The following is a 288,358-nucleotide window of genomic DNA, read 5'->3' as shown; positions in this document are numbered from 1 at the left end:
GGTCTCCACGTGACTCCTCCAGCTCCAGGGCTCTAGTGTAGCTCCATGTGTCTTGTCACCAAGCATGTCTCACAGGGAGTGAATTTGTGTACTGTCTCCAGAGAGTTAATTATCTCCTTAACACCTCCAAATGAGGTCATCAAGCTGTGACCAGATTGACAGTCTAAACTCCACCCCTTCACTCTTAAGTCTCAAATTGACAATTATGCAACTACCACAACAAACAAGATAATTAAAGAAGCTGAAGAAAACCAGAGAGCAATGTGCAATGCTATGAAGAGAAACAACATTCATATAATTAGGATACCCGAGCAAGTCGTAATGAAGAAATCAACAGGCAAAATAGTGAGAGAATTCCTGGAAGTAAACTTCCGAAATATAATAAAGGAGGATTTGACAATCACTCAGGAAGCAGAGAGGACACCAATTAGACTGAATCCCAAGAAAAACACACCAAGGAATATAATACTCAAATTATCCAAGTTTGAGGAAAGGGAGAAAATCATAAGAGCAGTTAGAGAAAAAATTTTGGTTACCTTTAAGGGTAATCAGAAAAGAATATGCTCAGACTTATCAGCAGAAACCATGAAGAAGAGGAGAGAATGAAGTAGCATCTGAGACAAAATTAGGAAGTTTATAGAAACAAATGAGAATACGAATACAACAGAGTAAAACCTATGGGATACAGCTAAGGCAATTAACAAAGGATGCTTGATAGCAATAAATGTACATTTGAAGAAGAAGGAGAGACTTATGGTTGACACACTACCACAAGACATTCAGCAGCTGGAACAGAGTCAACACAATAATCCTTCCAGCAGCACAAGAAGAAGGAGGAGGAGGAAAAAAAAAGAAGAAATTAGAAAAATGATGGTGGAGATAAATGAGTGGGCAAAGAAACAAAACAATGGAAAAATCAACTCTGTAAAAAGCTGGTACTTTGAAAGGATCAACAGGATTAACAAACCTAACAAAAGATAGGAAGGATCAGACATGAGGTATGAAGCAGGGGAAATTACAATGAACCCCAGTGAAATTAAAAGACTAATTACATAGTACCATGAAGGACTGTACTCCAATGAATTCAGCAACTTAGAGGACATGGACAAATACCTGGAAAAACAATCCCTTCCTAAATTAGTTTATATGGACATTAAGAACTTGAATAGATCCATAATAAAAGGAGAAATATATATTTATCAAGGAACTACCAACTTAAAAAAGCCTGTCCCAGATAGCTTCACAGGAGAATTCTACCAAGTACTCAGGGAAGATATGACACCAATCCTACACAAGCTATTCCAGAATATAGAAAAGGACCGTAACTCCCAAACACATTCTGTGAAGCTAGTATAACACTGATACCAAAGTCAGGCAAGAATCCCACAAGAATAGAAGACTACAGGTCAATATCGCCAATGAACACACCTGCAAAAATCATTTAAAATCCTGGCCAATAGAATACAAAAATATAAGAAAAATAATCCTTCATGACCAATTGGGAATCATACAAGGGATGCAGGGATGAACCGAAAAACAATCAACATTATCCAGCACGTTGACAAGTAAAAGGATGTGAATTTTACGATAATATTAGATGCAGAAAAAGCATTTGATATCATTCAACACCATTCCTACTAAAGATACTCAAGAAGATAGGATTAGATGCAAATTTCCTCACTATAATAAAGGCTATATATGAAACACCAACAGCCAGAGTTACAATCAATGTAGAAAAGACAAAAACATTCCCACTGAAAAAGAGGACCCGATAAGCATGCCCCTTGTCCCTACTTCTGTTCAACATCATCCTGGAAGTCATAGCTAATAATATAAGGCAATGGAAGGACATCAAAGTAGACGTTTGGGGAAAGAAATGAAATTATTAATTGAAGATGACATGATTTTACATATGGAAAAGCCCAAAGCCTCCAAAACAGGATTGCTGGAAATGATAGAGGAATATGATAGAGTGGCAGGGTATAAGATCAACAAGCAGAAGTCAATTGGATTGCTATATACAATTTAGGGGATTACAGAAAAAGAGATGAAGAAGGTCGTGCCTTTTACAATAGCCACACATAATTATCTAGGGATACACCTAACTGAAAACCACAAAAGATCTGTAAGAGGAAAACTACAGAACATTATTTCAAGAAACTAAAAAGGACCTTCACAAATGAAAGAATACCCCATCTAAACTTTTAGAAGGTGTTTTGTCGTTAGTAGGTCCTACTCATCTATTTTATCTTCCTCTGCGTGTGTGTCCTTCCTTATTTCTGATAGTCCATGTAATCTCTTCGCTAAGGTTCATAAATTTGTCCCAATTTTCTCATGGATGATTTTGACAATTTTAAGTTGTACCTCAAGGTCTGTGGTCCATTTTGGATTTGTTTGTGTGTATGGAGTGAGGTACAGATCTTATTTCATTCTTTTGCCTGCTGATATTCAGTTTTTCCAGCATCATTTGTTCAAAAGGGCATATGCTTCTCATTTGATATTTTGGGGGCCTTTGTCAGAGATCAGTTGTCTATATGCTGTTGTTTTTATTTCTGGATTTTCTGTTCTTATCCATTAGTCTGAGTATCTATCAATATGCTAGTACCATGATATTTTTGACAACTGTGGCTCTATAATAAGTAAGATTTCATCATGAGAGAAATAAAAGACAGTCCTAAAGATTCAGATCAGGGAGAGAGGCCGGTCTCACCTACATACATGGGGTCAAATCAAACCAGGAGCTCATCAACATATCAGTGGTGGGAACAAAGCACACACTCCGGGAATAGATATTTAGCAATGATATATCAGGAAAAGGACTTATTACAAAAATCTACAGAATCCTACCACCTTACAAACAACAACAAAATAACGACTAGCCCACTAGGGGGAGTGAAAAGCCTAAACAAAAAATTCAGTAGGGAGATCTGAGCATATGAGCAAAGCTTCCCATCATTAGCCATCCAGGAAATGCAAATCAAAACAAATAGGAGATACCACCTAAATCCCACACAGATAGGCCAATTACTTGTGTCTTATTGACTATGCAAAGGCATTCAACTATGTGGAATATAATAAACTATGGATAACTTTGAGAAAAATGGGACTTCCAGAACACTTCATTGTGCTCCTTCAGATCAAGAGACACTTGTGCTAACAGAATAAGGGAATATTGCATAATGTAATATCAGGAAAGATGTGCATCAGAGTTGTTCAATCTGTTTTCACAATACTTATTGATAGTTATGCTGAGGAAATAGTCAGAGAAGCTGGATTATATGACAAGTGTGACATCAGGATTAAGGACGGCTTATTAACAACCTGAGATAGGCAAATGACACAAACACTTACTTAAAGTGAAGAGGTTTTGAAGCACTTTCTGGTAAGATCAAGGATTGCTGTCTTCAGTATGAATTTCAGCTCAATATAAAACAGACCCAAAGCCTCACAACTGGACCAAGAGTTAACATGACATGGAGAAAAGTTTGACTTTGTCAAAGGTTTTGTCTTGCTTGGGTTCACAATCAATGTTCATGGAAGCAGCAATCAAGAAAGCAAATAACAAGTTGCATTGGGTAAATCAGCTACACAAGCCATCTTTAGAGTGTTAAAAAGCTAGGAGGTTACTCTGAGGTCTAAGATACATCTGGCCAAAGCTATAATATTTTCAATCATCTCATACACATATCCAAGTTGGAGATTGGTATAGGAAGACTGGAGAACTGATGCATTTGAGCTGTGATTCTGGGGAAGAATATTGAAAATACAATGGACTGCTAAAAGGACAAACTGATCTGTCTTTACAGAAGTAAGGCCACAGCTCTCCTTAGAGGCAAGGATGTCAGGATTGTCCGAGGCTATTCATTGCTTCAGGCCATTGACCTGATATTCAAGGTAACAGTAGGAAAAAGTGGAAGGACCTCCACAAGATGGATTGACACATGGATATAATAATGGACACATGGATATAATAATAGGAACTGTTTTAAGGATGGCACACGTTCAAGCCATGTTTCATTCTATTATGCATAGGGTCATTATGGCTTGGAGGCAGCTCAATGGCAACTAGCAACAACAAAGTGATTAAAGAGGTGAACCATGATTCCATCATGGGCTAAAGGCTACTAAACTAAATTCATCCTCCTGTTTCACTTCCCTTTGGTTGGCAGTGAATCTATTGAGAAAATCAGTGAAAACCCCCTAAATCTAACGTTACTTCTCCTGTGGTGTTGATCCACGTGCAGAACAAAACAAAACTAACAACCTCACTGCCTTCTAGTCGATGCCACTTCACAGTGACTCTAATAGGGCAGAGCGGAACTGCACTGTGAGTGGCTGACATTTTAACTACTTATGAGAGTAGAAAGCCATGTCTTTTCCCCATGGAGTGGCTGGTGGTTTTAAACTACTCCATAAAACTAAATTCACTACCATTGGGTCAGTGTCAACTCATACTGTGCCAACAGGACAGGGCAGAAGTGCCCCTGTGAGCTTCTAAAACTTACGTGGGTAAAAAGAGCATTGCCTCTCTTCCACAGAGCTCCTGGTCGCTTCAAACTGCTCCTCGTGTGCTTTGCAGCTCAACTCAGTATTATATGCCCATTTGGGAAAAAAGAGGCACAAAGTTGTTAAAGCCGAAACCCACACAGCAAATGAATGGCAGCACTATGATTTCAACCCAGGCAGAGGAAAACATATAAATTTGAAACATACAGGAAAATATGGAATGTAAAGATTTGGAGAATACGCAAATTGTGAACAGATCTGAGCTAACATTGAAGACATGGAAATAGTTTATCATTTTTCATATGAGCCAATCACTAATATTTACATAGCCTACTTCCATTCAATTGGAGATGCCTACAGACCAGTGTGTTTCCCAAAGTTAGTGATACCACCTCTTTGTGGGAGGGGAGCACTGGCATGATCAAGGGGAACAGAAAAATCAGATACCTCCATTTTATCTTGTGTTTTGGATTATAGTGTAAATGCTTTTAATTGTCAGGAGGTTGCTGAGTGATTTTTTTTCTGGGAAAGGGGAAGTAGGCCAACTCAGTTTGGGAATCGATGCTGTCGAGAATATAACCTGGGCCCTCAAGGAGATTACCACACATAGGTGAAAATTAATTCATGTAAGAAGCAATCAGAAGACAATATGTCGTTATATCAAAATGTGTAAATTGTGCAGGGCAGAGTGTGAATGATGAAGGGAAGAATGTAGGAGACATAACTAGTGTTATATAGGGTCTTGAGGAGGAATTTAGATAAGCAATACTAAGTGAAAAGAAGTACATGGAATTTCTAAAGAGCTTGAAGCAAAGGACTTGACCTGACTTCACAGAACCAAATTCAAAACTGCTTGAGGTAGAGAGCAGTGATTGGGAAGAAACACAATTTAAATCATCTTTGGAACATGTATTTAGTGTTTAATTTTGTACTCCAATTCCTCCCATAAATAATTTCATGAGTGAAATTTCAGGGGCCTTACATGTCAAAAGAGTCCTTGATTATCACTTTTCATGTTTATGCTTATTAAGAGAAGTGAGGAGAGTGACGTTGGGAAATGTCCAGTTAGAAAGACAGAGTGACAGAACAGAGTGTGTGTTAGTCTGGGTACTTTAGAGAAACAAATCCACAGAAACTCAGGTATAAGAGAGTTTTATATAAAGGTTAAGTGCCCATCAAGAAAACATCCCAACCCAGTGCTGCCCAAGTCCACAAGTCCAACACCAATCCACAAAAGACCTCCTCCATCTCACAAAACACACCCGATATTGCTAACTGCAGGAGGAAAGCCAAGTCAGTGAGTGTGTAAGCATCTCAGCACTGGCAGGGGTCTCCACACGCTGCTCCAGCACCCAGGGCTGCATCGGGGTAGATCCATGTGGCTTCTCCTGTTGAAAGCCATCCCAACTATGCTGTCTAGCAAAGCTCCAGCCTGGTGGAGGGAGAATCTGCAGAGCAGAGCTTCCCAGCGAGTGTTTCCAACATCTCTCAGATATTTACTGTTGTGAATTCCATTCTTGGGAATTTTGTGTATTGTCGTGTTTACTGCACCTGGAGTGGATGCAAGGGCAGTCTTGAGAAGTATGAATGAAACCAAATGTAAAACTTGCTTTAACATGACGGGGCTTTCCTTAATTGAGGCATTGGAGAGGCTTAGACAGTGAGTTATCTTTGGAAACTCTGAGGAAGAATTGAGTGAGGAAGAAACCCAAAAGTTGAGGTCAGAAGAGAAAATGAAACCAACCAAAAAACCCTGGATTCCATTCAGAGGGGTAGGTCCATGCAGCTTCTGCTTGGGGATGTCTTGCAGGAAGTGAATCTTTCCAGCTGAATCATGGAACTGGCACCCTGGTCCAACCATCACAAAGCAGGAGACCCGAGGACTCAAAAGGCAAGGCTCACTGAGCCATTTATCCCTCCGCCCTTCAATTAACCCCACGTGTTTATCAGCCAGGTTGGCACAATAAACTAACTACCTCAGAGTGTTTTAGAACATAGATTCTGAAGCCAGTTTGGATTCAAATTCCAAGCAAAACACTTGCCAGGCTGTGTGACTTCAGGTATGTTACTTTCCCTCTCTGTTATAGTTTCTTCATTGGGTCATGATACAAATTAAGATAATGTCATACACCGAACTACACAGGAAAGACTTGGCTACATAATTGTAATAAGAGTAATACTAATATTTTAAAATACACATAAATGAGGTTTTCTCTCTGGCATTTATATGCACCTGACCCTGTAATTAGTCACCCCGGGGTATCTTCTGTCTGTGATGATTAATAGGAGGGATGCGATTTGAAATAGAAGTGGAAAGAGGCAAGTACAGTGTTTCATTCATGGATGGAAAAAAGTTAAGTTGATACCATGGTCTTGAAGCCAGCCTTTGCTATGAGAAATAATATCTTCTAAAATCCTCTTGCTCTCATTTGTCACTACAAAAATACCAGAGGACAGAGGAGCCCATGTCCCCCCTTCAGTCTTTGAGGTTTGGACTTGAGACTTGCTGCTCCAGAGAGAATAGGCATGGGGGAGGGTATGGAAAGTGGGTCCAAAAGTCAGTGATGACAGAGTGAGACCCTGAGGTGGGAAAATAGGCAGTGAGGAAAGCCTGTGTCTTGTTTGCTCTCTTCTAAGCCAAAGCCTGCTAGAGAATACCCATGTCTTAGTGACTTCTGCTTCCCTCCCCATTTGTGACTCTGGAAGGTGACCCCTGTGTGGGTTAACAAGGCAGGAGAAATGTGGTCAGGAAGAGAGAGACGTGGGAGTAGCCCTTGGATCTTGCCAAAGGAATCCCCAGCCTGGCCCAGGTTGCATGTGAATTTGTGGGCCAGAATATGACGCCGAGGGCTGCCAGAACTTACATCTCTAGTCCAGGAAATAGTCCTCAATAGGTCAATGGTGTGGCCTCCATGGTCCCCATCTTAGAAGCAAGACTGAAAGTGTAATCAGAAAACAACACCAGCTTCAGTCCTCGGATACCCACACAAGCAGCAAATGGAAAATCCTACTACGGGCAATAGTTGCTTTGGCAGAAGCAGATTGCAAGAACTTCTTCCATGGAACTTCTGAGTGCTCTTGAACTGCCCACCTTTTTGCTAAGTGGCATATGCTACCTGCTTACACCAAAGAGGAGCTCCTTAACTTATTTAACCCTTTCTGACGTGGTGAATTTAACCCTTTCTGTTTCTAAAGTGGGAGAAAGATTAGGCTTTCTACAACTCAAATAGCTAAAGTCTTGGAAACCCAGAAGGGTAGGGTAGCTCCACCTTGTCCTATAGGGTTACTCTGCTAGTCTGAGTCGACTAGAGAAACAAATTCATAGACACTCATATGCGTATAAGAAAGAACTTGATATACAAGAGCAATTGAATATTGAGAAAATATCCCAGCCCAGTCCAGATCAAGTCCATAAGTCCAATATTAGCCCATATGTCCAATACTAATCTATGAATTCCTCTTCAGACTCACGAAACACGTGCAAAGACGCTGAATGCAGGAAGATCACAGGCCAGTGTGTGGAAAGACTTGTGGATCCCCTGGCAGTAGAGGCATCTCATTGCTGGCAGGAGTCTCCACGTGGCTCCCTCAGCTCCAGAGCTCTAGGGCAGCTACATGTCTTGTCAGCTGGAATGTCTCCCAGAGAGTGAGCCGTGTCTTGCCTCCAGTGAGCTATTTATCTCCCCCGAGCCTCTAAATGAGGTCATCCAGCTGTGACCTGATTGACAGGCTAGCCTCCTAACCTTCCCTCTTAAGTGTCAAATTGACAACAGATTATGTAACTACCACAGTTGCTAAGAGTCAGAATTGAATCTATGGCAGCAAGTATAATGTGTGTGTAATAAAGTGGGGAATAGGATCCTTTAAGTTGTGTTAGGCCAGCTAAATGGAATTTTGCATTAGGTTCAAGGCAGACATTAAGCTGACTTGCATCCTTATCTCCATGAACATTACCCTTGGGGATTTTAAAGGGAGAAGTGGATAGTTTGCTAGGCAATTGAGGTTATATTGACCCTTGGCCTGACGTCATTACACAATATCTTACTACGACCCTTCCTCTAACACTCTCACTCCACAATGTGAACATTCAATAGATTCCCTCCCAAAAGATCACTTTGAATACCAATTTTGTTTGGTTTTTAGATTTATCAAATTCAGATGTATTAACTTATTTTTGGCTTCAGAGAACAAGAAATTAGCTGTGAATAACCAGAGCCCAAGCTAAGATATGAAGACACTCACTTGTTGGTTTGGAGAAGTACTTCCATTTCCCCCCCAGAAAAATAAGGTGGCCTTATGAACAGTGTTATGCTGTGCACCATCAAGTCAATTATGACTCATAGTAACTGACTTTCAATCCTAGAGTCTTTTTCTCTTGGGTCCTACCTTCACAGTTACAGTCCATTGCCCCCCAACTCCTTATAGAGTTTCAAAGCACAGGTACTGCTTCTAGCCTCACAGTCTTACTCCCCAGCACAAACTACCTCATTTCCAACGGAGGAAAGGCTGCCCTATATATGCTTCTTCCACTTTAGAACAGGCCATTCAAAGAAATGCCACCAGGCTTGATTCTTTCCTCACCAAACATAGTCACAACTGCAAGTTGAGCATAGTTTGAGAGTAGAAAAGTCTAGTAATTAAGCACTTTGGCTTTGACACTGGACAGAATTTGTTATGCCTCTCAGCCCTGCTATTTATTTCATAATCAAAATATGAGCTGTAAGATTTGTGTGCAATACTGCAGCCACTTTAATTTGAATCAGCCATGTTTAAGTATAATCAGTTTTTTCATATATTTTTCACTATATGTTTTCACTGTTTCCATCGAGCCAAACAAGACTTTGGAATGCTAATTACTATTTGGATCCAGCTTGGAGCTTAATTGATTGTTCCACTTTCTCGGTCATTATCTGAGGTTGCTATGGAGCAGTCAGTTGGAAAGTAGATAATGAATTTATAGAATTACCCTTTTATCTACTCACTATTCTTTCTGTACACTATATGTTTTACGGTCTGCCATGTATCCTAAGCCCATTTATATGTACAATGTGATTAATATTATTAGAAGAAATTTGTATAAATATGACTTGAAAATTAGGATAATATAAGCAATCCACCAAATAGCTTCAATTGCTGGAAGGATGCTCTGTTGGCCAGTATCCTAATAAAATAGTTTTTCTTTTTCGCTGTTCCACTTGGGGTAGCTCTTGATTCAGTTCACTGCTTCAGGACATGGTCCCGATCTTCAGGGCAACAACAGGGAAAGAAAGAGCTGTATCTCACTTGTCTGTGCTTCCTTTTCTGTACAATGGAAATGATTATAGTTATGGCTGCATGGAGCTTTTGTGAGGAGTAAAAGTCATCAAGCTTTTAAAATTCTTAAGATTGTGTCCAGCTCCTGTTGATTCTGTCATTATCCATTCCTTCTCCAACTCATTTCTCCAGTCTCAGCGCTTGTACCTTATTCCAACAATGCTAGCAGTTTCCTGACCATTGCTGCTGCTGTTTTTGTATACTGTCGAGTCAATTCTTACTCAAAACCACTCTACATGGCGGTGTTAGGCCAGGTTGAACAGAGAAACAAGTCCAGGGACACTTGTTTGTTTAAGAAAGAACTATGTATCAATATGTAATTGCAAACATCCCTGAGAAGTCCAACTCAAGTCCCTAAGTCTGATACCAGTCTATACATCCCTCTTTAGGCTCACAGAGTTACAAACAATGATACAGCATGCAGGAAGATCACGGTTCGGTGGGGGCAAAGTCATGTGGATTCAACGGAGGTGGAAGCATCAGTTCTCAGAATGGCTTGCCAGCAGAAATGTGAAGGCAGAGAGAGAAGGGAAGGTTCCAAGGCCCCTCTTGATGATGCCAATAGGGAGGAATCATCAGGCAGTGATCAGATTGACAGGTTGAAGCCACCCCTACATTTTTATATATCTTCAAGCAGACATGAAATGATGTAACTATCACAGTGCCTGAACATAACTGCTCCATAGGATTTCCTAGGCTCAAACTGCTCCTAGGATTTCCTAGGCTCAATGGTGAGGATGGCAAAGGACTAGACAATGTCTGCTGCGCATAGAATTGTTGGTAGTCAGAATTTACTTTATGATACATAAAAACAACAATAAACGTTACAGAAGCAGCTTGACAACTCTTTTTCTCCACAGTGTAGCTGGGGGAATTCAACTGACAACCTTTAGGTTAGTAGCCCAACACTTACTTACCTGTTATATCACCAGGGCTCCTAACATGCCCTTTTTATGAACTCCAGGCTTTTGCACCTGCTAGTCTATTTTCTACAGAAGCTCTGTTGGCTTAGTGGTTACTTGTTAGGCTGCTAAGAGCAAGGTGTGCAGTTCAAAGCCACTGGCCCCTCTGTGGGAGGAAGTGAGTGTTTTCTACTTCCGTAAAAAGTTATACTCACAGCACACCAGCCTGTGTGCTCATGATGTGTCGATGGAATCAGGTACCAGGCATCAAAGACCCAGAACAAAAAATCTTATCAATGTGAATGAGGAGGAGGGCAAAATGCAGACCCAAAGCCCATCTGTAGATAATTGGACATCCCCTTACAGAAGGAACACAAGGAAGAAATGAGCCAGTAGGGTGCAGTATAGCACTGATGAAACACAACTTTCCTCTGGTTCTTTAATGCTGCCTATTCATGACCCCAATTCTACCTTACAAAGCTGGCTAGACCAGAGCACGTACACTGGTACAGACAAGAGCTGGAAACACAGGGAATCCAGGACAGATAACCCCCTCAGGATCAACAATGAGAGTAGTAATACCAGAAGGATAGTGGGAAGGGGGGTGAAGAAGGGGGAACCAATCACAATAATCCACATATAACGCCACCCCCACTCCCCGGCCCAGGGGTACGAACCACAGAAAAGTGGGTCAAGGGAGACAGCAGATGATGTAAGAAATAAAAATATTAATAATTTATAATTTATTAAGGGTTAATGTGTGAGGGAGGGTGGGGGAGGAGGGAAACACAATGAGGAGCTAATATCAAGGGCTCAAGTAGAAAGAAAATATTTTGAAAATGATGATGGCAACATATGTACAAAAGTGCTTGTCAAAATGATGGATAGATGGATTGTGATAAGAGCTGTAAAAACCCCCCAATAAAATGATTTTTAAAGTTACACTCTCTGAAACTCACAGATGCAGTTCTACCCAGTTTGTAGTCAGCATCAACTCCAAGGCGGTGAGTTGTTATTGTTGTTTGTAGTCCATTTGCCAGGAAGGCTGTTCCCACTGCTTTTAGTAGTCAAATACTTGTTCAAGTTTCAGTCACACGGGCCAACACACATATTGGTGCCTCAAAAGCTAGAATTGTTTCTAGGCATATTTGATTGGCTAATTAAAAAAATGGCACCAGTTTCCCCCATCAATGCTAGTTTTTAGATATAGAACATATATCATATACCACTCATTACTCTGCTCACCCATAACAAATTAGGATATTTTCATGTAATGTTAGTTAGACTGAGATAGACGAATTCAAGCTGGCTTTATTTAAATATTTTGTGTTGTACTAAATATTTATGCCAAGTTATACTTCACATGGTGCCACTTGACCAAAAGATATATTTGAATAGTACATACTACATGAACTTGGAACATTCCCCAAGTATCACTTCACCTTTATCAAGAACTAAATAGTAAGCAATTTCAAATTGTATCTTTAAGAGGGGCCAGAGAGAAGAGCTACAATACCATAAATAAAAGAGTCCTGTAGTAGTTACATAATTTCATGTCAACTTGATAAGTAGAATATAGGAGTGGAATCTACCTGTCAATAAGGTCACAGACTGATAATACTTCCTTGTGGGTGTGGCTGTCTCATAATGAGGGTCCTTAGAATCACCTCTCCCCCTCTCCTCTTACCTTCCGGCTGGCTAGCCATGCTGAGGCCAATGAGCCCTGTGATACAGTCACTGCCATTGGATCCACAAGGCTTTGCACTCAGTGGCCTGTGATCTTTCTGCATTCTGAATTGTTGTATGGGGCTGCGAGTGTCTGAGGAGGGACTTATAGACTAGTAACAGACTTCTGAACCAATACTGGACTTCTGGACTTGATCTGGAATGAGCTGGGATATTTTCTTCCTATATAATTACTTCTAGATATGAAGCTCTCTCATATATCTATAAGTGTTTCTGGATTTGCTTCTCTCGTCAACCCAGCCTAGCACAAGTCCTTATGGTGTAGTGGGTAATGTTTGACTGATAAATACAAGGTCAGGTATCCAAGTCCACCAGCTATTCTTCAAGGGAAAGGAGACTTTCTGCTCTCAAAGATTTACAGCCTGAGAAACCCACAGAAGTTCCTTTCTGTAACTCTGCACTATAGGGTCGCTATGAGTTATAATTGATTGATTAGTAGTGAGTTTGATATGATAACAGAGATTCAAATGTGCTGAAATAAAAAAATAAGTCTGTCAGAATTCAAACTCCTTTATTAAAATTTAAATGGTCCTATCTTGTTATGAGATTGCACAACTTCTTCACTGTGCACAGAAACTCTTAAAAGAAAAGTAAGAATTTTTCTTAAGAAGAAATTTGGAGCCAACCTCACCTCTGAAACATTAACATGAATCATCCTTTGATGTCTATATATTAAAATGTGTTCTGAAATGCTTTATTTCATAGTTGAAGAAGAAAAATTAGATCTTCCAAATAGTTATGAATATTCCTATGAACTTTTCCACTTTCTACTCTCTGAATTACTCTCACACTTTTCATATTTGTGCCTTTTAAATTTTCTTTATTTTCCACTCTTATCAAGCTCTGTTCTTCTTTTTCAGTATCCACCTTGAAGTCTCTGTGTATATTGCAATCTCTCATGCCTAAAAGAAAAACCCACTGCGATCTAATCAATTCTAACTCATAGTGGCCCTGTAGTACAGAGAAGAACTGCTCCTTTGAGTTTCTAACCCTTCACATCTTTTAAAGACTTCAGAATGACTAGTGGGTTCAAATCACAGACTTTATGATTGGTAGCTCAATGTGTAACAAACAAGCTACCCTGGTTCCATCTACAGGTCTTATCCTGCCATTTGTGGGTCTTTATGCTTCTCATATTTCAAACTGTTGCTGTTGCCCGTAGGTGACTTTGAGTTGGTTCTGACGCATAGTGACCCTGTGTGCAAAGAACGATACTCTGCAATCCTGTATCCTGCTCACAACTGTTCGTATGTGTGAGCTCATCGTTGTAGCCACAGTGTCAGTCCAGTTATTGAAGGATTTTAAAACTAGGGTGATGAATTAAGAGGTTATTAATAGCTGAAAATATAGTCGAACATCTTATCGAAGAAACTAGAGCTGACCCGGTCCAGCTAACACAATTTTCTGAATCAGCACTCCAAATAATCCCAGGAACCAGGTTAAAAAGGGAGACATCAAGAAACTAATTTTTGTTGGGCTGTTCCAGGGGAAGATCAAAGACACTGGAAATTTAGATAATTTGTTGTGGAGACTTGGAAATAAATAAAAATACAAATTTAATGAAGAAGACATCATATTGAATTATTGGAATCTTAATTCCTCAGATCTGAGATTTCATTGGGCCGTGTGACAGAAATGCTTACTAGTCATATTCCCCAATGGCAATCTGGCTTCTCTTGATCACCTATAACATTCCACAACTCTCAGCATTCAATAAGGATCAGGTGAGTGGAGGCGTTGAGTCTTAAACTTTAATATAAATTCATCTCTGGTTTGATATTTTATTCCACTTTCCCTGAGAATCTTCTCTAAGCTTCCAAGACTACCTTTGGTGGTATGTTGAGTTCATAGGTATACCTCCATCATAGCTCTTACTGGAGAGTAATAAAATTAAAAGGTTGGGTGCCTGTCTCTTTAAATAAACTTGACTTATTGAAAGAGATACAAAGCCAATGTCAACTTCTTTTTCACCAGTCTACCTTTGGTATATGGAGAGATTCTGAGTTCTGTACAAATAGTGAATGAATATCTGGATTTTCAACTCTGCCCTGTAAGTTCCCTGAGCTTTCAGAGTTGAGGTCAATTCTCTCTGGTCCTACTAGATGCCCACAATTCCAACCTTGTAACATCAAGAAAAAGGCATTCTCCCAGACCATCACACATAATGATGTGTGTGTGGGCGCACGCGTGCGCGTGTGTGTGTAAAAAGGGGATAAGAAGTTATCTCCAATCCACTTTCCCCTCTTTAACAGTTTCATTGGCATATAGTTCACATATCATACAATTCAATAATTTCATCACATCAAGAAGAGTTGTACAGTCATCACCACAATTAATTTTAGAATGTCTTCATTTTGGTACTCATTGCTATTAGCTCCCCATTCCCTCCTGACCTCATCTGCCATATCATCAAGAAACCATTAATACAGTTACTGTCTCTACAAATTTATCTATCCTGTATTTCATATTTTAAAAAACTGAAAAAAAAAACCCTAAAAACAATGATAAAATCAGATAAAAACCTCAATAGAAAAGAAAGCAGAAAATATTAAAAACTAGAACAAATTCAAATAAATCCTATGGGAGACCAAATGAAAGGGTGATAAATTTTAACCTAAGTATTTCAGCAACTGTGTCAGTCTGGGTAGACGAGGGAAACAAATTCATGGAGACTCATATGTGACTAAGCAAGAGATTTATATACAAGAGCAATTGAATATTGTGAGAACAACCCAGCCCAGTGCAGATCAAGTCCAATATTAGCCCATATGTCCAATACCAATCTATAAAGTCCTCTTCGGACTCATGAAACACATGTAATGATGCCAAATGCAGGAGGATCACAGGCCAGTTCATTGGAAGCCTTGTGGATCTAGTGGCATTGTAAGAATCTCAGTGCTGGCAAGGGACTCTACGTGGTTTCTCTGGCTCCAGAGGTCTGGCTGTATCAGGGTAGGTCCATGTGGCTTCTCCAGCTCCTCAGGTGTAGCGCCATGTGTCTTGTCAGTAGAACATCTCTCTGGGAGTGAGCAGAGAGAAGTGTTTACTGCCTCCCAGGAGGAAGTAGAGTGCCTAGAATCTTCAGGGGAAAGCCATGCCCACACAGAGACCTTATTGGCTACCACCCAATTGACAGACTAGACTCCACCTCCATTCATTCTCAATCCTCTCAAGTCCCAAATTGACACCAAATTATGTAACTACCACAGCAACAATCCGCCCCATAGCAAGGCTCTTTACAGCCCTGGTCCATTGTCAGAGGATATTCAAAGAGGACTCAATCCATGTTTACTTCCCTTTCATTAAAAAAAAAAAGAAAAGGAAACAGCTTCAAAATGGGTCAAAATGGAGATCAAATGAAAAATATTACATTTTGACCTATGCCTGCTACAATTGACCTTGCAATACTCTTTGTCTGATAACAGAGCTAGTGACATTCCTCAGATATACTCTGATGGTGTTTACCAGATACTGAAGCCATGTGTGGACCCTGCAAATGGATGTTGAGTTTCCACTGTCATTCATAGGCTTCTGCAAACCAGGTGTTCACAATGCAAGCTCTGATACCCTTTCATCCTTTAGATTTGAACTTTGTTATTTATAATCCTTGGCTCATACATGCTGTGTGTGTGTTCCGTGTGGACTTAGTTGACGCCTCACATAGATGGCTTGATGTCTCACTTAAAAGGTTTGAAAACAACCTTGGAGCCTACAGACATTAGTCTCTCTGATAGCTGCTCACCATCTAGTTTTCTCAGCACACTTTGTTATAGCACCCATCAGTGATCTCTTCCTGAGGGCAAATATCAAACAGAACAATGTCATAAAAACTCATTGTTCTTAGATTGGGGCTAGAATTAAGTACAAGCCTGAGGTAGTTAGTCTATTGTGCCAAGCTGGCCGATAAATACACGTGGGGTTAATTGAAGGGTGGAGGGATAAATGGTTGGATGAGCCTTGCCTTTCAAGTTCTCAGGTCTCTTGCTTTGTGATGGTCGGACCACGGTACAGCTGCCTTAGCCAGTTCCCTGCTTCAGCTGGCAAGGCTCACCTCCCGTAAGACATCCCCAAGGAGAAGACGCATGGACCTACCCCAATGCAGCCCTGGGTGCTGGAGCAGCCTTGTGGAGGCCACTGCCAGTGCTGAGATGCTTACATGTTCACTGATTCAGCTTTCCTCCTGCAGTTGAAATCATAGTGTGTGTTTGTGGGATGGAGGAGGACTTTGCGGATTGGTGTTGGACATATGGGTGAGTGTTGGACTTGTGGGCTTGGGCAGCACTGGGTTTGGATGTTTTCTTGATGTGCACTTAACCTTTATATAAAACTCTCTCTTATGCAGGAGTTTCTATGGATTTGTTTTTCTAAAGTACGCAGACTATCACAAAGCCCCATATCGATTCATGCATCTATGGTTTATATATATAGCTGGTTCACCTTAGAGGCAAAAATTGTCATTTTATGTTAGAGGAAATTATCTGTCATCCCCTGGAGCATCACTTCCACTGCTATGAAGCCAATGATGATCCATAGAAATTCCCCTGTGAGTCTCTGAGCCAGAAATTCTTCACAGGAGTAGGGAGCCTCATCCTTCCACTGCAGAGCTTGCTAGTGGTTTAGAACTGCTGACCTTGCAATTAGCAGCCCAATACATAACCACTATGCTTGATAGTGTCATTAGTTTGGCAGTGGTATAGATTTTAAAATATTGTTTAGAAGAGGAAATTGTGCGAGTATAGGCTAGTTATGAACTACAATACATGAATTATTGACTTGTACAGATTAAACCCAAGTGACTGAATGAACATGATTTACATGCACAAAAAAGGGGTTGGTGTTAGGGCAAATCTTCCAATAATATTCATTCTCAGCATCAGAGACACATGTACCAGACTACTTCATGTCATAACAAATCAAGGTAGTCATTAAAACCATAAGTATATGGTAGTGCTTGGCCACTATTCATTGGCCACCCTCAAGGCAAGAGATTGGAACCAAAGTCTAATGTCCATTAGTTCTATGCCTTTGTGCTAGTAGTCATCTACTTCTTACACAAGGGACTTTCAGCCATACATCCAATGGATACAGGTGAGTTTGATACACAGCCCAGTTCACTTAGTGGAGTTTCCCCATTGAGTCCTGGTGTGGCTAATGAAGGATGTTTTGCACCTCGAAAGAACAGAGTCTAAAGTCTCAGTTGTCTATAGCACACTAATTTGGTCCTCCCCCCACCTCCCACTGCATCAGTGAGAGACACAATAAGTTGCTCAGCAATGGGTTATTCCTTCTACTGTGTTTTTGATCCCAATTTTATGAGAATCCTCCCCCACCCATATGCTCAGACATGATGGCCCCCTTTCCAAGGCCAAGGGATGAATGCTGTGTATTCGAAGGAAACCATGGCAATGCCATCTTCCTTGATGGCTTAGAGAAGCCTTAGTGGCATGGTGATTACATGTTGGGCTGCCAACCTCAATGTCAGTACTTCAAAACCAACGGCTACTCCGAGGGAAGAAGACAAGGCTTTTTCTCTCCAGTGAAGAGATAGAAACGCAGAAACCCAAAGGGACAGTTCAACCCTGTTCCATAAGGTAGGAATGTACTCAATGGCAGTGAGTTGAATAAGTTGCTAATTTATTTGGTCATGTGACTGGGTCCTGGCCTTCAAGAAGCTTGAGAAATTCTGCTGGGGGTAGGTAGCTTCAAGAAAAGATTATACTCCTGAAATAAGAGAAATACCAAATTAAAAATTCCCCCTTGACTTTAGTTGTGTAAATGTAATACCTTGAGCCCAGGTTGCTTTTTTACAAACGTAAGAAGGAGCAGCAAGTTAAGGATGACAGAAAGGAAAGATGGACATTTTCTGGAGCCTCAGAATCAAGCCTCTCACCCTTATCCCCAGTGAAGAATTTGTTAGGTTAGATAACAAAAATCTATTGCTTAAGCCACTTTTAATCAGATGATCTACCAATTGTAGCTCATAGCACCCTGATCTAGTTTCTAATAAGAACGGAGGTGAATGGCATAATGGTTATGAATCACTCTATTATCCTGATGCTGACCAGAATAATTATACACATTTATTAGTGCTTTGAAACTGTAAAAACTTTTCACCTTGATTGATGATATAACTTTTAAAGGTGAATGTTTCTTTCTAAAATGATATATTTGAAATAAAACCATTTGATCATCTCCTGAATATAGCTGGAAATTCAGAGAAGCCAAGGGGTTTACATGTGAAACTCCCTTGTTAAAAAAGGAAAAGAGTATACGTTCACATCAGAAGGTATTCTAATAGCAAAAAAAAGACCCAGGGTAATAGTTTCCTGAAATTTCACTTACATGGAACTCCTTTTAAGGTCACCCCCTATGACAGTCGTTTAATATTTAATACCTGTTTATCGGAAAGGGGTAATGACAAAGTTTCTTTATAATCATATGGTAAATCAAAGTACTGTCTTTATCACACAGAATAGCATCTCCGTCAGTTTGAAAGTTAATTACAGGAATATGTGTCAGTTGTCACTAATTAGCAAGCAGATATCTCTAGGTAATGGACATGAATGTAATAGCACTCCAACTTTTGTAGACCTAGTGCCCTACAGCTTGTCATCACTGTTCGGACAGTCCATGTAAGAAGGCTTATTGGCTAAGAGAAGGTGATACCAGGGAACCATTCTCTCCGTTGAGTTGGCAATGGGGGTGGTCTTGCAGCAACCCTCCAAAATAGAATTTCTAAATCCTGTTTTGTCCCTTCAGTGTTATCTCTGCAGAAACCGTGACTCATTAACCATAGCATTTAGGTAATTAAAATAGGAAGCAGACTGATAAGAAATTAAGCCAGTAAGCATAATTCAGAGGTCTAAGGAGGATGGCATTCCCAGGGACACAGGAAACAGGCTAATCAGGTTTCAATCAGTAACTCATCATTCAGAGGGATAATTAATTCAGGATGGGAGGTAAGAAGGGGGGGAAAGCATAGGCAGACTCTCACGATCTATCAGGAAAAATCTATCCTTCCTGGAAGGTGGAAAACCCTGAAACTCCCTCATATGGAGGAATATCCCACAGCAGTCTGGGTGGGCAGTGTGCTGCAGGGAGAGGCTGCTACCTAGTGCCATCTAACACAGCGCCTTCAACTTCCAGAGGATGTTTTGAGTTCCAAATCCAGCTTAACCTAACACTGTTTTTGATATCCTTGGATTTATAATTTTCAGAGAAATAACTATACAGAGAAAACGACATAAGGAGTGAAGGCATTCCTTAGAATGGGCCTCTGCAGCAAACATACCTGCTTAGTATGGTATGGGCCTCATCTAATAAGGTGTGTTGAAGGTTAGGGAAGGAGAGAGTCAAGATGTTCCTGGATTTCCAGATTAACAAAAGCTCTGCCACTATGAAGTACTTTTAGAGAAAAGGCTCAACATGTTATATATTTCCTTGCAAATTATTATTGAGATTTGTGAATTCTTTTCTAGTTGGAGAGAAGTTTACTGAATATATATCGTCTATTGGGTTGGCATGGGACCAGATTAATATGAACATAGTAGAGTCAAATCTACTTCTTGATCCCTTCCCTAATCACTGCAACGTTGACCCTAGGTACTGTAGGAGTCCTCGTGAGAGAGAAGGGGTAAAATGTAGACTCACATGTTGTTTATAGGTACTATTGAGTTTATTGAACCTTATGGCTATGTCATGTTACAGTGTAGAACTTCTCTATAGCATTCTCTAGGGTTTAAACTTTCCTGAAGTAATTTGTAAATTTTTTCTCCTATGGAGTTGCTCAGTGGGTTGGAATTACAAACTTTTCAGTTAGCAATCAAGTAACGTACTTGATCATTGTGGCTCTAGGGTTTCACATCATGCAAACATTGGAAGCTTAAATGAATATCTGTGTAAAAGAACTACCTATAGTTTGTCCATATGCATATTGAATGTATGATTTTAAGCAATTAGGACTGATAATATGTATATGCTTTCTACAAATAACTTCATAAAGTGTTTTGTTGTTTTCCCATCATTCACAGAGAGGTTTAAAAACATTTTTTTGATTATCACAATAATTTTTTAAATCATTTTATTAGGGGCTCATACAACTCTTATCACAACACATACATACATCAACTGTGTAAAGCACATCTGTACATTCATTGCCCTCATCACTCTCGAAACATTTGCTCTCCACCTAAGCCCCTGGCATCAGGTCCTCAGTTTTTCCCCTCCCTTCTCATTCCCCTTCCCTCATGAGCCCTTGATAATTTATAAATTATTATTTTCATATCTTGCCCTGTCTGACATCTGCCTTCACCCACTTTTCTGTTGTCCGTCCCCCAGGGAGGAGGTCACATGTAGATGCTTGTAATTGGTTCCCTCTTTCCAACCCACTCTCCCTCTACCGTCCCAGTATCGCCACTCACACCACTGGTCCTGAAGGTATCATCCACCCTGGATTCCCTGTGTTTGCAGTTGCTATCTGTACCAGTGTGCACCCTGTGGTCTAACCAAGCTTTCAAGGTAGAATTCGGATCATGATAGGGAGGGAGGTGAGGAAGCATTTAGAAACTAGAGGAATGTTGTATTTTTCATCAGTGCTACATCACACCTTGACTTTCTCGACTCCTCCCATAGACCCTTCTGCAAGGGGATCTCCAGTGGCTGGCAAATGGGCTTTGGGTCTCCACTCTGCACTGCCCCCCTCATTCACTATGATAAGATTTTTTTTTTGTTCTCATGATGACTGATACCTGATCCCTTCGACACCTCGTGATCGCACAGGCTGGTGTGCTTCCTCCATGTGGGATTTGTTGCTTCTGAGCTAGATGGCCATTTGTTTACCCTCAAGCTTTTAAGATTCCAGATGCTATAGCTTTTGATAGCCAGGCACCATCAGCTTTCTTCACCACATTTTCTTATTCACCCACTTTGTCTTCAGTGGTTGTGTTGGGAAGGTGAGCATCATGGAATGCCAATTTAATAGAAGAAAGTATTCTTGCATTGAGGGAGTACTTGAGTGTAGGCCCAATGTCCTTCTGCTACCTTAACTCTAAATCTATAAATATAGGCACATAGATCTATTTCCCTATCCTCATATATAAATATATTTGCATATGTACATGTCTATATCTAGACCTCTATAAATGCCCTTTGCCTCCCAGCTCTTTCCTCTATTTCCCTTGACTTTCCTCCTGTAGAAAACCTCACAGAAGGAAGCTTTGTGAAATCAAATGACATGATTGGCACACTGCTAGCATAGAATATGGATATTAGAATAAATTATAGTAATGTTAACCACGACATGTCTGTCTGTGGTGCCTTGTGTGTTGCCGCGATGCTGGAAGCTATGTCACTGGGTACTTCAAATACCAGCAGGGACACCAATCGTGAACAGTTTTCAGAAGAGCTTCCAGGCTAGGAGCAAAGTACAAAGATAAAGATGCTATCTACTTCTGAGGAACTGAACATGGAAAACCTTATGGAGAACATTGTCAAAAGATAAGCTCCTCACATCAAAACGAATTCAAAACATGACTGCCTTCTTAAAGTAGAACTGGGTGTAATGACAATGATGGAGTTTAGCCTGCAAAGTAAAACTTGAGGGCCTTCATTTGCTGATGGGTCATTGCTCAGAATGAGAAGAAATAGCTACAAATATCAATTAATAAGCGGAACTTGGGAATGTATAAGTATGACTATAGGAAAATAGGAGGTATCAAAAATGAAATAGAATGTATAAAGAACAGTATTCTAGGCATTAGTGAGCAGAAATGGACTGGTATTGGCCATTTTGAATCAGATAATCATATGGTTTACTATGCTTGGAATGACAGATTCAAGAGAAATGACATTGAATTCATCATCAAAAAGGATATTTTAGGAATTGTCTTAAAGTACAGTGCTGGCTGTAGTTGGATAATATCTATCTGCATCCAGCAAATGTTATTCAAATTTATACATCAACTACTAAAGCTAGTGATGAAAAAATTGAAGAATTCTACCAATATTTACCATCTGAAATTTATCAGGCATGGAATCAAGATGCACTGATAATGAGTGACTGGAATGCAAAAGTTGGAAACAAAGAGGAAAGAAAAGTAGCTGGAAAATATGATTTCAGTGATAGAAATGAAGCTGGGGACAACATGGCAGAAATTTCCAAGACTAACAGCTTCTTCATAGCAAATACCTGTTTTTGTTTAATGCATATGGAATTTTCCAGATGGTAGACACAGAAGTCAAATTGATTATATCTGTGGGGAGAGATGATGGGAGAAGCTCAATATCAGCAGAAAAAGTGAGGCCAGCGGCTTACTGCAGACCAAACCATCCATTTCTCACATGTAAACTAAGGTTAAAGAGGAAGAAAATTAAAACAAGTCCACCAGAGCGCAAATACAACCTTGAGTCTATCCTCCAATGAATTTTGAGAACATCTCAAGAACAGATTCGACGCATTATTAAAACACTAATGACAGAAAACCTGGTGAAGTGTAGGAGGACTTCAAGAACATCATTCATGAAGAAAGCAAAAGGTCGTTAAAAAACTAAGACGGCAAAGAGAGAAGCTGATACCAAGGTCTCAAACAGAAAGTAAATATTTAGAAAATAATAATGATAATATATTTACAAATATGCTTGATACAATTGATGTATGATGGTTATAAGAACTGTAAGAGCCCCCAATAAAATGCTGTTAAAAAAGACTTTATAAACATCCTTCTTAAATAATAAAAATAGAAAAATGTCATAGAAGGGAAAAAATATCCAAGTGGATGTCAGAAGGGACTACGGAACTGGTAGCTAAGGAAGAACAGAAGAAATGATAAAGTCAAAGGGCTGAACTGAAAATTTCAAAGGCTAGCTCAAGAAGAAAAATTAAATATTAGAATGAACTATGAAACGACCTAGAGTAAGAAAGCTAAAAAGGAAGAATGTGCTCAGCACATTTTAAACTGAAAGAACTCAAGAAAGAATTCAAGCCTCACGTTGAAATATCAAAAGAGTATATGGATAAAATTTTGAAACAGACAAGATGCACCAAAAGAAGATGGAAAGGAAACAGAGAGTTATTATACTAAGAACTAGTTGACATGTATCCTTTTTAGGAGGTAGCACATGCCCAAGAACCAATGGTACTGACGGAAGGCATTCAGCTGAACCCTAAGCATTAGCCAAAACTAAGACTCCAGGGATTGATGTAAAGCCAATTGAAATGTTTCAACAAATTAATAAGGCACTGGAAGCAATCAGTGGTCTGTGCTAGGAAATTTGGAAGGCAGCTTCTTGGCCAACTAACTAGAGGAGATCCATACTTGTACTAATTTCAAAGAAAGGTGACCCAACAGAATGCTCAAACTATAGAACAATAGCATTGATATCACATGCAAGCAAAATTTTGCTGAGGATCATCTAGCAACAGTTGCAGCAATACATTGATAGGGAGCTGCCAGAGGTTCATCTTAGATTCAGAAGAGGATGTAGAACACGAAACATCAAGCTTAATGTCAGAAGGATCTTGGCTGTAAACAGAGGATGCCAGTAAGATATTTACTTGTGTTTTATTGACCATGCAAAGGCATTCTGCTGTGTGGATAAAACAAATTCTCTCTCCATATCTATATATAGATATTGATATATCCATATATAGGGAGATATGTATACACATACATACATATGTGTTATATATATACATAGATACATGTGATATAATATAATCTTCATTCAAGCGAACTACTAGGAGACTTTAAGCAGATTACCTGACAGAGGCAATAGCTATCAGAATACTAAAAATGCATAAATATATTTTTAAAAAGAATAGGAATTCTAAAACACTTTGATGCTTTATGTGGAACTTGTGTATGGGTCAAGACACAATTGTGTCAACAATAATGGAATGGTGCGTGGTTTAATGTCAGGAAAGGTATGCATCTGGGTTGTATACTCATCACATTTACTCAAACGGTATCCTGCACAAGTCATTGGAGAAGCTGGATTATGTAACAAAGAATGTGGCATCAGGAATTGAAGAAGGCTTATTAACAGCCTGCAATACACGGAAGACATAACCTTGCTTATTGAAAGTGAGGACTTGAAGCACTTGATGGTGGTGATCAAGGATTATAGTCGGCAGCATGTATTACAACTCAATATAAAGAAGATCAAAATCTTCACAACTGGGTCAATAGGGAACATCATGATAAAAAGAAAAGATTGAAGTTGTCAAGGATTTTGTCTTTCTTGTGTCCAAAATCAATGCTCATGGAAGCAGCAGTAAAGAAATCAAAGGGCACATTGCATTGGGTAAATTTGCTATGCAAATTTGCTATGCAAAAAGTCAAGTATATTAATTAGAGGACTAAGGTGTACCTGACCCGAGCCTTGGTATTTTCAATCACCTCATATGTATGTGAAAGTTGGACATTGAGTAATAAGACTGAAGGAAAATCGATGCATTTGAATTATGGTTCTGGAGAAGAATATTGAAAGTACCATGGAGTACCAAGAAAACAAACAAATCTGTCTTGGGAGATTTATAGCCAGAGTGCCTTAGAGGCAAGGATGGGGAGCCTTCATCTCAAGTACTTTAGGCATGTGGTCAAGAGAGACTAATTCCTGGAGAAGGATATTATGCTTGGTAGAGGGGCAGCAAAAAAGTGGAAGGCCCTCTCCACAAGATGAATTGACACAGTGGCTGCAACAATTGACCAAGCAATTGCAAAGATGGCGCAGGCCCGGACCATGCTTTGTTCTGTTGTGTACTGTCATGATGGGTCAGAGCCAGTTCAATGACACCTAACAACATCAATGTTAACTTTCCTGTATATAATCACTGGACTGTGATTATGTAAGAGAATGCCTTTATTTTTAGGAAATACACACTGATGTAGTGAATATCTCAAATGGTTCATAAGAGAAAAGTTATAAACATGCCAAAATATTGATAATAAGTTAATATGGGGAAGGGCATAAGGGAATTCCTTGAAATATTCTTATGGTTCTTCCATTCATTTGAAATTATTTCAAAATGTGTTACAAACACCCAATGAAGCAATTTTAGATTGCCCTGTTTGAACATCATAAGTTGTATACATTGTTTTCTTAAGGGATTGCTTTAACACCAAGAGATCTTTCTAAAACTTTCATTCTATAGCTGTCTTTGAAAATTCCAAGGCTACCTTCAATTGAAAATCATTTATTGAAACTGTTCATGTCTCTCCTATGCTCCAACATACCATTTTAGTTACTAATATTTTTTCCAACCATGAAAAAATTTATTGTTTATATTAATATCAACCCACCCCTTTGGTGTTTAATCTTTGTGAATTGGTTTAACATTTATGTTTCCCGAGAAAGGTTTTACATCAACTTTTGTTGTTATCACAAGTGATATTGACAAGAACCTGAAAAGAGTCCTAATAGAGAGTAGTGTAGCTTTAATGGGTGGAATAAATCCTTATTAAAACTCGTGAGGAGCTACTTATTTCTGGCAAGACAGAGTCCCACCACTGTCAAATTCCTCATGCTACAAAAGGGATGCCCAGGTGAAGTTACTAAGTCATCATCAGTGACATCATTTTCAAATTTCCGTTTTTAAACTAGCTCCCGAGGACAAAAAAAAGCCATGTGAGGACTGTATAAAAAATGAAAAGCAAAGACAAATTGAAAAAAAAACCCACAAATGAACAATTTATCATATGACGAAGCATAGACAATATTTATTAGAGACAGTGGCTGCAAACAGGCAGCCAGTAAAGGCTCACATCCACAATGTCTTGGCTGTGAAGGAGTACAGGCACATAATCTCATAACCACAGCACTAAGATCCTAAGTTGATTTCCAAGGAAATGCCATATATTTGACAATCAGTCGTAACATTTTTCTCCATTTGCACAGCTGAAAATATTACAACCACGTTTAATTAAAGTCTAGGCAGTCAAGTTGCAAAGCACAATTATCAAAAGCTGCTGCTGTTTACTTCATGAAAGACAACACAAAAATGATAAACTCATTTGCTATCAGAAGCCTTTTCTCACATTTCAATGGGTCTTTTTCCTTCAAATACCATGTGTTTGGCTAATTTTTGTAAACAACTGGTGGTGAGTGACGAGGCAATTGCTGAGTCCTTTCCAAGTAGAAATACCATTTACTTTAACCTTTCTATAAAGTCAAAGGCCCACGTAGCCACTCAAGTCACTCATGTGGGTGACACTACTTGTTTTTCTTCTAAAAACAACAAAAAATAACAACCTGTTTATTGACTTGATGAACTATAATAACTCCATAATGTGCATAGCAGTTTAATATATTTTCACATCAATTATTTAAATCGGTATTTCCAACAACCTTGTGAGGTAGGTTGGGAAAGTATACCATCCAAATATGGAGCATGTGGAAACTGAAGGCCAATTAAGTAACTTGCAGGGTTGGGCAGGGAGATGCCAATCTTTATAGTAGAGGACCTTCTTTAGTAACAAAGAGAAAAAGTCAAAAAAGGTAGTGATGGTTTTATTTCAATTTATTTTGAGAAAATATTTCACCTCCATCTAGCCAAAAAATAGTGATTAAGTTGGAGCAGTTGTCATTACAAGTTTGGGCATGTCATTAATTACATTAAGCACTGAGATTTTTATTTAAAAACTGCTGTTTCAACAGCAATACACATTTTAGCTCCCAACACATAAGGAAATTCGATAGTTTGTCTTTAAGACAACTCAGCTCTGCTTTCTGAAATACAAGTTTGTCATCTGAGAGAAGCCTTGCTGGACCAATGGTTAAAGTCCTTGACAGCTAATGGAAAGGTCAGCAGTTCAAATCTCAGACAGGGAAGAAAAGCAGATAATTTTAGCATGTAGAAATTTACATTCTATGTAACCCTATAAGGCAGTTTTACTATATCCCATAGGATTACTAGGGATCAGAATCAACTTCATGGCACACAACAACAACAACAACATACTATTAAAGCAAAAATCCTCAGTTCACTCTGATTTTTGTTAGGAAAATGAGGTTATGATTGAATGAAAGAGTGGGGTTATATCTATTTTCCCAAAGCCTGGGTATCTGTGTATCAATGGTTAAAATTGACAAAATGTTCAACTATGTTACCAAACCTCTCTGTCATTTGAAATGTATAATTTGGATTTGGGGACTCATAGACCATCAAAGTTTCATTTGAAGACACCAGAGATGCTTATCCATCTCCTCTATTAAAGTATTTTAAGTATATTTGGAGGTTAAAATTTTTAATTGTTTTATTAGGGGTTCATACAACTCATCACAATCCATACATACATCAATTGTGTAAAGCACATTTGTTCATTCATTGCCCTCATCATTCTCAAAACATTTACTCTCCACCTAAGCCCCTAGCATCAGCTCCTCATTTTTCCCTCTCTCCCTGCTCCCCCCTCCTTCATGAGCCCTTGATAATTTATAAATTATTATTTTGTCATCTCTTGCCCTGTCCGACATCTCCCTTCACCCACTTTTCTGTTGTCCATCCCCCAGGGAGAAGGTTCTATGTAGATCCTTGTAATCGGTTCCCCCTTTCCAGCCCACCCTCCCTCCACCCTCCCAGAGGTTAGATTTTATAATGGTTTTTGAGATAGTCTTCCAAACCATGTCTGGGAAGTACATATCTACTCCTTGTTGTGTAATTCTGACCATGACTCCTTCTCAAATGCACCAATTTTATTTTTAAAAATAATTTCATTAGGGGGAATTGTACAACTCTTATCACAATCCACACATGAATTGAATCAGGAATGTTTGTGCATATGTTGCTTTCATTCTTTTCTGTACATTTACTTTCTCTTGAGCCCTTGGTATCTGATAGATTGTACATTATTTTCATCTCTCACACCGACCGCTGTCTCCCTTCCCCCATGTTCTCTGTTGTTCTTCCCCCTGTGAATGGTTATGTGTCGATTGTTGTGATCGGTTCCCCTTTTTTCCCTTCCATTGCCCCTTTTCCCCCTACCTTCTGGTATCATGATTCCCACTCCTGTTCCTGGATTGTGTGTCGTGAGCTCCCATCCCTTTCTATACCTGTGTACATGGTCCGGTCTAGTCTGAATTGAGAAGCAGCACTGGGGTCATGATAGTGGGGGGTAAGGACGCCTCAAGGAACCAGAGGAATATAGTGTGTCTCATCGATGCTTTACTGCACCTTGGTGACTCATCCCTTCCCTGTGGGCCCTTCTGTGGGGAGATAGTTCCACTGTCTACAGATGGGCTTTGGATCTCTGCTCCAGCCCCCCTCTTCTCAACAATATGTTTTTGTTTGCTATTTGTCTGCTGATGCCTGTTACCTGATCCCTATGACTCCTTATGATCACACCGGCCATATGCTTCTTCCATTTGGACTTGTTGCTTCACTGCTGAATGCCGGCAAGTGAGGTTAGCTATTAGAGTACTGGATGGATGAGTTCAAAAGTTAAGTCATTAAGATGCTTGAGATCATCAACTCTGGTTGACCAATAATGTTCAACCTGGTCAGTGACAGGCTGGTGGATGCTCTCATTTTTTTATTTCCTAGGAATTATTTGATGGCCTGAGGTCATTGTAAAGCTTCTAGACAAGAATGTTTTCTTAACAAAAGAATTAGAAAAGAATGGGTTTCAATGAAAAGGTTTCTGGTTTGATCTAAAAACACTTGGATGACTTAGGAAGATCTTTATGGTCTCCATCTCCCAATCATTATGGAACCTCTGTTAATTTAGAAAATAACAATACAAAATAATCATCTTACTTTATTTTACTCACAGTCATTATATAGTTTCAATGGTATATACACACACAGGGGGTATGTTCTATGAAGTATCCCTTTGATGAAGTATACTTTGATGAAATATGGCCACTACTTGATTTAGGCTTCTTAAAATAGAGCAAGTGACAGATAACATAACAGGGAGAAAAAAGATGATTCATCATTTAATTCACATTTAATAAACAAAGAGGTTATGTTATCTGGATGTCCCCTAAAATTAAATCACAAATGTTGATAAATGCAAGAGAATTTCATATGAGAAGGAAAAAAGTATCTCATAAAAATAAAATGGGTAGATCTGCATGTTAGGAACTTATAGATACATTTTATGGGGTTGTATATAAAAAAATACACAATAGGTCTGTCCCACAAAAGAATACCTGTGTTTCGTTGATCTTTGCATGTACTGAGATCTGATCATCAACTTGCATTTTGTCTTATTTTGCATGAAATTACTTACAAATTCAATAACAACAAGCTTTTCTTCTTTTTAATGCTAGAATTGAGATGCTCAAGTAAACATTCATAGATTAATGGAGTCAGAGTCTGGTGAAAAGAGAGTCTAAAAGTAGAGTACTCGTATTTCCTCCAACCACTATTCTACATCAGTGTGATCTTAACTTTTGTGGAGGTATTTCACTATCAATGATTTCATGGTAGAACCGATGACACTTGATCTTGGCATTTTACCAAAACACATGAGGATATGCTACCCAATCCATTTTTATGAAACAAATAGGATACCTGATTAAAGGAGAAATTAAAAGACATAAAGGTACAAGAGAATAAAATCAGAGTTCATGACCAAATGAAAATACATTCCATGAAAGATAAAATTCTTACGGTCGTTTCATCTCTTTATAATTTAAAAGTTTCTGAAGTCAATCTCCAGAGGGGGCGGGGGTGAAGCAGAAACCCTTTGCTTCCAAATACTAAAAATTAAAATGCCTGATTACTTGCACTGCATTAGATATTTCTATAGGGACTTACAGAAATGGTTTAATTAACCGAGGTAACTCTTCTCTAAAACACTCCCGACAGACAAGAAAGTAGGCAACGAAAAGGAAGTGAGCTTTATTTTCCTCTGTGTTGAAGAGGGAAATCCTAGAAATGTTCTACTAGAAACTTCCCAGAGTCGCAGGGCATACCTGAGTCTTGAAACCTTGAGAAGGGTTAAGTCAGTCTTCTAAGATCTTCATATCTTCAACCATCTAGAGATGGTAAGCACTCTTATAGAAGCATCTATCCTTTTGATGTTTTCATACCCACACTGATCCAAACTTTCTCCGGCATATCTAAGTAGCATACTTTTTCTAACATTCCAGCACAACCATAACCAAATTTAGAATTCAATTTTTCATTCATCTGGGAATAAAATATTCAAATCTAGGGTTTTAAAAATCAATCGGGTCTCAGAGATAGCATGCCAAGACTCTGACAGCTGATTATATACAAAAGGTCCTGATGAGATGAAATTGGAGTATCTGCCCATTTCAAAAATGCACCATCTTCCCTGTAATCTCCGGTCGGAGTGCGGTTGCTGATAGCAAAGCCCCTGGAACAGTCTCTGGTCAGCAGGAGGGCTCTTGGGCAAAAACCACGCTCAAGGTCATAAATCATCAAACTATCCAGACCAGCAGTTCAGAAAATTTGAAAATAAGAGAGCTCCTTTCTTCATTCTCTCTGATGGAACAAGCAGGCCCAATTTAGACTTCGTGGGTTAACTGTCTGCAGGGTGACAACAGTCTGTGGTGCATTGTGAATGAATAAGACAGAAATGCCTGGAAGAACATAGTTCCTTGTGAATTGTGGCACTGGGGCTACTTCCTCCAACACTTAGACGTTTTCTTGGCTTCACTTCAAGGTTTCCACACATTCTAAGAGCTCTGTAAAGGGGAGGCATTTACAGTCTCTCGGGACTTGAGAGGTAGCTTTCTGTTTTGTTATCTCTTCAGGGCTCAATACATGTATGAAGATCAGGGATCAACCCAGAAAACAAGGTATCTGTGCCCCAAGGAATTCCAGGTCCTATTAAACAGCATAGAACTCATTCGTGTTCAAGATATGACTGGGCATAGAACTGATTTTACTACTAGAAGGGGTCTCAATCCTGTCTTCAGATGCTGTTTGGTCTATATTTCCTTCTTTCTGGCAGACTTTATGATTCCTGCAGGCACAGAAAACATGCCTAACCCATGCCCGGAAGCCTTCAGAAACACTAGAGGAGAAGAGCCTTTTGCATGGGTGAAAAAACTGGTAGAACACAAGCATGAAGAGAATGGCTGTACAGTATGCAATGAGCAACTGTAGAATCAAGAGTGGTGCACACACATACATGTAGATGTCGGTCTTGTGAAGGTACCATATGAGAAGGAGGAAAGCGTTCTCAATGAATCTCAGCATGTAGTACACCAGTAACCGGTACCAATTTTGGGATTTGCTAATGAGGTCTGGGTTGTTGATTTTCAGTTGCACAGCTGACCAGCAGAACATGTTGATGCCGGCATATAGCAAGGTGAGGAAGCATAGCACAATGGTGGTGCCCACCCTAGTGAATGCTTTCTCGATGTTCTCAGGGAATGGAGAGCTGCTGCACCAGAAGAGGATCCAGGGGCACAAGAAGAAGCTCAAGAAGTTGAACAACACATCAACTACCACCCAAGTCTTCATTACTGAAGTAAAGAGGACCAGGACCACAACTCTAGTAGCAATCTCAAAGCTCCTCCAGAGAAAAATGCAGACATAGGCAAGAGGCTTCACTTTGACATCGTATTCATCGTACTGGATCTTGATGGCTAGAATGTTACAGCGCAAGGCTCCATACACAATGGACAACAAGGATAGAGTCATTAACAGGCCTGCAAAGAGAAGAAAAAGAACAAGTTCAAGTCTCACCTCCAATAATAATCCTACTGTGACAGATGGACTATTAGTTCTCTACTCATATTCCTTAGACCCTTCTGTTTCATATGCAATAGAGTGACTTCAGCAGTTCATATCTGCATCACTATATGCCTGAAGGATATTTCTAGAACTACAGAAAGCTGCTCTTCCCAGATGCAAGGAAATTTAAACCCATGTGAGAGCCCTTAATCAGTGATTGACAAAGTTGGAGTGTAACCACCCCTGACCTCTTACATGGAATAACTCTGAGACATGTGTTCCATACCATTTCCCAGTGTTTCTCAATATCAATAATATTTATGTGATAGATTAACTTCTAGGAGAGCTATTATTTCTATGTGATGACTGTCATAAGGAGTCCCTGGATGCTACAAATGGTTAAATGCCTGACTTTGATCCTAAAGGTTGGTAGGTCAAACCCACCGGAGGTGCCGAGGGAGTTATCCTTGGTGAACTACTTCCCGAAGGGCAGAGGCTTTAAATTCCTCTGGAGCAGTTCTGCTGTACATATATGGGTCATCAGAAGGTGGAATTGACTCTGTAGCAATTAACAAGAAAGTGGCCTTAGTAATATAATCTTTATTTTTCCATTTTCCTTTCCCTATCTCACTGTCCTTCTCTTAAGCAGTGACAATGCCAACACTTTCCAAAATAACTATAGGCACTCAAACCTGGTTTCCAGGTATGGTTCAGGAGCGACTCGAACGCAGACACCTTTCTGAGCAGATCTCAACCTGTCTGAATGTACAGAACCCTGCCCATGCTATGTCATGTTTCCCCTATTGGCTGAAAAGTTTCTGGGGAGCAAAGACCCCATCTGACACGCGTAATAGGTAAATTACCAGAAGGAACTCAAGATTACTCAGTGAGCTCCTCTCTATTTCCATATTTTTTGTTACTGATAGTCTAAATCTAGACTATTCACTTTCTTTACTCTTCTGTTATATTCTTATAAGCTGCAGTGAACTGTAGATATAGCAAACTTACTGTTACGGTCAATATGTTTGGCACTTAAAAAGAGGCTAATGCTTCAAGAAGTTCCATTCTGGCTACGTAATTCTTAAAATAATTTCTGGATAACAGGTTTTTCCAGTTTATAAGAAGTAGTAGTTTGAAAGGATGAGCTGTGGTCCATTTCTATTAGCAGGGCACCATGTTCAAGGCTACAACATTACTGGTATTTAATTCTATTATGTACAAAATGTAATCGCACAGACTATACGATTAAACAGAAATACCACTTACCACAGGCTGCCAAGAAATCAAAATGCTGGAGCAAGGAGGGAAGGGAAGCAGATTTTTTACTTGGGAACAAAAGCTTGGCTTATACCGGGAAAATTACAAGCTCTCTAAGTTCAGTGTTCTCAGATAAAAAATTGAGATGATAATATCATCCGTGTCCACTTCTTGAAATGCAACAGCAGTGTAATATTGCCCATGCAACATCGTCCCTGTAATGGTTTCTCTATGATTTTAAATGCATGCTGATAAAGTGAGTTTTCCATATTTAAGTTGTGAAACAAAGGGAACACATCCATGTCTTGTGGGAATAAAAATTCTGAAGGTTTGGTATTTGTTTGCATGAGATAAGATCAATTTTACTAAAAGCATCAAGTTTTTGATTGCTGATTTTAAATCTTGACATCTACTAATCAAATTTAAGATAAAAATGCCATCATGAATAGAACAAAAATGTATATATTCTAAGATATTAATTTAGCGAAACATTTTAAAGCAATACATATTAGAAATACATTTTGTATTGTCACAAATTTCCATATTCTTAAGGTACAGCATTGAGACCTTTTTTTAGCCTATATGTTCTCTCCACTATAAGAAAAATACTTTAAATTCTAAGCAGCAAGAATGGAAATATACAATTATAAATTCATGCACGTGTAATATTTAGATTGCTATTTTTATGGCATTTTAATTTCAAAGTACTTTCCGTTTAACAAAAATATGACTCAAATAAATTTTAAGCAATTAATTTTCTCTTATTATGTCAATTACATTCAAATGACATATTTTTTCTCTAACAAGAAAATTAGCCAATTACTTGTCCGATTGGTGCTTAGTAGCAATCAATCAGTGAGGACTTCTCGCAGAGAAATGATCATGAAAACATTACTTCAATCATTACTCACATTGTTGGGTGCTCAATGCATACCATTACAGATAGAAAGAGTGTCAGAAAAGCAGATATGCCTGGGAGATCAGACGCTGTTATAAAATTCTTATGATGTACATTTTTCCCTCTAGAATTCAACTGTTATATAATGAGTGGTTAGGGTGAAGTTCATGCAAATACTCACTTATTTAGATTTCCAAGGACAAAAGTTATCCGACACTTTTTCCTAACCTTATCTTCACTGAGGCAAAACCAAAGGGCAGTCCAACAAACTTGAGGGGCACTTAATAGAAGTTAACATTCACTAATATTTTCAGTTCCCAGGTGTCTGTGAGATGCTGATTTTATCTTTTATTAGAAGATAAGACATCACTTTAGGCAAAGTTTGAAGGTTCTGGCAATATTTCAAACCCTTGCCACACACTAAAAGTCTCCTCCCACATGATTCTGGCCAGATGAACTCCTTCCAAATGAATTCCCTTCTTACTTCACACAGAAAATAGTTATCATTAAGCACAAATTTGCTTATCTTCTGGCTTGACACCATAAACGTAATCTATGCAAAGTAAAACACTTGGATCCTAAGAATTCCTCTTAGGAAGGGAATTATAACAAAAGGGCTTCAAAATTCCATGGAAAAAGTCAATTATCCTTTAATTAAAGTTTCCCACAAATCTTTTGAAACATTAAAATTTTAAGACAGGGGGAATAATGTTTCTATTTTTTTGGAGAGGTATTTGGTCTATCCCCAAGATGGAAGATGGAAGAATGAGCTGAATCTCGGTCATTCTCAGATCTTTACTTTTGAGGTAATGTAAGGATCATCATGAATTCAACTACCATACTTTGAAGTCTGACTCCACATTCCCACTTCTCTGTCCTCATCACCAGCCAGCCCCACGTGCCCTCGTTCTCTTACTCTAGCCAGACACAGCTAGGTCAGACAGAGCTCAAAAGTTAAAAGGATATTGTTCATTAGATTTTTAAATAGGCAGGCACAAGCTTTAGGTTTGGGTAGTTCTCAGAACACCTTAACTTTCTGACCTGCTGACCACCAAGTTGCAGTTGTTTTCCTGCTTCCCTTTCAGGATGCCACCTGCAAGCTCGGGAGCCAGCAACAAGTCATTACTACTACCTGTGTGAGTTCAATAATTTATTCGAACAACTCACAAAACTCAGAGTGGACAGATTAATTATATTAAAAATGATAAAATGAAGAGACACATAGTATGAGGTCTAGAAAGGTTCACAACATAAAGTTTCTGTATCCCAGGAGATATAGTACCCTACAAAGGGCAAATGTTTTTTACCAAGTACAAAGCTCTCTGAGCCTCAGTGTTCTGGCATTTTATTGGCAGGTCCTGTATGGAAAGATAATTCATGCCTCCTGAGGCTAGTACATAGGAAACTCTTAGGTGAGTCTTGTCTGGTCTGGCCAGGCCCCACTTTCCAGCACAAATTCTTAAGTATGGTATGAAAGTCTCCAACCAGGCACCCTCGTTATCCCTGGGGTTATTTCTCCAGAGCCAAGGGCAAAAGACACCTTACTTAGAGTAACACCAGATATTTGATCCATACTTGTAAAGTGATTGAACTTGCAAGTGCTTCGGTGAAGTAGATTTTTTTTCATTTAAAAAAATTAGTTAATGACTTCAAGGGGGTCCCGAGGCATCTGACTGCAGTGGCAGAAGGAATCTAAAACAGTATGATTCTGGAATTTTAAGCAGATGTCAGAGAGCCAGTGATTCTTAACTCTTTTCTTCTAATTTCAAAACATCTTCCTCACTGTCTAAAGCCACGTTCTCTACCTGTAACATATTTCACCCCTTGCCTCCTTCTCAAGAATCTATCATCTTTCTCTTCTAAAACTTTGACTGCTCACTTTTTCCTTTTTCTTTTTGTTGAAGCCTTTGAATGTGCCCAAGTCTACTGCATCTAAAAAAAAACCATCCTTCAGAGGCATAAAAAGTACATAATTATTGAAGCAATGTGATGAATGCATGGAGGGTCACTATAATATCCTTTCAATATTCTCACATATTGGAAACATTCTAAAAGGAAGGAAAGGCAGAAGGGAGCAAATGAGGAAAGAGCCCTTCTTTTACTCTAGATATGCTTCTGTCTACTACTGGGCTCTCTTTGACAACTTTCAGGCAAATATCGTTCTCCTAATCATCAACTCCACGCAGTCGGAAGCCTGGCCTTGCTCCTAGACTGAATCTGTTCTCAGGGTTAAGCTGGCATTCCAATGTCCACATCGCACTCGTTCTTTTAGTTCTCTTTCCTGGCCCCTTTGCAACATTGGATGTTGTCCACACATACTCTCTGGAAATCCTTCCTACAGTAATGGCCATAGTAGTTTCTTTTAGACTTTCACTTTTTTGGTGGACCCTTCTCGGTCTCTTTTATGGGCATATCTTTCTCTCCCCAGACGAGTGCCATGGTTTTATTTTCTCCTTCTATATGGTTTTTGAAGTCCTGGTTACACTTTCTGCTAAGTGTTGAAGTGCTAACCATGAGAGAGCTCAGGCTATCTGCTCCCATAAAGTTTTACAGCCTTGGAAACCCTATACAGGGCCTCTTTGTGTCAGAATCAACTTGATGACAGTAGGTCTTCAGTATTCAGGGGACTACCATATTTCTTTTCCAATTGATCTGTAAGGAGACCTAGTGATGCAGTGGTTAAGCATTGGGTTTCTAACCATAAAGTCAGCAGTTTGAACCCTCAGGAGAAAGATAGGGCTTTCTATTCTTTTTTAAAAATTCAAATCATTTTACTTGGGGTTCTTTCAGATATTATAACAATCCATAAATCAATTATATAAAACAAACTTGTACATATGTTGCCATAATCATTTATAAAACATTACCTTTCTACTTGAGCCCTTATTATCAGCCCCTCTTTTTTTCTCTTCCCCACCCTCCCACCCTCGTGAACCCTTGAGATATATATATCATAGTCATATCTTACACTGTCTGCTGTATCCCTTCACCATGTTTCTATTATTCATCTTCCTCGAGGGGTGGTGATGGTGGTGGTTATACATCCATCATTGCTGTAAGTTTCCCCTTTTTTCCCTGCCCCAATCTCCCCTTACCTTTATGGTATCGCTATTTCCATTACTGTTTTTGAGGGGTTTATCTACCATGGCTTCCATGTGTTGAAAGCTCTTAACTATACCAGTGGACATACTCAGGTCTAATATGATTTGTGAGGTAGAACTGGGGTCATGATGGGGGTGGGAGAGGAGGATATATTAAAGAACCAGAGGAATGCTGTGTGTTTCATTGGCGCTAAACTGCACCCTGGCTGAACCATCCCTTCTGTGAGGGGATGTCCAATACGAAGTACAGTCTCAGAAACTCAGAGGAGCAGTTCTACTCTGCCCTATAGGGTCACTATGAGTCAGAATCAGCTCGAGAACAATGAGTTTAGATTTGTTTGTTTGTTTTGGATTCTTTTGGTTTACACAGCCTTAGATGTATTTTAAAAAAACCAAAGTTTATCTTGCCTTAGATATTTCTTACATTCCCTCTAGCAGTTCATGACACTGTCAGACCTAAATTATCCTATCTAGATATGTGTTAGCTAGGACTACTTTACCCTCATCTCTCACAACATCAAATAGATATGTAAGCCCAGGCTACTCAGTGTGACCCATGGACCAGCAACTTCAGCACGGAATTATTTCACCTCATGCCTACTAAATCAGAAGGTGTAGTTTAACGCACTGTCTATATGATTTATATGCCCATTAACATTTGAAAATCAGTACTATAAGTTACCCCTTCAATACCACTTCTGTTTCTGTCACTTGTTAACTCTCAAATTGCTCTTGTCACAAGGTCCTAGTTGATTTCCTTCCCTGCCATCAGACTTCTTTCTTTGCTTTGTCTGGAAAACCCTACTTGTTCTTCAAGTTTCAGTTAAAGTGTCACCTAATCATTGATGACTCACCTTAGTCTTTATTCCGTTGCATTCACTCTATTGTACAAGTTATTTCAAGTTGTCAAAAAAAAAGACTTAAAGATCCTTCTAAGTAGTTAACATACAAATAACCAAAGGTGCTAAGTGATAAGATAAAGGTATGCATGGATGGCTTTGAGGTGCCAATAAAGTTGTAGTTAATATTTCTTTTGAGAATGTAATTATCTACAAGTAGCTACTATAGCAGAGTTTTACCATCAACACCTTTTACAGTGCCTGGCACAAAGTGGGTAACTAAAATGTGTATTCAGTATGAATAAATGAAAAATGTATAAGCAATGAAATGTCCTTTTATTTTTAACGATGAATGAGGAACTTAAGCTTCCTCAAATATCCTACAGACATAAATGTAATGAACATTGTGAACTCCCATATCCCTTTATGAGAGGATGGCTTCTGGAGTTATCTGCTTCTTTTAAGTTCAGATACATCTGCCTCTATGTGCCTTTCTCAATTTAGATCTTGCACCTGTTTACACTATTACTTGAAAAGTTAGGAAAGGTCTTTGATATTTAAGTCTATACTCCAAAATGTTATTTTTAGAGTAATTCAAATGCCCTCAATGTAGGGAGCTGTAGGTCCATGAGAGTGACTAAGGAAGCTACCCGTGGCTGCAGAATCTAAAGCCCAACTAGGTGATGACACACATCTGGATTATCATGGTAATGCTGCATGTGCATAATTGGATCTCAGATCTATGTTCTTTCTAGATTCCTTGGCCTAGTCCCTAGAGTTCGCATTGGACATGTATTCAAAAATTCATTGCTCTGCTTGACTGAGGCCTCCAGGCCCTAGAAATTGGTCAGCAAACTGTTGATGAAGACATAAAGAATAAAAGAGACAGACCATCATCACCATTAGCTAGTAGCCAGATCACTCACCCACCCCTAGATTCCAAAAATTCCAAAAAGTCTGATTGTGGTTCTTAATTATGTTTCAAACTCATAATAAACTATCTGTTGTCTCACCTCTACTCATCCCCATGTTCTTGCATAATTCAAAGGTCAAATTTCATAGGGTAATTTAAGCATTTAAATTAATCTAAGCATTAAAAGAGTAGCCTTTTTAAAAATATTTTATTAGGGACTCATACAACTCTTATCACAATCCATACATATACATACATCAATTGTATAAAGCACATCTGTACATTCTTTGCCCTCATCATTTTCAAAGCATTTGCTCTCCACTTAAGCCCTTTGCATCAAGTCCTCTTTTTTCCCCTCCCTCCCCACTCTCCCCTCCCTCATGAGCCCTTGATAATTTATAAATTATTATTTTGTCATATCTTGCAAAAGAGTAGCCTTTTACAGAGTCATCAATGGGAATTTACCAAGGGAAAAAAATAGTACAATACTATCTTCTCACACTTTCTGAATTCCTTATAAATGAGGATATCAAAAAGCAAAACAGGAATTTCCATGGCTGGTAATGCCAAATTAGCTTGATCTGTAGCATCACTCCTGCCAAGAACAACTAGACACACATCTGTTTAAAGGCATCAGAGACCTATCATAGCAGTAAGAATTTGTGGGGATATGATCTCAGAGAGAAGAAAAGTTCCAAAAGAAAATCCTAAAATCTGACATTGCTTTTAAATTCAAGATATTTGCCCATAGGCAATCAGGTACAAAGGGACCAAAAAGTCGAACACAGCTTTCAGAATTCTCTCAAAAGTGGTACATCAAACCTCCTCACAAAACCCACTGCTATTGAGTCTATTCCCATCTACAGTAATCCTATACAGGGTTTCAAAGACTGTAAATCTTTATAGGGCCAGACAGCCTAGCTTTCTTCTGTGGAGCTGCTGGTGGGTTTGAACCACTGACTTTTTGGTTAGCAGTCCAATGTTTACCTGACAGCACCACCAGGGCTCCTTATGTTGGTAGGAGTGGGAATAAAAATTGATAATCAAAACTTCACCCAGAACCTCAAATTATCTAAGTTTTTTCTTATATATTTCTGACATAGAAATTCAACATAAAAAACCATACCACCAACAGCAGGAAAAAGAAGACTGATTACAATCCAAGAATAAAATTGATGCTAAAAACAGAGTCATGCAAGATACCGATATTAGGATTATCTAACATTGTATTAAAATAACTATAATTGATGCGTTTTTAACTAAATGACAAGATGGTGAATCAGCAGAGACTGAAAACTATTTAAAGTCTCATATAAAATTTTAGAATAAAAATGTAATGTTTTTGATTAGAAAACCTATCAGCTTACCAGCTGAAACTGACTCATGGTGATCCCATGAGTGTCCGAGAAGAGTTTTCAGTGGATGATTTTTTTTGTAAGTAGATCACTAGGCCTTTCTTCTGCTTGGATGGATATGAACCTACATCCTCTCAAGTTAGCAGTAGAAAATGTTAAATATTTGCATCACTGAGGGTCTCGGCTGCTATTAGCCACTCACTGTCAAGTCAGCCCTCATCTCAACCTCATGGTGACCCCATACATAATGGAACCAAATGTTTTCTGGTCCTACACTATCCCCATGATCAATTGTGGATCACGTGATTGTGATCTTTGGAAACAGATTTCCAGGCCTTTCTTCCTAGTTCATCTTAGTTTTAAAGCTCTACGGAAACCCGTTCAGCATCATAGCAACATGAAACCCTCCATTGATGGGGAGGTATGTGAAGTGTATTAGCTGGGAATTAAACCTGGGTCTTCTGCAGGGAAGATGAGAATCCTATCACTGAGTCGTTAATGCTCTCATAGGAAATCAACAGATGGGTTTACCAACAGATTAGACATATTTTAAATATCATTAATAAATTAGAAGGAAAATAGGAAAAAAGATAGAGAAGGAGAAGCCTAAGGGATTTATGGGAAATTGGAAATTAAAGGAGAAAATACAATAGGTCAGAAGAAATATTTGAAGAGATAAAGGCTGAGAGTTTTCCAAAACTGACAAAGACAAAGACGCAGATTCAAGACATGCCACAAGCCTTGCATAGGACAAAGAAAATCATCACGATGAAACTGCCAAACACCAAGGTGGCAAAGATAATCTTAAAAAGCAGTCACAAATGAAGAAGCACATTTTTAAAAGATTAACTTCAAACAGGTATCCCAAACAATGACAAGTGATGTCTCAACATAAATAAGAAAACAAAAGAAATGAGGGAAGACTTCAAAGTGGGGAAAAAGAATTACTACAATGAAATTTTATATCCAAAGAGAATTTCTCTGAAGGACATAGTAAAGTTCATGTTTTAAGTCCAAGGAAAATTGTCCTCCATGTGAGACCAAAAAAAGTGTGAAAGATGTCCAAAATTATAAACACATCTCAATTTTTAAGATTGACAAAATGATTTGAAAGAATATACATGCACACAAATATCAGAATTTCCACTGACCACATGAAAAGGCTTCCAATCTCATGAGTCTTTAGGGAATGTCAATTCAGACTACCAATAGCTACTACTACATCATGCAAAATGATTAAAAGTAAGAACAAAGTGTTGAGAAGGATGTGAAACAAGTGAAATGCTAATGCACTTCTGGTGAGGGTTTAAAATGGAACAACTGCTTTGAAAGTTTTCTACTAATGCTAAACATATGTGCAATTCCACTCCTGAGTGTATATGCATTGTATATACACACATGTTTGCACATACATATATGAACACACATACAGGTAAGACAAAAATTATCACTACAAAACCACCGGCCAGTGCGATCAAGAGGTGCCCAAGGGACCAGGTATAAGGCATCATGCAAAAAAAAAAAGATATAAGTGTGTGTATGTATGTGTATATATGTGTATATGTATATATGTATGTGTATATATGTATATATATATATCATATTAAATGAAGGGGGAAGTGCAGAGTGGAGAACCAAGGCCCAAGTGTCGACCAATGGAGATCCCCTCATAGAGGGGTTTAGGAGAGGAGATGGGTTAATTAGGATGTGAGGTAGTATCGATGAAGAACACAGCTTTCCCCCGGATCCTGGATGCTTCCTCCCCCCAACTACCATGATCCGAATTCTACCTTGCAGGGCTGGATAGGACAGAGGCTGTACACTGGTGCATATGAAGGTTGGAGGTACAGGGAATCCAGGGTGGATGATACCTTCAGGACCAAGGGTGTGAGGGACGATGCTGGGAGAGTGGAGGGTGAGTGGGTTGGAAAGGGGGAACTGATTACAAGGATCCACATGTGACCTCTTCCTTGGGAGAGGGACAGCAGAGAAGGGGGGAAGAGAGACTCCGGATAGGGCAAGATATGACAAAATAACGATGTATAAATTACCAAGGGCATATGAGGGAGGGGGGAAAGGGGAGGGAGGGGGGGGGAAAAAGAGGACCTGATGCAAGGGGCTTAAGTGGAGAGCAAATGCCTTGAGAATGATTGGGGCAGGGAATGTATGGATGTGCTTTATACAATTGATGTATGTATATGTATGGATTGTGGTAAGAGTTGTTTGAGTCCCTAATAAAATGTAAAAGAAGAAAAGAGAAAAAAATGATTAGGGCAAAGACTGTACAGATGTGCTTTATACAATTGATGTATGTATATGTATGAACTGTGAAAAGAATTGTATGAGCCTCAATAAATTGTTAAAATAAAAAAAATACACAGTTACCAACCAAAAGGCACAGAAATAAATACTTATTTAAATGAAAAAAAAACCTTTATTAAATAGAAATATCAAAATGTGAAGCTATTGTTTCTCTACATAGCCTTCATTTAGGTCTATACCATTGGTTCTCAACCTTCCTAATGCAGCGACCCTTTAATGAAGCTCTTCATGTTGCTGCTTCATAACTGCAATTTTGCTGTTATGAATCAGATGGCCCCTGAGAAAGGTTGTTAGACTCTCAAAGGGGTCGTGACCCATAGGTTGAGGACCGCTGGTCTCTACACTTCGGAAGACTGTGTTTCTCTCTCTCCCCCAAAGAATTCTGCTGAACTCTTCAGTTTACACTATGTTAACCTGCCAGTTTTTGCATCCTAGAAAGACTCACATTGTGTTTTTTTTTTTCAGTTTTCTTTGAGTCTTGGGAATAAAAAGGGTCAAAAGGAAAGATAAGGACTGCAGGATGAATGTGGTAAGGTTTCCAACAAAATTCTCATAGGACAGCCTTTGTTACTCTCAAAAAATGAGTGCGTTCATTATTATGATAGAAAAAAATATTTCTGGACACAACTTTCCTTGCCTTTGCCTCAAATGCATTCTTAGTTTTCTTAAAACGTTGTCCTAATAAGCCCCTGTGATCATCTTAAGTCTTTGAGAAAAATCTATCAAGATTACACCTTTGGTATGGCCAAAACATAGTTGCCAATAACCTTCTGAGCTAATTTCTCTGCCTTGAATGTAACTAGCCTAGCAGATCCTCTAGGAGAGTCCTGGTGGTATAGTGGTTATGCAGTGGGCTGCTAACCTCCAGGTCTCCAGGAGAAAGATGAAGCTCTCTACTCCCATAGAGAGTTAGTCTCAGAAACTCACAAGGGCAGTTCTACCCTGGCCTACAGGGTCACAATGAGTCAGCATTGACTCAATGGCAGGGAGTTTGGTTGGTTTAGGAGCTTCCCATTGGAAGCCACTGTTTTGAGTGGATCTTTTTTCTTTTTCTTTTAATGTGCCCTAAGGAGACTAACATAAGTGTATTACTGAGAGAACTTGTCTGCAGCCATTTGCTGATAGCAGAGACATGTTAAACATATCTGATTTATCATAAATCCATATTTGTATGAACTAAAACTCTATTAGATACTAATTTAGTTACGTGTGTGTGTGTGTGTGTGTGTGTGTGTGTGTGTGTGTGTGTGGGAGTGTGTAGAGAAAAGGGGATAGGAGAGGCTGCAAAACGTTTGCGGGAAATTCTATTATCTTTTCATTACATTTTTCACAAACTTTTTGAAGCCCCCTATTGTATGCCTTCATATACATACACATACACATAAAATGACATGTCAATCTTTTACAAAAGCACTGTTTTAATAGTCTCTATCCAGAAATAGTCTAAATACCAGTCAAGAATAGAATGGATCAATAATTTGTTTTATATTCATCCAGTGGAATAATACACAGCCATGATATGTATTTATATCATATATATTTAAATAATGCTATAATTCATAGCATAGACAAATCTAATAAATATAGTGTTAAGGAGAAACCAGACTTTTAAAACTGTATAGTGCAGACTGAATTTATATAAAAATATTAAAAATAGAGTCTGCTTTCCATTTACTGATGACCTTTTCAAAAGGAGAGTAGGAAAAGTGACTAAGAAGGGACAAAACTAGACTTCTGGGGTGCTGATATTCTTCTCTATCCTGACCTGGAGAGAGTACTTAATTATATTTACTTTTAAAAATATATTCATATTTACTCTTTAACTCTGTTTCCATTTCCTTAGATTCCAGGATTCACAAAACTTAACATAGACTAGGGGTTATCCCCCCAAAACAGACAAAAAAGCTCTGATGGGTGGAGCTTTTATAGTACATATTTTCCCTGCTAAGCGAGCATGGAGCAACTCGCTCTGAGGTAGTGCGCCCAGTGGTGTCACCAGGGGAGGTTCTTTCTGGTCACAGAAAATTTTTTCTTGAAAGCAGTTTGGCTGGAACCTCACTTTATAGTGATGGCCGATTTAAGAGAACAGCGTGTGGCTGTGAAATTTTGTTTCCTGCTCAATAAAAAAATGCTGCAGAAACTGTTATGATGTTGAACACAGCTTACAAAGATAGCACTATGGGACAAACTCCAATGTGTGAGTGGTTTTCTCATTTCTAAAAAGGTGAAGTGTCTACTGATGATAAAACTTGTTCTGGACATCCGTCAACTTCCAGAACAGACCAACATGTTGACCTGTAGTGCATTTGGGGTTCATTCCACCAGGTCAGACTGTTAATCAATCTTTCTATTTAGAGGTTCTGAAAAGATAGCATAACAGTATGCAACAAGAAAGGCCTGATTTGTGGCAGACAGGGGCCTGGGTTTGCCACAATGACAATGCACCTGATCACGCAGCCATATCAGTGCACCAGTTTTTGGCAAAAAAAACCCAGCATGCCTCTCTTGTTACTCGCACCTTACTCACTTGACCTCGCTCGGTGAGACATTTTTGTTTCCGCAAATGAAGAAGGACATAAAAGGGCAGCATTTTGAAGACACAGAAGACGTGAAGAAAAAAACAAGTGAGGTGCTGTCAGTCATCCAAACAGATGAATTCAAAAAATGTTTCCAAGAATGGAATCACAGTTTTGAAAAATGTATTAAGTGGAATGGAGAGTACTTTGAAAGTGATAAGTTTTTTTGGTAAAAAAAATTAAATACATACCTTTGAAAAAAATTTCCATTTGGGGGGGATACCTCCTAGTATTACCTAAGATATTGTCTTTCCTGGTAATTATGGCTAGTTGAGTATATATAACTGGTGCTTTTATTTCACTAGGTTTAAGGTTTTTTGACTCTCTTCATGTTTAAAACTAGTTCATAATTCATCAAGTTTCATAATCATGATGAGTAAACTTTTCTGCATGCATTTTACACATCAGGTTTTACAAACCTTAGGCAGCAAATGCTTTTCTTAATTTAAAATTTTAAGGCAAAATACTTACCTTTTAATTATTACTTTTTTCCAGAATTATTTTGCCTTCTCTGTCCTGGCAAAATGTTAAGTAAAAGTACACAGTATATTTGCATAACCCTACTTTGATCACCAGAGCAAAGCTGGTTCTACAGATATAAACAGCATGCCACTAATACTTTAACATACCAATTAATAATTTAATGACTAAGATATTACTGCTACCAAAAGCCTTGAACACTTGCCAATTTATCAGCCATTTAGCCAAAAATTGAAGGCATCTCCTTCAATACATATTTATATCTCGTTTAGTATGCAAAATTATCAGGATAAATATTATGGCTCATGATTCACAGCTCATATGATGTGGTTATTACTACCCACAGAGATTGTGAATGATTTTGCTATTTCTCTCCCCGATATATTTTAATTTCTTCCCTAAAGAAGCTGAACTAAGATCACTTCCAGCTGTAAAACCTCAACGGTTTCTTGGGCTCAAAAAAAGAGTATTGCACTCTTACTCTGTATCGTAAGAAACTTTCCAGGTACTGCTCAATTAATTTTAGTAACAATTCTATAAAATAAGTACCGTTATCATATCATACTCGTGCAAATGACAAGAAGATGTTAAAAGACTTCCCAGCAATCACTCAGCTAGTGGCAGGCTTGCTTTAGACTCTTTGTCTTAACCAGTAGACTCTTCTACCTATTCAACATAATTACGTTTTAATAGTAATGTGCTGTACTGGTAACTGAAATTTTGATCATTCAAACCTACCTACCTACCGACCTGGTCGGCAAGAGAAAGCTCTGTTTCCATGAAGAGGACAGCCAAGAAAGCCTGATAGTGGAGTTCTGCTTCTACTCTTACAAAGGGTCGCTGAGTTCAAATTGAATTGATAGCACCCAGGAAGAGCGACATTTCCCTAGCAGTCTCAGCTTCAGTGTTTCCTCTTTTATCAATGAAAGTCAAAAAGGGGGTCAGCTACACTCAATACTGCCTAGGGCCTCAAGGAGTCTGGGAAATCTCCCCAGTGTACTTTGTGGAGTTGCCTAATTCCTTACTTGATTTCACCAACCCCAATTTTATATCTACTCTTTATTATTTGACTATTCTATATGTAAAGACCTCCTGAAATCATGCTCCCCAGGCACCCTGGAGTGGGTGAGTCTCACTGTGTTAAGCCGGTTTCTGGGAATCTCCTCCCAAGTCAGAACCAATGATGAGAAAGAAGGAGGGCAGACCCCTCTATCTTTCCTAACAAGTTGTGCTCCTCCTTCCTTATCATCCTGCCTCAGATGGATTGAGGGGGCATCTGTGAGTTGAGTTAGGAAAAAGAAAACCTTTGCCCTTGATAGCCAGACTGAAGAGGTAAATACCTGGGAGCTGCGTGGGCCTCTCTTCAGGTTATCTAACAGCAAAATGGTAACGGTCACTCAAAACCCCAAGACAGAAGCTTTATTCTCCTGCAGAGTCGCAGCTAGGTTAAGACTTGGCCAAACCAAAAACCAAACTCACTGCCATCGAGTCACTGCTGATTCATAGCGACTTCCTGTGGGTTTCTGAGGCTGCAGTTGTTTACGGGAATAGAGAGACCAGCCTTTCTCCTGAGGAACTTCTGATGGTTTCCAACGGCTGACCATGTGAATCACAGCCCAACGTTTAACCACTACAGCTCCAGGGCTCCTTCTAAGGCCTGGATGCTCTTAAAATGCAATTGCCAATATAAAAGTGACTTCTGTGAATATTTAGCAGGCCAGTGGACCCTCCACTTCTCAAATGCTCTGACATTTCCTGCCTTCCCCAACACTCACACCACAGAGCTTCACACACATTTCCTGCACATGCTTTCCTCCACTCATGTGCTAACTCCCACAATCAGCTGCTCTCATCCCTTCCTTCTTTTCAAATGCATTGACATGTTCTTACTAATCAAATTTTACATGGGTCAAGTTGCAAGCAACATGATAACCCATTGAAAATCTCAGAATGCACTACCATTAAATGGATTCTGACTCATCGTGACCCTCTAGGACAGGGAAGAAATGTCCCTTTGGGTTTCCAAGACTGTAAATCTTCACAGAAGCAGAAAGCCCCATCTTTCTCTCACGAGTGATCAGGAGGTTGGACATGCTCACCTTGCAGTTCACAGGGCAATGCAGAATCCACTATGCCACCAAGGTTTCACCGAGGTAAGCCTGAAGAACTACAGAAGCAGCATTTCATGCTTCAGTGGACTGCCTTAAGCACACTCCCGTCAATACAATTGTGTATGGAGTTGAGGGAAAAGTGTGTCTTCTCACTGACTACCAAAAAGTAATTTCCATTAAATCGTGGCCACGCAATGAGAAATAAAAGGCGAGCCTACCACATTTTAAAGTCAATGTGAAAGCACTTGGCTGTATTATGAAAACATTTTTCCCTCAGTACATTTGGAGGAGGAACAGATAGAATCTCATTCTGAAGTTGTACAGGCTGCACATCGCCGCATGCATTGGCATATGTGGGTACTGATGCATGAGGGCTCAGATTGCTGTTTAAATTGGTGTAAACCAATTGTCATCCAGTCATCGCTGCCTCTGTGACCCCGTGTGAGTTCCTGAGACTGCTTACGGTGGTTTTGAACTGCCAACTGTGGGGACAGCAGCCCAAAGCATAACCATTACACCAATGGGGCTCCTTAGTGACCCTATGGTGTGGAGTAAAGCTTCCTCATAGAATGTCCAAGGCTGTAATCTTTATGGAAGCAGCCTGCCACACCTTTTCCTGAAGAGTAGATATCATCTAACAGTGACTTTAAAGAACACAGTAGAGCTGCTTCCTGTGTTTCTAGGCTGTGAATCTTTCTCCTAAAGAACAGCTGGTGAGTTTCCACCCACCACGCTTTCAATTAACAACCAAACACATAACCTACTGCACCTCCAGAGCGCCTTTAGATTATTACAGGTGTGTGTGTGTGTGTGTGTGTGTGTGTGTGTGTGTGTGTAAAAGGAGTCCTGGTGCCCTGCTGGCTTAGTGTTACATGATGGGATGTGATCTACAAGATCTGTAGTTTGAAACCACCTGCCATGCTGCAGGAGAAAGGATTTCCTACTTCCATACAGAGTTACAGTTTTGGAAACTCACAGGGGCAATTCTACTGTGTTCTACAGGGACGATATGAGTTGGCTTCGGCTCAGTGGCCGTGAGTTTGGTTTGGTGTTTTTGCTGGTATAGTGAGTTACAAATTGAACCCATCAGGCACCCCGTGGGAGAAAGAGGAGGCTTTGGGGTTACTAGGAATCAAAATGAACTCAATAGCAATGAGTTTGGTTTTGGTTTGGTGTATATGCATAAGAGAGAGCTTTTAAAAGTACTTGGAAAAATCCATTATGTTTTAACTGCATCTTCCACAAGCCCTTTGAAGCCTCCTCATACATATGAGTACACACACATCCCTTTTCTGTCCCTGAGTATAGCTTACAATGCTTGGTTTGGAGTGCAAAAAAATTGACTAAACAGAATTGTTCTTAGGAATTTTAGTAAAGAAAGAAAATCACCAGGCCTTCTAGTCAACTATCAAGTCACTTATCTCTTGGCTTTGAAATAAGCAAATAAATACACGTGGGTATAGATTTATGAGAGAAGAATGGGATTCAAACCACAGGTGTCTGACTTGGAGCAGAGGTTTGAGAAATGTTTGCATTGGAGCAATAACCCGAACCAATCTTAGGGTAAGACAAAAACAAACAACAGTGAAAGTCTTAGTAACTTGAAACTTTAAAAATAACCTCAAACATCAGCTAATCTCCATTTAGACAATCTGCCAATTAATCAATGCTCTACTTTTACATAAAAGAAGCCTATATTAAATTGATATTCCTGATCGAATACAAAGGAGCCCTACCTATTGGTTAGAATAAATATGGGGCTGCTAATGCAAAACCCACTCTGCAGGAGAAAGATGAGACTGTCTGCCCCTGTAAAGATTTACAGATTCCAAAACCCTATATAAGGTCTCTATGCTTGGAATCCACTCAATGATAGTGGGTGTGTTTCCTTGTTTTTTAAGAGAAAACAAATTCAAAAAAGTCTGAGAGTTGTTTTCTTTACTGATACTTTGCACCAAGTAGAATGTTGGGCATGTGATCAGCATTTAGTCAATATTTGCTGAACAAATAAATTGATAAGGATTCACTATTCTTTTAAAAAACGTGATTAGGGCAAAGAATGTACAGATGTGCTTTATACAATTGATGTATGTATATGTATGGATTGTGATAAGAGTTGTATGAGCCCCTAATAAAATGTTTAAAAAATTTTTTTAAAGAAAATAACACTACTCTATTGAAGTCAGTGTTATATATCTTCTTCTTTTACCAAACCACGTGCTACAAACATAGTCTGACAGGATTTGGATTCAAAGGCTATTTTAAATGTGTGAGACATCACCAAAGATGTGTGGAAAAATACCAAATTCAGTTTTTTAAAGAATTTTCAACAGTAAGGATGAAAAATACACAAGCAAAGTAGTATTTCTGGTTGATCCATGTTTAATCAGATAACCAAATGCTCTTTGGGGATTTTAATTCCCAAATTTCCATTCCCTTTGTGGTTTAATTGTATACTTGTTCTGGTATTGACTCCTATGTTGAGGAGAAGTAATCAGTTAGCTGGCTCTCTTCTTAATGAATCATCATCCTTTTTAATAAGCATTAACTAATATATTTAAAATGGTATTTTAATACTTAATAAGAAAAGTTGAAATAAAACTTTAATTCACTTTTTTAGATTCTTCTAGGATCCTTGGCATTTGGATCCTGGTCCATATACACAATAAGAACTCAGGAAAAGTTCACAGAGGAGACAGCCAAGGCCAAGTAGCCAATTCTCAGAGGTTCAAAGGTAATGAATTTATGCTTTACTTTTTATTAGGCATGATGAACACCATGTACTATCATATTAACCTTGTCATATGATATTTTGAATTCATGTTTATTATCATTTCCTCTTAGGAAAAACATCAACCTCCTTCTGTACACTGAGTTCAAATTACTTCTAGGTCTGCTGAGGCACAATTAGAAATAACAGAAATAGCTTCTAATCTGAAGCAGGCATTAAAAACTAAACTAATTTTTGCGTTAAATTAACCAGCCATTTAAGAACAATATGGTAGTATTTACCCAAGGACAATGTTCAGAGGGTTATGAAAGGAGGAATAGAAATAGAGAACACAGGGAAGAAGTAGGATATTTATTGATATATTAAGGGGATTGCAATGGATTAATTGAATCAGAGATTGTTAAATGAAAAATTATGACCTCCTCTGTAAATCTTCACCCAGTTCACAAAACAAACAAACAGAAAAACCTATACTCGTTTCTGGAAATGTAAAGTTTGGCTCTCTTAACCTTTTTTCATGGAGAGAAACTTAAGAATCAGCCTTAACAAGGAAATGTCAACATTGAGAACAATTATCTACATGAATACATAAAAAGATGGATAAGCAGTGTTGCCTTCATATAGTAGCATAGTGACTAGAAAATCATGTCCTGTTTTTGTGTAGCCTGAGAACTAATAATGCCTTTTACGTTGTTAAATGGGGTTGGAAAACAAACAAAAAAGAATACATCACACAGACCTAGCCAAGGGGCCTTGAAAAAGTTAGAGGGAAAATCCATCATTTTAAAATTTCATTGTCCCATGAACTTTTTGAAGCCCCCTGTATAAGACCTGTACAATCTAAACTATTTACATTCTGGTCCTTTACAGAAAACCATTTCCCACCCTGTAAAATTGAATGCTTTTAAACTACGCAAAAGTAGCACTATATGAATTAGTGTGTATTATCCTCAAAAATACAACATTGAGCCAGATATTAGTTGCAAAATATTTGCAGTACAATAAAATTTAAAGAACGGAAAAAATCAGCATTAATGTTTAATCAAGGAACTCCGAAGGTACAGAAGTTAAAGAGCTCATTTGCTAATTGAAAAGTCGGGGTTGAAAAAAAACTGTTTTTAAAGAAAGATAAAATTAGGATTGGAATTTGCCAGTTGTTCAATGGGAGAAAAATGTGGCAATCTGCTTCTGTAAAGATGTACAGCCTTGGAAATCCTATGGGGGCAGTTCTACTCTGCCCACTAGTGTCACTATGAGTTGAAAGCAACTCAATGGCATGGGTTTGGGCATAAGCACAGTAGCTATGTAGCAAAGTTATGATTCATGCATGAGAATGCTAATCTCAAAATCTGTAACAAAGAAATGTTTAAAAAGTGCCCCAACGAAGAGAGTAATGTATTTCTTAAAAAGAAAAAATACAGTTCTGAAGCAAACATGTTCAAGGGTTGGTAAAGCAGGCAAATAGATGCATAAGTAATTGTTATATTATCCTATATTCCTGTCTACCTGCTTTATATTTTACAATACCAATGTTGTAATTGATGTACAAAAAATCTGGGCCTAATAAGTGAGTGTATATTATAAACATAGGTGTGTGTTTTTCATAAAGTTTGCAGAGAAACAAAATGAAGCAAAAATTTTCAAGCAGAGAAATCAGGGCAAAATAACTAGATGGGTTTTCAACAAGAGAGAAAATGTGTGCTTATATTCTTTGTTGCTTTATTTCAGGCTAGAGAACATGCTTTGAAGTGTGTACAGGAGTATGGCTCTGGAGCTGTCCTAATATCACATTCTTGTGATCAATTAGAATAAAGACATAATATTAGAAAAGGGACAAAACTAGGAGGATAAAAGAATCATGATTCAAAATTACCATGACATCGATGCTAAGAAAAGGAAATATAACATAAAGAATAAAATCAGCTCTTACTTTTTCATATTTTAAAGTATAAGAATTCAAGGTTCCCTCAGAAAGTTCATGGAAAAGTTCTCTTCTATTTAACTACATTTTCCCACAAACTTTAAAAAAGCTGATATAAAAATAGCATGAGAAGAATTCAAAACCTTCATGGAAAATGTTGGCATAAATGAAGGAGACGGGAAGATTCTGAGAGGTTGGCAAGAGTGAAAGGCCAAAGTGGTAAATCCTGTTATATATACAGACCTGGAGGCTGGAGAGTCATCAGAAAAGAGGAAGAGCATTAAGGGGATGGATTGATGTAGTGGCTGCAACAACAGACTCAAATAGAACAATGAATGTGAAGATGAACTAGGAACTGGCAGTGTTTTGCTTTGCTCTGCTTTTCCTAGGGCCTTTATGAGTCATAATTGATTCAACAATAGCAACACACAACCTTGCACTCATTGTGATCTACAGTAGATGTTTGCAGAGACGTGACAGTGACAGATACCTCAGAGGACACCAAGGTCAACTTGCATAACAGGATACAAAAACAAGGTTCTACATATGCCTTTTTAGTACCGAGCTATGTTCTTAAAAGCTCATGAGTGGCCATCTAAGTTTCAACCATTGGTCTCAACCTGTAAGGAGGAAGGAAAGGTGATGAAAATAGAAAGACACATGGTAACCATTATCCAAATGAGTTAATAGTTTATGCAAACATCACTTTCAATTGTATTATAAGTACAGTGACCTTGAAAATGTCAAACAGACTCAAGAGAGCATGCCCTAAGATAAATGATTGGAGAAGTGTCAATTAAAAAAAAAGACAAAAGAGTTGTTTGTGAACGGCCATGTGGTAAGGGAGTAGATGTGTTGGTATTGCTTCACAGTGATTAATCAGGTACAACCAGTGGGATAAAGCTGGAAGGGTAGCAGTTTGTATGAAAGGACATTCAAAATGGTTTCATTGATGTCAACTATACAGGTGGCATTAGGATGAAAGGATTTCTTTCATTTCTCCTAGTTTCCTCTCTGTGATTTGGGAAAACTGTTTCATTACTTACCCTCCCCCACCCACCCTCACCTAACATAGATCTATTGCTTGCTGGCCAATTTCTCCAATAAAAAATTCAGGCCTAAGTCTACTCTTCAAATCTATGCATTCTGTTGAACGTAAGGAACACATAAAAAAATGAACAGAGTTCATCCCGATAATAAAACAACTTTTACTGAACAATGTTATATGCTCACATCATATAATAAATGGCACAAGTCATGATCAAAGGTGGTGGTTGGGCGGAGGTCCAGTCCTGTTCAGTTAAAAACACCAATCTTTACCTGATTGGAATGTCATTGTTTCCCCTACTCCTGTGCAGTCCTGGCCTAGGGTCTCCTCTTACACTCTTCCTTCCTGTCTTGTATCTTGGAGGAGCACAAGAATCGAGTGCGAGCAGATCTGAGCCACCACTTCCCCTTCCCTTCTCTAACTCCTTAAGAAAGCCAGTGTTCTTTTTCAGCTATATCTACAGTGCTGTTGAGATCTGGATGTCCATTTGACTTAATATTTTTCTGTTGGTTGCTGATGGCCTCTGCCATTTCAGTACTAATATTTGTGGCTTTCTTGGAGCTTGCACCCAGCTTCTTTCTAGCTTCCTTCATCACAGAGTATCCTCTAAGAGAAGGGTGGCCATATATTCATTTGTCCAGTCCCCACTCTCTCTCTGGTCATTGCAATACCGAGGGAGGTCCAGTGGTTCCTTGGCAGCCCATAGTTTCTGCCTTGACATCTAACCAACTAGTTCCTTCGTGCAGAGGCATCACACGCCTTACAGACATCTTCTAGGAAATTGGGATGAATGGAACACATTGATGATAGAAAACAGTGAAAATGTTCATACCTGTTGACCTTCCTTGTGATGTGACTTAAAAGTTCTTCCCAATAAGAAATAGAGTGTATCTCCCCTTTCCTTGAATGGCACTGTGAGTTTTTTGCCAATAGAATATGACAGTAGTGGTACTGTCACAGTTTTGAGCCCAGCTCACAAAAGAATTCCATGCTCTGACTCCCTTGATTCCCTACCAGGACCAGGTTAGTTCCCTGGAGAAGTAGAGGCTGGTGCAAGAGAACCATTTCAGGTGCTCCCAATTGACCACTCTTGCTAGATCAACCTCTCCTGGTGGAGACCTGAACTGCCCAGAAGACTCACAGATACTGGGAAATAACAAATGTGTATTATTACAACCACCAGGTTTTCGAGGTGATTTCTTAACAATAGCTAGTTAATACAGGAGAAAACTCATCTTATTTCTAGGAATAGGATATCACAGTTTCTACTCACCCCAGGCTACTCCTGAAAATATCCCTGCTTTATAGCTCCAAATAAGATGCTCGCCTCAGACTCTAGCTCATGAATAGCTTTCAGTTCCAGGAGAAACACATCAAACTATATCTGAGTAAAGCAGCAGTGGGGTAGACCTGTAGATTCCCAATTTAAACCAAGTAAGAGACTGAAGTTCTTGATTTCCCTCATTGTAAGCATGAGACCCTACTTTAGGTGGCCCTGGGAGGAAAATTAAAAATATGATATTACAGAAGCTTCTAGTCTTTTTATCTTTTCCCTCAGCTATCTCCATATAAAATTTAAAAGAGGAGAATGGTTGGGTTGATTGAGGCAGGGATAATTTTTTCACTCATGAAAAATCCTGAAAGAAAAAACCTAGTCAATTCTTGGAGGCTTTTTTTTTTAATATAGCGTACTTGGAATCTGGGACTGATATCAATTCTAGTCACAAAGAAAACCAATAGTCATCGAGCAGATTTTGACATACAGTGACCCTATGTAAGGTTTCTGAGAGTGTACATTTTATAAGCGCAGGCAGCCTCATTGTTCTCTCACAAATTAACTAGTGGGTTTGAACCACTGGCTTGAGGTTAGTTGTCCAAATTCTTATGTTTAACAAAATTGACTCACTGTTCTGACAAAGTCATGTATCCCCAGTTATAAGGTTTCATTTTTAACATGGAAGCTTACAAGTATTCCCAAAATTTTTAGATAATCTAAAATTTTGGTCTGATATTGTATTAAGAAATGGTCATTCACTGGATCTCTAGCTCACTTTAAAATAAGATAAAAATATGAAATATTAGAACTCTATTATGCATATTTTCAGTTTACATATTTTGTTTATTTGTACATGCTACAAAGATGCATTATCTTTGGATCTGTAAATGAACCTGTTCATTTTTACTATGCTATAAAATTATATAATGGTTGTGTAAATGAAACTGGGTTAAATGTATTTATGAGCTCAGCTAGTTTAATAAAAGTCATGACCTCAAACTGGTTCTGCCCAAACATACCCCACCAAATGACACCAAAAAGGACCTACACTTTGAAAATGTGGGTACTCTGAAATGTGAACTGAAACAGGAAAAGCACAGGTGGAAACTCTGCTAGAAACTTAATCTACTTTATAATAACAAGGGCGGTGTGTATGGTACACAGAAGCTAAAGTTCTTGAGCAACTGACGCCGAAACAATAATGTCTGGCTCAAAGCTGGCTGACAGTCACACTGCTTAAACGTGTGTTTCTCTCCACAGTCCTGGCAATAGCTGCATATCGCACATCAGGCTTCTGTAAGGACTCATTATGTTTCTGCTAAGTCTCCCATTCCTGGACTACAAGCCATAATTTCCCCAATTCTGATTAGTGTTGCAAACACTCAAAATTGCCATCTAGTCAATGTTGATTCATAGTGACCCTATAGGACAGGGTAGAACTTCCCCTGTGGGTTGCTAAGACTGTTATTTTTAACAGGACTTTCTCCTGTAAGTGTTCTGGATAAACCAAGTTTTTAAAACCCAGGTCAGTTCAGTCTGTGATTTATGGGCCATGAATGGACTGGTTTCACCTGGTTGAAAGTCCTAGTAAAATGATAGAAACTTATAATTATCTACCCTTCTAGTTTTCTTTGTGAAATTCAAGAAACTTTTCTTAAACTTATAATTAATATATGTGAGTAAGACCTTAATAGGAATCTCAAGGAAATGAGATGAAATTTTTAAGAGTACATGCACATGTGCTGCGTGTGCAGGCATGCGCGTGCATGCACGCACACACACACAGAGAAAATAAATTGATGTAAAATGACTTATTGTTCCAGAATTGGAAAAGCGTGAAGAACAAAAAACCTGACAAATATAGGAAGTTGTAGAAGGGTCAAAAACAGAATTTAAAGGGGAACAAAAAGTTGTATTCAATTGGCCAAATCTGGCTCAGTATCGATAGGCCTCCTCTTAAGAGCGTCTAAAAAAGTGTGAGGCCTTCTATATTAATAGAAGCAAACCAAGAATTTAATTTCTTTTCTCTGAAACTGGCAACGTTTCCTTGGAGTGTTGATCTACTCTTAGTAAAAACAAAGCTCACTGGCATCAAGTGATTTTGAATCATAGTGACCCTGTCAGGAGTCCTGGTGTGTAAGGACTTTGGTGGTGTAGAGGGCTATGAGTTGGGCTGCTAACCACAAGGTCAGCAGTTTGAACCCATCGGCTGCTCTGTGGGAGAAACATGAGGTTTTCTGCTCCCGTAAAAATTATATAGCCTTGGGAACCCAAAGGGACAGTTCTATTCTGTCCTATTGGATTATTATGAGTCAGAATCAATTTGGTGTCCACGAGTATGTGTTTTTTGAGTGCTATTCCAGGGCCGAGTAGGACTTCCCTTTTGTGTGTCCAAGGCTGTAAATGTTCACTGGTGCAGAATACCCCATCTTTCTCCTATGGAGTGGCTGATGAGTTTGGGTTGCTGACTGGGTAGTTAGCAGGCCGACACACAATCCACTTCGCCAACATGGCTGAAGTTGTAGAGGAAATTCTTTATCAGCGATAGCTTTCTGTGGCTGCTGTGACAAATTACCACAGCATGGTGGGCTAAAATAAAGTCAGCAACAGAGCCATGCTCTCTCTGGTGACTCTAAGGGAGAACCAATTCCCCTTCCGAATTATTTGCCTATCTTGTCCCCTGAGCCCTTCTGTCCTCAAATCCAGCAGTGTTGCATCTGGCTTCAGCAACCACATAGCTTGCCTTTTGCTGTAGTTCAAGCTCCATCTGCTCTGTCTCTTATGAGGACGTTTGAAATGACATCTAAGATGAATCAGATAATGCAAGATGATCCCCACTTCAAGTTCTTTAATCACATCTGCACATTCCTTTAGACATCTAAGGTAATATTCACAGGTTCCAGGGACTGAGATCTAAATATCTCTGGCGCCAATGTCTTAGTTATCTAGTGTTACTATAATAGAAATACCATATGCAGATAGCTTTAACAAGAGAATTTTATTCTCTCAGAGTTTGGGAGTCTAAAAATCCACAATGAGGGTGCCAACATCTGTGGGCCTAAAGTTTCTTGGTGATCTCCATCGGTTTTAGCATAAAGTTTCCCCTGGTTTTTACAAAGTTCTCAGTGCAGGGACTGCAGGTCCAACGAACATACTCCACCCCCAGATCGTCTTTCTTTTCGTTGATCTCTACTCACTTGTTTCAACTCCTTTGGATCTCCACAGCAATTCACTCAAAATACAATTAAATCCTGTACATTGTTTCCTGTTTCTAACACAACTGCCTCTAACCCAGCCTAATTGACATCACAGAGATTAGGATCAACAGTGCCTAGGATCACTATATTAGATCACAAAATGGAGGATGATTGCATAAATTGAACAAATGTGCGGGGCGGAGAGGTTCACAGGTCAATCCGCAATAGCCAATATTGAGCATATTGCTGTTGCTGTTAGGTGTCGAAAAGTTGGTTCCAACTAATAGGGACCCTGTGTACAACAGAAAGAATCATGGCCCGGCCCTGCAGCATGCACATAATTATTCTTATGTTTGCGCCCATCGTTGCAGTCACTGGGTCAAGTCACCTTGTTGACGGCTTTCTCTTTTAGGTTGCCCCTCTACTTTACTAAGCATCATATCCTCCTCCAGGGACTGCTCTCTCCTCGCAATATGTCCAAAGCACTTGTGATGAAGTCTCTTAATCCTTGCCTCTGAAGAGCATTCGCACTGTACTTCTTGCAAGAGAGATGTCTGTTCTTTTAGGAGAGCATGGCACTTTCAATGTTCTTCACTAGCACTGTAATTCAAATGCGTCAATTCTTCTTTGGTCTTCCTTATTCAATGCTCAACTATCACATGTATGTGAGGTTGAGTGAGAATGCCATGACTTGGGTCAGGAACTTGGGTCATGACTTGGGTCATGACTTGAGTCAGTTCACAAAGTAACCTCCATGCCTGTCAGCACTTTAAAGAGGTCTTGTGCGGCAGATTTATGCAATATAATGCACTATTTGATCTTTTGACAGCTTCTTCCATGAGCAGCCTACCACCCTAATAATATCTTTCAAATAGGAGTAATTCCATATTTTACCAGAAAAAAATCGTATTCTAACTTTATGATGCCCATGATTAGTCTATTTAAAATAAAAGAAACTACAGAAGTTCAATGTTTCAGAAAGTGTTATCAATTTTCAATGTTGGTTTAAATATAGTATGGCCACTTTCATTAATGGGGAGTCAAGTTGTAACCATTAACATACTCCCATGATATCAGGATCTCATGATCCTGTGTTAATTGCGCAAAACTCCTGACCCCCTTTTGTTTTTCCTTTCCAAAATTTAATCCTCAATTTTAAAAGATAAATAAAATGACTTAAATATCATTTACACTTAAACTGTCTTAGAGATTTACCCAGAAACACCAGATCGCAAAGATTTCTATTTTCATCTTATAAAAATAAAGGTGCTAGGGAAAAAGAGCTTTATCTGCTATACTTTTATCAATGAGCTCCACGTAAAAGTTGTCAAATAAAAAGGGCAGTCATCAAAATCCTAAAAAGACCAGGCTTACCAGTCTGATAGAGATTGGCAGAACCACTGAGACAAAGGCCCTTAGCCATTCTGGAACTAAACGCAGCCTCGCGGATCAAGTTTTGGCCAAATAATACACAAGTATACAAGCTATAAGGAGAATAAAAATGCTAGTGAGGTCCGAACTCCTAGAATAACCAACCATTTGAGACTAAAAGCACAGCAGTTGCCCAAACAAAAAGTTCATAAGACTTAGTAAAGAATGAGGAAAGGAAATCGGAAACACAGTGAGGAAGTGGAACAAGCGATGCTCCATTGTGGGGTTTGCAATCAACAACATGAAACAAAATGTGTGATAAGTACTGAATGGGAAACCGAGAAGCTCCATAAACCCTCACCTAATTCACAATAAAAAAATGACTCCCCAAAAGTACAACTTCCCTTGGTTAAATTGAAGTAGGGAGAATGTTTTTAATATGTGTCTCAGAAATTCTATGTGGTCTGGGATGTTCCTAGAGATCTTTCAGTGTGCCCGCTGCACAGGTTGTCTTTTTTTTTTTTAAAAGGAGAATCTCAGCAGTTTTCCCTTAAGATTGGGGAAACAACACAGCCTATCAATCATAATTTCCTTTTGTTGTTGTTTTTAATGTGTGGTTGCACACCGTTTTCCATTCGTTAATCTAGCATCTTCTAGTTTAATACTTTCCAATTGAGAATGCATCTCAAATTCATTCCTGAGTTTTAATTAAACTATAACTGCTTAGGAACTCTTCAAACATTCTTTGAAAGTAAGCAAAACCATTACGTTTATAGACATTTTGTCCAGAGTAATTTGCATTGGCTTTATTTTCTAGTTTTGAAAGCCATCTGTAGGTGGCTGGGGTAATTCCTCTCCAGTTACATTACTCTTATGACACATTCCCATCAAACCTTTCACTGGTGAATATTATCAGTGATCAAACAACTACAGCATTCCTCCAACCATCTTCAGATAGTTCTTGGTTATACTCCAATGCCCCCTGAAAGATTCTGCAATCAGAGACACACCAGAGCTCTTGTTCTCACAAAACCAGGGCAGTCTCAGAGCCATGTGCAAAAGGACAAGCCTTCAGGTACTTAAAAAAAATAGCCTTGTATGCAGGCCTCTGACTTCCTCACACAACCACATTGCAGACCACACCAATGGACAGTCGGCATTTTCAGAAGGCTTTCCTTAAGAAGCAGGTGGGTCTGTAACACAGTACCACACCATGCAGTGGAAAAGCTCAGAGTTACCAAAGTCCAAACACATGTATTAGGCAATCAGTCAACTGAAACCTCACCTACTTGTTGTTGTTTTTGTTGTTGTTAGGTGTTAACGAGTCAGTCCTGACCCACAGCAAACCTAAGCACAACAGAAGGAAACACTTCCTGGTCCTGCACCATCCTTACAACTATTCCTGTTCCTGAGCCAATTGATTCTGCCAGTGTGTTAATACACTTCCTTGAGAGAGAAATCCTTATGCATAGCTTTGAAACGTTGTCACCCACCTGGCCTTCCTCAAATAAAACAGACATGAGCATTATTATGAGTGAGTTGTGAAGAGTACTTTCCTAGAACTATAGATTATCATCACAGCATGTCGTGTTGAAGAATTCAACTTCTTTTTCCCTGAGTTAAACAGTGAACACATTCTGCCTTGAAGCTTTTTTTTTTAAATCATTTTAGTGGGGGCTCATACAACTCATATCACAATCCATACATACATCAATTGTATCAAGCACATTTGTACATTCATTGCCCTCATCATTCTCAAAGCAGTTGCTCTCCACTTAAGCCCCTGGCATCAGGTCCTCCTTTTTCCCCTTCCCTCCCCACTCCCCCCTCCCTCATGAACCCTTGATAATTTATAAATTATTATTTTGTCATATCTTGCCCTGACTGACATCTCCTTTCACCTACTTTTCTGTTGTCCGTCCCCCTGGGAGGAGGTCACATGTAGATTGTTGTAATCGGTTCCCCCTTTCCAACCCACCTTCCCTCTACCCTCCTAGTATCGCCACTCATACTCCACTAGTCCTAAAGAGGAATTTCTGAAACCTTGGTGGGGACTGAGCATGATAGTGGGACAGGAGGAAAGTCAAAGGAAATACAGGAAAGAGCTGGGAGGCAAAGGGCATTTATAGAGGTGTAGATATAGACATGTACATATACAAATATATTTATATATGAGGATGGGGAAATAGATCTATCTGCATATATTTATAGGCTTAGTATTAAAGTAGCAGAAGGACATTGGGCCTCCACTCAAGTACTCCCTCAATGCAAGAATACTTTCTTCTATTACATTGGCATTCCATGATGCTCACCTTCCCGACACAACCGCTGAAGACAAAGTGGGTGAATAAGCATGTGTGGTGAAGAAAGCTGATGATGCCAGGCTATCAAAAGAGATAGTGTCTGGGGTCTTAAAGGCTTGAAGGTAAACAAATGGCCATCCAGCTCAGAAGCAACAAAGTCCACATGGAAGAAGCACACCAGCCTGTGTGATCAGGAGGTGCCGAAGGGATCAGTTATCAGGCATCAAAGAACAAAAATCCATATCATTGTGTGCTCACCTCCATGATATGATCGCTGAAGACATATGGGTGCATAAGCAAATGTGGCAAAGAAAGCTGATAGTGCCTGGCTATCAAAATGTATAGCATTTGGGGTCTTCAAGGCTTGAAGATAAACAAGCGGCCATCTAGTTCAGAAGCAACAAAGCCCACATGGAAGAAGCACACCAGCCTGTGCAATCACGAGGTGTCGAAGGGATCAGGTATCAGCCATCATCAGAACAAAAAATTCTTACCATACTGAATGAGGGGGGGAGTGCAGAGTGGAGACCCAAAGCCCATTTTTAGGCCACTGTATATCAGCTTGCAGAAGGGTCTTGGGGAGACGAGCCAGTCAGGGTGCAATGTAGCAACGGTGAAATATACAACTTCCCTCTAGTTCCTAAATGCTCCCCCTGTCCCCCCCCCCCCACCAGCCACTATCATGATCCCAATTCTACCTTGCAAATCTGGCTAGAGCAGAGGATGTGTACACTAATACAGACAGGAACTGAAAACACAGGGAATCCAGGATGGATGATCCCTTCAGGGCCTTGAAGCTCTTTTTCAGGGTCCGTGGAGGGAATATCCTTAACAAGAGCAGTGAGACCCACCACTGCTCCTTCACTGACCACGGACCTGGGCGAGAGGTGACTATCTCTGGGTCATAGTGGTCTTGGTGGTAAAATGAGGACAAAAAACCCTCACTTATTTGGGTCCCATTTTTAGTAGAAATCTTTTTTTTTTTGGTGAATATGTTATACTCTAGGGATTCTACATCTCAAGCAGACCTTTGAAATGCTTTCAAACCCTCATATTATAGCGGTGGGAGCTGATGTGCTATCAAGTTACACTTGCATGAGACCAGAACCAGTTCTCCTCCCTCTCCTTTCACTATTTTATCCCATGGTGTTACGGAAGCCTCTTTTCATGTCTCCACCAAACCAACCCTACCCTCCTAATTCTCCAGAGGCTCCTCTCCTAGTCTCATGTCTTTTCATACATGATGATTTCTGCTGTACTGACCAGGGGCTGACACTGAGCTGCTCTGACTTGCTGCTCACAGAGCTGGATTGGCAGTCATATCCTCTCCAGTATCTGCTTATGCTTGCCTGGGATTCACTGTGCCTTCTTCTCCAGCGGGCCCTTGAGCACCAGTGGTGTCATGGGGCCCACTCGACAGTAAATTCTTTCTTGATGCGTCCCCTCAACTTCAGAAACGCAAACGAGTATAAAATAGAGTTGCGGATGCTGGCCCAAGGGCGGCAGTTCTCACTCTGTCTCTCTTCCTCCTTTGAGGGTGGGATTCCAGTGCACTGGGAATTTGGGAGGGCATGGAATGTAGATTGATGCTATGCTGTCGTAGACTGCATGATTCCTATGACACCCACAAACACAGGCAAAGCTCAATCCCTAAAAGGAGTAGCAGCCTCAGACTATCTGATTCTCCCATATCAGCATGAGTCTGCAGAGGTCTTGCCAACAGGAGGTCTTGCTCATGAGCGCTCATCCTACAAACCTCACCTGAGGAAAGAAGCCTGACCACTGCCTCTGATAACGTCCACCACCTGATGCCACTGCTCAGAACAGTTTCTGGAGATTACAGTTTGTCTACAACAAGCTATATCCATAAGCTAACACAAGAAGTTCTATAAACATTTGACAGAGATTTAACTGACATGCCAAGGTATTAGTACAATGATGGGCATTACCCACCTTAAAGAACCTTAGTGGCATAGGAGTGGTGACACGCTGGCCTGTGAACTGCAAGGTCCGTAGTTTGAAAGTACCAGTTGCCCCTCAGGAAAAAGACAAGGTTTTCTATTCTTGTAAAGAGTTACAGTCTAGGAAACCCACAGGGCAGTTATGGCTGGAGCCTGGGTCTTCTGCATGGAGACTCTGGAGTGGGTCTTCGTGAGATGGTCGGTGAATGCCTGGTAGGGAGACTTGGTGCACACTGCTTCTTTCCAGAGGTCAGATAGCTGTAGGTCTTGGAGATGGCATCAAAGGTTACCCAGGGTGGCTGTGCAGTCCCTGGTCGAGGTGTAGCAATCATCGATCCCTGCCATCAGTAGCAGTTTCTTGGGCACAGGAGCTGAGATGGTCCCAGTCCCCCTGGGGGCAGAGATGAGATGCACTAACACAGACCCACAGAGGCCAGTCACCTTGTAGGGAACTCTGTGGGGCTTGTGGATCTTGTTCTCCTAGTAACCTCGCCACATGTGGACAATGGATACCTTGGCCAGGATGATGGCACCGCAGATGGGAGTGGTAACTTCCTTGGAGCACTTGACACCCAGTTTTATGTGACTGAATAGCCCCCAATGGCAACACAGGCCTTGAACCTGGTCTGCTGACTGGCTTGGGTTTGTTTCCTCACAGGCATGATCCTTAGGACCTTGTCCTTGAGGGCCATCCCCAGGGAGAAATCAATGACCGCAATCTCTTTGATGGGCAGGAGGAACAGATAGATCTCCTGTAGGGACTTGATCTTCATATCTTTCACCAACGACTCATCCTGGTGACTGGGAGCCATTCCTTGTCCTTGACTTTGCCTCCCAGAGCTTGACGGCCTTGTCCATGGCCCCAAACACAGCAGTGACCCTGTCCTCATAGGCCACTGCTGAAGCCTCTGTGAAGCTGCCACGAGTTCCCACTCCAGGGCCCAGGGGCTTCCAGACCCTCCTGCTGCACTGCTGCCATCTGTTAAGTGGTGTTTTCTCAGAGAAGAAGCTATATGGTTCTTATGAGTTAGAAGCAACCTATGGAAGTGAGTGTTTGAGTGAGACCCACTCGAAAGGCACTCCCTTTAGGCTGCAGGACACTGGAATATAAGAAACCAGTTCCCTGGACACAAAGATAGTTCACTTGAGGAAAAAAAGTGGCAATGTCGGTGCTATTGTGCTAAAGCTATTGTGATAAAAGCAAGTTGTTGGGGGGAAATGCCTGCCTGCACACCCAAAGGAACAGAAGAGTGAAATTTGAGCCTGGCTAATACTAGGAACACTTTATGGCTTTCTAACAAATCAAAAATGTGTGGGGTGAACATTAAATAATGATTCTGTAAATATGAGATTTAATGGACATTATATGGCAAGACGGATTTATGAGATTCATAGAACCACATACCCCCAACCAGGGGTAGAACAGAAACCAGAGGGGAAGGGAGACAGCGGTTGGTGTGAAATTTGAAAATAATTAACAATCTACAATCTATCAAGGGGCCATGAGGGTTGGGGTGAGGGGAGGAGGGAGGGAAAAAAGAGAAGCTCCCAAAAAAGAGAGAGAAAAAAGAAACATGCTCCAAGGAGGTCCAAGCACAGCCTCAAAACTCTTCCATCCATTCTTAGGTCTTTCCTATAAAGTACATAAAGAGCCACTGCCAGGTGGTAGGAGGAGGCTGAGTGAGGGTGAGTCATTAGTCCACGGGAGCAGAGGGACCCAGGGTAGGGCTCTGTTCTATAATGGGGTCTGACTTCTCCTTTTGCACAGCTCTCTCCTGCCACTTCAGAAGGTTCTCAGGGGGTGCTTTTTGCCAGGTATCCAGTTGGTTACTTCTGTACCTTGGATAGCCCACCTAAACATCAGGTGTATTATGAAGAAAGCCAGCTGGCTGTGAGGTCAAATTGTGTGTCAAGCAGTCCCTGGTGTGGTTAGTCAAAGATAACACATAGGGCTGCTAACCAAAAAGTCCACAGTTTGAATCAACTGGCTTTTCTTCAGGAAAAAGATGAAGCTTTATGCCTGAGAAACCCAAAGGGGTTTCTTTTCTATAAGGTCACTAAGAGTCAGAATTGACTCAGTGGCAGTCGGCTTGATCTTACTGTGTGTTAGGTATTGTGCTAAGCAGCAGTTTACAGGCACAAAGCAACTTAATCCTTATGAAAACTCAAAGATGAGGCAACTCTTACTATCCCCAGTTTGCACATGAGAAAACTGCTGTTCAGAGGGACTGAATAAATTCCCAGTTGGGGAGTGGGAGTCCAATCCCACCCTTCAAGCTGGCTAAGCATCCTTTGGCCAGCCATGTGGACAAAGGCCAGCAAGTCAGAGAAGGTGGCCCTGGAGTGAGTGAAAATCTCAAATGCTGACTCTCACAGGGAGGTGTTTGATTGCTACACTTGATGGTTTTTTTTAATTTAATACAACCCACAAGAGGTTGTACAGAATTGAATGTGCTTTTGAGTCAACCAACTGGGACAGAACTCATACTTTTACCTCTCCAAATATGTATTCTGCCCCTAACAACTGTTTTTCTGTTAAATATGTGGTTATTAGGAATTTCTTCTGAGAATGAGCCTCACAAATTGTGTTGGCAATGAAATATATGTGTAACTAAGCCTAGTGACCATTAAGAACCATTGGTAGCTGCCTGAATTGCCTGTCATCTCAGCTCAGATAACAGCATATACAGGATATTACAATTTAATTTACCACTGTCCCTTAGAGATGACAGAGTGGTATAGTCCAAAGAATCTATAATCCCCAATAATCCCTCTTGATTTTCCTTTTGGGCTGCAAATCACAAGATCAGTTCAAAACCACCAGCCACTCAGGAGAAAGATGAGGCTTTCTATTTACTTAAAGAGTTTCTGTCTCAGGAACTCAAAAGGTGAGTTCTACCCTGTCCTTTAGGGGAATTATGAGTTATAACTGACTCAGTGGCAGTGAAATTTGGGGGTTTTTTGTATCTGTTTTTGAGTATCCTTTTGTGGAGGAAAGATAGAAATAATAAATTACATCAACATGACCATAATTCCTTTTTATGTGTATTTCTGTTTCCCTCTTCAATCTTTGTGTAAAAACCTTATTAAGCTCATGCCAACTGTTATGTCCATCCTCTCCACCCCTTGCCCCATTGCCATCACTGACATTTAGAAAATCCCTGTCGTGAAGAAAACCATTCACCCCTCAGCCATGGTCTTCAGCTTCACCCCAATTCGTAACCATTCTGAGGGTGTCATCAAACAAAAGACACCCCTAGCCAACTCCTGGCCTTGACCCCCTCAAGAGCCCATGAGGCTATTTCCTCTACCTCCACCCCTTCCCACCTCAGCCCTCAGCCCACCCACCTCCTTTTCCCACACTATCAGCCTTAAAAATGGTTACTCTCTGAAATCAGATTCAAACAGCCCATAGTGATCACCTATGCTTATCTCACAGACACCCCATCTCCAAAGGACAAAAAAGGAGTCAGAAGATGGTGCACACTACACACTTTAATCGGGTTTGCTGGTGGTAGTGATAGGGGTCAGGTGTACTTCAATGTCCTTTGGGGGCTGATTCCAGCACCGAGGATTCACATACGGGTGTGGGGCAGTGTCATCAGCATCGTTTTCTGGACGGGTTATCTCATCTATCGTTCGGATCATCACACCATCCAACAGCTGAGCAATCTGCTGGTTGAGGTTGATGCCCTTCTCTACTCGCTCTGTTGTAACGCAGACTGCATGATGGATGCGGTGGCGGACCTGCTGGCCTGTCAGCTCCTTTAGGCGCTCAAGCATCCTAGCTAGGAAATCACAGGTAGATGAACTCTAGATGAACTCAGGAGCTATCGGCAGAGAGGTTTTCCTACAGGAGATGATTCAGGCAGCTCATGGAGAAATGCAGATCTCCCAGGTAAGATGTTCAGATGTTCGCTGGGTTTCACTTAGGTCAGGCCAGCTTGATTGCCCCCACTGACTTGAGCCTATCAAGGTACCAGTATTTATCCTTGCCCCCATGCCTAGCCTCATTGTTCAGTAAGCGGCTATTGCGACACATGCACATTGTGATGTCATCGGTGTCCACTGGTCCTGAACAGGCCTATTAAAAAAATGTCCATGGCAAGATTTCGTTACACTAATGATTGTGCCCTCTTAAAAATCTTTTTATTTTGATTTAGATGAAAATTTATACAATAGAAAACACATTTTTGTTCTGATTTAGATGAAAGTTTATAAAGTTAAATTTGTCTTCTAATCAGTAATCCATACATACTGATTCATAACATGCATGAAATGCAATAGCAACAATGTAACAGCACTCTTCCCACTGAACGCCTTGCCTTTACCATTTCCCTTCATCTGTCTTTATCCCTTTCTGCTTTCTAAGTTAGATCCTTGGAAAAGTGCTGCTCTTTGATCTCCTATGGCTGATTCTTCTTGCTCATCAGTGTACTTCTTTAATGTTACTGCTCATTTTATAGGCCTGACCTTGTCCTGAAAGTTGAGCCACAGGGACAAGTTCACTTCTAGGCATGAAGGGTATCTAAGTCCCATAGTCTTGGGGGTTCCACCCAAAGACTTATCTTTATCAGATGTATTTTAACCTCTCTGGCGGTCTAATTATGTCAGTAATTTTGTACCCAAAGCGGTATATTGTTTTACATAAAATTTGTTGTTTTATATTGTAGGACTGTAATTCTTAAGAAATTACTCATTTTAATCTCTCTAGTAGACATTCCAGGTATGCTAAACTTCTTCTGACAGTTAATATTTACCCAAAGCCACACTCAGGATTACCACCAGGGAGGTTAAAATTATTTTGATTTTTGTCCCACATTTTCTCACACTTTATTCGGTAACTCCTATTATCATTTCCTTTCAGAGTTGTCAGATGTGGTAGCCGGGTACTATCTAGTTCTCCTGATCTCAGGGCCATGAAGGTTGAGATTTTTCTTCTTGGTCCATTAATCTTTTCGACTAATTGTTTACATGAATCTTTGATTTTCTTCACTTCTCTTTGCTCCAGATAGGGAGAGACCAATAATTGCACCGGAGAAAGCTGCCTTGTCACTAAAGTCACCTACAGTCATGTCATTCACTACTTGCCAAAGTATGATATACAACATAGTCTTTGCAGACTATGTCATGCCAATTGACCTTGGTATTCCCTGATACCATGTTCCTGAGTCCTTAGGCTCGGTGACTCAAGGTGTTTGGTTATATGTGGCTAAAAACTTCATACCTTTCCCTCTTCATGCTCTACTGTTTTAATGGGTATATTTACAGCACATCTAAATATAGAGGAGAAATATCCTCGTGTGAACTAATATATATTCAGGGGTATAGTACCGTTTGCCCTCCCACCTGGTTTAGCTTGAGTGTTTATCTATGCATCCACTCGGGTCATTGTTAGTACTGTTATTGCAGGATTTGGTGTTCAAAAGTATTTATTGTACCTTTGTGCTTTAACTCTTGCCTTCCCCCAGTCCCAGTGGCCCCTCAACCACACAACTCTCATTGTATATTGTCTTTACCTTTACCCAAGTTAATATGCATTTTCTCTCTAGCACTTTTCCCTCCTCTTCCCTCCCACCCCTATTAACCTTCAAAGAATTTTTGTTTCTGTATGTAAACTTTTCTTGACATTTACAATGATGGCCTTAAATTATATTTGCCCTTCGTGATTTACTCATTTCACTCAGCGAAGTGTCATCTAGGCTTACACATGTTAAGAAGTGTTCCATGGATGTCCCATTGTTCTTTAACTTCGCAGTATTCCGTTGTGAGTGTGCACCATAGTTTGTTTAGCCATTCATCTGTTGAAGGGCAAGTAAGTTGCTATCATCTTCTTGCTATTGTGAGCAATGCTGCAATGAATATAGGTGCACAAAAATGTGTTTGTGTCAAAAATCCTATCGTTGTGAATGAGGGGGAGTGCAGAGTGGAGACCCAAAGCCCATCTGTAGGCAATTGGACATCCCCTTACAGAATGGTTGCGAGGAGACAAACCCGTGTAGGTGCAGTATAGCACTGAGGAAACATAAAACTTTCCCCTAGTTCCTTAATGCTTCCTCCCCCTCCCCCCACAATCATGACCCCAATTCTACCTTACAAACCAGCTAGACCAGAGGATGTACACTGGTACAGATCAGAAACACAGGGAATCCAGGACAGATAAACCCTTCAGGACCAATAATGAGAGTAGAGATATCAGGAGGGTAAGGGGAAGGTAGGGAAGAAAGGGGGAACTGATCACAATGATCTACGTATAACCCCTTCCCTGGGGGATAGACCACAGAAAAATGGGTAAAGGGAGACATCAGACAGTGTAAGACATGAAAAAAAAATTTATAAATTACCAAAGGTTCATGAAGGAGAGAGGGTGGGGAAGGGAGGGGGAAAATGATGAGCTGTTACCAAGGGCGCAAGTAGGAAGAAAATATTTTGAAAATGATGATGGCAACAATTGCACAAATATGCTTGGCACAATGGACGTATTATGTACGACTTGTACGAGCCACCAGTAAAATGGTTTTTTTTTTAAATCCGTTTGTGTCATGGTTCCTTAATTCTCTTAATAGATATATACCTAGTAGTGATATTTCTAGCTCATATAGCATTTTTACTTCCAATTTGTTAAAAGACCTATTTGTCTTTAACATTATATAAAGAAATATAGAAATTTGTATAAATCTTGCTCTGTCAAGAAGACACAACTCCAGGTTATCTGACTAAAGCTTTACATTGTCCTTGAGGTCTTCCATGGCTTCTTAGAAGTTATAGGACAAAACTAGACATGTCTTGTTTAGTGATGGAGGTGTCAATCATCTCATGACACCTCAATTTAGCTATTCCTCCATTGACATATTCCTGATCAATATTTCTATGTCTGTTTAAAATTTTTCTGTTGAATTAATTATAATATTTGCTACTTCCCTCTTGAGTTAAGTAAAATGTTTAAAAATGTATTCACCTAAAAATAATGTCAGAAAATGAAAGGAAAAAAAAAACATATCCCAGAAACCTCCTTCTCCAAACTTCCCTAAGCAATACAAACACAAACTAATGGGATTACATAGCCCCATATGTCCACAACAGTGACCTGGGAACAATTCTTGAAACCACCCTTGTGTTCATTTGAAAGCTGACAACATCATTAGTTCTTCAAAAAATTTGAACACATACCAAGGGCTCAAGTGGAAAGAAAATGTTTTGAAAAGGATGATAGCAACATATGTACAAGTGTTCTCGACACAAATGAATGTATGGACTTTTATAAGAGCTGTAAGAGCCCCCAATAAGAATGATATATAAAATCAAACAAACAAAAAACTAACATGTTGTTATTTTTAGGTGCCAATGAGTTGGGTTTGATTCATCAGGACCATACGTACAACAGATCAAAATACTGCCCAGTGTTACATGAGCCTCACGACTTTTATACTTCAGCTCATTGTTGCAGACTCTGTTATTCCACTTTGTCAAGGGTCTTCCTCTGTTTCACTGCCTTTCTACTTATCAAGCCTGGTGTCTTTTTCCAGGGACTGGTCTCTCTCAATCGCATGTCTAAAGTAGGTAAAATGAAGTCTCGACATGCACATTTCCAAGGACCATTATGACTTTCCTTCTTCCACGATTGATTAGTTTCTTCTTCTGTCAATCCACGGTCCTTTCAATATTCTTCACTAGAAACGTAATTAAAATGCATCAATTGTTCTTCATTCTTTCTTATTAAATGTCCAACTTTTGCATGCATATGAGGCAATTTTAAATGCCCTGTCTTGGGTCAGATGCACTTTAGTCTTCCAAGTGACGTCGTAGCTCTTCAACACTTTAAAGAGGTCTTGTGCAACAGCTTTGTCCAATGAAATGTGTCATTTGAATTCTGGACTGCTGCTTTGGTCAGCATTAACTGTAGGGGAAATCTTTGACCACTTCAATATGTTCTCCATTGGTTATGATGTTTTTTTTCTGTTTTCTAAACAATTCTATTGGCACATAATTCACATATCATACAATTCAATATTTCAACCACAATAAGAAGAGTTTTACAATTATCACCACAATCAATCCTAGAACATTTTCTTCATTCTTATACTCGTTGTTATTTGCTCCCCATTTGTCTGGCTGTAGGATTCTGGTTTTCTTTGATTTAACATGCCAATCTTACATCTATACCCAGAAGAAGTAAAAGCAAGAGTAAAAGCAGACACTTGTACATAAATGTTTAGTGAAGCATTTTTCACAACAATCAAAATGCAGAAATAACTGAAATATTGATCAACAGGAAAATGGGTAAATGAAATGTGATGTAGAGACAATGAGATATTTTACCAATGGCCATCGATTACTACTCACAGTGACCCAATATTTGGGTTTTGGGGGTTGTAAGTCTTTAAGGGAGCAGTTAGCCTTATCTTTCTCCCTCATAGTGTCTGGTGGGTTTGAACTGATGATCTTGTAGTTAGCATTCCAGTGCTTACCAGACAGTACCACCAAGGCTCTAATGAGATATTAATCAGCCTTAAAGATGAATAAAGTCCTGATGCCCAACACAACACAACATGAATGAACCTTGAAAACACCATGCTCACTGAAAGACTTTGAAAACAGGCAAATACTATATCATCTTACTTATATGAAATAAGCAAATATATAAACCCCAAAGATGGTTAGTAATTACTAGAGGTAGAAAGGAGTAGAAAACAGGGAGATTTTTCTTAGGAAGTTTTAAATTTATGTTAATGTTAGTGGAGTTATTTAGAAACGGATAGTGAAGAGAGTTAGCCAACATGAAGAATATAAACAATACTGTTGAATTATATTTGTTGAAATTGTTGAATTGTAGAATGTGTTTTGTATATATTTCCACCACAAGTACAAAAATATTGTGATCTACCAATTAAAATTCCGAGACGATAGAAAAGTAGCCTTGATTCTAGCAAAGTTCAAACAGATTTCAAAGTATATTTAGCCAATGGAAAGGGGTATTCTCAAAGTAGCAACAGTGGTATTTTAAATCCCACATGGTCTTCCAGAATTTGGCCATTCCTCAGCAAGAAGTAGAGTCAATTTCCCTCCCTCTTGAGACAGTGCAGAACTTTATGACTACTTCAACAAATAGTATGCAGCAGTGATATGGTGATTTCCAAAGCTGAGCCACCAAATGTGACATGGCTTATGCCTGGTCATCTCTCACTTTGGGTGCATCGATTCGTGAAAGCAACTGCCAACTTGTGAAGAAGTTCAAGCTAGCCCACATAGAAAAGCCAAACCGAAATGAACTGAAGGGCCTAGCAACAGCTAGCATCAACTAGATGACATACAAATGAACTTTCAGAGGATTCTTATCTGTGTTGTATACTGCTGAGTCAATTCTGACTCACAGTAACTCTATGGGACAGAGTATAAATGTCCCATGGGATTGCTTGGATCTAACTCTTCTAGGTATTTTCTCTCATGGAGCTACTGGTGCATTGGAACAACCAAGTTATCAGTTAGAATCCCAAAACTAACACTTGTACCACCAGGGTTCCTAGAGGGGATTGAAGTTTCCCACATTTGAGCCACACCATCTAATGCTGAGGGGAGCACAGTGAGCTAGCCTTCCTGATTTTTGCCAGAATCCATAAACAAAATAATAGTTGTTACTTCAACTCATAGCGTTTTAAGACTACTAACTAGAACACTAATTTTGGCTTGAATGTGCATAGAAATAGGTTCCATTTGAAACAGAATGATTAGCATGTGTTATTTGTCATTTTGGTTCCAAACCCAGGTAGAAATAAAAACAATACCTACTTCTTCCATTAGGGACTTCCTGCTGCTGGATACTTATATACACTTGCAGAGTCAGCTGGGGAGCTGAGCCCAGGAAAGCCTGGATCACCGATGCTCGGCTGAATGCAGATCGGTGGGTGATTAACTTGCCCTCTGCTTGGCCCACCTCCCTTTCAATCTCTTCAGAGAGGCCATTTTTGGGGAGCTGGCGCTTCTTGGTAATGCTGACATAAGGCTCTTCAACGTGGCTTGACTGACAGTAAATGCAGAATGCTTGGAAACACCTGGAAACAATAAAGCAAGTTCTGAGATTCAGAGGCAAACAGAACTGTCTTTTCTTAACACATTGCTTATACTGAGCCTGGGTAAAGTCTTTTTGCTTAATACTCTGAACATTAGCTGCTGCTCTAAAAGCACCCATGGCAAGAAGTAGTCCTTAGCAGGAAATCCTCCTGAGGCCTGTAAACCAGTTGCAACTAAGTGAAATCTATATTGAGGAGTGACACTAAAAGACAAGGAGATAAAGGAGGCAATTGGATAAAAGAAAGTGCATCAGGCTCTAGAGCAGGTGTTCTCAACCTTCCTAATAACTGCCATTTTGCTACTGTTATGAATCGGGTGACTCCTGTGAAAGGGTCGTTCGACTCCCCAAAGGGGTCGTGATCCACAGGTTGAGAACCGCTGCACTAGAGCCACATAAAAATGTCCAACTTAATGTCCTGGCATTTATTAGCTGTGTAGCCCTGGGCAAGACACTTCTCCCCTGAATCTTTCCCCCTAAACACAAAACAAAGATAATACCTCCCTTGTACAGTCTTGCCAAGAATAGAGATCACACACACACACACACACACACACACACACACACTCTAAGGTGGTTAATCTGTATGGAAGCAGACTGCTACATCTTTCTCTCTCAGAACAGATGGTAGATTTGAGCTATCAACTTTTCAGTTCGCAGCCAAGTGCTTAACTTGGTAGTACTACTGTACAATACAATCCACTTGCAGCACCTGGCCCCTGCAGACTCCTCCAGTTAAAGAGGAATCTGTGGTTGAAGATTCTTCAGCTTGGGCAGTTTGCCATCTAACAGTCCCCTAGAAGACCACACACATACCTATTGTCTCTATTCCCATTGTTTTACAGGATAGAGCTATAGTCAATCATGCCTGGAAGCCTGACAGTTATGCATTATTCATGAAATTACAAGCCTGCCCTAGGGACAGAGCCTCAACCGTAGCCTCTTCTAGTCTGAAAGAATATCTGTATTTAGATTCACATAACCTTGTGTCTGTGATTTAATCCAATGTACATCTTTAAAAAAAGAAGCACTGACAGATGAACAGAGTGAAGAATAACTAAAACCAAACCGAACCCATTGCTCTCAAGTCCATTTCAATTCATAGCAAGCCTACTGGACAAAGTAAAACCACCCTACAGGGGTTTCCAAGGCTGTAATCTTTATGGGAGTACATTGTCACATCTTTCTTCCACGAAGCAGCTAGTGGGTTCCAACTGGACACCTACTAGGTTACTGCTGCACCAATAAGGCTTCTGAATAGATGTACTGAAGAGTGATTACACCAGTGAACTCCAGCACTCAACTGACACCTGGCCATGGGTGTGATCTTGCCTTTGAAGTAATCATACACAGTATCTGTGGAACCCTACATCAAACAGGTACACCGCCCCATTACCTTGAGGAAGATTTGGAACTCCTCCAGCTTCACGGAGAGGTGACCGAGTCTCAGTTATCCCCTTACCTACTGGTCTATTTCTTTTCTCTCTATTCACTAGCCCTTCTATCTCTTCCACTGCAGTCTCAATGAGCTCAGGTTTGTGGTGATTTTTTTTCTCTCTTTCTTCTTTTTCTCTCTTTCTCCTCTTCTCTCCCACTCTCTCCACTACCCTCCGCTTAGGGCAAATCAACCCAAATAGCAGGAGGAATCCCAGCCTGCCCAACGTGGGAGTGCTGTACAATGCACAAGGCAGCTAGCACAAACATTTACACCTCACTGTGCTGCTGAGAAAACCTCTGTCAGACCTCTAAGGCGATCTCTTCAACTAGGGCAATTCGGCCCAGCACAACTGGGTGCCAGCATTAAAAGGGCACACCAACCTGCCATTGTGGGGCAAGGTCTAAACCCCTCTGACTACACAGTCAAGCAATCAGGGATCAGCTATCTCTTTATTCTGTATTTCCCCCTTTCTCTGTCTCCTCCCTCTTTACCATCACAGCTAATATCAATGAACACAGTTGGGGTTTTCCCCCTTCTTTCTCTTTATTCTCTTTTTCTTTCTTTCCTCTTTCTGTCTTTGTTCTCTTCGCTTCTCTGTCTGCTTGTATGATTCTCTCTGCTCCCTCTCATTCCTTTCACATGCCACTGCTGGTTCCCGGACCCCTACACTCTTCCCAGGGCAACCCTGTCCTCCCAGTAGGCAGCCTGACCCCTAAGACAGTGCTGTACACAGGACAAGACAGTGCTACACACAGCACAACATGGGTTCAGCTATTTCTTTAACTATTTAAAAAATTCTCTCTCCTTCTTCCTTTTCTCTTTTTCTTTCTTTGTGTTCTTCTTTCATATTATCTTCTTTTCTCCTCTTCATCTAGTTCTTCCCTATTTCCTACCACAGCCTCAGCAGATTTAGTTCTCCTTTTAAGTTGTTTGCTTTTCTTTTATTTTTTTTACTGTTTAGACTTTTGTTTATTCTGTGAATTTTAGTTGTGTGTGTGTGAGTGGGTGTCAGTTTGCTTGGCATTATTGCTCCAGTCTGTGCCTTCTCTTTCTCTCTTTTTCATCTCCTTTCACTCTCTTTCCTGTCACAAGTCACTAGCAGCCTCTAGGCCACTCCCCTCTGCCTGGGGAAACTCTGAAGGCCCAACTTGGGTAGCTCCCTCCCTCATTTATTGGCTTGACAAGCACCTGGGGAATTCATGCCGGTCCTCTTCCACACACATACTGCAGCCTAAATCATACCAGCCTAAATTTTGAGGCACCACAAGTGACTTGGGGAAGTGCCTGACCCCGACTTGTGGGGCTCCACGCTACTGCGGGAACATCAACCCAACTTCCAAGGCTATCTCTCTGTCTACGGTAATTCCCCTGCCAGCTACGAGACCCTACACCAAGGAGGGTATACCCGCATGCCCTCCTCAGCACTACAGTTGCAGAGAAAAACACCACAGACCAGCCGAGGTGCTCCAAGAACTGTGAAGCCTACTTAGAGATCGGCCAGGGAAGCAACGCCCTCGTGGGGCCACAACAACCCAACTATTGTCACATGAGAGGAACATCCAACACACATTCCAAGTAACAGAATACTGGATGGGTAGGAAGATATAGCGATAGCCTGACCCTTCAGTATAGCTACTGGCAGGTAGTTCATAGAAGTACTCATACGAATCCACCAAGAGAGAGTCCAGGGCTCTTCAACTCAGGAAGATGGCTCCAGGCTCCTCTAAAACAACACGTAAACCGCAACCAGTTCTAACAGCTTCAATGAAAAATCAGGAGAAACAAAAGACAATGCCAGAAGAAGTCATGAATCTTATTATGGGAATAGAAGAAGCAGATATTGACCTACCACAAAAAGAAATTTTCAAAATGCTGCTTGAAGTCATAAATGATATGAGGGAAGCAATGCAGAAAAAAGATGAAATGATAGAGGAGGTAAAGGCAATGCATCAAAGGGAAATACAAGAGTTAAGGGATGAACTAACAGAATCCAGTGACAAATTGACAGACTTTGCTAATAGGCCTGAGGAGGCTAAAAATCGCACCAGCGACCTAGAGGATAACCAAGCAGACCTCAGCAAATGGGAAAGCTGTCAAATAAGACAATCAAAGAAGCTGAAGAAAATTTGAGAGCCATGTCTGATACTATGAAAAGAAACAATATTAGAACAATTGGACTACCGGAACAAGACACAACAAAGAAGTCAACAGTGAAAATAGCAAGGGAATTATTAAAGGAAAAATACCCCAGCTTAATAAATGAAAATCAGGCAACCATTCAAGAGGCTGAAAGAACACCAGCCAGACTGAATCCCAAGAAGTCGCAAAGACACATAATTGTCCAACTATGAGGAAAAGGAGAAGATCATAAAAGCAGCTAGGGAAAAGCAAATAGTCACGTATAAAGGTACACCCATAAGAGTATGTTCAGATCTATCAGCGGAAATGATGAAGAAGAAGAGGGAATGGAGTAACATATTCCAAAAATTGAAGGAAACCCAAGAATACTTTGTCGCGCGCCAGGTCTCGCCAGCAAGAAAAGACGCGCCACAACAGGATTCTTCCACAGGTGTTTTATTTTTCATTATGCGGTAAAGACCTTGAAACCCCAGACTACTGCTGCTTATATATGCTCTATGGGGACGTGCTGTGCCTTGATTGGTGCATTTGCCAAAACCTCATGCATAGATTGGTGAGTTCGCCAGAACCTTCGTTTGCATACTCCAGGGTGGAGTTATGACTACGTCATCTCAGCATCGTGCATGCGCTAAGTGGTTGTTTACCACTTAGTTGGACCACCGCCCTGACTGCCCGGCGCCATCTAGTAATGGCAGCGAGAGTTGTGGCTACCCACATCACGAGAGCTGTGGCTTCCCACATCTCGCGAGAGCTACGGCTTCCCACAATACTTTACCCAGCCAAATTATCTATTAAGATAGCTGGAGAAGTAAGAGTCTTCCCAGACAAGGACAACCTCAAAGAATACATAAAAAGAAACCCAGCCCTACAAAAGATTCTTGCCAATCCAGTATGGGAAGATCAACACACAGAGGGCAAATAGGAGACCATCACGTAGAACAAGTTAACCCATAGGGCGACAAAAAGGAAACAGCCCCCAGGATAGCACCAGCTCAATAGTGAAACGAATGCAAACATAAACCACACACACAAAACAAGCGGATAAGATAGGTAGATAGGAAAATATCCCACACAGAAGGTACAAGATGACATCACAGAGTACACAAATGGATATAATAAAATTGAATATCAGTGGCCTGAACTCAAGCATTAAAAGGCAGAGGCTAACAGGCTGGCTCAGGAAACATAACCCATTCATCTGCTGCCTCCAGGAGACTCATCTCAAGCTTACAGACACAATCAGGTTGAGAAATAAAGGCTGGAGAAAAATATACCAAGCAAATGGTAGTGCAAAAAGAGGAAGGGTAGCGATCTTAATATCTGACCAAATTGACCTCAAGATACAGACCATAACAAGAGACAAGGAGGGACACTATATAATGCTCAAGGGACAATAGATGAAGAACCAGTGATCTTATGTGTATATGAGAGAACAGAAAAGTAAGTGCAAAAGGGACAGAGGGGAAAAGCTACTGTATACAAACACTCCAGGGATGAGGTACAGGTAGTATGGCAGGGGCTAGACCAAATCCAGGGATACATATGGTAGTCAACCAAAAAGGGGGTGGATGGAGGAAAGGGGAAAGAAAACAAGAGATGTGTGATTGGGGGAATAGGGCACTGATCCACCCAAGGGGAGGTTATTGTTTGTGTCTCCACAGGGAAAGAGGCAATAGTTATAAAGCCAGTGTCAGGTGAATGCAGCGTGCCAGCAAGGAGGGGTGTGCCAGTGGAGGGGCCTGAGGGCTCGGCCCCCATACCAGCTATGTGGACAACTGCCCCTCACCCCAGAAGAATTTATTTGAGAGGATGCACTGAAGCTGCAGCTAGGGGAGAGGGGTATGTCTGATCAGAGAAAATGGGAGCAAATTAAGGGGGAGGAAGAAAGAGTGGAGCACATCCTGGCCCATCAGACCTGGAGGACAACATCCCCACTCTGAACAGCCAATGTACACAGTAGACAATATGGCTGATCCCACTAGGAGACACGCTGTCCCTTGATGGCCCAGGGCCCTAAGGGGGACAACACTGGAGACTGAGTGTCGGGACTGGCCCAGACAGACCCTGTCACACCTAGGCAAACCAATAAAATTGTGCAGCAGAGCAACCATGGGAGCAGAGGAGGGAGCTCCCGAGGGAGTACAAAGGACAGACTCTGGGACCAAAGCATGGTACTCAAAGCATGGACCTGACTGAAGGACACTCCTAGAGATCAAAAATCAGACCTTGAAATATTTACAGGTTTTCTTTCTTTAATTTTTTTCTTTAAATTAATTTATTCTTCTATGGGTAATTGGTTTCCTTTTTTGTTGTCAACGCTGTATTCTCATTCGCCACCTATCTTGCTATGGTTTGATTCTTGGTGCAAATTAATATCTCTACAGCTCTATCTAGATAAACCGGATGAATCGTCTGCAGGAGAAAAAACGGGACCTATGGTTCCAGGAGACATGGAAGAGGGGGAGGAGGGAGTAAGGAGGTGGTGCTGACCAACCCAGGGACAGGGGAGCAACAAGTGATCCAAAATCAGTGGCAAGGAGGGTGTGAAAGGCCTGGTAGGGATTCAGCAAGGGCAAGGTAACCGAGAGAAATAACTGAAACCCAAATAAAGGCTGAGCATGATAGTGGGACAAGAGGAAAGCAAAAGGAATTAGAAGAAAGAACTAAGTGACAAAGGGTATTTATAGAGGTCTAAAGACTGGAATGTACATACGTAATATATAAGAGAGTGGGGAAACAGATCTATGTGCATATATTTATAGGTTTAGTAGTAAGGCAGTGGATGGACATTGGGCCTCCACTCAAGCACTTACTCAATGCAAGAACACGTTGTTTTATTAAATTGGCATTCCAGGATGCACACCTTCCTGACACGATTGCTGAAGAAAAATGTGTGCATAAGCAAACGTGGTGAAGAAAGCTGATGGTGCCCAGCTATCAACAGATATAGTGTCTGGGGTCTTAAAGCCTTGAAGATAAACAAGCGGCCATCTAGTTGAGAAGCAACAAGTCCACATGGAAGAAGCACACCAGCCTGTCTGACCAGGAGGTGGAGAAGGGACCAGTTATCAGATATCAAAGAACTAAAAATTAAGTCAGCGGGTGTCCACCTTCCTGATATGATCACTGAAGACAAACGTATGCATAAGCAAATGTGGTGAAGAAAGCTGATGGTGCCCGGCTACCACAGATATATAATATAATTAAAATTTTTTTTTTAGATTTTAACATAACGAGTAAGAAAAGAGGATGCAAATTCAACGATGATCTAAGAAGTGAATTTCTTTTTATTAAAAAAACCAAAAGCAATTACATGGTATAATGTGAGAAATGTAATGGTGAATTTTCTATTTCGCATGGTGGGAAGAATGATATTTCAAAGCACTTGGAGACTCAGAAACATAAAAGATATTTAAATACTGCTGCATCCTCCTGCAAAATACAAGAATATTTTCAGAAAACAACTTATGAAGAAGAGGAAAAGAAATTAGCATTAGCAAAAGGACTTATGTCTCTTCATGCTATTAATTACTATCATTCCTTCAGATCTATGGACCTTATATCACAAGTTGTCAAAAAGTTAATCACCAAAAATCTGTCTGTGCTAGAACAAAATCCGAGGCAATTGTGTATAATGTGCTTTCCCCATAAGAATTTTCAGAATGAAACAAAAATCTAGAAAAAAATAATTTTATATCCATATATTGTGACGCATCTAATCATAAGGATATAAAGTTATTTCCAACCATTATTAGATTTTTTGATTCAGAAACTGAAATAAAAAGTAGAATTTTAGATTTCATTTCTGTGCCCAGCGAAACTTCTGAAATAATTTTCAGTTCCATTATTAATATTTTGAAAAAAAAACAATTTAAAACATAAAATGATTGCATATTGTGCAGACAACATGAATGCAAATTTTGGAGGAAAAGCGAGAAGTACAAATAATATTTTTATAAATTAAATAGAAACCTTAATCAAAACATTATTGGTGTTGGTTGTGCAGCACACATAATACATAACGCCATTCAACAGCTGCTAATTTGTTGCCTGTAGATGTGGGAAATATTGTCATTAAAATATATTCTTATTTCTATATCTACACTGTGTGCATTGAAATGCTTAAAGAATTTTGTGAAACTGTGGAAGTTGAATATCAGAAAATACTTGGATACAGTAAAACGCGCCGGTTAGCTCTTTTGCCAGCTGTCGAAAGAATTTTGAAAATATACGATGCTTTGAAATCCTACTTTCTATCACAGGATAAATGTCCTAGAATTTTAGAAGAGTTTTTTGAAAAAGAATCTTCAAAAAATTGGCTAGAGTTTGTACACAATCAAGCAGCTCTTTTTCAAAATTGTATAAAACTTATTGAAGGTGACAAAATTTTGGTAATCAAAGTAGCACATGAAGTTAATAATTTAAAATTTCAGTGTCAAGAGCAGTTAGAAAATAATTTTCTACCCTTAACTATCCATAATAGTATAAGCCAGTTAAAAGAACAAGGTGCAATAAATTGTGCAGATATCATGAATCACGTTAAAAAGTTCTATAGTAACTGCATAGATTATTTAGAAGAGTGGACGGTACAATTACAATGATATTGAACATTTTCATTGTGTTACATTGAAACAAGAACTTAATTGGAATGATGTGCAAAAATCATTCGATCATATTACTCAAATGTTCCCATATAGTAATATTTCCGAAAATGATCTTTTTAATGAGGTATCATTATTAAAAAATATATTGATAAGGAAAAGGTTAAATCTTGGGCATCAGCAAAAATCACAATAGAGAACAAATGGTTAGAAATATTTCATCATTTTGAAACAAACCATGTGGAGTATGTCCTGTCCTTACCAGGAACTAATGCTGCAACTGAACGCATTTTTGCTATGGTAAATAAAGTGTGAACATTAGAAAAACCACAATTAAGTGTTGAGACTTTGAAAGCCATTTTCTGTGTGAAATATAATTTAACAAAATCTTGTGAAAAATTTCATGATCTTTTAAACGACAGCAATCTACTAAAAAAATTCACTCAAATGAGAAATATGCCAAAGAATAAAATAATACTATATATGATTTTAATGTATTATATGTGTAAATTGTAATTATGTTGAAATTTTAAAAATATATTACAATATTATTTTTGTGTTCTATGAAAATTTTTGTTGCTCCACATAGACCAAATTTTTAATAAAGAATAACCTCCCCCCCTGTCAATGGTGTCCCGCTTTACCAATGTTAAAATCTGGTCACCTTACTATATACAAGGCTTGAGAGAAAATGTGTTTGGCTTTTGGGGGGAGGGCCTAGTCTCTTGCCCCTATTCAACTCTGCCATTGTAATACAAAAGCAGCCATAGGCAATGCTACACAGATGAGTATGACTTGGTTCAAATAAAACTTTACTTACTAAAGGTAGATTTGTCCTATTGATCCTTGAGGGAGATAATTAACAGGCTGATATATTTTTTTCTTTTTAAAATCACTATGCTTCATTTTGCAAATATCGCCTATCTTTAACAGAAAGAGTTTATTTCTTAGCAGAAGCTATGCCGGTTGAAGCCTGCACAAATAACTTACGTTACCAGAGCCATATAAATTAATTAATAAAAACCTATTTTCAATGAAGTAGTGATTATGACTTCCAATGAGACCTTTTATCTGCATGTGACAGACATGCTCTACAAGGTCACACCAGAACCAAACGGGTTAAATAGAAAGTTCCGCGTGACTTTTGAAAAACCACTTACTGAATTGCACTGAGTCTCAATTTCTCAACAGGAAAAATAAAGATAATGACAGTTTATCAGTGGATGAAATGAAAAACTGTATGTTACAGGACTTTGTAAATTTTAAAAAAAGATTGTGAAATGTAGACTAATATTATTTTTAATTCTCTTGAAACTGTACTACAGAGATAAATACTATAGCAAATCATTTTGCAATGCTCTATAAAGATTATTTGAATGTCTTCATCTTTATGTGATAAAGCTCAATTTTCATCTACCATTTCCTTCATTATATCAGTTATTTTAAAAAAATAAGGAAAAGGGGGCATCTAGCTTATATGTCTTCCTTGTCTGAGTTTAAAAAGTCAATATAGTTGTAAAAGAATAACAAACCGAAACAATTTCTTAAGTGCTCCTTTGGGAACAGGCTACTGTTGTGTTTTCTAGACTATCTATTAATTACAGTAGGATTTTCCTTAAAGTGGAAAAAAGCCATATTAATTCAAGGCATTATTTAATGTTCCTATCATTCAAGCCTTAATGTACAAACTCTTATAGATTCTATGATGACACTTTGAAATAGAAGATTGATAAACAAAATAAGGACCTCTCACGGCACCTTCCTAAAGGGAAGGAGGAATGGAGGAATGTTTTATTTACCTTGGATCATTAGAGTTCAATAGTGTATTGTAGCTTAACCAAATGAACACAAAGCAGGATCTCATTTATGAAAAGGCAACAGTTTGGCTAGCAGTACCTACTCAAAGGTATTTAGAATGAACTTGACAAAATCAATTCAGAAATATTACTCAGTCCAATGGCAAAGGAGGAAAACAAATACCTCGTGTCTTTCTTTTATTTGAGGGAAATTATTTAGAGGTGTGTGTAAAGCTGGTGTCCTGAGTACTAAAATAGAATTAAACAGCCAGCATGAAGAACTTCCAGCAAGATATTAAGTCATGCTAATAAACAACATCAAATTGCTTTTATTTTTCTCTGAAAACTAAGAAGTTTAGAAACTAGATTTTGTATATCTCAGCTATAAAATCATCTGCCCAATATCTCCATGAAATAAACTAGGTGTACTGAAATGTACCTTTGCTAATGGAAGGTTTTTTGCTTTGTTTCTTGGTTTGGTTTGTTTTTGTGCCCCAGGAAGCCAATGAGCCATAGAAAACTCTCTGGAAATAGATCATTTTTTAGAGCACTGGAATTTTTATACACCTGTGAAATTATCTCTTAAAAGCACCAATTATTTTCTTTATTTAATGAAATACTATTTTAATTGTAAAAACTTGAAAGAACAGAAAAAAATCTTCAACAAAGGAAAATGTATACTTTATTTTATAGAAGGAAATGAAAATCATATATAACTCCACCATCCAGAAATAACTGCCTTTATCATCTTAGTATACTTCCTGGAACTCAGGTTTATATTTACATCTCACTTCCTTATCTAATGTCCTATTGTTCACTTTGCCTCTGGTTACCTTTTGTATTTAAAATCATTTTAAATGGTAGCGATGATAAGTTATTTGTATTTGGGGATTTTATAAAAAGCGTGCAGTGGCGCCTCCATGCCCTGAAGTACTATTGATAAAATGTACTGCTCACTCTCCTGCCTTCTTACACAGAGGATAGGAAACATAACTATTCCTGACTCTGACCCTGTTTGTAAAGCAACTTTGAGAATAAGAGCTAAGACTTCATTGTCCTTATCTGTAGAATGGGGACATTCATGGTGACGACTAACTGAACTGGGCCAGAGCTGTACCTGCCAAGCCACCTAGCAGAAGTGCTTGAGAAATGTCAGTTCTCCTTTCCTGTACCTTCAATTAAATATCATGAGCATCAGTTCTCTTTTCAGAGATGAACAAACCGAGGTTAAGAAACGATACAGGCTTGCATGAGGTCAGACCACATTAATTCTACAGAGTTGGAATATAATTAGGACCACAGGGCCTACTAGACTAGAGAGAATTCGCTAACCTGGCATGTGTGTGCGTGCACACACACACACACATTCAGGGCTGCAAGACTTTTTACATTCTAAACTCTCCCTGTCACCACCTTCCACTCCTATCCCATGACACTTTGCTCTCTACCAAGACTCTCTAGTAGTAACTTTTCCTGCCACTACACCAGTTTCTCTGCCTTTCTAGGATTATGTGGTTTCTGGAGGTTGAAAAACTTGTTCAACAAGTTTATCGTGAAACTGTCTAAATGATAAGTCAATATTCCAAGTGCCCATGGGGACAGTTGTCTTTATATTGGCAATTTTTGTTATAAAGTTTATAAACCATATTTTGCTACTAAAGTGTGTGTGTGTGTGTGTGTGTGTGTGCGCGCGCGCGCATGTGTGTAAGAGGGAGATGTAGTTGTAGTGAAAATTCCTGGCTAACTGAACTTTCTAGTAGCTGAGGTGTGTCTCTGGCCTCTCTAGTTCTTCCAATTCCTCTTTCACCTATGGCTAATTTTCTCTATCATAACTTTCTTTCTAATCTAGAGAGATGTTCTTTGTCTTGCTTCTCCTACAGAGAAGAAAGATTCAAAAACACATTTTGAACTCTCATTATTTTAAATTCATTTCCTGAGATGTCACTAATAGATTTGCTTTACTTAACACACAGCAGAATTTGTGTCTTCAGGGCACAGCGTGTAAGCGATGAATGGCTGTGTTTTTAAGCTGAGCAGCCATGAGAAACATTTCCATAACCCTAATGGTACCTCTTTCCTCAATATTCACAAAAGCACTGAGACAAGAAGGCTGCCGTGATTTCTAACCTTTTGAACGACAACTTAACAAATTCAGTGACTTGAATAGTGCCTGACATAATAAATGGCATGTGCTTGATACAAAATAAATAAATAACGATGACTTAGTAGATACTTGCCAAGGGTTTGTGACAGCATAAACCAAGCCTGCCTGAGCCCAACTGACTGCAGAGCGTGTGCGTGTCTTATGGGGTCGGGGGGCACATGAAGTTGCCGTTCGAGTTGGACAAATTCAGTCGAAGATTGGCAAGTTCCGATGGTACCACCCAACAGAATGCAGTATGCCTCTGCCCTCTTGTCAGGATCCCCGGATTCTGTCGCATTCTGGGACCAGAATGGCGGGGCTGGCGAGTGAGGCGGCTGGCCAGCCACCTGGCCCTGCTGGAAGGCCAGGTTCTGACGCGAGCACGGACACCCACAGGGGCTCCCCCTCCCCTCGCCTGCCCCTCCCGCCCCCCTATTCCCCGGGGAGGGCAGGTGGCAGGCGGAGGCCGGGCTTGCGCACGCACCTGAAGAGGGGCCCGAGTTGCAGCAGGTGCAGCAGCAGCATGAGCGGCTGGTCCCGGCTGAGGTCGCGGTGCACGAAGAGCAGCGTGAGCTGCACGAGCGCGCAGGGCATCAGGGAGAAGAGCAGCGTCAGCGCCTGCCACATGCCGTCGCCGGCCGAGTGGTAGGTGCTGCTCAGGTAGAGCGCCGTCGCCGTCTCCGCCAGGAACAGGAACACGGACGCCAGCACCGAGCCCGGGAATTTCATCTCCGCGGCGCGTCAGCGGCGCGCCCCGGCAGCTGAGGCGGCGGCGACAGCGGCGGCCCCAAGGGCCCCCGGCATGCCCGTCCTGACCTGCGTCGCCCGCCCAGGGCACGGGGCCCCAGCCGGCGGGCCAGAGCGCTGGAGCGGGGCCCGGGGGCGAGCGACACGACTGGGGTGGGGCGGAGAGCGCGGCCCGCGGGGACACGCCCACGCGCACTGGGCGCCGCCCGCGCGTCGGAGCGCCTGCGGCGGCTCTGGGGAGCCAGTCCCCAGGCAGGCCTTGAACCCGCGGCCCGCCACAGCGCCCTCCTGGCTAGCCAGAAGGGACCCAGCAGGCCTGGCTGGACCCGCGCGCGGCCTCTGGGTCCTAGAGTCCCTTTGCGGCCCTCTATTGGGAAAACCGCCCCACCCCTTTGTAAAGCGGCACCATACAAGGTCCAGAATTGGAGTCTGGGTGCCTTGTTAGTCCGATCTACTTTCTGGGCCTGGGCAAGCCTGATTCTTTAAAATACCCGGGTTGGCTGTCGTTTTAAAATAACCAGATCATCCATGCTTTTCAGACTCAAAGTGCTGGTGCCTCGGCATGCCCTCAGCACACAGATAAGGGTTTTCACTTTTCACCTTGCCACATTAGCATGTTCCTTCCTTTTCCAAAGACAGTTGTTTGGATTGTTGGTTCCTCTGGTGAAAGCTCATCAGAGGTCATCTCTAGGAGCCAACGCCTTCCCTCCCAGGAAAACTGCATACGAAATGTATTCCTCTATAACCGTGACTAAGTCAGACAGGGCAAAATCCAGGGCCTAATAAGGAAGCAATTATCTAGCCCAAGGGATACGTCTCTTGATGGTGTGTGCCAGCGCCCATACCACAACCCCTTTCACCCAATGTACTGGCGAGGGACTTGATCAAGACGCTCCAAACTCCAAGCTCACTGCCATGCAGTGGTTTTGGACTCATAGCAACCCGGCAGGACACAGTAGCACTGCCCCTGCGGGTTTCCAAGGCTACAGCTCTTTAAGGGAATAGAAAACCTCTTCTTTCTCCTGCGGAGAAGCTGGGGGCTAGCAGCCCAACTTGTAACCCACTCTGCCATCAAGGCCCCTCGAAATCGCATGTTCTAATCTGCTGAATAAAGGGCTTTGCCTTTAAGCAGTATAAGAATCCTTTCTGTGCTGAAATTGGATGACTCCAGCAGACCCCTGACATCACTGGCATTTTTCTATTTAGGAAAATGATGAAAACACAAATAGAGAGGGAAGAATGACCAGGACTCAAGCCCCCAAAAAATGTAGAGAGAAAGAACGGGAAGAGCTTTTTTTCTTTTTCCTTTCTGTTGGGTTTTTGCGTGGTGTCACTTTATAAGGCTTTAAGGAGGATTCAGCCAACAGCTGAGAAGTACCAGGCCTTTTCTCTAAAAGGATTACTAATGGCTATTTATAGAACCCAGCAGGCCACCATATCCTGGATCAGGATAGACACACAGTCACAGATACAGAATCGGCAGCAACACTCCACAGAACATTTGGTGTAAGATTTTATTTGCCACTGCAGTAAGCTTTAAAGGGGAAATTAATTAGGACCTCACAATTACACATTAGAACACACTCAATATTTAGCATTAGGTTTTATTTTAAGGCAACGGATTATCACAAGTCTTACATTAATAAATAAACTATATTTAAATGTAAAGGGGCAAGGTAAGCCACAAAATAACAAAATGACATTGATTTAAGTACCAAGTCCAGAGTATAGCAATTATTTTCTACGTTTCAAAACTAATACAGAAAACACAGTCGGAAAGATCACAGTGTTTAGAAAGTTGTAAGAGCAGTTTTACGAAGAATTAGGTGTATTTCTAAGCTTCTGTCTCAGTCTAGTCCTTACATAAAGGGGAAATAATATTGATTGACTCTAGTACTTCCACCTCTAGGAACAAAAAATGAAACACCTAAAATCTAAGACCCTTTTGGGGTTGATCCTTCTCTGTCTATATACTAGCTCAACTCCCTCCCCCCAGTCTGACCTTAATGGACTTATTCTCATTTGTCATTTTGCCCTTGAGACTCTGTATATAAGTGCTTATGCTTGCTAGTTTCCCCATCAAACACCTAAATGGATTTTGCCTAACGATCAATTTAATACCCTGTCTTGAATTACACTTTCTTGCTAGGACTAAAATATTCAGGTCTTAAAATATTATGCACCTAACAATAGACTGAATAGAAAGGTTTGGGGGGCATAATATGTTACATATCAGAATACTTGAGAATTTGATTTTATTATAAAATACAGCACTATAATATTCTATGGTGTAGTAAAATATTTGCCGGAATGTTCTGCTCTAAATTTAGGCTTAACTGCTACAGATAAGTCTTTGACATCTCTACAAGGTACCCCCCCCAAAGATAATAATTAGCAAAAGGGCATACAATCTATTTTGGCGAATAGGCGTTTTTGAAAAAGCCTCTTATTTTATGTGCCAGTCTTTCAAAGTGTTAGTTTGGTAAGTAACTGATGTTGGATTTAGTGCTAATGGACTTTAAGGATTTTAAGGTGATAAAACCTAATGTCTAATATTGGCATATTTTTTGCTTTATATAATCTTATATTTATAAGCCTGCATTTGTACTGAGGCAAATGTATTACAAAGAGTACAACTCTATCAATGACGCTAATTTATTGAGCACTCATCAGCAGTGATTTAAATAAGAGTACTTATCATTCATACGTACAATTAGGAAAAAGTAGATACATGATATTGGTAGATTATATGTTTTATGTCCCCCCCCCCAACCCATTAAAATATTGCACTAATTTGTTGCTTGTGAAGTATCATTCAGAAAGTGAGCTAGCTGACTTTTTTCCCTCTAAGGATGCAGGCATATTTCCATAAGGATTATGAATTGTGCAATAGCATCGTCGTGACAAAGTAAACTCTGTTCGCTTGGATAGTGCACACTTCAAAACTAACATGCGGTGCTTCCCTATCCTTCAGTATACGGCTTTGCCAAGGTTTCCCCCTCATAATTAGCTTCTACAAAATCCATTGTTGACATTGGTCATTTAGTGCCATTAAGATTCAGACTTTCTTCTGAGCAGCATGCCCCAGATGCTTACATGCAACAAAGCTGTTGGTGGTTTAAAAAATGGGCAGTCCTGTCAAGTCATACAGACTCTGAACCCAAACTTTCACACGTACAGTGTTCCACTCCTACCACCAGAGAGCCTAGAGCAAGTAACATTGTACTCACAGTTTCTAAGAGTAGAGAGACTTCAGAAGACAGTTGTCACAGTAAAATACGAAAGCCCTAAAAACCAGATACAGAACTAATTCTTGAGATCTATCAGCTAATTTGCATACATCTGTGGCCAGCATGGACGACATTCAGCCAAGGAAATGCTATTATTCGGACTTGCCACTAACACAGGGAATCTTAAAACATATAGGGGCAGCATCAGAGCCTCCACCAAATTCAGACAGTAGACAGACACTTTACTACAGGTGGGCCGGAGCCACGCATACCCTAGATCTTTTTGAAACTAAACATTAAGCCATAGTTATTTTATACACATTGAATAGTACATATAACACAAAGAAATGAACACCCCATAAAATCTAAAAGGAAACACCAGCAGGAACTGCATTCCTCTACTTAGGAAACTGGGTGTTCTGTGTTTACATCTGTACACATTCCGTTATTAATTCCCGATCTCTTTAGAGTGGCATCATTTCTGAAAAAATGAGAGAGAGATGTGTACAGTGGTACTTTCTCAAGATCTACAGTCCTCTGTATGAACTTAAGGTCATCTGCTGGGTTCAATTTAGTAGGTGATTGTTGTAAAACAAACAAAAAAGATATATCTTGGTTCTTGGGTGTTCCCAATATCAAGAATAAGTAGAGAAAGACACCACAAAGAGAGGAGGAGGTAGGGGAAGCTAAGTTTTTCTTAGTACATAGAAATGCTTGTGGCAAGTTCTAGAATTCTTATCCCCCAAAGTGGAGTCAAGAATGACTTCAGGATATTTAAGAGGTCAAGAAATATTAATAAAGACCTACAATTTTGGAATGAACCTACAATTGTTCTGATATCTTTAATTATAAGGGGAGTGTTCAAATGTCCTTTGTAGGAAAAACCCTCAATATTATAAAGGTACCATAAATGTATTATGCCAGGTTAGCTGTGTTTTTATTGTGGTAGCTGGGCAACAGCAATGATCAAGGGGCTAAGCTTTATAAACATGGAACTCAAGAATCTTTAAACAGGTTTTCTTACCCAGGATAGATTGCTTAGAGATTTTAGTATGTTAATAACTTCACCATGTACATTTCCAAAGGGAAAGCAACTTTACTAATCTTTTCTTAATTACAGATCTTCCCCAACACATAGAGCCTTTGGAGAAACAGTGCAGCATTTATTTAGTATGGATGCTTCCATTTTCTTTTGTAATAAAAATGATTATACACGTACATGTACACACACAGAGGAACCCTGTAGGCATTAAGTACAAAATACATGCTGTGTTTGGTCTTTGTACAAAAAAGGGTACACTAACCCATTAATATTTCTACATTAATTATAGGTTGAAATAATTTTAAATAGCTTGATATAAATTAAATATATTAAAATGAATTCACCTTTTTCCTTGGTTAATGGGGCCACTGGTAAATTAAAAAAATACATATATGACTTGCACACATGGCTTGCATTATATTTCTATTGGACACCGTTGCTCTATTGGTGAAACTCACAGATGTTATCTTCTATAGGTGGCTATGAAAGGATTTAACTGGCAGAAGTTTTCATAAAAACAAATCCATACAACAGGCAACTATCCTGTGACTAAGGCCCTAATTAATGACCCCTCTCTAATTTATTAGAGAGCAGTTAGCATACAGGTGAGGCCCACTCATTAATCAATCCACTCTTTCTAATAAAAATATATTGGATTTCATTTCACATAAGATCCTGGGTTTCCCTTTCTTTCTCTCTCTCTCTCTCTCTCTCTCTCTCTCTCTCTCTCTCTCTCTCTCTCTCTCTCTCTCTCTCTCTCTCACACACACACACACACACACATACACTCAGCAATATATACAGACTATTCCCTACAGAAACTAAGTAAAACCAGAGACAAAGCAAACAGGAAGCCCTTGCAAACTGCCTATTCACAGCTCTCCACAGTTATTGTCTACAGAGAACAAAAGCAAGAGAAGAAAGGATAGTGTTTTCTTTTAATTCATATTATTCAATTCATAAAAAAGAAAAATATCGATGATTTGGCTTTAATTTTATATGTACTTTTCAAATCAAGTGTCGAGGACTTGGGCAAAGTCAAAGATGCCTAAGGTTTTGATGGGGGGAAATGTGGCAGAAAAGCATGTCATTGCATTATAGATCAGCATTATATAGTGTTCTAATGAGTTATAAAACTCCCTGTTGTCCAACTCTAATGCGATCTCCCTATTGTCCAGAGATTCTGAATGTAGCCTTTAAACTGTCTCACCACTTCAAGTTTTATAACACCTAGAAGTATATTAAATAATATTAGGTTTACTGACAAGCTGCTGTGAATGAGGCAGCTCTAACACAGGGTGACCTTGTGTGTATCAAGTTCAGAACTATGCTCCTAAGATTTCCAATTGCTGAATTTTGGAAGGTGATTGACAGGCCTTTATTCCTACATGCCTCTGGGTAGACTAAAGAAAGTCTCTAAGCCTTGAGTTAGAAGCCAAGGGAACATTCAACCACGGTCTTTGTTGGGTTTGACACAAAAAAGGGTTGCCTTTCCAGTGTTTTGTTGTTGGTATTGGGTGCTTTCAAGAAATTTTGACTCTGTCACCTCATGTGCCAGAGCTGAATCACCCCATAGGGTTTTCTTGGCTCCAGTGTTTACAGTAGTGGATCACCAGTCTTTCTCTCATGGGGTCAATGAATGCATTTGGAAGCTGGCTTTGTTCTTAGCAGCCAAGCACTTAGTCATTTACCTACCAGGGCTCTTCCCTAGTGTCTTAGCATATAAATCAGAGCTCTCAGCCTGTGGGAGGCGACCCCTTTGGGGATCGAATGACCTTTTCACAGGGGTAGCCTAATTCATCACAGAAGCAAAATGACAGTTATGAAGTAGCAAGGAAAATAGTTTTATGTTGGGGGGGGGGAGGGTGTCACCACAACAGGAGGAACCGTACTGAAGGGTCAAGGCATTAGGAAGGTTGAGAACCACTGACAAATATCTAGAAAAAATGATGGAAGGAACAGAAAATAGAAACAGGTTTCTGGTTCAATTCTTTATCACCAGATTCTAGGTTAGAATACTGAGTAAATACAGTTCCAAAGTGAAACTCTTGGTTTGAATCTTTGCACTGCCAATTAGTAACTATGAGACTTTGAACTAATGACCTAACGAGGTTGTTGGATAATTTTAAAAGCATATGTTCCACAGAGTCTTATATATTGTGGGATCACTATCTTCCGTTTTTAGTAGTCAAATGAAATAAATTTGAATCCAGATGGTGAGCCACAGGTACAATGAGTATTGCAAATAAAATATTATTTGTAAAGAGGGATTTTGCCTCAGCGTTTCGAAGAGATGATTGGCTAAGAAAAAGGAACTTCCGGAAGTCATCTTAAAGCTACTCTCTATGTCGCATTACCTTAAACTGAGTATTTTGAGAAATAAATAATTGAGGCCAACTTTATATGTTTATGTGTGAGGATGTGAAGCTATGAACAGAACAATAATCTGAAAAGCTGTGTGCTTTTCAAGATCAATATGTCCCAGTTCACTCCGTTTTGGATGCAAACATGCTGAGTCATAGAACATACAATGGCAGTTCTTACCTTTCTTGGTTGGCAGATTCTTTGAGAATTTGATGAATGCTAGAGATCTTTTTCCTATAAAAAATGACTACACACACAGTAAGCACACACACGCACCAACATACACAATAGAAATTTTCAGACAAGACACCATCCTCAAGTCATCTTAGACATGTGGTTCAAATAAGGATCCACTGAACTGAAGACTAAGTTCTTGGTTTTACATGGAGAGAAACTATTTATTTAATAGCTATCTATTTCTGATTTTTGAAATGGCCAGTTCTCAAATGCTAGGGAAGGGGCAAAGCTCTGTTCTGAGTATTGAAGTGACAGATGCCTCCACAATGCCCTGAAAACCCCTCTTTATGTGGTGCAGCGTGTTTATAACTTCCGTGTGTGTACAGCCAAGTTGAATTTAATAAGACAACTTAGTTTGATATTATAGTCAATTTCCAGAGGACCCAGTGTCTTGTAGGATAAGGCGATCATTTATGTCTTAGTATAATAGCGTAAAATTGAGCAATGTTCTTTCCCCAAACATTGATCCCTTTCTCTGCCTATTCCAGGGATCACAATATTCCAACATGCCTTTGCAGCGGTTCCCATATCATTGATATGATTTTTTTAACCAAGAGTCTATTTTACAGTTCAGCTAATAGCTTCAAAGGGGCTATGTACATAAAGGTAATTTTCAAATTACTAACAACAGACAATTCACAGCTTACACTTCACATGAAGAAAATGAATTGACAACACTTTCTACAGTATTTTCTAATATATGATACTATTTTAGCTGAGCTTTGTGAAAGAAAGAGGAAACAGGAGATGGTCAAAGGCCTAAGGAAACTTCTAATTTTCGGGTTTATACCAAGCTATGATATGATTTCTTTAAAGTGCCCAGGAAAATGATAAAAGTAGATATTCATCTGCAATAAATATCTCCATGAATCAACAAAAAATATGAATTGAAGTAACTGTTCAGGATAAACAATTGTTTCTTTTTTAAATCGCTCCCTTCAGCAGCTAGTCACTTCCTCCCCCCTATCAGTTTTCATAGGACAATCACTTTAGTTTTCCACTGTCTCTTATTTCTGAAATTGGAAGTGGCGAACACCCCAAATGGCCAAAGTCTTTCTCCAGGGATTGGCAGTTTATTACCATATTTCTGATTTATTTTTGTTTTTACTTTTATTACTGAAAACCAGATCCTTTATCTTTCCCTTTTGCCTTTGACCTTTGGTTTCACATGTATTCCCTGAAATATTATATTTCTACAGTCTTTAGAAGAGTAATGTTACTTTGTATCTTTCATGTTCTCAGACTTGCATTCTCAAGTGCGACATCAAGTTGCCATTAAATGGCTCTTCTGTTCCTCCTTGCACCAATGTTAAGGCTCATGGCTGTGATTCCAGTGAATGGGGCTTATGTAGAAACTTCCTCAGGTAGGCTCAGGACATCTCAGGGACCTTCTGCAAAGCCACAATGGAAGGTGAAGCCTTCTAAACAAACACACTGAAGAGAGGGAACTCAGCCTGACTGGGCTGCAGCAGATCAATCAGAAAGCACACTGTTCCGGAGAAGCCTTCATACAAGCTGTATATACTTTCAAGGACTCGGGACCCAGCCTTGAATTCCTCAGTAAACAAGAACTCAGCAAATCTATAAGAAGGAGGAGAAGAAAATATAAACAAGTTGAGAATGAGGGAGTTGCTTCTTATGCTCTTCTGCTAAATTGCCATTCCGGCATCATTTTCATTTCAGAATTATAGCATCATTCAAAGAACGTCCCTTCCCCATTAACAAAAGAGGGTCAGTTATATAATTCTGTGTCTCCTAACAAATTTTGTTGGCAGGCAAATCCATTCTTTTCTGCAGGTGCAAAGCAAAGCAGTTGGGCCTTTCCTGAAGAGTTTCTCCTTCTGACATCCAGGAATTAAAAGTAAAACAAAAAAAGATAAATAACCCTATATTTATTTATCTGACATTAAACATATATTTACATATATATGTATGTAAATATGATGTTCCTCTATAAGCATGTTATTTCTGAGAAAGATTTCATTTCTATGTGTCAGAGACTGAAAAAAAGAGCAAGGTTTATAGAAATTGTGGCTTGGGGAGCAAAAAAGATCACACAAATGCATGATATACTATAATCGTGTGCTACAAAACAGAACTATGAACCATAAAAACACATCCCTATGGGAAAAAATTTTAACTTTCCTTATGTCTGCCACAGCTCCTACTCTGGCTAATTTTTTTTGAATAGTAGTTTACAGCTTTCAGGGTGCTGTCTTCTATGCCAGCTCTTTACTGACTTGCCTATACATTCCCTTCAAGAACCCAAACACAGCCATCAGTTGAGACAGAGGCTGAAACTCACGGCTTGCTAAAGCCCGCAAGCTGAAACTGCAGTGCATTTAGATTATTGCTACTACACAGGGGGTGCGATGAAGAGTAATTACTTATTTGATCTTTTTAGAGCTCTTGGAATTACTTGAAGGCAGTTTAAAATAAATCAGCAGGAAACATATTGCCTTTCTATTTGCTACAATGTTTCAATCAACTCCTTTCCTGAATATGCCATTATTTTAAAATCTAAGGAGTAGAATGATTCATCTGAAGAGTTCATTCAAAATGCATACTTATAAAATGGAGGCTGGGTCACGGTATAGCTTCAGAGTGTCTTAAACTTGTTGATGCTAATAGATTATTTGGCAGTCTGGGTCCCTTTTCAGAATAAAGGTTTCAAGTGCATAAAATAATATACACAAGATCCCAAAGTAAATTGATTCTATTAAACCACAGTTGCCAAATTATTTGAATACAAGCATGTGGATTCCAACGTATAACAACTCTATAGAAAAAAGTGAAACTTCCTGACCCCCTAGAGTTTCCAGGGCCCTAAACTTTATTTCTGAGTTTAGGGGTGGAGGCGGCAAAAGTCAACTGCCACATCTTTCTCACGTTGAACAGCTGGTAGATTCAATCCATGATTTTTAAGTTTGCCACCAAACACTTAACCCCAGGTCTTCAATAGTAATATGTGTCCTTTAAAATTCTTTAGATACATTCAGTAGCAACATCCAGTAGTAGGCCCCATAGTCACTGACATCGTTATGTTGTGATAATAGTGGAATATATTTCACAATATCTGCAACAAGAGTAATATGACATGAGAACATGAATTCTATTTATTGATGATAAAATCACAGCTAGACTGTTACTTAAAGAAAATATACATTTTAGTTTAACCTTAAAGGAAATAACAATTTAGTTTTAGGCAAGTTCACGTACCCAAGATTAAGAACCCCTTGGGTAGTAGAAAATAACAGCTTGATGCATGAGATATTTTAGACACTGAAAATTGCATGGTTTATGACCTTTGTTAAATTTCTTAATTTACACATATAATGGAAAAATTATTTGTTGCATAGGACTACTAATGATAAAGGTTAAAGGGACCATATACTATACTCTGAGTATCTAAAAAACCTTTCATATATAGCCATTGTATTTTCACATAAACATATCAAAGCACAGTATTTGTGAAATAGAGAAAAATTATTCCACCATACTTTAAAAGGAACTCAGTTCATTCCATTTTTTATCTTCGGAACTTTCACCTCGAAAGTTGGATTTATTTATTGCTTTGTAATTATGTTGTTTTTGTTGTAAGGTGCCATAGAGTTGGTTCCAACTCATATCGAACCTGTGCACAACAGCATGAAACAGTCCTGCGCCCTCCTCCCAATCGTTCTTATTTCTGAGCCCATTGCTGCAGCCACTGTGTCCATCCGTCTCTTTGTAGGCCTTCCTCTTTCCACTGCCTCTCTCTACTTGACCAAGCATGATGTGTTTCTCCAGGAACTGGTATCCCTTAAGATGTCCAAAGTACTCGAGATGAACTCACCATCCTTGTCTCTAAGAAGCATTCTGGCTGAACATATAAAAATTCCAAACTACCTCTCATCGAGTCATTTCTGACTATTTCTGTATTTAAAACTAGGTATTCTGAATTGCTTCACCTAAAATAAACATTTTATGATTTTTTTTCAGAATAACTTCTAAATGATTTGTAGCAAGTTATAGTAATATTGGAAATGGACGAGAGTGTCGGTTTCATTGCTTCTTTCTGCCTTGAAAATGTTGATTATATAAAAGTAAAAATGATTGTGTTAAATATTTAACCAACTCTGCAAACATCAAACTGACAAATTGACTTTTGTAAAAAAAATTCCATCAAACTAGGAATCAGAGTGGCAATTAAGGACATTTTAAAATTAAACATATAAAAAAATTTCATATAGCTATCCATCCAAAATTGAACTCAAAGGAAAATTAATAGGTATGAGTTTTGTTCACAATTACGCACTGTAGATGATGATAATGAAAAAAATGGATGATTGTCTAGATATGGATTTTTACAAAAAATAGAAAATAACAAAATAAAGGAAAGTAACAGTGGAAAATAAAAGTAAGGCAGGAAAATAATAAATCATGAAACAAAATAGAAATATAAGAATAATACTGTAATTTTTAGATCATTTTATTGAGGGCTCTTACAATCTCTTGTTTCAATCCATACATCAATTGTATCTGACATATTAGTACATATATTGCCATCATCCTTTTCTAGACATTTACTTTCTATTGAGTCGTTGGGATGAGTTCCTCTTTTTTTCCTCTCCCCTCCCCTCCCCACCCCGCGTGACCCCTTGGTAGATTTTTAGATTGTTATTATTTTCATATCTAATACTGACTGCTGTCTCCCTTCCCGTGTGGTTTCTGCTGTTCTTCACCCTGGATTGGGGTGTGTGATTATGTGCCACTCATTGCGATTAGTACCCACTTCTTCCCCACCTCTTACCCCTTTTCCTTCCCCTTTTTTTCCTGTTCCTGTTCCTGGGTTCCTTGTGTCGTGAGTTTTATCTCTTGCCTGTACCTATGCACATGCTCTCTTGCAGTCCAGAGTGGGAAGCAACACTTGGGTCGTGATAGTGGGTGGTGAGAAGGCCTCAAGAGATCAGAGGTATATTGGTGATCCATTGGTGCGCTACTGCACCATGATTGACTAATCCCTGCGACCCCTCTGTATGGGGATGTTCCATTGTCCACAGATGGGTTTTGAGTCTGCTCCAGCCCCCTCATTCTCACCAATGTGCTTTTGTTTGTTGTTTGTTATGAATCTTCTGATGCCCGTTGCCCGGTCCCAATGACACCTCATGATCACACTGGCTGGTGTACTTCTTCTATGTGGGCTTATTGCTTCCCTGTTGGATGGCCGCTTGTTTAATATCAAGCCTATAAGACCCCAAACACTACGTGTTTTAATAGCTGGACACCATCTGCTGTTTTCACCACATCTGCTTATGCACCCATTTTGTCTTCAACAATTTTGTCAGGGATGGGGCTGAGAGGGGGGTGTTGAGCATCACAAAATGTCATTTTTTTTACAACAAAGTGTTCTTGTATTGAGGGAGGGTATGAGCTGAGGTCCAAGACCTGTCTGCTGCCTCAGAATATTGCCTTGTAAGTATATACACATAGACCAATACCTCTATTTTATGGATTAATCTACTTATATAAGTACACACCTCTGTTAATACCTCTATCTACAGCTTTGCTTCCTAGAGCTTTCCTCTGTTTCCTTTTGCCTCCTCCTGCCCCACCATCACTTTCCCCCTTCTCCCACCTCTTAGTACTTCCTCTCAGTTAGATTGGAGTTGCTCTACTACCCACCGGATCTCTACACCCTCCTAGATGTTGGTTTCAATTCCTTAGCTGTTCCCTTGTCCCTGGTGCCATCCACTCACCACACCCTTCTCCCCGCCTCCTTCTTCTCCCAAGACCCTCCGGGGTCCTTGGCCCTGTTGCTTTCTCCTGGAGGTCTCCTCCACTGTTCGTCTCATATAAGTAGGCAAACTAGCTATGTACTCGTCCAAGCAATAAGAAAACAAAAGGTTGAAGAAAGAAAAGGAGAGAGAGAATAAAAACCTACATATAATTTTTAATAAAATTTTGAAAATTTATATGAAATAGAAACTTTTTAGAAATAGAAATATTTAATTGGAAAAATTAATTTAAGAAGTGTTAAAAAAGCTGAATAATTGAATGATAACAGAATGAATTTTATTTTTCTAATAGTTAGAATTTATAGCTGCAGACAAATATTTGACAACTTGAAATGTTCTCTATGATTATTCAATTGCTCAACTTTTCTACCACTTTTTAATTTATTTTACAGTGAATATATTCCTGTATAAGCATCTATTTCACAGTTGGCAATACTGTCGCAGAAACTGCCAAAATTGCGGAAACTTGTTTTCTTTGAGCCATGCCATATTTTAACATTTGAATTATAATGAAGTGGGAATTTGAGTACTTAAGAAATGGTATGCAATACCAAAAAAAAAATAAAAAATAAAAAAACCTTGAGTTAATTCCAACTCAAAGTGACCCTGTAATACACCCTATAACTGGCTCCTTGGGGGTTCTGAGATTGTAAATCTTTATGGGAGCAAGCCTTTCTCCTTTAGAACATCAGATAGGTTTGAAGTGCTGACTTTATGGTTAACAGCCCAACCTTTAACCCACAGTGTCCTAAAAAAAAACAAAAAAGAAAAAAACACACTGCCTTCTAGTTGATCCCAACTGGAAGGCTAAAAACTGGCACTGTAGATTCCCAAGACTAACTCTTTATGTGAGTAGAAAGCCTTCTCATTCTCCCACAAAACAGCTGGTGGTTTCAAACTGCTGACCTCTCAGTTAGCAGCTCTACTTATTACCCAGTAGACTACCAGACCTCCTTATTAAATGCAATGGCCAAACAATATTCTGCTATTAGGTGCACACTTTCATTCTTCTATCTGTAAATGGCATTCCAATTGTCTGAAAGACCTAATCCAAACTTTCTTCCTAAAATCAAAATTTTAGCAAAATGTCAATAATAGACGTTAAAAAACGAAAAATTATACCATGTCTCTTGATGAAAACACTCAGTATTTTAAATATATTAATATCACTTGAAAATAAAACAAGAAACATCTCACTGAAATCTTGGTGATTCTGAATCATAGTGACCTTCATATAGCGCATGATGGAACCAGCCTTGTGGATTTTAAAGACTGTAGGTCACTAATGGAGCAGAAAGTCTCATCTTCCTCCCTTAGAGAAGCTGGTGGGTTTGAACTGTCATCTTAGCTATTAACAGTCCAATTCATAAACCCATAGAGCTCTTAATTATAAATAACACAACCTATAAATCAATGAAATTCTAATTAAATTTCCTAGGGTTTTTTTTTAAAATTTGACAAATTGATTCTAAACTTTCACCAGAAGAATAAATGAAAGAGAATAATTAAGAAAATTATAAATAAATGAATAATGAAATATAGAACTGGAAAAATGAAGCAGAAGAGTATTCAGAAAGAAACCCACATCGATATATGTAAACTTAATTTATTATAAAACTAGAAGCTTGAATCACTGGGGACAGTGATCAATATATGTTATTGGAAGAATAATTTTAATTAAAAAAATAAAACCCTCACTGGAGCCATCATGCAAATAAATTCCAAATACAATTAAAGAGTTAAATTTAAACTAAAGTCATAAGTCAATGCAAACAATTCCTTTTTGCAATCTTAGAGTGGGGAAAGTCTTTTCGCATACAACCCAAATCTAGAAAACTTAAAGAAAAGATTGATAAAAATAATGCTATTTAAATCTTGTCATAGCAATAAAACTGTGATTTAAGGTGAGAAAGAAATGTCAAAGGAAGAAAATATTTGGGATGTACTATATATTGACAGAGTTATAATCCTTCATACACATGTCACAAGAGGAAAATTGGGTAAAGAATTAAAACAGCTATGGAGTCATCATGAGTTAGAATCTACTGGATGGCAATGAGTTTGTGCTTTTGAGTTTGGTTAAAGACCATGAAACACATATGGATGTAATGATTCCAGTTCCAACAATTATTCTTCATAAATTCTCTGATTAATTTTTTTAGTTGGGGGGACATTTTGTTTGTATTAGTGAAAAGTGTGTATGTACACCCACCACCATCAAGTCGATTCCGACTCCTAATGATCCCACATAGGATTTCTGAGAGTGAAAATCCTTACAGAAGCAGACAGACTCGTCTTTCCCTCGGAGTGACTGCTTAGTCTGGGCTTTGCACTTCAGCAGTCCAACACTTACCCAACAGCACCACCAGGGCTTGGTGAAATTCATAAGATGATCTCTATCATGAATAAATCTACACAAGCCCAAATGTACGTATCCTGCCTATAAATTGTTCACTTACATTATAACCTGCACAAAAAAGAGCAGGAGCCTATTAAAATATGTATGTGGATCACATATATGTGCTACAGACGAGTCTACGGACATACATTTATGTATAGAAAAAAGTCTGTAATCTCATTTTTATTAGGAATTATAGTAAACATGTACCTTGGAGTTATCAGCTCATTTAAACTACCCAATTAGGCAGCCACTATTTTTCACATTTTACAGATGAGAAAAAGTAAAGAGCAGAACAAGTTAAAAGACTCGTTCAAGGTCACAAACCAATACAATAACTCTCAGGTATGACCCTTCAGTGGGACTGTTCACAAGAGCTCAGTGACTATTCTTTAGCCCCTGTCCTCCCAGGCGCACAGGACAGAGACCTCATGGGTGAGTGTGAAAGGCCCGTTTGCCTAAGTGCCACCAACATCGCTTTGGATACGTATAGCTTTCAAGTCCTCTCAAATGGAGTTCCAGTCTCAGCCACTGCACATCCAGGAACCCTCCCACAGCGCTTTCCACGGTGTTTTTGAGCTATTGATAGTCAATTATAGCTTTTCCTTAATCATAAGAACGATTGTGAGGATGGTGTTTTGTTCTGCTTACATGGGTAGCTATGAGTGAGAGCAGACTTGAAGGCATCTTACAACAACAACAGCAGCAACAATAGCATAGCTCTTCTAGTCCGGATGACCCACATTACAAACTAAGGTTGGTTTCTACCAAAAGAAATGCTGTCTGCCATACAGCTCATATTCCATTTTTTTTCCTTTTTCAAATTTCCAGGGATAAACTACAGATAATTTGGCCCTATCTATCAAAATTACCTGGTGGTGAGGTGATTATGCATTGACCTGCTAATCTCAAAGTTAGCAGTTCAAAACCACCAGCCACTTTGAGGGAGAAAGACAAGGTTTCGATTCTTAGAAACCCACAAGAGATAATTCTTTCCTGAGTTACAGGGTTGGATATGAGACAGAATAGACTCAATGGCACTGAGTGAGTAATCGAAATGATAAATATACTCTTAGAGATGCCCGTACATGTGCAAACTTATATATGTGAATATATATACACACATTATCTATATATGCATTATATATGCACACATGCACAAGGTTGTTCATCATAGTCATTTGTAGATAACAAAATATTGGAAACAACCCACACACTTCTCAATATGGAATTGGTTTACTTTATACAGTGGAATATGATGCAACACTAAAAATGACCGAAGCAGCCCTTTATGTATTAATTTAACGTGAGCTCTAAGATAACAAGGTGTATACGGGGGAAAAAGTGGGGCAAAAGTCTGTATACAACTATTTGTTTTTACCTGCACCACCAAATATCCTGGGCAGGCTGTTCAAGAAACTGGTAACACTTATTGTCTCCGGGCAAACTGGAGTCCTACAGGGAATCATTGATATTATTCCTGATTTACATTTTTGAACAATATGAATATATTTCTGATTGAATAAAAGTGATTAGATTAGCATTTTGAAAAAATATTTAAAAATTAAAACCAAAAAACAGCTGACCTTTGAGCTCGGTAGATGTATTTAGAATTTCCCGTGAGCCGGTATAGCAGCAGGAAGACATAGGCACTGCCAGCCACGCCATGGCAAATCCCTGGCCCTTTCTTTAGCAGGCCCTTCTGCCATGTGAGTTCCCCACACCGGATACATGTGTCCAGGTACTGTGGTTTCTTGGAAACCAGATAAGCCTTGGCAAACAGATAGGCAATCCCTGTGAAAATACAAAGATATTAGAGGTGACTTTCAGGGCTTAGTACTGTGAGTAGAACTTTTCAAACTGTGAAAGACTCACCAATCACCTGGGGTATTGGGAAAATGCAGACTCTGACCTAGTAGGTCTGAGTTGGGCTCTGAGATTCTGCCTTTCTAACAAGCACCCTTGTAGGGACCACGCTGAGTAACAAGGTTATAGAATCTTCTACAAGGGAGTCCTGTATTTTCCCAGTAGGATTTAGTTTTCATTGTTTTAATTGTATCATGGGGTTGGCCCCTGGAGAAAAGGAGCAACATTTTAATTGAAGTACATCAATTGATAAAATCCATCACTTACAAATGGGTTAATATTTAATAAGGCATACTCTGGTAAGTATTTTGCTTATCTGTCCATTTGGAAGGACTTAATATTGATACAGCTTGCACGTGCCCCCCTCAGAGGTTCAGCATTTGTGATGTTTAAGTACTTCTTACTATCTACTTTTTCTTAAGAGCAAAACTGGGAGTCTTGCCAGGAATAACAATGCTCCCAAATGACCTTCCTAAGACTCCGTTTCCAGATGTGAAGTCATTTTCAACTTGATTGTCCCAAGGAAAGACGTTTTCCTTTAAAAATCCACCCACAAAGATATTATCATTTGCAAAGGCAGGAAGGGAAACAAGAAAAGCTGTAACTATTCACAGAAATAGTTTCCCACCACTTCCAGGAGCTCATATGGAGGGAAGAGATTACTCATGTTAAGAACACTCATTCTCCTGCATAGCCTACTTCTTACTCCCACAAGTGACCAAAAAGAAGAGCTTGAACTGCAGTGGGCATCCTGACTTGTTCATCCATTTGAGTTCTCTCACCTCTTTGAAGGTAGGTTTACAATTAGGTCGAGTTAGAGATGGTAGAAAATGGATAGTAATGGAAATAAACCCTATAGCCAGGCGCCAACATTCCTTCAGGAAGAGGTTGCATTGGCTTTCTTTGGCTTCCGTAGACGTTTTGCGTCTCTTTGGTGAGTATATATCTGCTTCCTTTAACCAGGTGCGGAGGTGGATCCATTTTGAATTATGGCAGTCCTCGATATTTCTGAGTAGACCTGATCCATAGCGTTTCCCAGGCTGTGGCCTTTCACAAGTAGATCAACAGGCCTTTTCTTGCTAGGTGTGGTGAAGCCCCCATCTTTTAAGTTAGGAGCCAAGCGCTTAGTCATTGGCACCACCCAGGGACCCTTCAGCATTCCTAAGGCTGAGTACTCAGTGTGCTCAATGGGTTGGCCTTAACACCTTTCTAGTTCCCTCATTCGTTAATGACTCAAAAAAAAATCTGACATGTGTTCATTTGATACTTACATGAGAGTCAAGATTTAATTCTTTAAAGTCTCTTCTTTACCGCTCCCTATGATTAACACACAAATTAACAACAAACCACATTCCTTAGGGACTGCCTTCCAGTAAACCACACTTTTTCCCTATAGAATTTCCTCCTGCTTAAAAAAAAAATAATTTCCTCCTTTAATTTTAGGAACAAATGATCTCTCACAAACTGAAGGATGAATTTTAAAAAATAATTGAATTGATATATTGGCACTTTCAAATGTTCATAAAAATTTCCACTCTATTTTAATTCCAGTTTTCCAATTTTTGAAACCCTACCATACGTCCACTTATTTGCTACACCCATTTGAAAGTGTTCATTGGCTGAATGCTAGTCCTCGGCAGGGTGGGGTTTATGGATATGGGATTTTTGTATTAATTGAGTTTTAATTTAGTCCTGGGTCTCCAAAATTATGTAGCCAGTCCTAACCCAGAGTGATATAAAATGCTCATGATGACACTTGCCTTTCAGAGAAGTATTGTCTAGAAAGAGAGATAAAAATATGCACATATGATGGATACATAATAGGATGTGCAGTTTGTGATGATACTGTGAATAATATTTGAGGGCTCAAAGGAGGTTTGGCCCTAAAGGAGATAGAAAAAGCCTCAGTCAGACGTTCTGACTTCATAGGGCACATAAAAAACACCATACCCAAGATGAGACAGGTAGTGAATTCTGACCAGTGGGATCAGCAAGGACAAATGATTCGGAGCCAGGAAAGGCAAGTCACATGAGGTGTGCTATTCTAACCAAAGGGCTAGTGGGATGGGAGGGTATGTTTGGTTAAGATTATGAATGATTTGATAAGCCCAGCTAAGCACCTTGTACTTTATTCTGGAAGTGGAAGAATTTTTGTTGTGGGCCGGTTGGTTTTTTTTGTTTTGTTTTTGTTTTGTATTACAGCCAAAATACCCCCCAAAGGGATTGGGAGAGACCTAAAGAGCAGCAATAAAAGTGGCATGAGTTGAATCTATTGACAGAAAGATGGAAAAGAGGCTGATGAAAAATACATTTCACAGGACTTAGTGACTGTTTAGGTATGAAGTGGTCATTTACTATGTTCCAGCACAGTAGGAGGTGCTAAGGTTGGAAGCAGTCCCTGCCTCGTTGGCATTTGCTGCCAAACTCGGGCTGTCATGAGACTCCGTGAGGGGTAAAAGAGGTGTTATGAGAACACACAGGAAGGCGTACAAGAGGGAGTGGCACCACCTAAGCTGAGTGTGAAAGGACAAGGAAGAGCTAGCTAGCTATAGTCGATGCTGTCCTGTCCAGATACCGTTATCCAGTTGCCCCATTTGCCAGGTGTTGAAATAGGTGGTTGCTAACCAACCTGCTGTCCCCTTCTTGGAAGTCCTGCATCCAGTCAGACAGGAGGCTATGTTATGCAACCCTTAGCCGATTTCTGTCAATGACTAACTTACTCAGTTCAGTAAACCAAATCATTAACCACTGCCTTTCCATTGCCCTATGTTTTCATGATTCTGGCTGCCCGTGGTGTTCACTCTTCTTAGCTACAGCATTCCCATCCATCTTGGCCTGACTAACTTATCTCATGAAGCCCTCCCCAAACCTGAGGCAGCATCAAGAATTTCTCCTCGGGGTTCCCATCACTTTCTATACACGTGCATAATACCTAATTAAAAGCACATGTTTCAATATTTGCCTCCCTGAGAATACCGTAAACTACCCAATGTTATCAGGAGAGACGGGTTCTGGAAAATGACACATGCTTGGTAAAGTAGAGGGTCAGTGGTATAGAGGAAGACCCTCAGTGACATAGAGAGACACCGTGGCTGCAAGGATGAGTTGAAATATAACAGTCAGGATGCGGATGGCCTGAGACCAGGCAGTGGTTCTTTCTGTTGTACATGGGATATACAGAATCAACTTGACGGTACCTAACAACAGCAGTCCTAGCATGGCGTTTGGCACAAAGCAAGAGCTCCACAACGGTCTGTTGAACCCCTAAGTCCTCACTTCTCACCCCCACCCAGCCGGATGAGGTGGGGATAACTGATGTGTAAGGAAGAATAAATGGTATGGTGTACTTGCTGTGCCTAGCCATTAGCCGCAGACAACTTAATGGTTATTGATCCTATAGTTCCAGCCAGAGAAAATGAGTTCCTTCCTTCAGCCTGCATCCCAGAAGAGGGTATGGAAGGAACTTTGAGAAACTTCTCATCCTGTGGATTCCTAGTCAAGCTAGGGATTTCACACCAAGGCTGCTTAATCTAAATGGAAGGAATGCTGGGCTCCTTTCCTCTTTTTATTGGGGGGGGGGTTCTTTTGTTTTTCATGATAACCATTTCCCTTTGTCATGGGGGTACTTACTATTGGGCCTTATTAAGAAGCTTGAGTTGGCAATGACAGATGCCTTTACCAAATGTAACTAAAAATGGAATTATTACTTAATAAATATAGTTTAGGAATAAAATATTTCAAAATAGGGGATATAACAGAACCTAGCAATAGCCATACTTCATAGGTGTGATTTCATTAACATGCTTGAGATTCATCACACATGTGCATTCTGGGATTGATAGTTTCACTGAGATGCGCATGGCACAACATACACTGCAAGGCTTAAGGCCCAGCGAAACACTCCACAAGTCCTAGGCGTTTTCTATTAAAGCCTCTTACACAAAACCCCCAAACCAAGCCCACGGCAACTGAGTCCATTTCAACCCTCTGTGACTCTGTAGGACAGAAGAGAATTACCCCACAAAGTTTCTAAGGCTGCGCATCATTATGGAAGAAGACTGCCAGATGTATCTCCTATGGAATGGTTGGTAGATTCATACTGCCAACCTCTGGGTCAGCAGCTGAGTGCTTAATCACTGTACCATCGGGTTTCTTCTTATACAAGCTCTGTTGTGAAACAAATTAACACACACTCCGACACCTGTGTTTCTCCCAGGGTAAAGGAAATGCACCTTCATTGTTATCACAGCAATGATGGAATCTAGTGTAATACAAAGCAATATAAAGTCATCTAGAGTTTATTTTAGCCACAGCATTTGCTTTAATGGCTTTGCAAATGACTTTAGTCCCATATTTCAGAATCATTAAGGCTATGAAGAGATCACATGAATCTGCTTGTTATACTTCATTGCATTTAATGAGCGACGTTTTACACCACAGTGGGTATTTATAAATATAGGTGTTTACAAAGCTTTTTGGACTTATCCCTCAGGAATGGCAAGACTGTGGTAATCAAAGGATTAACCTTCACTGTTCCATCTCAAAGTGCTGATTTCAGAGATGAAACGACAACGGCATAAATGAAGCAAATGGTTTTCACACGGTCACTTAACTGGTTAGTTTGGACGCTACCTATAGAACTTAGAGTTAAGAACTACTTTTCCACTGTGTGAATGATAAGTTGGGCAAAGACAGGTTGAAGGAAAGTCACTAGGGAAACGTTTTCAGGGAGGGGGATAAATATCATAAATGAAGTTCTACCCGGCGGGTCATCTATGGCAGGTCTCTAATCACATAATTGGTCTGCAGCCCTAAACCAGCTGTGCAGTTCATAAATCTACTCTCACAAATATTTTCCTCCAACAAACAGAAATCATTATTTTAGGTCATCTCCATTGGACATTTTTGGAGAATTTGCTCTTGCTGACTTCAAAGATGGTTTCTGACCTGAACTTATCAGGCTTACTACAATCACTCCCAATGCTATTTCTACCATCTGAGGCTTGGCAGAAATGGTGGCCCCATTTAGTTCATTATTCACTGTGAATTGGTTTATCTTTGGTAGTCCAGTGAATATGTGGATTAAATGGTTTTGCTTTGCAATCCATGTTTGATCTTATCAAGATACTAAATATGAATGACACAGGAGGATAAATCAAGTCCCCAAAGTGATGAATCGTATACGTCACTGTTATTTTTGTATATTTAAAGGATGGAATAATTGTCCTTGAAGACAATCATTTCAATTAACTGACCTAGTCATTCATTTTAGCAGATTATCTTTCCACTCATTTCTAGGCTTTTATTAGCACACTGAGTGCACTAAAACGGTTCTGTGTTGGTTTTGGGACATTTCCAAAATTCAAGGACCCTGAAGTGCTTGGAGGCTATCCAGTGACCATCATTGACAATGATTAAAGGGGATAGGAAATGGAGTGTTGAGCCTAACATGAAGAGATATTATTTCAGGAATGGCAAATAACTGCTGTTTTTCTCCACAATGATCAACATAAAAAAGAAATGGACTCAAATGGCAACCAGCAGCATTGAGGTCGGACATACTACACAATGCTCTGGCACTGGGACAGGCGCCCATTGGCGCCTTGGAAATCGCTTTCTTAAGTAGACATGGTGGGCAGAGAACATGTGGTCAAGGAACTAAGGCTTACATTCTCCAGCAACTCAAATGGCTTCAAGGAAAAATGAAATTACAGTGGCAATCAAGAACAGCCGTTAGACAAGAAGGGAAAGGAGACACAAGAAATCAGGTATCAAATTGAAGGAAGGAAAGTCAATATATTTTGAAGCTGTGCTTTTGCCTTGAAAATGAAACCCATTAAGAATCCAGCAATCTTGTGCTATTTGATATTTTAAATCTCTCTTCTGCCCAAGTAGCCAGGAAGAATTGATTTATTGGAATTTAATTTATTTCAAATTGTTCCTTCTTAGAAGGTCTAATGAACAGTGTAATTGGATTTTTTTAAAGGAAACTGAGGTCTAACATTTTTTCCAGGTTAAATTCCAGACAGTTCCTTGGGGATGACTTCTCTTTTTAGCACACTTCTTTCTTTATTAGATGGCACAAGGACAATCCACCCTGTCCCACAGGGTTGCTATGAGATGGAATCGAATACATGGCATTAGACTTGTGTTTTTTCTTTTGTTTGTTTGATTTTAGAATGTAAATTTGTATTAAAAAGAATTATAGAACAGTGTCTTAAAATATAATGTGCATATACATTATCTGGTGCTCTTGTTAAATTACAGATTCTGGTTCAGTGGGTCTGAGATTCTGAAATTCTAACAAGCTCTTGGGTTGCTCAGGCTTCTATCCCAGGGACCACAGTTTGATTGATCAGTCTCCAGATTGGCAATATGCAATGTGGCCACTTTGAGTTGAGAAATGATATAAATGTAAAGGAGACAATGAATTGTATAGATCACCTAAAAACTGTAATGTGAAATATCTCAATACTTTTAAAAGTCGTTGTATGTAGAAATTACACTATTTGAATTGTTGAGTTCTACTCATATAATATACCAAAAATCAAAATGAATCTGACTCACAGCATCCCTATATCGGCTTTATTAGATTATGTGTTTTGGGAGCAATCTTATCTTTCACTTGAGGAGAAGCTGGTAGGTTTGAATCACTGGTTCAATGTGTAATACACTACACCCCTGCAAAAAACAAACAAACAAACACAACAACAAAAATAGCTGCTCACTGTCATCAAGTCTATTCCAACTCATAGCAACCCTATAGGACAGAATAGAACTGTCCCTGTAGGTTTCTGAGACTGCAACTCGATCAGGGGAGCAGAAAGCCTCATCTTTCTCCTGAGGAGCATTTGAAATGCTGAATTGTGTTTAGTTGCCCAATGTGTACTGCAATTTGCAATACGTAGCCCAGTCTACCCCCAGGGCTCCACAAAATAGAGATTATTAAAATTAATTTAATCGGTTTCATTTTCTTTTTTTAAATGACGTTACCTCAGCAATTTAAATTGCATTTGCAGTTTATAACAATTTCTATTGCCCGTGCTACTTTAGCATTATAGCTATTGCCAGCTGTCATCAAGTCAATTATGACTCATAGTGATCCTATAGGACGAAGTAGAACTGCTCCCTGGGATTTCTGAAGCAATACATCTTTAGAAGAGGAGTTAGGCTCATCTTTTTCCCTCAGAGAGGCTGGTGAATTCATACTGGTGACCTTGCAGTTAACAGACCAACAAGTAATATTCTAAGACACCAGGGCTCCTTCCGTATATATGAAGATCTATTTCAAGCTATACAGGATCATTTCTGCAGGTCCTTTAAATATCAAGATGCGTTTGGCTTTGAAATATTCAACCTTTTCTTTTTAAAACCTCACAAGATGAGAAATACTCTCTAGTCGCAGAACAGGAACCTCCCTTGGCTGAGCTAGCTAGAAGGCAGTGTTCTTAGATAATAGAATATTCGAGACCTGGGGCACCATGACACCAATGGACCAGCTCATTCTCTCTCTCAATGGTCTCGCCGAGTTCCGGTGGCCAGTTGCAGTGCTGCTCTTGCTCCATGAGGAAGTCCACGCTCTGCCACACCAGCTCCCGGTCTGAGGGCTTGAGGTGTTCATGATACGAAAGAAGCATCTGGAGTATGGATGATAGACCGTGAGCTGCCCCTACATTAACACACAAACACCAGGATCAACGCGTGGAATGGAGAGGACGATCAGTTTGCTTCAGTGAGGAGACAATTATAAGATACAAAGCACAATGGCAACATTACTTGGAAGAACAATAGGTGCTGTCAAATCTATCTATCTAGCTATCTACCGACCTATCGATCGATCTATATTTATTTATTTATTTCCACTCAAAGCAACCCCATGTGACAGAGTAGCAATGACCTATAGTATATCCTAGGCTATATAATCTTTATAGGAATAAATGTTTTTCCTGCAGCGTCACCAACCTTTCATTTAGAAGCCGAGCACTTGGCCGTGGTGCCACTAGGCTCCTTGAAAACACATATCCAAGAAAATTCAACCGAATTTACTGCCATGGGGTCAACTCCAACTCATAGTAACTCTGTAGGACAGTGCCCCTTTGGGTTTCGAACTTTGAATCTTTGTGGAGTAATTGGTTGCTTCCAACCACTGATCTTTTCCTTAGAATCTCAATGTGTAGCTCACCATACCACCAGGGTTCTTTTGTGGGCACATATAATACCTGCCTTGCCTAGGAAGCTTTCTGAGGAGTATCCTTGAGATCATAGGTTCCCAAACTTACTTGGTCTATTGTTCACTTAAAAAAATGACTCAGTGGCTCCCTAGTAACAAAAGGCTGTTGTATCATATATAGCCCATAATCCAGGTAAAAGTATAGGTATCTGCTTTTTCAGCCCCCTTAGATGGTTCCACCAGCACCAGGGGATGGTAACACCCATTTGCTTTAGATCTAGGGCCAGCAAGCTACAACCTGCAGCTAATCCAGGCCAATTACCTATTTTTGTAAAGAAAATTTTATGTTATCTCACCACACACATATGCTTACTATTATCTATGACGGGAGCCCTAGTGGCACTGTCAGGTACGCTTGAGCTGCTAACTTAAAATTTGTTGGTGCAAGGCCACCAGTTAGCTTCGTAGGAAGCTTAGACAGTAATTTATTGGTGTTTTGAGAAAAGGCTTATGGTCTTGATAATTTATAAGCTCATTGCTGGAGTTGTTCATTCATTTGGACAACCCAATGTGTGCACGTTCTACGGGAAAAGTCTAGGAATTGCAACGATAAATGAGACAAAGTTCCTAAAGGTGCACAAAGCCTGTTAAGGCAGTTAGACAGGTAATATACTAATTACAATGTGATGTGATAAGGACTCCAATAGAAGTGGGACCAGGGTGACATGTTGCCTGATTTTGCTTTGGGAGAAAAAAGTGAGGGAGGGTTTCTCCAGAGAGGGTTTGACAAATTCTTTCTCCAGAAGCATGATTGATATTTGAGCAGAATCTTGAAGTCAGGGTAAAAGTAGCAGGGTCAATGAAGGGATATTCTTGGCAGAAGAACAGGCACAAATTAAGAAGGCATGGAAACATGATACTTGTAGGATATTGGGCTGAAGTGTCCCAGGCCAGAGATGAAACCTGAGTCTGGAGCACATCAGAGGTTCTTGGAAACCTTTCTCAGGAGGAATTGGAATCTACTGAAGAATTCAAAGAAGGAATCACTAATTTACACTTGCTATGCCTCATATTTGAGAATGAGCCATGTTGATTCAGTAGGCTATTGCGAATCTGTTAATATTAAGCACTTAATGTTTGCAGCTGAATCCTATTAGCTGTGCAGAGGCACTCCTTGCAATGAGTGTGAACACTGTTCACAATCTTTCCGCAATTTTAGGTCAATGAGACCACAATCTAGGAAAAAGGGTGTAAGCCTTTAGTGAAAATTAATAATTGTTAAATAGAGACACTTGCATGTTACTAAAAATGTTTGGAAATGAAGTTTCCATGTTTCCCAGCATGAGTGAGGAAACTACACTTCTGTCAGAAGATGAAAACAGATATCAAATTGTGATTTGTAATACTGATTCAAAAGAGTGGTGGTTTGAATCCGCACAATGACTCTACCAATCAAAGACCTACCAATCTGCATAGGTAAAGATTACAACCTAGAAAACCCTAGGAGCCAATTCTGCTCTGTCCCATGGACCATTATGAGATGACTCAATGGCATCTAACTATTACATCACTATATCTACCAATATTTCTTTCTTAAGTATTTATAGTATTTCAAGGAAAATGAACAGCGATAAACTATGTAAAAACTAGTCAGTCGGTCTTTACTTAATGTTACCCTGAAACACTTCATTCTATTGGCCTTTGCCAATATTGTCACTCACCCAAGTATTCAGTTCCATAATAAGCGTACATCAGAGGGAATGGTTTCCTTTTTTTTATGGCATACTGCTTCCCAGAGTCTAGAATTGCCTGGCAAATTGATTTGATCTGCGCCGGGGTCAGCACCTGATCAAAGAAATCCAGAAGCAGAAACAAAATCAAGAAGCAGAAATCAAACCGAGTATTCCTAGCTCCACTCCCCATCCCACATCCTAGTTGCTGGATGTTCTTACTTAAGAAGTCAGCATATCTCTAGAATTCTTTCCCTACACGATAATGCATTCTGTAGATAAGCTTAGCTGATCTTAAAAAAAAAAAAACGCAAACCAAACACTGCTTCTCCTTTTGTCACATTTATCTAACCTCTTCAGAAAGTCTGCTGTTTTGATGGAGAACACACACCTTTACAGCTAGACAACTTTATAAATAAAGAGACCACCTTACAGCTGGTATATCATTAGTCCTTGTCACAGGACAAAACATTGCTCTAAAAAAAAAACAAACAGTGCTCCTAATCAATCAAGACTAACTAAGCTGTTACTCTCAGGGTAAGTGGTGCAGGTCTGGCCAAGACAAAGGGCCTTCAATTTGAATTGTTTACGCTGTGCTTATAATGTCACAATTCTAATGACAAGCTGCTGTGTGACAGCCTCAAGGTAACCTCCTATATTCCCTTAGTGAAATCCAAGTCCAATCGCACCAAGGCAAAACCAGCTTCTAGCAGGAAAATGCAGGTGCCTGGTGGTACAGTGAGGTCAGCAGCGTGAAGCCGCTTCTGGTGAAAGAGGAAGCTTTGCACTCCTGTAAAGAGTGACAGTCCTGGGAACCCACAGGGGATGTTCTACCCTGACCCATAAAGTCTCTGAGTCTGAATCACCTTGGAGGCAATGAGAGCATTAAAATGATGCCGAAGAGGTAATGGCTATAATGCGCTGACTTGGAATCGTCTATGTTTATTCAGTCTAGTTACTGTCTGTCTTGGGAAGGTAGAGAGATTAAAATGAACTCAAGACTATAAAGCATCATTGAATTTATTAAGATTCTACTCAGGCTGGTTATACCTTCTGCCTCCTGCCCTTCCTTGGGCAGATTACATGCTATTTGGCATGCTTCCCCAATCACCCGGCCCGTTTTGCTGGTGTAGCACTTGCCAGTTGATGTACTATGTCTAGCTATCAGTTTTTTGAGATCAAGAACTGTGGTCGCTCATCATTTTTGTATGCTTGGCGATGTGTGGGCAAATAAAGTCCATTCTGAGTCTCTGGGTGGTACAAAGGCTTAACTTAGCCTGGCTCCTAACAGAATGGTGGGCAGGTTAAGGCCACCCAGTGGTGCCTTGATGATCTATTTCTGAAAACAACAGCCACAAACAGCTATTGAGATGGCTATAAAAATGGTGATCCTAAAGGAGCCCAGTTCCGCTCTGACACACTTGGAGTCAGGAGTTGGAAGTGATTCCGTCCAAACTATTGGAGTCAATGGATATGAAGAGCAGAACGGTTCCCTCTCTCCTTCCTCTTTCTTTTATAAAGATTCTACCTGGTTTCATTCGATATATATATTTTTAGGAAACATGTGAGGGTAAGTCAAAAAGTACTGCTGCTGGATTTCCAGTTCCTGCATGCACAGCTTTATTCCAAAGAAAGCGTATTCAAAGGTGTTTATGTGGTCAGTGTATGGCTACAGACCACTCTGTCAGTAATGTCCATTTTCTAAGTCTCAATAAGTTTCAATCAACAAAGAAAACCTTCGGTCAATAAAACCTTCAAGAAAAGGTACAATCAGAATAATGGATTTGCCAGGTACCTACTGGGTCCATTAAATCTGAGACAAAAAGTTTGGTTGTTTTTTTGAGTATTCTAAAGTAGTAGTCTTCATAGATTGTCTTGAAAAACACAGGACAATCAGGAGTGCTTATTATGAAAAAATTTTAAGAAAATGGAAAACTGCATCAGCGAGGGAAAGGCTAGGAACGTTGTTCCAAATATTTCCCCTCCATCATGACAAGGCACCTGCGCGTTCTTCCAGGGTAGCCAGAACTGGGCTGTGAGCATTTTGTTAGGACACCTTACTCCATCAACCCAGCGCTCCAGTCTTGTCCCTTTCAATCTTTTTGTTTTGTTTGTTTCAAAACCTTAAAGGATAGTTATTTGAAAGAAACCCATTTTGAGTCTTCAAGGATGTCACACTGCTGTTTTGATGGTGTATAAATCAAAGAGCCCAGATTTCTTCAGGGAAGTGGTAGCGAGGTGGCAATACCACCTTCAGACCTAGTTTGAGGATATGATGAGACAAAATAACTTTACATTTTCATAGTTCAGTTTAATAAAGTTTTTAAAAATAATTTTGTAGCAGTATTTTTAAACATAGTCTCTTATCTTGCTCTTTGACTATACTTAGGTCCTTTCTGCCCAATAATGATCATGACTCCATATGGTAGAAGTACTTTTAGCAGTGTGAAAAACCACTGATTATTCAGGTTTATATACTTGTTTGAATTACAAAAAAATCTCTATTTGGCTTTGGTATCTACAACTGAAAATTGGTTGTCTTTTTTCAGTTCAGCATTTATTCTAACATTTCTTTTCTCTGTGTGTGTGTGTGTGTGTGTGTGTTTGCATGCTCCCTTTGAATCCAGAAAAACAAAACACCCAAAACAAAAAACAACCTCAATTTACATGTGTCTCTCAACCCCTTTCTTCCCATCTCTAATGCACAATTTAGAATACATTTCTAAAATATTATTTAAAAACACCCCCCTGGTCATGCATCATGTCTGGGTGGTTTCTCCTTATCTCTCAGAAACAGTGTGAAAAACAAAGAGAACCCAGAGCTTGTTCCAGGAGATAGAGAGCGGTACTGCATGCAGTTCTTTATCTCTGGGAACAGACAAGACCTACCCTTGGGTTTATTGATCAGCAAATAAAAACTGAAAACAGTGTTCATTACAAGTGTGGGGAATTGAGTGAGGAGTGTGCTCTTTTTTAATTTTTCCCCCTGAACAAACAATATCGAAAGGAGAAAGTAACTGAGATATGGTCGTGGCTTACTCTTGTTTTCCCCATAAACTTTCTCAAATATCTCTCCATTCCCCACGCCCACTACCTGGAGACATGCAGATGAGCACACATGCAGCCTCCAATCAGATGTCGGAGCATATAAATGCCTTTGAACATCTTGCTTTTAAAACACCCTGAGGGGCCTGAGTAGGGAGAGAGGGGTCTTTCACTAGGGGCTAAATGACTGACAATAGGGGGTAAATGACCAAGAATTGCCTGCTGATTAGGTCTTAAACAAAAGATACCCAAATTCTGTTTCCTATATTTGTGGCCTGTAAAGCCTATGTAAGGAGCACTAGTACAACAGTGGAGGGATCAGCTGCTAGGCAGAGTTGGCGGTATGAACCTACCCAGCATATATGCTGAAGAAAATCCTGGAGATCTGCTCCCTTGAAGATTACACCTGGAAAACTGTATACGGAAGTTCTACTTTGTAACATGAGGTCACTAGGTGTCAGAATTGACTTGAGGGTTCTTAACAACAACAACAAAAAGAACTATGCATGTGTTGATAGTTTGGATAGACATGTTCTTTAAGTAGGCTTTTTTTTACGTTGAATTAAAATAATGAAAGATAGCTCTCAAATGCAAAGTATTTGTTCATGGTCTGGTTTAAATAACGTTTTGTTAGTTGAATTGATTACCTTTAATGATTCTTAATTAGGGATGCTATTGTGAAATATTCCTACCCAAACTGGCTTCTCAGTGTGAAAAGAGAAGAGAAAACTAAAGCACGTGCGTTGGACCCTACCTGATGGTCATACTGAGTTTCATTCCCCTTAGAGGAGAGATGGCTTTCCTTAAGAAAACAAACGAAACGGGCAGTGCCACAGAACAAGTGCCCTAAACCCCCCCCCCCCGACCTCTTCCCAGGACTCTGCTGCCCACAGAGCCTCTGAATGAAGCAAACTTGCTTCTCTAGTCATCAACCCTAACCTTCCCTCACTAGCTTTGTTTGACTACGAAGTCACGGCTTTGCCAATATCAGAGGGCATGCTATATCAAACAAATAGCTTCTTGCAAGAATCTGAGACATATATTCAGGGTTTCGTAACAAATGAAACTGTTATTAATAATGGTGGGTGCTAAAGGCTAGAGGGGATGCAGAGCCCATGCGCAGGCTGAGTATAAGAGAGCATCGAATGTGAGAATAAGTAGGGGAATTGAGGGAGAAGGAAAGACTAAACCACTCAAGAGTAATAGGAGATGGAAGCAGACAGACAGAGAGAAGCGGTGAGAGAAAGTCAGAGAAAACTCTCTGCTCCTTCCTTTGTTGTTAATTACCATAAAGTTGACTCTGACTCATGGCAACACTATGTACGGTGGGATGAAGCATTGCCTGATTCGTCATCATCCTCACAACTGCCAGTATGTTCAAGTTCACTGTTGCAGCTATTCTGCCAGTCCATCTCACTGAAGGTCTCACCCTGGCTGAGCCTCTATGTCATCAAACATGATGTCTTTGCCCAGCAAATGAGATCTTGTGTTCAAAACAAGTCAAACAATGTCCTTGGATACCAAGCAAGTCAGACCATGTTCCGTTATTATCCATAAGACTTCCACTGGCCAATTTTTGACAGTAGATGGATAGGCCCTTCTTCTTGGTTGGCAGCTGCACTGAAAACTGTTCACCATGAGCAACTCTGATGATCCTGGAAATAATGGTGACAGAACTTCCCGGTATCATAGCAACATCTAAAGCCTCCACAGCAGGATAAACTAACAGTCAGGTGATAGAAATAGTTCTTATAAATCTCTTAGTTATTAACAGTTTTAGGGATACTGGCTCAATTCTTGACCGCCTTTCCATACCAACCTATCCCCATTTCCCTACTCCCACCCTTTTCCTAGCTACTTGGAAAAGTCTCAGTTTTCCATTTAAAGTGACTAAATAGGATAGGCAACAATTTAAAGACAATCCTTTCATCTTTCACCTTTCTCACCCTTCAAATAAATACAGCTTCCCTACTATTTACCGCGATAGATCATAGATGCCTGCGATTAAGGAACATGATAAGGACTCTGTCATAAGCCCCTTTGAGACATCAGATAGTCGAATGTCTGTTCCTCATTGTGTGTTCTGAGAACCAGTAGTTCACTATCTTCTGGGATTTTGTTAGAAATGCAAATTCCCAAGCCCCACCTCAGACCTACTAAATAATTATCTGTATCTTAACGAGGTCAGGTGATTTTCATACATATGAAAGTTTGAGAAGCATTGTTTATTTTAGAAAGTCTTCCATAATAATAATAAAAACTTCATGCATTGTCTAATATTAGACAAGGTCCAAGCAATACTGGCCTTCCATAGATTTGTTTCATTTTCCAATTATGTTTATTACATACCATATGAAGGAAAGATTAACAGAAGAAACAGACAAGATTGTTCTAAATTGTTTTAAAGATACTGCTCAGTTTTATACTGCCTCTCCATAGAAGCACAAGTTCCTCTAATAGCTCACCTAGCAAATTGGTAAGCTCGGCTTTAATATGTAGAGAGGTGTTCACCTCAGTCTTGAAGGCCAGGAAGCAGTTAGTTCCTGCACTTGGTGCAGTAACTTTCCTGAGCCTTGGGCTTCCAGTGCATTATATTTCATTCTAGGTTTCACTCACTTGAACATTTGCATGGTAAACCATGCCAATGTACGTCTTGGGAGGAAGGCAGAACATAAATGTTTCCCTATCATGGTTAATGGGGATCTTGAGGTGGCAATTTAATGAATATGCGTGATGGGTGTCAAATTACAGTCCTCAAGTTGATCTGAAACCACTGTCCAGAGTGTCTAGACTTCCCATCCGCAGTCTGATTCATCTATCACCATCTTTATCAAGAAAAGTCAGAGTTCAAGATGTCCTGAGCATGTGACTGCTTGTTTGCACAGAGAACACAAAGTCACACCAAACTTACACTATACACGTAAGTCGCAGAGTAAGAATTGATACTAATTTGGATGCTCTCCTTTAGCAATGTAGTTCACCTCAACCCTTTGTCCCACCATTCTGATGCTAGCAGAGTTTTCTACTAAGCAAAAGTAACAAGCATTTGACTACTTGAGAACTTTATATTGGTTTTTGACAAGCATGACTTAGAATATTTGGGAGAAAAATCTCTTGAATTGTTTGGGCCTGGGTATTTTTAATATTTACCTTTTATGCAATAACATAAAGATTTGTATGGTCTGTATGAAGGGAAAAAACTGGTTAAGATGGGAGAGTATATATTTGATCTGGAAAACAAACTTAAGGTAGAAGAACATCTTAAGAAGAGAATGCAATGAGGAGGTCTAAGGTAACATTAAGTGAAAACTTTCAAGTAAGAAGCATCTTGCTTAATTGAACAATCAGTTAAGGTTTTGTGAATCTTATGTGCAAAGTCTCCGATAAAGGGCACTTTGAGAGACATATAATCTTAATAAGGTACTAAATAAAACTGTGAATTATCTAAGTAATGAAACATTCAACATAGGCTTTATGCAGTGACCCATAGCACCGTGCATTAGGCATTGGACTACTAATAATAGGGTCGCAGGTTCAAACCCACATGACATTCTTTTTTTTTTTGGCACGACCAAGAAAGAAAACTTTATTATGTTAACTCACTCAATATGGATGTTATGTTACAGCAATTAGTACACTCTGACTAACATAGTTTCTGAGTCACTAATTCTATTTTGTTATTTTTTCCCTTAAATTTATAAGGAAATAATAATAAATACATGTACAACATACATTAGTTGAGTTTACACTTATAACACTAATGCATTTTATGCTAACATATTTAGGGTACTGCTTAATAGTTCTTTATGTAATTCAATGATGACAATGCATATATCCATATGTAAATATATTCATACTGTATTATTACTTGAAAAAATGCATGTCATACCATTAAAATAAGCATACAATAGTTTGACACTGAATACACAAAATTTTTCATAGCAGGGTGGCCCTAAGTGGTGAAATAATGAGTGAATTATTACTCTCTTTTTTCTTCTCTTTAATATTCGCTCAATCTCTTGCCATTATATTGAACTAATTTTAGAATCAGAAACAATTTTAAGATATTTTCTTTATTTTTAAATTAAAATTGTTCTTATCAGGCATAAGAGGTTTCATTTGCATGTCAAATCTTACAAATGTAGATTGTGCCATTACTAAAACCATTTAAATGAGACTAAATTTTTCAAGGAGGTAGAAAAGTTCTTCCAATCATCAGTGCAATCACCATATACTTTAAATATGTAGAAAGTATAGGAGAAATCAATGCCATCATTTCCTGCAGTTTTGGCCTATAACAAATTTTAGAATCATGAGTCCAAGTCACTAATTATTCTAGAATTTTAGGGATCTTTGGGTTGATATACTTCATTGTTTTGAAAATTCAGATGTAACTTTTTCAACCTTACTAACTCTAGTCAATCACAAGGCTTTAACATTTAGTTTCTAAATACCATGTCCATTAGTCTATGGTCCTTAATTTTGATTGGAACTCAAAATTTTCTTCTCCATCTGGATCTTGGCACTATAACTGAATATATATATACATGTATATGTATATATATGTATATATACACACAATCACATATATGTGTGTGCATGTATATAAATATGAGCCTGGTTGTATAGTGGTTATGCAATCTGCATGGTCAGCAGTTCAAAACCACCTACATATTCTCAGGGGAAAGACTAAGCATTTTACTGCCATAAATAATTACAGTTTCAGAAACTCACAGGGGGTCACTAAGATTCAGCACTAACTTCATGGCAGTAAGGTTTTTTAAAATATGTTTATATATGTTTATGTAGGTATATATGTATTCATAAGGGCATATATATATATAATCAGAAACCTGGTTCTCCATTCTTGACTTTTTATCATAATTTGAAGCTGCTTCACATCTGGAATATTGTATTCAATAATCTTCCAATTTCCAATTCTCTGGCAACAACCACTTCTATCTGCTCACTTGCTGTTGCTTCAGTATGTAAGCCTCACATTCTTAATACTTTCATTTCATTGATCTCTTATTATCTTGGTGCATTGGATTCTACTTGTCTTTCCCCACTTTGTATTTATCCTAGATTGTTTTTTATTTTGCACATGTTCACACTCACCCTACTTTAGCCTGTCCTCTTGTCACATGTATCTAGCAGAGCTATAAGTCCTGAAGACACTCAGCTCTGTAGCAATTTGTTCTTGTGTAGTCAGTATTCTCAGTTCTTATGAAAAATAATTTGCATAATCAAATAAATTGCTAGCATCCTGATTTTGGTATAATAATTCATGCTACTAACATGAATAAGAAAAAAATCTTAATTGAGCTTTCGAAATTACAAAGTAATTATACTGAGTTTCTTCTGAGCAACACATTTCAACTTTTTTTTTTTTACATTTTATTAGGGGCTCATACAACTCTTATCACAATCCATACATATACATACATCAATTGTATAAAGCACATCTGCACATTCCCTGCCCCAATCATTCTCAAAGCATTTGCTCTCCACTTAAGCCCTTTGCATCAGGTCCTCTTTTTTTCCCCCTCCCTCCTCGCTCCCGCCTCCCTCATGTGCCCTTGGTAATTTATACATTGTTATTTTGTCATATCTTGCCCTATCCGGAGTCTCCCTTCCCCCCTTCTCTGCCGTCCATCTCCCAGGGAGGAGGTCACATGTGGATCCTTGTAATCAGTTCCCCCTTTCCAACCCACTCACCCTCCACTCTCCCAGCATCGCCCCTCACACCCTTGGTCCTGAAGGTATCATCCACCCTGGATTCCCTGTGCCTCCAGCCCCCATATGTACCAGTGTACAACCTCTGCCCTATCCAGCCCTGCAAGGTAGAATTCGGATCATGGGAGTTGGGGGGAGGAAGAAGCATCCAGGATCTGGGGGAAAGCTGTGTTCTTCATTGGTACTACCTCACACCCTGACTGATCCATCTCCTCTCCTAAACCCCTCTATGAGGGGATCTCCAGTGGCCGACACTTGGGCTTGGGTCTCCACTCTGCACTTCCCCCTTCATTCAATATGATATATATATATATATATATATATATATATATATATATATATATATATATATATATATATATATATATATATAATATACACACATATACATATATATACATACACACATATATATACTTACATATATATCTTTTTTTTTTTTGCATGATGCCTTTTACCTGGTCCCTTTGGCACCTCGTGATCACACTGGCTGGTGTGCTTCTTCCATGTGGGCTTTTTTGCTTCTGAGCTAGATGGCCGCTTGTTCACCTTCAAGCCTTTAAGACCCCAGACACTATCTCTTTTGATAGCCGGGCACCATCAGCTTTCTTCACCACATTTGCTTATTCCACCCATTTGCCTTCAGTGATCCTATCATGGAGGTGTGCAGCCAATGATATGATTTTTTGTTATTTGATGCCTGATAACTGATCCCTTCGGGACCACTTGATCACACAGGCTGGTGTGTTCTTCCATGTGGACTTTGTTGCTTCTGAGCTAGATGGCCGCTTGCTTATCTTCAAGCCTTTAAGACCCCAGTCACTATCTCTTTTGATAGCCGGGCACCATCAGCTTTCTTCACCACATTTACTTGTTCACCCACTTTGGCTTCAGCAGTTGTGTCGGGAGAGTGAGCATCATAGAGTTCCAATTTAATAAAAGAAAGTATTCATGCATTGAGGGAGTGTTTGAGTAGAGGCCCAAGGTCCTTCCGCCACCTTAATATTTAACCTATAAATATAGACACATAGATCTATTTCCCCATCCTCCTATATATATTTGCATGTATATGTCTTTGTCTAGACCTCCATAAATGCCCTTTGACGCCTAGTTCTTTCCTCCATCTCCCTTGACTTTCCTCCTGCCCTACTACCATGCTCCGTCCCCACCTGGGCTACAGCTATACCTCTTCTCTATGCAGCCTTACCCTTGATCATTCCCCACCAGGCCTGCCACTCCCCCCTCACTACCATTTTGGGTCCCCTGTTGTTCCCTTGTCCCTGTGTTTGTTAACACCACTTCCTTATCCCCCCACCCCCCCCCCACCCCAAGTCCCCCTGGAGCTGTCGGTCCCATTGTTTTTCCTCCAGATAGTTTATCCAGCCTGTCCTATTCAGACAGACCTGTGGAGACACTAACATGCATGAAAACAGGACAGAAGAAAACCAAACAACAGTATACAACCAGACAACAAAGCAACAAAAAACAAATCACTGACAAAGAACAAAACAAAACACTTCACAAAAGAAAAGCTTGTAATTAGTTCAGGGATCATTTGCTGGCCCTTAGGAGCGTTTTCCAGTCCAGTCTGTTGGGGCACCACGCCCTGGCCCCAAAGTCCACTTTCAGCATTCCCTGGGGACCTTGCCACTCCATTCCCTTGCTGTTCCGCTGCACTCCCCCAGTGCTTTGCCTCCCCACCAGACATTCTTAGAAGAAAAAAATGAAAGATTGTTTGCTACCATAAAGTGTTACAGACTCAGAATATTCTATAGAGGGCACTGTGAGTTGGAATTGACTCATAACAGTGTTCGTTTTTGTTTTCTTTCCACATTTGACTTATTGGAGTAAGGTAGAGGGAGAAATACCAGAGGATTCACAGAAGTTATAGGATCGGAGCTGAGCTTTGAAGGGCAAATAAATAGCATATAAATTAAAGAAAGGAGACTAGAGCATTTTAAGTTGTGGAGTAGTGGGGAAAGTCCAATGTATTAAGCCAGTACTTCTCATGCTGCAGTGTCCACACAAATCACCCAAGGATCTTGTTAAAATGCAGATTCTCATTCAGTAGCATTGACATATATGGGGGGGAAGAAATCTACATTTTTAGCATTCTCACTGGTGATACTGATGCTAATAGTTTGTGGACCACACTTGGAGTAGCAGCAAGGAATTATGGGAAGAGAGAACAGAAAGTCTGGGTGCAGCACAGAGTTTCCCTTGGGAAGGGGTGATATATTCAGCTAAAGAAATTACACAATGTTCTCAAAGCCTTTCAAGAAAGCAAGAGGAGAACCAAGCAAGACTGCTGCCCATCATCTTTTAAATGGTCTGATTATTTAGTAAAAAGAAGCAGCAACAATGGAAAAATTATCTTCCAATGTGATCTGTGTAGAAACGTGTCCAGAGTTAGAAACTCCATAGGGAAGCCCTACTAGCAAAAGTAGCCAGGTTCGTTATTCTTTTAATGAGGTTCCAGATGGGCCGTATGTGCTGGTACGGAATGAGCACGTCCCTTCCATCTGGTTTTCCTGAAGCTCCCCGGCCATTATTAGGCCTGGCTATGCGGAATGGGAGGCACTTTACTCTAGTTGATGATTATCTCCCAGGCACTAAAGGGACCCAGAAGTGAATTTCTGTTCTAAACATTTGGTCCCAGATACCATTTCACAGTTGGCTCCTTTTCTGTTTCATGGCAAGAGAAACACAAGCCAAGAAAGCACTGGAAATCAGAAAAGAAAAACCGGTTTTACCCCATTCTTGCAGCCTGACTACTGGCTTTAAAGACTTATTAGAAGTATCCTGATTACCCAGTCCGGCCAGGTGAAGGATCATTAGATGACTTCATTTTGTGTTTTCCTGTAAAATACTGAAATATCTCATAACCTAAGGTTCCTTATCGAAGCTACAAAATAAGACTTACAATACCCGTTCCACCTATCTCCTTAGGTGTTGTCAAGAGACTTTGGGAAAACAATTCCCAGCTGTGGACGGCAAACAACATTCACTTGGAGGAGCAGTTAAAAATCCCACCACCCTGATCTTAATAGGTAGGAAGATTAAGGATAAAGGGGTTGTCTCCACGAAATGCCTATGTTAAACAAAATTCATCTGGCCATGCCACAATAAAGGGGCTTGAAAGGAAGCAAGCACCCATTTGGAAACCTATGTGGACAATCCAAAGCTGGGCATGCTCAGACCAAGGTCACCTAGGTGCAGGTGAAAGTCAACCTGGGCTTACGCCATAGACACCAGCAACATTATGTCACACAGGCACCTATCTCAGCCACTACAAACAGCCCAGTGGCGCCCGCCACCCAACCCCACCCCACGACACACACACACACACACACACACACACACACACACACACACAGCTCGATTTCTGTTGGCAGTCACTCTTTTTTGGTTCTGGCACTTCTGTTTGGGCTTGAGCCCACCTCTTTTTTTTAAATACATTTTTTCTTAAACTTTTTTATTATTATTAATAAATCATTTTATCAGGTGTTCTTACAGTTTTTTTTCTGTAAAACTGAGTGCTAGAGGGGCTTTAATTGAAACAAAAGAGCCCACCTCTTAACGGTCATTTTCCACATAGTTTTTCATGTTCTCCCGAAGCAGTCATTTTGGGTCTCAAAATCTCCCACGGCCCCAGCCTTGCAGCTTTGCATGCTTTCCAGGGACAGCGTGCACTATCTGACTATATTACCCGAAAATTCCCTGTCCCTCATAAAAGTTACTTGGATTTACACAAGCGCTTCTGCCATGTGACTTCTTTCAGCATTAAGAAGCAAGCACAAGGAAAACCATCCCAGAAACCTAACCATCTCTAAACCTAAAGCTACAAGTGAATTATACCAGGCTCCTTGGTTGTAGGACCGAGGCATCGTTATTGCTTTAAGCTCCCCCAGATTATTTTATGATGCAATCAAGGTGAGAACCACTGCGATGGAATGTTGAATGAATGAAAAAGTACTTGTCAAAGCAAAGTAACGATAATAATATGATGGTGTTAGTGAAGAAGAAGGAGAAGGAGCAGGATGTGGAGGAACAGCCCAGGAAGAAAGCAGAAAGCTAAAAGGAAGAAAAGCACAAAATCTCTTGGGTGTAGAGAAATGACTTTGGTCTGAGTCATGAGTAAGAGGAAGAGAGACACTTGGTGTGTATATGAATGGACATGCTGGGTCAAAGCCAGCAGTGCATTGAACCTCCACCCAGTATTTTCAACATATTCATAGACACCACCCCATCATTTTCCTTCTCTGGGAAAGGAACAGAACAGATGGCAGAACACTAGACTAAGGGTGAGTAGATCTAGGTGGAGACACAACTTCACCAGACCCTCAGTTTCTTTGTAAAATCAAAGAGCTGGACTAAAATATGCTCACTAAGTCAATGCTTCATAAAATTTAATGTGCCTAAAAGTCACCTGGCAATCTTCGTGAAACACAGCTTCATAGCCTTCGCCCTGAGAGGTTCAGATTCAGTAATTGTGAAGTGAGGCCTGAAACCAGGAGTTTCTAACAAACCCTCGGGTCACTCTGCTGCTGCTGTGGACCACCAATTATGGAGTACTGTACTAGGTGAGGGCCCTGGTAACAGAGTGGGCTGGTAACTAAAAGGCCAACAGTTTGAACCTACCAACAGTTTTGCAGGAGAAAGAGAGGCTGTGCACTCTCATAAGATTTAAAATCTCAGAATCCCAAAGGGGCAATTAGATTCCTTTCTATTTGGTAGCTGTATGTCAAAATCGACCCAATGGCAGTGAGTGCTAGGTAACCTCTGAGGCCCCTCTGGGCTCCAAACTCTGAAGCATTAGATTACGCTGGCTCTTGAACACAGAAAGGAGGCATAGCATAAACTTAAGTGATTGAATATGTTGGCTTTATGCTATAGACTAAGCACTTCCCTCTCCAAATTTCCCAATTGCTTTTGGAGAGGTAATTACAGTTAATAGTTTGATAGCCATTCTTCCAAGCTCTTTTCAATAAATTTACATATATTAATATGTAAAAGCATAGATGTATTTTAAAATTTTCTAAATGAGATTATGCTGCTCATATTTTTATATACCCTACTTTGTGCATTAAAACATTTCTTGGACTTTTAATTTCAGCGTATATTGAAGAGCCTCATTTTGAAAACTCTTCCATAACAGGCCAAAGAATGAAGGTACTACATTTGAAATATTGACTCTTAGCTTATGTATCTGTACTGATAGGAATTTGTAGACAATTATTAGGGACTTGCAACATTACAGCTCTATGATCCAAGTAAACTTCTTCAATTAGGTCCTGCCCATTTAGGTCTACAATTTAAAACCATCTCAACACAAATCTATAGGAAGAAGGCAGTTTCTTTATGGGTCAATGGTTTTAAAAATCATTTTTAAACATATTACATAAGGCTTATTTTGGAGTCTTTTGCTGTCAAGAATGACCTATGCATGCTAAACTGAGGAAGAAACGAAAGAATGAGGACTCCAACACTCCAAACTCATTGCCATTAAGTTGATTCTGACTCATAGTGGCTCCATAGGACAGACTAGAATCATCCTTTTGGGTGTCCAAGGTAGTAAAAATTTACTGGAGTAGAAAGGATCATCTTTCTCCCTCTGAGCAGCCAGTGCGTTTAAGCTACCTGCCTGGCAGTGAGCATTCCAATGTGTACAAAGTCTCTAAGAGCCTCCCCTTCAATGATGTATTTATTAGAAAAAGAACGGGGGGGGCGGGGGCTGTAGAAGAGGATGTACTAAAGCAAATATGGGGAATTGATTTTAAAGTATTTGATATGGATATGAGTACCTGGAAGTTCTTTTTACTGTTTTTATAGCTGGACATTCAAAGTGATTTCAAAAGTTCAGGAGTATGCTTGGGTTTGAAGAGCCAGCTGAGATCTGGAGTGGATGCCTCAAGTGACCTTCTGGAGTGGACTTCAACCTCCTGCCTGCTTGGATGAGCTATGGTCACAGCACTCTAGGGAATGGTTCTTTTTCACAATGTTTTACTGAGATATTTCATATATCTCACAATTAGGAACTTCCAAACACTTCCGTTTCAGACATACAAATAGCTGTGGATTTACAGAGGTGGGATATAAAACATGTAATTCACATGTCAGATTATTATAATAAAACATTGTCTTGCATCAGCAATGACAAAAATTTAAAATGGAATCTTGAGTCCAATAGACCTGAGTACCACACTTAGCTGAACCACTTTCTAGCAGTGTGAAACTGGGCAAATGAATGATCATTCCAAGCCTCCATTTTGTCATTTGTAAAAAGTGACAACAATAAGATGTACCTTATTGTATTGCTGAAAGGATTGTATTTAAGGCACTAAGTACAATTCCTGGCATAAAGCACATGCTCAATGAATTTAAGTTATCATTAAAAGGGGCATGTGAAGCTCAGTTATGGCTCCACTCCTGTTATTCAACATTATAGGCATTAGAGGTCTGTGCTTAGGATGTCTCTCTCTTAAAATAATCTTGCTGTTGCCCACGTTTTATCTTCCCATCGAGGGACCGGCACAAGTCAGCCCTATATGGCCCTTCGCTTTTTCTGAGCTCCACACTTGAAGCCTTCATTGGGCCAGTTTCCCTCTTCCAAATCATGTTGCTTTGTACTTTCAAAATATGAGGGGATTGCAAAATGTTCATGGAATAAAATGACAATGGAATTTTTCCACAAGCATCTTACATCCCTGGTACCTCTCACATTTTTCTAGTTTCTAACTAAAGCTGTCATTAGCTAGCAATTTTAAACAAACCATATAATATCTCTGGACCTCAGAGTTTTTAATCTGAAAAAAATACAAAGTTTGTGTAAAGTGGCCTTTTAAGTACTTTTTGTTACTTTGTGATTTAACACTTACTGACAACTGTTTACTGGTCTGTGTGTATATATTTGAGGAAGAATTCTGAAAGGTGGCCATGGCATGTGTTTCAGTGGTTTATTTTGTATAGGGTAAGCAAAACTTCCTACTGTAATGAAATTATAGTACATGATTAAAGTGTTCTGTAGTCTTGGGATTTTAAAAATCATTTTATTAGGGGCTCATACAACTCTTATCACAATCCATACATGCATCAATTGTGTAAAGCATATTTGTACATTCATTGCCCTTATCATTCTCAAAACATTTGTCTCCACTTAAGCCCCTGACATCAGGTCCTCATATTTTCCCCTCCATCCCCGCTCCCCTCTCCCTCATGAACCCTTGATAATTCATAAATTATTATTTTGTCATATCTTGCACTGTCCGACGTCTTCCTTCACTCACTTTTATGTTGTCTGTCCCCCAGGGAGGAGGTCACATGTAGATCCTTGTAATCGGTTCTCCCTTTCCAAGGCACCCTCCCAGTATCGCCACACACACCACTGGTCCTGAAGGGATCATCCGCCCTGGATTCCATTATTTCCAGTTCCTATCTGTACCAGTGTCCATCCTGTGGTCTAGCCAGACTTGCAAGGTAGAATTGGGATCATGAGAGTGGGTAGGTGGGGTATGACAGCTTGGAAGCATTTAGGAACTAGAGGAAAGTTGAATTTTTCATAGTTGCTACATCGCACCCTTCTGGCTTGTCTCCTCCCCGAGATCCTTCTTTAAGGGGATCTACAGTGACCTACAAATTGGCTTTGGGTCTCCACTCCGCACTCCCCCGCTCATTCACTATGGTAAATTTTTTTGTTATGATGATGCCTGATGCCTGATACCTGACCCCTTCGGCACCTCATGATCACACAGGATGGTGTGCTTCTTCCATGTGGGCTTTGTTGCTTCTGAGCTAGATGGCCGCTTATTTACTTTCAAGCCTTTAAGACCCAGAGGCTATATCTTTTGATAGCCGGGCACCATCATCTTTCTTCACCACATTTGCTTATTCACCCGCTTTGTCGTCAGCGGTTGTGTTGGGAAGGTGAGCATCATAGCATGCCAATTTAATAGAAGAAAGTGTTCTTGCATTGAGGGAGTACTTGGGTGGAGGCCCAATGTTCTTCTGCTACCTTAATACTAAACCTATAAATATCCAGACCCATCTTTTGTATTTTCTTTCTAGCAGAATTCTTAAAGAATTAGGGTGTTCTTTTTTAGCCTCTTGGCATTGGTTATTTTGAAATCAGGCGTCTTCGTTCTCCTGGTCAAATTGAATTACCATACATTTTTAACACTGGATGTTGAACAGCCATCTAAGATGCAATGAAAGCGATTGGTCTACAACAGTGGTTCTCAATCTTCCTGATGCTGCGTCCCTTTACTACAGTTCCTCATGTTGTGGAGACCCCCAAACTTACAATTATTTTTGTTGCTAATTCATAACTGTAATTTTGCTACTTTTATGAATTGGACAACCCCTGGGAAAGGGTCATTCGACCCCCAAAGGGGTCGTGACCCACTGGTTGTGAACCCCTGATCTAGAAGAACAAAGCGTGATGAAAATGACAGAAGCATGCAAACATTTACTCAAAGTCTCTAACATCAGTCTCCACAACTCTGAGACCAGAAGAACTAGATGATACTCAGCTACCACTACACTTGCTTTGAAAGGGATCACAACAGAAGGTCCTGCACAGTGGGACAAAAATGTAGAACAAAACTCAAAATCATTAAAAATATTCTCAAGAAGAAGGACAAAGTTGAAGGGCTTGCTTTACCTGACTTTAGCACCTATTATATAGCCACAGTGGTCAAAACTGTGTGGTATTGGTTGAATGAACGATACTCAGACCAATGGAAAAGGATAAAAAATGCAGAAATAACATCATCAGCATACAGACAACCGATCTTTGATAAGGGCCAAATAAATATCAAATGGGAATTGGACACCCTCTTCAATAAGTTGTGTTGGAAAAAATGGCTATATATCAGCAGAAAAATGAAGCAAGGCCCTTACTTCACTCCATGCACAAGAATAAACTCAAGGTGGATCACAGACCTTGAGGAAAAATCCCAAACTATTAGGACCATCAATGAAGGAATTCGGACAAATCCGAGAACTTTAACTCAAGGAATACATAGGCTATTGGAAACAGGGAAAGCCACACACACAGAGCAGTCACAAATAGACAAGTGGCATATACTCAAGATAAAACACCTGTGTGCATTGAGAGAATGCACCAAGAGGGTAATAAGAGAGCCCATTGACTGGGAAAACAGCTTTAGCAATGACACATCAGACAAAGGCCTTATTACTGAAATCTACAATACTCTGCTAACTTACAACAAGAAAAAAACAACAAGAATTTGCCCACTGAGGAGGTGGGATAAGGACCTGAACAGAAGTTTCTCAAGGGCAGAAATCCAAATGGCCAATAAACATATGAGAATATTTTCCAGATTCCTAGCCATAAGAGAAATGTAAATTAAAACAACTAAGAGATACCAACAAACACCCTCAAAGGTAGCCCAATTCAAAAAAAATCAGAAAATAACAAGTGTTGCAGGGGCTGTGGAGAGATAGGAACTCTCCTCCACTGCTGGTGGACCTGCATGTATGTACAGCCATTATGGAAATCAATTTGACAATATGTAAAACAGATGGAAATTGAGCTACCATACGACACAGCAATTCCCCTACTGGGCATGTACCCAGTAGAGACAAGAAACAAACCATGGCCAGACATCTGTGCTCCAATGTCCATCGTGGCACAGTTCACAATTGCAAGGAGTTGCAACAGATGAATGGATTAAAAAGCATGCTACATACATCCAATGGAGTACTAAGCATCCCTAAAAAGCAGTGATGAACACATGAAGCACATCATCACATGTGAAGAACTGGAGGGAATTATGCTAAGCAAAGGAAGCCAAGCATAAAAGCACAAGTACAACATGAGTCTGCCGAAGTAAGCTTAAAAATGCAAAAGGGGTATAGGGTAAAAGGTACCATATACATACATTCCTGGGGTGAGCTCTAGGTAGCATGGCAGGGGCAGACCAAATCCAGGGATACATATGGTAGCCAACTAAAAAGGAGGGGGGAATAAAAGACATGGGTAGCCAGGGGCACAGGGCACTAACCCACCCAAGGGGATGGCGTTGTTTGTATCTTCACAGGGATAGGCGGACCACACTTCAACGCAGTGCTCCAAGCCATGAATGCCAGATACCGGCATGGAGCAAGGAACAAATAGAGAGGCCTGAGGGACTGGCCCCAATCCCAACTTCATGGATAGGCACCTCTCCCCCCTGAAGAAATCACTCAGAGGACAGCATTGAAGTTCAGAAAGAGGGACATGTTTAATCAGTGTGCACAGGTGCAAATGAAGGGGGAGGGAGAGAAAATGGAGCATATCCTGGCCCACCAAGCTCTGAGGACATTATTCTTGCTCAGAGCAGCCAACACACAGAGAGGGCCATGGATAGGGCTGGCTTCACCACGATACATGACGTCCTTCATAGTGCTAAGGGGGAAAACACTGGAGACACAGTGAGGGATTTGTGCCTGATCTGACCCCACCACACTGAGGCGAAACACTAAGGTTGTGCAACAGAACAGCAAGGGGAACAGAGCAACGAAGTCCCAGGGGAATACTGAAAATAGACAGTGGGGCCAGGGTGTGGCAGCCCATCAGACTCAACTAAAAAACACTCTTAAAGGTCAACAAACAGACCTTGAACTATTTATAGGCTTGTCTGGTTTTATCATTGTCGGTTTTTGTGCATGTTTTTATCTCTGCATGTCTATCTAGATAAGATAGATGGGATAAACAATCTGGAGGAGAAAACAATAGACTGATGGTTGTGGGGGGAGTGGGAGATGGAGATGCGGGGGAAGGAGTGGGTTTTAACAAACCCAGGGACAAGGGAATAACACGTGTTCTAGAATCGATGGTGAGGAGTGGGTAGGAGGCCTGGTGGGACTTGATCAAAGGCAATGTAGCCAGGAGGAATTACTGAAACCCAATGAAGACTGAACATGATAGTGGGACAAGAGAAAAGTAAAAGGAAATAGAAGAAAGAACTAGGGGGCAACGGGCATTTATAGCGTTCTAAAAGCAGGCATGTACATATGTAAATATATTCATATATATGACAATGGGGAATAGATCTATGTACATATATTTATAGGTTTAGTATTAAGGTAGTAGTTTGACATTGGGCCTCTACTCAAGTACTCCCTCAACTCAAGACCACTTCATTCTAATAATCCGACATTCTGTGATGCTCACCTTCCAGACATGATCACTGAAGACAAAATGGGTACATAAGCAAATGTGGTGAAGAAAGCTGATGGTGCCCAGCTATCAAAAGATATAGTGTCTGGGGTCTTACCTGTTTGAGGTAAACAAGCAGCCATCTAGCTGAGAAGCAACAAAGCCCACATGGTAGAAGCACACCAGCCTGCGTGATCACGAGGTGTTGATAGGATCAGGTATCAGGCATCAAAGACCCAGAACAAAAAAATCTTATAATTGTGAATGAGGGGGAGTGCGGAGTGGAGACCCAACCCCCATCTATAGACAATTAGACATACCTTTACAGAAGGGTCACAAGGCAGAGACGAGCCAGTCAGGGTATAGCATCGATGAAAGGCACAATTTTCCTGTAGTTCTTTAATGCTTCCTGCCCCACCCCTGACTATCATGATCCCAATTCTACCTTATAAATCTGGCTAGACCAGAGCATGTAAATGGATCCAGATACGAACTGGAAACACAGGGAATTCAGGACAGATAAACCTTTGGGACCAATATTGAGAGTTGTCATACCAGGAGGGGAAAGGGAAGCTGGGGGGAGAAAGGAGGAACCAATCACAACGATCTACCTATGATCCCCTCACAGAGGGATGGACAACAGAAAAGTGGGTAAAAGGAGACATTAGTCAGTGGAAGACATGAAAAAAATAATAATAATTTATAAATTATCTATGATTCATGAGGGAGGGGGAAAATGAGGAGATGATACCAAGGGCTCAAGTAAAAAGAAAATGTTTTGAAAATGATGATGGCAATAATGTACAAATGTGCTTGACACATCGGATGTATGAATGGATTATGATAATAGTTGTACAAGTCCCCAATAAAATGATAAGAGAAATCCATACTTATTGTTCTGATAGCGATGGATGGACCTTAGTCATTATTCCCAACTGGAACTGAACTCGCCTCTATTGCTCACTTCCCAGTCAAACAACAGACTGTCCCTCCAAGGGGAACAGTAGCACATGGGAGGCATGCGCAGCTTAGATAACTGAACATTTGAGAGCAAAGGAGCGGTGTTTTCCCAAGAGCAAATTCCTAACGAGTTCGAAAAGAAGGAGAACGGAAACAGGAAACACAGGGAAGAAATGGATGAGGTGCTTCATTGTGGGGATTGCAGTTGATGACATGAAAGAAAAAATATAATGGAAATCTGATCTCACCACATTCACAATAAGAAGAAACAAAACAAAAAGTATCTATATATAAATATATACAGTTATACTTTTAAAAGGTAAAATATAAAAGATGTGATCCACAGATGACCATTTTATATTAAACCTCCCTCTAGGATGATGTTGAATGACAATGTGTTTAGAGCATGCAAGTATCTAATGAGTGCCTGGAACTGTGCTAAGGAGAATGGGAACATTGAAATGAGTGCAGAGTAACCTCACACAGTAAATGCCTTTCTCATTTGGAAAGGCCAATTCTGATGACATATTTGTAAATTACTCTATTAGTTACCTACTCAACCAATATTCCTTGCTTTTGTCATTGTGTGTCACAAAGTCAATTCCAATGCATAGCAACACTGCAGGACAAAGTAGATCTTCCCCATAGGCTTTCCAGGCAAAAATCGTTATGGAGAAAGATGCTGAGGTCTTATCTCCCATAAAGTTGCTGTTGGGTTCAAACTGCTGACCTTTCAATTAGCAGCTGAGAATATAACCATTGCTCCACCAAAATAATTCCAGCAAAAAACCAACAAACCAAACCCACTGCCATTGATTTCATCCTAATTTAAGACTCGCTGTAAATCTTTATAGGAGCACACAGTATCATCTTTCTCAGAGCAGTTGGTGGTTCGACCTGTTGATCTTGCAGCTTAAGAGCCCAATGCTTAACCAAAAGGGCCACCAGTTCTTCTTAAATTCCTTCTTAATCGAACCCAGTTTTATTAGGATGACAATTGTGTCTAGCCACAGGTAATAAATCAGGATTAGCCTCAGCAAATCATGACAATCCTTTTGCCCCTTGTCCATTCTTAGTCTTCCTTGTCAGTTCTCAGTTGGTTGGTCACGTGCTCTCCTTCTGATTAATGGGGAAATATGCTAGAGCATGGGAAGTTCTTTGGAAAGATTTTTATTTTCAAGATAAAAGGAAATAAAATGGATGGACCTAGCTATTGCATTACCCTTTTTCTGCTTTGAAGCTGTAGACACCGTCATGTATCCTAAAGCAATGACCATGGTGATGAAAGGCCAACATTCAATGTATGATGGAGGATAAAGACAGAGAAATCCTCATCTTGATGGACAGTGTTGAGAACCTATGTATTACTTGGAATCACTTTTCTCCAAATTCTTGCTCTGAGAGAAAAGTTAACTTCTATTTTTTCACTGTTATTGGATTATTTACAGCGGGGGGAGGGGGGGCAGCCAAAAAGTGTCAACATCATGACATTGCTAGCATTCATTTCCCCTTTGAAGAAAATATGTGCCTACCTGCACTTCTAATTCCACAGAAACCTCGAGCCAGACAGCTCTTTAAAGTGGAGCTGATGGCCTGAGTGGGCAAATTCAAGAGCATTTTTAGTTCTGGCTGCACTCACCAGGTTATGATTGATTTTTCTTGTTAAGTGCTATCTGAGAGCCCCGGAACAACACACTGTGACTTTGGCTACCATTGCCCTGTGGGACCTAGCTACCTCGTCCACTTACCCTGCCCCTGGCTGCCGTCATGACAATGCATTCTCGAAGTACCTTTGGGTCTCCGGAAGCCTCATCAGTATGTTCTGTGAAGCAATTCTCTTAGTTTCCAGGAACCACCGTAGCCTCAATTTAAGTGACTCTGTTATGCATTAGTCACTCTCTGACCTTCGAGAGCTAGTCATGAAAGCAGTCCTGAAATAAAAAACACTCGAGCAGTCTGTGACATTTTAAAGCTCTGTACCTCTTTCGCATCAACACGCTCAAGAGAATAGGCTGAAAGGGTTCCTTTTGGCATGTTCTCTGGGTTAAAGGGTGCTCCTCAGGTTCTTATAGAATAGGTAGGAGGAAAGACAGAGATCTCTTTATATTTTTTCCACACACACACACACAGAGAGCCTCAAATACACTTAATAAAAAATAAAATGTGTTCCTTGCACTGGGAGATGCAATATGGTGTAGTGCTGGATTGGCCATGAACTTCTCTATGTGCAAAACAAGACATAATACTAATGCAGCCGCGCCAGGAAAGGAGGAGTAACTACAGTTGGGCAACTCAGACCTTCTGGCTGTGTCAATATGTGGCACTGGGCCAGCCACTTAGCCTCTCTGGTTCACTGTATCTGTATAATGTGGTGGCTGGCCCAGGTTAACCAACAGACTCACTGCCATCGAGTCGATTCCAACTCATGGTGATCTTATAGGACAGTTGTCCCTATAGGACAAGGTAGAACTACACTTGTCAGTTTCTGAGGCTGTGTATCTTTATGAGCGCAGGCATCAGCTAGGGTGTTGGAACGATTGCCTTTGCGGTTAGCAGCCCACTGCATAATCCACCAGAACTCCCTCCTAGTGGGCATAGGAGCCCTGGTGGCATAGTAGGATATGCATTGGGCTGCAAGCTACTTGGTCAATCATTCGAAACCACCAGCTGCTCTCTGGGATAAAGATAAAGTGTTCTACTGTCGAAAGATTTAGTCTCAGAAATCCACAAGGGCAACTCTACTCTGTTCTACGGGGTAACTATGAGTCAGAATGGCCTTGACAGCAGTGACATTGGGGTTGTAAGACCCAGATAACTTCCCAAGTTCTTTCTGGTTCGAGAACAATATGATTTATCATGTTTATCCTTTTTCCAGCCCTCCTTATTCATTTAAATATAATAGATAACAATAGATACGGAATACTCTGTGTGGCCATGTCCAACTCAGTTTTATTCCATCGACATTGCATTTTCAGATGCTTAAAAGAGAGAAAGATTTGTATATTCCCTACCCACCGATCCATACACACACACGCATCCTGGTCTCTTTGAGGATACAGTTTTAGCCAAGAATCTTTAGGAGAGCTAGATTCTAAAATACAGGTAGAATCACTTTCTAAATGATATTTTGAAATCGTGGAATAAGGCACGATAAAGAGGCTGCTACCAGCGTTCCTTGACTGGGCCAGGCAGTCACGCGGAACAGAAGTGCTGCTGTGAAGGGTTTCATTTGTCATCCTATCCCTAGGGGGATGGAAAAGAGAAAGAGAACCTCGGGAGAAGCTGGCTCTGTGGATAGAGTACAAAACCTCAAGGAAACGGACCCCCTAACTCTATTAAAAGCAAGACGTTCCCTAAGGGCTGTTGCGTGATTGAGCCTTGACAAGTTCTAAATGGTTGCTATCAAATGAATGAAGCTGGGAAGTTGTGTGGTCCATAGAAAGAGACGGTGGGATGAGCAATTAGGTTACATAATAGATACGAAGGGAGACAAGATTTTATTGCAGTGTAAGCTAGTAAGAATGTACTGCACTGGACACCTCTTCAGAGTGTTAAAGAGTAAATATATCATTAAGAAGACTTAAGAGGAGCCCTGTGATCTGCATGGTCAGCAGTTCAAAACCACCAGCAGCTCCACAGGAGAAAGACTGGGCTTTCTACTTCCATAAACAGTTACAGTCTCAGAAACCCACCGGGGCCTCACTATGAGTCAGTATGCCTCTATGGCAACCACCTGATTGACGGGTTATAGTTTATCCCTATCTCCATCCACACGGGGACCATCAAATTGGCATAACACCTAATGACCGCACCTGGCGAGAGTTTAACAGGAGATAAAACTTGGGCAGAAACTCCAATGTTGAACTCCAGGTAATTGTTGGTACATGCTTTCAGGTCCGTTCCGACACATAGCTACCATATGTAAAACAGAAAAAGAACACTGCCTGTTTCTGGGCCAACCTCACAGTGTTACAATCGAGCACCTTATTGCAGCTTCTATGTCAATCCATCTTGTCCAGGGGGTTCCTCTTTTTTGCTGCCTTTCTACTTTATAAATCAAGATATCTTTTCCAGGGAATGGTCTCTCTTGAGAGTGCCCTGGTGACATAGAGTGCTATACATTAGACTACCAACTATAAGGTTAGCAGTTGGAACCCACCAGCTGCTCTAGAGGAGGAAAATGAGCTTTTCTGCTCTCATACTGATTTACAGCTCGAGAAACCCAAAGGGGTGATTCGATTTTGTTCTACAGGGTATTAGTCTGAATCAACCCAATGATGGCGAGTTTGGTTTGGGTTTGGTCACTCTTGCAGGAGACCTGGTGGTGTAGGAAATTTTGAAGTGGACTGTCAACTGCGAGGTTTTTTGGTTAGGCTCTCCTGACAATATGTCCAAAGTACACGTGAAATGAATCTCACCATCCTCACTTCTGGCTGTACTTTGGGTTGGTCCTTCTGCCAGCACCATAATTCAAATTCATAGATTCTTCTTTGGTCTTCCTTCTTCAATGTCCAACTTTCATAATCATGACGTGATTGAAAATATTCCTCACTTGGGTCAGGCACACATTGGTCTTCAAAGTGACATGCTTGCTCTTTAACACTTTAAAGAGGTCTTGGGCAGCCAACTGGCCTAATGCCATACATCCTTTGATTTCTTCAGGTAATCACCAAAATTATAAGGATAGACAATGAAGTTACATGGCCAGTTGCTACGGCATAGAATTACATGAGACCCCCCCTCCCACCCACCCCCGCCAAACCTAGAAACCTCAATATAGACCAAAAATTCATGGGCGTTAGGAACAGATACTCACAATTTCTTTGACAAGCTCCACTGGTAGTACTGGCATCTAGTAACTCTTGTTGTTGACTCACATCGCTGATTCGTATTGATTTGCAAGTGGCACGGGTAGTTGGAACAAGGAACTTCATTTAAACCTATTTGATTGAAGTAGCTTTGCTGTATTCCTGGCCACAGACTTGGCTTTTCACTATAAACTTTATGGCAGGTGCTTTCCTTGTAAATGCTCTTTATTGGTTTAAACACAAAATAATCCTAACCATTTATTGCATTTTAAATAAACCCAAGTATGCATGCCCATGCTACTGAGACAGTTGTTTCATATTTAATATAAAAGGGGTGGGTATATGAAATGGGTAATTAAGAAGAGGTATTTAGTCCCTCAATTATACTATGAAGGAGAAACAGAAGACTATCTACATACATGCATAGGATTAACATATATATAAATATATAAGGAGTATAATTTTAGCTTCTATTACATCACTGTCCAAAAGAAACATACACAGATTTACTTATATAAGAATGCCCATAACAGATTTATTATTAATATTTAAAATCTAGAAACACCCAAAATGTCCATCAACAGGAGAATATATTAATAAATGATGGAAGAGTCACACAGAGAAGTGCTGTTAGTGCTAGGTGTCATCAAGTCAGTTCTGACTCTTAGTGGTAGTGTGCACAACTGAACAAAACACTACCTAGGCCTGCGCCAACCTCACAACCATTGTTATGCTTGAGTCCATTTTTGCAGTCATTGAATCAGTCCATCTGACCCTCCACTTTACCAAGAGACTGGTTTCTCCTAATAACATGACCAATCTACATGGGCTAAGTCTTGCCATCGTAGCTTCTAAGGAGCATTCCGTCTGTATTTCTCCCAAGACACTGTTCATTTTTCTGGTGGTCCATGGTATTTTTAATGCTCTTGGCCAACATCACAATTCAAATGCATCAATTCTTATGTGGTCTTTCTTATTCATTGTCCGACTTTCACATACTTATGAGAGACTTGAAGATACCATGGCATGAGTCCAGTGTACCTTAATCTTCAAAGTGACATCCTCGCTGTTCAAAACTTTAAAAGACGCCTTTTACAATGGGGCTACCAACATAACACATTGCCTGATTTCTTGAAATTTCATGAACATTGGCTACAAGCAAAATGAAATCTTTGATAATAAAAAAGGAAAAAGCAAAAAAAAAGAGTAAGGTGTTGATCAGCATGTCTATTAAATGGTAGTTCAAATACTTTAGTTTTTTTAACCCTATAGAGTTTGGCGTAATGCCAAATTCTCTTTGGTTACAAGTAACTGACAACAATTTGACCAACATGTTGAAGAAGGGCCTTCATAAAAAAATGCTCCCTTCTGAATAGACTAATTAAATAAAAGCAAGCACTGCATATGGGCTAATGCAGGTCCAGGCCTAAGACTTGGAGGTCAGGATGTCGAGGCTGGAGTTTGCATTCTTCATCCTCTCGGTCAGGCATCCTTGTGCAGTAAACAACCTTGAAAACGACTTGCTCTCTTGAAAGAAGATAGAGCAGTTCCTGGAAAAGGAGGGCATCCAAGCCCAAGAAGAGACTAATACTCAGATCTAGAACACTGTCTGACACCAGGTAATGCTAGTCATGTTGGTGACACTGGTTTCGGCCACTCTCTTTCACTTTCCACCCAGTCTGTTTCCCTACTTCTTGGAAGTCGATGGTGACTGTGGCATAGCTCCTTATCATAAGTAACACACACACAGCTTCCAGTTCTAGCTTGTCCTTCAGTTATAACCACAGTGCAGAGTCAACTACAATCATGGAAACCCGACGTTAAATTCCTGAGAGCGAATCTGGTTGGCTTAGCCTCAGCGAGGTGTTGCAATTATTGCCCCCCAAAGATGGCTGTTGCAATGGCACCAGCTCCAGGAAAAAGGACAAACCAAGTAGCTCAACACATCTTCAAAGGTCTACTCAGAAGGGAGGTGGGGCAACATAGCAGAGAAAAGTGGGGTTGTTTCATGTTAGCCAGTAAATCTCAGGGAGTCTCTTCCACTTGTATCAGGAATATGTTGAATTCCAATTACGAGTAATATGAACTTTGAGTGGTTTTATCAGATAAAGGATTATTTTTCTCATACTCAAGACATCTGGAAGCGACCAGCTGCTGGTATTAGTGGCTCCCAATGTCAGAGCCAGGATCTCTGTATTCTCTCCACTTTCCCTCATGTTAGTCATGGGCACAAAATGGCTGCTATAACTCCCAACATCACGTTCACTTTTCAAACAGAAGGAAACAGAGAAATGCTGCACCAGTCATGTTTTTTTTTCCCCAGAAGCAAACGTTCCCCAAGAGATCAAGACTTACATTGACTTGTGTGACATAGCCATTCTGCTAGGGAAATTGCTATGTGTGCCATAGACATTGTGATAGAAAGAGATGGAATATCTAGTAATTATTTGAGAGCATACCTACACCAAACAACGTGGAGATCTTATTTAGAAGGGGAAAGTAAAAATGGATATCTGGTAGGTAACAGACAGTGTCTGACAGTGCATCAAATCCCAAGCCAAACCTACTGCCCTTAACTCGATTCCTTTGTTGCACCCCTTTCTGGGGTTTCCAGGGCTGGACATCATCATGTACATGAGAGATAGTTTCATTTTTCTCCCCCCAAAGCAGCTGGTGGGTTCGAACCACAAACCTTTCAGTTAGCAATTCAATGCTTACCCAATAGTGCCACCAGGGCCTCTACATTCTCTAAAATCTTTGTGCTAGTCATTCAAAATCAGTGTTTGAACATAGCTGATGGATGACATACTTATTATTTTTTTCTCAAACACACTAAGTCACTAAATATTTGATTTTGTGCTCCACCAGCTAGAATCCCTACACTAGGCTTTGCATTCTATTTCAAAAGCGGTTGTGGAGATAAAATTGGTTAAGGCTGTTTTCTCAGCTTCCAGTGTAACTTTTTAACAAATACACAAAGGCCTTTGCTATACCAAAAGATATCGAATTATCGTGGGAAGTATGTTTAGATGATTCTCAGCCTTCTTCATACATACTGCAGTTTCAGAAGTGATCTCAAACACAATTATTTCAATGTATGCAAACTGAATATATTCCATTTTAAAGCCATTTCCAGAGTGTGAGACAGGTGCAAGTGATGAAAAGGCAGCGTTTTAACTAACTGCTGCCAGCAGTCCTCATCTTTTAAAAAGCATGGGTTGGGCTAGGTGACTTCTAAGCACCCTCCCACGCTTGATATTCTGTCCTCTAAATGGACTGCAACCACAATCTCTCTAGATCACATGGAACAGTTCCAAGAAGTCCGTCTAGACTGTTTTAAACCAAGAGACAATGCTGCCAATGGAGTAAGTAAAATGGCATGGAAAAAGACAGAATGTACCTACTCAGATAATAAATGGAGGCTTGAAATCCTCTAGATTATTTCCATCACATAAACAAGACTGTGTTGAGAGAAAATTATTGATTATTTTTATGTTTAAACATTCATTTATTATTGTCCACATTAAAAGGCAATATTTTAGGGAGTGGCATATGAATCAAGCAGGAGATTTTACCTATTTGCACATAGAATATATATATATATATATATATATATATATATATATATATATATATATATATATATATATATATATATATATATATATGCCTCAAAAAGTTTGTGGAAAGTTTCCAATACCTTTTAATTCCATTTTCCCTCATGAACACTTTGAAGCCCCCTCATATTTATGGAAATATATTTATCACATGATCATTTTTGCCCTTACTTCAACTGATAGTCCAATTTTAAAAATGTAAGAGAAATAATAAGCTTTAGGGAACCGTTTATAACCACTTTGAAGGAAAATCTTAAATGTCTGCACTTGAAAACTGCATTAAGATTGGCCAGTCCTTGGGAAAGTCATTTTTACTCACAAGGACTCCTCCATATATCGGAATAGACCTGCCTTGTCGGGTTTTCAGATGGGAAGGAGCCCTGGTGGAGAAATGAGTTAGGCATCAGACTGCTGCTAACTGCACGGTTGGTGGCTCAAAGCCACCAGCGGCTTTGTGGGGGAAAGATATAGGTGTCTGCTCTTCAAAAGTCTGAGAATCAGTACCAGGTTTCCCTTTCAGACATTATACATTGCAATTGACTCAATGAAAATGGGTTTGGTTTTTTGGTTTAATGTTTATGGAATCAGATCACCAGGTTTCTCTCTCTCTCTCTCTCTCTCTCTCTCTCTCTCTCTCTCTCTCTCTCTCTCACACACACACACACACACACACACACACACACACACACACCATTCAGAACTACTGGATGCATCTGAATAGCCAACCCATCTGTTGGCAGATGCTATGCCAGCAGACTCCTTAGGTTTTTATTACACTCTTCAAAATTTATCCAGAATTGAGTTTGTTTATTCTGGTGACATCAAAGCTTCCTTTTCTGTTCCCAAGGTCCCCATGCTGCTCTGATTCTTACATCTCTTCCTTTAATTCTGTGCGGTTCCCTTATAAACGATGAGCAGCCTCATCCCTTTTAAATATTGTTTTTGCTATTTAAATACTTATTTCTAGAGAATCGTAAGAATAGCACAAAACCCTCCTGTGCTCTACAAATAGTCATCTATTGCCAATGTCTTGCCCCATGTGGTTTATCCTTCTATTCAGAATGAGGTGATTTAGAGTAAGTTGTAGATAAGATGTCCTTTTACTCCTAAATACTTCAGTGTATAAACAAAAACATTATTTCACCTAACTACAACACACATATAAACTCAGCGCATTTACTATCAAGACAGGACTATTTTTTTTTCTAATGCTATCAATAATAAACTTTAAAGTTCTCTACCATGCCCCCTGCCCCCTCCCCATCACTAGGTACAGGGGTAAATCTAGACTCATTTGCATGTGATTTTCATATTCCTTCAGTCTTTGTCAATCTAGTACAAATCCTCAGTCTTTCTTGACTTTGACATATTTTAAGAGTGCGGGAAGTTTACTATGTCCTTCAATTTGGGTTTGTTTGGTGTTTCCTCGTGAATAAAATCAGATTAGAGTTCCCGGGTTATTTAAACAGTTAATGTTCTCCGATACCAACTGAACAGTAATGGTTCGATTTCACCTAGTGGCATCTCATAAAAAAAAAAAAACCTGGTGATCTTCTTCCAAAACATCAGTCATTAAAATTCCCAAAGTTTATGAAATTTGGTTCTACTGTATGATGCACATGGACTGGCCATGAGTCAGAATCAATTCAACAGCAGCGGGTTTGATTCAGATTTTCAATTTGTGTCAAGCATATCCCCAAATGTGGTTGTGTTTTTGCAAAACATTCTGTTGAAAATGACATGGTATTTGATGTAATCCTGGTGAACAGCTGCTCTCTTATAAAAGTAAGCTACTTCAAGTTCAATTTCTATCACCGGAGATTTAAAAGGTTCTGTCTAATTTAAGACTTTAGCCTAAACCAAGAGGTGTGTCAACACTCTGGCCTGGCTACATCCCAACTTGGAAAGGCTAGAACTTCGGGGTTTGAGTAGGCCACTATGGAAGTTAGCTAAGTAGGTGCAAGGGTAGGCAAACAGATCCAGGAAATAAGAATCCATGAGGTCAAAATCAGTACTCACCAGTCAACAATAGGACTAAACTGTGATTTCAGGGCAGGGGCTGTTGGCTCACTTCCCAGTGTTATAAAGCTAATGGGTGGAGCTGGCCCAGGGCCCAAGGGTATTAGTCATAGACTTCAGAGGAGGGCAGGAGTATGATGTTCCTGGCAACGGCAGCCTCAGAGCAAGCACCGTATCATGTACCTTAGTGTTGGCATTGCTGTGAGATTCCACTTTAACAAATCCAGAGCTTCTCAAACTTCCATGTGCATAGGAATCCCCTGGCAATTTTGTTAAAGAACACAGTCAGTAGGTCTAGGGTGGGGCCTGAGAGTCTGCATTTTTAACAAGGCTCTAGGTGCTACTGGTCCTCAAGGCCAGCCTTTGAGATGCCAAGCTGCAGGAGAGCATTAGTTGGGCTATGGCATTACTGGAGATGCCAACACTATCTCACATCCTTCAGAGCAGCTTTACTGTGAGACTGCCCGTTACTCTACAGGATAAAATCTATACTATTACAAATAAGCTTATTTTAATCAATGCCGACCCAATGGATGTCCTACCAACCATTTAAATCCCATAAAGGTGAGTCCAAGGAGATGAGGGAGGGCATTGAGATGGAGACTTAGATGGCCTACTGCCAAGCCAGAAATAAAGTGAAACCCCATCAATATTAAATATTCCACTAGTCACTCTATGTGAAAAAGACAAGACCTTCTACTCCTGTAAAGAGTTACAATCTCAGAAATCCACAAGGGGCAGTTCTACCCTGTCCTCTAAGTTACCTAGGAGTTGGCATCGACTCAATAGCAGTGAGAGAAAAAGACATAAAATCTTCCAATTTTGATAGTTCTATAAAAGTGTTTGTCCCAACAAAGAGCAGTTCCCACTGGCAGACGAAGCATTGGCTGTCATCAAGCCTCACATTTTCTAAAGAAAATGACTGTCTACCTACATGACAAACATGGTGACTCAGAAGCATTTGCTTTTAGCAAGCACCTCTAAATAGGACCATCACAGGTTTCCTGTAATACTCCCAGATTTTCTAAAGCTGAGCAGGTTAGAATTCAAGTAACAAGGACATTACTCACTGGAAATGAGAAACTGCTTATTATTAACAATTCACATTTCTAGCTAATTTTTAAAAATCAGTGCCTTTTATAAAATCTCTCTTTGGAAAAGGAAAAAATTGCCAGTTGGCATTACATCACTCTGGCAGGTAAAGTCAGGGCACAGCAGCGGAAACATTCTATGAAAAAGTTAGTCCAGCAAGGCAGTCAAAGGTACATTGCGTGAGCTCTCAATTCAAGGGAAAGGATCTTAATGTCTTGAGCAAGAAAATGACATTTTATTCCAGCAGAGGGAGTCTTTGAGAAAATCAAGGTCAACCCTCAAATACTAGTGTTCCTATGATCTTGTCAGAATGATTTAAGGCTATTTGCCCCCTACCCCATGCCTTAAAAGATAGCAAAAATAATTGCAATTCATTCAAGTCTGAAACCATGCCCATCCCCTTGAAATAATGGTTTTAGGAGCCCAATCAATATTTCCCTTCTCTTTCAAGGGCCTATCTTGCTGACATCTCACCCACTCAGCAACCTCATGGAAAGCTGTCATTAAATAACATACCTGGGTAGTAGGGGTGGGAGGTTAACTTTTTAACGCACCTCCTATGGCAGATTGTTTACGTTTAATCTTTATAGAAATACAGACATGATTGCTCAGTGACATCTTGAAGGTAAAGATAACTTGCTTCTGTTCACACACCTAAGAAGTGTGAGTTTGGATCACTGTTCCAAGCCTTCACTCCCTTGTAATAGAATTGTACACCTACATCTTGGCTGTGTATTTTACAATGACTCCCATGCTGTTGGGGTTTAGGCACCCTTTAGTCTATTCTGACTCACAGTGACCCTATGTACAATAGAACAAAACATTTTCAGTCCTGCACCAGGCTCACAACCGCTTCCATGTTTGAGTTCATTGTGATAGCCACCACTTCAAATCCATCCCCTTGTCAGTCTTCCTCTTTCTCACTGACCTTATCCTTGAACAAACCTGATGTCTTCTCTAGGCACTGGTCCCTCCTCATAATGTGTTTAAAGTACATGAAGTCAATTCTAACCATCCTCCCTTCTAAGGACCATTCCAGCTGTACTTTTTCCAAGAAAGATCTGTTTGTTCTTTTGGCAAACCCAAACCAAACCACTCGTGTCATCGAATTGATACCAACTCATAGTGGCCCTATATGATGAGGTAGAACTCCCCCTGCGAGTTTCTGAGACTGCAATGCTTTCGGGAGTAGAAAGCTCTTTCTTTCTCAAGAGGAGTGGCTGGTGGTTTAGAACTACTGACCTTGCACTTAGTAAACCGATACATGACCACACCACAACCAGAGCTCCTTATTCTCTTTTCAGTCCATGGTCATTAAAATATTCTTCACCAGCACCATAATTCAAATGCATCAACTTTTCTTTGACCTTCCCTATTCACTGACCAGCTTTCCCATTCATATGCGCTGATTAAAAAGGCGATGGTCTTATAAAGAAAAACAAAACAAGACAAAGACTTTCAAAGTAAAGGAAACAGGCTTTGGAGGTTACAAAGAGGTGGCAGGGCAAGGGAGGGGAGATGAAGTGAGAGGCCAGAAGTAGACAGGTATTAATTTCAGTGAAAAGGAAGATCATAATCCACAGAGGAAAAAAGAAATGAAGAGAGGAGGGACAAGGTAAGATATTGGGGGAGGGGAAGTGATACATAGTTTAAATTATTGAATACGAAATTCATGATCTGAAGTGTAAGCTCCCACCTAATTCACTTTATTCTTTTAATTAATTAATTGGCTTTCTCAAAGAGGAAACATTTTCCTAGAGACACCCAGCAGAATTCTCATTATGCTTCATTGACAAAAGCATGTGGCATGGTTACTTAGCTGCAAGGGAGGCTGGAAAAGGAGCTGGGATTTATCAACCTCTACTATGGTAATTTTAGTCCATCACCATGAAAAAAAGAGGAGATAAGTGGTTTTTAAGTGAGCATTCCAAAATATTTGTCTTCTCAGTCTTGCCATGCTTCAAAGTCAATTATGTTTACAATTATCTTATGCTTATATTCCATCCTTGTGTGTTAGTCTGGGTAGACTAGAGAAGCAAATTCGGTGACTTTGATATATATGTGAGAGAGCTTTATATAGAATAGTTATATATCAGGAAAACACCCCAGCCTAAACCAGATCAAGTCCATAAGTCCGATATTAGCCCTTAAGTCCAATACTAGTCCATAAATTCCTCTTCAGACTCATGCAGCACATGCAATAATACAAAATCTAGGAAGACCAAAGGCTGGTGGGAGCAAGGTCTTGCGGATCCAGTTGTGGTGCAAGCTGGAGGGCTCCTGGAGGTCTCAGTGTAGCTCCACATGGCTTGTAAACAGGAAGACAAAAGCAAAGAGAGAGGAAATTCCCAGAATCCTCACGAGAAGGCCATGCCCACAAAGATGCATCAGTAGGCTGTGACCTGATTGACAGGCTAGACTCCACACCTTCACCCTTAATATCCTCAAGTTGACACAAGACTATGTAACTACCACACATGGGTAGGCAGAAGCTATTTAGTGATCCCTTACACTTGGCCTTAGTGCATTCAGGCTTGCCTTTCCCCCCTTCAATATGGTGGCATGGTTTAGCTTGTTTTTCAACATGTCTGCAGCTGCCATGAGATTAACATGTACCAGGCAGGTGATGGTCCAAGAAGAAGGAGCACATGAAGCAGCCTAAATGCACAGAGACCTTCCTCATGAGTCAGTAATAATATATGTTTGTCATTATAATCAACTGTGGTTAAAAGGTATTTGGTATGCATTTAAAATAACTGACAATTCTTTGAATTGTACCCAGCCACACCTGGCTATTAATTCTAAACTTCAAACTAACACGAGAGGTGAACTTCAATTGGTAACCTCTCAGAGGTGTCTTTGCCTGATACCACATTGGACACTATTATAGTCAAATAGCTCCCCAAGGGTTCTCTATTCTCTTATCCACAGAATTCTCAATAGAAGTGGCATACAAAGGTGTGAGATCTTCTCTAATTTTAGGCTGTTGAAAGATGAATAAATTTCCTATGAGGGTGTCAGGAAGGTGGTGAATGTGAGTTGTTGCCCTTGCTGGTGTTTTCCAAAGTTCAGGATATTGTAAGGAGGATGCAATAGAAGTCAGGACCAAGGGTGCATCCTTGGTCATTATCACATCTACCACCACTGCCCGAGTCCTGATGGTTAAGTAAGGTATAATATGACTACTGTTCTTCGCAGACTTCGGGTCAGAGAGCAGATGAGAGAAAGCTGGTGAGAATAATACAGAACTAGTAGAAATGAACTAATATTTTGTAATATTTTAGCTACCCCAAACCAAAATTCTACTGCTACCAAGTGCATTCCATCTCATAGTGAGATGTACAACTTGGCCACCAACCTGCTGATCTTGCGATTAGCAGTCCAACCTTTACCCAACAGCACTATCAGGGCCTTTATTTTATCCCCAACTGGTTCTAAACAACTGTCCCAGACACAAGGCATACAATGCCTAATAATAGACTTGCTAACTGTTCTTATGGAATTCACAATACTTGAAATATTACTTTTATAATAATATAGTAAAATAAAATTCTTTCAGATGAATAAGATAGCTAAATACTTTAAGGTGTTCTATCAAAGAAATTGTAAAATGAACCACAGGGGAATGATTTTATAATCATGGAGATAGAAGAGCATTTTGAAGTCAGACACACAATGCAGACACACTAAACAATTTTTAAATGTATATAGTTTCCTTTACTTAAAAGTAAAATCCCCACACAACAAAAACAGTAACAAAACAATAATAATCAGGTAAAAATATGTTGATACCAGACATACTAGATGTTATTAATACTTTAAATCTTCTAAGTCAGAAAAAGAGTAACAATTCAAAAGAAAAATAGGAAAGAAGATGAACAAGGACTCCAATTATCAGTATTGTTGGTTGCAAAAGAATCAATACCGACTGATAGCAACCCCTATGACAGAGTAGACCTGCCCTGTAGGGATTTAATGGCTACAATCTTTACACAAGTCAATTGCCAGTTATTTCTCATACAAAATTGCTGGGTAGGTTCAAACTGCCAACCTTTTGTCTAGCAGCCAAGACCTTAACAGTTGTGTCTTCTAGAGCTTCTTTAAATATATCAAAAATTAAATTAGATACTAGTGGTATAGTGGTATACCCGTTGTGCTGCTAACCTTAAGGTCAGCAGTTCAAAACCACCAGCTGCTTGGAGACACAACGATGGAGGCTTTCTACTCCTGCAAAGAGTTACAGTCTCTGATGCCCACATTTAGAGTCACTATGAATTGTAATTGACTCAAGGTCAGTAAGGTTGTTTTTTTTTATTTGGTGTATCCATACAATGAAATACTATGAAGTCATGAAGGTACTAAAATAGATGTATATGTGTTTATCCGAAGAGTTATGCAAGGTATATGGTTAAATTAAGAAAACGTAGGTAATAGTGTGCATAGCATAATTCACACACACATACATGTGCTTGGATATGCTCAGAATATTCTTTAGAGGATTCAAAACAAACTAGTAAAATTGGTTGCCTCTGGGACTGAGGGCTGGAGACTTGATGTCTGAGGTAACTCCATATATATATATATATATATATATATATATATATATATATACATTTTAATGTTACTTAAAATACTCATGTAATAAATGATTTAATAGTGAATAAAGCTATTTATGTTAACAAACACAAACATTTATAAATTTTTAGTTACACTAGAAAAATCTGTTTTTAAAAGAATAACTGTTTAAACAAAAATGATCTGTGCAAGGTTGAATTTGCAAGGGCTATAGAATTTCATTCAGTAGGCAGAGAATTACCGGGAAGCTAACTAATGACAAATTTTCAGCTAGTAAGGGAAGTAGGGTCACTTACATAACTGAGGACATAGGAAAGATAATGTCTGCCGTATTTTCATGCTTTATCTTCTACTGCAGGCAAAAGACCCCCATGCTATGCCTATTGTGTGACTGGTTCAGGAGATCTATAGCATTTTTCAGGGGTCTCTTAGGAAACTTCAAAGGGGTCATTTCAGTTAAATTAGTGGGAATAACAATTCTTTCCTTAAAATATAGTACAAGTTAGTACATTGGAGTTTCATGTGTTGAAAGCAAAGTAGTTATACTGAGTAGGAATAACTGAATTCCTGTACAGAGTAGGAATAACTGAACTGTACCTACTTAAGAAAACTGTACTCTAAGCGGAAAAACTGTCCACCACATGTGCCACTTCTAAAAAATTACGCTTGTAAGAATAAAGGCCAAAAAAGGAAGAGGCAGCAGGGCTGCTTCTCTGGTTGGATGAGCATCATTATCTATCCATCAATGAAGAGGTAGTGAATTTCTACTATGTCCTCCAAAGGAGCTGAGAAGAAATAATAGAGTTGTATGTGATATGGCCTTCCTTGTAAAAATGCACAGTTTAGTTGGGAGGACAAAATTAGGCCTTAGATGAAGTAGTACTGGAGACCAAAAATAGAGGGTGCCAGCGAGGAGAGACGCTGGGGGTTTCCTACAAAAGCTGAAACACGGGCTGTGTCTGGAAAGTAAAATAGCATGTGTAAAGGCCGAGACATGGACCATCAACAAATAGAGATCACAGTTACCAGTGAAGTAGCATATTATTTTTCAAGGAGGAGAGAGATAATGCTCAGGTTGAACAGGGAAGCTTGGTCCAATTTGCAGCAAGTTTGCAAGTCATGCAGAAGTGTGCAATTCATGTGTTACCCTCGGGTTTACAAAATTCTGACCATCTGACCAGCCAGATGGTCACAGATAATCAGTAGGTGGTGGTGGCAGCAGTAGGGGAAGGGAGTGGGGGTGGGAGGGTTCTTTTTGGTTAAATATTTGAGAAATATTAGTTAGAAAGGGTTTTTTCATATAGCATTTCTCAGTTTACTATGAATCATTAAGAGTGGCCTCTTTCACTCACTACTGTCAGTTCCAATGCATTGTTATTCTGTAGGCCAGTGTAGAAATATCTGCTCCTGTGATAAAGTGAAACTTCTTGGTATGGCTCTTCCATCCATAGTTTTTGTCATTCCCACCTAGTGACTAGGGGGGAGCATGCAAATAAGATGTAGAAAAGTTTAACTTAGAGATTGGTCAGTTTTGCCATTCCTTTGTCTGAGAGTAATCTCAGAAGAAGGAAGAAAAGAAATCTCATGATCAACAAGAAAGAAGAGCTACCACTGGCATATGTTTGAGATCCCTGGCGGCAGAGGCAGTAGACACAGCCAAGGCCCTGCCCCACTGAACCCACTAGGCAGGGCAGAGAAGTATTGCCAAAAGTTTGAGGCAGAGTGATGGTCTTCCAATTCCATGGACCAAGGCAGAGGCCAAATGACTAAGCTGAGGACCAGAGAGAGTTATATGGCTTCTGGCTGAGAAAAGGTACCACTGTAGCTATGACTGTATCCTTAATGTTTTCTCATCCTGACTTGTGGTCACCTGTTTACTTCCCCAGTAAACCCTATAACCTTGCCTATTAACTGTGCATCCATGCAGTCATTGCAGTATATTGAAAACAGCAGCTACGTTGTCACTGTGGGACGAACAGTTGGTGTCAAAAGAGGGTCACAGAAGAACAGAGTAGAGGCATTTGTGACCCCTGCCTTATGGAAATCAGCCTTTGTTTGGTGTGAAATTAAGTGCTCCTTTTCCCTTGTGTAGCTGGAGCAAGTCAGATGTGGCCTTCATTACATTCTTTTAGCTCCACAGAGTTTTCAAGCCTGTAAGGCACTATAGTAGCAGACTGTCTCATTATCTCGAATTGCCCACCTTTATTTATTTATTTATTTATTTATTTAGGAATGAGAGAGAGTGAGAGAGAGTATGAGAGAGTGTGAGAGAGTGTGAGAGTGAGAGAGAGTGAGAGTGTGAGTGTGAGTGTGAGTGTGAGAGTGAGAGTGAGAGTCAGAGGAATTGCCCACCTTTAGATGAGCAGTCCAATGCTTAACTCACTGCACATTAGGAACCCTTGAGTCAAGCAGGTTTGCTAAAAAACAAAGAAAGACAACCTGACACAATGGCTGAAACAATGAACAATGGACTTAAACAACAATTGTGAGGATGGCCTGAGACTACATCACATGATTTCCTACTGAGTCAGAACCAACACGATAGCACCTAACAACAACATATGTTTGAAAGAAATTCCTTTTTGCACAACTTCCATTAATATTGCTGTGTTAGTCTGTGTACTTTAGGGAAACAAATCCGCAGAAACTCATGTATAAGAGAGAGTTTTACATAAAGAGTTTTATATTAAGTGCACATCAAGAAAACATCCCAACCCAGTGCTGCCCAAACCCACAAGTCCAACATTAACCCACAATCCACAAAGTTCTCCTCTATCTAACAAAAAAGATGTAAGGATTCTGACTGCAGGAGGAAAGCCAAGTCAGTGAATGTGTAAACATCTCAGCGCTGGCAGGGGTCTCCACTTGGGTGCTCCAGCACCCAGGGCTGCATCGGGGTGGGTCAATGTGGCTTCTCCTTAAGGATGGAAATCAGCCTTGCAAACTGAATCAGGGAACTGCTAAGGTAGCTGCTAAGGAAGTCTGACCATCAGAAAGCAAGAGACCCAAGAACTAGAAAGGCAAGGTTCACCGAGCCATTTAGTCCTCCGCCCTTCAATTAACCTCACATGTGTTTATTGGCCAGGTTGGCAAAATAAGCTAAATACCTCAATCCACCCCTTGCCGACCTGGCACCTGTACATAATTTTTTAGTGTCACGATTAAAATTAAGTAATATCTACACCTTAATCTTATAATCCTGTGAATGTTCCCCAGCGATGAAAGTTTGTAAGCCAACCAACTTCATGCCTTTATCCCCCCAATTTGAGTATCCAATTTATATATTTCCCACTTATATCAACCCAGGTCTCTGAGAAAACAATCATATTTTTCAACATGAAGAGTCTTCATTCCAGTTGGAACCTTGTGAAGTCTGCATCCATAAGCAAAGTCAAATCCGGACAGGCCATGCATGAAGTCAGCAACAACATGCACCAGTTCCCAGGCTCAAAAATTCCCTTCTGGTCGGGTTCTGGTCATCTCAATGTGGGCCGCCTCATTCAGTCTTCACAGGGTGCCCATTGGTCTCCTTGCCTTTGGACCATGGGCTCTCACAAATACTCAACAAGCCTGGCCCCCTCGTGTTAGGTCATGAACCTTAGACTAGTTAACCCACTCTCGTCTTCTCTTTTTCCTGGAAATGAAGTCCACAGGTGTCAGTGGCCAAACTCAACCCGTCTCTTTATTGCTGCATTTCTCCCACTTCAGATCAACAAGTAGATCCAGGTGGTCACCTAGCAAGCATTTCAGCCTGTTCTCAGGCTCCCTTTAACATTCAGTCCCAGAGAGGAGTTTTCTTCATGGTTCCAGATTTTTTTCCAGCTTCTGACAAAGACTACTGGTTCCTGAGTACTCCAAAGCACTGGGTGGGGCATATCTTTTCAAAGCTTTCTTTGCAGGCATAGCCTAAACCCATTCAAATATCAAATTTTAATGGATGAAGCAAGTGGGCTTACCAACTTTCTATTTTCCTACTTCCCATATTTTCCCCCAGAAAACAACAGAGTAAACGGTGTGACTTTATCAGACCTCTGGCTAGACAAAGAAAAAGAACAACCATGAGGGAAAGATAAAACATTACTCGCCATCTTATGATTTGTTTCTCCAGTACCCCACTCCCAAGGTACCATAATGTGTGAGTCTGGGTACTTTAGAGAAACAAACCCACAGAAACTCAAGTATAAGAGAGAGTTTTATATAAAGGTTAAGTGTGCATCAAGAAAACATCCCAACCCAGTGATGCCCAAGACCACAAGTCCAACATTAACCCATATGTCCAACACCAATCCACAAAGTCCGCCTCCATCTCACAAAACAGATGTAACGATTCTGACTACAGGAGGAAAGCCGAGTCAATGAATGTGTAAACATCTCAGCGCTGGCAGGGGTCTCCACATGGGTGCTCCAGCACCCAGAGCTGTATCAGGGTAGGTCCATGTGGCTTCTCCTTGGGGATGTCTTGCAGGAAATCAGCCTTGTAAACTGAAGCAGGGAACTGCTAAGGCAGCTGCTTCCTGGTCTGACCATCAGAAAGCATGAGGCCCAAGAGCTAGGAAACCAAGGCTCACCGAGCCATTTATTCCTTTACCCTTCTATTAACCTCACATGTTATTGGCCAGGTTGGCACAATAAACTACCTACCTCAATGGCCATACATTTTGGAAACACCGGAAAGGAAATAAGGATCTGTTATTGATCCCAAAGAAGGGAATGATTTAAGGACTTGATTTAAGGACAAGCTCTATTGGCTGTGGGTTATAAGATGAGTTAAAGTAGTAACATGAAAACACCAGGAACTCTAGTGTGTGAATACTCAAGTTTCACCCCGAGCAAAGTTATTCTCATATACTTTTAATGAGGGCATCTTTTCACCACTGTTAAGAAATGCCAGGTGAAGGGTCAATCATGTGGGGAATTCAGAATATGGAGAGAGCTGAGAGTGCAGAGCTGACAAAGATGACAAAGAGGAGCAGAGGCTTTAGTGATGTTGTCTTGGGAAAGAAAAGGGAAAACGAGAGTGAGCCTTGGCCTTAGAACTTGCAACTATTACTCAGGGATCACCTGTGAGACATGTGTTATAGAAGATGGCAGCAAGTACTCTGGCCTGAAGCCAGGAGGCAGGGCTGAGAGGATACTGCCCATGCAAGGGTGTTAGAACAGGGATTATGATGGATGGTATGTGTCGGCTTGGGTAGGTCATAATTTTCTGTCTGGAAAACACCTGTTCAGTGGAGTGAGGGCAGTGGAGGGAGGTAATGTTAGGTGCTATCAGGTTGATTTCAACTCACATGCCCCACTGGGACACAGTAAAACTTCTCTATATGGGTTTCTAGACTGTAGTAGTTACCAAAGTAGATAATCAGGTCTTGGGTTCAAATGGCTTAACTTCTGGTTAGCACTCATTATACCACCAGGGCTCCTTAATGTATGGTAGTTTATTGTACTATAATGTATTAGCTTTACTTTTGATCTGCTGTGATCAACTAATCAGTTGAAAAGGGAATTTCTTTGGTGGAGTGGTCTGATTCTAGAAGTGAGATGGATATTCTGGCTCAGGTTGTTGTCCCTCTAGACCCTAACTCCTGTTGTCATCTGACCTATTTATCTTGGGACATAAACTTGATTAAGTCTCCACCCTGCTGCCTGACCTATAGTCTTGGGATTCATCAGTATCCACAATTATATAATTTATTAAAATATATATAAATACATACATATCACTAGTTTTTCTCCTCCAAAGGACCCAAACTAAGACAGGAATTGGGCAAGTTTTCCATCTCCAATATTCAAGTGTTGCCATCCTTGGGATACTATGGTTCACTAAAGTGGGACATTTGGAAATCAAGGTCACAATTTCTAGTCAAAAATGTGAAAAATTCTGAACACTTATGCAGAGGACCAGACATGGCTTTATAGCAAATGTCCTTAATAGAAGAGAATAAATTATTTCACTGCTTTTTAAAGGAAGAAGTATGGAGAATGCTGAAGTGATCTAGGGAAAGTGGAAAGTAGAAATAGAATATTACCAATATAAGGTGATAAGTCGTATCTATGATGTCTTTCATTAGAATGCCATTTTTTATGTTTTCAGCAAATGTGTAAATATCCTTTGCCATTGATTTAACAAGACTTACTTTCATCAGAAAGGCAGGTCATGACAAAATGGCATAGAAGCCACATGTGACCTCCTGCAGCTACATAAGAGAGGAGAATCCAAGTCCATACCTGCCCTAGGCTGCCTCCTATGTGGTACAAGTCAGACATGCCTTCACCCTCAAGCCTCCTTTACCTTGTTCTGATACCAGCCCATGGCACCCTACTTCTCTGGTAGGTTCAATAATCGATGTCAACGGCCACACTGAACTCAAAAACAATACTTATGATTACAGAGGTTAATAGATTGCTTAGCAGGCTACAAAATACTAAGGATGCAGTTTTTCTTGTGCACAATGCCTCTTTCGACCAGGCAAGCTAGGCATCTCTCTAAGTCTTCAGCCTCTCACCCCTTGGCCCCTGTTCTGCTTGGGCAAGTGTTATGAAGCTCTTTAGCACTGAGAAGTGGCCAAGGTGCACTCCAATCCTCTGCTGCTCCTCTGTCTCCTCTCCATTTAAGGTTCTTTTTTCTTGCTTGTCCTGGGATTCTCTGTTCCTGCTTCTGAAATGACTCATTTTCTGCCCCGCGGCACGATAAATTTGACTAATCTGTTCCATTAGCGTTCCACATACCCTATTTGCATAGCCCCACCCAATCATTTGGAGGGAGCTACAAAGACTAGGGGATAGCAGGGTCATATCGAGGCATTGCATTTCATCACAGATCCTCCATCAGGATTTCCTTTAGTAGTGGGGTTTCCTTGAACATAATTTCTGGAGTCATAGAGGACTACAGTATTAAGATTCTTCAGAATCAACCAAATATGTTGAATTTATTTGCCAAGATATAATATCTATATGTTCTACAAATGTTGTGTCAAGATTTATAAAGAGTATGAAAAAATAATAAAAGACACGTAAAACTTTACAGTCTCCATAATCCGAAGGCGCAGTTCTACCCTTCCCGACAGGGTTACTATGGGCCAGAATAAACCCAATGGCAGTTTGTGCGCTCGTTTGAGTGGTTCCGAGTCTCAAGTTAAGGAGCCCCGGTGGTACTGTGGGGTAGGCACGGGCTGAAAACTAAAATAACTAGCCCCTCTGAGGGAGAAAGAGGAGGTTTCCCTCTCCCACCATAATGTTTTACAGTTTCAGAAAAACTGTAAGTTTCCAGAAAATCACTCTGAGTCAGAATTGACTTCATGGCCATGGGTTTTGGTGTGTTTCAAACCAAAAAAAGCCCACTCACTGCCATTGAGCCAATTCTGACTCATGGCAACCCAACAGGGCAGGGTAGAACTGCTCTTGCTCCTCTGGCTTTCCACTACTGTAACTCTTTATGGGAGTAGAAATCCCCATGTGGTAGTTACACAATTTCATGACAACTTGATATAAAAGGCTAGGCTCCTGTCAATCGGGTCACATGATAATCCCACTCCTGGGCATGGCCTAATCATGAGGATTCTGGGAAATTCCTCTCTTCCTCCCTGGAGGTGGGACACACTCTCTCTCTGCTACACATTCCTGTTGACAGGCCACATGGAGCCACACTGATGGTATCTAGAGCCCTGGAGATGCTTCCGCCACCATTGGATTCACAGGACTTTCCACCCACGGGCCTCTGATCTTCCTGCTTTGGGCATCATTGCATTGCTGTGTGAGTCAAAAGAAGAATTCACGGACTTGTATCAGACATATGGGTTAATATTGGACTTATGGACTTGATCTGGACTGGGATGGGTTGTTTTCTCAATATACAATTGCTCTTTTATAAAAAGCTCTCTCTTACACACATATGAGTCTCTCTGGATTTGTTTCTCCAGTCAACTAAGTCTAACACACCCCATCTTTCTTTCTCAGGGAATCTGGTGGTTTAAGAACTTCGGACCTTGTGCATCGCAGCCCAACTCATAAACACTACACCACCAGGGCTCCTCGTTCTCCTCAAAGTATGTATAATTAGTTCAGAGGCAAGGTCACACCGATATTCGTTATTATTCAGAGAGCTAGATATTGAGGAGCCCAGTAATGGAGAGAAAATGACAAGGGGACTTGTTACCAAAATAGCCAAATCCAACACAGAAAGTCTGGGAAGGGTAGTCTTTTTTTGTTGTTGTTTGTTTGTTTGTTTTTAATTTTTATTTTATTTTAACAATTTATTGGGGCTCATGCAATTCTTTTCACAGTTCATACATATACATACATCAATTGTATAAAGCACATCTGTACAGTCTTTGCCCTAATCATTTGTTCTCTTTTCTTCTTTTACATTTTATTAGGGACTCATACAACTCTTACCACAATCCATACATATACATACATCAATTGTATAAAGCACATCCATACATTCCCTGCCCCAATCATTCTCAAGGCATTTGCTCTCCACTTAAGCCCCTTGCATCAGGTCCTCTTTTTTTTCCCCCCTCCCTCCCCTTTCCCCCCCCCCCTCATATGCCCTTGGTAATTTATACATCGTTGTTTTGTCATATCTTGCCCTATCCGGAGTCTCCCTTCCCCCCTTCTCTGCTGTCCCTCTCCCAGGGAAGAGGTCACATGTGGATCCTTGTAATCAGTTCCCCCTTTCCAACCCACTCACCCTCCACTCTCCCAGCGTCGTCCCTCACACCCTTGGTCCTGAAGGTATCATCCACTCTGGATTCCCTGTACCTCCAACCCTCATATGCACCAGTGTACAGCCTCTGTCCTATCCAGCCCTGCAAGGTAGAATTCGGATCATGGTAGTTGGGGGGAGGAAGCATCCAGGATCCGGGGGAAAGCTGTGTTCTTCATCGATACTACCTCACACCCTAATTAACCCATCTCCTCTCCTAAACCCCTCTATGAGGGGATCTCCATTGGTCGACACTTGGGCCTTGGGTCTCCACTCTGCACTTCCCCCTTCATTTAATATGATATATATATACATATATATACATACATACATACATATACACATATATACACATACATACACACACTTATATCTTTTTTTTTTTTGCATGATGCCTTATACCTGGTCCCTTGGGCACCTCGTGATCGCACTGGCCGGTGTGCTTCTTCCATGTGGGCTTATTTGCTTCTGAGCGAGATGGCCGCTTGTTCACCTTCAAGCCTTTAAGACCCCAGACACTATCTCTTTTGATAGCCGGGCACCATCAGCTTTTTTCACCACATTTGCTTATGCACCCATTTGTCTTCAGCGATCCTATCATGGAGGTGTGCAGTCAATGATATGATTTTTTGTTCTTTGATGCCTGGTAACTGATCCCTTTGGGACCACTCGATCACACAGGCTGGTGTGTTCTTCCATGTGGACTTTGTTGCTTCTGAGCTAGATGGCCGCTTGTTTATCTTCAAGCCTTTAAGACCCCAGTCACTATCTCTTTTGATAGCTGGGCACCATCAGCTTTCTTCACCACATTTACTTGTTCACCCACTTTGGCTCCAGCCGTTGTGTCGGGAGAGTGAGCATCATAGAGTTCCAATTTAATAAAAGAAGGTATTCATGCATTGAGGGAGTGTTTGAGTAGAGGCCCAAGGTCCGGGAAGGGTAGTCTTATAGTAATATCTATTACACAAATAATTTCTAGTTAAATGAGGTAGGAAGCTATTGGTGTGATAGAAACAAGATTGTAACCTGGGGAGAACATTGCTAAGCAATGAAATTAGAGTCTAAGATGTAGAGGATTAAAGAAGATGAGGTGTCACTTAGCCAGATCGACAGATCCAGGCATTTCTCTAAGTCAGGCCCATTGGGTCCAATGTTAAATAATAAGAAACAATCCAGATGATTATTCTGGAGACAAGATCTCTGTTATCCAACCCATTTCAAGGAGCAATTTGCATATAATCACCGATTGGAAAACTAATTGCTGTGTACATTTTCACCTAAAGCAAAATCGATGTTCAAAACGTATACTTACGGTCAAAATTTAGTAAAATTAACAATTCTACTGCTTCAAAAATAGTTTTAACAGTTTTATTGACATTCATTTCACATGTCCTATAATTCAATAATTTAACCATATTTAAAAGAGTTGTGCAATCATCAACACAGTCAATTTTCAGACATTGTCTTATTACTTATACTCATTATTAGCTCTCATTTCCCCCTAACCACCACTGCCAAGCCCTGCAGAATTATAAGTCCAGTTACTCTCTCTATAGCGTCATCTATCCTTGATTTCTTTTTTTATCATTGTTGTTCAACTCTTTTTTTTAGTGAGAGACTGAGTGAGTCAGAGTGAGAGACTGAGTGAGTAAGAGTGAGAGTGAGTGAGTGAGAGACTGAGTGAGTCAGAGTGAGAGACTGAGTGAGTGAGAGTCCTATCCTTGATTTCACATAAAGAAAAACATTAAAACAAAAACAATAACAAAATAAAACAGAAAAACCTCAATTTAAGAGAAAACTGAAAATTAAAAACGCAGAACAAAATTTAAAATAGTTTGAGGGAAAAAATATTTCTTGTTATCAGTTTTCAAGTGAGTTTGGTCTGAAGGTATTGGGGAAAATGCTGAGCTTCTCAACCAGGCCATGGTCTTACGGTCAGGTTTCCAGTAGTATTGAGCATATTTCCAAGTTTCTAGAGATGCTAAGAAGTCAGGCAGTCATGGGAATTCTCGGATTTCTGGTTCTAGAAGTGGCACACTAGCAGTTAAGAACTGCGTGAAGCTAAAGTGATGCCTGCAATCCAGGCTACACTGAACATAAAAGTCTGTAGTACTTTTCTGCAACTTGTCTAAGCCTAACAGATCATTGTCCCTATTGCCGAAAACATGATGTAAACTGAGTATGTGAAATGAATTGACTCTATCACATCTGCCATCTTTCCTTTTTTTAGAAGAGATTTATTTCTCCTTCAGCCAAGGGGTAATTCAACCTATACCTGTGCTTTGTTGGTTGCAGTTGTGACCCCATGGTCTAAGATTTCAAGAGTCATCCTGTTACCCTGGGTCAGCTTTCCCTGGCGACTTCCACCCTCTGTATTTCGCCACGAACGTCAACTTGATCTTAGAAGAGTAGAGTTTGAAAAACACCAAATTGTCAATCATTATGAACAGTTAAGACATGGCAACATGTGAAGGCTACGGAGATAGAGGGAAGGACCTTTCTTTCATGGAGGCTTCCCTACTTTGTCCCTTCCCATCTGTACTTCGGAATCCTCTTTGACTACTACTGGAAGAAAGAAGGCATATTGTAGCTTGGCAGAAATTGAAGAGGAAAAGGCATTTTAGGTAGGATTGATGTGCAAGCAATAGCTAAATATTGTACTTTTACATGCATGAAGAGGGCACATTGAGCTATGGCTGAGAAGTGGCACTAAGCAACAAGACATTAAGTGATAAATAATCTTTAAATCCACAAATCTGAATGTAACTGGGAATAGAAGTATCTGAACAGAGAAGCATGTCAATATCAACAATTCTTGAAAGCTGATTATTCTTATTATAACAGTGCCTCTCAAATTTAAGGTGCACAAAAATCTTGTTAAATGCAAATTCTATTCCGTAGGTTAAGGTGAGGCCTGAGAATCTGCATTCCTAATAAGCTCCAAAGTGATGCTTATGCTGCTGGTCCCTGGGGGATACTTTTAGTATTGAGGTACATATGATGAATAAAGTCCTAAAACTGATCAGAAGACTAAGCCAGCACCTAGGTATGCAGAGCAGCCAGAAGCAAATTGAACAGAGCTGGCTGACAGAGTGGGATGAAAGAGAGGGAAAAATTGATGATGCAACTCTGTCTTTGAGAACACAGAGTTGAATGGAAGTTCTACACGGCTGCTTTCCGTCTCCGGGGAAAATGGGATAAGAGGAAATTTCCACTGAGTAAAAGGAAAAAAAATCTACAAATTTGAGTACAGAAGTGAATAGAAGAAACTAGAGTAACTGTCAGTTTGCAGAGTTAGCCAGCAGAGTAACCTGATCAGGGGCAGCATTTGTCAGAAATAATGAGTACTTAGTAAACATGTTTCCAAGTTGGATAATAAATGTGCCATTAAATTAGGGCCTTATATTCTAAAAATAACCTGGCTCAACTAAATTATAACCCCACCTGAGTCTGTGTGCCCTGACAGAAACAAGTATGACTTTAAAAATCCAGTGACTATTTCCTCAGTGTCTCATTTACTCTCTCTCTTCCATTTTCCCTTACTTGGGTTTCAGCTCAGAGTTGCATGAACTTTGCTAAATTTAGTAAGATTCTCATTACATTCTAAGTAATAGCTTCCTGTAGACAATCCCGTCAGGAAACATCTTCAAGGAGAATTTATTAAAGGACAAAAGTGGAATTGAAAAGGGGGTCTTGATCACCAGCTGAAAGGAATGCACTTCCCAGTGAGAGTCTGTATGAAAGAGCTATGTAAATGGTAATTATTGGTAATAATTACTGTGATTATAATTCGGGCTTCTGATTCTTCTCTTTTTAGTTCAAAGTTAGGCCTTCATACACAAGAATGAAGATAGGTATGTAATTTAATCCCAGTGTTTCTTTCATATACTCTTCCAGACAATGATCTCTTCTAGAGTCAAAGGGGAAGCCAGGGAGAGAGGAGAAGGGAATCTGGGCTGGTAAAGACAAAAAACTTCTCCCTTAAAACACTCCCCTTCCCACATGCGCTCTTCGTTTTCTGTTTTAGCAATTCTGTGCTGGGACTAGAACTAAGGCATACAAGGCCACATGTGATATTTTCCCTAAGCAGCATCGTAAAAACGAACGCATCAAGCTTGGGTCATTATACCTTTTCCGTATATACCTATGAAGTTTCAGTAGGAGCCAATGGACACTGTTTGGCTATGTGCACAGGTTCTTCAGTTTGGCCTTTATGGGCCCTTTTCAGCTAGAGTGAACCAGGAGCTGAGCAAGTTGGATCCAGACTTCCAAGTCTAATGACAATAAAAAAATTTTTAAGGCTGAAAATGTCTTACATAATCCCTGTGCTGTTTGGCAAAAGACGAAATAAGTTTGGGAACCCATCATGTAAGCGTTGGTTCCTGGAAAAGCCTTTATCCCTGCCTTCCAGGTGGTGTCCTCTCAAGGAGTTGTGTCAGAGTGGAACTGTTCTCCATAGGGTTCGCATGACATTTTGTAAAAAACAGTTTTATTGGCACCTAAAACACATAGCATACAACTCAATATTTCAATCCTCTTAAGACGAAGTGTTCAATCATTACTGCAACAATTTCAGAACATTTTCTTCTTTCTTGCACTCATTGTTCTTAGCTCCCCACTCCTCCCCAGCCCCTGCCAGACCCCCCCCCCCAAAAAAAATCACGTATTCACTTACTGTCTTTATGGGTTTACCTGTCCTGGATTTCATACACAGGAAAACATATAAACACAAACGAACAATAATAATAGCCAAAAACTAACAACAGTAGCAAAGTAACACTCAAAGAAACTTCATTTGAAAAGAAAGTAGAAAACATTCAAAACTAGAACAACTTTAAAATAGGTTAAAAGGGAGATCAAATGATAAGGTGTTAAATTTTGAACTAACTATATCCGCAGTAACCAACTTTCCGATGCTCTTTGAACGGTAGTAATGCTATTTACAATCCTTGTCTATGATCCGACATTCACCAGAGGCTTAATCCACACTTAAAAATTTTTTTTTAACTGAAACAACTTTTAAATGGGTGAAAGTGGAGCTCAAATAAAATATTACACTTTGGCCTAACTATATCTACCATAATTGAATTTACAATGCTCTCTGTCTGAAAACAAGGTTGTTCACATCCCCTGACAATGGTCCAAGGAGATTCACCAGAGGCTTAATACATGTGTGGACGCTGGAAATGGATTTTGGGCTTCCACAGTCCTCCAACGCCTTCTGCAAACCAGGTGTTCTCAATTTCAGCTCTGGGACTATTCCATCCTTTGGATTTGGATTATATTATTTATAATTCTTGGATCACACAGGCTGATGTGCCTCCTCAATGTGGGCTTAATTGATGTCTCACTTAGATGATGGTTACTGGTTGGAAGCTAAGCCTTTATAAGACCCCAGATGCTGTTCTTGCTGATAGTCAGGCACAATTTACCTCCTTTACCATATTTTGCTGTAGTACATATATCGTCTGTGGTCTTTTCATGAAGGTGAATATCAAGAAGAGCCATTTTGGAATGAAATTGTCAGGCCGTCTGAGGCCTCATCGGAGAAAAGTTAAGCCCTCAAACTTACTGTTAGCATTTTAATTGGTTGTGCCACCTATGGACCCTTTACTTTTCATTCCACCTCCTAAAGTCCCTTGTAGCTGATGGTGTTTGTTGCCTACTCCCCTGTACACCCCCGCAAAAAACAAAGAAGCTTTGTCTCTGTAAAGGATTTGCTTCCTGCTAACAGAAGTTAAATTTACTTGGTTATTGGGCCTAGATTCCTGTAACTCATGGAAGATAGATCAGCCACTGATCTACAGTCGGTCATTGAGAAAATTACATGGAAACCACATCTGAGCAACTTCGGCTTCATTAGGGAAGAAAATCTATCTCCACACCAGCACATGGCTTATTGTAACACGGCAAGGGTCAAATATGCCTCTACCTTCCATCTTTCTTTTTCCCATTCTGACACCAATCATTCCTCTCAAGACATTCTTACTTTTCTGCTGAGATCAAAAATCTGTTGCAATGGCCACACAGAACTTACAGACAACACTCATAGCCAGGATTAGAAACCATTAAGTATGCAATCATTAGTTCACAGCAAGATCTCTCCTCAGCCAGGAGCTAACTCACTCTTGATGGTCCTTAGCCGCTCAGCCATGTGCTCTCTTCGCCTCATGTTCCGGGATGGTCAACTTCTGCTCTGCCTTCCAGTCTTATAGCCTCAGTGCTGCTCCTTGTTCTGTCTCATGATCTCCTTGTCTCAGACTCTGCTGCCACTTCAAGTAGGGATTTAGAATGTGCTATGCTGGTTCCTCTTCTTCCTTGATGATCTCTGTAATTCTCTCTTCCTACTTCTGAGACGAATCATTCTTAGAGCCAGGGTAATGGCAAAACTGACCAATTCTAGCGTTAAAGTCCTCTACACCGTATTTGCATCGTCTCACCGAGTCATTTGGTGCAAGTTACAGGAAAATTCACTAAAGTAGCATAGGTAATTAATTTCACTGCACTACAGTTGTATACCCCAATTCTGATAAAAGTGAAGCACATTCGTTCTTGAAATCAAAAGGCATACTTCTACAGTAGTCTGTGGCCTGCAGGCAGAGCTGTGGTTCCATTCCAAACCCTGAGATAGTCCACATGCCATCTTGAGTACTTTATTCACACCCTTTTGACAACTTCGCTGCCAAGGATACCAGGACAAATCCTGGGAGGTGGGAAGAGGCAATAGCCTGGCTCAGCCTCCATGATAAATTTGGGAAGGCAGAAAGAGGTATTTGCCTAAGGGAAAAATGCATAGGTTGACAGGAGGATGCAAACACAAGAATTAGGGAGCTAGACCTGAGAATGTCCTCCTCAGATCATAGACATATCGATAGAGGGCAATTATCATCTTTTGTCCTCTTCTATCCTGGTCTGGTGGATCAATAAAACAAAAACAACATAAAACCCTGAGTGTGATAGTTAGGTTTTGTGTCATCTTGGTTAGGCCATGATTCTTCTTGGTTTGGCAGTTAGGGCTTTCTAATCCCCCTTGCTTTATCGCAGTGTAGTCAAATGCATAATAATATCTATTGTGAGCAGTCAAGCAGTTGTCTGAAGATTTGGGTGGGGTATAATTAAAGGAAAATTTTTCTCAGGGATGTGGGAAAGCTTATCTCTTCTTGTTAGTCTGGATCCTACATCTGTCCCTTAGAACTTTACTTCTTTGGACATAAGCCAATGGTCTGCCAACCCTGGAAGTTATCAGTGGTCTGTCATATTGCCTGCCAACCTTGGAATCATTTGGCTCTGCAACCATGAGCCTGCACTGTTGACACTAGGTCCTTCTGTCCCTGCCTCCACCAGTCTGTGACTTTCCTCCTTCTGGGTTTGTCTTCTGGCTTCCTGGTTTGTCAGCTCCAACAACCACATGGGGCAGGAAGCATTTTTAGCTTAGCATCTGCTCCTTTGACTTGAACCAGACTGGACTTATCCACTTCTGTACCTGTGTGAGGGAGCCACTTTCTTGGTAATTTTCTCCTCCAATCCGTGAACTCTTTTTTTTTGCTCTTGATGAAGTGTTTTGATGTGTGTGTTTTATTTGTAGTAGATCCCAGTCATCTATTTTGTCTTTCTTATATTTGGTACTATCTGTATGCTTTGCCATAGGGCACTTAAGTTTGCCCTACTTTTCTTATAGATGATTCTTGTAGATCTAGAGTTTATATTTAAGTCTTTAATTCACATTTATTTATTTATTTATCTCTCTCTCTCTCTCTACACACACACACATACATGCATCACTGTTTTTTTTTCTTCCCTAGAGAACCTAAACCTATCTCACTATGGTTTTATCATAAAACTTGTATCAATGATCTTGGGAAAAGCATTTATTAATAATTAGCTCATATATAGAAAAATTCATTATGAGGATGGTGCAGAACTGGGCAGTATTTAATTCTGTGGCACATAGTGTGCCTGTGTGTTGGAGCTAATTTGAGAACACCGAACAATGACAACAACATAGAAATAATCAACCCTCCACTGATTTTTGTATACAATAATGATGTTCATTCATCAGACTGTAGCAGACATAGCTTTGATGGTGTGTCAATCTTTCTCTTCTCTTTGTTGAATATACCAAGTAAAATTTGTTTTCCTCATTATTGTAACTTTGTGATAATTTTCCTCAAGATTAGAGATGGGGTGTTGCCCTGGGAGACCTCTAAAAAAGAGTTGTCTCTTTGATAGGAGAATTATTGTGCCGTATTGCATGCCTCTCTGCTTCCCGCAGTTGAATCGGGCTAAATGAGAATATGATCCCCACAGCAGACGTCTTGTGACCACAAGGGGAATATTAAGGGGCTTCAGAGACAATGAAGTAGAACCTTGACATCTTTGAATACCTGAATTAATGCCAGCGTCTGCTGACCACCAGACTACTTGCGTGAGAAGGAGCAGCCCCTTTGTAAAAAGCCAGTCTCAAGCAGGTTTTACATAGATCTTGACACCTAGGCCTGAGCAACATGGCTCTCTTTTGCAGCTTTATTATTGTTTCTGCAATCAACACCTGTTAATGTTCCTTATCACATTGGTTGTGTATATTCCAATTTCATTTTTACCTTTTAAATGATAAACTCTTGAGGATCAGTCCTTAATATGCTTCTCCTTTGAGAGAGCAGACATTTTAAAGCAGTTCTCCTAAAGCTTTAATGTGCATAACATCATTTTAGGACCTTGTTAAAATGAAGATTTCTGGGCACTTTCCAGCATTTCTCTTTGGTGCAGCTGGAGTGGGGCCCAAGGACGTGCGTTTCAGATAAGCTCCCAAGTGATGTCAGTGCAGTGGTCCAAGGTCCCTTGTGTGAGAAACAAAGCTCTAAGCACTGTAGCATTTTTATCCCTCTTGTCGCATGCTATTCCTTACTGCTCAATACTTTCCTGTTTGTATTCTATTCTCAGTAAGCTTGGGAACTCCTTGAGGGCAGGATTCATATATTATGCTCCATTGCACCTCCCAAGTAGCTAAGTGCATGGTGACTCCAAATGGCTTTTACTAAGTAATTAAATGAATGAATAAGTGAATTGGTGCAGTGAATACAGCTCCTCATCTTCAGGTCAGATTTCTAATTTCCGGCAGTGATGAATATGAGACGACGTAAGATCATACAGCCATTTCCATAGAAAATCTGTCAACAAAATATTTCTAACATGAGAACCCATGACAATGTAGAAATGCTGGTATTTTATCCTTGATGTCTGCTACACTGTGTCATGTATTTTTATGAGCCACATACATTGTTCCCTTTGGTTCTCTAAGCCAAGTAATACCTCTTAAAATAATCAAATGAGTAAATAAATTTTCTGCCAGGCACAGGCTCTATGCATTAACTGTATTGTGCGGCTTGAAACCATTATCCAGAGTGGTGGGGGTAGGTCCAGTCCTTCCTGGAATCTGTAATAGTTGGATTGTAGCAGGGAACATGAAATGTGATGCTTGTCTTGCTCTCTGATGGGCCTTATTCCCAGGAGGTCCCTCACAGAGATTTACGGAGTGGGCAATGAGAGCCTGAATCGCAGCAAGCATATTTCTATATTATGAGTGGATCAAGAACACTAATAGAACTACTCCCTTTCATTCAATAAGGCAAAACCAATCTGTTCATTGATGAGAAAATCTTAAATACTGCATTTTTAATGTATGTCTTCTATATCTACTGGAATAGCTCTTCAGGTAGTTTAATCACAACAGGAAAGAAATTCATATTAACAGGACACTAGTTCTGTGCTACATTTTCAAAGGCAATGGCAAATAAACACACAAAAAGATATTCCCAACAAAACTTGCTGAGTGGTTTCCTTTTTGTTCCCAGGTAACAGCCAGAGTGGAGCAACCTGAGTAAGCCACAAAAAGAAAATGTTATAAAGGTACAGGCTGATATTCTTATAATATGTTATAAAATGTTATAAAGGTACAGGCTGATATTCTGATATAAAGGTACAGGCTGTTTATTCTTAAAGTAGGAAAAGCACAGGTAAAAGATACACACACATATTTGCTTGGCTTCTTATGTTTCCCTAGGTGGTGCAAACAGTTAAGTACTGAACTACCAATCAAAAGGTTGATGGTTCAAACTCACTAAGAAACACATTGAAAAAAAAGGCCTGATGATTGTTACAAAATCTTACGAGCCCCCAAGAAAATGATTAATAATAAAAAGACAAAAAGTCTTGGTGACCTGCTTCCAAAAGTTTATAGGCTTCAAACTCTCTGGAATGGGGTTCTAACTCTGCAACACGTGGGGTTGTTATGAGTCAGAATCCTCTAGATGACAATTGGACACCTTTCAACTTTCAACTTTACAGTGATAGTCTTTGGGACCTAACACTGTCAGTTTTCTTTTTCATTCAATAGGCATTCAGTAAGCTATTACCCAAGCAATTCCCCAAAAGTGGGTAAGAAGTCACCTTTGAAACCTCATTCCTCATTGTGTGACTTCTAATTCCAGCATCATTGTGTTTTTGCTTTGAGAAGTAGGCCAATTTACTATCCTTTCTGAACTTCAGAGTACACAAACAAACAAACAAAAACACCCACTGTCACTGAATCGATTTCAACTCATAGCAATTTATAGAGTTTCTGAGACTGTAAATCTTGACTGAAGCAGACGCACTCAGCTTTTTCCTACAGAGCAGCTGGTAGATTTGAAAGATTGGGCTGCTTTTGATTAACAGCCCAATAGCTAGCCTACAGGGACTCATTGACAAATTGAAAATACTCAGTAAAATATTAACTGTAGTGGATAATTGTGTACTGTGAGGAAACTGATCATTAAAACATGAATCCTGCTATTGTATGCTTATAGCCTAATAGAGTTAATTCTGCTTATATGTGGTGCTCATAAAGACAACAACAAAAGGTTCATAGGTAACAATCTTTCAGAAGTACCCATTCCATGGTAGTCAATAGGTCTCTGCCACAGCCCATATTAGAGCTTAAATTCTGAGTACTAAGTTTGCGTAAGGCTGCAGTTTACAGTGGGCACCCTAAGTCAATCCCCATAGCTTAAGTCCCCACTGAGGTTTCTCTGATCAATGACCAGCAATGTGTAGAGCTTTCACTCAAGAGTGGGTTTGCAAGTAGATTACTACCAGTTTCCTGGGCAGGCAACTTCACCCCCAGTGCCCTTGATGGAACTTGGGTTACTAGGGTCACGTAGTCATGATTAATTTCCTGAGTGCCTTGGTGGGAGGGGCCTCAACCAATATTGTAAGCCTTTCTATGCACAACCGTTATTGTTGTTGTTAGGTGCCATTGAGTCTGCTCGGAGCCATATCAACTCTAGGTACAACAGAACAAAAACACTGTCTATCCTTTGCCATTCTCACAATTGTTCCTATGCTGGAACCCATTGTTGCAGCCACTGTGGTCAACCTATCTCATAGAGGGTCTTCCTCTGTTCTCACTACCCCTCTACTTTACCAAGCTTGATTTCCTTCTCCAGGGACGGATCTCTCCTGACAACATATCCAAAGTTTGTAAGAAAAGTCTTGCCATCCTTGCCCCAAAGGAGCACTCTGACTATGCTTCTTCCAAAACAGACCTGTTTGTCCTTTTTAGTAGTCCATGGTACTTTCAATATTCTTCTCCAGCAACATAGTCCAAATGCATCGATTCTTCTTTGGTCTCCCTTATTCAATGCCCAACTTACACATGCATGTGAAATAAATGAAAATACCATGCCTCGTGTCAGGCAAGACAAAATCTTTGACAATGCCAACCTTTACTCCATTTACCATGATGTTTCCTATTGGTCCAGCTGTGAGGCTTTTGGTCTTCTTGACATTGAGTTGCAATCCTCAATCTTCATCAGCAAGTATGTCAAGTTCTCTTCACTTTAAGCAAGCCAGGTTGTTTAATCTGCATATTGTAGGTTGTTACTAAGCAATCCTCCAATCCTGATGCCACATTCTTCTTTATATAATCCAGCTTCTCTGAGTAGTCGCTGAGCCTACAGAGTCAATAAGTGTAGTGAGAGGATACAACCCTGTCACACACCTTTCCTGGTTTATGCAATATTCCTTGTTCTGCTTGTACAATTGCCTCATGTACAAGTTCCTCTTGAGCACAATGAAGTGTTCCAGAATTCCCATTCTTCTTGTGGTGATCCAGAGTTTATTATGATCCACAGAGTCGAATGCCTTTCACAGTAACTAAAACACAAGCAAATGTCTTTCTGGTATTTTCTGCTTTCAGACAAGATCCATTTGACATCTGCAATGTGACTCCTTGTTCCATGTCCTATTCTTAATCCAGCCAGAACCCCTGGCAGCTCCCTGTCAAGATACTGCTGCAACCATTGTTGGATGATCTTCAGCAAAAATGTGGGTGTGATATCATCAGTGACATTGTTCTATAATTTGAGCGTTCTATTGGGTCACTTTTCTTTGGAATGGGTACAAAGATGAATCTCTTCCAGTTAGTTGGCCAAGCGGCTGTCTCCAAATGTCCTGGCGTAGGCCAGTGAGTGATTCCAGTGTTTCATTTAAACATTTCAACTGGTCTCCTATCAACGACTGGAGCTTTGTTTTTGGCTGAAGCTTGCAATACAGCTCGAAGTTCATCCTTCAATACTACTGGTTCTTTCTCACACCCTACCTTCTGAAATGGCGGAATGCCGACTAGTTCTTTTTGGTGCCGTGACTGTATTTTTTTTTCAACTTCTTTTGATGCATTTTGTCCATAGAATCTTTCGATATTGAAACTTGAGCCTTGAGTTTTTTCTTGAGTTCTCTCAGTTTAAGATAGGCTGTGTGTGTTCTTCCTTTTTGGTTTTCTGACTCTAGATCTTTGCACATTTCATTATAATATTTGTCTTCTTGAGCTGCCTTTGGAATTTTCTATTCAGATCTCTGACCTCATCCTTTCTTCCCTTCACTTTAGCTGGTCTATTATTAAGTATACATTTCAGAGTCTCTACTTTCATTTTGAGCTTTTCTTTCTTTTTAATGTATTGCTTTCTTTGTGAATGATGTCTTTGATAGCCTCATCAGGTTTTCATTCATTAGTGTTCAATGAGTCAAATCTGTTCTTGAGATATTCACAAAATTCAGGTGGGATGGATTCAAGGTCCTACTTTGGCTCTGGTAGGCTTGTTTTCATTTTCTTTGCTTTAATCTGAGCAATTCATGATCTGATCCACAGTCAACCCCTGGCCTCGTTTGAGCTTCAACAGTGCATCCCAATTATGTTCCTTTTCTGTAGTCCTTCTTGAAACTGTGATGAATCTATCTGCCACCAAGTAGGATTGTATGGTTTTGTGTTTCATGTTTTAAGACGTCCCATTTCTGTGACTCCTTGGTCACCGTATGGCCTCTGCTAATAGCGTCACCCATTGAAATGATTTCTCTTTGCCTTCCCTTTGTAATATATAGGGCTTAAAACATGTCCCCTCAAAATTCATTTGGATTTGGGGTCTCTTTTCTGCCCCAGGTCATTCCTGGAGTTTAAAAATGATGGATTTACCTTGTAATTCATGCATCAGAGTTTAGCAAACACGGTTCTAGACACCATAGCCTTACTAATGTGGTGGAAGAAAAAGCCATATTCCTGAACTTGCTGGTTGTCATGAATTGTTCTGTAACCGTTGTCAAAAGCCAAATGTATTCAAAACAGCTTACTCGGATGAGTTGCATGGAAACAAATGGATTGCCCCTGGTCGGAGAAAGGGGGCTGAGTTGATTCTATTCATGTACACTGTCTGCCGTGCTAAGATGCATCCTGCAATGATCCTCAAGCTTGGCTACTCATTAGAATCATCTGGGGAGATTTTTAAACCTACTAATATCCCGGCCCAACTCCTGATTTAATTGCTTTGGAGTAAGACCTAAGCTTTTTTTTTTTTAAGTTCCCAAAGTGATTATACTGTGCAGCCATGGTTGAAATCCCTGCTACAAAGTATGCTAGGACCATACGTGCTCTCGTCTGTGGAGAGGATTAGCAGGGAGCAAATGAGGACAAAAGAGGAAGCATTTTCAGGATATCAGCAGGGACAGGTAATGGCACTCTGCTTCTATGCCTTGACAAGTTCTGGTGGTATAGTGAGTTGAGCTGCTCGCCAGCACTTTGGACCCATCAGTTTCTCCTCAGAAGAAAGATAAGGCTTTCTGCTGCTGTAAAGATTTACAGCCTGGCAACACCACAGGGGCAGTTCTACCCGGTCCTTATTGTACCACCAGAGCTTGTCAATCAATCGCCCCGGTTGTAGGTACTGAATTTAGAGGTAAAGTAAGCAGAGTCCTTTGTCCTCTTGCAAATGTAGGGGGAGGACCATACAACATGAACAAACGCATGCGTACAGAACAGATGATGGTAGGTAGTGTCGGATGCCATCGAGAAAATTAGGCAATAGAAGTAAGGGGCTGAAAAATGTATGGCTGAGTGGCTGGGGTTGGGGTAGGAGTAGGGGTGGGGATTGTTGCTTCTTTGTGCCACTGATTCAATTTTGACTCAGAGTTACCCATAGGATAGAATATAACTATCTCGTAGGTTATCGTCTTTATGGGATCAGATCACTAGGTCTTTTTGCCAAGGGAATTCTAACCACCAACCTTTGAGTTAAGCAACTAAGCATTTAACCACTGTGCCATGAGGGTTCCTCGTGGAGGAGGAGAGGGTGCTCTTTTAGACAGCAAGGTCAGACAGGGTTTTCTGAGAGGGCAACATTCCAGGACGCTCTGATATCTGCTTTCCAGCTCACATATTAGAAGGAGTACCTTGTTAATATGAGGATGGGAATGTTAGTTGGAGGTAAATTGACCGAATCAAGGCTTGTCAATTGAGAGCAAGGGAGGGGACACAGTAAATATAAACAAGTAGGTCCCAGCACTGAAAGGGCCCATAAGAGGGCCAGATCCATTCTCTCTTTGATATCTTCAAGACATCCGTGTGATTAATGTTCACAATAGCCTTCTGTTTTCTTACTAATTCATCACCATCTGTTGGCCTCTACACTAAACAGTAAACCTCTTGAAGGCAGGGATTTGGTATTCTGTCTTTGTATTTCCAGCACCGACCACCATAAGGGGACATAGTAAGGCAGTAGATAAATATTTATGGCTCATTGTCTGATGATGCTGAACCACCTTGAAAGTATTGTTACAACAGTACTATTTCCAGAATTTTCTGTGTAAGAATGAACTATTGTTCAGTATCGAGAAGGAATCAGTACATAACGTTTTTCATATGAAGATTAGGTGTATAAAGCAAGAGGAAAGTCTCAGCCACCTGGAAAACTCCCTTACAAGCGACTCCTCATTTCCCAAAGTTGCTGGCGGAAATTAGGTGCTAATGTGCTAATCAGTCTTGTCTTGACATCATCCGATTTATCTTCTGACCTGGAGCACTGGTGATCAAACTACAAGGTGTCTAAGAATTACATGAAGGGCTACTTATAAATGCAGATGTACAGGTCCCATTCCCTAAAATGCTGGTTTGTATAGCAGTTAGAGCACTCAGTTATTCACTAGAAAGACACTAGTTTAAAACCTGACTCGCGGCTCTGCTTCCAACATGTGACAGAGCCCATCTTCCTGGTCATTCCCAATTCCTTTGAACCTTGAGTGCCACTGAGAATGTACTGACCAACAGAGCACAGGAGAAGTGCTACTATACGACATCTGAGACAAGGTCATGACATGTCACTCACTTTTGCCTTATTGTCTTGGGATGCTTACTTCATCCCACGAGAAAGTTCAAATGTTCAAGTAGGCATTCAAGGGCAGGCTCTAAGTAAGGACCCATTACTAAATCGCTCATGTGAGTGAGCTACCTTGAAAGGTTAGTTCTTCCACCTCCAGTTCACTTGTCCCACTTAACACCCAGGGGAGCAGAGACAAACCATCCTTGCTACGTCCTCCCCTACACGGATAATTATTGTTGAGCAAAATAATGATTTCTGTTATTTGAAGCTACTTAATTTTGGAGTGGTTTGTTATCCTAAGAGTGGAAACTGAACTCTGAGATTTTGCCCAAATCCTTTCCTCTTTTTTTTTAAACCCACATTTCACTTTTCCCTTTATGAAATTAGCAGTCTCAAACTCTCCCCTGGATCTCAATGTCTCTATCTCTTCCCCTCGTTCTATTGTAACATTAGCCAAAGTTCCTTGCCTGACCAATGACCAAAACTTTCATGTAATGGTATTCGCTAATTGATAAATATTCATTGATATATATTCTTCTTATCCAATCTACCCTATTTCCTTGGAAACTTAAGTTTAAATTGATTTCATTGATTTACAAGGGCAAACTAATTTCATTTGAACAGAGATTGAGCCTTAGATACTTAGGGCAATCTTATCATTTTAATAAATCTAAGGGCCCATGTGGCCCCATGTGGGAAATTATTTTATTCAGAAGGGACAGATACTAACAACAACAGCTTCTTTCCGTGCTCGAATCTCTTAAAGCCTACCCACACTTTGAGAGACACAGTCTCTCGAGTCCATCATACCCCACAGTAACACTTCTTCAAGCCCCTTCCTCATTCTTCAATTCCTTTGTCTCTTTTAGCTGCTTCAGAATATTTATACATAAACTCTTTCTCAAGCCCCAGAATACCAGCATATGAATTATCTGGTTATCTCTTTTTTTCTCTCATCTTCCTCCCAAAACTTTGAGTTAACTGCTAACCCAGCAATTAATACTTATTTCTGTCTCTCGAATGGTGTAATGAACAAGAAAGAGGGGCTCTGATCAAGCAAATATGAACTTCTTTTTATAAGTGGAGGCATTGGAAGGAGGGGGAAGCAAAGCTACTACCAAAAATTTACGTAGGGATTTTGCTTCTGTCTTCATATATTATTAAGCTGGCATTGAAATATAGCTAGTTAACAGTTACCAGCAAAGACGATTTTAAAAGGAAATAAATGAAGATGAGCTTTATAACTTAGTTTTACAATTTTGTGTTAAAATGGGAACTTTTACATATTGTGTAGCAAAGGAAACCTAAGCACATTTTGGGCAACAGATTGCTTAATGTCCCAGCCAAACAAACATTGGGAGAATTTAGTCCCTCTTTGTAAGTACCGTTCTCTTTAGCAACTCAATTACCTGGGTTTGTTGTAGTTGTTGTTACGCTCATCGTTGTTCCCTGTCTTTTTATGTTAATATACATTCCTAGGATGGTTAGCTAATCATAATTTGATTATTTGTTGGTAAAGATTTGGATTCTGAGGAAGTATTTACAATTAATTGTTAGTCTATATTTTCCCCATTCTTCAGGCCCCTGTGAAGTAATTATTCTAACTGTGGTAAGAAGCATACAGAGCATTTTTTTTTCTGAACCATAAATAGGGAAAACCTGAAAAACCAAGAGAAACAGATTTGGATGGCATATAATATAATAATTAATATATATTATAGCCCAAATAAATAAATAAACATAACACAATGGCAAGTACTGAATTCATCCCTATCAATTATCGCCTCGACAGTTAATATATTAGGTACACTAGTCCAGACACAGGAAGTAGCAGAACAGAATAATAATTAAAAAGTACTAAAAAACAAAACTCATCAATATGTTGCCTACAAAAAAAGCACATCTCAGACACAAAGAGGGCATTATGCAACTAATCAATTCACCAAGAAGTCACAACACTGACAAGATTGCAAAATACATAAAACAAACTCTAACAGAACTGAAAAGAAAAATAGCCAATTACAGTATACAATAATAATAGATTTTAACATACCCCTCCAATAATCAACAGAATGACTGGAGAAAAAAAATCATCAAAGATACAGAAGATCTAAATAACACAAAATGCAGATGGACTATATTCAAGTTCATGTTTTGGCTCTTGTGGACCTGATTTAATTTTCTTCAGCTTCAGCATATGAGCAATGTATAGTCCTTTCCACAGTCAGCCCTTGTCTGGTTTTAGTTGCTGATGTTGAGCTCCTCCATCATTACTTCTCATGTACATAGTGAATTTGATTTCTGTGTATTCCATCTTGAAAAGTCCATGTGTATAGATGCCATTTGTGTTCTTGAAAATAGTATTTGCTACTAACACATCATTGGTCTTGCAAAATTGTATCAAAGATCTCCAGTTTTGTTTTTATTACCAAGACGACATTTTCAAACAACTACTTCTTTTATTCCCACTTCTGCATTCCAATGGCAATAATGCATCTTGATTGATTGCATGTTTGATTACATTATGACAGAAGTTGTTAGTGGAATTCTTCAACTTCTGCATCACTAGCTTTTGTTGGTGGTGCATAGATTTGAATAGTAGTTGTATCAATTTCCTTGAAGGCAGGTAGATATAATCCTATCACAGATGGCATTGTACTTAAGATACATCTTAAAATGTCCCCGCTGACAATGAATGAAACATCATCCTCATGATTGTTTCATTCCTGAGAAAGAAAACCATATGAGTTTCTGATTCAAAATGGCCACTACCAGTCCATTTCTGCTGACTAGTTCCTGGAATATCAATCTTTATGTGTTCCATTTCACTTTTGGCTACTTAAATTTTTCTAGGTTCCTACTTCACACATTCTGATTATTAGTAGATTTTTAAAGCTGTTCCTTCTCACTTTCAGTTGTGCCCCATGAATAAATGAATACCCTGAAGTCTCCACACCCCCAGGCTTTATTCTATTCAGGTCACCCTGGTCATGCCTACTTGGTAAAGAAGGCCCTCCTCAGTCACATTTTGAGGGCCTTCCAACCTAAGGAGCTCATCTTCCAGCACCAGGTCCAACAGCATCTGCTTCTGAAATTCATTAGGCCTTCAGTCTCTGACAATGTTTCCACTTATGCATCAGGTTTTCAGTGACTCATTCTTCACAGTCTCTTCTTTGTCTGGAAGCTCACTGAAAGCTGTTCAATTTAGGTGACCCTGCTGGCATTTGAAATATCAGTGATATAACTTCCAGCATCACGACAACCCAGAAGCCACCATAGTATGACAAACTGACAGACAAGTAGTGATACTCAGAACTAGCTCCAATCAATCAATTAATATACAACATCGCCCTCAAAAATTTCACATCTAGTCTTTGTGTCCTGATAATGTGATCCCTGGACAACCATCATCATCAGTATCATCATTTCCTTATCCATGATCTATAGAATTAGAAACATTGGGGTACAGACCATGAATTTGTGTATTAACAAGCCCTCTAATTTATTCTGAAGAGAATGTACGAACTATTGCCTTTGGACATAAACCTGTATGTGTATGGTATGGTGACTAGAATGTCAAAAGACCTGGGTTCTCTTCCAACCTTTGTTATCAGTTTATTGTGTGACCTTCATCACACCCCTCTGTGTCTCCATTTTTTTCATCTTTAAAATTAAGGGCTTGGACAGGAATGATTTAAGTTTCCTACCAGTTCTAGAAAGAAGCACAGTCACTGTTCTTAATAGCACTAGCTGAGTTCTGTAATATCATGGCAAAAATGATTCCATTTTTTTGCATGTGTCAGATTTTGTAAAGTCTCAGGAAAGGCCAACCAAGTCTTGTCAAAATGACAAAATACTCTAAACAGCTAGAAGCTGTATTTAAAACATTTCTGTCAGAATCAAGTAATTTGTTCAAGTCACTCATGAATAGTCCCTGACAGTTTATCTCCCTCAGAATTTATCATTTTCTCAGCCAGAAATATTAATTCACCCTATCAGTCCAGCAAGCGTGATGGCAATTATTTTTTATTTGCCCTATGATTGGATTCAGTATACTCCTTTCATTCAGAAGAAAAAAATGTTCCCTCCATACAAGAGTGACTCCACATTAGTTAGAAGGGGTACTGTGATGCCAACCTAGCATTTTCTATTGGTAGGAAAGATTCCAGCACATTCTTGCAAGTATATTAAAAGTTAAATTTTGATAGTAAGGTGTTATGTAAGTTTTATATTCTCAGATGGTATTATGATCATTCCTTTTAAATTTTTAACTCCTTTTCCTGTTGATATAACCAATTCAATATTTTACAGCTGATACCAAACTAAAGCAGAGACACAGAACATGGCCCAGATGCTCTGTGTTAAAGCTCAGTGGATTATTTCATTCATTTGTCAAACTTTAGAATGTTGACAACTTGAGCCTTGAAAAATTAGGCAAACATTCCAGATGGGAGGTTTAAATCACACGGTACTTTTAAAATGAGGTAGTTTTAAAATGAGCTTATTTGTTTTTATTACTGAGGGGAACAGGCAATAAAAATGAAAATTACTCTAATGAGTTACTTGATAATGGGTAAACTGGAGAATGTACAAAATCATAAGGAAAGTGGTGTATGATCTGGAAAAAGAGAAAAAATAGGAAATGCACATGGCTGCTAGGGGAAAAATTCGTCAGCATAACAATTCTTCCTTTGAACATAAACATGAAAAATTTAAAAGAAAAGAGCAAACTAAAACCTTACAGGCATAAATGTTATAATATCCGCCCACCCACATAAAGAATAAGTCCAATTTTCAATTTTTAAAGTCAACATAACCATGGCATGGCAGAAAAAAAGTGGTAAGGCAGCCCAAATGGAATCAAGAGACAAGGGGTCTCACTAAGCAGTTTTCTAAGTTACTTACTGGACAAGGAGCCACCTCAGTAGAAGTACAGGAGCCTGCTGGTTTAGTAAAGCATCATGGAAGAAATCAGGAAATTGTTCCTGTTTGGCACGATATTTCTGCTACAGCAAAAGTCTACTCAAAGTCCAAGATTCCATCTATTCATTTGACAATTATTGAACACCTACTATATAGCAGATACTCTCCTAGGTGCTAGGGATGCCTAAAGGAACAAGAACAACAACAAAAATATGCTTGTCCTCAAGGATCTTATATTCGAGCAAAACCCCAAACCAAACTCAATCGCCATCGAGTTGATTCCTACTCACAGTGCCCCTATAGGATAGAATGGAGCTGCCAATGCTCATTTCTGAGACTGTATATCTTTACAGGAAGTTCAACGTGTAAGCCGCTATACTACCAAGGCTGCAATGTGCTTAGCTTGCAAATGTAACCCTTCCTGGAAGTCTGGGAACTTGGATTGGAGGAGTATTGCTAACACCAAAGAAAGGTCTAGCAATCTTCTGCTAAAAGATCCTGAGGGAGAAAGTATATTTGTCCTAGTCTGAGAGAATGACCTCATATATTGAGTCATGGTAATTCAGTCTTCAGGAAGGAAGTACTCACTTATCAAAAGCAATAATATGGTGCGGTTAGTCACCAATGAGACTGCTCTCATAGCCATCCCCAAAGAATAAAACACTCCCGAGCCGTGAACCTTTCGCACACTTGTTAGGCTTGAGCCTATTGTTGTACCCGTGATGCCAATTCATCTCATTGAGGGTGGGGGTTTTCCTTTTTGCTGACCCTCTACATTACCAAGCATGATGGGGCCAGGGACTGTTCCCTCCGCATAGGATGTCCAAAGTATTTCAGATGACGTTGCATCAGTTTCCCTTCGAAGGAGCAATTCTTTTGGCAGTTTATGGTATATTGAATTTTCTTCTCCAAAACCATAATTCAAATGCATCATTTTTCATCTGCGTTATTCATTGTTCAGCTTTTGAATGCTTAGGAGGCCACTGAAAATACTGTGGTTTAATTCAGGTACCCTTTAGTCTTCAAAGTACATCATTGCCTTTTTAAAAATCATTTTATTAGGGGCTCATACAACTCCTATCACAATCCATACACACATCAATTGTGTCAAGCACATTTGTACATTCATTGCCCTCATCATTCTCAAAACATTTGCTCTCCACCCAAGCCCCTGGCATCAGCTCCTCATTTTTCCCCTCCCTTCCCACTTCCCCCTCCCTCATGAACTCTTGATAATTTATAAATTATTATTTTGTCATATCTTCCTCTGTCCCACCTCTATTTTTAATTCATCTTTTGTGGGTGATAGGAACAATGTAATAGGTAATTTGATTTCTTGACTGCTGTTTAATTGTCATTGATTGTGGGCTTAAACAAAATGAAACCCTTGACAATTTCACTGCTTTCTGAGTTTATCATGATGTTGTTTGTTGGTAAAGTTGTGAGGATTTCTGCTTTCTTTATCTTTAGCTATAGTCCATATTAAAGGTTGTATTCTTTAATCTTCCTCAGAAAGTGCTTCAATTGCTCTTGACTTTCAGTGTACAGGGTGGTGTCATCTACATATTACAGATGGTGACTGATGCTGTCTTTAAACCTGATGCATATTCCTCTTCACGTAGCCCAGAATTTAGGATCTTTTGTTCCGCATACAGACTGAAGAATGGCAAAAAGATTAAACCCTGATGGACACCTTTTCTGATTTTAAAACATACCAGCATCCCTTTGTTTAAATAAAGGCCACTAGTTATGAGCACAATTACAAGCTCTTGGTTTCCATTCTCTACGATTTTGCTGGCAATTTGTTATGGTGCATATAGTCAAATGCCTTGGCATAGATAGTGAAACATAGGTACACATCTCGTAACATAGGTAAATTCAGCATCAGGATTGACAGAGGATTATTAATAACCTTCAATATGCCAATAAAACAACCTTGCTGCCAGATAGCCAAGATTGCTTGCATACTCACTGATGAAGGTCAAAAACTACAAAAATTCTCACCATGGGTGGGTTGAACATATTTACAGTCCCACCATCGGTATATGAGGGTTTCTATCTCTGCAGCCTCTCCAACATGTGTTTGTTTGTTTTTGCTTCATTGAACTTGCCTTTCATTCTTATTTGTGTTTCCTTAAATACTAGTGATCATAAATATTTCTTCTTATGTTTGTTGGCCGTTTCGATGTCATCTTTGGTGAACCGTTTGTTCTTGCCCTTTGTTCATCTTTAATGGGATTCTTTATCTTTTTCTTATTGAGGTGTTGCAGTTTTTTATATATTTTAAAGATTAGCCCCTTCCTCTTGTGTCCTGGTCAAATATGAACAGCCACAGCAGAATGCAATATGCAAATATGCATTAACTTCAAACAATGGGGAATATAAATCCCATGTGATGCGGCAGTCACTCTGCTGAGTATATTTCCTAGAGAATTGTGAGTCATAAACTGGACAAACATATGCACACCCATGTTCAGTGTGACACTGTTGACAACAGCAAGAAGATGGAAACAACCTAAATGCCAACAAAATGAAGACTAGATCAAGAAACTCTTGTACGTACATAGGATGGAATACTGTGCATTGTTAAAATAAACAGTGACAAAACCATGAAACACCTCAAGACATGGATGGGCCTGGTGAACATCATGCTGAGTGAAATAAGTCAACCACAAAAGGACAATTATTATATAAGATTAGTGATGTAATGATAAATATTTTTAAGAAAGGAAAAGATGTGCATGCCAAGGGAACAGAATTTGGAGAATGCCAACGAGTAGTGGGCAAAGGAGGGATGATAAAGGAATGGACTAGATGATTGACAGTGCTAAGAGAGGAGAGAAATCAAGGAGTAGGTCAAGGAAACCTTATTGGGGGACTTGACTAGTAGTTTAAACTGTTGAATATAAAGTTAATGATCGGAAATATAAATCTTTACCTAATCCACAATGAAAATCTTGAAAAAAAAATTCTCATGCCTGGACAAATAGACAGCATCATGATAAATAGAAAAGATTGAAGTTGTCAAGGATTTCATTTAATGTGGATCCAAAATCAACGCTCATGGAAACAGCAGTCACAAAATCAAAGGGCATATTGCAAATTGGACAAATCTACTGCAAAAGACCTCTTGCAAGTGTTAAAGAACAAACATGTCTCTTTGCTTTGGCCAGGTACACCAATTTGCTCATAGTATTAATGATATTTTTCAATAATTTTCACATTCTGTTGAATCATCTTTCTTTGGAATGGCACAAATATAGATCTCTTCCACTCAGTTGACCAGGAAGCTGTCTTCCAAATTTCTTGGCATAGATGAGTGAGTGCTTACAGATTTGCATCCTTTTCTTGACACATCTCAATTGGTATCCCATCAATTCCTGAAACCTAGGTTTTAGTGAATTCTTTCAGTGCAACTTGCACTACAACTTTCAAAATCATTGGTTCCTGATCATATGTTGCCACCTGAAATAGTTAAATGTCAACCCTATCTATTTGGTACTGTGATCTTCAATGGTGCTTCAATATTTTTCCCATATTGCTGCTCAAAACTTGTATTATTTCTTCAGTTATTTCAGCTGGAAAAATGCTGAGTAACTTTTTCCATTTGATTTTATAACTCCAAGTCCTCACATTTCATACTTAGTATTTTTAAGGCACCTTTTGAAATATTTTACTTAACTATTTCTTCCTTTTGCTTTAGCCATTCTACATTCAAGAGCACATGTCATAGTCTCTTTTGACATCCAGTTTGGTCTTTTCTCTCCTGTCTTTTCATGTATTATGTCTTTGATGTCATCCCACATTCATCTGGTCTTCAGTCATCAGTGTTTAATGCATCAAATCTAGCCTTGAGATGGAATATAAATTCAAGTGAAATATAATCAAGGTCCTATTGTTGCTCTTGTTTTCTTAATTCTCTTCAGGTTCAACTTGAATCTGCACATGAGCAATTGGTGAACAGTTGGCCCCTGGCCTTGTCTGACCAGTAGTATTTGACTTTTCAACTGATTCTGCAGCAATATTCTCTTTTAGGAGAATTAGTATTAGACTAGTCCCAAGGAGTCGGGGATTGAGGATGCCCCAAATGACCACCACTTCCATGGTGCTATTCCGCTGCACTTTCCCTTTATTCTAACCTCGAGTATACTCCCTCATGTTGCTGCAGGGTTCCAAAGAAACTCAGGAAAGTTTGAGGAAATATCTCACATGATGTTTGGGTGCTGTTTAGTCCAAATTCAAAAGGTCAGGCAGAGGTAAGACAGATGCTAAATCTAGAGCAGTGGTTCTCAACCTTCCTAATGCCATGACCCTTTCATACAGTTCCTCATGTTGTGTGAACCCCACCCATCGCAAATAAGTGTTTTCCTATGGTCTTAGGTGACCCCTGTGAGAGTCCTTTGACCCTTAGATTGTCATTCCAGCCCCAAAGGGTTCGTGACCCACAGGTTGAAAACTGCTGATCTAGAGGATAGGCTTCACCTCTGGCTCTTATCAATGATGAAATCACATCCCCTGTATCTCAGAGGGCTCATTTTATAGGAATCTGGATGGCATTGCAGGGAATCCTGTTCACAATTACTCATGGATGAATCCTACCTGTCAGTATCTTCCTCCACCTTCCTAACAGGCCCAGACAGGGAAAGGCCATTTGGTTGGAGTTATATGAAGTATCAATGACCAAAAGAAACCAAAATCACTGCCATCGATTCGGTTCTGACTCATAGTAATGCTACAGGACTTCCCCTGTGAGTTTCCAAGATTGATTCTTTATGGCAGTAGAAATTCCCATATTTCTCCTGCAGAGTAAGTGGTGGTTTTGAGCTGCTGACATTGAGTTTAGCAGCCCAGTATGCAACCACTGCACTACCAGGGTTCCTGAGTATCAATACTGCAATGCTATTATCATATAACCCTTCACCTTTTTAATGATACCCAAATATAATAATGTATCCTCCAGTTCTGGACTGTACCATATTTATGCACATATGACCTGGGGCCTTTAGTAGGATGTGTCAAGTAAGCACTGACCTCCTATTAATTTAATCAGCCAGACGTTTTCCCAGGAAACTCCAGGAACAAATTCTCTTCTCTGCTGTCGCATATCATTCCTTACATCTATTACAAGTAACCCGAAACAACATAGCCATTAAACAAAAAGTGTGTCTCTTGTTAAACAAAGATTAAGGTCAGATCTTAATCTCACCCAATTCCTGTTCACGATCAGATAATTCTCTACAAAACTGAGGTTATAGCCACAGGTGTATGAGGTCCATATGATATCACATAAGGGATTATGGCTGGAAGGATCATATTGATTGACTATAACTCAGGCCACCCCTGGATCTTCTAGCCATCAACTCATTCATACTTGAAATAAGAGATGAATATCCATGTGCTCTATGTATCTCTTGAGAAATAAACATAGTGTTCAGTTTTCCCTGCTGCAAAACCCATTTGTCCATTCATTTACCTTCAGCTATTATTTCCCTTTCCTTCCATTTGTTATTTATTTTTCCCCAAATGTTTCCACCTTAGGACAGGACATCAGGTTCAGCTGGTAGAAGACCAGTCTAGCAAGCGCTTCTCCCTCGGTCTGTTTCCATTCATATTGGGGGGGGGCGGTTTACATAGGTACAAGGCTAGTGGACTATCTTGTCTACTGGGCCATACAACACTGTTCACAGTCAATTCCAGTTTTGCCAGATTTTATGAAGGTAAAATCCATCCTAGCAGGACCTTGGGAATTCTCACATAGAGATGCAGGGGAGAACTAGTCTCTTACTGAGGGTTCAGGCCTGCTTCTGGCATACAAAACCTCATCCCTGGCACTGCAACTACAGTATCCAGTAGGGAAAAAGCAATTTCAGGTGATATGAGGAAAAGCTATGCAGTGATACCAGCACCCTCGTTCAGCCCCCTTCCTCAGACCCTCCTGAGAAACATAAGCATCTATGCAGTTGTGATTCTCTCTTTGTCCCCCGCATGCTGAGTATGACTATCTCTCCCCACTTTTGATAACAAATGTTTCCATTGTCCATTCCAATTTTCTATCAAACCATCACTCTGCGAGTGGTGTGTACCATGATCTATCCGTCTCATATGACATTTTTTGGCCACTGGTGCACCCCTGAGAACTGCCAAGTGTGCTCCTTGGTCTGAGGAGAGAGAACACAGTGGTGCAAACTGGTACAGTACCTTTGCTTCTAACGCTTTGGGTGTTTCTAGCATATGCATGTGCTACTAGATATGCAAAGCCCAGTTCGCAGTATCTATTCCTATGATGATCCATTTGTAGCCACTGAGTGCCACTGGAGCGGTGGGGTAGTGGTTACGGATTGGCTGCTAACCACAAGGTCCGCATTTGGAAACCACCAGCTGCTTCAGAATAGACTTGACTTCCTGGCTTATGGGTCCACGGCCATCTCCATGCTCTTCTTTCAGACTCTGGCTCACAAGTAAAAGAGCAATGGAAATGTTGGGAACATCCTCGGCTCAAGTACAACAAGGGGTGGATTCTCACATGGTTCAGGGAGGCTAAGCCATTGGCAAGGTGGAGAGTAGCAGGAAGGGCAGAGACTGCAAAGCAGCTGAGGACAAATGCAGTGCCCGGGTGATACATTGGCAGACTGCCCAGCAGGGAGGCTGACAGCAATTCAATAGTAGTCTCGTTTTGTAGAACTGAGATAATATTTCCACCTCCCAAGAAGAGCAATGCTGACTGACCATTTTGCATAGCAACATGTAATAGTCATTTTAAAACTGAGTAAGTCCGCATCCATCAATCTCAACAAAGTTTTCTTTCTCTCCATCCCTAATTCTTTCCCCTTTTTGCTTTACGGCTGCACCTCCAATCATTGTGCTCTGAAAAGAAGAAGTCATGGTATTTCAAGTACCTTTCAAAATCATACTATGAACTCTCTCAATACAAGTCGAGGAAATATAAAAAAGCAAGAACAAGTTTCCATTGAGAATCTTCAATTTAGAGGACAGTGGATCTTAAAAATACGGTGCAAACTCAAATATAAGAGTCACAGTATGGTCATTAATTTGTTCATCAATATATTGGGCCCCAAATGGGGTGATCAAGATAGAAAACACATACATTTCTTATGAGAGTTTGAGGTCTTGCCTTCAATGAACTCTTGGCCTGGAGGAGCTCGGGATTCAATGTGCCAAGTCTCCTACTGAGAGCAGATTCTAAGTTCTGCACAAACCCAAAGAAAGCAAACCAAACTCGCTACCATTGAATCAACATCAACTCATAGCGATCTTAGACGTCAGGGTAGAACTGCCCCTATGGGTTTCTGAGACTATAATTCTTTACCGGAGTAGAAAGCCTCATCTTTCTCCCACAGAGTGGCTTTCAAACTGTTGACCTTGCCATTAGGAGCCCAATGCGGGGCTACTAATGCAGGGTTCCTCGGACACAGAGAAGGGGTGGTGATAATATGCGAGCATGCTAGTCAAGACAGGAGTGAAGCCATGAATTTAAAGCATGGCATTCCACTACCATGCTTCCATCTCCCGGGGTCTTTGAGTTTAGGTCTGTCATCTGAGGAATACACAAAATCCCCAGAAATTCAATTTGATGACCTCTCTGCTACACAATTGCACCAGAATCTTCTGCTACCTATCCCTCAAAGCCTCGACAAAAGTCATTTGATGTTTTCCTTTGAAAGCAGGAAAGAGAGCTTCTCCAGTAAGAACTAATCTCCTGATTGAAGGAAAATCAAATGAAGCCTTTTCACAATCACCATCTCCTGCCAGACTCTCACAAGAAATCTGTGAAGCACTTCTCTTTCCTTCAGATGGAGGGGGGAGATATTAAAATTTGTCTTTTATCTTACATTTCTCCTCAAAATTCTAGAATCTTTAAAACACAGAAATCACCATTCCCTTTCATCTGGTGACTAGGCTACGATAAAAATATAAAAATGTAAGAGCTAATTCAGAATAATAAAGCAAAGAAGATTAAAGAGGAACAGACGATCATTTTTAAATAATATAAAGCCAAGCTGTAAAGCCTGGTTTGACTGTGCACACTATTATAATTTTAATCAAGAACAAAATGCATCACCTCCTCCCAAGTGTATTTTCCTTCCATTTAAAAAAGGAGTTAACTCCTAGTAACTAAATCATTTTAATGGGGTTAAATAAAGAGCAAAACGTAGGGGGAAATAGATTCTCATGTTCATCAGTATGCAAAATTCTAAAGTTTAAAAAAGGTTCATTAACTCAGGTAAATGCAAAACCTTGCCTAAAAACCTAAAGCAAATTTGGTCACATCACTAGAATGTCATTTATTATTTAAATAAGCAATGTCTAAAAGACATTTAAAAATGAATATATTTCCTTTTTTCAGGTTCCAAGCTGCTTCATTCATTATCAAAAGGTGTTATCAACTCTTTTTATCGAGAACTGAATCTTGAAGTGGGTCAAAGGGCATCATAATTATAATTAATAGTACAGGATTTTCTTCCAACATCATTAGGGGCTCATTAAACTGATAACATAAGCTGGGTACTTCTTGAATGTTCTAATAAATTTGCAGCATAGTGTTTCTCTATTTACAACGTCAAAAACAATGTTGAATTTCCAAACAATTTTGTGTAAACAATGAGAATTTTTTACCTTTCCTTTTGCCTTTGCGTATAAGTGTGTGCCATTTAGATATTAATATTTTTAAGACCAATCTTGTAGAAGTAGGTGACTCAAATAGAATGCAGTTTTGATGCTTCTTATATAAATACCAACCCCCCCTCTTATCTCACCCTTCCCTACCCCAACTCCAACAACTTTATTTCCTAGTAAAGAAGATTGGATTCTTCTAGAGAAAGACACGGTTTAATCACAGCAGGCAAGAAAGTTATATTTGAGTTATTTTTCGTATGGCGTGGTTAGTTGCCTACCTAATATCCATTTCTTCCTTCTTCCCTCCTAGCAGAAGAACAATAACAATAGTTTTCAAGGTGGCTTAGATAAGACAACCTTTCCAATATGACAGACCTGGTCAACAGATATAAGGATAATTTTGTGAGAGATTTCTTGGGCAGCTTTTGCTTCCCTGATAAGTTCAGACATGTCTGGCCTGCCTTCTCCCTTCTCTCTGCCATGAACATAGACATGATATCTGGAGATTCTGCAGCTATTCTAGAACCATCAGGTTAGGAACTAAGCAGGTGGTAAAGCCAAAGAAGTGCCCAGACAATGGCCCTGACATTATTAAGTCATTGAACAAATGCTAGCAACCACCTAATTTCAGATTTCTTTATACATTAGACTAATAACCCCTGCTATTTATTCCACTGTTAAGTTGGGGTTTCACTTGTGGCTGAAAGGATTGCTAACAGATATGCTCAGCTATTAAAAAGGGCCAAGCTTTCACTCTCAGATTATTGTGACCCACTGTTTAAAATATAATCGCTGTTTGTCCAATACTTGTCTGTCAGTTTGTTCTATTGTGGTGACTTGCGTGTCGTTGTGATGCTGGAAGCTATGTCACTGGCATTTCAAAAATCAGCAGGGTCACCTAAGGTGAACAGGTTTCGGTGAAGCTTCTAGCCTAAGAATAGACTATAAAGAAGTATTAGGCTGTCCACTTATGAGTAATTAGTCACAGGAAACCTTATGAATAGCAGTGGACCATTGTCAGATATACAGAAAAAAAACCCACACAGATAATGAATAGCAGCACAGCATTGCCAGAGATGGTGCCAGAAGAGGTTGGAAGGCACTCAAAATACAAATGAGGAAGAGCTGCCTTGGTAGAGCTGCCTATGGTAGAATCGACCATAATGACATGAATGGAGTCCAGCCTACAGAGCTGCTGACAGGGCACACTCAAAATGAGAAGGAACAGCTGCAAACATCTATTAACAATACAAACATGGATCGTATGAAGTATAAATCTGAGATATTCAAAGTCATCAAAAATGAAATAAAACACACAAAAGTCATTATCCTAGACATCATTGAGCTGAAATGCACCGGTATTGGCTATTTTGGATCAGATAATCACATGGTTTACAATGATGATGATGACAAATTCAGGAGGCATCCCATCCCGCTCATTGTCTAAAAGGGCATTCCAAGCTCTGTCTGAACGTTCTGTCTGTGATAGGATAATATCTAGACACTTACAAAGAAATATCTATAAAGTTACAAAGAAATAATATCTCTACACTTACAAAACAATTACTCTAACTATTCACCAACCATTAAAGCAAGTAATGAAGAAACTGAATTCCATTCACTTTTCATTCTGAAACTGATCAACCATCCAATCAAGACGCACTGATAATTATTGGTGATTTGAATGTGAACACTGAAAGCAAAGAGGAAGAAGCAATAGTTGGAAAATATAGCCTTGGTGACAGAAATGAAACTGGAGATTGCATGATAGAATTTTGTAAGACCAAGGACTTCTTTATTTCAGCTACTTTTTCTCAACAGCATAAGTACACGAATCAAATAGACTACCTATATGGAAAAAGACATTGGGAAAACTCAATATCAGAAACCAAAAACCAAGCTGTGGAGCTCACTGTGAACCAGACCAACACTTGCTCATATGTAAGTTCAGGCTGAAGTTGAAGAAAATTAAAAGAGAGTCAAAATCCAGCCTCGGGTATATTCCACCTACATTTGAAAAACTTCTCAAGAATAGTCTTAAATCATTTAACACTAATGACAAAAGACCTGATAAGCTCTAAGGTGACATCAGGAATATTGTGCATGAAGACAGCAAACGTCATTCAAAATATGAGAATGCAAGAAAAAGATCAAAACGGATGTCAGAAGAGACTGAAACTTGCTCTTGATCACAGATCTGCTAAAGCAAATGGAAGAAATGATAAAGTTCAGAAGCTAAATAGGAACTTTCAAAAGACAACACAAGAGGGTAACGTATTATAATGAAATATGCAAAGGCCCGGAGTTCAAAATGATAGCAACGTGACCAGCAGATCACAACACCTGGGCTTAGGAAATGTTCATTATTCCCACCCCAACGAATGGTCAGCAATGTTTTATTTTCAGAGGGTTGTAGATTAAGTTTTGGGACACTGCAAAGATTTGGATCATTTGCCATTGTAGAAATAAAGAGTATGGTACCAATGACTACTATATTTAGCTTCTTCAAATATATTAATTTCCCCTAAAGGGTAATTGATCAAGGTTTCTGAGGTCAATATATATTATTTGAGATGACAGTGATAACAAGAATGTTTCTTGGAAGCATGTTGTGGATAAGCACTGCAGATTTTCCATAAGGAAGCTTTCTCTTGTTGCCTCAGCAAGGCAGGACAAACACCTCAGAGGTCTAGTATACTGTCTCACTTACACCACTGGGAAAGAGTTAACCTGGGCATTTGTGCTACATTTTTGGTTGTTCCTAAGGATGTCCAAGGCATCCTTAGGAACAACCAAAAATGTATTTACACTCAATCATGGCACCAGTTCATTTGAACAGTGGACAATACACTTTGCTCTTCTAAGAAGATGAACATGTAATTAACCACCACCACATGGGGACTATACCGAAAATTGTTGGTGTTCTAAACAGTAGGCAAGGAAAAGAGATCAAACATACTGAGGTTCAGAGAAGTTCTTCTAATCATATCAAAAGTAACAGTCGTCACTGGAAATGGGACCTTTCCTAGATAACCAAATTGGAAATCCTTGCAGTCTTATACTCCAGAGCAGTAGTTCTTTAAAGGGGACTTCTGACCAGCAACAGTATAATCAGCTGTGAATGTAAGAGATGCAAATTCACATGCCAAACCCAAGCTCTACCTAGTGCCCAAGAATGTGTTTTATAAGTAATTTTGAGAGGTGCTAAAATTTGAGAACCATTTGGATCAAGGCTACTGTAGTTATCGTTCATGATGGACCAATTTTTTCGGTTCATTTGTTTGTCCAATCTCTCACAAATGGATATTTTTATAAAACTAACATACAGATAAATTGTAGAAGATTAAATAAAAATGACAAGCAAAAGACAAATTCCATTATTATTATTTAGAGTCAGTTGACATAAAATTTGTGTCATTAGTTGCTATTGAGTTGATTCTGACTCATGGCAATACCATGTGTGTCAGACCACAACTGTTCTCCATAGAGTTTTCTGTGACCTTTCAGAAGCAGATGACCATTTATTTCACTTAGAGATTGCTGATTGCTAAAGCATTCTGAATATGTCTCCATGTCTGTAGTTTTTACCCTTGTAGATCAGCAAAAAATTATAAAATGACATTAGTCTGCAAGCCTCACTTCACATAATATGAGTCCGGATAGTCAGAAGGCTCTTTTCCTAAAATAGCACAATTACAAACATCCTGGATTCCAAGACACACTTTTTTTTAACCTTTAAACATCTCTGAAATTAGACTGTATCTCAAAATCACCACCCACTACAAGGTAGTAGGACATAGCTCTCATGATTTGTGCATATGCATAAAAATCTCCAAAATAAATGTTAGTCTCTTGTGGGGAAGGTGGTGCCTGAGACAAAGTGGAAACTCTTTTAAGAACTGTATGAGACTGTGTGCAAAAATCTAGACATCAGTGACTCTTAGGAAAATATGATCCAGGACTATAGGTGCCAGAATATGAGACAGTTTTATAAATATCTTCTCCCATTTATTATGCTTATATTTTTCATTTAGGTATCTACTTTAATGGCATATGCTAAGCAGTGTCTAAGTAAATCTAAAAGAGCTCCTTGGATAACTATAAATTTTTAAGTGATAAAGAAATATGTCACTTTAATTGACTGTTTTTCTTACTGGTACATAAAGTGATGCACCTTACAAGTGACACAATCTTAAAATGAATGAAATGTCGCATATCCTTGATTGAGCTTATTTACTAATATCTACTGAGATTCAAAGTAAGAAAGGAAAGTCCCAAGGACTGATAATACAAAATAAAACAAATAGCTACAGCCAAAGTGTATGTGATAAGCAAGGCACATTTTATCCTGTGGTATGGTGATATGGTGTTTTTTCCTGCATCAAATGAGTTTAAAGTAGCCCCAGACTAATAATGCTCTTTACTCTCAAAAAATGCAAGTCTCAGTAAGGAAGCATCTTCCATTTAGGCACAAAAGATTTAAATCTTCTAAATATGTTACCATAAAGTTCAAAGACTCAAGTAAACAAGTCAAAATAGAAGACAGTCCACAAAAGAAATAAACAAGAAACTTAGAGATTCAAGAACTTCCAATATCCAAGCCATTTAGTTCAGAAGCAACAAAGCCCATATGGAAGAAGCACACCAGCCTGTGTGATCATGAGGTATTGATGGGATCAGGTATCAGGCATCTAAGACACGGAATAAAACCATACCCAAGGTGAATTGGGGGTGGGGACATGGAGGGGAGACCCAATGCCCATCGGTAGACAATTAGACATTCCCTCACAGAGGGGTCATAGGGAAGCGACGAGCCAGTCAGGGTGCAGTATAGCACTGATGAAACACACAACTTTCCTCTAGCTCTTTAGTGCTTCCTTCCCCCCTCTATCATGACCTCAATTCTACCTTAAAAATCAGATAAGAGCCCACAACACAGGGAATCCACGATAGATAAAGCCCTCAGGGCCAACAAGGGGAGTAGAAATACCAGGAGGAGTAGGGGAGGGTGAGGGGAGAAAGGGAAAATTGAACACAAGGATCAATCTAGAATCCCCTCCCAGGGGGCTGCCTAATGGAAAAGTGGGCAAGGGGCGATGGAGGACGATGTAAGATATGGAAATAACAATGTATAACACATCAAGGGTTCGTGAGGGAGGGCAGGCAGGGGAGGGAGGGGTAAGAAATGGAGAGCTGATATCCGGGGCTCAAGTGGGAAGAGAATGATTTGAAAATGATGATGGCGGCCTATGTTCAAATGTGCTTGACACATTGGAGGAATGTATGGATAGTGATAAGAGATGTAAGAGACCCTAATCAAAGTATTTTTTAAAAAGCACTTCCAATATTCAAATTATCAGTCATGACAAACATACACACGCACATAATATACGTACATATTCAAAGAATGGGTTAACCAGAATATTAATCTTTATTTAGAAGAGAATAGGGGAACTAGAATATGGAGCTAAAGAAAACGCAACGCCACTGCTCTTGAGTCAATGGAGACGCACAGCACCCCTCTCTGGGGTTTCTGAGACTTTAAATCTTTCGGGGAGCAGCTCGCCTGGCCTTTCTCCCACCGAGTGGCTTGTGGGTATAAATCAATTACCTTAATGTTAGCAGTCAAGCTCACCAGACAGCATCACCACGGCTCCTGATAGATCTAGAAGCCAAACAAAGCTAAACCAACTGCCAACGCGTCAGTGCTGGCTTATAGCGACCCTAATGGAGAGCGTAAACTGCTCCCTAGATGGCCTACGTCTGTAAATCTTTACAGAAGGTTACAGCCTCATCTCTCTCCCTCAATGGGGTTGGTGGTTTTTGAACTGCTGACCTGTCCATTAGCAGCCCTATGGGTAATCCACTACTCCACCAAGGCTCCTAGATCTAAAGCACACACCTAGAATGCAGCACAGATAAATAATTAAAAGAAAAATGTGAAAGGGTAAGCAGTATGAAATTATAGTATGATGTAACATACCCATTCACGATCATGTTCATTTTTTATATCAGTGCTTCTTTACTTGCACGTTGAAGTCACATACAGACATTAAAAAATAATAAAGGCTGGATATCAACCCTAGGAGATTCGAGTTTACTGATTTGGAGGACAGTTTCGGTTTCAGGACCTTTGTAAACTCTCTAGACAATTCTAATGCAGAGCCAGAGTAGAGAAGCACTGATACAAAAATAATGAATATAATCATGAACTTGGGTTCTATAAAGACTTCTTAGCTATGACACCACAAACAAAACCAACGCCGCCCCCCCCCCACAAAAGGAAGAATGAGTACATATATGGAACTTCAGCAAAATTAGTACATGTGTGTGTGTTTTAAAAGACATCATGAAAAAAAAAATAAAAATCAACCAACAGAATGGGAAGAAATATTTGCAAATTGCATATCTGATAAGGTATTTATGCTCAATATATACTAAAAAATCACAACTCAATAGTCAAAAAAATGAATGACCAATTAAAATTTTAAAATGGACAAAGGATTTAAACAGACACTATTTAAAGGAAGAAATACAATGGCCAATAAACACAAGCAAAGATACCCAACATTATTGCTTTTGAGGTGCCCTTGAGTTGGTTCTGACCCATAGTGTCCCTATATTCAACAGAAAGAAACATTGTTCAGTCTTGTGTCTTTCTCACAATTGCTGTTACATTGGAGTCCATTGTTGCAGCCACCGTGTCAATACCGCTGCTTGAGGGCCTTCCTCTTTTTCACGGACATTCCACTTTCTCAAGAACAATATCCTTTTCCAGGAAGTGGTCCCTCCTGACAACATGTCCACTGTATGTGAGATGAAGTATTTCCATCCTCCCTTGAAACTTCTGGCTGTATTTCTCCCAAGACAGACTTGTTTGTCCTTCAACATTATTAGCGTAGCAAAATGCGAAGAACAAAACAAAACAAAAAAAACAACGAAACCAAAAAAAAAAAAAAAAAACCTCCCTCACAACTACAAAGAGATATCACTTTACAGACACTAGCGTGGCTGGCTAGTATCAGAAAGCCAAATTATAGCAAGTTTAGGGGAGGATGTGAAAAACTAGAGCCTTTATACATTGTTGTTGGGAATATAAAATGGCGCAGCCACTTTGGAGAACAGTTGGAAGTTCTTCAAAATATTAGATATGTAGTTATCAAATGACATAGCCATTCCACTCCCATGTGTGCAACAAAAAGAAATGAAAGCATGTGTTCACCCAAAACCCTGCAAATGAATATTCCCAGTACCATTTTTCAAAATAGTCAAAAACAACCCAAAGGTCTATCAACTGATGAATGGCGAAGCACAACATGACATATTCATACAATGGTATATTATTTCACAGTGAAAAAGTAATGAGGTACTAATACATAGATGGATCAGGAAAGCATTCTGCTAAGAGAAAAAACAGTCATAAAGGAACAGTTATTATACTATTCTATTTGCATTAAATGTCTAGACTTGGTAAATCCATAGGCACAAAAATAGGTTTGAGGTTGTTTGGTTAATAACGAATTTTGGGGAAGTGGAGACTGACTGCTCATGGCTTCCAGTTTTCTTTTGGATGTGATAAAAATGCTCTAATATTGCTCAGGAGGAGAATGGCATAATCATGTGAATATATTAAAAACCATGGAATTGTACACTTCAAATAAAGTGCAGGGGCATGTGCATTATATTTCTATAAACTTTTTGTAATAGAGGAGGCAACATTTGAAGGAATATTGGCTGTGAATCTTCTAGGACAAATGAAAGATGCAAATCTGCAAATACAAAAAGTGCAATATATACCAACTAGGACAATTAAAATAGCATCCATACTAGACACACTGCAGTGAAACTGCAGTTTGCCAAGGACAATGAGCTCCCTGGAAATCAAAATTCAGAGGGCATTGGGAACACACTGACATGTTCACAGCACCTTACTGCTGGAGAACAGAACTTCAGAACTAGCGACGACTCAGGTGGTACCGCATTTGAACCCTCTTAAGTAAACACTAGACAGTGGCAGAAATCAAAGTAGAATTGTTCTGCCTTTGATTCACATTTGGTCCATCAGGAGAGCATCACGGCCTGCCTGAGAGAAAACATAAAGTGCCTCCAGCTTGAAAATTAAATGTTAAAAGGCTTTTGACAGAGCTTTTTTCAGTTTGAACATCTAAGAAATCATTTGCGCCAAGAGGGAGAATTGGAGATTGCTCTGTTTCTCTGACTGTTGAAGTTCCTAACAGATTTCCTGTTGCTTAACCTTGACATCATACATCAGAAACAAATGTGCCCTGCAGAATACCATCTTGCTAATTAGAAGTTTATAATATCTAAGATGATGAGACATTATACTCTGCCATACAAGTATTATATTTAGTATATGGTGGAAAAGTTCTGATGGTCCATTTTCCCTTAATTTTTATTTAATTTTCTCTTTCAAGCACACAAATAAATAAAATATTGTAGTTGAATCAATTCCAACTCATAGGGACCTCATGTGTGTCAATGCAGAACTGTGCTCTAACTTCCAATAGTTGAATTTCCACCCCCCCGCCCCCCGGTCTATCTTTCCAGGTGCCTGTCAGTGGACACGAACCTCTAGTCCCTTGGTGTTGCACACAGTTAATACCATTCCCTTATAACCCAAAGTTGGAGGTTTGAGTCTACCTCAGGAAGAACAGCCTGTGATCTACAGAAAAATCAGCCATTGAAAACCCAAGGGAACACAGTTCTGCTCTGCCATGCATTGACTTTACTGCAGTTAGTCATGATGGGGAGGAAAATGTGCTTTTAGATCCATTTCTTAACTGCCAGGGAAGTATCCTCACTGGAAACCAACTGTGACTCTTCTCTTATACACACACATTTCAATATAACAATAGTTGAGAATTGTATTTTAATATGCAGTTATAGTGACAGTTTTCTACATTAAGTTCTCCTTTCTTATTTACAGGAAAACATACGTACATCAGAAAAATTTAACTTTCTAATAGCCGATTATCTAGGCCTATCAATGTTCAATGCACCAAAAATCAATGCAAGCTTTAAGTAGAAGATGAAGGTCAGGAAGCATATCCATCATGTTCTCACCCACACAAATATGAAAGCAATTGTGATATTTTATTTTTAAAAAGCCTTTTAGGATGTCAGGCATTGTACAAATTCAAAATTACACTTTCATAAAAGGTGTCTATGATGTTAACATGAGAGGACTATTTAGTGCACAGAAATGCATAAGGGGATTCATTTTGGCTTGTCATAGCTAGGCACAGTTCCCATTTTCTAATGTAAAAGTAGTAGAATGTTACCATCCATTTGCTATCAAAAGGTATATTGTGAGTGAAAATACGATAATATTCATGACCATCCAAGCATCATGTTAAATCCCCAATTGTAAATGTTCTCTGCTTTCTGACCCACAATGGCAAAAACATATTAAGGCAGGTGTTTACAGAAAGCTCTTCTGAAAACATGGGTTTGTCCTTTGTTGGAGGTCAAATGAAGACAGTTCTTTGGTTTCATGACATTTAAGAAAATTCGTCTGTATTTATTCCTTCATTTACTAAATATGTATCAAAGATCTGTTTTTGTTTATTTTCCAGGGGTGGGGGGAGCCTTGTAATCCACCTCAGTAACAGTAAAAAGGTAGTGGAAATTAAGAGCTCAGAGGTGCCACAACTGTGCTACAGAAAAGGCCTCCTCAGAAACACATAGGATGAGGACAAACATGGCATGTAGACTCAAAATGGACTACCAGAGGAAAGGGTAGAGAATAAAAAAGAGTCTTGTGGGAAAAACAGTAAAAAGTAACTCATGGAATAAATGTGGTACTAGAAAGTTCCTACTCAGTGACCTATCACACAATTTGCCACCAATTTCTCAATTTTATTCTACACACTTAGCATGTACTATTCAGGAACTGTTCAATTATACTTAAATACCTTCCTGATACCTCCCCTCCAGTTTTAAAGCTGAATCTGGGTAAATCTGAGGTAAGGGTGAGCAATTAATTAAGTCCCGAATCCTCAGGACTGCTTTAGAAGCGCCATCGACTTCCTAGAGCAGGAGTGGGAAACATATGCCCCAAGAACCATATAAAGTCCATGAAAGCATCAGCATCAGCTAACCTCACATGACTTATCAAAGAGACACAGTTCCAGTTACCACTTTGGGGGTGAGTTACTTAAATGTTTGACTAGTATGGCCTTCAAATGATGTTACACCTATCAAAATAGCCTTTGACAGACAAAAGTTTGCCTACCCTTGCCCTAGAAGTATCTCTCAAAGAACAAAATAATTATTTTCCATTTATTAAACTTTTACTGATATATTTATGCAACAGAGTTTTGTTGTGTTTTGGTCTGAAGTGGCAAGAAGTCTGCAGCATTAGAGAAGGAACTGGGCTACTAGACTAATCTCAAGTCCTTTTTCAGTTAGAAACCATGGCTTTGGTTTATGTCTGCTCTCTTATATTTCTTATTGGTTGGTACCTACCAAATGAATCCTAGTTTGTTCCCCCTTAAAATCAGGAACAAGACAAGGATGCCCACTGTCCAATATTCAGTAAACTTAAAAAAAAAAGTCACTACCATCTATATAGTTACTTCTGATTCATAAGCAACCTTATTCAGTAGTGTACCAGATATCATACCTACAAAAATTCGGCAAGAGAAAGATATAAAAATATCTGAATTAGAAAGGAAGAATTAAAATGATTTTTATCATCAGATGACATGATCTACAGGAAAACAACACAAAATGTATCCATAAGAAAGCTGCTAAAATTAATAATTAAATTCAATAATATTCCAGGGTACAAAGTGGACACGCAAAATTTAATTTGGTTTCTTTATATTAGCAATAAGCAAATTGAAAAGAAAAATTAAGAAATGTTCCACCATCAATAGTATTTAATAGAATAAAATCCCTCAGAATAAATTTAACCAAGGGGATAAAAGACTTGTACACTGAAAACCGCAGGGCATGGGGGGCAGAAATTAACTAAATGGAACGACAATCTGCATTTACGATGTTGTCAGGTGTCATTGAGTCGACCTGATGTGTAACAACCCCACTTACAGCAGAACAAACAATGGTCATGTGGGCACCCATTGTTGCAGTCACTGAGTCAATCCATCCCCTTGAGCATCTATCTTCCTTCTTTTTTGCTGCCCCTCGACTTTACCAAACCTGATACTCTTCCCAGTGATTGGTCTCTCTTGATAACGTCAAAATATGTGAAGCAAAAATCATAGTTTCCACCTACTGATCCTTCCATTTTGTTTCCAACTTTTGTAATCTAATCACTAGTAATTATGAATGTCTCTTGATTGCATATTTGATCAATTTCACACCAAAAAGGTGGAAGAATTCTTCAGGTTTTCGTTTCTGGCTTTTGTGGTTGATGCATATATTTTAGAAATAACTTTCAACAGTGGATGCATGGAGATGACACCCAAAATATGAGCAACAGAAGACAAAATGGACAAATACAACTTCTTCAGAATTAAAATCATTTGTGCTTTAAAGGAATTTTTGAACATAGTGAGGAGATACACTACAGATAGGAAGAAAATATTTGGAAATTATATATCTGATAAAGATATAATATCCAGAATATACATACTACAATATTAAACAACTAAAAATAAATAACCCAAATAAAAACTGGGCAAAGAATTTCAATAGGCATTCGTATCAGAGGAAGAACATATAGGTTAACAAGCACATGAAAAAGGCTCAACATTATTATCCATTAGAGAGATGCAAATCAAACTCACAATAAGGTACCATTGCACTCACAGTGGGATGGTTATTGTCCGAAAAGCAGAGAATAATGAATATTGGCAATGGCGTGGAGAAATTGGAACCACCTTCCAATGCTGATGGGATTGTAAAATCGTGTAACCACTTTTGTCAGTTCCTCAAAAAGTTAAATTTATAATCCAGCAACATTCCTAAGTATAACCCCCAAAGACTTGAAATCATGGACACTCACAAAACTTTTACACCAATGTTCATTGCAGTATTCTTTGTAATCGCCCAAGGTGGAAATAACCCAAGTGTACATCAACAGGATAATATTGTTGTTAAGTACAGGTAAGTCAGTGACAACTCAGAGCAACTTTATAAACAGATGGAAACACAGCCCGGTCGTGTGCCATCCTCGTAGACATTGCTGTTTGAGACGATTGTGGCAGCCACTGTGCCAATCCACCTCTTTTAAGGTCTTTTTTACTCTCGCCCCTTTACTTTAACAAGCATAATGTCCTTCCTGATCTCTCCTGATAACATGTCCAAAGTACATGAGATAAAGTCTCTCACCATCCTTGGTTCTAAGGATCGTTCTGGATGAATTTTCTCCAAGATAGATTTGTTCATCCTTCCAGCAGTCCAAGATATATTCAGCATTATAATTTCAAATGGATCAAATTGTCTTTGGATTTTCTTTTTTATTGTCCAGCTTTTGAGTACATATGAGGTGGTTTAAAACACCATGGCTTTGAGTCAAGTGCACCTTTCTCCTCAGGTGACTTCATTTCTTGATATCTTATAGAGGTCTCCTGCGGCAGATTTGCCCAGTGCAATGTGCATTTGATTTCTTGACTGCTGTTTTCATGGTTTTTTTATTGTTGATCCAAGTAAATTCAAATCCTTGACAATATGAATAGTTTCTCTATCATGATACTCAACATCATGGTGGCAGCAATGGGCTCAAACACGGCAACAATTATGAGGATGACACAGGAACTGCAGTGCTTCATGCTGTTGGACATAAGATCTCTTTGAGTTGGCATGTAATCAGTATCACTGAAATGTACACATAAAAGTGGTTGAAATATTTTTCTTAGAAGTGCACCAAGGCAACACAAACTTCTTGCCAGCAAGTCAGTTCCAAGCTTATAGGAAACCTGTAGGACAGAGTAGAACAGTCCCACTGGATTCTCAAGGCTGTATGGAATCCTTCTAGAAGCAGACACTCACATCTTTCTCCTGTGGAAGAGCTGGTGGGATAGAACCGCTGACCTTTAGGTTAGCTGTCAAATACTTTATCACTGTACCACCAAGGGTCCTTGTTGCATATATTACACCACAATAACTTTTTAATAAGTATCCTGTGTTGAACAATAAATGTTATCATTATCCTACTGTGTTAGGCTGGGTTAACCAGAGAAACAAATCCGAGAGGCACTAATGTGGGGGATGGTCAATCCTCCCACAACTATTGTATATATATATATATATATATATATATATATATATATATATATATATATATATATATATATATATATATTAAAGTCATAGAGAATAAGGAGAGATAGAAGAGAGATTAAAATAACGGAGTCAGACACATTTCATGGTAGCATGCTCCCCTCAGTCCTGCTTGGTGGTCCACGTGGAGAGAGGGGGAGGGGAAGGAGGACCAGGGGAAAGGGGACAGGGGAGCAAGGACCGGGGAAGAGAACTGAGAACTGGGAGAGAGAACTGGGGGAGAGCCAGGGGGAGAGTGAACTCTTTATTGCTAACCAAGGCTTATATATCTTTGGATGGCATACCTCACAGGAAGGGGTTGCACTACAAGTAATACAGTAATGAGATGGGATCTAGGGGCATACTCACAATAGGAAGGGAAGGGATTGGGGCACACATGTGACAAGAGGGGTGGATCCCAGATTCAGGATGGCAACCTAATTTTGGATGTCACCAAGCAGGTTTGACCTGTTGTCTGGCTCTTAACGGAAACCATTATCAGTAAGGTATGAACACTCCCTCCCCCCCCTAGAGTGGACCAGATGAATGGCTGAAAGCCTTCAGGGAGAAGTAATCCATTGTCCTTAACAGCAGGGAGTGGGCCCCTGTGTGGTGGGACCAGACAACAGTCTGAAGGCTGAATGTATCTGACCTCCTATCATGTGCTGGCAAACAGCCTCTAATGTTTGGCATATCTTTGGGGGAGACAAAACTGGGGGAAAGTCTTTATATCCCACACACTAATATTGTGTAAGAAAGAGCTGTATATCAAACAGTAATTATATATCAAGAAAACACGACAGCCCATCCAACTCAAGTCCATAAGCCTGATACTAGTTCATAAGTCCCTCTTCAGACTCACGCAGTCACCTACAATGATGCATGATTAAAGGAAGATCACAAGCCAGTGGATGCAAAGTCCTGTGCATTTGTGGTCAGTGGAAATATGGCAGAGCCCTGGCAGCTCTCAGAGTGACCAGCAAGCAGGAAGGTGAAGGAAGAGAGAAAGGGAGGAAGGTTTCCAGGGCCCTCCTTATGAAAAGGCCATGCCCACAAGGAGGCATTCCCAGGCTGGAACCTGATTGACATAAAAGTATGTAACTAACTCACTTACATATCAACCATATAACCTTGGGAAAGTTGTTTAATCTCTTTACAATGTTTATTCCTTTGTATTCTGGAAAATGGAGGTTTTAATATCTAACTTAGAGATAAGATAATTAAGTGACTCAGCTAAAGATAAAAATACTTATCAGACTTAATTTTTGAAATAATTATTAATGATTGTCACAATTACTTAGAAACATTTTAGGATCTTGAAGCACCTCAGAATCACTGACACGAAAAACTATTATTCATGTTTTGCTTTAAATAAATTGGTCAACCAGTGTTATTGCATTATGTAAATCATCTATCATTTCACTTTTAATTATGTAATTGAGCCCTCTCCTTCTCTTCTCTGTGTTCAAGCTTAATAATTGAAGTTCTGCCCCTCGTTATGTTACTCAACATTTAACTGAGGAAGGCATACCCACTAAAATGAAATCTTAAGAAGATTTGAATTGGTGCATGGATATTTCATCATTTAATCTAATAAAATATCATAACTAAATATTTATTATGACCAATACAGATATTGAAGCTATAGCGAGCCAAACTACTTTAAAAATAGTCTATTGTCATATACTTCACATATCATGCAATTTAATTGTTCAATCATATTAACATGATGGATGGCTGTATGAATTGTGATATGAGTTGAGCGAGCCCTCAGTAAAATGATTGTAAAAAATTAATTAATTTAATTTTTTGACAGTGACTGTCAGTGGCTAAAACCTAAAGGCATGTGTGAGGGTGGGGCAGGAACATTCAGCGTTTTGTTTTGATGCATGTAGGGTTGCTAGCGGTTGGAATCGATGGCATCTAACCATAACAATTAACAGAGCCACCATGGTAGTATGCCAAGAGAGCGAGAGTCCCAAAAGTTTACAACTTATCCCAGCTGGAGCTAATTGCTGGCTTAAGCATGTACCTCTTGAAACATAAACCAATCTCAATTCCATAGACTCAATTCCAACTCACGGAAACCTTTTAGGGGTTTTCAGTGCTATAAATCTTTGTGGGAGCAGATAACCTCATCTTGCTTCTTCTGACCAGCTAGAAGGATTGAACCATTGCCTTTGTGGTTAGCCATCCAACACTTAACCCACAGCACCACCAAGGATCCTTAAGAATGTACCTCAAATCAGGACAAACTCTGAGATATAATTTGCACTTGATACCTCCCTTGACTTCTCCTTTGCAAATTCCTTCACTCCTGTATACATTCCTCTTAGAATCCCATCCTTTTAGAAAAATAACGTACACACGAATTCACATCTCGGGAATCCGGCCCAAGACAATCATCAGAATGCATGATTTTGGAGGTAAAAACCAAAACAAAACAAAACTAGGAGTTTAGTCATTCTTTGTCAAGCTCACAGCTAGTTCTGTTCTCAGTTCGAATCCACACACTTTCTGTCACCAGACATATCTGGGACTTCCGATTACTGGCCATTTCTAGTGCTTCAGGAAGATGAGACGCACAGGGAGAAATACAGAGCACTTCCCTTGGACTGCCCTTTAATTGAATTTTAAGTGAGATGCAAGAAACCTCGTTAACTTTATAAGACTGACTTCAGGCTATTCTTACAAACAAACTCACTCTCAGCAGTGTGCGCCTTAGCATAAAACATGTAGTGGGCTTTCTCAGCTTAAATCTATAGAAGTTGCATGAAGGAATTCTGTAGTCACACAAATGTGGACTCAACTACTTTACTAGATGTGTGATGAAGGCAAGCTACTGATCTCAGAATCACAATTTTCTCCTCTGCAAGATGGCGATAACATACATATTAAAGTGCTTGCCACATAGTAAGTCCTATCCGTTAAATTACATCCTGGTAAAGATGATAAATTTTTAATACCACTACCACATTCCCTCACCTCCTTATCACATTTCAGAGAAACTTGGCCAAGGTTAAGGGAATAACCCAAAATAGTGGCGCTTGAAGAATAGTCTCCAGACCAGGACTATGTTAGATATACACATTCTCAAATCTCACACTGGACTTACTGACTCCCACATTCTGGGGTTACAACTTTACATTTTAGTTTTAGCAAGTCTTCTAAGAGATTCTTATAAGCTCACAGGTGAGAGCAACTGTAATAAGATGACAGATTAGAGAAAACCACTGATGCAGAGACTAAAATCCAGATGTAGACTCAAATTAGTGTGCGGTTAAAGATCGTAAGTAGAACTACCGTCACATTTCATTGGTTAGGAATGGGAGGAAGTGTATTAAAGCTTGAATTCCAAATACTCACTTTGCAGAAGGCTACAGGTTAGTCGGAGCTATAAATCCATTTTGCGTCTTGACATACATTCAACCTCTGTTGAGTTCTTTCAGATCAGCTGTGTCAAAAGCTTTGCCCTCAAGTAGAGTGTGTTGAAAGTGTATTAGTAATGATTCTACTAGCCAGCCTAGGAAGGGGCAGTCTCACCTTCAGGGAAAGGGATAGTATCCTTAATGGATAATGGCTACCAGGACAGCATGCCCCAACCAAGGTTGTCAGAGAGTCCCAGAACCAATCTTGTAAACTTTTCTAATCTCCAATAGTGTGGGTACACTAATCATGATTCCTTCCCAGATTCCATTGTCCTGGCTGCAGCAATGATTATTTGATCTGACACCAATCATGATTTCGCAACAATTAATTTATTTCCATGTTAGACCTCTGTAATTAGTCTCATGGTCGTGGAACTTTTGGACAGCATCATGGCCTCCTGCTGATGGTCTCCCTCATTCAGATGATGTGTCTGTGTCTTTGTCTTATCTTTGTCCTGTTAAAAACTTAATAAAGAAGTCTATATAAAAGACATTCGTATTGGGGGTTACTGGTTCCTCCAGAACAATAATCATACTTTATTATTAGAATAAAGTAGCTGGAAATATTAAGAGCATTGAGTTTTAAATGACGATAAATAACAGCTAAAAAAGTAAAATGTAGGTTTACAGTTGTAAAATTGACAGTGAGTTTATATCATGTAGTGTCGAAATTAAGAAGTACATTAATGTAGAAAGTAAAAGTAATTCCTAGACCCAGAAACTGAAGAAATCATTGAAATTCTTAGATGTATTCATACTTCTTGGAAACAGGTTACCAAAAGTGCATGATGTTGGGTATTTACTGAGGGAAACTCATTTGGAGTGTCACTTTGCCAGAGTCACAGCTATTGAAATTCATCTCAAATTCTGAATTAGTGCCATGCAAGCAAATGATTTTCAGGAGCAGAGAAGAGAACGCAAGAGCAAGTAAAAGCTCCTTCGATCCACCACCAGAATTGAGGAAAGGAGAACCAAGAAAGAGACAACTCTTCCAACACCATCTACACGTTTGTTGTTGTTGTTGTCACGTTCTGTCCAGCTGGTGCCAACTCATATCTATGACCCTAGCTCTGCACAACAGAAGGAAACACTTCCCTGTCCTTGCCATCCTCACAGTTGTTCTTATGTTTCAGCGCATTGCTGCAGCCATTTAGTCAATCTACCTAGTTGAGGATCTTCTTCTTTTTCATAGCCCCTCCAATTTACCAAGTATGACTTCCTTCTCCAGGGATTGCTTTTTCTTGATAATATGACCAAAGTACTCACACAGCAATTGACAATTGCTTAAAGCCAAATACATGATCTACTTCTCCAAAGAGTGAAAAAGAGGCGGTGAAAAGCCAATCCCTAGGTTAGTTAACTCCACAAAGGACCAGTAATTTTTAAGGGAGAAAAGAAATTCCCTTTCCCCAATGGAAGGAAAGCACAGGTTTGTGTTTCAGGAATGAGGCTCAGCCACTCAACTGCCGTGGAGACATAATCTTTGGGAGCAGCTCAGTTTAATCTGCATCGCAGAGTGGATGGCTATTTCTGCCCACGGGGAGGAAATCAAAATGCTTTGCTGCTGTGATCAGGGACATAGGAGCCATGAGTACAACCACAAGGGCGATTAGACAGACTGGCTGAACTTCAAAAAGCACTATTAATTGGTCAATGAAGCTCAAACTGCATTAATGAGAATAATACTCAAAATAATAGTAAAGTCATGGATAATTTATGCCCCAAGGGGACTCTTCATAGCACCATAGCAACCCCAAGAAGCAGGTGCTGCTTGTATTGCCTTTTGCAGATGAGGAGTTCAAGGCCCAGAGGTGTTAAGTTACAGCCCCAAGGTCACGCAGTTACTCTGATGGAATCAGGATCAGGACGCCATCCCAGGAATGACTGATTCACAAAGGCTGCTCTCCTTTTGATCATCGCATGTGAGTATCTTCATTGAAGCTGAATCTGATTTCAACGATCGTCCTTTCTACTACCTGAGCAATACCGTTTACCTCACAAGGAGAGGGGTGAGCATTTAACATAGTAAAGCAATGTGCTGCTGAAATTGCCACGTCCCTTTCTGGTTGTTCACTGGAACTCGTCAGCCTTAGAGAGCTCCACAGTCTGTAAGAGTGTGACTTGCTCTGAAAGTCGTTGTGTGAGTAGAAATCCAGCTCTTCCTCACAGTGCCTGCTTTGAGATTGGGGAAGCCTCAGTTGCTATGGACACCAGATTTCAACACACCACTGAGCACGGGTTAATCCATTCCATACAAAGCAATGGAGACAGTGAATGGCCACAGTAACAGGTAACTGTGTACAAATGCTGTGGCCAATGTTTGTTTCGTCACCTCTCATTTAGATGATGTTCTCACCCAGGAATTCTGTAAGGCTTCCCCTCATCTGAGGAATCAGCTTGCTTATGGCCCACATCTCAACACTCACACTTCAGCGTGCCAATGTCATCTATTTGTCTGAGTTGTTGAGTGATTAAAGCTTTACAGAAAGAACAAGAAGCTGATCTGAAATAAAGCACTGCCTTGTTCGCCTTGCTTGAAAACAGTGGATCAAATGACCTTTTGAAAATTCAGTTCATCCAAGTAAATAACAACCAGGAATAAAGGGCCGGTTCACTTGGTAGGTTTCCCTAGGAACTCAATCTGTGACTAATACAATTAGAAAAAAGATCGGAGGTACTTACATGTAAATAATACTAGAGAATAGTACACTTTTTTGAGCCAAACATCCAAAGAATTGTGCTTAATTAATAAATTTAGGTAAAAGATCCAGTTTGTAAAATGGAATCACAAAGAGAAGCACATCCTGGCCTGCTGACCCATTTATCAAGAGACTATAACCACGTGGGTAATGGTAAAGAAGCTCCCTGCCGTTTGGAGGAAATGCATTATGAATGTGTAGGAACCAGTCACATGGCAAACATCATTCATTAAATTCAACAGCAGAAATGAAATTAGCAATGTTAATAAAAAAGTAATATAATCCATCACTTTCCTGTTTACAGGCCAACAATCATTGTTTAAGCTGCCATTAAAACCACCACCTTTTAGAACACTAGGGTTTTGCAAAATAAGTAATTCGGTGCATTTAAAATAATCTTTACTTCCCATTCTTTTTTCAATTTATCTATTCAATAACAAGAAAATGATTAATCATACGCTCTTCAAATAATTACAATGCAAATAGTAACTTCAGGTTTCCATAGAATGTATATTGTTGTATGCAGTTGAGTCATTTTTGACTCATAGGAACCTTGTAGGGTCACAAGAATAGATAAAACTGACCCATAGGGCTCCAAGTCTGTAAGCCTGGGAGGAGCGGATCGCCAGAGCTTTTCTCCTGTGGAATGACAGATGGACAAGGACCACGAACCAATCAGTTACAAGTCAACCACCAGGCATCCTTGGAATAAAGATTAATAAAATATTCATGGAATAGACGAAAATGATAAATACACTATGTATATGAATAACCACATTGCTTTGAGTTGATCTGTAAAACCATTGTGTCACAAAGTAAAATCTCTTGCACAACACCGCTTTAAAATTTTGAAAAGCAAGGTTGCTACTTTGAGGTCTAAAGTACAATAACCCAAGCCATAGTATTTTCTTTCAATTCCCTCATATTCATGCAAAATTTGGACATTGAATAAGGAAAACCAAAGACCAAAGAAGAATCTATGCCTTTGAATTATGGTTCGGGTGCAGAATACGGAAAGTACATGACCTTTGAAAAGAAAAGGCAAATCTGTCTCGGAAGAAGTACAGCCAGAATGCCCCTTAGAAGCAGAGACCAGTCCTTGGAAACCGATTGACCCAGTGACTGCATCTGTGGGCTCAAACATAAGAACAATGGTGTGGATGGCACAGAACCAGGCGGTGTTTTTGTTCTGTTGTACACAGGGCTGCTATTAATCAGATTCAACTTGATGGCACCCAACAACAAAAACGGAGTTGGAGGAATAGCACTGCCTTATGTGACATAGGTGAAATTAACTCAATGCATTCTACAGTGGGAGTGCCACCAGGCGTCTCAAGTTCATGCACTCTATCAGACCTGGGAATATTGAGCTAGGACAGTGGTTCTCAACCTTCCTAAAGCCACGACCCTGTAATACAGTTCCTCATGTTGTGGTGACCCCCAACCATAAAACTATTTTCATTGCTACTTCATAACTGTAATTTTGTTACTGTTATGAATCAGGCGACCCCTGTGAAATGGTCGTTGAACCCTCAAAGGGGTCGTGACCCATAGGTTGAGAACTGCTGTGCTAAGATGTCCTTCTTGCATGATGGTAAAAAAAAGTGTTGGTCTATTTGAGTTTTAAGGAAATTATAGTAAATTTTATCATGACATACAAGATTTTATTTTTTAGGAAAAAGAAACCCACATTGTTTATTTCTTCAGCATTTGTTTCTCTTGCAAAGCTATGTGGTGAGCCGTGAATTTTTTTCTGGCATATACTATGAAAGGGAAAGTTGAGATTCTGGGATCTTGGGGAAAAGAGTCATTTTCAGTACAATGGGTGAATGAGGAAATCCCTAACATTTAGCACATCAGTCCAATTTGTTGGCAAGTAATCCCATAAAATGAAATAATCATATGTAAAGTAGTAAGAACCTAACCAATGGCCCAGCAGCCTAGGATTCACCTGGGACTTTATGAGAAATGTAGAACCTTGGGCTTCACCCCAGACCCACTGAACCCAAACCAACCTTTTAACAAGATCCAAAGGGGATTCAGATGCACTGGAAATTATAAGAAACACTAGTTGAAAGCACACACAAAAGCATAGACTTGACAGCCAGACTGTGGGAGATGGAGTGCCACACCATCTCTGTCACGATTAGCTAAGTGACCTTGAACAAGTGCCTCAAACATTGTGACTCAGTTTTTCCTCACTGGCTATGACAGAGACAGTAATGGTTCCTATGTCATCAGGTTGCTTGCAGTATTCAATGGTACCTGGCAGATAAAGTGCTCACGACAGTGGATGATAATACATGATCAGTCAGGATTAGAGTTTACAACATCCTTTTAGCAATCACAGTGTTCTAGATCATAAATAACAATGGACCTAAGCTGTATCCCACAGAAGTGTGCTGCTTCCTGGCAGATCTATAATCTCTAATTAGACACTGGAAAACCCCAGCCAAACCCATTGCCATGGAGTAGAACTGCTTTGTATGGGTTCTGAGGCCCTGAATCTTTACAAAAGTTGGCTCTTTCCTCTTTCTCCCTTGGAGATGTTTGTGTGTTCCAACTATGGACTGATAGGTTAGCGGCCCAAGATTTAATCCACTGCACTACCAAGATTCCTGGAACTGGACCTGGTTACCATAAAGCAAGCTTCCCAAACCTTGCTGGCATTGCCATCCACCCTTCAGAGTTTACTTAGGCAGTGAGTAACACCATCTGCATCTGTGTAAATCACGGGAAGCCCACATCCAAAGACTGAGTAAAATCCACATATTCATTTTATTCTGCTATAGAATGATAAAGGAATCCACTTAAAAGGGAAACCATCTTCAGTTTCTACCCATCATCTTGGCATATGAAACCCAGTGTTGGTAAGAATCTAAGAAGACGTCCCCTACTCTGGCTGAAGGAATGGATATTTATGTAAACTTCTTGGAAAGTAGGTTAATAATCTCTATCAAGTGAAAAAAAAAAGCTGTAACCCTTGACCCCAACCTTATTTTGTTAAAAATTACACTTAACAAGATGGATTGACATGGTGGCTTTGCAAACACATAAATCGAAAGGCATACGTATATCTGTATTGTGTATCTATAGTGTTGTTAGCTACTGTGGAGTCTAGTCCCACTCATGGGTGTGCTTTCTGTGCCAAACAGAACAACTTCACAGGGTTTTGAAACAGATCATCAAGCTTGTATTTCTAAGGGCCTTTAAGTGTGTTTGAAGCACAAACCTTTCAGTTAGTAGTCCAGCGCTTAATTGCTTGTGACACCTAGGGATTATATATATATATATATATATATATATATATATATAATACCTCTACAATATGTGTGTGTATTATTTACATAATTTCTCATAATAGAAAAACCCTCAAAATTAAATCATTCAGAGGACACAGTTATATTCTGTTGGTAGGTACAGAAAGCACGTTGGGACAAGCAACCCCACCTGGGGAAGGCATGATAAACAGTAACTGCAGGGAAGCTTAGGAGAGAATAAAGTTGGTTCTATGTTGAATAACTTTCCCCCCTAGCCTCAATGAACTATGCACTAAGCACTATGATGACCGTTACACTGGCCTTACAGGGAGCATGGCATCTCCCAAGGGCCACACTAAAAGGACATCATGTGGCAGCCCACCTGAATGTACTGGGCCCTACCTAAAAACTACCTGTAGTCTTTAGACTTAGGACTGAAATTCTCTGAGAAAATTCAGGGAGAGAAAGCAAAGGATGGCCACCCAAAAACTGTGGAAATGGTGGTTGTTGGGACCCTGGGCAAAGTGAGCGTCCAATGAAAGGGTACCCCAAACCACCATATATTTGGTATTTTGATGTTTCCTTGAATTAACATGACAGGTATTAATCTAAGTAAGGATTTGTCCTTGTAAGAAATGTTACAGGAAAACTTCCCCTAGGACCAACCCTCATGCTCAATGTAAGCAAGCTCCATAAATTAAAAAATCAGTCTGTACAAAGCAACAACTCAGGGATTGCAGTTCATATTTGAACAATACTCACACAAATTCTTCATATCAACAGTCCATTAAATTCTATGCCATTGGAGATATTATTGGTGTTATCCATGCAATTGCCTTAAACCCTGGGGGGATTATTGAAAATGATTTTTTTGTTTTGAGTGGATTTTGTTCTAGTTTTTGTTTATTTGTTGCTATTTTTCTTTTGGGTTTGGGTTTTTGCTCATAATATGATCTCCAACTGGAGGTAAATTGGAGTTATTCATAACCCATGAGGAAGCAGATGGATTCTAGGCTCGCACCTAACTCTAGCCCCAATTCGAAAACAGTTAGTTCTTAAAACATGACCCTCATTGATAATCCCACTTCATGAAAAGATCACTGAAGATAGGGGTGCTACAGTAAAATGTAATGAAGAAATCAGATGGCACTCGGTTATCACTAGTGTCTGGGGTCTTTATTAAAGGCTTGTCTTCAAACAAACAGCGATCTAAGCAAGGTGTCAACTAAGTCCAAATCTATGAAGCACACCAGCCTGTGTGATCCAAAGATGACAATAACAAAATCCAAGTATAAATAAGGGAAAAGAATCAGAGCTTAAATTGTGAACACCCAATTTGTAGAAGGTTATGGAGAACAGTGGGCACCCCAAATCCATCGGCAGTGTATCTAATCAGATTAAGCCTCTGGCAGTTCCCCTTTAGCCACAGGCAAGGGTCTCAACTTCACTATAAGACAGAGATTATTGTAAACTTGATTATGATGGATCGAACCCCAGTATAATATGATAGATGATCAGTTGACCTCCTGAACCCAACGTGAATTTGCTCTAGGCTTACATATTCCTCGCTGTTTATACAACACATGTCTTCTTTAGCTTTTTAAACATTGTTGATGACCTTTGCTTTCTCACTCTCTATTTTTCTTATTTTTATATTAGTATTATTTTTCTTTTTCCTGATTTTTAAAAAAAATTGTTCATCTTAGGCTTCGAAGTTTATGAAGCACAGAAAACATGGATGCATTGAGACAAAGCATTGGTGGGAAGGATGAGGGGAATTGGGTGGCAAACAATGAATGCAGGAGGGGGAAGGGATCAACAGAACTGATTGTGATGATGTAATACAACTCTTTTTTAAAACTACTTTACCACAAAAGTTTATGATATGTGAATTTTATATCAAGAAAACTACTGGGGAAAAAGAAAAACAAAGGAAGAAACCAAAAGTGACCAATGGGTACCAAGGGTGAAGGAGGAAGAGTTTATGCTTAGGAAGCATCGAGTTTAGGTTACTGGTGGTGCAATAATTTTGAAAAGTACATCAATAATGACTGCACAACACAAAGAGTGTAATCAATTTCATTAACTTATGCAGTTAGAAGTTGTTGAATGGAAGAATGTTTTGTTGTATATATATTTTCCCAAAATTAAAAAATAATTACACTAATAACAATGAGTACAAGGAAGAAGAGAATGTTCAAACGTTATTGTGGCAACGATTATACAACTCTTCTAGATGTGATCAAATGTTTGGATTGTATGATATATGGAAGAAGTGCCAATAAAACTGTTTAAAAAATAAGTCAATGTAAATATCCATGAATGAGGTTAAAGTAAAGTATATCCATTAAATGGATACAATATAAAGAATGAGACAGCTCTTTATATAGTGTTATACAAATATGTTCATTAAACAAGAGAAAAACTTTAAAATTGTATATACAATATGATCATTTCTGTAAATGGATAAAACAGTAGACATTTAATTTTATAAAATACATTTTTAAATGGAAAAAGTAAAAGTTAATAATATATGTGTTTGAAGAAGACTCATGTTGCATATCTTTTTGTATCCTGTTTGATTTTATCTTGTTAGCATGACCACAGAAATTATTGTTTTAAGTAAAACTAGGAAAAACGTGAAAACAGTTGTGTGATAAAGACTCTCAGAATTTTACTATTTTATACTTTGAGTAGCCTGCCACGTGTCTGTCAGTTTGTCATATTGCTGTGACACTGGAAGCTATGTCACTGGTATTTCAAATATAAGATGGGCCACTCAAGGTACACAGGTTTCAGTAAAGCTTCTAGATTTAAACAGACTACCATGGAGGAATAGGCTGTAGACTTCTGAGTAATTAGCCATCAAAACCATTATGAATAGCAGCCGAAAGTTGTCAGATATAGTGCCAGAAGATAAGCATCTCAAGATTGAAGGCATCCAAAATATGACCGAGGAAGAGCTGCCTTTTCAAAGCAGAGTCCACCATAATGGCAAGGATGAAGCCAAGCCTCTCATACCTTTATTTGCTGATGGGACACAATTAAAAATGAGAAGGAACAGCAGTAAGTATCGATTAATCATTAGAATTTGAAATGGACAAAGTTTGAATTTGGAAAATGTGAAAGCTATCAAAAATAAAGTGGAACACATAGAGATTGATATAGTAGGCATTTGTTAACTGAAATTGACTGGTGTTGCACACTTTGAATCAATCATCTAGTTTATGATGCCAGGAATGACAAATTCAAGCGGAATAGCATCACATTCATCATAAAAAGACAGCTCAAGACCTATATTTTTATTATTATTTAATCATTTTATTGGAGACCCTTACAACTCTGATACCAACCCATACACCCATCCATTGAGTCAAGAACATTTGTACATATATTGCCATCATCATTTTCAAAACCTTTTCTTTCTCTTTGAGCCCTTGGTATCAGCTCCTCGTTTTCTTTTCCCTCCCTTCCCTCTCTCCCTCCTTGATGAACTCTTGATAATTTATGAATTATTTTTATTTTCATATCTTACACAGACCACTGTCTCCCTTCACCCACTTTTCTGTTGTTCATCCCCCTGATGTGTATGTATGTGTGTGGGGGTTTATATGCCGATTATTGTGATTGGTTCCCCCTTTCTTCCCCCAAACTTCCCCCTACCCTCATGGTATCACTACTCATATTATTGGTCCTGAGGGGTTTATCTGTCCTGGATTCCCCATGTAGCGAGCTCTTATCTGTAGCAGTGTGCATGCTCTGGTCTAGCCAGATTTGCAAGGTAGAGTTGGGGTCATGATAGTAGGTTGGAGGGAGGGAACATTAAAGAGCTAGTAAAATGTTGTATGTTTCTTTGGTGCTATATTGCACCTTGACTGGCTCATCCCTTCCTTGTGATCCTTCTGTGAGGGGATGTCCAATTGTCTACAGATGGGCTTTGGGTCTCCAGTCTGCCCCTCCCCCTCATTTGCATTGATATGATTCTGTGTTCTGGGTCATCTGATACCTGATACCTGATCTCATCCACACCTCATGATCACACAGACTGGTGTGTTTCTTCCATGTGAGTTTTGTTGCATCTCAGCTAGATGGCTGCTAGTTTATCTTCAAGCCTTTAAGATTAATACCTATCTTGAAGAAGAATGCAACTAATGTTATAGAATAATCGTAATCCACATAAAATGAAATGCAGTCAATACAAATATTATTCAAGTTTACATGCCAACCACTAAAACTGGTAATGAAGAAATGAAGAATTCAACCATCTTATTCAGTCTAAAATAGATTAAACATGCTACCAATATGTATTGATGATTATTGACTGTTGAAATATGAAAGTTGGAAACAAAGGGGAAAGAACAGTAGTTGAAAATTATGGCCTGATGATAGAAATAAAGCTAGATTTTGCATGATAGAATTTTACAAAACTAATTCCTTTTTCACTGCAAATACTTATTTTCAACAACACAAGGACAACCATACACATGGGATTCTCCAGATGGAATATACAGAAATCAAATTGACTTCCTTTCTGAGAAAAGATGATGGAGAAATTCAGCATCAGGAGCCCAAACTAGGCAGAGAATGACTGTGGGACACATCATGAATTGCTCACATAAAAGTTGAAGTTGAAATTAAAGAAAATTAAAACAACCCAGGAAATCCAAATAATAGCCATTCAAGTCTATTTCACCCCAGAATTTCGACAACATTTCAAGAATAGATTTGACAGAAGACCTAACAAGCTGTGGGATTAACCACATACATCATAAATGAAGACATCAAAATGTCACTAAAAAGAGAGGAAAAGGGGAAAGATTAAAATGGATGTCAAAAGATACTTAATAAACTTGCTCTTGATCTTAGCGTAATCAATGGAAGAAATAAATGAACTGAATAGAAATTTTCAAAGGGCAGCTGGAGAAGACAAAGTAAAGTATGATATGTTCAAAGACCTTGAGTTGGAAAGCAAAAAAAGGAAGAACATGCTTAGCAAATCTCAAGTTAAAAGAACTGAAGAAAAAATTCAAGTGCAATATTAAAAGACGCTATGGGAAAATATTGAAAGGTACAGGAAGCATCAAAAGCTGATGTAAGGATATTTATTATATTTATTAACTCATATACACATATATCTATCTCTTATATAATATCCATGAGTATTATTATATGTCATACTAATTCTATTTCAAAACAGACCCTAGCTGATACAATGCTTAGGTTAATGTCTGTGATTTGCCATAGAGACTATTGTTCACTCTCATACTCACAATACCTTAATAAAATGCCTATATGTTAGGAAAATGACGCAGAGGAAATACTCCATTAATATTTATTATATTAATGACTAATTTGCATTTAGAATTAGAGTCCTACCTTAAAAATAATGCAATGTATTCTATTGCTATATTGTTGTTGGCTTTTTGTTTCCAGTTAATGCTTAGCTCATCCAGATATGATGGTGAACATTTTGATATGATATACACTTATTGATTGATGTTTTGTAATATATGTCTGATTGAGAAAACAAATCTCTATTATTCCTTTAAGAGTAGTTTAGCAAGTCTTGCCAGTTTGTACTCAATTGAAGTGAAGTTCACAGTAAGTTCACAGTAAGTTCTCAGTAAGTCTGAACCCTAGCAGTGCACTATTACTTGTCTAATATGGGGCAAATTGCATAATTTTTGGCCTTTGCTTTCTTTAAAGAGAATATGTAATACTATTTTTTCCCAAAGTTTTATTCTTAGAATTGACTCTGCTAATATATGTAAAATAATTACAGTTAGGTATTTGACACAGAGAGAGGAATCAGTAAATGGAAATGATGACAAGTTTTCATCAACTTTTCCCTACAAATATGTGTGTATATGTATATATGTGTGTGTATGTATATGTGTGTATATATATATATATATATACCATATTGAATGAAGGGGGAAGTGCAGAGTGGAGACCCAAGGCCCAAGTGTCGGCCAATGGAGATCCCCTCACAGAGGGGTTCAGGAGAGGAGATGGGTCAATTAGGGTGCGAGGTACTACCGATGAAGAACACAGCTTTCCCCCAGATCCTAGATGCTTCCTCCCCCCAACTCCCATTGATCCGAATTCTACCTTGCAGGGCTGGATAGGGCAGAGGTTGTACACTGGTACATATGAGGGCTGGAGGCACAGGGAATCTAGGGTGGATGATACCTTCAGGACCAAGGGTGTGAGGGGCGATGCTGGGAGAGTGGAGGGCGAGTGGGTGGGAAAGGGGGAACTGATTACAAGGACCCACATGTGACCTCCTTCCTGGGAGAGGGACGGCAGGGAAGGGGGGGAAGGGAGACTCCGGATAGGGCAAGATATGACAAAATAACGATGTATAAATTGCCAAGGGCACATGAGGGAGGGGAGAGCGGGGAGGGAGGGAAAAAAAAGAGGACCTGATGCAAAGGGCTTAAGTGGAGAGCAAATGCTTTGAGAATGATTGGGGCAGGGAATGTGCAGATGTGCTTTATACAATTGATGTATGTATATGTATGGATTGTGATAAGAGTTGTATGAGTCCCTAATAAAATGTAAAAAAATAAAAGAAAATGATTAGGGCAAAGAATGTATAGATGTGCTTTATACAATTGATGTATGTATATGTATGGATTGTGATAAGAGTTGTATAAGCCCCTAATAAAATGTTAAAAAAAAACAACTTTTCCCTACAAAAGTCATTTGAAATCTGAATAAATGACATTAAAGCCATATTTTTTAAATGCAATGCAAGTAATATACAGAGTAACTGTAGCAAGAGAACTAATAGACATTCAAGTATTGTCCGAGGTAGCATATGATCAGGAACCCTATGGTGCTGGTGAAGTAGACAGAAAGAACCATGAACTAACAAAAGAACAAACAAATCTGTCTTGGAAGCAGTACAGCCAAAATGCTCCTTAAAAATAAATATGGCAAGTTTTCTTCGCGTGTACTTTAGACATGTTATCAGGATAGACCAGTCTCTCAAAGAGGACTTCATGCTTGATGTAGTAGGAGAGTGAAAGAAGGAAGACCTGCAAGAAGACGGATGGGTACAGTAACTGCAACAATAGGCTCAAACCTCACAATTGTGAGGCTGGTGAAGCACCAGGCACTGTTTCATTCTGTGGTATGAGTCGCAGTCAATTTGAGAGCACCTAAAAACAACACACTTTTATTAACAATTGCATCTTTACTTGAATTTGATTGAGAGATCAAAATTCCCACTCATAGTGACTTGATAATTGCAGAGTAAAATTGTTCCCTGGAATTTCTAAGGCTGCTAATCTTTACAGAAGCCAACTGCCTCATTTTTCTCCAATAGAGAAGCTAGTGAGTTAGAATCTCCCAACTTCCCAGTTAGCAATCCCAATGCTGCTCCTTGATTGACATCTAGGGATAATACAAACAAAACCGTTTGCAGTTGCCAAGAAACCTCGAACCTATTTCCATCAAGTCTATTTCAACTCATGGTAATCCTGCCGGGCAGAGTGGCACTGCCTCACAGGGTTTCCAAGGTTGAGTCTTGATGGAAGCAGAAAGCCTCCTCTTTCTTCTGCGGAGCAGCTGGTGACTTTATCACTGATCTTTCAGTTAGCAGCTGAGGATTTTATCATCAGGACAACTTATGGGACATAAAGGTGACTGCAAAATGAGAAGATAAATTGAAATACTGACAGTTCAGGTTCACCAAGAGGTAACTCGGAAGAAAGGCTTGATTATCTGTTTATGAAACCCCCCCAGCCAATGCAACCCTATGGAATGCAGTTCTACTCCGCGTCATATGAGGTTTCCACAAGTCAGAAATTAGCTTAGGGCAACTGATGAAAGTTTGAAAGAACAGGACAAGACTATAAACCCAATGCCGTCAAGTCAATTCTGACTCATCCTCGCTCTATAGTATAGAACAACGTAAGACTGCCCCAAAGGGTTCCAAGGCTCTAATCTGTATGGAAGCAGACTGCTACCACGTCTCTCTCACAAGGAGCAACTCATAGATATGAACAGCTGACGTTTTAGTTAGCAGCTGAGAGCTTTGACTACTGTACCACCAGAACTCTTTGGCAAAAAGAGAGATATGTATTGGGTATCAGTGTTCATCCGATACTCAGAATCACCTTTGGTTTTCTATTACTAGGAACAGAAAGAACTAACATTGATTTTATTAAGCAGCTACTATGTGCTAAGCTCTATTACAGATACTTTATATGTTGGCTTAATTGTCCCAGCCACTTCTAAGCTAGTCCCTTCCTGCCCCTACACGTCTTTCTCATTTTAAGAGCACATCACTATCAATCCCATAGAAGAAGTTACAAACCTTGGACACATTCTTGATTCTTCACTTTCCTTTAGCACATCTGATCAATCCATCACCAATTCCAGTTCTACCTCCAAAACAGAACTTGACACGGTTCCATTGATTTTTTTTCCCCTCTACTACCACCACCCAAGTCAAAGCTACCATCAATGCTTGTTTGGATTTCTGCGAATTTTCTAATCCTGGGGTTCTCAATCTGGGCTCCCTTGAGAATAGAATTCTGTATAGAATTCAGGGGTCTGTGATCTTAGCTGGGAAAACAAAATCACATCTGTATCTCATGAACCTTATTTAAACAATTTAGCATAAAAGAGACATTACAAGTTCTTATAAAGAGATATCCTGAGATTTTAATGTTTTATTATTCAAAAATATCTATTAATAATCCCTTTGATGAACTTCCTTTATGTATTTCCAGAAGGAATAAGTTAAATGAAAATATTACTTTGTCTCTGCATGTCTCCATACACACATATTTTTTTCATACACACACATCTGGATAGAATGAGTCTCTGTGTCTTTCTATATACATGCTTATCTTTTTCAGACACCTCACATTAATGACTTGGACACAATTTTTCTCTCTGTTCACACATGCACACATACTACCTTGATAAAGTCATGCTTTTGGTCTCTGTTAGTCCCTCTCTCTGTACATGCACATTTTTAACACCCAAATCTTGTAAATATAAATGCAAACTATAAACTTCCTAGTAGCCAAAGCATAGTGGAAAACACAATTAGTTTACACGGTATACTCAGACGATTTGTTTAAAAACCAATCATCACAGCGAACATAACTATTCCTTGTCCAAAGTCCTACAATAAATTGCTCTCATGTGTCCTTAGAAGGAAAACACAGCAGAATAATCAACACTCTAAGTCCCCGTAAATAAAAATATCATGATTCATCGAATGGAGACTTATAACATATCATCTTAACAAACATGGGCTCATATGATCTTGGTACTCAGTGTCTTCCATAGACTGGAAGCATTGGCATAATCTGGGAGATGGTTAGAAATTCTGGATTTCAGGTTCTTTCTTAGATCTGTGGAATCAGAATCTGCATTTGATCAGCAAAATCCCCAGGTTATTTCTATCCATAATAAAGTTTAAGATGTGTTAGTCTAATCATTCAGCATGGGGAGAGGGGGGTTTGTAGGAGACTAGACTTCAATCATTGGTCCACCAAATATTTACTGAGACCTTGGCAGTGGAAAAAATCTCTTAAACACGACACCAACAATGCCATCATGAAAAGACTGAAATTGAATACCATTAAATGTGGTGATGGAATATGCCATAGACCGTATCAGTAACAACACCGTGTTCTCCCTACTAAAAAAGGTTGAGTACCTAAAAATGGATCAGACAATGTCCTAATGCTGGAGAACCAGTAATAAAAAATAATACGTACTTTTATGTAACATACATCATAATTGGGAAAATCAGAGATAAGTAAAATAAATCACGAAAAGGGAAATATATTGGATCAGGACTGCATTTTTTAATAGAAATGACAGGGAAGGCCTTTTTGAAGAGGTAAAGACCTGACTGAGATGAAGACACTGGCTATAAAAATCTCTAAGGGAAGAATATTTCAAGTAAAAGGAACAGTGAGTAATGCCTGAAACAGAAAGCCAGTGTATCTGAAGCAGAGCAAGCAAGAAGTAGGTAGGCTGATGGTGTGGGGTCTTGTCAGCCATTTGAAAACGGCTTCAAACCTGTTCAGTCGTGACCAATACAGCAAAACTGGAACAGTCACAAATGTTAAGCTGTTAGTATGTTGGAATGATATTAGGAATGGGGAGAATTAGGAGTTAAAGTTAAATTCTGAGTAATGGGAGACTCAGAAGAGGTGTGGTGAACTTTTTCGGGAGCCAGATGATGGAGACTGGAATGTTGCTATGCACATTCAAAGTGCTGCTGTCAAGAGCCATCTTTGCGCCAGGCAAGAGTTACTGGAAACACTGCTTGTCGAGTAGTTTGATTGCTGTACAATGTGCATGCTGCTTAGTTTTCTAGGAGGAAGATTGTGATTCTAGCACATCACTCCTGACTCAGTCAATGGCATCAAATTGATTTCGACTCATAGCAACCCTACAGGACAGAGAAGAACTGGCCTTCCGGGTTTCCGAGACTGTAAATCTTACAGGCAGCAGGAAAGCCTCATATCTCTAGCAGGGCGTGGCTGATGGTTTAGAACAGCTGACCTTGATGTTAACAGCCCAACTCATAACAACTACACCACCACAGTTTCAGTTATGGTTCTGGTATAGTCATTGTTTATAGATTTGGGTCCATTCTAGTTTCTCTTCATCAGTTATGACTGAACTGGGAAGATCTAATCCAAAGTCCCAATTTAAAGATCTTAGTTGTATTTATGATGAGATGAGAAATTTCTGCACAGGGAGCCAGTGTAGGTTGTTGAGTTGAGAAATGACATGATGAAGATTGTTTACTAGAAGATTGGTTTCTCAGAGCTATCTGGACAGCTTGAATAGAAGAATCAGCTCAACGACCTTTGTACCAATCTATTTGTGCCATAGAGTAAGTGCCAAAGATGGGCCAAATAGTATGGGAAAGGATATAGACTAGGTTAGTAACTGGAGTAACTGCTAAAGGAAAGAAAATATAAATGACATTGGAGAGAACATAACTAAGGACAAAATGATGGTTTACAGAGAAGTAACATAAGGTTGTGATTCACTTCAATCAAGGTTTCTGATTGATCTACTGAGGGCAATGCCAAAAACTACTAGAACTTGGGAGTAAGTGATGCATAAGACTGGTCATTCTTGAAGGTTTTCCAGTCTGGCATGCTTAGTTCCTGCCCTACACTTTCCAGGATTGAACTAGGACTTCCAATGGGTTCATTCTGGCTTAACCCCTGCTGATAATTTGCTTTTTTCCACCCCAACATACTGAATCAGATCTATAGTTTATAAACGTAGATTGATTCAGATGGACAGGCAAATTCTCAGCAGATGGATAAACTTGGAATTAATTGGTTTGAAAGCCTAGCGTGAACTTTTTGGATAGCCACAGTTGTGACTGGCTTGACAACTGGCTGAACTGCTCAAGTCAAGAGCTGATATTTGCCCTCTGAGCTTGTTGCATTTCCTGGGAGCAAGGGCCAAAGCACCTCAACTTGATGAGTACAAAAAGACAGCTCTGGTTTAGCAGGAGGACAGCGAAAGGCCTTCATAAATGTCTCTGGGGAGCAGTATTACAGACTGGCCCTGGGTCACCATTCTGGGGCAAGCAGTCCTTGTTCATGTCTATCAGTGTAACCTGGTTGGTCTCCCCCTCTTTGTCATTCCATTCTAGAGAAAATAGACCAAGGCATGGAAACATGGAAGAATTAAGCTTTAGGGAACCGAGCAGAGAATTTTTTTTTTAATAGCCAATTGCCGGACTGCAAGGCCTGCAGAGCAGATGCAAATGTAATGCAGATGATATGTAAATTGCTCAGTGGCCTTCTAAAGGGTTTAAACCACTGGAAGGGCCCTGGGAAACCGCTAACAGGATAACAGTGACTCAGAGGCAAAGTGAACTATTTCAAGACAACTTTGTCATAAGGACCTTTTCTGCCCTGCTAGCACTGTGCATTTTTTAGTATTCTTTTTTTTCTTCTCACTTGAATCAGCGTCACCTGCTGAACATAAAAAATATATATATCAAGTCTGCTTCTGGCGAGGTTATTCAAGTTAATTGCTCTTTTAAAATATTCTGTGTACCTTTGATTTTTCTTCAAACGCCTCTCTCACCCCAACTCAGCCAAATTAAATGTGCCACTTCCTTACTAGAAAAATATTTGGCTCTAGTGGGTTATGAATGAAAGTGCCTCCCTTTCCATTTTAGTGACTGTAATCCTTTGGAGGATTCTCCACCACCACTACCCCACCCCACCCCAGCTCCCCATTCTATAGGAACTGGCACATTCTAACCCAATATTGAAGAGCTCAAGAGCTGTCTTAACAGTTAATACCAAAACAAACAAACAAACCAACAAAAGCAAACCAATCGTCATATAAATATATAGTGGCGCAATCCAATTCACTTCAAGGAGTCACTGGAAAGCTCTGCTTGAAGAGAAGCCGCCGCTGCATCGTAACTACACTTGCTGAAATGAACAACTGTACATTGCACCACAATGAGCTGCAAGTTTTATGCCTCTGTCTTAAAGCTACATTTATGTATTGAAAAGGGGCGTCCTCATCAGATATGCATTGGGCTCAACTGACTAGCAAACACATTAGACCTAGAGTACAGGTGGGCCGGTGGCGCAATGGATAACGCGTCTGACTACGGATCAGAAGATTCTAGACCTAGAGTAGAGTAGGAATTTTTCGGGCTTGCAGAAGCAACTTAACTGCCCAGCTGTGCCTGGCGAAGGGAGCATTATCAGTTCCTAAATGTCCCATTACTGTTTTTCAGTCTTCTAACATGCTTTTGACACAGAAAAAAAGGATGGGAAATGTGTCATTTCTGAGGTATTTTATCTCACTTGGCAAGGGACACGCTGTCAGCCTCCAGAAAGTTCTTGGGTAAAAGAGGTTTACAGAGGAGATACCCACTATGGTCAGCGTATAGCATAAGCAACATGCAAAAACTCCACATCCAAGTCAATGGGACAAGAAGACAGAGAAAAATAAGAGTTAGACCACAAGAGAATGAAGAAAATGACGCTCCAGGCAAAGATTAACAAAGAAACACGGGAAGAAATAGCTCGCCCAAACGCTCAGTTCACGAAGTCTGGGCGTCTCCAGCAGACGGGCAGACAGGCAGGCAGGACAGGGCAGGGCAGAGCTGCACAGGGCTTGGGCAAGGCAGGAGCAGGAATGGAAGGGGAAGGGCAGGCAGCGAGCGCTCCCCGGCGGCGGCCCGGGCTGTCTCTTACCTCCTGGGCGAGTTTCTGCTTGAGCACCAGCGCAGCGCACAGGTAGCCCGCGCGGCCCACGAACAGCTCGTCGGAGCCGCAGTCCAGGAAGGAGACAGGCGCGCAGGTGGCACACAGAGCCCGGAACTTGCCCAGCGGCTGCACGTAGTCAGACCGACCCAAGGCGTGGTACACGAGCGTGGCCACTGCGTACACACCCGCGCCCCCGAGCAGAAAGGCAGCGCGGGTGTCGGCGTCTGGCTCACCCCACTCCTCCACTCGGGAACACGCGTCGATCAGGCGCTTGGCTGAGCGCAGGTAACGCTCCCGGGCGGTGGCAAAGAGTGGACTCTGTGAGACGTGATAGAGCATATAGGCGACCCCTGCCACGCCACCATACAATCCCCCTTGACAGCCACTGGCACCGGTTGCTGCCCCCCGGGCCTCGGTGGCACCCCCGAGTGGGGGCAGCTCCTGGAGAATTCTCTCAATGGTGGAAGTCACCAATGGCCCCACCACTTCCTCGCACTGGCCCACCAGCAGGCTGCCCTGATAGTCATCGAAGCGGTTGGCAAAGCAGCGCTTGGTGTCCATGCTGCTGGCTGGGTTCCCCAACGCTGAGCCTGGGACCTTGAGGGCTTGAGCGCTCGCCCTGCAGCCCCACCCACCACCTCTCGCTCTCTCAGACACTCCGATGGCGGAGGATGCAAGCAGGATGGAGCTAGGAGGGTGAGACTAGAGGTGCCAACAGGAGGCGGGCTTGGGGAGGACAGACGGAGCAGAGAGACAAGTGGGACACCGGGCTGTCTCCAGGCGCCTGAGTGGCCCGGGTGAGTGTGGGGCATGCGCGCTCTTCCCCAGGCTGTGCTTTCCCCAAACCTGATCTCTCCTGCTCCGCTGCAGCTTGGAGGTGTCCTTAAGCCTAAGGAAGGAGGTGATCTCTGGCAGGACCCACTTGGGGCTCCCGCCACTCCTCCTGCTCCGCCCTCAGCTCCTCCCCTCAAGGCTGATGCCTGGGGACACTGGGAAACCAAGCTGAAAGCTGAGGGTCCGCACACACAGACACACACCTGGAGGTGGAGGTGACCACCTTAAGTCCCTTGTATGTTCAAAGCGTGCTTCTCCCTGGGCCCTCACTCTCCTCATTACCTATCCTTGCTGCTCCTGTGTCTTTTTGTTCACCTTTGTCTGGTATGGTTACTTCTTGAGATCTATTTCCTGCTTTTGACTGGTTTTCCCCTCTCGCTTTTCACTGTCTCATTTATGAAGAGTCCCAGATTTTGTGCTTTGTTTGTTTAAAATGCTCCACCCTAGAACTACTGAATAGAGCTCTGTGTTTTTAACCTGATGTCCTGATAATTCACATGCGCTTTAACTTTAGAGAAGTCCCTGGGTTAGGTAGCGTTGTGGAGTACTTGTCTGGCTGCTAAGAACAAAAGTAGTACTTCCCACTTGCCAAAAGCTCTGGAGCAGAAAGATGAGGCTTTCCGTTCCCTTCAAGATTTATATAGCCTCAGATACTCAAAGGGACACATGCACTCTCAGGTTTTTTTTGGTTTTTTGTTTTGTTTTTTTAACAATTTATTGGGGCTCATACAATTCTTATCACAGTTCATACATATACATACATCAATTGTATAAAGCACATCTGTACAGTCTTTGCCCTAATCATTTTTTTCTCCTCTTTTCTTTTTTTACATTTTATTAGGGACTCATTCAACTCTTATCACAATCCATACATATACATACATCAATTGTATAAAGCACATCCATACATTCCCTGCCCCAATCATTCTCAAGGCATTTGCTCTCCACTTAAGCCCCTTGCATCAGGTCCTCTTTTTTTCCCTTCCCTCCCCTTTCCCCCCTCCCTCATGTGCCCTTGGTAATTTATACATCGTTATTTTGTCATATCTTGCCCTATCCGGAGTCTCCCTTCCCCCCTTCTCTGCTGTCCCTCTCCCAGGGAAGAGGTCACATGTGGATCCTTGTAATCAGTTCCCCCTTTCCAACCCACTCACCCTCCACTCTCCCAGCATCGTCCCTCACACCCTTGGTCTTGAAGGTATCATCCACCCTGGATTCCCTGTGCCTCCAGCTCTCATATGTACCAGTGTACAGCCTCTGTCCTATCCAGCCCTGCAAGGTAGAATTCGGATGATGGTAGTTGGGGGGAGGAAGCATCCAGGATCTGGGGGAAAGCTGTGTTCTTCATTGGTAGCACCCTCAGTTTTATAAGGGCACTGTGGATCTGAATCTACTCAATATCAGTGAGTTTAGTTAGTTACTTTGGCCAGAAGGAAACTGAGTGATAACCCCCCACCCTCCCACAGGTTATTATCTTTGGTCACTTTGGAGTTCCCATGGCTAAGGGGTTTGAACACATCATGTTTAATGTACTAAAACAGTGGCATGCCCTGTATGGAAACGTTTTCTAGACCTTGGTTGTCAATATTCTTTTTCTTGGATTATAAAGAATGATGCTGAGTTTAATCAAGGTAGTAGGTGATTTTTCCCTCCTGCTCTGAGCCTCCCAGTCCTCCTCATCTGCATGTTATTGTTTTTGTTGTTGTGGGGTGCCATTGAGTCGATTCTGACCCCTAGTAGCCCTCTGCACAACAGAAGGAAACTCTGCCGAGTTCTTGGACATCCTCACGATTGCTCCTAAGCTTGAGCCCATTGTTGCAGCCACTGTCCTTCGTCTTCATGAGGGCCTTCCTCATTTTTGATGGCCTTCTACTTTACCAAGCATGATAAATATCTCCATAAATATCTTGAGGTTATTAAGTAGTTTCGAATAGGATAAATTTTGTATGAAATTTAATTAAGATTTTTGACCCCTCTCTAGATCTTCCATTTCCTCTTCTCCTCCCTTCCTTGCTAAATGTATTCCCTCTTGCTTTACTTCACAGGGCATTACTGTGGTGCACCCTGCGGGCCCTCTTCTGTAGTGTTGAACCCAGAAATGGACAAATGTTCCAACTACATAGGGTTCTAGATGTGATGAAGTTTATAGTCCAGTGAAATAGAAAATGAAATATTAAAAAATCATTTGCCTTCAGATATATTCTTACGTATACAATCATGCAATAACAGTGATCTACAAGTATATGTACAGATAGACTCAGGCTGAACAAGTGATGGAGGCAGTGTTGTAGCATATCTATGCACACATATGCACACATATGTGTATGGATATTTCTGCATGTATAACTATGCTCAAAATAGATGCATGTTTGTGGTGGATCAAATGAAAATTTCTAAGACACAATCAAGTACCTTGAGGGAATGAGTCATTGGTCTGGGGGCACAGGATCATGATCTCTGGAAACACCAAGGTCAATTGGCATCATATAGTCCACAAAGACAATATTCTACCTGTTCATTTGCTGAGTATCAATTGAGATCTTTAAAGTTCAAGAGTGGTCATCTAAAATGCAGCTGCTAACCACTCCCCATCTGGAATAAAGAAAAGTGAAGAAAAGCAAAGGCCTAGGGAAACAATTAGTCCAATTGGACTAGTGAAGCATACAAACATCAGTCTCCATGACTCTTAGGCCAGAAGAGTTAGATAATAATTGGTGACCACTCCGAACTGCTTTAAAGCGATATCACATTAAAAGTTCCTGGAAAGAGTGGGAGGAAAAAATGTGAAACAAAACTCAAAATCATAAAAGAGGCAAGGCTTATTCGATGCACAGAGCCTGGCGGAATACCCAAGACTATGGCCCTCCATCCAATTCTCAGTAAAAATTTAAAACAACATTGAAAACTAGTTTCGTTCCTTGGGCTCTACTGTTTTACAATAATTCTTTCTTTCACAAAGTGTTGACCAGGGAAGGCTTAAGAGGTCACTGGCCTCACCAAGTCATATTTGTATTGGGGTAGGGATGGCAGAAGATACAAAAGAATAAATCATTCATGTAAGCTTCTGACACTGGGGTGGGGGTGGCAACTAGACCACTTATTTGAAAGGCCAATTTTGCTTGAAGGTTTATTGTTTTTCTTTTGTCTTCTGAAAAGTGTTCCGTTTTATAGATTAAGAAGTAGGGATTCAATATGTATAGTGTGTTCCTCGGTTCTTACTTCCATATTCTGAGAAAAAAGCTCAGAGCTCAGCGTGCCAAGGTTATTGCCATGAATGACACAGTCCACATAGGTTCAAGGATGATATGGCTGCCTTCTTATTTTAACACTACCAAGGCATGTTCATTTTTAATTCAACAAAAATCTAAATTTACTTTTAGGTGAGGGATTGAAGGTTAAAAGAAGAAAGGGCATCAAATAAGCAACTGAAATATATATATATTTCTCCTTAAGGCTTGTTACCCCATCCCCCAGTAGTGGCGATTTAGAGTGATTTCTGTCCTCTTAGATAAGGAGTTATAACATGTAAGCCTTCACAAGCAGAAATGAAGCCTTATTTCACCTATTCCTCCACCCTCCCCTCCTTGTTATGAATCTAAAGACCTCTCTTGTTGACACCCCAGTCTGGTGGTAAGCACCAGCAGCAATAACAGAGACTTGTGTTCGTGGATTCAAAATAGAATTGTAAACAGTTCACCAGGAGAAGACGCTATGCCTGTTTCCAGGTGTGTCACTTCTCTATTGACTAACAATGTTATATAATAAGCACCTACAAAATCTTAGTAGCATGTAACAGTAAATGTATCACTTGTCCATGTGGAATCTTAGCCAGGTTTGTTGCTTTTCCTGGAAGTGGGTTGGCTATTAAATGGAGAGAATGGGGTAACATCTTTCAGCCTCCTGAAGGCCCGACCCAGCATGCTTGCATGGTGATGACAGAGATAATGGCCATGCAAGTCAAAACATGTAAGATCGCTTAAGATCTGGAATACTGTCATTTATACCTATTCTCTTGGAAATCATGTGATGAAATAGAAACTGTCTTCGTGGGATTCTCAATTTACATGACAAAGGGAGTGGGTACAGGGTGTGGTATGGTGAAATATTGGGATTGCTAAGAGTTTTCTTTGGGAGACTAATGACAATGAGTAGAACAAATGTCACAAAATGAATCTTAAACAATATGATTTACATTGGGGGAATCAAGTGATTAATGGTATCCAGAATCCCCCTTAAACTCACCAGACAGATTGAACCTTTTACCTATGACATTCTTTTTGAAGACTTAATTGTTTTGTCTGTTGCCCAATCACCTGGTATATTTCCAGCTCAGAACTTCCTCCAGAGTGCAGCTGGCTAGTTAGTCCACCTGAAGTGCTACCTCTAATTGTTATTTACTTACATTTTAAGCACAGTTATTTATTTTTTGTTGTTATCTAATAATTTTATTGGTGGCTCATGCAACTCTTTTCAAAATCCATGCAAACATCAATGCTGTTATTTATTTTAATATCAACACTCCATTAGAATACACTGTCAATGAGAGTAAGACTTTTGTTAGATTTACTTATTAACACAGGCTAAGATGTGCTTACTAAAGATATATAAAATGAATAACCGTGAGAGGAAAGATGCCATCGTCAAGGTGACTTGGAGTGAAGAGTGAGAGTGAAGACCTTATTGAAAATTTAACCTGACTTGATTTAACTCTCATTATATTTTGGGGAGGCTTTTGCTTTTTTAGATACAGGAATGCAAACATTTTCCAATTTCTACCTTTTTGCTTGGCCTCTTTCTTTACAAGCTCTGCGAGCCCCTGTACTTTTCTCCAATTCAATGACCTCACACACTCTAATTTTACAAATGAACCTTGTGTGTTGTACTGTAGTTTCTAAAGATGACAGCAAAAGTTTCTCTCAGTCCCTGGACTCCAATATGGCATCAGCATTACTCTCATAAAGAGAGTGGTACCATGTCCACTCCTCTAAATTTGTACAACTGACACAATTGTCATGAATAGAAGAAACCATGAAGATGAGAATCATAGAAAATGTTGGTAATGATGCTACAGCAATGCTAGGTCATAAAATGAGAGGAAGATCCCATATGACATGATGGACTGCTCACATTTGGACCCTTGAACTGGCTTGTAATAATTTGACTCCCTGAGTCTGACGTGCTTTGAAGAAGCCCAGGTTGCATGAAGAGGTCACCTGCAGATGCTTCTCTGCATAGACCAGCTGCGATCATCAACTGACCACTCTGTTAGTGAGTCAACCAACTATGATGTTTAGTCCAGTCAAGCTGTCAGATGACTTCAGCTCCATGAAAGATCCATAGTGAAAATTACTCTTCTGAGTCCTTCCAGAATTCCCGACCGACGTGTCTGTGAGCAAAACAATACAGTTATTTTAATATCTAGGTCTTAGAATAATTAGTTAATCAGCAATAGTAACTGGAAAATTTGGCTAACTTCTCATCATCCAATGTCATAGAAGTTTTCTCTAATCAATACTACTTCCTTAACAGGGCAACAAACCTTTGAGAGGAGGCATACTTCTGGGAAATATGGAAGAGAAGTATTCAGGCATTCAGAAAGCTAAGTTCCAATAATTATTGTTGGATTCTGTAGATGTAGCAGTGACCACACCGTTTGAAAAATGCAACGTACACAAAATCTTTCCAAAAGCCTGATATTTACAGAATTTCTAGGAGCATTTGCTGACAGGCAGTTCCCAACACATGGTTGCTGTGATCTTGCTGAATTGCCCAATTCCTGTTTCTTCCTTGGTATTTCCTAATTATGCAGATTAAGCAAAACTATGGATGGAACATAGATTCAGTGGGTTCATCAAGGGAATAACATAAAAATGATGCTTAACAATGCAGGAAAACTATAAAGTCCAAAGGTTTTCATTTATGTAAATCACTGCTATCTATGGGTGAATGTGGAAAAAAAGTCAACAATTGCACAACTTTCAAACTTCAACACTTTGCGTTTAGCAAATTTTATTGGAAAATAAATCTTTAAAGTTCTTTTCAGAAATTTTTCTAATGTTTTCCTCAGATAGGCAACCAGAAAAGGGTTGATATCATTGAAACCGCGCTACCTCTAGTCCTTATAGCATATGCTGTGAGATGTATTCCCGATTTATTATATTACCCATGTAACTGATTTCCTCTCCCTGCATAAGTAACACTGTCAGTGGTTAAAATTCTCAACTGCTAGATAAAAGACCAACAGTTCAAACCCATCAGCCACTCCATGGGAGAAAGGTAAGGCTCTCTGCTCCAATAAAAACCTACAGTCTTGGTAACCAGTAGGAACAGTTCTACACTGCCTTACGGGGTCACTATGAGTCAAACTCAACTCAGCACTTTGTGTATCTGCTCTTATGCCCCCTGTAGGCTTTTCTCAAGACAGAAGCCAGAATGAGCTTGTTAATATAAGTCTGATTCTATTTTCTGATTAGATCAAAGTTTCATCAATTTTTGTCTGTGTTGTCTGCTCTTATATTTATGCTTGGCCCATAGTAGACCCCAATAGATGCATATCTTTGTTGTTGTTCAGAATATATAACACAAAATATAGATGTGCTAAGTTAGTGTTATGTAATTTACCTCTTGGTTGTAATATCCAATGCAATGACTACACAGAACTCTAAGGCAGATTTTTTTTAATTAAAAGCTTTATTAAGAAAGCTAACAAGCTGTAATGCCAGTGAGGGTTGCTCAGGATTGACTTAGTAGAACATAATACAAAGTTCTGTCAAGTCTACAAATGCCCAAAAGGCATACTACTCTGCTATAAGCCTCAACCTGAAGGTATCCAACTTAAGCTCCATGGGTCAGCAAACCCAGCTTCCTGAAATAAGTGGACAAGGTCACGCCACTCCAGTAAGCTTCAACCCAATGACACTCAGCTCCACTTCCATGGGTCAACAAGTCCAACTCCCCAATTAATTACCCAGCGGCAACCCACTCCGATAGTCAGTCTCCTGTACAATATCAGTCATCTTTAATTGCTCCACAGGCTGGGAAAGTCCATTGCTTTGTTCTATGCTCTGGCTCCTAGTTCTGCTGCTGCTCTTCTGATGTTGCTGTCATCTGTATCCAGGAGGTTCACTGCACAGGGATCTCACTCGACTCCTGGACCTGGCTGGTAATGAGATCTCTCAGAGGGCTCATAATGCTTCTCAGAGGGCTCATTTTATACACAGCAGGATGGCACCCTAGGGAATCCTGTTTGCAGTTACACATAGATGAATCTGGTCAGTACCTCCCCTAGCCTTCTTTTATGCCGGGAAAGGTAATTTGGTGAGAGTCAGAGACTTTGTCTAGAAGAGCCACATTAAATAATTCACTGTCCCTGCAATAGACACCAAGTCAACAGTTTCTACATATACAATTACTGACATTTGTTAAATTCCTTGACTTGTGCAACCATTCTTACCGTTCTTTTCTGAGTTGTTCCTCTCTTATCACCATAGACTCTCAACCCCCTAATTTTCCTATCTAGCCTTTGAGTTACTGTTGTCATTTTAATCTTACAGAGCTACTTCTAAAAGACCAGTATGCTCATGGTGGACACTTTTTATTCATTGTCTAGGTTTTGAATGCATATGAGGCAATTGAAAATATCCCGGCTTGGGTCTGGCCTGATTTATCTTCAAGGTGACATCTTTGTTTTCAACACTATAAAGAAGTCTTTTTCATTAGGTTTACCCAATGCAAGAGAAAGTCATTGTCTGACATCATGACTGCCGCTTTTATGAGCATTGATTGTGGATTCAAGTAAAATTATAAAGAAGCAGTTATTTGAAAAGAAGGGATACTGCGTGGTTTGAAATCAGGAAAGGCATGTACTAGGGTTGTAACCTTTCACCACTCTTATGAAATCTGTGTGCTGAGCAAAATACTTTGGGAAGCTGATATTTAAGAGGAAGAAGGTGACATCGGGATTGGAGGAAAACTTACTACCTACCTACAATACGCAAATAGCAAAACCAAATCTAGCATTGTCGTCTTGGAAAAGTTATTTAGGCTTCCTAAACCTCATTTCTCTCATTAAAAATTGATGATAATAATCCAATCTGTCTCAGAGAAGAGTTAAGATAATGTCTACAAAATGTTTAACTCAGCATCCAGCTCTAAATAAATGTTAAAATTTCCCCCAAATCATTACTACTCTGCATGAAGTTACTGAATGAAGTGGATTCCCACTACCTTGTTTATCACATAAGCTCCTTGTACTTTCCTATTTTCAGAATTGGATCTCCTTTGAAAAGAATCGTGGATATATGTGTGTGTGTGTGACGAATACCTGATGTGTTATTTTACAAGGTTAAATGTTTTCGTACTTTCTTAGTGTGACAAATGCTATTCTAAGGTGAAACATATAAAGCAATAAATATTTAAATTGACTTATTTTCTTGCTGATGCATGAAACAATAAAATTCATCCTTTTTAAAGACTATCAAATTCTGCAGTAGCAAAAGCAGGCAGAAAAGTAAAAATGTGTGATGGAAAGAAAGCCACATTGGGGAGAAGATCTGCATAGAGAGGATAAACTGGCGCTACATTCATAAGGAGTGAGTGTGCCGTGAGGGGAGATCTGGACTCAATAGTTATCCATCATTTCAGTACTACAGACTCTTTCCACAATTTCTCCTTAGTTTGCCAAGCTCTCGGGTCTTGTGGAGTTGGGGGTGGGGGTGGGATAATGTACAATTGTCTGATTTTTTGTTGTTGTTAGCTGAGCTGCATCTAAAAAAACTAATTTAAAATTGGTTTCATATTGGCTAGAAGTTTCATGATAGAAACTAAAGCAACAACAGCAGCAAAAAACCCCAGGGCCATCGAGTTGCTTCTCACCCATAGTGAACCTGTGGGTTTCTGAGCCTGTAACTCATTTACACAAGTGCAAAGCTTCATCTTTCTCCTGCAGAGCAGCTGGTGGTTTGGAGCTGCAGACCTTTTGATTGAGCTGCATCTGAAAAGACTGAGAGATAAAATTGGTTTATTATTGACTAGAAGGCACACAAATAAAACTTCTAAACGCTCAATTGAGTCGATGCAGACTCATAGCGACCCTACAGGGTCTGGTAGAAGAGCCTCCAGGATTTATGGGAATAGAAATCCCTGTCTATCTCTGATGGAGAGACTGGTGGTTTTGAACTGCTGGCCCTGAAATCAAACAAACAAACAAACAAAAAACACTCATTCTTTTGCATCTTGATTATCTTTCCGCTAAGATGTTCCAGAAAGTCATTAAGGTATCTTCCTATTTGATATACAGACAGATGGGTCATGCATTGTGTTAGTCTGGGTACTTTAGAGAAATAAATCCACAGAAACTCATGTATAAGAGTTCTTTATAAAAGTTAAGAGCACATCAAGAAAACATCCCAACCGAGTGCTGCCCAAGCCCACAAGTCCAACATTAACCCATATGTCTGACACCCATCCACAAAGTCCTCCTCCATCTCATAAAACACACACTATGATGCCGACTGCAGGAGGAAAGCTGAGTCACTGAATGTGTAAGCATCTCAGTGCTGGCAGGGATTTCCACACGGCTGCTCCAGCACCCAGGGCTGCTTCGGGATAGGTCCATGTGACTTCTCCTTGGAGATGTCTTGCAGGAAGTGAGCCTTGCCAGCTGAAGGAGGGAACTGGCTACGCAGCTGCACCCTGGTCTGACCATCACAAAGGAAGAGACCTGAGAACTCGAAAGGCAAGGCTCACCAAGCCATTTATCTCTGCCCTTCAATTAACTCCACATGTGTTTATCGGTACAATAAACTAACTACCTCATGCACATTTATTTGAAGCTCGCAATTAGAATCTCTCCAGGTCACCAGTACTCAGTATAATGTATTATTATTCAGTTAGTAGAATACCTGTGGTAACACAATGTTTTGGAGCTTGTCCACTAACTGAAAGATCAGCGGTTTGACGCCACCAGCAGCTCCATGAGAGATAGATGTGGCAGTGTGCTCCTGTAAATATTCAACTAAGAAAACTGAACTCACTGCTGTCCAGTCAACTCTGACTCACAGTGACCCTATATGGGACAGGGTATAATGGAGACTCTGTTTTTTGTTTTTTTTTAATGTTTATTTTAAGTTTGATTTACTCCTGAGTCATAAATGTTTGCTTCTTAATTCTTCTGGGATATAGTTTTCTTCTGTGTAACCTCCTCTTCTGGTTTAGGAACAAATATTTGTTCCTTTTCAGTGAGGATCATTTAAATATGGCAGGGGGCACTCAGGTATGGCTTGATCTGACTATGAGCTCTGTAAACCCAACAGTACCTCTTGAGGTCTTTGTTCACCTGATTGTGCTCAACGACCCGAGAATCTACATCAAAACCCTTGAGTTCAGCATTACTCTGCATTTTTAAACATGTGCAGCAAAACTTCAGCACTCTTTTGGGGACACTGATCCTACATCAAACCCCACTGTTTGGCCTGGGGACACCTACCAACTCCATCATTGTAATGTTGGAGGGGCACACACTGCTGCTACAAAGTGACATCTTTCAAATATTTGGTGGCTTTATGGATATGCACATCCTTCATGGCCTGGCCTGTTTCACATGGACCCAAAGATTGGACATGATTGATTTGCATGATTTAGTGGGGTTTTCTGGGTCAAGTGAGGAGTGAACCATTTTGGCAGATGGCCTCAGGCCGCTACCGGAAGAGGTCAACATTGTAATTCTTTATGAGAATAGAAAATCTCCTCTTTCTCTCGTGGAGCAGGTTGGTGGTTGTGAACTGATGACTTTATAAGTAGCAGCCCCATGCATAACCACTACACCACCAGGGCTCCCTTATAGGGCAGTTACATCCTATTCTCTAGGTTTGGAATGGACTCCATGGCAACAGATTTGAGGTTCTTCTGTTTTGTATTCAGATGGGAATATCTGAATTTTTGTGTAAAGACTATTTGGATTTTAAACTTTCCATTAGGCATATGAAATCAGAGTTTGGACATAGAACACTATAGGCCACAGAGGAGACAAGTAAATAAGTATATATAAATGATGAGTGTAAATGCATCCAAAAGATTGGGTCATCTATAAAAAGGATCCTGAGGAGACGTCTATGGACTAGAACATCATGACACTCTAATCTGCTCTTGTTACCAGATAAATGTCACAGACAAGCTGAAATATTTACCTCATCTCAATGTTTATTTTTAAATCAGAGGTCTATTATGCCTTGTAATGGCTTTATTTCATTTACAAAATTATAGCATGCAAATAAAATAAGACAATTGATTTGTACAATCTGACCCTGGTTTCCAGTATGGAGTAAGCATTCAAGTCAAAGCAAGCTGTGACCTATGAGGCTGGATAGAGGGATAATACTGGAATGAGACTCTACTATTTCTAGTGAACTTTAATAGTATGGGAACCATGCTTTGCTGTGGCTAATATCAAATATAATTCAAAGAACAGATTGATTTCTTAGAGACAATATTTTTAATGTACTCTCCATTTTATATAATTTCCTTTTCCATAAAATATTTGGGAATAGAAAGATACATTGCATCTCAGTAGTACATGCACCTAAGGAACACCCTAAATGAGATGGATCGACACAGTGGCTATAGCAATGGGCTCAAATGTAACACCAATTGTGAGGATAGCAGAGGGCCAGGTAATGTCTTATTCTTTTGTGCATAGGGTCGTAATGACAACTCTCAGAGTTGACTCAAGAGCACGTAATAACAGCAATAAAAACATACATACCTGGCACTGTGAGTTGGCATTGGGCTACTAACCAAATGGCCAGCAGTTCAAAACCACCAGTTGCTCCACAGAAGAAAGATGAGCTGTCTACTCTTGTAAAGATTTACAGTCTTAGAAACTCTACATAGGTCCCCTATGAGTCAGAATTTACTGGGTAGCAGTGGATTTAGTTTGCTTTTATATGTAATTGTCTAGTCATAGAATGCATATATTATCATAGTTTTGTTTTTTAATGTGTAAAGTCATAAGATTTCATGTAAAAGCTACAACCCAAAGCAAATATATCTATTTATCCATTAGGGTTATGTGTGACTGCATATAAATGACAAATACAATCATCATCACCATTTGAAGCATAATAAAAGTGTCTTTCTATTTCATATTAAAAGATCCCGAGATAGGGAAGCAGGGAAAGTATGATTGTAACCACCGTAGTTCCTTCGGTCTTTCTGCTATATTATTATTAGTATATGGTTTTTCTTTTATAAGTCATCTCATGCTAGAACTCTTACTATGAAGGTTATAGTCTTTGTAGAAACAAGGGATCAATTAGAGCAGGACAAAAGGTCAACCCTTTTAAGCTACTTTCATTGCAGTCCCACAAAATATTTCTAATTCTAATTGGTCAGATCTCAATTATATGGTCATATATAGATCAAGGCATCTGAAAAATATGTTTTTAACTGGGTGTATTGCTTCTCTAAGGTCCTTTGGTGGTGCAATTTGAACTCAACTGAGGAACCCTGGTGGCACTGTGGATTAGAGGGCTACTAACTAATTGGTGTTTCAAACCCACCAGCGGCTCCACAGGAGATTTACGAGGCTTTCTTCTTCCAAAAAGATGTACAGTCATGGAAATTGTATATAGCGGTGCCGTGAGTCAGAATCGACGTGGGGACAGTGACTTTGACTAGCTTAGATGTTAGTGGTTTGAACCTAATCCAAAGAAAAGCCTGATGGTCTGTTTCCAAAGAGATAACAGCCAAGAAGCCTCCTGGAGCAGTTAAACTCCAGCACAAGGGTTCTCTATGAGTCAACATCGATACATTAAAAACAGATTATTGCCACTCTGCATAAACCAGGTTCTATTCCTAAGGAGAAAAGGAAGAAGCCACTACTTCTCATACTTACCAACTTGTCATGCTGTGGTGGCTTGCATCTCTTAGGATGCTGGAAGTTATGCCACTGGTATTCGAAATCCAAGGAGATCACCCATATGGACAGATTTCAGTGGAGCTTCCAGACTAAGACAGACTACTAAGAAGGAAGAGGCAGTCAAATTTCTGAAAAAAATTAGTCACTGAAAACCTTATAAACAGGAGCAGAATATTGTCAAAGTGCCAGAAAATGAGCCTCTCAGGTCAGAAGATACTCAAAGTAGGACTGGTCAAGAGCTGTTTCCTCAAAGTAGAATCCACCTTAATTAGAGTTGAAGCAAAGATTTGGGAATCTTCATTTGCTGATGTAGCATGACTCAAAATGAGAAGAAAAGCTGCAAACATCCATTCAACGATTGTGGGGAGGGTGTAGGACCAGGCAGTGTTTCCTTCTGATGATATGAGTCAGAATTGATTCAATACTACATAACAGCAGCAAAAGAAAATGGGATACAATTTTAGGGTACATATCAGTCTTTTCCAAGACCTTCTAAGATTTGTACAATGTATTTCCTTAGAAAGGGAATTCAATTTGAATATAGAGATAGACCTCACCATGATCTTTAGCTTGCTTTTTCTTTTAGTTTAAAATTTATAGATGCTAAACTCATCTTGCTTGTATTGAGTCGGTGTCATATATCCCTACCTTATCTCCTAGAAAATATCTAGCAAAAGATCATTCATATGGATGATGGACACAGGTTAGTACTGGACAGTATCCCTGGGAAAAGCAATGCTGACATTTTAGAATTCACAATGTAAGGGAAAATGTTGATTTTTCCAGACTGAACCTTATCAATTCCCTTTTATGAATTGGTTTGCAGATGCTTCTCGTCCTCCTAAAAAATTCATTCATCAATGGTCCTTTTAAGGGTCAACTCCTGAACCAACCATACTATTCAAGTTATGATTTGACCTAGATACTTCTGTAGAGGAGGTTGGTAAGTTGTTTTGGCTGCACAGTAACTTAATTCTATCCTCTGCTCAAAGAATTTCTCCTTTCTGAGATCTAATGGTGAGAAGAGCCCACCTCCTGCTATCTGAAATGAAAACAAATGAAACCCATTACCTTGAGTTGATTCTGACTCCAGGCAACCTCACAGGTTTCAAAGTAGAAAAATATTCTGTAGAAATTTCAGTGACTGTAGTTTATTTTTTTTTGGTATTTTAATTTTTTAATTAAATATTTTTATTGGGGGCTCTCACACCTGTCATCACAATCCATACATTCATCCATTGTGTTAAGTGCATTTGTACATTTGTTGCCATCATAATTTTCAAAGCATTTTCTTTATACTTGAGCCTTTCATATCAACTCCTGATTTTTTCTCGCCCTCCCTCATGAACCCTAGATAAATTATAAATTATTATTTTCATATCTATATCTTCAGCTTTCTCCCTTCACCCACTCTTCTGTTGTTTGTCCCCCTGGGAGGAAGGGGATTATATGTCAATCCTTGTGATGTAATCCCTTTTTGCTCCCACCTTCCCCTTACCTTCTTGGTATCTTTAGTCTCATTTTTGGTCCTGAGCTTCCCTGTGTTTCCAGCTCTTATCTGTAGCACTGTACATTTTCTGGTCTAGTCAGACTTGTAAGGTAGAATTGAGGTCATGGTAGTGGGTGGAGGGGAGGAAGCATTAAAGAACTACAGGAAGTTGTATGTTCCATCGGTACTATGCTGCACCCTTACTGGCTCATCTTGTCTTTGTGACCCTTCTGTAAGGGGATGTCCAATTGTCTGCAGATGGGCTTTGGGTCTCCACTCTGCACACACACCCCATTCACATTGGTATGGTTATGTTGTGGGTTTTAGATGCCTGATACCTGATCCCATCAAGACCTCGTGATCACACAGACTGGTGTGCTTCTTCCATGTGGGCTTTGTTGCTTCTCAGCTAGATGGCCACTTATTTATCTTCAAACCTTTAATACCCCAGGTGCTATATCTTTTGATAGCCAGGTACCATCAGCTTTCTTCACCACATTTGCTTATGCACCCATTGTGTCTTCAGCAAAAGTGTCAGAAAGGTGAGCATCACAGAATGCCAGATTATTAGAAAAAAGTGTTCTTGCATTGAGGGAGTACTTGAGTCGAGGCCCAATGTCCATTTGCTACCTTAATACCTAACACAATTATAAGTACATAGATCTATTTCCCTATCATTATATGTATTTACATATGTGCATGCATGTATTTAGACCTCTATACATGCCCTTTGCCTCCTAGCTCTGTCTTCTGGTTCCTTTTACTTTCCTCTTGTTCCACTATCATGTTCAGCCTTCATTCAGGTTTTAGTAATTCCTCTATGTTACATTGCTCTTGATTAATCCCACTAGGCACCCTATGCTCTTCTCTCCATCGATTTTTGTTCACTTGTTCCTTTATCCCTGGGTTGGTTGAGCCCCCATCCTTTCTCCCACCTCCCCTTCGCCCCTGTCCCCCTGGAACCATCGGTCCCATTGTTTTCTTCTCCAAATTGTTTATCCCGCCTATCTTATCTTGATAGACATGTAGACTGTAAGCACAAAAACAAGCAAAGCAAAACAAAGCAACAAAGGAAGACAAAACCACCACCAACAACAAAACCTTATGACAGCAGATCCACAAGCTGCTATTCTGTGGTTGTTTGGTAGATCCAAAATTTTGGTTAGTAGTCAAAAGCAAACCATTTGCTCCTTCCTGGTAAAATTGTACATCCAGAGTTTTCCCAATATCCCTTGAATCTATGTTATAAATACATGGCTGCTTTCTAATATATGTGCTCACCAGTTCAATCAGCCTCTGAATTGAAGCCAACCATGCACAAAATCCTAGGCTGTGGAGTTTTCTCTTGGGTTGAAGGTATAGTCGTGTTAAGATCAAGTTCATTGGGCAGAAAAGATAGGATCCTAGTGTCAGCATGTAAGTTCCAATATTGTGGTAGTTATAACACAAAATGCATTATCTACTTCACAGTGGTTGTGGCAAATAAGTCCTCAGTAAGTGTATGGAATAATTTAGGTGAGTATTCCTGTCCTTTAGCACCAAAGCTCAACTATCCAGCCCTCCAGGATTTCTTTTTGTTTTTTAACATTTTAGTAGGGGCTGATACAACTCTTATCACAATCCATACATATACATACATCAATTGTATAAAGCACATCTGTACATTCTTTGCCCTAATCATTTTTGAAGCATTTGCTCTCCACTTAAGCCCTTTGCATCAAGTCCTCTTTTTTACCCCTCCCTCCCCGCTCCCCCTTCCCTCATGAGCCCTTGATAATTTATAGATTATTTTTTGTCGTATCTTGCCCTATCCGGTGTCTCCCTTCACCCCCTTTTCTGTTGTCCGTCCTCCAGGGAGGAGGTCACATGTAGATCCTTGTAGTCAGTTCTCCGTTTCCAATCCACTCACCCTCTACTTTCCCAGTATCGCCCCTCACACCGCTGGTCCTGAAGGTATCATCCGCCCTGGATTCCCTGTGCCTCCAGCTCCTATATGCACCAGTGTACAACCTCTGCTCTATCCAGACTTGCAAGGTAGAATTCGGATCATGGTAGTGGGGGGGGGGGGCAGGAAGCATTTAGGAACTGGAGGAAAGCTGTATTCTTCATCGGTGCTACATCGCACCCTGACTGACTCATCTCCTCCCCTAGACCCCTCTGTGAGGGGATCTCCAGTGGCGGACAAATGGGCCTTGAGTCTCCACTCTGCACTTCCCCCTTCATTCACTATGGTGAGATTTTTTTTTTTGATGATGCCTTAGACCTTATCCCTTTTCTCAATTTCCTTTCAATAAATATCTTCTATATTCAAATCTGCCAACATTGTTTTCAAACAAACACAAACTCCAATATCATGTGTTCAGAGTTTGTATTTTCTCCTAATTTATGTTGTTCTAAACCTCAATTTGAAAATAATTTTTCCTCAATGGAAAAAAATAGAAATATAATAGATTGGAATTGTTTTTGCTTTCTCTATATCATCTGTTATGTGCCAACTAATATTCCTATAATTTGCTGTATATATTTGCTCATAAAATAATGAGAGAGAGATTGTGTCTTGTGTTTTCGTGTTTACTTAATGAACCTCAACTTTTCTGTCTTCCCGATGCCATTCTTAGGGATTCATTCTACTCCATATATTGATATTGACTTAGTTCCTTCCATCTTGTTTCTGTTTTCAACAAATATTTTTTACTCATAAAATTCCCTGTGCAACTACATTGGATCCTTTGTGGCTCTGTATTAAGTGGGAACCCAATTTAACCTGTTGCTGCTGTTGGGGGCCATTGAGTTGGAATAGCACATAGAAAACAGCACAGAATGCTTCCCAGTCCTGTACCAGCCTCACAATTACTATGTTTTGACCACTGTATCAATTCATTCCCCAGTCATATTTTGAGTGCCTTCTATTTTGAGTGGCTCATCTTCCGGCACAATGTTGTGCTGTTTTTATAAGATTTTCAGTCGCTAACCCCTCAGAAGTGGACCACCTATCTTCCTTCCTAATTAGTTCTTAGTCTGGGAGCTCCTCTGAAATATGTACACCATGTGTGATCCTTTCAGTATTTGAAATACTGGTAGCCTAGCATCACAACAGGTAACCCATCACAGTATGCCAAGTTGACATACAAGTGGGGCAACTCAACCTAGGCTTCTCCCAAATGGAATTTAGATGCTCACAAACAAATGAGACAGGCATGGCTGGAAACAAGTATTCCAATAAAAATACTAGGAAGTCTTTCCTCTTCTCTTCTCTTCCATTCTTCCCTTCCATGATCTTTAGCTTAATTTTTTTTTAGTTTTGAATTTATAGTTGTTAAACTCATCTTGATTGTATTGAATCAGTGCCATACATCCCTACCTTATCTCCTAGAAAATATCTAGCAAAAAATCAAGAAGGCAGGATTGGTATAGATGATGGACACAGAGTTTGTATTCGACAGTATCCCTGGGAAAAGCAATGCTGATGTTTTGGGATTCACAATGTGAATTTCCTGCCCTCCCCACCTCTTCCCCTTCCCCTTCCGCATCTCCTCCCCCTTCCCTCTTCTGCTTCCTTATCCTCTTTCTTTCCCCCCCTTCCTCCCTCTCTCCTGAGATTGGAGTTATCCTCAGGCAGGCTCTTTCTTGTGATGACAAAGTAGGTACCAACTGACAGTGGACCTAGACTTAAATTCTAGGGCTCAACAACCCTAATAAAAATAGAGTACTTATTTCAAGATTCTGGCTCTTAATGGTCTGGTTTGAGTCGCATGCATTTCCATCCCAGAACCCATCTGATTGCCCAGATTTTGATCACATGTATATAAGCCCCAGATCAAATGACATGTTCTGGAGAGGAGTGCCTCCCCAGTGGAAATTGAGATGTGGATGCCAAATCAAGGAGCACTGAAGGCTGGACCAGGAAATCAGCACCAACTTCTTGGCATCTCTAACACACAGTTTAATAGTTTGCCTGGCAAACAGTATATTATTGCCTTTCCTGTGAGGTTTTTTGAAATTACTGACTCCCAAACACATACCACAGTCAGACATATCCACAGTCTTAGTCTCCTTAGGTCAAGTATTTCTTTATTATTACAATTTCTAAATTAATCTGGGAGTATTTTTCAGATTCACAACTCTTTTACAATAGTTATATGACAACCCTGTTCTCCATTTACATTTGAATATTTGAAAGAAGTAAAAAGCTGTATTAAGAAGCAGATCTCTATTTCAATTTCTCATAGAAACCAGACCTATCAGATCCAGTAAAGTCAGGTGAACTCTTGAATCTATTGCCTAGAAATATTTTTTTAAGTTTGAACTGAAACAACCTCATTAAGTCATTTTAAAACTAAAAAAACAGTTTAGCTTGATTAATAAAGAATGTTAGCCTTGTACACTTTCCTAAAGAGTTATCAATCTGAATTCAAGTGGACATTTGTAACGAGAAAACATTGATGAGAATTTTAAGGAGCAGAGATTGTGACAATAGTGACACTGTGAAATATACAGTCTTTGTCATTAAAACTTCACAAGTATAAACTATTGCATGAGTATATGCTTTTTCGCCAAAACAAAAAAATATTTTTAAACCAAAGTTTGCTTTGTTATTCTCAAGCTCCATGGACATTAGATCATTTTATCATATGTCTCATCTTCAGTAGAATGAGTTTTCTTCAAGTTTCTGATGGTGAAAATTCTGTCTCATTTCTGACACAGTTGTTCTGCCATGAAAAGCTGATTGAATCTCATTGAAGGTAAAAGACTCTTGCAATCTAAGACTCTTTATCTCTTCCATGTTTTATCTATTTTTCCCTACCAGGAAAGAAACATTGTCAGAGATTTAAGTCTAGAATTTGCCACACACTACCATGTGATCTCAGGCCAATCTTCTTAATTTTTTTTAGATCTCAAACTTTCTATTTAGAGAGTGACATAAATTGTAAATAATAGACTATGAATTCCAGGCTCCATTTATTAAAAACACTTCTGGGTGCAAGTGACAATAATCTTGATCAAGTAAATTTGAGCAATATATGCTGACAATTTGTTGAATTACAAAACCAAGCAAAAGGCAGAGATAGCTGGAAATTGGGACTTGAGTATTTCTAAGTTAGTATTAGTTTATTTCTATTTTTCTTCCAAACATTCAGCAACAAGACTGTCCACAGAGCCAGCCACAGGTTCACAGTGTTCCCCATCAAAGAATAACTGAGACCAACACCATTAATTCAATTTAATACATTTATTGCCATGGTAACACAATGACTAAGTGCTCAGCTGCTAGTTGAAATATGAGTGATTGAAACTCACCAATAATTCCTCAGGAGAAATGACCTGATGCTACGGTCCCATAAATATTACAGATACGATATTCTATGGGTAGTTCTCTTCTGTCTTATAAGGTCAATACAAGCCAGAATGGACTTACCAATAAGCAACAATATTTAACCAGTGCTATTCAAGATGTTAGGAATAACATCAGAGAACAAAAGAAAATATACTTGTTCTTTATGGCATACCCATTGCAAGAGCTACAAATATAAAACTCTAAGGAGGCACATTGATTAACTCTATGTGGCCCATGTACTTACTCTTGGGTCAAGCAGTGATGGTCAGGTGAGTGGTGTCTGTGGACAGGTTAAAGTGGCTCTAGTGTGTATACAGACACATATGGTATCGAAGGGTCTTCTAATGAAAGCTGGTAGCATAGTGGTTATGAGTTGGACTGCTAACCACAGGGTCAACCATTTGAAACCACCAGCTGCACTTTGGGAGCGAGGCTTTCTATTCCCATAGAGTTATAAAGTGTCTCAGAAACCCACAGAAATCCTATCCTATAGGAGTGCTATGAGTTGGAATCAACTCCGTGGCAGTGAATTTGGTTTGAGAAGGAAAGTCTTAGACATGTCAACAGGAGGGACCGGTTCCTGGAGTAGATATCATACTTGGTAAGATAGAGGGTCAGTGAAAAAGAGGACGGCCTTCGACAAGATGGATGACACAATGACTGGAACAGTCTGTGATGGATCTACTTATCCACTTGCCCCAATGCTAGGCTAGTCATTTTCATTCAGAAATACTTTCTAATAAGTGGGCAATAAGGACCCACCATGAGAATAAATGAAGAACTATACAATTAAAATAATAACAGCCACATTGGAATAGTTGTGAACTTTTGTAAAGGGCTTACACATGGTAGCATGTTCGAGGTAGGGGGAGTCCTCTGGGAATATATTCTTTTTTTTTTTTTAACCACATGGAAAGTGATAAAAAATATTTTGAATCATACTTACCTGGCAGGGGAGACACCATGATCATGAAGGTGGTTTTCCCAGGGCGAGGCTCACCCATTGCACTTGGGGTGTGCTGACCCCTGCGATTTCCCCAAATGCGGGAAACTCGACTGCAAAATTTGTGGTAGTGGGGGACTGCGTTCGCGCTCTCCCCTGATTTTGCAAAAAAAAATATTTTGAATCTTTAGTATTTCTGTAATAGGTTAGTTTTTCCTTTTTTGGATTGTTTGTTTGCTTGTTTTGTTTTCCAGCTACATGTTTATTTAAGCCTAATTTCCACGGAAATTCATTGACATAAAAGTGCCTGATGTGGCAAATGTTTTGAGAATGATGATGGCAACAAATATACATATGATCTTGACACAATGGATGTATGTATGGATTGTGATAAGAATTGTATGAGCCCCCAATAAAATGATTAAATAAATAAAGGGAAAAAAAGGTGCCTGATGTGGGCAATATTCCAAGGTATTGTAGGTAGCAGAATTTAAACTAATGGACTCAGAAAGAGCCACTTCTCTTGTTCTGGAACCTATCACTACCAAGGAGTTGAAAGTAGCAGGCATTTTGGCCTACTGTGAAAGTTTTGCATGTGAGTGTTCCAGATGGAACTGAGGTGAATTGATATAGGAGAAACTGCATTTATAACTGAGGGATTGTGTAGGACAATGTTGGAAAGAAAAAGCTAAAGGCTTAATGAAATCTTTTAAATGCTCTTTGATTTCTAATTATAACTTTTGGGGAAAATGTCAGTGTCAAATTATATTTGACTAATTTTAGTAGGTTTTAATCACAAAATGGCCCCAAAGATAAATTCTGTTGTGATATAATTATTTTCACAATTTCTTATTTTAAAATCTTTTTTATGATTAATTTAATTTTTAAAAATCATTGGGCTATTTTAAAGTTATTAGACCTTTACATATTTTTTCTGCCTGGAAAATGATTAATAATGTCTGGCTGAAATTTCCCACATATCACATTTGTTCTTAATTAAAAAGTTTTACATCAATTCATATGTGTATTCATAAAACACATTTATATCCTATCTGGTTTGGAAGGAACAGTGGATGAAAATATGGCATTGGTAATATAAACAAAGTTGGAGATCACATGATGGAATTTTACAAGACCAATAATGTCTTCACCCCAAACACCTTTTTTCAACAATACAAAGGTGAACTTCTGCAGCTCTAATACAGAGAAGTCAAATTGATCACACTGTGGAAAGGGATGATGGAGAAGCTCAATAACAGCAACTAAAACGAGGCCAGGGGCTGACTGTGGATCAGATCTTCAATTTGCTCATATATAAGTTCAAGTCGAAACTAAAGAAAATTAAAATAACTACACAAGAGCCAAAATACAAACCTGAGTCTATGCTACCTGAATTTTGAGAACATCTTAAGAACAGATTTGACACCTTGAACACTAATGATAGGAGACGTGATGAGCTGTGGGAGGACATCAACATAATTCGTGAAGAAAGCAAAAGTCCATTAAAAAGATAAGAATGAAAACACTAAATTGGATGTCAGAAGAGACTTTGAAACTGGTTCTTAATCATACAATAGCTAAAGTAAATGGAAGAAATGATGAAGTATAAAAGTTGAACAGAAAACTGCCAAGGGCAACTCAAGAAAACATAATCAAATATTATAATGAAATGTGCAAGCCCATAGAGATAGGAAAACAGAAAGGAAAAGTTTGCTAAGCATACCTTAAACTAAAGAACTTAAGGAAAAAATAGTCTTGAGTTGCAATAATGAAAGGTTCTCTGGGCAAATTATTGAATAATCAGGATTCATCAAGAGAAGATGAAAAGAATACACAGTCACTATACCAAAAATTACTAGTTGACATTCTTCCATATCAAGAGGTAGCATATGAACAAGAACCAACGGTACTGAAGGAAGAAGTCCAAGTTGGACTAAAGGCGTTAGCCAAAAACAAGGCTCCCAGATTTGATAGGATACAATTGAACTGTTTCAACAGGTGGATAAAGCATTGGAAGCACTCACTCTCCTCGTGGTCAACTGGCTAGTAGAAATGCATGATTATATTCATTCCAAATGACAGGTTACCCCACAGAATGCTCAAATTATACAACAATATCATTGATATCACTTGCAAGCAAAAGTTTGCTAAGCAATGGCTATAGCAATACATTGACAGGGAGCTGTCAGAGATTCAGGCAAGGTTCAAAAGAGGACTTGGAACTCAGGATATCATTGCTGATATTATATGGATGTTGGCTATAATCACAGAATGCCAAAAATGTATTTACTTGTGTTTTATTGACTTTACAAAGGCTGTGTGGACCATAACAAACTATGGATAGCTTTGAGAAGAATAGGAATTTTAGAACACTTAGTTGTGTTTATGCTGTACCTATACATGAAACAAAAGGCAGTTGTGCAAACAGAACAAAGGAATAGTTTAAATCAGAAAAGGGGTACCTCAGACTTGCATCCTCTCACCATACTTATTAAATCTGTAGACTGAACAGATAATCAGAGAAGCTGGATTATATGAAGAATGTGGTATATAATATGGGAGGAAAGCTTATAACAACATACTATGTGCATATTAAACAACCTTGCTTATTGAAAGTGGGGAGGACTTGAAACCCTTGCTGATGAAGATCAAGGATTGCAGCCTTCATTATGGATTACAACTCAATGTAAACAAATCAAAACAAAATCTTCACAACTGGACCAATAGGTAACATCATGATCAACAGGGAAAAGACTGAATCTGTTAAGGATTTCATTTTGCTTGGATCCATAACCAGTGAACAGATGGAAGCCTTAATAACTCACTTGCATAGAACTGGAGGCAAACGAGTTGAGCCTTTGTACTTCATGAGCTCAAGCATTGCAAAGCAGTTCCAGTAGCCTGAGAGGAATCCTTTTCCCAAAGAAGAGCTTCAGCTATTGACCTGCCTATTAAAAACACACTAAGGTTGAATTCAAATTCTCCTTTGGATTTAAAGGTGAAATGCCCTAGTGGGAGAAGAAGCAGACTACTGTGATCTCCAGGTTATAGAATTGGTGGCCTTTAGATTTGGGTTCGGATCTCTTGCTTTGAGGGTGCCAAATGAAAGGTGGCCAAGAACTACCATATATTTACTAGTTTTATGCTCTCTTTGCTTTTTTATGACATGTGTTAGTATAGAAGGCATAGTTCTGCCTTTGTAAATGAGTGTTGTCTCTAGAGTAAACCAGGGATATATAAAAACCATAGATATATAGATTTTAAGCTAGCACTTAATTCTAACCCCGATCTAAGAACAATTAGTTCTTATAACATAGCCCTACTTTATATTCACCCTGATAAAAAAGATCACTGGTGATATACATAATATAGTATAGTATAATATAGTATAATATAGTATAGTATACTATATATAGTATACTATATATATACTATATATACTATAGTATATATAGTATATATATAGTATATATAGTATATATACTGTATATATAGTATATATACTATATATACTATATATATAGTATACTATATATAGTATAGTATAGTATACTATAGTATACTATAGTATACTATAATATAGTATAGTATAATATAATATAGTATACTATATTATATTATACTATATTATATAGTATACTATAATATAGTATAGTATAATATAATATAGTATAATGCTATGAAAAAATCGGATGGTGCCTGCCTCTCAGAAAGAATAGTGTCTGGGGTCGTAAAGCTTGTCTAAAAAAAAGCAAACATCTAAGTGAGGTGTCAGCTAATTCTACATGGAATCAGCACACTGGCCTATGTGATCCAAGAATTGTAAACAGCACAATCAAAATTGAAAGGACAGAAAGGTATCATAGCTTAAATTATGAACATCCAGTTTACAGAAGACTGTGGGGGACAGTGGAAGCCCCATATCCATCCGCAGGACGCCCTGTGCCAAACTCACAATTGTTCCCATGTTTGAGTTCATTGTTGCAGCTACTATGTCAATCCACCTTGTCAAGAGGCTTCTTCCTTTTCACTGCCCCTCCACTGTACTAAGCATGATGTCATTCTCCAGGAACCGTCGCTCCTGCTCCTGTAAATGTTCAAAGTACATGAGACAAAGTCTCACCATCCTGGCTCCTAAGGAACATTCTTCTTCCAAGATAGATTTGATTGTTCTTTAGACAGCCTTTTGACAATTTCTTTCAGTATTTTTCACCAGCACCATAATTAAAATGCATCAATTTTTCTTTGGGCTACCTTATTCATTTCCAACTTTCACACGCATATGAGGAAATTGAGAATATCATGGCTTGGGCAAGGCACACCCTCATCCTCAAAGTAACATCTTTGCTGTGTCAGTCCGGGTAGCCTAGAGAAACAAATCCATAGAAACTCATATGTGCATAAGAGAGAGTTTTATATAAAGGGTAATTGTATTTTAAGAAAAACATCCTGGCTCAGTCCAGATCAAGTCCAAAGTCCGGTATTATCCAATATGTTCGATAACAGTCTATAAAGTCCTCTTCAGACTCACGAAACACATAATGACAGGAAGGTCATTATGTAGAATTAAGCAATTCATGGGATTTGTATCTTGATTTTTGAAATTCCAGGTCCTGATATCATGACATCCCAGTTAATTTGCCTTGTATCATGTTTAGTGCTTCTGCCCTACCTCTTAGTTTGTTGCCTTGTCCTCAAGGTCTGCACCGCTTGCAAGCAGCCATCCTAGGCATGATTGGACTCCATTTACCTTGATCAAAAGAGGAAGGAGAGTCAGGAATGGGAAAAATTTAGAATGTGTGGTAATTAAGTCCAGGAAAACTGCTCTTTTTAGTATAGCACCAACAAAAAATACAGTATTCCTCTAGTTAACTGGTTCTCAAACTACGTCCTGCGGGCCACATGCGGCCCGCTGAGGACATTTATCCTGCCCGCCTTACTCGTCCTGGGCCCACAGTGCACATGTGTGTAGTGTGCGCTGCACTGCACTCTCTGACTCTCTCCTTCTCTGTCTATCACTCCTCCTCTCAGTCTCAGGTGTGATCGGACAGTCACAAGCTTGCCTGTGCAGAGCCTGCTGCTGCCTGAGGACTCAGGTGAGAACAAGTTAGGATTTTTTTTTAAGTTAGGAGGTCTATTTTTTTTATTATTTAGCAGTTAGTAGGGCCCTGGTTTTGCGGTTAAGGGGGGTCTTTTATTCTCAAGTTAGGAGGTCTTTTTTTTAAGTTGGTTAGTTTGTTGGGGGTGGTTTCTAGGGGGGTTGCATCACAGTGATCATGCAAATTGTCAGTGCTCAGAGGTAATGCAAATGCTCAGCGCTCAGTATTAATGCAAATGGTCAGTGCTCAGTGTTATTGAATGGGGGCCCCAAACTGGTACTCTGCCTAGGGCCCCATGGGAACTTAATTCAGCTCTGCAGACAGCAGAGGAGTAGGAAACCCAATTTAATTGACAGCAAGTGCATTTATATTCTGATTGCTATTCAGTTGTGTATGATGCTGTATGTTGTGTGCTGTGTAAGCCCCGGTTCACATTGTTGGGCTCTCTGAGCAGTGTATGTTCAGCCATATGCTTCTATGACTGAATTCTCATTAGATTCGGAAGAAAAGAGGCATGCATGCCTTCTTTTTTCCTGCAGTGGAATCTGATTGTTTGGGTCTTCTCAGCCATGCAATCAGACTGCTGTGCGAGTTCACAGATCGCAATGCGTTTCACACAGGGTACTGTGAACTGGAAAGGTGATGGAGGAACTGGCTCTGTAATCGTGCGGGTTCCCGCACCGCACCAGTGTGAGCCTGAGGTAAAAGCAGAGTCCCACCAATATGGGCACTGGTGAGGCTGGAATGATGTGGATTGGCAAGGCTGCATTGATGGAAACTGATCAGAAGGCATTGATGGGCAGTGCAGTCTATATGTCTCTGTGTGGGCAAAGTTATTGCTGGTATATTGTCTTTGTAGCTATATATATATTACTAATAGCAATTTGGAATCCCTAGTAAACAATGATATCAAGAAAGAGAAAAATTGACTCAGAGTGTAGGATTTTCAAAGAACAGTTGACTTATGATTACTTTTTTCATGCAGTACAAGGAACGAGCTGCGTGTTTGATATGCCAGAATATAGTGTCTGTGTTCAAAGAATACAATTTGCTACGACACTATCAAACTCAACATAAAAATAAATATGATTGTTTGGTCAGAGAAGTGAGAAAAGATAAAATATTAAAACTGAAAAATACATCGACAACTCAACAAAGTACTTTTGTGAAGCAGGAGCAGCTAAAAATTTTATCACTGTGAGCAAGTTTTCAAGTTGCCAAGCTAATAGCGTGCACTGGCAGACCTTTCGTGGAGGGAGAATTTGTTAAAGAATGCCTTCTTTCTGTTTCCAAAGAGATGTGTCCACAGAAGGCTGATTTATTTAGTACAGTGAGTATTTCAGGACCTACAGTTACACAAAGGATTGAAGAAATGGGAGACAATTTGCATCGGCATTTGCAAAACTCCACAAAAAAACCTTTCCTACTTTCCTTGGCACTCGATGAAAGTAATGATGTTCGTGATTCTGCACAACTTCTCATTTTTATTCGTGGGACGAATGACTATTTTGAAGTCACAGAAGATCTTGCTGCACTCCAAAGCATCAAAGGAACAACTACAGGAGAGGATATCTATGAAAAGGTTTGCCAAACTGTGAATGGTTTGGAGCTGGACTGGGCTAAACTAGCCAGTGTGACAACTGATGGTGCTCCTAGCATGGTGGGGTCTAAGAAAGGAGTAATTGCTCGCATTAACCAAGAGATGGACAAATATAACCATTCCCATCCAATAGCCATATGCTGCCTCATCCACCAACAAGTGCTGTGCTGTAAATCACTGAAGTGGGACTGTTATGAAAATTGTGATATCTTGTGTTTACTTCATTAGAGCTAATGCACTAAACCACAGGCAATTTCAGGAATTTCTCTCTGGGCTAAATGCTGCCTCTGAAGATGTTCTGTCCCACACAGAAGTCCGTTGGCTGAGTTGAGGGAGAGTTTTGAAACATTTCTAAGACTTACTTCAACAGATTACAGCTTTTCTGCTTTCAAAAAAACAAAGAAGTACCAGAGCTCAATAATGATGCAGAATGGAAATGGCACCTCGCCTTTCTGATAGATGTAACAGAGCTACTCAACTGTTTCAATGTGCAACTTCAGGAAAGGGGAAGCTCATCTGTGATATGCAATCACCTGTGAAAGCATTTGAAATTTCTGCCATCTTCCCACAACTCAAAATCTGTTAGCGGAAAAACCATTGGTTGCATTCCCAAACAAACGTGTGGATTAACCGGAAAAGTTGCAAAAGGAATTCCAATTTAGTTTTAAAGAGCTTCATCTCCATGAACAGGACATACAGCTTTTATGTATCCCATTTTCTGTTGACATTGAAACTGTGGATACCATTTACCAAATGGAACTGTCTGAACTGCAGAATTGTGACTCTCTGAAAGACACATTCAAGTCAAGCAGCCTTCCTAATCTCTATGCAGCTCTCCCTCTGAGACATATCCTCATCTCAGGAACCATGCACTCAAAATGGCAACCAGCTTTGGCAGCACTGATGTCTGTGAGCAGACTTTTCCCAGAGTGAAACATCTGAACTCTCCAACCAGATCTAGACTAACTGATGCACACTTGCATCGCTTGTTACGACTAGCAGTGACAAATATGGAACCAGACATTGACCATCTCATTAGCAAAGAACAGGCCCATAGTTCCCATTGAAATACTGGTAAGTTTGTTGATTTTACTTTACTTCTTCTTCATTTTAAATATTGTATTAGTTTCCATTTTGTTTTGTTTTTTACTTCAAAATAAGATATGTGCAGTGTGCATAGGAATTTCTTCATAGTTTTATTTTAAAAATGATAGTCTGGTCCTCCAATGGTCTGAGAGACAGTGAATTGGTCCTCTAGTCACTATCATGACCCCAGTTCTACCTTACAAATCTAGCCAGGCCTGAGCATATACACTGGTACAGATAAGAGCTCTCCACACATGGAATCCAAGACAGATAACCCCCTCAGGAACAATAATGGAGGTAGTTATCCTATGAGGGTAGGGGGAGAAGGGGGGAGAAAGGGAGAATCAATAGCAATGATCAACATACAACCACCATCCCCCACCTCCCCGGATGATGAACAACAGAAACATGGGTGAAGGGAGACAGCAGATGATGTAAGCTATGAAAATAATAATAATTTATAATTTATCAAGGGTTCATGAAATTTGGATCATAGAGGAGTGGAAAAAATGAGGAGCTGATACTAAGGCCTCAAATAGAAAGAAAATGTTTTGAACAGGATAATGGCAACATATGTACAAATGTGCTTGACACAATAGATGTATGGATTGTTGTCAGAGCTGTAAGATCACCAAATAAAATATTTTTTTTAAAAAAGAAAAGAAAACTGCCTATTTTTCCACGAACCAGAACAGGAGGGTATCCTGCTCCCATTTCTGAGCATCTTGATAAAAGATTCTGTATAAACAGCTTGATCAAAAGGGATAAATTACAAAACAAAATTTCAAATTCTCACAGAAACCCTACTGATTGCTAGAGCCAATCAGTATGATGGATAATGGTAGATGAAACCCTGAAATTATTGTCATGAGGTGATCTCTTGGAGTCTTCTTAAACCAATGGTTTCACTTAACTAATAAAGAATATCTGTCTTGAGCACTGTGCTCTTTGGACAACGTTCTGTTTGGGGACAACCTAACAACAGAAGCTCACAAAATCGGTAGGATATTTACAGGGTAGTGCGATACATTCATCGGGGAGCAAGAACTTGGAAAGTGAGACTAAGAATGATTGCCCAACTTGAAGAATATAATTGATAAAACAAAATTGTACATATAGAAATTGTTGAATAGGTATATGCTCTGCTATGTACCTTCAATAAAAATGATAAAAAATGAAGTAGATTTTAAAAGGAGGTGATTTTAAGAAAATGGAAGAACTATTGCTACTGATTGCAGAACAAATTGGAGAAAAAATTACCATGACATGCAAATGAAGTTTCATATTGCAGTAAGCAATCATTCATGCTGTCTATTAATAACTTAGCAATTAGGATTAAACGTGTGTCCTTTAAAGATTAGCATATATTATATTGCTGAATTTTCAGTAAAATAATCTTTTCCCATTAGAAAAGGAGTATTTCAATAAAAGAAACTTTGAAAATAATACCTGTAATTCCATATTACACATAGAGAATACATAGAGAAAGGAATCCTTTTAATAATATTTATTTTATAATATTCTTAGACAATTTGTCTTGGTTTTTAGAATATTGTGACCAAATGCATATAGTTCTTGTAACTCTTTATTCTTCAGTTTCTTTCATGATGAATTTTCATTTGATTAAAATTATCATTTTAATGGCTCTATTTGTTTAATGATGGTTTTGGGGCATCTATACTTTATAAGTTAATAGAGGACAGAATGTCCTTTCTACTTTCTTGACAACAAACAGCAATAATTAAATAATTCAGTTGCATAATTCTACTAGATTACCAGTCTCTCTCTTTTCTAGAAGCAAAGACCCACAGCAAAGCTTCAATACAAAAATTATATAACTATAAATGTCAACAGAAATAGTTAAAATTCAGGAATATATACCTTTTGTTATTGGTAGTGGATTGGGCTTTGTTTTCCTTTGGAAAAATAGGCCTTTGCTTGAAAGCACACACAGTGATTCTGTATTCTTCTTGATTATTTATATATCTCATTGCTAATTTGGATGTTGGGACTGCAGCCAAGGAGATATATAGGAATTGCTGAAAACCTGACCGATAGTTAAAATAGCTCAAGTCAAGAGGTAGAAACAGTCTTCGGCAGAGAAGGTACCATCAGCTTCACTCTGAGTTATGTAAAAAGAAAGTCACATCTTTATTTCTACTTTTAAAAAAATAATAATTTTATTGGGGGCTCTTACAGCTCTTATCACAATCCATACATCCATTGTATCAAGTACATTTGTACATTTGTTGCCCTCATCATTTTCAAAATGTTTTCTTTCTACTTGAGCCCTTGGTATCAGCTCCTCTTGTTTTCCCTTCTTCCTCAACTCTCCCATTCTCATGAACCCTTGATAAATTAAAAATGATTATTATTTTCATATCTTAAACTGTCCAATGTTTCCCTTCACCCACGTTCGAGTTGTTTGTCCCCCATGGGGTGGGATGGTTTATGAATCGATCATTGTGATTGGTTCCCCCTTTCTCCCTCAATTTTAACCCTACCCTCATGGTATGTTACTCCCATTATTGTTCCTGAGCGGGTTAAATGTCCTGGCGCTCTGTAGAGAGCGCTTATCTGTACCAATGTGCATGCTCCGGTGTAGCCGGATTTGTAAGGTAGAACTGGGGTCATGATAGTGAGGTGGGGGTGATGGGGGAAAAGCATTAAAGAACTAGAGGAATGTTGTGTGTTTCATCAGTGCTATGCTGCATCCTGACTGGCTAGTCCCTTCCTTGTGACCCTTTTGTGAGGGGAAGTCTAATTTTCTACAGATGGGCTTTGGGTCTCCACGCTGAAACCTTCGTTGGCACCAACATGATTGTTTGCTTTGGGTCTTCTGATGGCCTGATACCTGATCCTGTTGACACCTCATGATCACACAGGCTGGTGTGCTTCTTCCAGGTGGGCTTTGTTGAATAATAGTTGTGTTTATTGGATTTACTTGAAGGCTGTTAAATATAATCCTACGACAGACAGCATTGTACTTCATGATTGATTTTGCAATGTCCTGTTTGACAATGAATGCCATATCACTCTTATTATGTTATTCCCAGTTGTAGTAAATCATAGATTCTCTAATTCAAAATGGCCAATACCAGTGCCTTTCAGCTCACTTATGCTTAAGAGATATATATATATATATATATATATATATATATATATATATATATATATATATATATATATATATATATATATATATAATGAAATGGAACATTGTATATGTATATATGTTCCATTTCATTTTTTACCTCTTCAAATTTTCCTAGATTCATACTTATTTTGTGTATGGTTTCTTAGTTTTCATTTATTTTGTCACATTGATCTTGAAGTATTTTCATGAGTTTTTCTATAATATTTTCTGGAGTTTTCCCCATAACTCTCTCTATTTTTGTTTACATCCACTGACAGCAACTAAGAATTATTATTCTGAATTCCTTTTCTCATAATTCCAACACCTTATCTCAGAAAGGTCTTTTGGTCCATATATTGGTCACTTATTTGTGCCATTCTCCCTTGTTTCTTTTTTTCCCCTTGTTTCTTTTGATAAACTGTAACTGTTGTCTCCAAGATATTGTGATGTTTTTATTTATTTAATTTTAAAAATTAATGTATATATGTTGATAAAGTATTTCTGGAATAGGTTTAGCAGGTGTAGCAATTAAAGGTGCAAGGGTGGCTTGGTAGTGTGCAGATAGTTATCTTTGAAGAAGCCAAATCAACAAAGAGCACACAACCAAAACAATAGCAAAAATTTTATAAATGAAAACCACTTCAAACCAAAATAATAGTAAATAAATAGATTTAAAAATAATTTTTTTAGCAATGTTGTTGGGTATCATCCAATTCTTTTTTTTTAATTTTTTTATTTTAACAATTTATTGGGGCTGATACAATTCTTTTCACAGTTCATACATATACATACATCAATTGTATAAAGCACATCTGTACAGTTTTTGCCCTAATCATTTTTTTCTCTTTTCTTCTTTTACATTTTATTAGGGACTCAAACAACTCTTACCACAATCCATACATATACATGCATCAATTGTATAAAGCACATCCACACATTCCCCGCCCCAATCACTCTCAAAGCATTCGCCCTCCACTTAAGCCCCTTGCATCAGGTCCTCTTTCCCCCCCCTCCCCATTCCCCCCTCCCTCATATGCCCTTGGTAATTTATACATCGTTATTTTGTCATATCTTGCCCTATCCGGAGTCTCCCTTCCCACCTTCTCTGCTGTCCCTCTCCCAGGGAAGAGGTCACATGTGGATCCCTGTAATCAGTTCCCCCTTTCCAACCCACTCACCCTCCACTCTCCCAGCATCGTCCCTCACACCCTTGGTCCTGAAGGTATCATCCACCCTGGATTCCCTGTACCTCCAACCCTCATATGTACCAGTGTAAAGCCTCTGTCCCATCCAGCCCTGCAAGGTAGAATTCGAATCATGGTAGTTGGGGGGAGGAAGCATCCAGGATCTGGGGGAAAGCTGTGTTCTTCATCGATACTACCTTACACCCTAATTAACCCATCTCCTCTCCTAAACCCCTCTATGAGGGGATCTCCATTGGCCGACACTTGGGCCTTGGGTCTCCACTCTGCACTTCCCCCTTCATTTAATATGATATATATATACACATATACACATACATATATACATATACACATATATACACATACATACACACACTTATATCTTTTTTTTTTTGTGCATGATGCCTTATACCTGGTCCCTTGGGCACCTCGTGATTGCACTGGCCGGTGTGCTTCTTCCATGTGGGCTTTTTTGCTTCTGAGCTAGATGGCCGCTTGTTCACCTTCAAGCCTTTAAGACCCCAGACACTATCTCTTTTGATAGCCGGGCACCATCAGCTTTCTTCACCACATTTACTTGTTCACCCACTTTGGCTCCAGCCGTTGTGTTGGGAGAGTGAGCATTATAGAGTTCCAATTTAATAAAAGAAGGTATTCATGCATTGAGGGAGTGTTTGAGTAGAGGCCCAAGGTCCTTCTGCCACCTTAATACTTGACCTATAAATATAGACACATAGATCTATTTCCCCATCCTCCTATATATATATTTGCATGTACATGTCTTTGCCTAGACTTCCATAAATGCCGTTTGACTCCTAGCTCTTTCCTCCATCTCCCTTGACCTTCCTCCTGCCCTACTACCATGCTTCATCGCCACCTGGGCTAGAGTATACCTCTTCTCTAAGCAACCTTACCCTTGATCATTTCCCACCAGGCCTGCCACTCCCCCTTCTCTACCATTTGGGGTCCCATGTTTTTCCCTTGTCCCTGGGTTTGTTAACACCACTTCCTTACCCCCCCTACCCCCCCACCCCAAGTCCCCCCGGAACTGTCGGTCCCGTTGTTTTTCATCCAGATAGTTCATCCAGCCTGTCCTATTCAGACAGACCTGTGGAGTCACTAACATGCACGAAAACTAGACAGAGGAAAACAAAGCAACAGTACACAACCAGACAACAAAACAACCAAAACAAACCACTGAAAAAGAACAGAACAAAACAGTTCACAAGAGAAACGCTTGTAGTTAGTTCAGAGATCGTTTGCTGGCCCTTAGGAGCGTTTTCCAGTCCAGTCTGTTGGGGCACCACGCCCTGGCCCCAAAGTCCACTTCCAGCATTCCCTGGGGACCTTGCCACTCCATTCCCTTGCTGTTCCGCTGCACTCCCCCAGTGATTTGCCTCGGTGTGGTGGGATCAGGTCAGGTGCAATTCCCACACTGTGTCTCCGGTGCTGTCCCCTGTATCGCCCTTAGTCACTGAGGGGCATCATGTCTCATAGTAGGGCCAGCCATGTTGTTCTCTCTGTGGACTGGCTGCTCTACTCAGGAACATCATCATCACGGCCTGGTGGGCCAGGCTGTGCTCCACTCTCTCCTCCTGCCCCTTCATCTGCTCCCGTGGGCTCTGATCAGATATGTTCGTCTCCCGGAGCTGCAGAGTCAATGTCGTCCTTTGGAACAAATTCTTTTAGGGGGAGGGGCAGGAATCCACTTAATTTATGGTGATGGGAAAAATAAAAATTTTTAAAGGAAACATGGACCACAGCCAGCAATGGCTTCCTCTTTTTCAGTCACTAGTATAAACTTATTAAGGTCCTGTTCTTTTAAAAATCACAAAAATGCTTCCAACAAATGTGCCTGCCTTGCTTCTCATTTGGTGTAGAAATAGCCCTAAGCTGGCATATTCATGCCCATTGGGTCCATAAATATGTGCACTCAAGTTGCACCTTAGAAAGTAGCTCCAGTCCAGCACATTTGGGTGCAGAGCCTCAGAGTCCACTAATGTATATACAATTACTGTTCTGATGCTTTAAAAAGTATCTCTAAACTGGTCTGTCATCTCCACCCATCTTGAGCAGGGTCTTGCTGCCACTGCTGGACATGCGAATGTGGGTGTGAGATCTCTCCAGGTATCAAAGAAATAAAAGGAAGTGGGGAGAGTTCAGTTTTCTACATTGTTGTTGTTGCTCTTCTTCTTCTTCTTCTTCTTCTTCTTCTTCTTCTTCTTCTTCTTCTTCTTCTTCTTCTTCTTCTTCTTCTCTTACTTTGGACACATCCTCAAAAAGGACCAAAGACAGCAAAAATGAGGGAAAATCTCCATGGATTGATGTATTTCACCCAGTGGCTCAAACATCAATGATTCTGAGAATGGAACAGGACAGGGACACATTTCCTTCTATTATTCATAAGGCTGCCACAAGTTGGAACTGACTAAACGACAACTAATAATTTTCTACTAATTATTACTAGTTCTACCCCCAACTATGTATTATCCATATCTCCGCTTAACTTATTTAACATATCAGGCGCTCTCTACATCTTAATATCTTGAAATCTTGAATAACCTCTTTGAACCCTTCTGACTACTTCGAGTCTGAACTGTTGGATTTCAGCACTGCTGGATTTCTACTACTGCTAAAAACTGCCACGTGTGATATGCCCTTACCTTCAGCTTATAAAATTGGATTCAGTTCCTTGGCTTCATTACTTCCCCTTTCCTTCATTTGTTCCCTCCTTTTTATATGCACATCTTCTAGTAGGTTCCTGAGAAACTTTTTTTGGGGACCAAACTGTCAGTTTTATTTTTCTAAAAACAAACAAACAAAAAAACTGTCCCCTAAGGAAAGTTGAACTTATCCCATAGACTAATTCATAATCCCCATATGTTTATACCCAAAGTAGCTCACCAATCTCTTCTGGCATATTTTGAAGGTAAGGAGGGGAGGGGGGAAAGCCATTTCTATGTAATCTATATGAACGCTGATGGTTGTCTCTGGCTGTGAAACAGATTTTTCTAGTTTGCATATTTGTGTGTTGCTGCGTTCCTTTATTCACTACGCATGGGCAGACACACAGAACCTCTTCCATTCCAGGATTGCTTCTCCTTCAGAGCTTTAGTTCTTTTTAGAGGTTCCACTGACAAGGGTTTTCTTTCTTCTTCCAGAAACCAAACCCAAACAAAAGGACAGCGTTAGTCCATTTCACCTGAGGGCCGGCAAGGGCAGTTCCAGGCGGTGGCTTTCAAGGCAGATTGCTGGGCCATCTCCTCAGCAGGTGGGGTCCAACTCCCAACCATCGGCCTGGTGTCTGAGCACTGAAACTCATTGGCACCAACTTTGTGGCAGGCCGAATCTCTTTGTTCTCCTCGGAAGTTAAGAAAACTTCAAGGAACTGAAGCACGCGCTGGCTCGTTTCCCCAGCACTCCCAGTGCCCTAGGTTGACATGGTCGGCAGGCAGCTTTACACTCTGGGCACAGATTCTGTTACTGTCCCCTTTCCGACACACTGTCTCGTTCATTGTCATGTAGGCCTTCATGCCACTAGGCTCTTCAGAACCAAAGGTACATTCGGAGCAGGAGCCAGGGTCGCTGCAACTGGAACGGGCCTTAGCAACAATTCCGAGAAGCATGCGGTTTAGATAGTTTCCGTGCTAGATGTGGGCTGAGCTCTGAGGTGAAGGGGCAGCAGCCAGTTCAGCCCTTTCCCATAACACTCTTCTTCCCAAAACGAATGAACGTTCCTTTAAGTAAGATACACTCGTTGCCACCACTGTCAGTTCTGAGAAACTTCTTATAGAATAATTTTTTCAGACATTTCACAATAGTATTTTCAATTTACTCTTACATATAGTTGGTAACTCTATCAAATAATAGAACTCTGACACCTGGGTGGTATAGTGGTTATGCGTTGGATGCTAACCAAAAGGTAAGTAGTGTAGTTTGAATCCACCAGCTGCTCTATAGGAAAAAGATGAGGTTTTTTACTCCCATAAACAGTTACGGTCTTGGAAACCCACAGAGGGCGAGGCCGCCCTGTCTTACAGGGTTGCTCTAAGTCTGTATTTCCTCAATGGCAGTAAGTTAGGATTTTTTTATTTTGCAATAGAATTCAAGCTTATAAATCATTTTCCCTTGGAGATCTGAAGGCATATATCCATAGCATTCTATCTAGCTGCTGGGTTGATGTTGAGAGGACTGGATTCATTCTGATTCCCAATAAGTTTAATCAGGTTTTTTCCTTTCTTTGAAAGCAAGTAGAATCATCTCTGTATTCCTAGAGTTTTGAAATTCAATAATGACATGCTTTGACTTGGGTTTATTTTTATTTATTTTCTGTTTTTTTTTCATATGAAAATGCATGTATTTCATTTATGGGAAATTGTCTTATTAGTTCTTTAACAACCTTTCCCCCTAGTTTTCTTTTTAATGTAGTGCTGATTAGTTGAATGTTGGGCTGGCTAGATTGACACTCTAATTTCTTAATGTTTTGTATAATCTCTTTCTCTTCTTGCTACACTTTCTGGAAGATCTCCTCAACTATGCATTCCAAACTTTGTTTTCTCTATCATAATTATAATCCTCAGATTGGTTAAGGTTTTTGTCTTTTAATGTGCCTTTTGCTAGCGTTGTTTTCTTTTTCATGAATTCATTAATCTGTCCCCCTCCCCACCCCTGAGGATATTAGAATTCCTTTGTTTTGAAGATTTATTCTCCTTGTCAAGTTAATTTCTAACCATGCGTCTTTCTTGCTTGTTAGTTTTTGGTCTTGGCCACTGCCCTTCAGGTTGGAAGCTTTCCTCAGAATATTGCTTTCTTTGGTTGTCTGATCATACTTAAGAAAAAAGCACTGAAAAGATGACTTAAAGCTCTGTTGGAGTCGATGAGTTTTGTTGACTATGGTAAATGGTAATGCAGTGAGCTGACGGGGCTCTTTCATTGAAGAATCTATGCCCACAGTGGTAACATTATATTGCTTGTTGGGCATAAGTCTGGTACTATTGCTCCAGGAACTGTTTGGAAAAAGAGAGCTATGAGAAGCAGTGCATCAAATCCAGTATATAAATGTACAATTAATTATCGGTTTCTCATTCATTACTCCTGACCTCAACTGTACCTAATTCCCCCCTGTCCAGCAGCTTCTATTTTATCTTCTCCAAAGATCAAATTCTAATTGTTGTCAGAGTGTGAATAGGGTAGTCAAATGCTAGCCAGAGTGAGATAGGACACCTGGGCTCTAAATGCTTTGTAGACAGAATTTGACCTTATCTTCCTGCATTTGAATCCACCCTTGGACCCACTCCAGAATTATTTGACTGCCAACTCCTAAAAGTTTTAGGGAACTGGACACATCTGACTAGTTCTCAATTTACCCTGCTTCTAGATTATAAGAAGAAACAGATTTCTCAGATTTTCTAGGTGTTTTAGACAAGGTTGAGTAGAGAAACAAATCCAGGGACACTCATATATGTGTAAGAAAGAGCCTTATATCAAAGAGTAATTGTATATTAAGAAAATTTCCTAGCCCAGTCCAGATCAAGTCCATAACTCTGATATTAACTCATATGTCTGATACCAGTTTATACATTCCTCTTCATATTCATGCTACACATGCAATAATTCCAAATTCAGGAAGATAATAGGGCAGTGGGTGGAAAGTCTTGTGGATCCAATGGTGGTGGAAGCATCTCAGCACTGGCATGTGTCTCCAAGTGGCTCCTCCAGCTTCAGGGCTCTGGTTGCAATCAACATAGCTCCTTGTGGCTTGTCAACAGAAATGTCAAGCAGAGAGATGTGTCCCACCTCCAGGGAGGATGACAGGAGTTTCCAGAATCCTCAGGAGAAGGCCATGTCCACACAGAGGCACCATTGGCTATGACCTGATTGACAGGAACGATTCCACCCCTGCATTGAAGTTGACAGGAAATTATGTAACTGCCATGGTAGGTCAAGTACTGCTTCTCAGTTTTCAAAATGTTGTTGCTATAATCTATTTGTTGTCCTTGTCCTTTCAGATTGCTATCTATAATTATTTCTCTTTTTTCCTTTTGAGATTTTAGTGGGGCTTTGAGAGGGAATCAAAAGAAGGTCATATTGATTTACAATTCAGATTCACAATACCTTCTGAAGTATGAATTTTTTGTTCTTCTAAGAAGAAATAAAATCATATCCTCATTTTGCAGACAGAAAAGTGTAGAGATAAATACACGAAGTTATTTTCCCCTAAAATGACAGAGTTGAGGTACAGTAGCTCATTGTACTTATGCTGAAGATAAAACTAATGCTGTTACACTATACAGCTGTCATATTTCTGACACAAGCTGCTCTATCTTGCCTCCCCATTCATTCTTTCGCAGTTGACCTCTACAAATGTCACAGCCAAGTAATAAGAGCTGAGGTTAGTTGCTGAATACAAAATGACCTAACTAAAATTCGCATATTACTCTCTCCTTCAAAATATGGAACAAATGTAACCTAAAGGGTAGTATTTTTTATGATAATGTCTGTAATTAACTTACCAAGCTGAAGAAGACTTAGGATTTATTTAAGAAAAGACTGTGAATGCCAGAACTGGTTTTATCCAACTGGAGGCATGCCAAATTTGTGAGTTGGGTCCTTCAGAGACAAGGAAAGAGCTGAGGTCATTCAAAATTTAATAGAGTACCTAAAAGTCCGTCTCCAGAGGAAACCGATACTTTTTGGTATCATTTTTTTTGTATCCCCATGACTCCTGAAACGATTTACTGGCAGGATTTCTTTTATGTCAGCAGGACAATTACACTGGGTTTAAGCCAAGAATATTTCACAATTAATTTTCTGAGATTCATTACTTTTGCACAGAACCATAGCTATGGAAAATAGAACCTATGGCAATTATTTTTGAATTGCTGAATGGTCTCTGGCAGCTGTTCTGGTGATAGAAGATGCCCATTGGTGCTAAGTCCAGTGCCACGCCAGTGCCTCACTCCAGATATGCCTCAACTCTTATAGCTGGTGGCCAGACTTTATTGAATCAATAGGATTCAGAGTAATATTGCCAGTAGTTAATATCATAATATGCTAAGGAATCTATTCAGTACTATTTTTAGTTCTTTTTATTTATTAGGGGTATAAATGATATGATTTCTAATGAATGTGTCAGATGTGCTGATGTTCTCTACCCATATGTTACATTCTCTTGACTCTATGGATGAAGTAAATAATAACTTGGGGTTACTTGATAAGAATGCCTCAAAATTAATTCAATTTCTTGTGAGTTCAATTCTATTTTTACCCAAAATACATTAAATTGCATTTGCAGACATTTACCTTGAAATTGACCCTTGTTGCCAGTTTGCGGCTTTCCTCTCAGGAAGAAGATGGCTATATTTAAAGGAATCGATAAAGATAAAATATACTCATAAAAGAGTTTATGGCTTGGTGTTCTTAGAGGGAAGTTGTGCAAAGAGAAGGGCAAGAACCAGAAGTCATCTTTCAGATGATCTATACCAACATAATAACTTTACAGGAAATAGCCTCAGAGTGACTTAGCGATTTTCCCCTATATCACTCAGTTTTTTAATTGAGGTTGTTGGATAGTCTGTCCATGGGCCCCACTCTCTTTCCACTTTACTAGGGAAATTGAGTTTTAAAAATATTCTTTATGTTGTTTATTTTTAACAACAGCATGATACGTTAATTATTTTCAATTTAGACATAATTCCCAATTTAAAGCATTGTATGTATAATACAAATAATTCCCCGATTGTGGCCTTTTATCCAGCTATGCCAATGGTTATCTAAATTTTGCCACATTTATGTTGTATGTGTGTACATAAACACATAAACCTATGCTGAAATAATTAGGGAAGGAACAGCAGATGGTGGTACTCTATTAGGAACACATATTTCCTGAGAACAGGGAAATTCTCTTACAAAACCAAAATACATGTATTAAGTGTAGAAAATTTAACATTAATTCCTTTGTAGTACGCTCGAGTAAGCACTGAACAGCTAACTGTAAGGTTGGCAGTTCAAAACCACTCCAAGGAAGAAAGATGAGGTTGTCTGGTTCCATAAAGTTTTACAAACTCAGAAACTCCATATAGGCTTTCTATGTTTCATAATAAATTAGATGGTAGTGGTTTTAATTTTGTTTTATAATATATGATTAGAGGACAGATTTCATTTTTATCAATTGTCTTTTCTGGTATTTTTTTTCTCTCTGTCTCCCAGATCTACTCCAGATATACCGTATACACCCTAGTGTCAGCCAGCCTGTATATCAGCCAAAGCACCTACTTTTACTACAAAAACTGCATTTAAAAAATGTGCTGACCAATTTCGAACAAGTCGACCAAAACCAGCAAGCTGCTTCCACAATTTCAACAAGAAAAGAGAAACAAAATCCAATGCCAGAGGACCACCTGGACCTAATAGCAGTCATAGAAAAGGGAGAGGTTGACTTTTCACAGAAAGAAATCTTCAGAATGCTGCTTGGAGTCATACAGGACATGAGGGAAGCACTGCAGAAAAAAGATTAAATGATAGAGAAAATAAAGGCCCTGCACGAAAGGGAAATAAAGGAGTTAAAGGGTGAGATAACAAAAACGAATAGCAAACTCACGGACTTCATCCGAAGAATGGGAGGAGGCAGAGAACCGCACCAGTGCCCTAGAGGATTCGCAAGCAGAAATTAATAAATGTGAGAAAAAGTCTAACAAGTCCATCAGAGAAGCTGAAGAAAACCTCAGAGCTATGTCTGATGCTATGAGAAGGAACAACATCAGATTATCAGCCTGCCGGAGGAATGCACATCAAGGAAACCAGCATCCAAAATAGTGATGGAATGCTTGGAGGAAAACTTCCCTAACTTAATGAATGAAAAATCAGGCAACTATCCAGGAGGCCGAAGAACGCCAGCTAGACTGAATCCCAGAAGAAGCAGCCAAGATATATAATTGTTAAACTATCCAACTTCGAGGAAAGAAGAAAATGATGAGAGCAGTTAGGGGAAAATGGGCAACCACATATAAAGGCAAGCAGATAAGAATATGCTCCGACCTGTCAGTAGACACTATGAAGAAGTGGAGACAGTGGAGCAGCATATTCTGAAAATTGCAGGAAAATAATGCAAACCCAAGAATACTCTATCCCGTCAAATTATCTATCACAATTGATGGAGAAGTGAGAGTCTTCCCGGACAAGGAAAGCCTCAAAGAATGTGCTAAAAGGAGCTCAGAACTACAAAATATCCACACTGACCCAGTATGGGCAGAAAAACGCTCACCAAACACATACATGTGACCGCCACACAGAACAACTCCACCCAGAGACCATCAAAGGGAAAACAGCCTCCAAGATAGAACCGGCTCAACGATGGAAAGAGGGCAAGAATGAGCCACAAACACACATATGCACAACTCACAGAAAAGAAAGGGAGGTAGGATAACACCCAACACAAGAGAGATGAAATGACATCACAGGGTCCACACATAGATGTAATAACACTGAATATTAATGATTTGAACTCTGGTCTTAAGAGACAGAGGCTAATAAATTGGCTTGGAAAATACAAATGCTTGATCTGCTGCCTACAGGAGACACATCTCAACATTACAGATAAAAACAGGCTGAGAATCAAAGGCTGGAGAAAATACCAAGCAAACTCTAATCTCAGATAAAATAGACCTCAAAGGGCAAACCATAAAATGAGACAAGGATGGACACTATATAATGCTCAAGGGAGTATTACATAAAGAACCAATAAGCATTCTAAATATTTACGCGCCAAACACACATCCAGCAAAATATGTCAAGCAAACACTGCAAAGGATGAAAAAAGAAATTACAGCCTCAACAATTATATTAGGTGATTTTAATACACTGTACTCTGAGAAAGATAGATTACGCAGAAAGAAACTCAACAAGGAGACTAAAGATGTAAACACTACAATTAGACAAGTTGACCTGATAGAAAACTATGGAAAATATCAATGCTCCTAAAAGTTGGTTCTTTGAATGGATAAATCAAATCGACAAACCTCTCATGAATATGACCAAAGAAAGCAAGGAATGTATTTCAATAACAAGGAAGAGGGATGAAAGGTGGAATATTACAACGGACCATAGTGAAATCAAAAGGACAATTACACAGTACTATGAAGGACTGTACTTCAATGAATTAAAAAACTTGGAAGAAATGGATAAATTCTTAGAAAAACTACCCCTCCCTAGATTATCCCCAATGGCCATCAAGAACCTCAACAGACCCATATCAATAGAAGAAATAGACAAGGCTATCAAAGAATTACCAACCAGGAAGACACCAAGACCAGACGGATTCACTGGTGAATTCTATCAAGAATTCAGGGAAGAACTGACACCAATCCTACACAAACTCTTCCAGACCATAGAAAAAGATGGAAAACTCCCAAATTCCTTCTATGAAGCTAGTATAACTCTGATACCCAAACCGGGAAAGAATCCCACAAGAATTGAGAACTACAGACCAATTTCTCTAATGAATATCGATGCAAAAATCCTTAAGAAAATACTAGCCAAGAGAATACAAAAATATATTAAACAAATAATTCACCACGACCAGGTGGGATTCATACCAGGGATGCAAGGATGGTTCAACATATGAAAGACAATTAATATTATCCGTCACATTGAAACAAAGATATATAAGAACCACATGATAATATCAATAGATGCAGAAAAAGCATTCAACAACATCCAACACCAATTCATGTTTAAGACACTCAAGAAGATAGAAATGGAAGGAAATTTCTTCAATATAATACAAGCTATATATGAAAAACCAACACCCAATGTGGTAGTCAATGGAGAAAAGATGAGATCAAATCTTCGGAAAAAAGGGACTGGACAATGATGTCCCTTGTCGCCACTCCTATTTAACACCGTGCTGAATGTGCTAGCTGACAATATAAGGCAAAGAAAGGACATCAAAGTTATTCATCTGGGGAAAGAAGTGAAACTCTCGTTAGTCACAGATGATATGATTTTATATATGGAAAATCCTAAAAATTCCACAAGAGGAGTAACAGAAGCTATAGAGGAATATGACAGACTAGCAGGTTATAAGATCAACAAACAGAAGTCTATTGCACTACTATACACACCGGACAAGGACACAGAAGAGGGGATCAAAAAGGGGGTGACTTTCACAATAGCCAAACACAAATAGAAATATCTAGGGATATACATGACTCAAAAAATAAAAGATCTCTATGAGGAAAACTACAAAACACTATTAAAAGAAACCAAGGATGACCTCAACAAATGGAAGGAGATCCCATGCTCGTGGATTGGCAGACTCAATATTGTAAAGATGTCAATTTTACCCAAGGCACTATATAAGTTCAATGCTATCCCGATCCAAATTCCAGCAACTTTCTTCAAAGAGTTGGAAAAACAGATTACCAACCTCATATGGAGAGGGAAGAAACCAAGAATTAGCAGAGAACTCCTCAAGAAGAAGGAAGGACCAACTCGGAGGGCTTGCTTTACCTGACTTTTGAACCTAGAATACAGCCACAGTGGTCAAAATAGCGTGGTACTGATATAACAATAGATATTCAGACCAATGGAAAAGGATTGAACACCCAGAAATAAAATCATCAGCATGCAGACAACTGATCTTTTATAAGGGGCCCAAAAATATTAAATGGGAAGCGGATGCCCTCTTCAATTCATGATGCTGGAAAAAATGGATATGTAGCTGCAGAAAAAGGAAGAAAGACATTTACCTCACTCCATGCACAAGAATAAACTCAAGGTGGATCACAGACCTTGAGGTAAAACCCCAAGCTATTAGGGCCATCAATGAGGGAATTGGGACAAACCTGAGAACCTTGGCACAGGTATTATATAAGCTATCAGAAATTGGGAAGGACACCAACACATAGGAGGCACAAATTGACCAATGGGACATACTAAAAATAAAACACTTGTGTACTATGAAAGAATTTATCAAGAGAGTAATAAGAGAGACTACTGAATGGGAAAACATCTTTTGGATTGACATATCAGACAACGGCCTTATTACAAAAATCTACAATACACTGCTAAACTGCAACAAGAAAAAAACAGTTGTCCACTCAGGAGGTGGGCAAAAGACCTGAGCAGGAGTTTCTCAAGGGCATAAATCCAAATGGCCAATATATATATGAGAAAATGTTGCAGCTCTCTAGCCATAAGATAAATGCAAACTAAAAGAACTATGAGATACCACCTAACACCCTCAAAGATAGCCCAGTTCAAGAAATCAGAAAGTAACAAGTGTTGGATGGGATGCGAAGAGATAGGAACTCTTGTCCACTACTTGTGGACCTATAGGTATGGAAAACCATTATGGAAAACGATTTGGCGATATCTAAAACAGTTGGAAATTGAGATACCTTATGATCCAGCAATCCGTCTACTGGGCATATACCCAGAAGAGACAAAAATAAACCACGGCCAGACATCTGTGCACCAATATTCATTGTGGCACCATTCACAATTGCAAGGAGTTGGAAATAGCCCAAATTCCAATCAAGAGACGAATGGATTAAAAAACCCTGGTACATACATACAATGGAGTATTACGCATCTCTAAAAAGCAATGATGAACGCATGAAGCACATCGTTGCATGGGAAGAACTGGAGGAAATTATGTTAAGTGAAGTAAGCCAATCACCAAAGCACAAGTACTACATAAGTCCGCTGAGGTAAACTCAAAAAAAAAAAAATTCAAAAGAGGTATAGGGAAGAAGACGCTGTGTACATACGTCCCTGGGGTGAGGCCCAGGTAATATGGCAAGGGCCAGACTAAACTCAGGGATACATATGAGTTACATATTGCAGCCCATTCAAAGAGAGGATGGAAAAAGATATGGGTAGCCGGGGGAACAGGACACTAATCCACACAGAGGGAGGGTGTTGGTTGTGTTTCCACAAGGAAAAAGAGAGACAAGACTTCAACCCAGAGCTCCAAGACATGAATGCAACACACTGACATGAAGCAGGGAAACGATAGAGAGGCCTGAGGGGCCGACCCCATTACCAACTAATCCCCCCAAGAAGAATTCACTTCAGAGGACAGTACTGACACCACAGCTCAAGAAGAGGGGAAGAGGGACTGGTCTGGTCAGAGCACACAGGAGCCAACGAGGGGGCAAACGGGGAAAAAAAGAAAAGAGTGACGCACATCCTGCCTCACCAAGCCCCGAGGACAATGTTCCTGCTCAGAAAAGCAATGCACAGAGATGACCACAGGGCCGGCCCCACCATGGGACACAACATTCCTCAATGACCCATAGCACCATTGGGGACAACACTAGAGACACACAGCGGGAATTGTGCCTTGCCATGAGCTCACCACGCCTAAGCCAGCCTCTGGGGGCATGCAGCAGGAGCAGCTGGGGAAGGAGAGCAATGAAGTCCCCAGGGATAGAGGCGGTGCCAGGGCATGGCACCCCATCAGACTTGACTCGAAAGCATCCATGAAGGAAAACAAACAAACCCTGAATTATTCATACGTTTATGTGTGTGTATGTGTGTGTGTGTTGTGGTTGTTGTTGTAGCTATTGTTTAACTTTCTGTTGTTGCTTCACGGTACTCAGTCTTGTGATAGTACATAGCATGTACTTCCCCCTTGTGATAGTACATAGTATGTACTTCTCCCTTCTACCTGAAAGGGAGAAGTGGAATAAACAAGCCAGAAGAAAGAACAACGGGATGACAACTCCGGGGGACATGGGGAAGGGGAGGCGGGGGAAAGGAGGAGGGTGTTAACAAGCCCAGGGACAAGGGAACAACAAGAGATCCAAAATCAATGTCAAGGAAAGTGTGGGAGTTCTGGCAGGGCTGGACCAAGGACAATGTAACCGAGAGGAATTCCTAAAACCCAAATGAAGGCATAACATGCTAGTGGGACAAGAGGAAAGTACAAAGAAACAGAGGAAAGAACTAGGAGGCAAAGGGTAGTCATAGAGATTGAAATATAGGCATATAAAGATGGAAATATATTTATATATTATGAGGGGAAAATATATTTATGTACATATATTTATAGGTTTAGTATTAAGGAAACAGATGGAGAGTCGGCCCCTGCTCAAGTACTCCCTCAACATAAGAACACTTTGCTGTAACAATTCGGTAGTCTGAGATGCTCACCTGCCTGGAACGATCGCTGATGACAATGGTTGCACAATCAAATGTGGTGAAGAAAGCTGATAGTGCCCAGCTACCAAAAGATATAGCATCTGAAGTCTTAAAGACCTGAAGATAAGCAAGCAGCCATCTAGCTGACAGACAACAAAACCCACATGGAAGAAGCACACTAGCCTGTCCCGACTGGATAGCTGAGGACAAAGTGGGTGCATAAGCAAGAGTTGTGAAGAAAGCTGATGGTGCCCAGCTATCAAATGATATAGCATCTGGGGTCTTAAAGGCTTGAAGACAATCAGGCAGCCATGTAGCTAAGAAACAACAAAGCTCACATGGAAGAAGTACACCAGCATACCCCGACATGAATGCTGAAGACAAAGCGGGTGCATAGGCAAATGCGGTGAAGAAAGTTGGTAGTGCCCAGTTGTCAAAATATATAGAGTTTGGGGTCCCATAGACTGGAAGATAAACAAGGGGCCATCTAACTGAGCAACAGCAAAGTCCACATGGAAAATGCACACCAGCCTGTGAGATGACAAGGCGTCAAAGGGATCAGGTATCAGGCATCAAAGACCAAAAAAAAAAATCATAGCATTGTGAATGAGGGGGAGTGCAGAGTGGGGACCTAGGACCCATCTGCGGGAAATTGGACATCCCTTGCAGAAGGGCTGTGGGGAAGTGATGGGCCAGAGTGCAGCGTAGCAATGATGAATCATACAATTTTCCTCTACTTCTTAAATGCTTCCTCCCCCCCACTATCATGATCCCAATTCTACCTTACCTATCCGACTGGACCGGAGGATATACACTGGCACAGATAGGAACCGGAAATACAGGGCATCCAGGACAGATGAACCCCTCAGGATCAGTGGTGAGAGTGGCGATATCGGGAGGGTAGAGGGAGGGTGAGGGAGAAAGTGGGAACAGATGACAAGGTCTACATATAACCTCTTCCCTGGAGGATGGACAGTGGAGAACAAGGTGAGGGAGACATTGGATGTATATAATAAAATAATAATTATTTATAAATTATCAAGGGGGAGGGAGGAGGAGTGAGCAGGGAGAGGGGGATATGAGGAGCTGATAGCAAGGGCTCAAGTAGAAAGTAGGTGTTTTGAGAATGATGATGGCAACATATGCATGAATGTGCTGGGCACAAATGATGTATATACGGATCCTGAAAAGAGTTGTATGAGCCCCTAATAAAGTGATTATATATAAAAAAAAGAATGAGAACACAAAGTACCAAACTCTTTCTAGGAAGCTAGCTGATGACTACAAGATTTTAAAACTACAGGCTGATATCTCTAATAAACTTTGATGCAAAAATCCTTAACAAAATATTGGCAAATAGAATACAAAATTATATAAAACTAATTATACACCTAGATCAAGTGAGCCCCTAATAAAATGATTTTTTTAAGTGCTAAAAACTCGGCTTATACATGAGTATATATGGTATGCATTACATTTTGTTACCATACCCCTCTAAGCCTCTTTTAACCTGGAATAGTTATTGACCTTTCTTTGTCTTTCACACATAGACGTTTCTGGGGAATGCAGGCCAATTTTCTTGAGGAATGTCAGTTTGTTTTCTGTGGTATTTCCTAATGATTAGATTTGACTTATGTACTTTTCTGGTAGAAAAACTACCTATATGACTTTTTGTCCTTCTCAGCACAGCACACTAGGACTCACTTGATGCCAGTTTGTCCATTTTGGTGGTAAGGGCTTTGGCAGTTGATTAAGTGGGGAAACTGTTGGGGTTTTTGCAAGATATTTTCAGCATAGGAGAGAGAGAGAAAGTTTGCATGGTAAAAGTTATCTAAAATTGTCTGTGACTTAGGCTAGATATAATTCTTGTTCAAGCAAAGATTATGTATTGTTCCTTGAAATGCCAGTCAATATGGTTCAACTCTTCCAGTCCACAGGTAGGAGATAAGCTGGTGTAGAAAGGCCTTGTGATAGTTAGGTTTATTATGCCAAGTAGGCTTCCATAAGAACATGTGGGCATGGTTTAATTAGGTACAGCTTGTTTGGAGGACACCCTAGAAAAATGCTTTCTGAAGCCAGCCTGCTTCTCTATTTTCTCCCTGGTGATCAGAGTAGCATGCTGCTGCTGGAGCTAATCCTTTGCCTCAACCGTGTGCTGCACTACTAGTGGGCAGAGACAACCGGTGGATTGTTTGGAACGTGTCACTGTGCTGTTCATTGTTAAAGCTAGAGGCTCCATCAGGTCCTGGTTCACCAGATTTTGTCACCATGCCAGTATTTGTTAGAGATTGAGGCACCATCAGAACCTATATTGGATCATGTAGCTGTGCTGAGCCTTACTAAAACATGAGGCTCCTATGCTGCTGCTGTTGCCACCTCACTTCATGGTGCCGGCTGCCCAAAGGTCAGCTCTACACCTCTTGCCCGAGGGCAAATTCTGATGTCTGCTTCCTTGGCCTTGGACCAGCATCAGCATGAGTTGAAGGACATTCAATATATTAATTGTCCCAGGAAAGTGAGTTGAACTGCTCCTTGGATTGATTGATTAGCTGTTGCATTCCTTCTCACTATATAAACTTATCTATCTGTCTGTCTATCTATCTATCTAAAATCATAAGTGTCCCGGTTTTGTTTCCCTAGAGAACCCTGCCTAACACAGGCCTCCAGGTCCTCGTAAGCCCTACAGTCTGTAATGTTCATGTGGCAATCCTTGATGGGGTCTGCCAGTTTCTTCACTAAGAAGCCAGTGCTGTAGAGAATTCATAGTGTAGTATTTAAAAAACTGAGAGTATATGTGATGCATTGAACCATGGTCTTTATAACCTGGACCCTTGTGGTTGGGTATAGAACTGTTGACAAAGCAAACTTTGCTTCTTCAAATAGGGCTTACTTGTGTAATAGACAATGATAATACACAACGTATTTCCCGTAGCTCTATATTAGCAGGGACCCAGGAATGGAGCTATTGTATTTGCTTCCCCAAATTTTCCTGTTCTCTCCTGTGTGGAGGGAATTAGCTCAATAGAAGGAGTTTAAATAAACAGAACTGAAGGGCTACACATAGGACACCTGCAGTGACCAATAAAGGTAGGCAGCTGAGGCAAGGTGGGCCTAGGATCTCAGAGAGAAGGAAGGGTGTCATTAAAAAACTTAACTACCTTAACAAACACTTCATAAAAATGCTATATGACAGTTTCCAAAGACAAAGACCATTGAAGAATTGGTGCCCTAAGGCTTGACTAGAATTTAACGGTTCCTGGTCTGCATCATCCTCACAATCACTGCCATGTTCCGTTCATCTTTCCTGCTACTATACCAGTCGACCTCAGTGAGCATCTCCCTCACCTTCATCGGTCATATATTTCACCATATTTCATGTCCTCCTTCAGAAATGTATCACTTCTGATGATGTGTCCTAAAAAGTAGGTCAGACAGAGTTCTATTGTGACCCCCGAGGTTTTCATTGGCTTATTTTTGGAAGTAGATTGTCAAGCAAGTCTTCCTAGTCTGTCTTAGTTTATAAGCACCACTGAAAACACTCCAACATGCAAAATTGTGCTGGTATTTGAAATATCAGTGGCGTAGTTTCCAGCATCACAGCAACACACAAGCCTCCATAGTAGAAGAAACTGACAGGTGAGAAGTAGAAAAACTATGTCCCACTATCGTCAAGTCAATTCTGGCTCATAGCCCCCCTATAGAGGGTTTTTGAGGCTGTAAATCTTTACAGGGGCTGATAACTGCATTTTCCTACAACAGAGTGACTGGTGAGTTGGAACCATAGACCTTGAATTTGTTTGTTTGTGTGTATGTGTGCATATGAGTACATGTTCAAGTGGAGAATTTCCCTCACTGAGTATGTTACATGTGTGAATGTATGCTCATGGACACATTAACATTCTAAGAAAATTTCATGTTTATGACCATGACAATCTCTCTTCAAGGAAGCAAGAAATCCATCTCCAGAAGTGAATATTGTGATTTCTTTACTAATCAAACCCTGCCTGTCATTCTTTTAAATATTCATTACATTTCATAAGCATGCCTTTTATAATTTTTAAATGAATCAACAGCAATATGGAAGAATGCCCTATGCCACCTCTGTAAAATCACTCAAATATTCCAAATTACGTTATTTTTCTATTCCCATTAAAGTTGCAGGTATAAATAAATAAATCAGTCATTTTTATTTCCCTCCAGAGTCACAAACCAATTGCAATATAAGATACAAGAATCAAATAGAGATAAAAGTATAAATTTGTCACTCTAAGACTGAATTGCAGAATTAAACTGAGTATATTTCTATAATGGGCCTCTCTAAGTACCTCCATGATAATTTTCTCATATGCATGCAAAAGCTGGGTAATGAATGAGAAATTCCAAAGAATTGATACCTTTGAATATTGGCATTGATAAAGAATATTGGATATACTACTGACGGCTAGAGGTTGTATATATTGGAAGAAGTACAGTCAGAATAATTCTTTATTTAAAGTTTTATAGCATTTCATCCACATGACATACAATTCAATGATTCAATCATATCAAGAACAGATGTACAAGTATCACATTCAATTATAGAACATGTTCTTCTTCCTTGTATTCATTTTAATTTTTTCTAATTTTGGTAAAAATAGACACAACAAAATATTCTCCAATTTCACAACTTCCCCGTGTATAATTCAGTGCCATTGATTATACTCTTCATGTTTTACAACCACTCTTGATATGCAAGCATACTTCTTAGAAGAACAAATGGCAAGATGCCATCTCATGTATTTTGGAAATTTTATCAGGAAGAACCAGGCCCTGAATGACAAAATAATGTTGGGAACACAGAGAGCCAGTGAAGAAGGGGGATTCCCTGAGGGTGATGGATTGACATAGTGGCTACAAAAATTGGGCTCAAACATAGTCATTAATGTAAAGGTTCTGGACACAGCAATGTTTCATTTTATTGTATATGGTTTACTGTGAGTCAGAAGTGGCTCAATAGCACCTAACAATAGCAGCAAAACATCCCTTCCTAACAACCCACCCAGGGATGGACTCTCCCACTTATCTGTAGGGGAAAGTACCTGTAACTCCTTGGGAAATTAACAATGTGGTGCTTGCCAGAATATGAGAATCCATTGGACAAGTTCCCGGAGAAAGAGTCAAAGAGGGAGAAGGAGACAGAGAGGAAAAGATCAACATTGTGCTAGTTCGGTGTTCTGGAAAGCAGAGTTGAGGCACAATTAGAGGTACAAAAAATGTATGACAGGAGGCAATGTAGAAAGGCAGAGGAAGAAAAATTGGTCAGGGAGAGTCTTCAGATCATGCTGTGTCTCTGACACCTATCAAAGGGAATGGGAGAAAAATTAGAATTGGGCAGAGTGCTTGAAATCTCAAGGAAGCTCTGACAAGGTTTCAACCAATCACCATTAGGGGGTTCCACAGCAAATATTGCCTCTCAGCACAGTCATATATTGGACAGAAAAGCCAGACCCCAAAACCCCTGGTATATACTCAGTCATTGGTTGGGCTTGCCCCAAAAGAAGTTGATTATGAAAAATCTAAAGGCTTTTAGCTAACTACACTCCTTATGGCTGCATGGTACATTTTTCTTGATGGGATATCTGAGCAGTGCATCGTCTTGAGTGCCATATACACCTGTCCAACTCATTTTATTGTTGTGTTCTGATCAGAAGTGTTACTTCTCTCCTAAGAAGGAGTGGTAAAGAGAGGAGAGTGAAGCTGCAAGTGTTGCCTGTCTTCCGCATGTTTCAAAGGGAATGAAGATAAACACAAAAAGCCAAATGCATAGTAAATAAAACTCCTTTATGGAAACATGATGCATGAAAAATGATTCTTCTCCCACCCCAGCAACCAATAATGTCACTTGCTTCCTAAACCTGGCTGAGTCCTATGAAATAGGGCTAACCCCATGTGTACAGAGTAGAACTGCTCTATGGAGTTTTAAGGCTTTGAGCTTCCAAAAGCATATTGCCAGACCTGCTTTCTGCAGCACCTCTTGATGGGTTTGAATAAGCAATCTTTCGTTTAGTCTTAATTCAGGTTCCCTAGAAGCAGAGATTGAGATGGAACTTTATTGAAGGGGGGCTCTCAGGAGAGACTTGTACCCTAGTAGTAAGGGAAACAGGATGAATCAAGAGGAATTGAGCAATGCGTGTGGCCTGTGACAAAATCTAGCCTTGACATAATACAAGACTCTAGAGCCTAAACTTTCACGCAGAGACCTGGCAAGGGGTCCAGGCTTTGAGATCCCAGGGTCAAATGCGTATCCCCCACTTATCCAAGAGCAATCTTTCTGAGAGCATAGGCTTAAATGGTCAGCTGCTGCACTCAGAAGCTGTGTGTTCCAGTACCCAGATAGTCAAGTGGATCTAGGCAGGGCCCCAACAACAGCTAATAAAAAAGGTTAGAAAAACTAACTTTTATGTTCATCATTTTGAAAAACCTAACAACTAAACATCCTCCTTGTTTGTGGGTAAACATCAAGGCAGATGGGGGACAAGATTCTACTGTCTATTCTGCTTCTAATTTTCAGAGGCAGCTTCTCTAGCCTTATCACTGTCATTTTTGCTTTGATTACTCAGTTACATTTTGTGGTTTTCATGTGAAGCTCTGATAGAGACAGGGTATGAAAATTGTTAGGTCAGAAATGATTAAAGCCTCCAAAAGATGGGAGGCCACTGGGCAGAAGAGCACACAGAGAGAAGGGATGTATATTTGGGCTGCTAACTGCAAGCGCAGCAGTTCAAAGTCACCATCTGCTCTTTGCGAGAAAAGTGGTTTTCTTTGGATTTTGGAAGATGAGTCAGAAGTCTAGGGTGACTCTCGAGTTACTACTTGTGGGGCTTGGGGAGGATGTGACAACTTTAGTAAGGGCTTGGGAAAAGACAATGAGTTCAGCAGAAAAGAAACTCGTGTTGATCCCAATTATGTGACATAAATGATGTCCTTTCAGAGGACAGTTTTTGTAGAGTACTTTAAAAGAAAAGGCTCGCTTTCTTCCTGTATACAGTAAACCCAGCACCTCTCCCCTCCCCTGGGTCATCTTATAGCAACTATATCCTCTTACCCTCCTGTATTTGTACTCTCTCCCTCTCTGCTGAATTCTCCTCAGCAAATTACTGCCGCAAAAACCCTTTCTTCTCTTTTCCACTTGTTGAACTCCAATTCATCCCTCAAGGCAAGTTTACTTCCAAGGCAGATGAATCAGACTCCCTTTTTTCTAGACTCATCTAATACTTTGTGTTTCCTTCTCTTTTAAGACTCAGTAGAACGAATTGGACATATTTATTTATCTGTTTCCCTTATTTTGTTTTCAGTAGACTGAGCAGAGGGCAGAATACAACACAAAATATTGTAGGTTTTATTTAAAGGAATGAGTATCTAACTGGGAAAAATCCAAAAGCTGTACGAGTGCTACATTACTAAACAAAATCCAGTACCATTTAATCAATTCTGACTCTTAGTGACCCCTGTAGGACATGGTAGCAGAATCTCCTACAGGCTTCTTAGGTTATAAATTCTTAATAGAGAGAAAGCTTCATCTACTTCTGAGCAGCTGGTGAGTTCCAACTGCTGAACTTACAGTAAGCAGTCCAATGTGTAATGTCCCGTCCAGCAGGACATCAACAACATGGACCTGAAAGAGGGACTGGGAATGAAGATTGGCAAGGGTGCGGAGAGATGGAGGCAAGACAGGAATCTGATCAAGCCTCATTTATTGAGTTGAGAGCTGAGGTTTAAATAGCCAGCGAGGGGCTGGCACCATTACCTCACATATAAAATAAGGTACAGCTGAGGTAGCCAATAGTCATGCATCTCCAAACAAGGAAGGAATGGCGGGCAACTGATCAAACAGGTAAGTATGCTAATGAAGCATTCCTGGTGAGCCTGGGGGGAGATGCCACCAGTCATGTATTGACCAATGAGCATAGCAGCTGCTAGTGAAAGAGCACCAATCCTAGCAAGGGTCAAGGCAGCCACCCTCTGGCAGGAATTGAGACAAAAGGCAGTAAAACCTCAGGGCAGTTTGTATGGCGAGAGTAAATTCATGGCTAAAATTCAGGGTGGGGAGACACGCAGCTCCCTACAGTGTAACCCTCCAGAGATCATATACGGGATTATGACTTTATAAATCTTGATGGGAGCAGACAGCCTTATCTCTTTCCTACTGAGCAGCTAGTGGATTTGAACCACCAACCTTGCAATTAGCAGCTTAATGCTTACCCAAGAGCACTATCAAGTTCCTTGCTGCATTAGTACGATGTTTTAATTTGGGTACATTTCTTGAATTGTAGTTCCACAAAAAAATTTTATTTCATTTTTCACTTTTAGTTCTTGATACATTAACTTCAGAGACAAATATAGCCTTTGATAGAGAAAGAAAGTATGCTTAGGAAAATTATCTTACAGAGACAAAAGAGAGAAAAGCTCCTTGTTGCATGCAGCACAGTTAATATCACATTGAATAAGCTATAAGCCAAAAGTAACAGTACAGAAAATACACTTTGAAATGTGGTTAAAATGGAAGGGTCTCTATCTCTTCATACAAGGCAGTCGATTTGCATATTAATGACATTTTAAATTCCTCACAGCAAGAAAATGATTGGAATGGATGACAGTAGCTTAAAAATGAATGCCCGTTAAACAGCTTCTGTGATGATTAGATGATTAGGAGGAGTCAGTAAAAAAAAAAAAAAAGCAAGCCAGTCACGCATCATTGTTTCACCCTAACGCTCTGACAAAGCAGGGTGACACATGGCCTGCAATTACCAAAGGCACATGGAAGCACAAGCTAAACTGAAGACCTAAGGAGGACAGGTTGACTTGCTGAAATACACACACACACCAAGTTAGTTCTGGAGGTAACAGTTGTCGTTCTGATGGGTATGAACATTGGGTATGTGCATGAAAGACTAAAACTAGTTGAGTCATTCTACAATAACTCTTGAGAGTGAGAGAAAATGGAAAACAAAAAGATCACTTGTTTCATAAGAACAGGTGAAAAGTTTAAAGTATTTGATAAGACAACCAGAAGAGAAATAATGAGAGTGTTCACACATTGTGAGGGATATAACCAAAGTCACTGGGCGACCTGTGTAGAAATTGTCAGATCTGAACTAACTGTGTAAACCTTCACAAAGGTCCACAGTAGAATATCACATATGGATATATGGATATAATATTTTATACTGTATATACTCGTGTATAAGCTGAGTTTTTCAGAACATTTTAATGCAGTTTTTGTGGTAAAATTAGGTGCACCGGCTGATATTCAGATCGGCTTATACTTGAGTATATAAGGTATATGAAGAGGATACACACACACACACACAGAAGGCCCTCAACAAGATGACACAGTGACTGCAACGATGGGTTCAAATATAAGAACAATTGTGAGGATGGTGCAGGACTGGGTGGGTTTTGTTCTGTTGTACATCAGCTCACTCTGAGTCAGAACCTTTTCGATGGCACCTGTCAAGAATAAATATTATATGCTAATATATATGTGCTGTTATTAGATACTGTATAGTCAGTTCTGACTCATAGAAACTTAATGTACAACGAAATGAAACACTTCCCAGTACTACACCATCCTCAATAAAGTTAGATAGGTAGATAGATAAATCTATACCTAGAGATATGCGGTGGTAGTAGGAAAATCCAGAGCCTGTGGAAAGTTATAAAACTGGGACTGGTAAAATAAAGCACTAGATAGAAAATATTTTAGGTTTTTCATGCCACAGTGAGTCATGGTGGTATAGTGAGTTACATGTTGGCCTGGCCACTGTAAGATAAGCACCTCGAACCCACCAACTGCTCTGTGGAAAAAAGATGAGATTTTCGTTGTTGCTTTACCATAGTGAATGAAGGGGTAAGTGCAGAGTGGAGACTCAAAGCCCATTTGTTGGCCACTGGTGATCCCCTCACAGAAGGGTCTAGGGGAGGAGCTGAGTCAGTCAGGGTGCGACGTAGCACTGATGAAGAATACAGCTTTCCTCCAGTTCCTAAATGCTTCCTCCCCCCCTCCCACCATGATCCAAATTCTACCTTGCAAGTCAGGATAGAGCAGAGGTTGTACACTGGTGCATATAGGAGCTGGAGGCACAGGGAATCCAGGGTGGATGGTAACCTTCAGAAGTAGAGGGTGAGTGGGTTGGAAAGGAGGAACCGATTACAAGGATCTACATGTGACCTCCTCCCTGGGGGACAGACAACAGAGAAGGGGGTGAAGGGAGACGCCAGATAGGGCAAGATATGACAAAATAATAATCTATAAATTATCAAGGGCTCATGAGGGAGGGGGAGCGGGGAGGGAGGGGAAAAAAGAGGATCTGATGCAAAGGGCTTAAGTGGAGAGCAAATGCTTTGAAAATGATTAGGGCAAAGAATGTACAGATGTGCTTTATACAATTGATGTATGTATATGTATGGATTGTGATAAGAGTGGTATGAGCCCCTAATTACAAAATACTGAAATTATTCCTTTGGTTGATATTAATAAATAGTACAATAAAAATTACAAAAAAAAGATTTACAGCCTCAGAAACCCAAAGGGGCAGCTTTTCTTTGTCTTATAGTATGATTATGAATTGGATTCAATTCAATGCCATTGAGATTTTTACCCCGTTGGCGTTTCATGCCATAACTTTCTACAGTGAAAGCAGCAAGTAATATGAAATCCAAGGGACATATGGCTGTGTTACAGCAGAACTTTACTTACAAAAAAAGATGGTGGGCTACATTTGTCTGCAGGGTCATAGGTACCCAGCCCATTCTAAAACCAAACCAGATTGGGATAAAACAATATGAATAAAATTGAAAGAGATAGGGGAAAATAGAGAGACAGAGAGAGGTTTCCAAGTCTATTTTGATATTTACTTATGCAAATATCATCATAGAAGTTACAGAAAATCTTTTAATGTGTTACATTCTATATTTATATGGGAATATGAAAGAATGTGTTTTTTAAATACAGGTATTTATACCATTTTCCAGCTCCCTGAGTGATGGCAAGTTGCAGAACTGTTTGAGAACCAGGGTGATAAAATAATCTTTCGCAAACATCTCTGAACATAGTGATCTTACTAAAATGCAGATTCTCATTCAGTAGATATAGGTAAGGCTTGAGAATTTGCATTTCTAACAATGGTCAGGTGAGATTGATGTTACACACACACACTAAGTCATAAGGAGTTGGTACTAGCTTTCAAAACTTAGGATACTTTTGCCCTGCCTCGAGAATATAAGTATAAGATACAGCCTAAGCATTGGGATTTTCAAAAACTATGACCATGATTCTAATGTGCAACAAAACTTGAAAAACTCTGTGTTCATGTGTTCAAATATGTGATATTCTGTCGATTTTAGGTGTTCTTAGTTACCCCAATGTAGTCCCTTTTGCCAGTTTCTCCCCCTCATCCACCCCACTCCTTTTCAAATCCTAAAATCCACATGATGGTGGAGAGCAAGGTTATCCTTTCATTCTCTCTCTCTCTCTCTCTCTCTCTCTCTCTCTCTCTCTCTCTCTCTCTCTCTCTTTCCATTTTTAAAAATATATAAGTTACAAGTAGTTCAGAATGGATAGAAGAAGCTCAGGGAAACTGGGCGTGGGAAGAATAATGAAACTGTGTTCTAGGGGACAATTTCAATGAAACTTTGGTTGAGACAGAATGGAAAAGATCAACAGGGAAACATCACAGTAAACTTGCCTCCAGCTTCGGATCTGAGCTTAGACAGGCAGAAACAAGCTTGACTCTCAAAGCAGCCACCACTTCGCCTTCTCAGTATTCTGGGTGACATGGTTGGTGGAGATGCAAGAGAGACCCCCTGTGGCGAAACATAGAACTAGAAGTTTTCCCTCAAGGCATAGGTAACACTAAACTCACTGCCTTCCAGTTCTTTTGGACTAATAGAGACACTATAGGACAGAGTCGAACTGTCCTTTGGGTTTCAGAGACTGTCAATCTCTCTGAGAAGCAGCTGGGACAGTTGGTGGGTTCAAAATGCTGACCTTGCAGCTACCAACCCAACACACAGTCCCTTATGCTACCCTGCTTTTTATAAACAATAGAAGTTAAACGTTTATGGTTGATGATAATAATGACAATGATGATGATAACTGATGACTGACACATAAAACACAATTCTAAGTTATTTCTATATATTAAATCATTTAATCTTCTCACCAAGCCATTGAGGACAATCCTTTTTTTTAAAAAAACATTTTATGTATTTATTATTAATCATTTTATAGGGGACTCTTACAAATCTTATGACAATTCATCATTCAATTGTATTAAGCACACTTGTACATATGTTGGCATCAGCATTTCTGAAATCTTTTCTTTCTGCTTGAGCCCTGAGTATCAACTCTTTTTCCTTTCCCTCCCCCACCCTGTGAATCCTTGATCAATTATATATTAATGCTCTTATTTCGTGATACATCTGCTTTAATATGATAGTGTAAGTACAGTAAACTTGTCACATAATGCACTAGCCCTCCTTTTCTTTCTTCATTGTGTGATTCATTTGTATGTGCATTATTCTCTCACTCATCCCACCCCTGGCTAACAGAAGTGGAATTATTATGTTGAGAAACTTTGCTTATCTCTTGGCTCTTGGTTCTTTTACTGTTTAAATAATACTTTCAACTATTTGAAGAGCAAGACTACTCTGTTTCAACTAAGTTAAACAGATTTTAGCTTTGTCCTAATTTATTAAACTACTAACACTGAATAAGAACTCCCTAAATAATTGACTAGTCACCTAACAAAATTAGAGAAAGATCATCTCAATTACTCTTAACTAGAATGCTCAAGGCAATTTGGTGGCTGCCTAACTAGTTTCTAGCTAACTTGGATTAAATGACCATTTTGTGTCTATACTGTGGGGGGGGGTTGCCTTTGGTGATTTTTTTTATTTTTCATTTGGGGAATCTGAGTCACTGAGAATCTATGAACTTGTCCATTGTGGGATTATAAAGAGACTTTTCCCCAGCTTTGTTCCCCCAAAGACATTCCAAACATTAGAGGCTGTTTGCCAGCATAAGGTGGAAGATTAGATGCTTAGAGACATCCTCTCTGAAGGCAATCAGTTGCCAGACTACCTTCTGGACCCACCAGAGGTAGGGCCCATTCCCTGCTGTTAAAGACAATGGGCTACTTCTTCCTAAAGGCTTGCAACCATTAGCCTGGTCCAGGTAGGTGGTGTTCACACCCTACTGATAATGGTTTTATGGAGATCCAGAGAACTGGTCAAACCTGCTCAGTGACATCCAAAGTTAGGCTGCCATTCTAAATCTAGGACCCGGCCCGTTTTATCACATGTATACCCCCAATCCCTCCTCTTCCTATTGCATGTATATCCCTAGATTGTCCCCCTCTCATTGCTGTATAACCTATAGTACAACCCCTTCCTGTGACATATGTCTTTACCTGCAATTAGTGTACATGCATGCCACCCCAACCCCAAATAGATATAAGCCTTGGTTAGCAATAAAGATCCTTCTTGGCCTCTCTTCAGCTTCCTCTCCCCTGTCCTCACTCCCCTGTTCGTCCTCTCTCCCCCTCTCTCCATGTGAACCACCAAGCAGGGCTGAGGTGAGCATGCTACTATGAAATGTGTCTTACTCTATTATTTCAGTCTCTCTTTTATCTCTCATGCTAGCTATGATTTTACTATAATTTTATATATATTAACCATATAATTGCTCCTATCGAACCTGCGATTAGTTGTGGGGGACTGGCCCTTCCCCCATAGTCCATGTTCACCCAATATAATAAGAGATTAAGCCTAGAATTTGAACCTAAACAATCTGTGCTTTTAACCAACTACATAAAACTACTTATCTGAAACAGGAAACTAAGACAGACCCAGTGAATTGAAAGTTTTAAACACCCACAAAGAGATGCTTGTCCCATGCTATCTAATATCTAGAAAAGAATAAAATGCTTATATGTATGAGAGATCTGAAAAAAAGTTTGTTGTAAAATGGAATTGAAAAGAAATGGAACTTTCCAACAAATGTTTTGAAGCCTTCTCATATGTCTGGGGCTTTCTATTCCTGTAGAGATTTAGAGCCTCAAAACCTCAAAATGGTAGTTCTGATCTGTCCATTGTATTGGATGTGTATAAGGGAGATACAAAAAGCTAGTGGGCCAGATTGGGAAAAATATTTTACCAAAGATACATCAGACAAAGGACTGATTACCTGAATATACAGTACTCAACACCAGCTCAATAATAAAATAACAAAAGACCTAATTAAGAAATGGTAAAAATATATGAACTGACAGTTGACCAAAAATAAAGTACAAATGGCTAACAAACACAAAAAATGCTCACAATCACTAGCCATCAGGGATTTGCAAATTAAAACAAAAATAAGATACCACTTTTCACCCACAATGCTAGTCCCCCCCCCCAAAAAAAAACCCACACAAAACCAGACAAAAACAAATGCTGGAGAGGATGTGGAGAGATTGGAAACCATATACACTGTTGGTGGACTTGTCAACATGTACAGCCACTGTAAAAAATGATATGGTGATACTTAAAGCAAGTGGGAATTGAAATCCCATATGATCCAGTAATACCACTGTTAATCATATACCCTGAGAAAATAAGAAACACAACACAAGTGGTGGTAGCAAGAAACTGGAAGCAGTCCAAATGCCCAACAGTGGAAGAATGGATAGAGACACTGTGGTACATACACAACGGAACACTATGCATCCCTGAAAAAATAGTGAGGAAAGCATTAAACATTTCATGATATGGAAGGACCTGGAAACCATTATGCTGAGTGCAGTAAGCCAATCACAAATAGACAAGTATTGCATGAGTCCACATCTATTAGAAGAAACGCCAATTAAACAAATCTTAGAGACCAATTAGTGAACAGAAGGGGAGAAGGCTACCCACTAGCCATGGACCATCCACCACCTGCCTTTTACGCACCTCACAAGAGCCATTTTGAAGAAGGAGTCCTCACATGGTCTGGGGTCACTCCTTCAAGAGGGCGGCGGGTGGGGGCGTGGATGGTAGGAAGCCATCCACTTGAGGCTGTACAACATAGAGACAATACTGGGACAAATCAATGGACACCCCATACAAGAAGGGAAGGAGAACTTAGCTGGAAAATCAAGCCAAGAGCAGGGGAGAGGAGCATCTATATTCCAGAGGAGACACTAATAGCTCTGTTGGTAAGTATGGTGGGTGACTGGGGAGAAGTCACCTCACATTGGCAATGACTTAACACAGAGGCACAGCAGAATGAACTGAGCCCTGCCTCAAAGGTGCCTGCACCCTTGGACTGAGGAATGGGATACTCAGATGGAGGAGGAAGCAGATAGTGGCCACCCTGGGCCTATGGAAGTGGCAGTCATTGGACCTTTGGGTGAACTCCGTTTGGTGGGTTACAATGGAAATGGATCCATCCAGAATCACCATATACCTAGTATCCTGATGCCCCCTTCACAGCAACATAGCAGGATTTGGTCTGTTATATAAGGATTTGAACTTGGAAGAATTGTTCCAGGAAGTTTCTGCTTGACACGAACCCCCATGCATAGGGTAAAGAGAGCCAATCGAATGAAAGATCAAACTGTGTGGAGCAACAAGTCCTGGTGGAACTATACTTGCATCGACACCTCACACCTACAGTGTCCAGAGTGATGTGCCATTGGAAAAATTGATGGTATGACAAGTGCCCTTGTACCCCAGGGGATGATTGACAATATTTTACTTCTCTGCCTCTATGAGTTTATGTTTTCCTGCCTTTCGTTTGCTTTTTGTGTCTTTTGTTGTCTGTGCTAGTTGGTTTGTTGCTGTTGTTGGGGTAGTTGGTCTTATGGGGTTTTAAATTTGTCATAAGATGACCACCAAAGTAAACCTGAGTCATGCATATCCCAGGAAGAAGTAAATGGATTCTGAGGCCCCACTGAACTCTAGTCCCTATCCAGGAACACTTAGTTCTGATAACATGGCCCCGCTGTATACTCACCTTCATGAAATGATCACTGAAGATAAAGGTGCTACAGAAAAGTGTGGTAAAGAAAGCAGATGGTGTCCAGCTATCAATCAGAATAGTGTCTGGGGTCTTGTATTCAAACAAGTAGCCATCTAAGGGAGGAGTCAACTAAGTCCACATGGAAGACGCACATCAACTTGTGTGACCTAAAGAGAACAATAACAAAATTCAAATATGACAAAGGGGAA

At 39.8% G+C, this 288,358-nt stretch overlaps 2 protein-coding genes and 1 non-coding gene across 3 annotated transcripts; 1 reads left to right on the top strand and 2 right to left on the bottom strand.

Annotated features, from left to right (window-relative positions):
• Positions 1-31,266: 31,266 nt before the first annotated feature.
• Positions 31,267-86,690, bottom strand: XK (X-linked Kx blood group antigen, Kell and VPS13A binding protein). The gene is made up of 3 exons (XM_075539568.1): positions 86,446-86,690; positions 73,565-73,827; positions 31,267-32,093 (listed from the first exon to the last, which is right to left on the bottom strand). The coding sequence occupies exons 1-3, from the start codon at positions 86,688-86,690 to the stop codon at positions 31,267-31,269; spliced, it is 1,335 nt and encodes a 444-aa protein (XP_075395683.1).
• An 8,312-nt stretch (positions 86,691-95,002) lies between these two features.
• On the bottom strand, positions 95,003-224,916 carry LANCL3 (LanC like family member 3). The gene is made up of 5 exons (XM_075539521.1): positions 224,344-224,916; positions 113,514-113,637; positions 111,094-111,291; positions 103,343-103,550; positions 95,003-95,162 (listed from the first exon to the last, which is right to left on the bottom strand). Exons 1-5 carry the CDS (start codon positions 224,914-224,916, stop codon positions 95,003-95,005), a joined length of 1,263 nt encoding a protein of 420 aa, XP_075395636.1.
• Positions 224,917-245,867: 20,951 nt separating this feature from the next.
• Positions 245,868-246,031, top strand: LOC142435214 (U1 spliceosomal RNA). The gene has a single exon (XR_012781318.1). It is a non-coding gene; the product is annotated as a U1 spliceosomal RNA (small nuclear RNA).
• The last annotated feature ends 42,327 nt before the right edge of the window (positions 246,032-288,358 follow it).

This window comes from Tenrec ecaudatus, chromosome X, assembly GCF_050624435.1.
Source record: "Tenrec ecaudatus isolate mTenEca1 chromosome X, mTenEca1.hap1, whole genome shotgun sequence".
NCBI classification, from domain to species: Eukaryota; Metazoa; Chordata; class Mammalia; order Afrosoricida; family Tenrecidae; genus Tenrec; species Tenrec ecaudatus.
Note: the sequence above shows the minus strand (reverse complement) of the source record. Positions and strands in the feature narration are given on the sequence as shown.

Coding starts and splice junctions, on each gene's coding strand:
- LANCL3 (XM_075539521.1), bottom strand. CDS start 224,916: ATGGACACCAAGCGCTGCTTTGCCAACCGCTTCGATGACTATCAGGGC. Junction 103,551..111,093: donor TTGGTGTCATGGTGCCCCAG/GTCTCGAATATT, acceptor GTATTTTCACAG/GGATTGCCTATCTGTTTGCC. Junction 95,163..103,342: donor TACATCTACCGAGCTCAAAG/GTCAGCTGTTTT, acceptor TCCTTCTTATAG/ATTTGCTGAGTTCTTGTTTA.
- XK (XM_075539568.1), bottom strand. CDS start 86,690: ATGAAATTCCCGGGCTCGGTGCTGGCGTCCGTGTTCCTGTTCCTGGCG. Junction 73,828..86,445: donor CAACTCGGGCCCCTCTTCAG/GTGCGTGCGCAA, acceptor TATTGTTTCCAG/GTGTTTCCAAGCATTCTGCA. Junction 32,094..73,564: donor GGAAGTCCCTAATGGAAGAA/GTAGGTATTGTT, acceptor TTCTCTTTGCAG/GCCTGTTAATGACTCTATCC.